The 267,874-nt window shown below is 40.5% G+C and overlaps 54 protein-coding genes, 1 non-coding gene and 1 pseudogene across 104 annotated transcripts; 30 read left to right on the top strand and 26 right to left on the bottom strand.

Annotated features, from left to right (window-relative positions):
• Positions 1–49,095: 49,095 nt before the first annotated feature.
• LOC119546333 (probable G-protein coupled receptor Mth-like 7) lies at positions 49,096–50,769 on the bottom strand. The gene is made up of 7 exons (XM_037852533.1): positions 50,407–50,769; positions 50,207–50,336; positions 49,968–50,144; positions 49,654–49,905; positions 49,421–49,589; positions 49,170–49,364; positions 49,096–49,114 (listed from the first exon to the last, which is right to left on the bottom strand). The coding sequence occupies exons 1-7, from the start codon at positions 50,767–50,769 to the stop codon at positions 49,096–49,098; spliced, it is 1,305 nt and encodes a 434-aa protein (XP_037708461.1).
• Positions 50,770–51,236: 467 nt separating this feature from the next.
• LOC119546342 (transmembrane protein KIAA1109 homolog) lies at positions 51,237–81,501 on the bottom strand. 7 transcript variants are annotated; one of them, XM_037852549.1, is made up of 24 exons: positions 80,850–81,501; positions 77,668–77,947; positions 74,455–77,608; positions 74,188–74,391; positions 73,351–73,894; positions 73,007–73,287; positions 72,821–72,941; positions 72,251–72,346; positions 70,986–71,566; positions 65,264–65,600; positions 64,001–65,197; positions 63,733–63,897; positions 63,420–63,672; positions 62,757–62,865; positions 62,540–62,655; positions 61,820–62,475; positions 61,625–61,757; positions 60,701–61,562; positions 60,022–60,637; positions 56,576–57,544; positions 52,874–56,510; positions 52,608–52,808; positions 52,407–52,537; positions 51,237–52,344 (listed from the first exon to the last, which is right to left on the bottom strand). In XM_037852549.1, the coding sequence occupies exons 1-24, from the start codon at positions 80,970–80,972 to the stop codon at positions 51,652–51,654; spliced, it is 15,459 nt and encodes a 5,152-aa protein (XP_037708477.1). In that variant the 5' UTR covers positions 80,973–81,501; the 3' UTR covers positions 51,237–51,651. The 7 variants fall into 7 exon arrangements, with proteins under 7 accessions (XP_037708477.1, XP_037708472.1, XP_037708475.1 ...); XM_037852544.1 differs by lacking the exon at positions 72,251–72,346 and having other exon boundaries at positions 63,989–65,197; XM_037852547.1 differs by lacking the exon at positions 72,251–72,346 and having other exon boundaries at positions 62,540–62,595; positions 63,989–65,197.
• LOC119546344 (xaa-Pro aminopeptidase ApepP) lies at positions 57,726–59,973 on the top strand. The gene is made up of 2 exons (XM_037852554.1): positions 57,726–57,867; positions 57,986–59,973. Exon 2 carries the CDS (start codon positions 58,017–58,019, stop codon positions 59,856–59,858), a length of 1,842 nt encoding a protein of 613 aa, XP_037708482.1. The 5' UTR covers positions 57,726–57,867; positions 57,986–58,016; the 3' UTR covers positions 59,859–59,973.
• LOC119546345 (nucleolar protein 12) lies at positions 66,238–67,938 on the top strand. Its single transcript, XM_037852555.1, has 3 exons — positions 66,238–66,734; positions 66,801–67,184; positions 67,241–67,938. Exons 1-3 carry the CDS (start codon positions 66,275–66,277, stop codon positions 67,747–67,749), a joined length of 1,353 nt encoding a protein of 450 aa, XP_037708483.1. The 5' UTR covers positions 66,238–66,274; the 3' UTR covers positions 67,750–67,938.
• Positions 68,070–70,863, top strand: LOC119546343. 2 transcript variants are annotated; one of them, XM_037852552.1, is made up of 5 exons: positions 68,070–68,178; positions 68,231–68,429; positions 68,488–70,300; positions 70,363–70,600; positions 70,654–70,863. In XM_037852552.1, the coding sequence occupies exons 1-5, from the start codon at positions 68,113–68,115 to the stop codon at positions 70,777–70,779; spliced, it is 2,442 nt and encodes an 813-aa protein (XP_037708480.1). In that variant the 5' UTR covers positions 68,070–68,112; the 3' UTR covers positions 70,780–70,863. The 2 variants fall into 2 exon arrangements, with proteins under 2 accessions (XP_037708480.1, XP_037708481.1); XM_037852553.1 differs by having other exon boundaries at positions 70,664–70,800.
• LOC119546346 lies at positions 78,389–79,889 on the bottom strand. Its single transcript, XM_037852556.1, has one exon. It carries the CDS (start codon positions 79,512–79,514, stop codon positions 78,756–78,758), a length of 759 nt encoding a protein of 252 aa, XP_037708484.1. The 5' UTR covers positions 79,515–79,889; the 3' UTR covers positions 78,389–78,755.
• Positions 81,502–82,113: 612 nt separating the features above from the next.
• Positions 82,114–83,233, top strand: LOC119546700. Its single transcript, XM_037853180.1, has one exon. It carries the CDS (start codon positions 82,196–82,198, stop codon positions 83,159–83,161), a length of 966 nt encoding a protein of 321 aa, XP_037709108.1. The 5' UTR covers positions 82,114–82,195; the 3' UTR covers positions 83,162–83,233.
• On the bottom strand, positions 83,227–84,265 carry LOC119546701 (mitochondrial import inner membrane translocase subunit Tim21). Its single transcript, XM_037853181.1, has 3 exons — positions 84,049–84,265; positions 83,579–83,988; positions 83,227–83,495 (listed from the first exon to the last, which is right to left on the bottom strand). The coding sequence occupies exons 1-3, from the start codon at positions 84,176–84,178 to the stop codon at positions 83,325–83,327; spliced, it is 711 nt and encodes a 236-aa protein (XP_037709109.1). The 5' UTR covers positions 84,179–84,265; the 3' UTR covers positions 83,227–83,324.
• Positions 84,266–84,549: 284 nt separating this feature from the next.
• On the top strand, positions 84,550–85,838 carry LOC119547969 (thioredoxin domain-containing protein 17). The gene is made up of 3 exons (XM_037855020.1): positions 84,550–84,840; positions 84,924–85,005; positions 85,575–85,838. The coding sequence occupies exons 1-3, from the start codon at positions 84,696–84,698 to the stop codon at positions 85,726–85,728; spliced, it is 381 nt and encodes a 126-aa protein (XP_037710948.1). The 5' UTR covers positions 84,550–84,695; the 3' UTR covers positions 85,729–85,838.
• Positions 85,746–88,440, bottom strand: LOC119547968 (vacuolar protein sorting-associated protein 52 homolog). Its single transcript, XM_037855018.1, has 7 exons — positions 88,211–88,440; positions 87,547–88,148; positions 87,274–87,489; positions 87,059–87,214; positions 86,878–86,996; positions 86,699–86,819; positions 85,746–86,458 (listed from the first exon to the last, which is right to left on the bottom strand). The coding sequence occupies exons 1-7, from the start codon at positions 88,353–88,355 to the stop codon at positions 85,829–85,831; spliced, it is 1,989 nt and encodes a 662-aa protein (XP_037710946.1). The 5' UTR covers positions 88,356–88,440; the 3' UTR covers positions 85,746–85,828.
• A 254-nt stretch (positions 88,441–88,694) lies between these two features.
• On the top strand, positions 88,695–90,446 carry LOC119548815 (putative elongator complex protein 4). The gene is made up of 2 exons (XM_037856408.1): positions 88,695–88,777; positions 88,838–90,446. The coding sequence occupies exon 2, from the start codon at positions 89,002–89,004 to the stop codon at positions 90,319–90,321; it is 1,320 nt and encodes a 439-aa protein (XP_037712336.1). The 5' UTR covers positions 88,695–88,777; positions 88,838–89,001; the 3' UTR covers positions 90,322–90,446.
• Positions 90,392–100,671, top strand: LOC119548812. 2 transcript variants are annotated; one of them, XM_037856405.1, is made up of 8 exons: positions 90,392–90,528; positions 90,592–91,237; positions 96,905–97,191; positions 97,247–98,065; positions 98,123–98,286; positions 98,348–99,531; positions 99,598–99,851; positions 99,914–100,306. In XM_037856405.1, exons 2-8 carry the CDS (start codon positions 90,679–90,681, stop codon positions 100,304–100,306), a joined length of 3,660 nt encoding a protein of 1,219 aa, XP_037712333.1. In that variant the 5' UTR covers positions 90,392–90,528; positions 90,592–90,678. The 2 variants fall into 2 exon arrangements, with proteins under 2 accessions (XP_037712333.1, XP_037712331.1); XM_037856403.1 differs by having other exon boundaries at positions 90,511–91,237; positions 99,914–100,671.
• On the top strand, positions 91,494–92,385 carry LOC119548816 (cytochrome c oxidase assembly protein ctaG). Its single transcript, XM_037856409.1, has one exon. It carries the CDS (start codon positions 91,600–91,602, stop codon positions 92,323–92,325), a length of 726 nt encoding a protein of 241 aa, XP_037712337.1. The 5' UTR covers positions 91,494–91,599; the 3' UTR covers positions 92,326–92,385.
• Positions 92,721–95,205, top strand: LOC119548813 (glycosyltransferase 25 family member). Its single transcript, XM_037856406.1, has 2 exons — positions 92,721–93,044; positions 93,110–95,205. Exons 1-2 carry the CDS (start codon positions 92,851–92,853, stop codon positions 94,752–94,754), a joined length of 1,839 nt encoding a protein of 612 aa, XP_037712334.1. The 5' UTR covers positions 92,721–92,850; the 3' UTR covers positions 94,755–95,205.
• LOC119548814 (ubiquinone biosynthesis monooxygenase COQ6, mitochondrial) lies at positions 95,167–96,781 on the bottom strand. Its single transcript, XM_037856407.1, has one exon. It carries the CDS (start codon positions 96,712–96,714, stop codon positions 95,278–95,280), a length of 1,437 nt encoding a protein of 478 aa, XP_037712335.1. The 5' UTR covers positions 96,715–96,781; the 3' UTR covers positions 95,167–95,277.
• Positions 100,672–100,726: 55 nt separating the features above from the next.
• On the bottom strand, positions 100,727–101,581 carry LOC119547961. Its single transcript, XM_037855010.1, has 2 exons — positions 101,369–101,581; positions 100,727–101,304 (listed from the first exon to the last, which is right to left on the bottom strand). The coding sequence occupies exons 1-2, from the start codon at positions 101,535–101,537 to the stop codon at positions 100,748–100,750; spliced, it is 726 nt and encodes a 241-aa protein (XP_037710938.1). The 5' UTR covers positions 101,538–101,581; the 3' UTR covers positions 100,727–100,747.
• A 108-nt stretch (positions 101,582–101,689) lies between these two features.
• On the bottom strand, positions 101,690–104,310 carry LOC119546666 (glycoprotein endo-alpha-1,2-mannosidase). Its single transcript, XM_037853124.1, has 4 exons — positions 103,876–104,310; positions 102,939–103,534; positions 102,650–102,878; positions 101,690–102,586 (listed from the first exon to the last, which is right to left on the bottom strand). Exons 1-4 carry the CDS (start codon positions 104,227–104,229, stop codon positions 102,314–102,316), a joined length of 1,452 nt encoding a protein of 483 aa, XP_037709052.1. The 5' UTR covers positions 104,230–104,310; the 3' UTR covers positions 101,690–102,313.
• Positions 104,311–104,683: 373 nt separating this feature from the next.
• On the bottom strand, positions 104,684–107,692 carry LOC119548157 (ATP-dependent RNA helicase WM6). The gene is made up of 8 exons (XM_037855260.1): positions 107,572–107,692; positions 107,111–107,365; positions 106,820–107,043; positions 106,354–106,537; positions 106,172–106,290; positions 105,382–105,513; positions 104,908–105,310; positions 104,684–104,850 (listed from the first exon to the last, which is right to left on the bottom strand). Exons 2-8 carry the CDS (start codon positions 107,307–107,309, stop codon positions 104,837–104,839), a joined length of 1,275 nt encoding a protein of 424 aa, XP_037711188.1. The 5' UTR covers positions 107,310–107,365; positions 107,572–107,692; the 3' UTR covers positions 104,684–104,836.
• Positions 107,693–107,968: 276 nt separating this feature from the next.
• Positions 107,969–112,256, top strand: LOC119547674 (lamin Dm0). 2 transcript variants are annotated; one of them, XM_037854633.1, is made up of 4 exons: positions 107,969–108,092; positions 108,918–109,381; positions 109,776–110,479; positions 110,542–112,256. In XM_037854633.1, exons 2-4 carry the CDS (start codon positions 108,925–108,927, stop codon positions 111,241–111,243), a joined length of 1,863 nt encoding a protein of 620 aa, XP_037710561.1. In that variant the 5' UTR covers positions 107,969–108,092; positions 108,918–108,924; the 3' UTR covers positions 111,244–112,256. The 2 variants fall into 2 exon arrangements, with proteins under 2 accessions (XP_037710561.1, XP_037710562.1); XM_037854634.1 differs by lacking the exon at positions 107,969–108,092 and adding an exon at positions 108,673–108,817.
• A 757-nt stretch (positions 112,257–113,013) lies between these two features.
• Positions 113,014–115,876, top strand: LOC119547655 (glucosamine-6-phosphate isomerase). Of its 3 annotated transcripts, XM_037854602.1 has the most exons (6): positions 113,014–113,167; positions 113,709–113,816; positions 113,875–114,002; positions 114,171–114,712; positions 115,018–115,077; positions 115,647–115,876. In XM_037854602.1, exons 2-5 carry the CDS (start codon positions 113,719–113,721, stop codon positions 115,060–115,062), a joined length of 813 nt encoding a protein of 270 aa, XP_037710530.1. In that variant the 5' UTR covers positions 113,014–113,167; positions 113,709–113,718; the 3' UTR covers positions 115,063–115,077; positions 115,647–115,876. The 3 variants fall into 3 exon arrangements, with proteins under 3 accessions (XP_037710530.1, XP_037710528.1, XP_037710529.1); XM_037854600.1 differs by lacking the exon at positions 115,018–115,077; XM_037854601.1 differs by lacking the exon at positions 115,018–115,077 and having other exon boundaries at positions 113,031–113,167; positions 113,682–113,816.
• Positions 115,877–116,115: 239 nt separating this feature from the next.
• On the bottom strand, positions 116,116–117,108 carry LOC119547658. Its single transcript, XM_037854606.1, has one exon. The coding sequence runs from the start codon at positions 117,106–117,108 to the stop codon at positions 116,116–116,118; it is 993 nt and encodes a 330-aa protein (XP_037710534.1).
• Positions 117,109–118,194: 1,086 nt separating this feature from the next.
• Positions 118,195–119,464, top strand: LOC119547656. Of its 2 annotated transcripts, none has more exons than XM_037854603.1 (3): positions 118,195–118,301; positions 118,358–118,451; positions 118,585–119,464. In XM_037854603.1, the coding sequence occupies exon 3, from the start codon at positions 118,732–118,734 to the stop codon at positions 119,392–119,394; it is 663 nt and encodes a 220-aa protein (XP_037710531.1). In that variant the 5' UTR covers positions 118,195–118,301; positions 118,358–118,451; positions 118,585–118,731; the 3' UTR covers positions 119,395–119,464. The 2 variants fall into 2 exon arrangements, with proteins under 2 accessions (XP_037710531.1, XP_037710532.1); XM_037854604.1 differs by having other exon boundaries at positions 118,281–118,301; positions 118,363–118,451.
• Positions 119,465–122,515: 3,051 nt separating this feature from the next.
• Positions 122,516–123,847, top strand: LOC119547657 (transforming growth factor beta-1-induced transcript 1 protein-like). Its single transcript, XM_037854605.1, has 2 exons — positions 122,516–122,835; positions 123,119–123,847. Exon 2 carries the CDS (start codon positions 123,139–123,141, stop codon positions 123,673–123,675), a length of 537 nt encoding a protein of 178 aa, XP_037710533.1. The 5' UTR covers positions 122,516–122,835; positions 123,119–123,138; the 3' UTR covers positions 123,676–123,847.
• Positions 123,848–124,743: 896 nt separating this feature from the next.
• LOC119547373 (proto-oncogene tyrosine-protein kinase receptor Ret) lies at positions 124,744–143,296 on the top strand. Of its 3 annotated transcripts, none has more exons than XM_037854194.1 (7): positions 124,744–124,859; positions 128,802–129,106; positions 137,300–138,072; positions 139,824–139,989; positions 140,092–141,803; positions 141,861–142,001; positions 142,056–143,296. In XM_037854194.1, the coding sequence occupies exons 2-7, from the start codon at positions 129,037–129,039 to the stop codon at positions 142,902–142,904; spliced, it is 3,711 nt and encodes a 1,236-aa protein (XP_037710122.1). In that variant the 5' UTR covers positions 124,744–124,859; positions 128,802–129,036; the 3' UTR covers positions 142,905–143,296. The 3 variants fall into 3 exon arrangements, with proteins under 3 accessions (XP_037710122.1, XP_037710123.1, XP_037710124.1); XM_037854195.1 differs by lacking the exon at positions 124,744–124,859 and adding an exon at positions 126,269–126,838; XM_037854196.1 differs by lacking the exon at positions 124,744–124,859 and adding an exon at positions 127,919–127,991.
• LOC119547375 (transcription initiation factor IIA subunit 2-like) lies at positions 134,505–135,035 on the bottom strand. The gene is made up of 2 exons (XM_037854199.1): positions 134,840–135,035; positions 134,505–134,765 (listed from the first exon to the last, which is right to left on the bottom strand). Exons 1-2 carry the CDS (start codon positions 134,909–134,911, stop codon positions 134,532–134,534), a joined length of 306 nt encoding a protein of 101 aa, XP_037710127.1. The 5' UTR covers positions 134,912–135,035; the 3' UTR covers positions 134,505–134,531.
• A 185-nt stretch (positions 143,297–143,481) lies between the features above and the next one.
• LOC119547374 (protein MCM10 homolog) lies at positions 143,482–146,277 on the bottom strand. Of its 2 annotated transcripts, XM_037854198.1 has the most exons (3): positions 145,018–146,277; positions 143,758–144,953; positions 143,482–143,679 (listed from the first exon to the last, which is right to left on the bottom strand). In XM_037854198.1, the coding sequence occupies exons 1-2, from the start codon at positions 146,177–146,179 to the stop codon at positions 143,785–143,787; spliced, it is 2,331 nt and encodes a 776-aa protein (XP_037710126.1). In that variant the 5' UTR covers positions 146,180–146,277; the 3' UTR covers positions 143,482–143,679; positions 143,758–143,784. The 2 variants fall into 2 exon arrangements, with proteins under 2 accessions (XP_037710126.1, XP_037710125.1); XM_037854197.1 differs by having other exon boundaries at positions 143,482–144,953.
• A 476-nt stretch (positions 146,278–146,753) lies between these two features.
• On the top strand, positions 146,754–152,933 carry LOC119548808 (GMP synthase [glutamine-hydrolyzing]). The gene is made up of 10 exons (XM_037856393.1): positions 146,754–147,126; positions 149,258–149,365; positions 149,438–149,742; positions 149,989–150,289; positions 150,355–150,451; positions 150,718–151,087; positions 151,193–151,385; positions 151,444–151,845; positions 151,903–152,094; positions 152,152–152,933. Exons 2-10 carry the CDS (start codon positions 149,276–149,278, stop codon positions 152,251–152,253), a joined length of 2,052 nt encoding a protein of 683 aa, XP_037712321.1. The 5' UTR covers positions 146,754–147,126; positions 149,258–149,275; the 3' UTR covers positions 152,254–152,933.
• Positions 149,771–149,906, top strand: LOC119548927. Its single transcript, XR_005219368.1, has one exon.
• Positions 152,934–152,984: 51 nt separating the features above from the next.
• LOC119548809 lies at positions 152,985–154,118 on the bottom strand. The gene is made up of 2 exons (XM_037856394.1): positions 153,437–154,118; positions 152,985–153,272 (listed from the first exon to the last, which is right to left on the bottom strand). The coding sequence occupies exons 1-2, from the start codon at positions 153,989–153,991 to the stop codon at positions 153,036–153,038; spliced, it is 792 nt and encodes a 263-aa protein (XP_037712322.1). The 5' UTR covers positions 153,992–154,118; the 3' UTR covers positions 152,985–153,035.
• A 204-nt stretch (positions 154,119–154,322) lies between these two features.
• LOC119548807 (probable aconitate hydratase, mitochondrial) lies at positions 154,323–159,152 on the bottom strand. The gene is made up of 4 exons (XM_037856392.1): positions 158,992–159,152; positions 155,505–157,142; positions 154,937–155,440; positions 154,323–154,877 (listed from the first exon to the last, which is right to left on the bottom strand). Exons 1-4 carry the CDS (start codon positions 159,022–159,024, stop codon positions 154,689–154,691), a joined length of 2,364 nt encoding a protein of 787 aa, XP_037712320.1. The 5' UTR covers positions 159,025–159,152; the 3' UTR covers positions 154,323–154,688.
• Positions 159,153–159,681: 529 nt separating this feature from the next.
• On the top strand, positions 159,682–161,370 carry LOC119548700 (5'-3' exonuclease PLD3). Its single transcript, XM_037856164.1, has 2 exons — positions 159,682–160,999; positions 161,063–161,370. Exons 1-2 carry the CDS (start codon positions 159,782–159,784, stop codon positions 161,330–161,332), a joined length of 1,488 nt encoding a protein of 495 aa, XP_037712092.1. The 5' UTR covers positions 159,682–159,781; the 3' UTR covers positions 161,333–161,370.
• A 23-nt stretch (positions 161,371–161,393) lies between these two features.
• LOC119548705 (NADH dehydrogenase [ubiquinone] 1 alpha subcomplex assembly factor 2) lies at positions 161,394–161,991 on the top strand. Its single transcript, XM_037856168.1, has one exon. It carries the CDS (start codon positions 161,480–161,482, stop codon positions 161,930–161,932), a length of 453 nt encoding a protein of 150 aa, XP_037712096.1. The 5' UTR covers positions 161,394–161,479; the 3' UTR covers positions 161,933–161,991.
• Positions 161,945–164,418, bottom strand: LOC119548698 (nucleolar complex protein 2 homolog). Its single transcript, XM_037856162.1, has 2 exons — positions 163,329–164,418; positions 161,945–163,270 (listed from the first exon to the last, which is right to left on the bottom strand). Exons 1-2 carry the CDS (start codon positions 164,361–164,363, stop codon positions 161,996–161,998), a joined length of 2,310 nt encoding a protein of 769 aa, XP_037712090.1. The 5' UTR covers positions 164,364–164,418; the 3' UTR covers positions 161,945–161,995.
• A 280-nt stretch (positions 164,419–164,698) lies between these two features.
• LOC119548699 (exonuclease mut-7 homolog) lies at positions 164,699–167,268 on the top strand. Its single transcript, XM_037856163.1, has 3 exons — positions 164,699–165,598; positions 165,655–166,637; positions 166,694–167,268. The coding sequence occupies exons 1-3, from the start codon at positions 164,823–164,825 to the stop codon at positions 166,819–166,821; spliced, it is 1,887 nt and encodes a 628-aa protein (XP_037712091.1). The 5' UTR covers positions 164,699–164,822; the 3' UTR covers positions 166,822–167,268.
• LOC119548701 (5'-3' exonuclease PLD3) lies at positions 167,194–169,240 on the bottom strand. The gene is made up of 3 exons (XM_037856165.1): positions 168,935–169,240; positions 167,834–168,868; positions 167,194–167,614 (listed from the first exon to the last, which is right to left on the bottom strand). Exons 1-3 carry the CDS (start codon positions 169,112–169,114, stop codon positions 167,354–167,356), a joined length of 1,476 nt encoding a protein of 491 aa, XP_037712093.1. The 5' UTR covers positions 169,115–169,240; the 3' UTR covers positions 167,194–167,353.
• A 160-nt stretch (positions 169,241–169,400) lies between these two features.
• Positions 169,401–170,919, top strand: LOC119548702 (ubiquinone biosynthesis O-methyltransferase, mitochondrial). The gene is made up of 4 exons (XM_037856166.1): positions 169,401–169,546; positions 169,603–169,779; positions 169,844–170,376; positions 170,702–170,919. The coding sequence occupies exons 1-4, from the start codon at positions 169,518–169,520 to the stop codon at positions 170,830–170,832; spliced, it is 870 nt and encodes a 289-aa protein (XP_037712094.1). The 5' UTR covers positions 169,401–169,517; the 3' UTR covers positions 170,833–170,919.
• On the bottom strand, positions 170,824–171,494 carry LOC119548703 (M-phase phosphoprotein 6). The gene has a single exon (XM_037856167.1). The coding sequence runs from the start codon at positions 171,382–171,384 to the stop codon at positions 170,890–170,892; it is 495 nt and encodes a 164-aa protein (XP_037712095.1). The 5' UTR covers positions 171,385–171,494; the 3' UTR covers positions 170,824–170,889.
• A 290-nt stretch (positions 171,495–171,784) lies between these two features.
• Positions 171,785–172,487, top strand: LOC119548536. Its single transcript, XM_037855829.1, has 2 exons — positions 171,785–172,143; positions 172,196–172,487. Exons 1-2 carry the CDS (start codon positions 171,886–171,888, stop codon positions 172,343–172,345), a joined length of 408 nt encoding a protein of 135 aa, XP_037711757.1. The 5' UTR covers positions 171,785–171,885; the 3' UTR covers positions 172,346–172,487.
• A 13-nt stretch (positions 172,488–172,500) lies between these two features.
• On the top strand, positions 172,501–174,835 carry LOC119548535 (transcription factor E2F2). The gene is made up of 5 exons (XM_037855828.1): positions 172,501–172,988; positions 173,053–173,162; positions 173,697–173,955; positions 174,173–174,512; positions 174,583–174,835. The coding sequence occupies exons 1-5, from the start codon at positions 172,671–172,673 to the stop codon at positions 174,684–174,686; spliced, it is 1,131 nt and encodes a 376-aa protein (XP_037711756.1). The 5' UTR covers positions 172,501–172,670; the 3' UTR covers positions 174,687–174,835.
• Positions 174,836–176,063: 1,228 nt separating this feature from the next.
• On the top strand, positions 176,064–180,200 carry LOC119547970 (protein deadlock). The gene is made up of 3 exons (XM_037855021.1): positions 176,064–176,268; positions 176,337–178,031; positions 178,101–180,200. The coding sequence occupies exons 1-3, from the start codon at positions 176,125–176,127 to the stop codon at positions 180,015–180,017; spliced, it is 3,756 nt and encodes a 1,251-aa protein (XP_037710949.1). The 5' UTR covers positions 176,064–176,124; the 3' UTR covers positions 180,018–180,200.
• A 479-nt stretch (positions 180,201–180,679) lies between these two features.
• On the bottom strand, positions 180,680–182,668 carry LOC119548354 (probable ATP-dependent RNA helicase DDX47). The gene is made up of 3 exons (XM_037855569.1): positions 182,371–182,668; positions 182,048–182,306; positions 180,680–181,845 (listed from the first exon to the last, which is right to left on the bottom strand). The coding sequence occupies exons 1-3, from the start codon at positions 182,581–182,583 to the stop codon at positions 180,761–180,763; spliced, it is 1,557 nt and encodes a 518-aa protein (XP_037711497.1). The 5' UTR covers positions 182,584–182,668; the 3' UTR covers positions 180,680–180,760.
• Positions 182,669–183,136: 468 nt separating this feature from the next.
• On the bottom strand, positions 183,137–184,719 carry LOC119546722. 2 transcript variants are annotated; one of them, XM_037853211.1, is made up of 4 exons: positions 184,010–184,707; positions 183,710–183,957; positions 183,482–183,655; positions 183,137–183,421 (listed from the first exon to the last, which is right to left on the bottom strand). In XM_037853211.1, exons 1-4 carry the CDS (start codon positions 184,211–184,213, stop codon positions 183,211–183,213), a joined length of 837 nt encoding a protein of 278 aa, XP_037709139.1. In that variant the 5' UTR covers positions 184,214–184,707; the 3' UTR covers positions 183,137–183,210. The 2 variants fall into 2 exon arrangements, with proteins under 2 accessions (XP_037709139.1, XP_037709140.1); XM_037853212.1 differs by lacking the exon at positions 183,137–183,421 and having other exon boundaries at positions 183,547–183,686; positions 183,752–183,957; positions 184,010–184,719.
• A 1,786-nt stretch (positions 184,720–186,505) lies between these two features.
• On the top strand, positions 186,506–194,914 carry LOC119546753 (intersectin-2). 3 transcript variants are annotated; one of them, XM_037853283.1, is made up of 12 exons: positions 186,506–186,624; positions 186,867–187,283; positions 187,366–187,764; positions 188,016–188,455; positions 188,566–188,839; positions 188,899–189,046; positions 189,102–189,368; positions 189,441–190,331; positions 190,927–191,175; positions 191,265–191,538; positions 191,688–191,861; positions 194,496–194,914. In XM_037853283.1, exons 2-12 carry the CDS (start codon positions 187,120–187,122, stop codon positions 194,822–194,824), a joined length of 3,609 nt encoding a protein of 1,202 aa, XP_037709211.1. In that variant the 5' UTR covers positions 186,506–186,624; positions 186,867–187,119; the 3' UTR covers positions 194,825–194,914. The 3 variants fall into 3 exon arrangements, with proteins under 3 accessions (XP_037709211.1, XP_037709213.1, XP_037709212.1); XM_037853285.1 differs by lacking the exon at positions 194,496–194,914 and adding an exon at positions 192,310–193,749; XM_037853284.1 differs by lacking the exon at positions 190,927–191,175.
• Positions 194,915–194,923: 9 nt separating this feature from the next.
• LOC119546750 (sodium/hydrogen exchanger 3) lies at positions 194,924–229,511 on the bottom strand. 29 transcript variants are annotated; one of them, XM_037853253.1, is made up of 22 exons: positions 229,328–229,511; positions 216,711–217,214; positions 215,275–215,497; positions 212,212–212,475; positions 210,043–210,242; positions 209,803–209,923; positions 209,591–209,729; positions 209,314–209,531; positions 208,954–209,246; positions 208,769–208,894; positions 208,239–208,426; positions 207,679–207,817; positions 207,147–207,161; positions 205,818–205,874; positions 205,638–205,724; positions 205,396–205,570; positions 204,540–204,632; positions 203,601–203,816; positions 201,858–202,070; positions 200,822–201,164; positions 199,392–199,679; positions 194,924–197,577 (listed from the first exon to the last, which is right to left on the bottom strand). In XM_037853253.1, exons 2-22 carry the CDS (start codon positions 217,113–217,115, stop codon positions 197,079–197,081), a joined length of 4,302 nt encoding a protein of 1,433 aa, XP_037709181.1. In that variant the 5' UTR covers positions 217,116–217,214; positions 229,328–229,511; the 3' UTR covers positions 194,924–197,078. The 29 variants fall into 29 exon arrangements, with proteins under 29 accessions (XP_037709181.1, XP_037709180.1, XP_037709187.1 ...); XM_037853252.1 differs by lacking the exon at positions 229,328–229,511 and adding an exon at positions 223,698–224,153; XM_037853259.1 differs by lacking the exon at positions 229,328–229,511 and adding an exon at positions 223,698–224,153 and having other exon boundaries at positions 200,822–201,125.
• On the bottom strand, positions 229,511–229,736 carry LOC119546755. Its single transcript, XM_037853286.1, has one exon. The coding sequence runs from the start codon at positions 229,689–229,691 to the stop codon at positions 229,563–229,565; it is 129 nt and encodes a 42-aa protein (XP_037709214.1). The 5' UTR covers positions 229,692–229,736; the 3' UTR covers positions 229,511–229,562.
• Positions 229,737–230,183: 447 nt separating this feature from the next.
• Positions 230,184–231,814, bottom strand: LOC119548235 (malectin-B). Its single transcript, XM_037855376.1, has one exon. It carries the CDS (start codon positions 231,640–231,642, stop codon positions 230,593–230,595), a length of 1,050 nt encoding a protein of 349 aa, XP_037711304.1. The 5' UTR covers positions 231,643–231,814; the 3' UTR covers positions 230,184–230,592.
• Positions 231,815–232,234: 420 nt separating this feature from the next.
• On the top strand, positions 232,235–240,254 carry LOC119546269 (WD repeat-containing protein 75). The gene is made up of 7 exons (XM_037852442.1): positions 232,235–232,482; positions 232,545–232,931; positions 233,022–233,676; positions 233,744–233,922; positions 233,982–235,171; positions 235,241–235,611; positions 239,789–240,254. The coding sequence occupies exons 1-7, from the start codon at positions 232,391–232,393 to the stop codon at positions 240,146–240,148; spliced, it is 3,234 nt and encodes a 1,077-aa protein (XP_037708370.1). The 5' UTR covers positions 232,235–232,390; the 3' UTR covers positions 240,149–240,254.
• LOC119546273 lies at positions 235,729–237,866 on the bottom strand. Its single transcript, XM_037852445.1, has 2 exons — positions 237,491–237,866; positions 235,729–236,094 (listed from the first exon to the last, which is right to left on the bottom strand). The coding sequence occupies exons 1-2, from the start codon at positions 237,578–237,580 to the stop codon at positions 235,951–235,953; spliced, it is 234 nt and encodes a 77-aa protein (XP_037708373.1). The 5' UTR covers positions 237,581–237,866; the 3' UTR covers positions 235,729–235,950.
• Positions 240,255–240,431: 177 nt separating the features above from the next.
• LOC119546272 lies at positions 240,432–244,833 on the bottom strand. The gene is made up of 3 exons (XM_037852444.1): positions 244,493–244,833; positions 240,680–240,908; positions 240,432–240,574 (listed from the first exon to the last, which is right to left on the bottom strand). Coding segments are annotated over exons 1-3 (324 nt in total). The 5' UTR covers positions 244,495–244,833; the 3' UTR covers positions 240,432–240,481.
• Positions 244,834–244,972: 139 nt separating this feature from the next.
• Positions 244,973–246,355, bottom strand: LOC119546270. Its single transcript, XM_037852443.1, has one exon. It carries the CDS (start codon positions 246,348–246,350, stop codon positions 245,082–245,084), a length of 1,269 nt encoding a protein of 422 aa, XP_037708371.1. The 5' UTR covers positions 246,351–246,355; the 3' UTR covers positions 244,973–245,081.
• An 892-nt stretch (positions 246,356–247,247) lies between these two features.
• Positions 247,248–249,063, top strand: LOC119546332 (sodium channel protein Nach). Its single transcript, XM_037852531.1, has 7 exons — positions 247,248–247,410; positions 247,463–247,589; positions 247,650–247,934; positions 247,998–248,085; positions 248,233–248,318; positions 248,376–248,857; positions 248,912–249,063. Exons 1-7 carry the CDS (start codon positions 247,248–247,250, stop codon positions 249,061–249,063), a joined length of 1,383 nt encoding a protein of 460 aa, XP_037708459.1.
• A 376-nt stretch (positions 249,064–249,439) lies between these two features.
• LOC119548185 lies at positions 249,440–251,480 on the top strand. Of its 2 annotated transcripts, XM_037855301.1 has the most exons (4): positions 249,440–249,721; positions 250,294–250,432; positions 250,499–250,927; positions 250,984–251,156. In XM_037855301.1, exons 1-4 carry the CDS (start codon positions 249,572–249,574, stop codon positions 251,016–251,018), a joined length of 753 nt encoding a protein of 250 aa, XP_037711229.1. In that variant the 5' UTR covers positions 249,440–249,571; the 3' UTR covers positions 251,019–251,156. The 2 variants fall into 2 exon arrangements, with proteins under 2 accessions (XP_037711229.1, XP_037711228.1); XM_037855300.1 differs by having other exon boundaries at positions 250,499–251,480.
• A 52-nt stretch (positions 251,481–251,532) lies between these two features.
• Positions 251,533–253,509, top strand: LOC119548184. The gene is made up of 3 exons (XM_037855299.1): positions 251,533–252,444; positions 252,500–252,774; positions 252,833–253,509. The coding sequence occupies exons 1-3, from the start codon at positions 252,093–252,095 to the stop codon at positions 253,484–253,486; spliced, it is 1,281 nt and encodes a 426-aa protein (XP_037711227.1). The 5' UTR covers positions 251,533–252,092; the 3' UTR covers positions 253,487–253,509.
• Positions 253,510–254,673: 1,164 nt separating this feature from the next.
• On the top strand, positions 254,674–255,516 carry LOC119546331 (annotated as a pseudogene).
• Positions 255,517–255,875: 359 nt separating this feature from the next.
• On the top strand, positions 255,876–257,399 carry LOC119547687. 3 transcript variants are annotated; one of them, XM_037854653.1, is made up of 4 exons: positions 255,946–256,060; positions 256,114–256,220; positions 256,278–256,546; positions 256,612–257,396. In XM_037854653.1, the coding sequence occupies exons 1-4, from the start codon at positions 256,002–256,004 to the stop codon at positions 257,272–257,274; spliced, it is 1,098 nt and encodes a 365-aa protein (XP_037710581.1). In that variant the 5' UTR covers positions 255,946–256,001; the 3' UTR covers positions 257,275–257,396. The 3 variants fall into 3 exon arrangements, with proteins under 3 accessions (XP_037710580.1, XP_037710579.1, XP_037710581.1); XM_037854652.1 differs by having other exon boundaries at positions 255,876–256,220; positions 256,329–256,546; positions 256,612–257,399; XM_037854651.1 differs by having other exon boundaries at positions 255,876–256,220.
• LOC119547686 lies at positions 257,339–266,451 on the bottom strand. The gene is made up of 9 exons (XM_037854650.1): positions 266,138–266,451; positions 262,727–262,872; positions 262,472–262,666; positions 261,703–261,794; positions 261,500–261,637; positions 260,547–260,701; positions 259,668–260,334; positions 258,270–258,368; positions 257,339–258,201 (listed from the first exon to the last, which is right to left on the bottom strand). Exons 1-9 carry the CDS (start codon positions 266,149–266,151, stop codon positions 257,650–257,652), a joined length of 2,058 nt encoding a protein of 685 aa, XP_037710578.1. The 5' UTR covers positions 266,152–266,451; the 3' UTR covers positions 257,339–257,649.
• Between the last annotated feature and the right edge of the window lie 1,423 nt (positions 266,452–267,874).

The raw sequence follows: 267,874 nt of genomic DNA, 5'->3' as shown, positions 1-267,874 counted from the left end.
CAAACTACGCGATGCCTGAGTGATGAGGCAGCCAAGCGATTGCCATAATTTATGTTGCGGTAAACCCAAGGCCCCCGCCCCCCACAACCATTTTACCTTTTCAGCACCGGGAACTGCGGATCCGGATCCGGTCTGTTTATATTGCTTATTTAATATGTGCACGGTTGCCTGGATGAGCAGCAGGAGCAGCGGCGAAAGCAACAATGCCTTTCATTGAGTTATGCCGCTCATTTGAAGCGTCAGCAGTCGGCTATAGTCGTAGTCGCAGCCATAACAATGAGCTCATTGCTACTCCTGTACCAGCATTCACCGACCCCCCTTTCGACTCTACCAGAGTATCCCCGCCCATGTGCTGAAACTTTAAATGGGGGCGCGTGCCAATTTAGCGCTTGGATATGACATGCCGGCATCCATCAGCAGCTGCTTCGGTCTCGAGCTAATACTTATTAGTTTTCGCGGTTTTGTTTGTGTTCCATCATATAACTTCGTTGAAGGAAATCGTGTTAGTATAGCTTGAGAAAACTGGTATTCCTGGAAACATTTTTAAATAAAACATATAGATCATTTTAATTTTGATCATATATTTGTAGCTAATAATTAAATAATTGTAATAAAATTTTTGTGATTTAAAACAGATGCTATGATATTCGAGTTTTTTGGAAACTCAAATTATATTTTTGTACCTTTGTTATATTAACAATCCTTATTTCTTCCTTGATAAATATACTTTAATAAAATCCTTTATTCCCATTGTTTCGATATTCCAGGTAAATATTGATCATAAAATAAAATATCCCAATATATAGCCGTGTATTTTTCTGGCACTCCCATTAAAAACAGAGTTCGGGTTCACCAATCCACCAAAATAAATATCCACATGCTCCCATAAATATCCATATCACTTCATATTTCTCCCCACATCGTTTGCAAGCGAGTAAATCTGAATGGAAGCGAGTTCATTGAAATTATTGACAAAATGCAGCGCCAAACATTGAATACTTGAACGAACACCTTGCATAGCAAAGTCCCTTCCCCGTTTTTGTGAAGTATCGCAACAACTTTTGTCCGGCTCCATCAATGGATGCTCCTTATCAAACATTCACAGCCAGTTGGCAAGTTTCTATGGCAGCCAAAGATGTTGCAAAAGAATTTCCACATTGCGTAAGTTCTTCCCCTACACCTAGATAAAAAAGTCAGTTTTTTATAAAAATTTAAATGCAAAAGTCCACGTTAGACATTTGAATGTGATACCATAACTAAAACCTATACCTATTTGGCATTCTCAACTTTTTTTAAGGCATTTTAAATGAAAACTTTTGATTTTTCTGAATTTAAAAGTGTGGCTCTAGTTAATTGAAATTTTTCAACGTGCAATGGCTATGATGATTCATTTTTCCTCAATTTTTTCCTCAACCCTTTGACTATGACGTGGCAAAACGCAGCCTAACTGGCTGGCAAGCGACACTTTCCTTCAGTTGGGTTCAGTAAGTTCGGCTGGAGTTCAGTTTCAGTTCATTTTTCATTCATACAAAGCAACAGACGCAGTCAGCGGCAATGCAGCTGCTGTTGTTGATTTTATCCCTTAGTTTGATACTCTTGCGGATAGAAATTATAAACAAAAGAGAAAATAAATATTTTTTAAGTCTTGAACATTATAAAATGATAAGTGGAAAGTGATGAATGGCAGTTAGTTTTAAAATCTATAAAACTAAATAATTATACTATTCAAATTTATTATTAAAAAATAAACATTGAAATTGTGTAAATATTTTGTGTAATAAACGCGAAAAGAAAAACGTTGTCTTATCGTGTTAAAGATTTATTGATTCTGTTTATGTAGTAGCTCAATAAATATATATTATTTTATAAATATTTAAGAATATTTTATATTAAAACTAAAATTAAAGTAGTGTATAGGGAAGGGTTTGAATTTTATGGGTATTTGAATGTCCTACCGACCAAGGGACCGCTATCACAATTAAGTTTTAAATATCCAACATATATTTACCAATGAAAAAGTTATCATTTTTTAAGGAAATTGGTAATAACCACGATAGAAGAGTTCGATAAAAACTTTGTTACTTAATATTTCTGATTTTGAACTCTTCCGCTTCATTTACGTATTTTGAGGAACTGTTTCAGGAAACGATCTCAATTTAAAGGGTGTTCCAATGTCCTGCCAGCCTAAGGACCGTCTTCCCATCTTACTCGATGCATTCTCTTCTTCTAACTCCTGGTGCTCCTTTGTGCCAGGGCTGCTTTTCATATAACAACAATATTTTATGCTCAGCTGTCTGGCTTTTTATGCATTTGCCCGGCTGCCTATGTAAAAAATTACAAAAAGCCAGCAAGTAGTGGCCAAAGAAGCGACCCAAGGGGGGTCAGAGTGCATCGGGAAGGGGGGCAAAAAGTGGCCACAGCCGCAGAGACGGCGTCTAGGGCCAAGTGTTTGCCATGCACTTGACTGTGTTATTTTTGCCTCCTGTCCGGGCCCGACGCATAAATCAACCTGCTGCAAGCACACACACACAGGCACACGCCCAAGGAGCAGATACATTATATATATAAATATATATATGAGTTTGGGGAAGGCAACCTCGAGACAGGAGATCGGGACAACTATTAAAGCGAGTGGGACCCTTAAAGATGAGCCCGCAATCGGATGCGACAAATTTTATTGGCCATCTGTTCAATGATGCAGCACTAAGTGACAATGGAGCAAAAAAATAAATGGGAATCCTCTAAAAAAAGAAAATAAAAATGCAACATTATGTTTTTAAATATGAAGAAACTAGTGAGCGATTAGAAAAATATATTATTTAGGGAAAACTATACCAACAGCACAATAGAAAGCCCCCATGTAAAAGTATTCTCACTCTTCCTTTATAATTATTGCCCATACAAGAAAGTTTTCCCCATTAAAAGAGTCAAGTTTTTCCATCCTTTTGGCTTGTGAAGCAGCGTTTATCTCTGCAAGATGAAAACATGAAATGGGTTTGGTTTAATTAGCCCACAAAAGCAAAACAAAACAAATGTTTGCCGGATAACTCAAGGCGACTTGTGCACTAAATATCAACATTACCTTTCCCTTTTTAAACCATAAAGATATGTGTTAATTTCGTGTGCTTGTGTGCATGTGTTTGTTGCCATTTTAATTGGGGACCAAGCCAAAACTTAAGCGCTGATAAAACTATAATCAAGCGCAGGTTTCCGCTTCCAGGCGAAATTCAATGGGAGCTGCCAAGGCCAGGATACAGGACCCCATCCCAACTTCCTCTCACTTTTTCGCTGCCAGCGCGTTGTTTGCTTAATGCGGTCATTATATGAAGTCTTCTATTCCAGGGATCCGCTCGGAAAGTCTATCTCACATGACTGTTGTCCCCGACAACTGAGATTGCAACTCGTGTGCATGGGGTTATAACTTACAGTTGAAAAAAAGCTCAAAAAAAGGTGATGAATTGGGAGAATTTTAAAATATGTCATGAAGAAATATTGGAAAATAAATAAATGCAAAATAAATATTTACTTTGCCAATCCTTAGACTATTTAAAATGCCAAAATCTAATAATAGAAAAAAATCCATAGTTAACTTAAATGATCATTTTATACCACTTTAAAAGATTAAATTGTTGTATTTAGGTTTATGGCACTTTTTCTTCATCTGTATCGACCGAGAATCTTCGTTGGTTAATGATTATCTGAGCATCAGCATGAACATGAACACCACCACCGTTTCTTTGCTAAATTTTGCATTATTTTTTCCAGCAGTTTTAGCTCTTTTATGGCATTTTTAATGACAGTTGAAATTTGATGTGCATGGATTTAGGGTAAAGTTTGGAGCTGTCCTTGAGCTAAATGAGCTTCCGCGGGTAAAAATGGCTTACTAAAAATGTGGAGATAAAACAAGGAATATGGTAAAAGCTTGACATATTTTTTGTTAGTATATGGGGATGTAAAAATAATTATATATTTCAAGATAATATAGTAAAAACGTATGTGCTATGCAAATAAATTAAACTTTTAATGGTACATGAAAGGGTAAAATTAAAGACGTTTTCCATTTATCATTTATATTGCCAGTGCAGTCTGCGTTTTATTCTTACTTAAATTTTTTTCTTTCTAGTTCTTTTTTTTGGCACTTTGTGGCGACTGCCGAATCCGTTGGAATGCTTTTGGCCACTTGTTAAATTTTGTACTCAGCATTACGCTTAATGCGTTTACACAATAACCATGCGTTCTCACTGGCCAACCCCACTTCCTGCTCTGGCCCCCCAAAACCCTCTTCCGACGCCCTGCTAATGGCCTTATAATTACTGTCCACGTCCGACGAAAGCCAGCAGCGGCGAAATGCGGAAAAGAATTGGCCCAGACCACAGTTAACAAGAAACAGAGGAAAAATGAAATGAGATTTTGTTACATAGAAATTCAGCGGGTTTCATTAAATGCTCAAATTATGTACTTGCCAGTAGTGGTATGTCCTTTTCTCTAGCCTTCCTTCCTTTCATTTTTCCTCACTCTTGGACCTCTTTTTTTCTGTTTTTCCCAAGGCGAGGCCAAAGTGTTGGCAAGCTTCAAAAAGTTGCCTGCCACGAACAGCCTTGACTTGAACTCCAGAGCGGAAGTGCGTTCCTTTGAGAAATGGTCTACTATAAATAGTTAAAAACTTATAATACTCTTTGTAGTACCCGCGATTCATAATAATACTTATAGTTCATCCTATTTTTGAGAGCAGAAATGTTTCTGATCGCTACTGTTTATATATGCAAGTATATTGTTCTTGAATTGAGAATATTCGATCTTAAAAACCGTGTAAGTTCATTTTCAATATTCTCAATATAAGGATTCTGAGAAGAGAAAGGTTAAATTGAGTTTATTTTATATCTTTTTGATAAGTATGGAATACTGACTGGGGTAATCGTTTATTTGCAGAGATATACAAACCGCAAATTCAACTTGATTCGAGCAAAATGAAAACATTTTCAACTTCAAAAATGTCGTTCTATTTTTAAGAACGTTCTAAACTCAGATGAGAACGTCAGAATTTTCTTTGTGTATTGAAAAACATTTCACTTCTAGGGACACATCTCATTCTAGAGGTCATAGCAACAAATGATTCTTAGATTAGCCATTAATGTTAATTAATATTTTAATGTAAAATTCATTCTTTTGCATAAAGCCGAGTCCTGAAACCACCTGGAAGGTCATGTTCTAACGGAGACATACTATTTAGTTTCCCCAAAGGAAAATATAAGGACCGCGAAAAGAAAAAAACTGTACTGGAATAAAAAGATAAAGACTTTGAAGAAGCATCACCATTGGGCAGACCCACTGGCGTCCTTGGCGAAGCTCATAAACTATGCAGGAGCGTAAGGGCTCCCCGTTTATAAGGCAGCTGGAGAAAGGGGCGTCACATCCGCCCGCCTGAGTTGGCCACAACTTTCAAATAAGAAAAATGACTCTTGCATGCATGTGGCTCGAGTGGATAGATAGACGCAGATGCAGATGCGAATACGGATACGGATACGCCGACGCCAGCGGATGAGGATGCGGATGCAGATGCGAAAACAGGGATGGATGAAAAATGCATCTGATGGAAATTTTCACGCATGCAAAATGTAAAGAAAAAAAAACAAACGCTGACAAGTGCCGAAATAAGTGGTGGGATACAGTGCTGATCGAAATAAATAAGCTTTAATATTATATTATTTTATATACTAAACATTTTTGTAAATTCGTTTGGTGAAGAACTAAAAAATACTATTAATACCCAACATAAATCTATGCATAATTTTAACTTTTTTGAGACTTGAGGCTTATATTGTTATGTACTGTGTTATTTACGAAAACGATCCGCACTGTCTCAGCAAAACGTGGTTCGTCTTTTGGATTGCAAGTTGTGGCTTAAAGCGATTGGAGCCCTTAAAGAGCCAAGTAGAGCCAAGCTAATGCAGATGACTCCACGATGTTCACTCTCCTGGCAGGGTTATCGTATTTTTTGGTGGCTTTCAGGGGGTTCGTGGGTGGTAAAAAGGGGTTCGGATGGTTAGTGGCGCCTCAAGTTGCGACCAAGTTGACTGCACGGTTAGTTGGATCCGTGTGGAGCGGAGCGTCTCCATTGTCATTTTGAATTTGTAACAACATGCGCACACGACAATTTGCATTTCCGCTTGCCAATGGGATAGTTTTTCAGCCATCCGGTCTCCCCCTACTTTCCAAAACACAAAACCCCTTATCCCAATCCCTTCTGGGCCCGAACATTTGCTCGGGTTCTTTGGGGAGAATTTCATTTCACTTTGTGTGCATATTCCTGCCCGGCACGGACTTTAAAGATGCAACGGAGTTCCCCAAAATACCAGTAGCACCAACAGCAAAATGCAAAAAAAAAAAAGAACAAAGAAACCAAGCAAATTGACAAACAAAGATTCAGTGAAGCCGAAAAGGAAAAACAACATGCAAACAAATGTATAGACGACAGCGAAACGAAGCCAGGAGCCCAAGCTCAGCTCAACTTAGATCTCACTGAGAAAAATGTAAATACAAAACAAATAATATATTCATAAAGAACAAAAAATGTTATATTAATCAAGGATCTGTTGAAAAATGTTAGATATTTTACAGGGATATGGTTCGATATATTGTTAATTTGTGCATCCTGAATAAAGTATTCAGTGATCTCGCCACCTTTCATATTGAAGAATTTTTTCCAGTGCCATTTGGGCAGTTTATAATTGAACTGTGGTCCAGTCAAGCGAATCGGATGGCCAAACGGCTGCCTGGATATACGAAAATAATGAAAATGCAACTTAATTTCTTTCCCAAAATGCAGAACACATGCCCACAAAAAGGCACATACAGACGCACATTACCAACAGCATCGACAATGAGGAGCAGGGGAAAAAGCCCGGCAGTTGTGACAATTTTTGGTGTAGATGGATATTCAGTCTGGTCTTTTCTGAAACACCCTGACCCCACACTCTATGTGGTTCGGTGTGCATCAATAAAATGTTGGCATAAAAGCTTTGTGCTGGCCCATAAACTGGGCGCACATTGCGTATGCGTAATGCGCATGCAACGGAGTTGGGCGCCAATTGTGATTCGTGATCTCTGAGCATCACAATGTTGCGACTTAATTATAGAGGATATAATGTAGAGAGTAACGGATAATGTAATACGGTTTCTTTAATTTAAGAGAAATTTTAAGTGCGATTTTATCATCATATATTTATTTTAATCCAACCATTTCAGCTTTTACAGTCCTTGTTTCTTCAAAGCAAATAATATTGTAATAGAAATAGCTTATGTCTAATAATAACATATTAAGGTATTTAGAATTCAATTAATGAAATTAACCAAAGTGTATATTTCACTCGGATCGCAATGTTTAAAATCCCATAAATATATGTATCTTTACCAAAAGTATCTATCATTATTTCCTATCCCTACCTTTCTCAATGATCAATCAGCCTTACTTTACCTTGATTATAGACACACTCACTTCGCTGCTATACATTTTCACTTACCATGGGTTTTTGAAAAGAGAGATTAGGGGGTGTACCCCAGTAACCCTGGCATTGGACACAATGGACACTAACTAACTGGTAACTGGTATGTCTGATTTGAATGTAATGGGTCTGCACCCGTTTTTTTGCCCACTCCGTTTACCTTTGAACCGGGTCCGTTTGAGCTCCTCTCCCTGGGCTCCCAAAATCAAATGCAACCTCAACCTAAGCCTGAAAAAAAAAGAACTGCTACAATTTGCGGCTTTTTGGGAGAGGAGGCAGGGCACTACGCATAGTTTTTCATTCCCAATTTGAAGACCTCAATCAGTTTTTGTGCCTTTTGAGTTTGAATTTGATTTGGCCCAGAGTGTGTGCGTGTTCGGGTGTGCGTCCTTTATGGCTGCTTATTGGTTTCATGTGCCAGGTGGGCCAAAACCGAACAAACAAAAAACATTTTATGAGCTTGTTATTGTCGTCGTCGGCCACGCCTTTTGTGTAGTCCATAAAGTTGGCTTTTATTGCTTTGTCGTTGCCGCCGTTTTTGGTCAACTCCTAATTGGAAGTTCTAAATTTCATAGTGTGGCTTTTAAGCTTCAATTGTTTGCGGTTCGAATGGCCATAAATATTGAGTGCTGTCGGGCTCAGGACTTCTCTACTCTGCTATTCATTGCGGACTTGCATGACCTGTGCGACCTGGTCAATCACTCGAGCTAAGCGATGGGTCAATAAAAGGTGTCCAAATAAGGGGTAAAAAAAAGTACCTTAGTTAATTTATTTTTTATTATTTTATTAAATAGTTAGGTAATAACCATTTTAAACTCGACTACATAACCCTTGAACATAAACTCTCCAGTTGCCCAACAGTCGAGAATTTCTTTGACTTCATTTTCAATAGCAACCAATTCCATTCTCCTCTTGGTTTCCCACTTTCAGCAGGAACATTTACCAATTTGGCCGGCTAATGTAAATCAATGACCTCTTATTAAAAACTTTGAGACCCACAAATTGTCTGGCACGCTAAACTTTTGAACTTCTCGCTGGCCAAGCTCATCCGGGGGCCAGGATGAGGAGATTCAGGGCAAAACCTCTTGGCCGCACAATGGAACGCTTTTTGCTATTAGCGCACAAAAGTCAACAAACATACAGGGATCCAGAGACGTCGAGGCCAGCGGCCACTTGAAAATAAGTAGGAAGTGCAGAAAAAGGAAATGGGTTTACAAATCGTATTCGACCTTGGGAATATCCTTAAGATATTGTTCGATGAAGTAAATTATTCAAAGTTATAGATACATTTTTGTTCTTAGCTAAACATTTTTTTTTATATTCTTGGGAATATCTTTTAAATATAGTTAAGCTTAATAAATGTTTTAAACTTATTTTTGAGCTTAAATACTGCTTGTTAATTTTTTAAGTAGCCTTGGAATAATTCTTAAATTATAGTTAAACTTAATAAATGGTTTAAAGTTATAGATATTTATTTTTGAGCTTTATTTATCGGTAGTCTATAGTCCTAAATATTTTATTAAATAATATAGGCATATGCAAAAAACGAATTAATGAAAGGCATGGCTCAAATGTACTAGATCTGAATATACCCACCGTCAACAAACGAATCCTGGATGCAGAAGGCAAATCCTGGCGAGTAATGCCAAGAAAACTTTTCAATTTGTAGGCAGCTGGGTCGGCAAGGGGATATCGAGGAAATGCAAAAAAAAAGTGGAGAAAAGCATCGAGCATTGGGAAACCATCGCGGGCGTTTGATCTGTGGGCGGTGGAAAAATGTGCCCAGGCACTTGGAGTCGGACTTCCGACTCAGGATTTGTGGGCACGCAAATTCTGTTTGCCCGAGTGTAATTTCTTAAGTAAAAGGTAAACACTCGGCGAGCTGTAACTGTAAGTGTGGTTACATCAAGGCTCGATGCGAATGACAGGCGGTGGAGTGGGTTAAAGGAGTGGGTGGCAAATGGGCCACCTACTTTTCCACCCACCACCCTGCAAAGTGGTGACGTCAACAGCACTCGCTTTCGCATTCGAATATTTGCAGTTCAATTTGAGTAAAATGTACAAAAATCTAAAAATCATTTTTTAAAAAGACTAGATGGTACACAAATAAATAGAATGCCAAGGCCAACATTTCTTAAAACATTTTTTAGCATTAATCATTATATACATATTTAAAAACCACTTAATAATTAATTACTGCCTACCAAATTAAGTCAAAGCTTATACTTCCACTTTTCTTATTTAATTTGACCAGTTAAGTTTTAAATGATTGGCAAAAATACTATTTAAGCCCAATAATAATATGTATTAAATTACTTTACATTTATTTGTGACGAAATTCCCTTGCATTCATGTTGCAATCCCTGCTAGTTATGCATTGATCACAAATTTGTTTACCTTGTAAGCTCAACTGCGAACACTTTTGTGCCACAATAACAACGACAGAGCATGATTACAGCATCGAAACCAGATGAGATAAGCACACAGACAAACGCCCAACACACAAATACAGTCACAGACAGACACACTCACTTTACATAGATTTATGTTGTATGCCTCACTTAAATATACAAGATTCAATGAATTTTCAATTAACTTTGATTGGCACTTTTCCTTATACATAGAGCACACTGCTCCGCATAAAGCGTGATGTTGGATATTTGTGGTTTTCCTGGCAGACCGATGAAGATATATCTTGGGAGCAGGAAAGCAGAAATGGAGCATGGTCAAACCCAAGGACCGAAGGACCAGACTATGCCGCAGACGAGATGAGACGAGGGAATTAAAGTGTATGCATGTCCAAATGATGGACTCACTTGGGCATTTTATGCAAAAATCATGCCCAAAAACTGTCAAATGTAGAGACGAAGGCACTGTAAGAAAATGTTTAGAGTTGGAGGAAAAAAAGAAAAACTTTTAATATAAAATATTGGTACTAAACCATATCGAGAATATAGCTGTCAATATATGCACTTCAATTTGGATGTACAAAATTAATAATAATATTTTGAATTACTTTGAACCTTTATACTACCATATTCACTACATTTCTTCAATTACCTAAACACAGTTTAGTTTTTTATTTGATGAGATTATTTTTGTTAATTTAGACTTGGATATAATTAATCAAAATTTCCGTATACAAATATGTTAATTGCCTTGCCTTTATATATTAACGTTTTCTATTTTATTAGTTTTTTTCTAGAATAATTTTTTAAATTTAGATTTTGATACTATTATTTCAAATTAAATTTGGTAATTATATATTTTTAATGACCAACCATTTTTTAATTTAAACAAAAAATATCTCGAAGTGCATCCCCGAGCAACAACCAGCTGTAACAATCATGGCATTTGGTTTGGCTATTTGCTTCGGTAAGTCCGCATCAGCAAGCCATGTCAAACTGGAAAACAAACATACACAAACAAACAACAACAGGCGGCAAACAAACAAGTTAAGGATAACAAAAACATTGTCATTACAAAAATCCAACCATGGTTATGTACTAAATAAAATAATGCAACGCCGAAAATGTTACAATAATAAAATCCAATATCAAATAATTACTTTGACTAAACACCATTTTTGTGGTAAATTGGTGAAATTTTCCATATTTAGATTTATTTCCACAGCCTGCTGGGTTAGTGTCAAATTGAAATCAAACAATTTATTTAAATATTAAGGTTGTCAAACACATTTCTGCTTTCCTTAGGCGTAAAATTGATTGCACACTTTAAGGTGAGCATTTCTTGATTTTTAACACATGTATTTACTTGTTTTCTTACAGTTCATCTAAAAATTAAGGCCTTAAGGAAAGTTCCTAAAGCAATCAATTAGTTTATATATATTTATTTTTCATGAAATGAAATATCTTTCTTTGACCACCAAATTTATATATGCTACTCCATTTCTTGAAAAGACATAAAGGTTCATATATTTAAGACACGTTGTGAAGATACTTAATAATAAAATGATAATAATTTTAGGATAATAATTATTTCTTCTACAATTCCTGAGTATCCTGAAATAATTTAGTAACTAACTGAAAATCCGAAAAACAAGGAAATTTATCCGTCATGTTGTCCCAATTTAGGAAGGATTCCCCACCCTTTCGCATGTCTCACAGGCATTGTCAAAACCGAATGTTCTAATTAATCCCACCCTGCTAACACACACGGCCATCAAGGTCCAACTAAAAAAGCCAGGATATGAGTATAAAAAAAACTATAAAAAGACCTGCGTTGCTACTCAACTATTTACGCTTCAAGTTCAGCTGGAAATAAAAAAAAAGGAAAATTCAGCTGCAGCAGAAAATATTAGGCGCACAAATGCCAGCAATCAAAATGCAAAGCTGTAAATAGAAAAAATAATTCCGGACTGAGGGAGGGTCACTAGCAAACAAACTACGACACGCTTGGCAAAAGGCTTATTAAAAACGCATAAAAGAAAACGGCACGTTTACAAAGCTGGCTCACACGCACACACACACACACTTGCGGGGCTTGCAACAAACACAGATACACACATATGCACGAGGCACTCGGGCGCATAAATCCGCGCTAAATGAGTTTAACACTTGGCTTAATAGTTTGGTTTTATGAAAAGCAAAAAAACAACAAGAAAACCCAGCGGGAAAAGGAAAAAAGCAGAAAAAAGGAACACGACCATGGGAAAAAAAGGAGGAAAATAGGCAAGCAGGCAGTGGAAAAAAAAAATAGGTTCCATAGCATACTTTTATGCGCAATAGAAAACTTGCAAATCGCTTTTTGTTTTCATTGCAGGCCGTCGTGGCTAAAACAGGAAAGGGGGCGTGGAGAGGGGCTCTTATGTGGGTGGCTCTGAGCCAGCCGCCTTTGAGCTTTTAGCCCGGCTTAGTTGTGTGCAGTTTTTGTTTTTATTTCTATTAGCAGACTGGCTTGGTCCACTGACTAAATGAAAAGTGGAAAATGGGCGGGGCCATGCACCCACGTCGTTGCGAAAATATACGACTTTTTTCAATGAACGAATGCACGAAGAGCGAAGCCGCAGCTAGTTGGCTGGCTACTCGGCTTAAATATAAACATTGGCTACATAAAAACGCAGTACAAAGGAAAGCGACCTGTTAAATACTTGATTTGACACCAAAGGATCGACAAAATGTTGGAATTTCTTTTGGGCACGAGCTTTTGTAAGAGTTTCACAAAAATCACTGGATTTTTAAAATCATTCACAAAGGTATCTTAAAGTATGCAAACATTTGTCATGAATCGACGCCTTTTTTAACAGCATAGTTTTATTTTTAGCACCTAGACTAATCTAATCTAAACTGTTGTTAAATATGTGTAATAAATATTTAAAAATTGTCAACTTTAGGCAAACTATTTTCCCAACAACCGTAAAAATGTAGAGATGCAAAATATGTATTTCAAGGCTAAATCAGCATCTAGCAGTCGCTTGAAAGTCATCAGGTAATTGCAGCTGTTTTAAATATTTAAGTTATAGTAGTGCAGCATGTAAAAGGAATGGCAAGTCAGTAGTTAATATTTCACAAGCTTTTTACTTTCAACGTAATTACAGTTGCGGTGTCTGGCGGCACGCGTTTCAAGCACTTTGAAAAACTATTTGCACACAGGTCCTGGGGAAGGATGAAGGACGAGGGGTGTCGGAGTTTGGGGTTCCTCCAGCAGCACTGAAAAAGGAAGGGGAGACAGACACACATGCTGGGCACATACATAATTTAGCACGGCACTTGGACAACATTAACGTGTGTAGCCTAGCGCTGAGTGCTGCTCCTTCGGCTGCTCCTGCTGGAAAACCTAAACGGATACGCCTCACAGACACACTGAGAAGCGGACAAGGACACCCCACACCTCCACACCACTACTGCCCCACACACACACAGGCACAGGAGTGCACCTGGTGTGCCTACATATATATAAACATTAGCTGACATGCACGGCAAATACTTTCCTGGGCTTTTGGTACATACAATTAATCTGATTACCTTGAAATTTACTTTCCTAGTTTCAAAAAATAATATATTTTATGAAATATTTTTAAAAAATGTTGGTTTGTTCAAAATTGGTGATCAAAATTTGTAACTCCTATTTGTAAAATAATAATAATAATAATAAAACTTATAGTTTTAGTATTTAAAAATTTTAAATTTAAATTGCTGTATCTTTCTTATTTATAAAAACTGTACTTGCTTATATTTAATATTCTATAGAAATCTATGTATTAAATAAAAATTTATAAAACTCCTTACTATACATTTTATAGATTTTTGTACATTTATTATGGGTTATTGTATTTTAGTTTCCAGCGTCCCCCTTTTACAAATATTAATTTTAGTATTATATATAAGCTTAGTTTGCTGAATTAATTTATTATATTTAATTTTTACAGGGCCTAAAAGAAAAGTTATCTTATTTAAGTGTTTACTATTTTGTTTTCAGTACATAATATATTTATCCCCATAATACATATATAATACCGCCTAGTTTTTTGCTGTTTCTCTTGTATTTTATTGGTAGCACATCCTCTGCCAGCACAGGCTGCACTTTAATGTCGCCGCTTTCTTTTTTCGACCGCGCTTTCTTTTTCTGGGCCCTGTTTTTTTAATATTGTGTTTACCTTTGCTACTTTATGTTTAAGTGCAGCTGCACAAAATATTCAGCGAAAAAAAGGACAGTACAAGGCTGGCGAAGAAGAAGAGCCCAACCATAACAAGCAAACAAGCGATGACAAGCTTTTCTTTGCCATCTGCGGGTGGCACTTTGTTTTGGTTAATACTTTCTATTTTTTGCGGCGACTGCAAAAATATTATTCATACGGAAAAGCTTAAAAGTGTGCACGATTGTTCTTCAGCTGATAATCGCTCTATTTACCACGTTTTCCACAGTCTTTCCATTTGATGGGTTGCTGAGATGTTTTGAAATGAATTTAGGAATTTCCTTTAAATATACTTGTAATTATACCCGTTACTCGTAGAGTAAAAGGGTATACTAGATTCGTCGGAAAGTATGTAACAGGCAGAAGGAAGCGTTTCCGACCCCATAAAGTATATATATTCTTGATCAGGATCACTAGCCGAGTCGATCTAGCCATGTCCGTCTGTCCGTCTGTCCGTCTGTCCGTCTGTCCGTCTGTCCGTATGAACGCTGAGATCTTGGAAACTATAAGAGCTACAATACTGGGATTAGGCATGCAGATTCCTGAGATTCCTGCGCAGCGCAAGTTTGTTTCAAAAGAGTGCCACGCCCACTCTAACGCCCACAAACCGCCCAAAACTGTGGCTCCTACAGTTTTGATGCTAGAACAAAAATTTTAACTGAAATGTATTGTTCTCATCAATACCTACCGACTGACCTAAAAAAAGTTTGCCACGCCCACTTTAACGCCCACAAACCGCCCACAAACTTCAAAAAATCGTAAATATGAACGCGGATATCTCGGAAAATATCAAAGATAGAGAAACGAGATTTCAGATTTAGATTCCGTAGGCTTGAGCGCAGCGCAAGTTTATTACGCGAATATGCCACGCCCACTCCAACGCCCACAAACCGCCCAAGTCTGTGGCGCCCACAATTTTCATGGTAGATAAAAAATTTAAACTGAAATGTATTGGTCTCGTCAATACCTATCGATTGATTTAAAAAAAACTTTGCCACGCCCACTCTAACGCCCACAACGCTTAAATCTGTCTACCGCCGGTAGGTGGCGCATTTCCATTTTCCATTCTCCATTTTCCTTTGGTCCCTTTAGCTGAGTAACGGGTATCTGATAGTCGAGGTACTCGACTATAGCGTTCTTCCTTGTTTTATTTTATTTTTTTTTAAATGAATTTAGGAATTTCCTTTAAATATACTTGTAATTTTATTTTATAAGGACTAACCATTTACATTGTTGAATTTTTAGGTATTTAAAAACATGATAGAATAATTATTAATAAGTAATTCCCACACTAAATTAATTTATTAATTTTATTGACTTTTTATAACATTTTTTTATATTTTGTTTTTTAGTTATTTATTAAACATATTTTATTATTAAATTAAAAACTATTTTTCTTCTATTTTGTAAGCTAATATATAATTATTAGAGACTGCGAGTGAAAACTTTTTCCGCAAAAGTTGGGCATTCAAAATTAACATAAACAAACAATGCAAGACGAGTGTTGGAAGAACCACTCCCCAAAATGTACCCTCCCCCAGCCCTGAAAAAACAAAAAACATTTGTGATGGTAAATCTTTACAGCTAACAATTAAGTCGCATAACGAACGTTTCTGGGTAGTTATGGATGGCTGGGAGAAAAGACAAAAACGAAAACTTTTTATTACCACACACTTGCGGGCTTTTGGGGAACTTTCCTGCTGCTTCCGATAAGCAGTTCCGACAAACTTTGCGCCATATAAAATCCCACACAGCTTACAGCGGCAAAACAGTGACTGCGAGTACCACTGTTCCAACAGTAAGCAAAACTAACTAGCCGGAGTGAAAGACAAGCCGTGGCCGAGAACCGAAAGCCCAGAACCCAGAACCCAACACCCAAAACCCAAAACCGAAGCCAAACTACAGCGGCAATTAATTTTGGAACCCCTCACCCCATACCAGAAAAAAGAAACAGAAAGCCAATGAAACGTGCTGGTTCTGGGGTGTTATCATTATGGATCATCTTGTACCATTTAAATAATTACGAACTAACTAAGCGAGAAACCAACAAGAAAAAGTAAACGCATTGCGTGCCAAACGACCGAAATTTCAATGGCGTTCGGTGGGTTTTTTCACTCAATGTCGAGGTGGTACTAAAAATTACCCAAAACGAATTTGTTTTTATTACCCCTCAGTATTTATTTATAAATAGTTTGCTCAATTACTTTGGTAGTTGTACTGGCCTTGCCACTGATAAGGCAGCCAACTAATTGGGCCCAGATAGCACAGGTTAAATGTGGCCTAGGGTAAGTCTGCTAATTAGCAAGGAGAGGTAAGTCAAATGGTTATTAACTTATCTTTGAAATTTTATAAATATTTTTGCGATTAACATTAATATTGACATCTTTTATACTTGTAATGTATTTGGTTTTTAAAAAAAAATATAGTTTACTCTCTTAATGACATTTAATTTTTAACATGCGACCCTCAAGCATATGGTTTATATAGTAAAGGTTTTTAAATTGCAAAAACTAGAACAATATACAAACTAGAACAAATAGGGAGAAATTCATTAAAATTATGTGCTAATTAGCTTTTTCTCATTGTTTTTAAGAACTTTTACATCGGTTAAGATAAACAAAAATGTATCTTTCCCAGGGAAGTAAAGTTCATAAAAATGTAATACGTTACAGGTCATTGGGGGATTTCCAAAGATCCCTCACTGATTTATTTGTTCATTAATTTGGTAAATTGTACTATTTATTTATTATTGAAAGATTTCCGCAGAATACCGCCGACAAGTGACGTCCCTGAGCGCTTCAAATATTCTCGCTGCCTTTTGAGCCCTCGGATCAACTGTCTGGTTTAATAAAGCTCTGTGCGATATTTTAATACCAAATTGACAGTGTCAGACTAAAGTGTTGCACTGCTGGCCTCGAAACCTCGATTCTTTGCCGTCATCTCGCTGATGCATTTTTCACTTTCTACTTTTTTAATTTTTTCCCCGTTTTATGTATTTTGTATTTTTTACCCCACTCGTTTTACGTTGTCAAACGAACGATGCTCTGTTGGCTGGGGCCAATTTATCACACAGCTTGCCCCAATAGATTTAAATTGTCACATCGTTTGTCATGAGAACAGCAGCAACAACAGCGTTGGGCTAAGGGGGTTAAGTGAGGGGGCGGGGCAGAACAATTTTTATGACATTATTAATACAATGCGTGTTTGCATATATATAAAATTATTAATTATCATAAACACAAAAAAAAAGAATGGCAGAAAAAGAGGTCGAGGGCATTAAGCCGGAAAATATATAATTAGGCAGGCGCATTGAAGTCTAACTAATTATGAGCATCATATTGTTAATAACAATGACAACAATTTGCCAATAATCCGATTAAAAGAGGGATATAAAAAACTTGAACTTAAAACACCGAAGTGGAAACTTCTCTTGGTTTTTCAAGAAAAATATTAAAGTACCTAATAATTTTAGTAACAAAAAAATTATGGCACCTACCACATTTAAAGTTTATTCCTGTGGTGCTAAAATGTTAAACTGAATATAGAGTTAAAAAATTAAAAAAAAATGAAGAGATTTTCACTTTGAATATATAATAGTTATAGGATGGATATACCTTTAGAAATAATAAAAAGCTTTTGCCAAACACAGTTAATTGATATAGTGCCATTCATTTTTCACTTCCTTTCTCTTTCCCATCACCGAAGCCATCTCTAATCAGACAAATTCAATTGGCATTAATGCGACAGCTAAATAATAAAATAATTTATGCGGCTCACCGAAGTGCAAACGTAGTTTATCGGGGGAATGGCAAGGCGGAAAAGCGGAAAAGCTGGGGTATGGGGGCCAAAGTAGAGCAGAATAAGAGCATTTGGAAAATCCCCCGACAAACAATTGAAAACTAAAACGTAGCAAGTGTCTCTAAGCTATCCAGCTGGGATTCCTATGTATATGCATATCTATCTCTGCTGGCTGTGTGTGCTGAAAATGTGCTAGAAATTAAAAGATAAAATACCAATTAGTGGCTCTCCTAGACAGCTTTCGGTTGCAATTGCATGGCATGGAATGGAAGTGTTTGCTAATTGAAAAACAAACTACATTTGCAACAAATTAAGCCATAGACACGTACTCCAACAGGAACAGATCATGAGTAGGTGGTAGCGAGAGATGTACGAATGACTACCAACATGTATCCATATTCAAAGCCAACAGAAATATTCACAAATTATGAAATATTCAAATACAGTTCCGGGCTGGGCAAACATGGAGATATGAGTGTGTTTGCAAACAAGGAAAAGCAATTGCAATCAGCCGAGCTGAGTGTTGAGCAAGCATTGTGTTTGACACTATTCGGGATGCACAGCTCCCCCCACCCACTTCCCATTTTCCATTTCGCCTTGTGAGCAAACGGAAACGGAAGTTGCATTTGTGCCTTTGATGATGCGTATGTGGAACATCCCGTTGAATGCATTTCGCCCCCTCTTGTTTGCTGTTTGTTGATTTCCAGCTGCCTCGTAACACATTTAACCCGCATCCCCAATGCATTGCATTGCTTAGCAATTTCCAATAGTTTCTCTGTTCTCTACTTTTTTTTCAATTTTTTGATATGAAGCTCCGACATATTTTCCATATTTGCTCGATTAGGAAGTAGATTTAAACGAAGTATGGGGGAAAAGAATTTTATGTTACCACATATGTGCAAGTTTTAGAAAAAACCACCAACCATGTTTGTAGAAAATAAATGCAGTTACAATAATAATAATTTGTAAGCTTTATTTAATATACAAACGAATAGCAAAAATTAGGGTAAAGTGAAAAAAGAGACAATCTGCAAAAAAAATTAAATATGTAAAAATGAAATACTACATGATCGTAGAAATACATCAATATGTGCATATTTTTGGTCTCGGAAAAAATATGTACATAGATCAATGTAGTTCCCAATTCTGAGAACAGTAATTACCATGGAAACTTCATTGCAATTCCACTTAACCAAGCTGTTGGCTCAAGTCAAATGAGTGTGTCATACATGACGTATGCGCAATTAATTTACGGCCATAAATTCATAGCGACCCTACAACAAAATGTCATCCAGCGCAGATATATGCTTCGATATGCATATACATATATAAGGTCCATCATTTTAAGAGCCCACATTGCAGCATGATTACGACTTAAGCAATTGTGGAAGCTCCGAGGGGATAAAGCAAGATGGGGGTGCGGCAGAGTTATTGAAATGAAATGCTCGAAATATGGCCAATAAAAAAATATGCGGGAAATAAACGAAACGCTTAACTCGAGCCGAGCAGCCAGCACTTGGCGAAAAATGTTTGCCAACCAATATCAATGTGTATATGGCCGGGCCATGTATGCATATGTACCAGTTAAATGCAAGCCGCACTCGCTGGCGAAGTTCATCTGGCGCTGCAGGCTCTCAAAGTATGATAAATGAGCGTAAGAGTTAAATGCCGGCAAAAGGAACGGACCAGGCTCAGACCAAACGACCGCCATTAAAGCTGGTTTATGGTCAGCTTGTGCAGCCAACTGGGCGGAATCGAACGGGAAATATCCTAGAAACAAGCATTATAGCCCAAAATATATAAAAAACTTCAATGGAAATAACATGGACAATTGTTTTGGGAATAATATAAATATTTTATAAATTTTTTATTAAGATTGTATAATTTTTTTAATTATTTTTTTTTAATACTTTAATTTATTTACTACTATTTTGCTGTATTCTAGGTACATACAAAAAAATTGAATGGGGAAAATTGACCGAAACGGATAGTTACGTAACTGTAAAAACAGTGAAGGACATTTTATTGCTGCTTTGGCTTTTATTTCATAGTAAAACTACAATAAAATGGTAAGTTGTGTGTATTTTGTTGTTGGGAGAGTAACTATAGTCGAATACAATGGCTTGAGAATATTTAACAATTTTACCTACAAGTTTTTTTGTCGATTTACCTTAATGTCTTTTTCTTAATGTTTTAAATAGACATTTTAAAATAATAACCTTTGCTGAGATTTAAAATTTTTAAATATATTAGACACGAATTTTAATATATAGTACTATTTATATTACAAATTAAAAAAATTCAAACATGGAAATTAATTCCAGATTCCTTGGCTTACAAAGTATGAAAAGATATTCGAACATATTATTACCCCTCAAAATGGTGCATGTAAGAGCTCCCTGCAAATGTAAAGGCCAACTTCTTCCTGGCCAGGTTAACTTGCCATCACTTTATCCGCGTTCCGTTGTAATTGCCATTTTAAATACTTCCTCTCTTTTTGAAGTACTTCTTTCATGCCTTGCCATATTTCCTTGGCCAGTGATTGATCGAAATGGAGGATGAAGGGGCCAGGACAGTCACGGCCATATGCCGTATTCCTTATGCCATGTGCCATGTGCCGTATGCTAAGCAGCTTACTGGAATGCCAAGACACGCATAAGGAGCTCAAATTAAATTTTTCCGCTCACTCCGCTTTTGTTTTCCTCTGGCCAAACGGAAAACTCAGCTTGCTTATGAGAAATGGCTTGAGCTGCAGCCAAACAAGAAAATGCATTTTTCAACATGTTTTCCTTAAGCTGTCTTAAACAGCCAGGCTAACACAGATCCTGGGATACAGTGGCACCCATGTGTGTATGGTATGAGGCCATGGAAGAAGCTAATAAATAATTGTCTGGTTAGCGGGAGACAAAAAGGCGGCGCCTACAAGTGGATGGGTTGAAAAAATATCCCAACACCATCGCAGTGCAAATAAGTGCAAATAAATCATGTGTCTGCTTCTGAAGATCTTTCTCCCCTTTTACTCAGCAAATAACAACAGTCTGCGGTAGAAATTAACGTCTTAGGGAGAGAAATGAAGTGCTGGAAAAAAGTAGCATTAAGGGACTGAAAGCGTTAGTTAATTAAAACCGATTTAAGGAAGAAGTACTTAAAGTAAGGGGTTTCACAACTCTTAGCGAAGTATTAATAAAATCAAAATATTTTTCCAGCCATCTCAATAAAATTTAAATGTTCACTTGCTGTGTACTACACGATTTCCAGGCAATTTACTGCAATAGTCATGAACAAAAGATTAATTAGCCAGTTAAGTTTTGATTGTCCGCAGTGCCAAATTCACTCGCTCACATTATTCGTCATCTTAAGTTTCATATGCAAACAATCGCGTTAATTTGTAACACTCCTAGGTGCCCAAATTTCATTTGTTATTTAGATCCGGCCACTTGGCTCAAGTAAATTGGATTAAATTATCTCCGAAATCATCAGCATTTTTGAATTTAATTCGATTTTAAATGCCTCTAGAAAATAAAGTTCATTTCATCGTTTGTGACTGTGCATTGAATATTTCGTTTACTTTGATTTGATAGAGATAATATTTAATCAAGATATACCTATTATTTTTTGTTTAATGGTTTTTTTACTCCGGAAACTGCTAGCTTAAGCCTTGATTTATACATCCTTATGACTTTCTTCCTTGTTGTAATTAGATCCTAATTCAGTTACCAAGTACAATGGATCTCATCAACTTTCTTTGAATAATTCAGGGGCTTCTGCCTGAATGTGCAACTACACACATTACCTAAACACTAGTTGGACCACAAGCGATTTATAACAGGCTGGGTAGTGGCAACCATACTTAATGAGATATTTTATCTAAGCATTAGTAATAACACCTATAAGAGCAGCTACAGAGCAAATGCTCCTTGGAGAGTGCGTTGAGGAAGCTAACAAGTTATTGCAGTGGGACACTCAAAAAACAGTATATCAATACTTATAGTTTTGAAAAAATATAAAAGAAGAAAGATGCTAACCTTCTTTGAATTTTTTAAAATATCTAAAGCAAACTGGAGATTGGAAAAATGTATTTTTAAGAGGAATTTTGGTAAAAGTGTATTATATCTTATGAAATCTTAGAGTTAGAGGATAGATATTTTTTCGCGTGCATCTGGAGACTTGGGACTTCTGGCCACACCCACTCAAGCAAAAGCCTGCTTATGTATGTGAGGATGTTTTTAGCAAATTAGGTTAACAAACTAATAGATACACGGGCATGCAGATGTGTGTGTATTGTGGGGGCATTGGTATTTGTGCGGGGGCAATCGGCAGTCGGCGGCAACAACAACTTCATTAGCTAATTCAATGCGGGACGGAGCGGACGTTTCCGTCAAAGGTGAGGGGCAATGCGGTCCCAGTCGTATGCCAATAAACACAATTTTACGCTAATTGGGTAACAAATATAATTGCCAAGAGCAGCGTAATAAACCACAGGCAAACACAAGCACACACAACAGTCGCTCTTGAAGCGGTACATATATGCCTAAATATCGCATTTGGAGTAGCATTTGGGTACTGCAAATGTTGATTCAGAGGATACCTGAGTGGGGATGGGGACGTGGAAGTTGAGGATGCCAGTCATCCATTCCATTGGCATCCACATCCATTGTTTCTGGCCTGCCGAGCGCCTGCGATCTCGACCTCAACAGGTTCATTAACTAAGTAGCTGCGTTGTCCCGGCAACTCGACAACTCTGCTCTTCTCTAGCCCCCCTTAGTATCCTGAATTTCGTCCTGCAGCCCTATTCCAGGTGGAAGTGGTAACTGGAGAGCTGCGGAGTCAAATGAGGAGCAATTCCACCCTTTGTAATTAGCGTCAAAACGCTTATTCAGCTGTGGGCAACTTCAGCGAAGGCAGAGCGATTAATTAAGCCCATTCAATAGTGATATGGTTGGCCAAGATTTGTCTACCTTTTTTTTCCATTTTTAGCTGACTTTATAGATTTTGTTTATACCCTAAAATGCAGAAATAATCCACAGACCAAAAATGTAAACCATATAATATTAGCAAAATTTTTAATTATTTTCTAGCTTACTCATTTTTGTTATTTCTTGATTCTAGTACCAAAATATAATACTAGAGTTCAAGAAAAAAGATATTTTGGAACAAAATCATTACACTTCTTTAAGAATCTGTCATGTATTTCATAATACCTATAATATAAGCAAATATATCATGTAATCCTCACCTAATAAAAATGGTAAAATTGATTTCATTTAACCACCAATTGATGGACCTACCCTCGCAAGTACCTTGTGCCGTTTGTTTGCCGCCACGTAATGAGTTTCTCAATTCATTATTAATTAAAGCCTAAATAAACTCCGGCTAAATTATTATCAATCCAACCCAGAGCCATTTGCAGAGTGAAAAATTCGCCTCACTTTCGCCGGCAATTGCCCAACCTCTGCGCAAAAATACACCACACCCTGAAAAAGAAAAGCCAAGGCAAGGGCAAAAAGCAAAGGCAACGAGCGTAAATGTTTGTTTGCTTAACGCGGTTCGATTTATTTGCATTTGGTTAATTGAAATAATTGTCCTTAATTTGTTTGTGCCTCAGAGCAATGACAGAGCTCCTTCCACACCCACTGCCAATCCTACTACCCCTCCGATGAGTCCTTCTTTGGGGCACTCCGCAATTGATTGTCTGCGATTCGCGTCGCTAATGGCGGGGAAATCAATTACTTCTAAGCACTCGATGGGAAAAGAGGGCGGGGATCTGCACGAAAAATTGATTAAAATTGATTTACGGCCGACAACCACCGACAAAAGTCAATTGGCAAGCCAGACACCGAGGCCTTCTTCTGTCACCTCGTAATTCCGCCTTGAATTCGCTTTGAAAAATCCGTGAAAAACCTTGGTAAGTTCTAGTTTTAAAAACACACTTTGTATTATACTTTGTCTCCTTAATATTTCTATAAATTCCATAATTTCAATCCTAATTTAACTTTACCCATATGCTTAAATTCAGCACACATTTGGAATGCATTTATTTCAAATAGGTACCCGTAACAATTAATAAAGCAAAACTCGTTGCATTATTATCTGGCAATACGCTATTGATTCCATTCATCATTAAAATTATTTGTAAAAGTATGAAAACTTTACTGGAGGCCAAAATTTAGTACCTGCCACTCATTAGGGATTGCCGATTATACATAGTCTCTACATAAGCACATCAGTATCAGTAACATTTAATTAAGCAAAAATCATTGCTGTATAATTGGATTAATATCTGGTAAAATGCTTTTGCTTCAGCGTTATTTTAACAAAATGTTATCTTTTTTCGCAATTAGAATGTGCAACCAAGCTTGGTTTGTCGACTTGTTATTACCTACTAATTTTAAACTTTTTGATAAAACTGTTATAAAATTAAGAATTATATTTATAAAAATTCTCTTTCAAAGGATAACTACCTACAAAAAAAATGAATTTTGGCTTTAAATTAGAAATGAATTTTTTAAAATGATCTTTTGAAGGATAGGCAATTTTAAACTTACAATACATTATACAAATTAACTTTACTTTGAATTTAATTTAATATTGAAATATACCCTTATTCCGCCATTTCAGGGGCTGCTTATAAAGCACTCAACCCAACCGATTACCCCCAACAACATTTCATTTAATTTTTCGCTGACTTAGCGTCGCCCAGCGATGTGTGCGAAATACTTTTCGTTGACTGGTAATTTTGCGAAATTTTCATAAGCGCGCATTATGAAAATATTTGCGGTTATTAACGAACGAACGGGCGAATGGAATTGAATTGAATGTGGTCAGAGAGCTAGGGACAACATCGAAAATTGTGCTATCTAATGCATTTGCTCCAACGACTCGAAATCAATATCAATTTCGATGATAATATTCTGCCTGCAGTAATAACAGCGTGTGTTTGTGGGTTCATTTCCCATTTGTGTCTGTGTCGTTTCGACCAGGCAATTAAAATGCGTCAGCCACAAAGTGTCGAGTTCCCTTTTAATGCCCCCCAATCGAATGCACTGCGAGGAATTTAATTGATGCATTAGCCATTGGGTTCCTGCGGGAGGTCCTGGCACTAAGCCATATCCATATCCCCCCTCGAACTGTGAACTGTCGCGTTCTCTATTCATAAATCAAATGAACGAAAATGCATTTTCAATGTTGTTTTTTTTTTTCTGTAGTGCCAAATGTTGATTATGACTATTCGACTATTGATATTTGCCCCAATTGAGTGCAGCCATGATGCTTAGGGGAGCGGAGAAGGTGCATTTACAACCGCTCGCCATGGCTAACAAAATATTCATAATGCGGCTTATATGTCGTATGCGTGATGTGTTATTCTTTTTGCGGCTTTTAGACTAAATCCCGCCGCTGGATTTCGATGAGGTGGAGCTGCGTGCTTAGCGGTTATTCGGTTAGCTGCATGTTTTCACCAGCTCTCATATCCGTCGCCCTATTAGCACCATCTGACACTTTTTCCCATCCCCATCCCCCCGGGCTCCATTCGTATCTCGTTTTCCCACTCGAGGATTTTCAAATTGATATAAATTGAAATGCGTTTCCAGTGTTTGTGTCATATTTGCGAGGGTAAGGAATTTAAGGTGAGTAAAAGCTGGATGGAAGGAAATTTATGGCGGATGCGTTGGGTGGGCTTACCCTAAGGAATAAACTAACCCGGGTGTTTCTTAAAAAACTTTCTTTTAAATTTTAAGTTTTATAAGTAGGTACTTGTTCTTAACAGAAAAGAGAAATTAAAACTTTAGTACGCAATTCATTTATTTTGATTAATTTTAAAGACTTCTGCGGGTCTCGTTTTCCTCTTGTGTATTTTATGTTTCCAACTTTTAATTTTTACATTTTGAACTTAAATTTGAGTTGGCATATTCCTGCAAGTGCTGCTTTTTATCGACTCCTATGCAAATTTGTGTATGCCGTGCCAAGTGAGCTGCATAATGGACTTGCCGTAGCCCTATCAATGCTCAGGCATTGTGCCATGGGTGGAGGCAAAAAAGTGAATGAGGGGGTGGTAGTAACGGTAGCAGCTGTCCAGCCTGCAAGGCCCCCTGTGAGGGCTAAAAAAATCGTAGCATACTTTTAAGCGCAGCAGGACTCCAGAACATTGCACATATTGAAGAAACAAAATGGTTGAAATTAACCAGGCCAATACCAAATAATAAAATTAAATATATAAGGATGAACTCCGTTTCAAATGATAGCATTGAGAATATAATTATTACAATATTCTTTCTTATTATAATAAATATATTCAGATTTTACTTAATTTTGATTTTATTTATGTTTTTCAGTTTCGACAGAATTATTATGCTTTCAGTTATCAAAAAGCTACTAAGTATTTCCAATGTGCTTTAACTAAAAAAGACCCTATGAACTTTTAGCAGTGTACCATATTTATTTGTTTTCTTTTAGTTTACATTCTGTTTTGTACTGTTTGGTTTTTATTTTCCCCATATGTAGCTTACTAGTTCAATGTTCGTTGCTTTTATTTTAACTATTTTTTGCCTGCCAACTTTGCATTCACAATGGACGAGGGGAAAGGTAACCGCGGCAATCATGAACATACAGGTGCACCGCAACGGTTGCAAAAAAACCAATGAAAAGTAATAATAACAAACTCACCCGCGAAACGAAGGAAACAATGCTGAAAAACAAAACAAAAATCGGATATGAACCGAATATTTATATATAGTGGAGAAAAACGCAAAATGGAAAACCGGAAACGGAATTGTTTATTGTCTCGCTCTTCCTGTTTTATTTTTTTACAGTTCAAGTGCGAGTTGCATAAATCGATTCATTTGGCAGATCAAGCCAAGTGAGACAGAAAATTTTAACTGGGGCTGAAGGTTCCCAAAAATAAATGTATAAAGAATTATATTGCCGCATTGCATCTACCATTTATTTTTATAAATAAGTCTCGTTTACTTTAATAATTATTTTCTTCAAAGTCTTAAAGAAATATACGTAGAAATTCAATTGAAATCAAATCATTCAGCAACTTCTTAAGCTTTATAACAAAATAAGAACTAGAATAATTACATAAGTAATGCATGATCCCTTCTCAGCCAATATGGCCTAGAAAATTAATCCCATACAATTCTAGTAAAAAGGTAACCGAATATGCAATTATTTCATTTATGCCAGTCAATTCATTTCATTTCAATTGTTCCCTCAGCTCAGGTGCACACATGGCGTATGCTTAATTTTGTGGGCCAGTTGGCTGAGAGCAAACAGAAATGCTACTTGAAAATTAATTAACAGCTAAGGGAGCGAGCTCCCTCGCTTAAGAGAAAATAGTTTTTAAGCCACAAACAGAAGGGAATCGAATTAAAAAAAAAAGAAGGAAAAACAAAAACGAACCCAAAGCAAAGTTGTACCTTCAAGTAGGAGCCAAAGCAAAGACCCAAAAATTTCATTCAAATGCTGCAGATTGGATTGGATTAACCAAACCTAAGGTAGGAGCAAAGCACTCGTACACATACACACATCTGTAGCTGGGTAGTAAATCAGTTTTAATTGATATTTACCAAAGTGCTCGTGTAAGCAAACACTTTCCGATTTGCCTCTCTCGAGCAAAATTTCCACGCTTTTCCCACCCCATAGCCGAATTTTTTGGCAAAAGACTGCACCAGAAATGGTGCTCAAAAAAATCCTAAAATAAGGTAAAAATAATTATATTTTTGGTGTATGGTTCGGCGCTGAAACTGAGATAGGTAACGTTTCGGTTTATTAGTTCTGTTTTTATATCCTGTATATTTTCTATAGCTGGCTATGCTGCTTTATACCAAAGATTGGCGGAAAAGGTATCTGAATAAATATCAAGTTACTAAGTAATTATAAACTAAATCCGGTAATTAGTTTATAAAAGTTTTTGTAAGCTGCCAGGAATCGCCGGAAAACGTATGCTTTAGTTATGATTCTATATGGTAATATACCGAGTTTTATATTAGCTATTTATTATCTGAAAGACATCATACATTTAATTGAATGTGTAATAACACCATTTTAAAGGGTGGTAGATACAAAGTTTTATGTAATTTATAAATATTGAATATTTCTTTGTATCAAGTTTCAAGATAAATATATATAAAGCAAATCAAATAAGATAACAAACATTTTTACTGGGATTCTGGGATTCTTCCTTAACTTCCTAAATTAACTAACACCAAGAGGTATCCTTTCATCGCATTCCTTCGAGGACTGCGATTTTCCAATCGTTGTCATTGTTGGCAATTGGTAAACCAAAGCTGGACGCACTTGGCCAGCTTCTGTTGACAAACTGTTGAAAAGTGGTCGGTGGGAAATTAACGTTTCACCGCAAAAATGTTCGCCAGTCGGGGGAAAGGGAGCTTGGAGTCCAGAGACCCACTATAGATGGGAGTCCGAACCCGAATCCGTATCCGTATCCGGGAATATACGGTTTTTGGGTTCCAGTTGCAATTTCAGTTGCAATTGCACTGCACTTCACGCAGACACACAAAATTGTTAACCGAAAAAGTGCAGGCAGTTTGAGTGGTTGTCACTGGTAGTGGTTGTCGTCACTACGTCAGAGTGTGTGTGCGAGTGTGTGTGTGTTCGCATTGGTGTGAGTGCGGCTTTTGCGGTATTGCCTCTGCACACACATTCAACGTTAATTGATCCAGCAGCAAGCGGCAATAAAGGATTTGATTTTCAGCATCACAAAAGACAGTAACTCGAAACTCGGACTCTATCATTTTCTAGCTCGAACTGCCAACTACGGCACCCATCAACACTGAGAAAAAAAGTGGTGTTAAAAGGTAGTAAGAGTTAGGACTGAACATAATAAAAATATAAATATTTAGGTTACTGCTACTATTTTTAATAAGGCAGGTTACAAACAAAAATTGGCCAATTCTTGTCCTTTAAGTGTATTTATTATTTCAGAAGTCTCCTTTAAAACTATAAAAATACGAGTAAAACAAGAAGTTATTTATAATATTTAAAAGATGTTTAGAAATAACGCCAAGGAACCAAATTCCCATTATTTTTATTATACCATGGGAATTCATTTTATTAAAATATGCTTTAATATATTTATAACACATATTCTGAGTTCTACATTTTTTTCAGTTCATCTTTCTTCCAACAATCAACTTGTGACCCATTGCCTTGTAATTGAATTTTAAACTTTATTTACTGTGTGCGTCCCTCTATCTAGTTCTAAAATTTCCAGAGACAGTTACGCCTACCGCAAAGGGGGCGTCGACAAAAAAGTCCCCAGAGTGTAAGGGAAGCAGCGAAGTCCTTGATGCAAATGTACTTACAGTTCAATTACCCAAACAAGAAACACCAGTAGGCGAAGTTCTCTCCTCTTGGCCACACTCCCGCCAAATTCCTCGATGGTTAGAAAACACAAAACTCGGCAATTTTCAGCGATTTCGCGCTGTTCAACCTGTCAATCAGGGGAGCGCACAAGCCAGACAACAGACGAAGGCTCAACGGAAGATTTTCGAGGGGTAAGATGACAGAGGTGGGTTAAAAGGGGGTCTACGAGTGGGGGAAGTCGGTGGAGGGGAGCTGCCAGCGGAGACAGTTGGCAGCTGGCTGGCGTGAGTGAGTTATGGCCAAGTACTGATAGGCTAAAAGGATAGGAAAAAAGTGGCGAGACTTCGGTGGGGAGTTGCTTAAAGTCAGGAAAAGCACAGTGGGTATTAAAGCTTATCCCTTTTAATTTGATTTCAATACTTTTTAGCTTACTCCTTTTTTTTGTATTCCTAAGATTGTTTAACACAATTCCCACTATTCAGAAAAATATTTTTAGACTCGGAAAAGATTATATTATATATTTATTTAATCATCATCTTAGTTTAGTGGGGAGTTGCTTAAAGTCAGGAGAAGCACAGTGGGTATTATTAAAGCTTATCCCTTTTAATTTGATTTCAATACTTTTCAGCTTACTCCTTTTTTTTGTATTCCTAAGATTATGTAACACAAATCCCACTATTCAGAAAAATAATTTAAGACTCGGAAAAGATTATATTATATATTTATTTAATCATCATCTTAGTTTAATTTAATAAATATATATTTTTTGGAGTGCTAAAGCTTATTTAATTTAATTTAAATTAGATACTTCTTACCTTACTCCTTATATTTTTGTATTCCTAAGATTATATAAAACAAGTCCCACCATTCACAAAAAATAATTTAAGACTCGGAATTTAATCATCATCTTAGTTTGTTTTATGTATATATTTTTTTAATGTTACATTTTTTTAACCCCTTTTTAAAATCAGACATATCAGCAACATTTAAAAAACATAAAAATAGCACCACAATTTTCATTGCCTTTTTTAATGCTTAATGATTTTTTGTTATCCCAAACATGCATAAAGAGAGCCCATATTGTTCTCCACTTGACAACTAAATTTGATTGTTTGGATTATTTGAAGCGCCTCGAAATCCCCCCTGTGCGAGTTAACTGCCGTATACAAATTTCAGCCACAGTAAGCTCTTTTTGACATTCTGCCAAAAAATGAGAAATGCAGCTAGAGGAGTAGGGATAGATGCTCATGAATGTTGCGCCCTCTTTTGACAACGACCGAACACAATAATTTTGTGCTGACTTCTTGTTGAAATTTGTAAATTTACGCTGAGCCAGGCCAAGCCTCGAACATGTGTCAGCCAATCCAGACGGCATCGGAATCCGGATCTGAATCCGAATCGGAATCACAATCGAAATCAGACAGCTTGTAGATAATCACGCCAGCCTATTGACAGCTTTGGGCTCAAATTTGGATGCGAACAATGCAGCCGGCAATAATAACAATAATGAAAATCATAATGGGGGAAATCGAAACGGAAACGAGCAGACATAGTCAAAAAAGGCATAATACTGGGAATATTTAACGTTTGTCTGCCCGATTACAGGTCCAAAATATAACGTCAAAGGGAGCGGGTTGTTCGCTGGTTTCGGTGGCTGAAAATGTTTAGCCAAGCGGAGTCAGCAGAAAAAAATGCATTATTAATAAGTTGTTAAATTTGCCGAGTAAACAGAACATGGCAAATAAATAATTCACAAGGGTAGGGAAATGGAGGGAACCAAATAAGAGCAGCAGGAGCATTGCACAGAGCGAAAAAGGGGTACACAATCCTTGGAAAAATTCTAAAAATTCTAAAAATTTCTGCAATTAACTACGTAAGTTCAAAAATGAGAAAAACTGTAGTGGTACATCTAAATTGTACACCATCTTGTATAAAACATTTTAAAAATCGAATTATATCACCGATTGTAAAGACTTGCCACTGGCTTGAAATTCGGTTTATTTTAAAAAGTAATGGAATCCCAAAAATAAAGCGTTTAAAGTTGAACTATTTTTATGGATTTATATATTAAGTTATGACTTTTTATAATAAATCCTGTGAGTTAGTCAAAAATCAAACAAATGACAAAAGGTCTTAAAACATCTAACGTTTGTAAAAAAAAGTATGCTTCTGTAAATTGTTGTGTTTCATTTATAACTATAACTGTTTGTTAATTTGCTGGACAGATTTTTTTCAGTACTCCAGTGCAATGCAGCGAACTGCATCGAACTGAACCAAACTGAACTGAAAATTATGCACACCGACTGTCGGAACGATGAAAAGCAACTTTTCCTTTCCCGCTTTTCCTCGCCTTGGGTTCGCATTCTGCGATTACAATATTTTGAATATTTTATGCCCGCGGAGGGGGTGAAATGTGAAAAACGAATGTTCGATGACTGTGCGGCAGCTTCCTACCATTTTTCCCGGTTTTTCGAACTGTCATATCGCCGTAGATGAATATGTGGATGTGCAGGCGGCTGACTCTAATGCAATTTTCCTCGCCGAACGATGTGTTGCTTGATGTCAACGTGTTGTCCGCCTTCGATGGCTGTCTTTTTACCAAGGAAAAAAGGAGCAGAATCTGAAGGAGGAGCTCGTGGAGTCGCATCAGGATTCGATGCGCACAGCTGGCGATGGAATAATATCAAACTGTGTTTATGCATTTGCAATGCAGCAGAAGGAGGAAGCACATAGGGTTACGAGCTGTGGCAGGTCCTTAATGTATGCAACTGCAGCCTCGAAATTCCTGATCTTTTTTGCCAATACCCAAATTCGATTATGCCTTGAAGCTATTTTAACTTATAATATCCTTACGAAGGACATGATTGCTATTGAACCAAGTTGACAATATCCAAAACTAACTAAACAAACTAATATAAGATTTATAGAAAATCTAACCAATGTTTTAAAAGGATTTATTTTGTACTTAAAAATGTAATATATTTAAAAATTTGGTGCTTTTAATTTATAAATTTGATTAAATTTAATTTAATTTTAATTTGTATTTTATTTTAACATTGAATAGTCACTAACATTAAAAATATTTCTGGTTTTAGAGAGCAACATATTTTACAAAATCTACAAATATGTAACTCTGCAGTCAAATTATCTTTACATTTTTAATATGGGTACATTTAATATTGATCTATATATAATAGGAACTAATCATTTTTAATTTATTTATTTTGGACATTAACAATTACCTTTTATAGTTTTTGTCGGGTTATTTACACATACATACCTATTTGTTTGCTGATGTTCATGCTGATCATTATTTTTAATGCCGCAATTCCTTCATTTCTTTTGTGAATTTCATAAATAATTTATGATGAGTAAGAGGATTAGTATAATTAGCGGGAATTGCAGTACCAAAGAAACTATATTCAGGGGAACTTGGTGCAATGCACTGTTCATTTTGTGAGATACTTGCAACCGCAGGAGAATGGTGGATGGACAAGCTGCGGAGCAAGTGTCAATTACGCCTTAATAGCCAAAGGATGACCAAAAAGGCCGCAGCAAAGTGGGCAAGTGGTCAAACTGCTGCTGCTGCTGCTGCTGTTTCGCTTTTGCTGCCCCATTCTGCAGCTGCCACTGCAGTCATCCGCAGCAGGACGAGAAGGAAAGTGCTAGTGAAAGTGGCGAAAGGCGGGCGACAATCAACGCTTTTGGCCAGACAAGGATATTACCGAGCTTTGAAGTGGCCGCCACACCATCGCATCGGGGATGATGAGGGCCACGATGATGACAATGGTTTGACTGGCGTCGGTTTGGTTTGGTATGGTTGGGTTTCGTTTGCTCTTCAAGGGGCAGTAGCAACAGCAGCAGCAGCAACATCAGGACATCAGCAACAGTCAGAGGACCAGCAGCAACACCAAAGCAGCGACAGCAAGTGCGAAGCGGAAGCCAACAAAAAGCCGCAAACAGGAAATGTTGCAAACACTAAATCAGTGAAGTGCATTAGGACAATCCCGAATACAATAAGGGTCAGGAAAATAGTTAATCAGCGATTAAGTTTCCAATAGACTCCAAGCTAATAAATATCTAGTTATTCAATACCCGCACTAAAGTTTGATCTTATTTATCTGGTATAATTCAATAATTGTCGTTAATATTTTTAAAGACCCTTTCAAAACCTTGACCAATTCAAATTAGAGTAGGTACCTACTATATTTAATTTTACATATTCTTAAAGCCAAAACTGCTTCTGACAAATGAATATTTATATATCCTCTATAATACCGTGATAAAATAAGAAATCGTTTTAAGACCTTAATGAAAAACTTAATACGTTTCACGAAGAATCACTCATATAAAGAAGTTAAGATCCTTATTAAATTTGAAATAAATGTGAAAGAAATATTATTCTATGTATTTAGAATACAATAAATTTCCTAAAAAGGTAAGCAAGTCAATAAACTCACTTTTTAAAGTGAGTATAATTTCAAAATTCGAGATAATGACTATTATTATAACCCCAGGTGTAAGTGCGCCAATATATTGTGTATTTCTGTATGTGTACTTGCTATTGGACAGGAAGTGCCTTTGGCTTGGCTTTGTGGTGTCTCCGATGTCACTGCTTTTGGCAAATATTGATGCCATTATAACAAATGAATTGAAAAGATCTTGAGCGCTTGTCTGGCAATTGACATTTTATGGCGACAATCGGTGGTCATAAGTCACATGGGAAGATGCCGAAGATGTCCCAACACTTGTTCGTTTCAATTAACTTTGGCATTCTCTTTGAAGTCGAAATTAGCTGTGAAGAGGAAAATAGCATTCACAGGCCCTGAGGATGTATGCAAAATATGTGACTACGTGAGACCAGCAACCCATTCGTGCATCAATGCCAAATTCTGGGATGTTATGGCTATGGCACATACATTGGCTCCTCTTCCGGCTGACATTGCCACATCCTCGCGGGGATCCCTCATCAGCTATGTTGCCCAATGTCAAATTACCCGCAGACATCGCAGTTGTCTATTGTTGACAATTTTCTGTCATTGCCTCTTGCTGGTTTTTTTATTTCCTTAAAAAGTGTATCAGTTTGCAAAATCTACTGGCAGTGGGTCATTGTTATGTCATATAGAGAAACTAAAACACTTTTAAGATCTGATTCGACTACATATTATAATGGCAAAGCTTTTAAGGCATATAGTGCAATGTCAAATCGTTTATATTTCCTAACTAGCAAAAAGCTATCGATGATGTTCAAGAGCTTATTAAATTGAAAATAATTAATTAAAGACAGCTAGCTAATTACGTACATTTACCGTTCGTTGGCCAAAAATAAAAAAGGGTTTAATTAAGACACAGACAAGGAGAATAAAGAAACTGAAACGAAAAACAAAGCGTAAAGCACGGAAAAATTCGAACAAAATTAAACTTTCAGCGAAAGGGGTAATAAAGAAATATAAAATAGTTAGACAGCAAAATATTAAGGAACACGGTAAACTAATTAAATCTCTAGGAAAAACTATTTTATTTAGTAGTAGTGCAAAATTCTTAATGGAGTTTACTGATTATACCCGTTAAAGAGATATATTGTATTCGTTGAAAAGTAGGTGGATGGAATCGTCATCTTTGATCAGAATTACTACCCGAGTCGAACTAGACTTGTACTTCTGTATGTTCGTCAGTCCGTATGAACGCTATGATCTCAAAACTGTAAAAGCTAGAAAGTTGGAAATAAGCATGCAGATTCTAGAGATTCTTGCGCAGCGCAAGGTTATTTTAGGACGATGCCAAGACCACTCTAACTCCCACGAAGCGAACAAGGATTTAATTTTATAGATTCAAATGTAAGTCATTAATATTAATTAAGAAAGTGAGAAAAATTGTTTTAATAATTTAAAAATAATAATTATTTAAAAATATCACCTCAATGTGACTAGCGCGATAATTATAAGTGTGCACTTGTAGCGCTGGGATATAAATATAATTAAATTTAATTTTATAATTATTTCCAGTGTATATTGGATGCCTTCGACTCCTTAATGGAAAGTTTGAAATACATATGTCGATGTTTCTTCGCCTGTGCTCGAAGGTATAATTATTTTAAAGTTGGCCAGCTGAGTAACTTGTATTCGATAGTCAAGACTCGACTATTCTGTTCTCTCTTGTTTTAATAATTTAATTTGACTTTACGAATACAAAATAAATTAGACTTTAGCATACTCTAAATATAGAGTCACTTGAGATATTTTAAAAATTTTTCTTTAACGTGCAACGCGATTCCCTTTTGTTGTGCTGTCTCCACTTTGAGTTCAACTACTGCATCGCGTCCCCTGGGTTTCCGTGTCTTTTGACACGTTTAATGGACTGCGCCTGCTGGGCCGGTCCTTCTCCCCTTTTCGGTCTCATGTTCCTTTCCGAAAATGCGGCTCCTTTTCCCGAAGCCCCGCTCTGGAACCCCTTCACCTGGCTGCTCCATTTTGCCCCTTGTTGCGGCCGCATTGCGGCTCCAAGCTGACAGCTCCAGCTCTCGGCTCAGTGGCAGCTCCTCGTGCATCTCCATCTCCATCTGCCGTGGATTGCCAGGTAGCCCAGCTCCATCACACTTTGATTTGGCATTCCCTTTTGCCAGCCCAGTATTCCAGCCCTTTTTGTCCACTTGGATTTTTAATGGCATTCTCCGCATTCGTCCGTAAACCGGCCAACGAAAAAATTCTTTGCTGTCTTCACTTTCGGGCTTATACTTTCCCTCGATTTTGCTGTTCCGGGCAAAAGCAAGTGATTACTTAGCGGTTTCTCACGAGGTCATCATGCGGCATTATACAGAGAATGCCAAACTAGTTGGTTTAACGGGGGACAAAGACTTAGTTAGGGTTTTAAAAGTCATTAAGTTTATTTTATTAAAATACCTTTATGAATTTAACAATAGTTAGTCATATATACAAAAAATAATCTAAAAGAATAGTTGGTAAGCGATAAAATATCATAAAAACCAGGTGCCTGATGCTATATTTTAAATAGCAAAATATTAAGGGTGATTTTATAAGAAATCAAACTGACTTCTCTTGAAGTGTAAAATAAAAAAACAAATATCTAGTAATCCTTATCTATTTAGTCCGCTAGTTAGGTCCGCCTCCTCGAGACGCATTTAAAGGATCACACATTTACCTCTTAACCAAAATGAGAAAAGGAAATCCATGGCAACCGGACTAATAATGGCAAACTAGCCTGAAAATGGCAAATGGCCGGGCACATAAAAGCTAAGTATGTGTTTCTTTTCCAGCCCGTTTGTACGATATTCCATTGTATTTCAAGAACACGGCAAATGGGTTACACATAAAATCAAAAAAATGAGGCTATTTGGTGAAGGACTCCCAATTTTATTTTGAACTCTTTGCCAAACTCTCTTGCATAATTGTGTGTTGTTATTTTTTTCGGTGATTTTTATTGTACTTTTAACATTGATTGCCACATGAAGGGGTGTTTGGGGGCGTGGCGACAGCAACATTATTGAATTACAAAGCTGAAACGATAGAGATGAAAATGGAAAGAATGGCAAAAAAAGATGAGTTCATGTGTGTCGCAGTGGAGACAAAAGGCATTACAATTGCATGTAATGATGCCGCAAGGAAATCACAATAGATACTATTGCACAACTGATTCCAAAGTTGGATCGACTTACTAATATCCATTAATTTCAATAATACTTTATTTAAAGTGTGTTAAAAAAGTATTAACGAAAATCATATGAAGCTTCCCAAATACTTCTTTACTCTTGTAAAGTAACTCAAGAGTATTTTTTTAAGCATAAACACAAATTTACTCTTAAAATATAAATAAGAAGTCTAAACAACAGAAATTAATCAAACTAAAACGTAACCAGTTCTAGCCTTAGTTTTGTGTATATTGCATCCTTCACCCAAATTTAAAACATCCTCGCCAACAACTATTTCAACAAAATAGGAGATCATTATGTGGAACAAATGCATAACTAAGATTTCCTATTTCAGTTAAAAATTTGATAGCAACAACTGGTTTTTGTGTCAGCAGAGCGACAAACGAGCGTTTCTCTAGATTTTTGCATGGTTTCTTTGTTTTCAAGCGTTCATGTAACTGAATGGGTTTTATTTACTCTGCACACAGAAAATTAAGTATACGTCACGGTGGTTTATATATGTATATACATGGAATTGGGTTCCAAAAAAGAAAATGTACATGGAAAATATGTTTTGTTTTTGATATATACAACAATATCCAATAAACAATAAAAATATTGGTATGCAATGGAGGACTGTCTTCATATGTTAATTAATATTTTTTCTCCAAAAACGATCTGTGTTCACACGCACAGTATATACACAGTAAAATTATATAAAACATTATGATACATGTTATAAAATATTATAAAATTTTTTTCTATGTGCAGTTTTCATACTCCACTATCCAATATAATGCATTCAGGCATAACAAACAATGGGCCAGCAGCAATATGCCGTAAAAAGGCATGGGACAGACTGAACTCCGCCATTGCTCGACTTCATCCAAGTTGTAATTTTTCTTTGTGTTGGCCCGTTTTATTTCCTTTTACTTCCGTTTCTGGGCTTTAGTTTTGCTCTGCTCAGTCGGCTGGCAAACGATGACAAAAATCATAGCACTCAAACGTATTCATTTGGGAAATGGATATTAACAAGCAATTAGTAAACATTTTCTTCTGTTTTAGAAACTTTTTGATTACAAACAAGGAAATGCAATATACGGTGGAAAACTGAAAAATAAGGGGAAATACGATGGAAAATGTGTAGTGATTTGAAAATAATATTTGTATTTTAAATAAAGGCTGGAAAACAAATAAATATTGAAGATGCTTAAAAAGGTTTTTCAAAGAACTTTAGTTAATTTAATTGTCTCCATCAAATTCTAAAATTATTAAACATTCTTTTCATATTTTTGTTATTTATATAAATATTTTTGTTCTACTATACCTAGTGATTGTACCCTTTCTCTAGGGCATTAAGTGGGGCAACAGGAAAAGGATGCCGATCCTGAACTCGTTAAGTTTTAAATTCGCTCCCTTACACGCTGTTTGGTGCTTCCAGGGTTTCCGTGTTTTTCCTCCTTCCACCTCCACCTTTGTTTAATTTTTCCTCACTTTTTTTTTTGGCGTACACGCAATTGTCATTTATCACTTTTTATTGATTGCCGTGAATTTATCAATATCCGCTTTTGCCGAGAACAACGACAGAAGCCGCCCGCGGTGAGTGGTTGTAAGGATTCGCCATTTCCCTCTCATTGGCGTACACCCGCGTTACAATTTTTAATGCCTTTCAATGGAGCTTTTCTGTTTGGTTTTCTTTTTTTTTGGGTGCTCTCTTATTCAAGGCATGAAATTGATGCGCTCTACATGGAAGTTTTCGTGGGTGGGGATAATATTTAATGTGATTATTTTGAACATTTTTATTGGTTAAGCGTAAGCCGGATATCGGTCATGATATGAAGAAACGCGGAGTGACGTGAACAGGTGCATTTATTATCCGTGAGTGGGGCAAGAAAACTCACCTCGTTTATTTATAGCCCTCCGTTTGTGAAAGATGAGAAGAGGAAACGCCAATGTCAGCGGAAAGTGCTAAAAAATGTTTGCTCACAATGAAACGGCCATGAATGATAGCCAAAATTGAAAGAACATTAAAAGGTCCTTGAATTATGCACGGCTACGTTCTTTGTAATTTTCAAGAAACTCCGCTTGAAATAATTCAGCTACTTATGTATAGAAAGTCTAGCAAATAAGTGCTGCACAATATTAAATATTTGATATTATTCAAACCGAATTATTCTGGAACTAAGTTTATACTTTTAAATAATAAGTTTGTCGTTAGTTTTACCACAAACATTAATTTACTTTAATTATAAAATTTAGAAATGTAAGTATTCTCTACGATAGAGGTTATTTTAGACGTAATGTCTTTAACCTGCTTTCACTAACCGATTTAACAATAAACGCTTACAATTGAATGGTCGAGCGCATTATCGTACTGCCGATTAGCATTATGAGCTCCCCTTTTTTCCAACTTTGCGTGGGTTGGTCGTAAAAAACCCCGAGCTCATATCAAGTATGCTCGTTACCCCTAAACCGAAACGGAATAACCCAAGCCAAACCCTTTGTCCACAATGGCAACTTAAGTCAGCCGAAATCCCGAGGACTTTGCGCTAAGACCCCACTCGCATGCAATTTGGCCAAATGTATTACATTCAATTTGAATACTAAGCCGCTTACCAACACTAAAAGTTTGATGTGCGCACAATAAACAGGATTTTTTGTTACAATTAGCATGTAAGCTTGGCTAAAATGGTTGGCAAAATGGCTGGGGAAAAGGTCAACTCGAGGTTGACTTGGGCACTGACTTCGCCCAAGCAGCGCAATTAACACAAAGGGAACTTTGAATGTACATCCGAATGTAAATGTATATATATTTTACATTTGCGGGTAGATCCTTCTGAGTGCAAGGGGGCGGAAAGAGCGGCGAAAAGAAACGGATACTTATTTAAAATTTATGTAGCGTAATTACAAGCGATTTAACCCGTTGCCAAAGGGCCACAGAAAGCGAAACCTTTCTCCTGCTTTCTGTGGCTCCCCTTTTTTTATCGAGTTGTTGTTGCCCCGCATCAAATTAAAAAAGTGTGTATAAAAAATATAATAGAAAAACCGCTTTTGGTTGGTCGACCTAATGGAGTTAGTTGTAGGGGACAATTGCGGTCGGTGAGGGGAACACCTTGTGCATAATCTTTATCGAAAACAATCTCATACGCTCGAGTGGTATAACCTTTTGGTCGGTGCCTTTAATTAGTCGAATGGACTCCCAGGGGTCGGGATAATGATGCGTATAAAACAGCTGAAAATTTCTTCTAAGAGATGGAGAAAAGGTTGATTATTATCTGGAGAAACAACTTACGGTTGATGTACTGTGTTTTTAATCCAGTAACAAGTATTAATTTTTTCGAAAGAAAGTTAGAAAGTTTTAAATTATATCAAAGAATTAAATGAAGGAACAGAAGTTTTGAAATCCTATAAAAAATCTCATGAAATCTTAGTCTTGAGTTTTGCAGTGTCATAACCTAAAATTTGTATGGGAATCATAGGACCTTGGGATCACAAATACAAACTAAAATTCAAATTCTTTATTTGAGAACGTTTTGTTCTTACATTTTTTTCTTTAAATAAGAAGAACGGTTCTTAAAATCAGAACAAACGTTCTTAAATTGAGTAAATGTTGTTCTTAGTTGTTAGAGGGGTTACGACTTTGGAATTTTTTTTTTAACTCTAAACAATACCAATTGTTCTTGATTTATGATATTTTGTCTTAATTTACAAACATTCGGTCTGGACTCATTAATATGACCAAACGTTCTCAAGATAAGAACATTCTTCTTCATTTTATACTTTTTTCTCTGTGTTATAATAATTCTTATATAAATGCTGTGATTTTGTACCACTGTGGGCGTTTCCTCAGCTGCAAATACACTGTGATGGGTTAGATTTATGGCACTAGCAGCTCTTTAATTACACCTGCGGTGTGCGTTAAGCCAAATCTGGCCAGTTCACCCACCCTGGGGTGCTCTGCTGCTGCCGGTGGATCTGCCTGCTATGTGTATAATTTAATTAGTGACACCCACGCAGACCAAGTTGAAGTGGAGCCGCACTTGGAGCGGTTTGTCTTTGGCCTAATGATTTCCATGTCTCGGCATACTAATTTCCCTCAGGTAGCTCTGTTCCACCTCTTTCTCGACTGCCCACTCCATCCCTATCGTCCTGATCGTCCTAGTCGTTCTGGGCTAAGTTATGGCGGCACATTACACCGAAGGCATAAAGAAATTACTCACCATTTGATGCCCGAATTTATTGCGTGAGGTTGTCAAGGGAGTGGCCCCACAAAAAGAGGCCGGCAGGGAGATAACGAGATTCAAATCGAATGCTGATTAATGCGCCATGCAAATTGAAACTGAAGTGGTATCGTCTTTCACGGCCACCGAGGCTTGTTAATGCGCCCTGTCAAAAGGTTGACAATTTGCCACATTTCGCTCGAGTGCCATTTTGTGGCAAATTATCGCAATGAATATGTTGCAAGTGAATGGGTGAATGTGAGACCTTTCCAAATGGAGGCAGCATCCAATTTCTCACTCAACTAGATGTCTAGCTTAGGCGAAATTTACTCATTTAAAGAATATTTCAAAATAAAATGTATTAATATTAGTAATTGAAATAAAATGTAGTTTAATTTTCAAATTTATTACAGATTTTAAATTAGCTTTGAATGTTTTTTTTTAATTAAATAATTTATTAAATCTCTTAGTTAAACCAACAGACGAATAACCATTTCCTTTTTCTCCCACTCTGCTCCATTTAATCAGCCCCGTAAGTACGCTATAAAGCTCTTAAATGTTGATTAGCGCCTTTAACTCGGGTCACTCAATTCGTGATAAGATGGTCGGCCAGGGCATTAATACTTTTGATTTAATAATTACGCAGCGCATAAATTAATCTGCGAGAGGTCGCGCCCGGACATAAACAACCCGGTAAGCCGAAGGATCCAAAAGGATCCGAATCTCATCCTCGGACCCATGGCATGAATAAATTCCTGGGGCCGCGCACAGTTCGCCTTCGGTTATCAGTCAAGTCGAGTCGTAAAAGCCGCACACCACAGCCTCAGACTCTCGAAACCCAGAAAGCTTGTAATCTTAATTATATATTACAAAGTGTTGGGGTTTTCCGAGGGGCAAGGCGGCTCCTTCTCACCCGTTTTGTCGTGAAAAATAAGCAGGAAATGAATGAATTTTTCAGTGGCATAATCCCAAAATGTGCCAATGTGTTGCCACACCCACTCGGCTCCTTGAAAACCGCAATCCACCAAACCATCTTAGAAGCTAAAGAGGCGCCCACCACTCCCTTCTCGGATCACTTCTTGGCACCCACAACCCATCCCCAGCACTTGTCATAAAATATTGTCTGGTTGGGAAAAGAAAAACTTTTCAATGCCCTGCCCCAAGACGACAAAGCGTAACCACACGGAAAAAATCGAAGGTTTATTTTAATGTTAAAATGTATTATTTATTACTCAGAAAAATGCAAAACGTTGTGGAAATTAAACAATAAGAAACATACAAAAATGTTTCTGAAAAATATCAACATTGTCTTTGATTTTAAAATATTAAAATAAAATTTGAAGATTTACATTTTTAGATTTTAGATTTAGATAAACGTATTTTAAAAAATTTTTAAGATTTTGTATTAAAATAAATCTTTGGGATTTTAGAATTTTAGTGCGTCATGAAGAGGAAAATGTTGTATAAAATTTTATGTAATAGAACAAAAAAATAAAAGTTACCAAGTAAAATATTTTTTTATAAACCTTGTAGATTAACTTATAATAATTTCATTGAAACAAACAACTTATAACTTTTTTTTCCAAGTTTAATTATTTTTAACCATTCTGAGATGTATTGAATTTTACTAAAAAATTTATTATACATATTTCATAAGATATTTATTTTATAAATAAATCCAAAATATCCATGATAAGTATTTAAAAATGTATTTTAAAATGACTTGCTAAGCGATTTCTGCAAATTTTGATTTATATAATTTGTAGTGACAAATTGACCTATATTTTTCTCAGTGCATCCCCCTTCTCAACCACCCGCTGAGTACCACCCCCACCCCGTAAGGCACCCCCTCTTCTAGTGCCAGACATTGAAGTGTATAAGAATAAGTGTTGGGATTAGGCGCTTGACTTGAAAATTTTATAAAACAAAATTTTTGCATAAGCTCTGCTGTGGATGCCCCCCAAAAAAAGGGAGGAAAGGGAGGTTTTGTTGGTTAGCAGAGTTAAGCGCGTTAGCTGTTCAAGGATTTAATGGAAAATCGCGTTGGCGTTTGCCCGCTGAGGAAAAAGCAGAGAGCAGCCACTTGGGATGGCTTGGAAAAGTGGGCGAAAAGCGAGCAGGAAAAGCGGATAGCAATGGGAAACGGCAACGGGGTAAATCACGCATTTAATTCCAAAACATTTAACAGTTTATTTTTTGGCTGGCTCTTATCTAATATTTTACAAACCATTTATGTGATGATTAGCGTAAAGTGTTTTTGGTGAGGGAATCAAGTCGGGAAAATTAGTAAAAGCAGTCGAGAGATGAAGGTTTTGAATAAGCCTCAAATATGCTTTACATTTTTAGAAAGTAATCATAAGTACTAAAATTGTATTTATGCTCGACCTATAGTACGTATAATTCTGAAAGTAATTATTTAATTGTCTAAAAAAAGTGTTGCTAAAACTCAGCGCATAATGAGAAAAATAAATAATCCTGTAGAATGCAAGAAATATTTTAATTTCAGCAGATTTATGGCAAATAGTAGATGCATAACTTTCTACTCCTTCGCCAGTTGAGGAGCATTAAAAATAATTGCACACTTTTTTCCGCCGGCAGAAAACGGATGTCACGCCCCGGACCATGGAAATTAAGTGAAAAATTACAAGGCAACAAATAATTATACACTTTGCCCCTGCACTTGAGGCTGCCACACACTGCGGATGGGTGTTAAATGTGGGTGGCTGGTGGGTGGCCTAGACATGGGTGGTGGAGAGGTCACACAATGGCATTTGTGCTTGCATAATTATGAAATTACTCTGCCACAGTCGAGTGGCGAAATTCTTGTGTGTGCACTTCCTCAGTTAGTTCCTCTTCTGCAGAGCTTTCTCTTTGCCCTTCGTTACTTTCTTTTGTTCTAAATTACGAACAGCGTGAAGATATTTCAAGGCATAATATAAGTACAAGAATTATTTTAATATATTTTGTTGAATTCTCGTGCTATTCATATTTATAAATTGGAAAAAGCAGAAAAATGGAGCTTACATCAATAAAACAATTTGGTTTTAGTTGTTTTATTTTAATAAATGTATTAAAAAAAAACTCAGATACAAAATTGTCTAACAGTAATCACTTTCATAGATATTTAGATATTTATACTAATATTTAGATTTAGATATTTATTATTAACGTTTTCAATAACTTTTATTTTTAATTCTTATTTTAAAAGTCTTTTGTATTTTTTTTAAAGTCTATCATTTTAGTTATCAGAAAACTTATAAATATACATTTCATTTTAACTTTCTTAGAAGCTAACCCTTTGCTGACATGAAGATTGGTTACCTTCTCCCAAGAATCCTTTGCCACTTTTCCTTTTCGCAGTTAATGCTCACTTTTAATTCCCCACTCCGCCTGGTAACGCTCATTAGTCTTACAAACTAGGCACATGCGAAGGCTCGCCATTGTCCCGCCATTCCGCACACTCCATCCTCCTGCAGAACTCGCCTCCTGGCCCAACTCCCATCGAGATCTCCATGAATGGCCGGCAAATCCTGTTGCCAGGACCCAGACGGGGACGCCTACGACGGCATTCAAGGACCGCTGCGCTATGGAAAAATCCCTTTTTATGAATGAGTCGCGGTGCCATTTGCATATTAACGGCTTGTAGCCCTAATATGTGCACACTCCCGACCCCTGGCCCCCCGACCTGCCACGCCCCCTCGCCCCTTCGTGCCACCGTATTTGCATAATAATTTTATGGTTGGCTGCAGTGGAATAGGAATAGGAAAGGCCAGGACCAGGGTAAAAGCCATTGTTGCCGGCCAAGTAGCAGGCCATTAATGGAAGTAAAAGCCTCCGAATATGCAGCGCGAAGTAACATATATCTACCATTTTGGATCCCATAATGTTTCCAAATATTTTTAGAGTCTTTAACAAAAATCTTTCGGCTTAACCAGAATGCCTAGCTTAGATAAATATAAATTATTTTCTTGGAATATTTGCTCTAACAATTTATTATAATTCGGGACTTAACAAATAATTGTAGAAAAATCATAATTTAAAAGTTCAAGTACCCGAACATTTTCGATTCCACAAAAACAAATCACGAGAACCAAAATTGTTACAATCAATTCCAGCAGCATTTTTGATCTCGACTGGTTAACCAAAGACCCAAATTCTTAAAGTCTGATCAGAACTGAAACTGAGCTTGACATGGAATAAAAATATTACAGATATGAAATTATGGGCCTATCGTTCTACACACACCCATAAGGACTTTCTTATCGTATGGTAATGAATGTATGGAATGTATGTAATGGAATTCTAAATGTATAAATAAGGAATCTAAATCTGAAATCTCAACTCTCTAGCTCTTACAGTTTTAGAGAGATACTTTATAGGGTCGGAAACGCTTCCTTCTACCTGATACATACTTTTCTCGAATACAATATACCCTTTTACTCAACGAGTATTGGCTATAATTAACTGATAAAGTTCTTGGGTATTTTAAGAGTTTACAATTTCTATTAATAGAAATATATATATTAAATGTACGCACTTTTTCAAATAAATAAAATAGAAACTCTGCACTTTGATTGATCGTTTTTAAATACACACCCAAAATAAATCCGAATTTCTAGCTCCCGAATTTGTTATTTTCAAATTTATTGCAATTTAATCTACTCTATACCCATTCCCGGGAACAATTCCCGATGGGACGAGCACAAGCCGCGGAACATCATTAAATTTGACACTGCCCCGTTCCGCCCACAGGCTTTTGCTTCCATTTTATTTTCCCATGGACTGGGCATAATTGTGCTAAGAGGAATTGCTGCGAGGACAATGGATGGGGAGTGTCCTTCGCAAAGGAAGCTGGGGACACTGGCCACAAAAGTGCCGCATCAAGTGACGGACATTTACATAATTATTAGAAACAGTTAAATGTCCACAAATTGTACACTGGCCAGCACGCGGGGGAGTCATTACTTACATTACTCACTGTTGAAGGACGCGGGTGCGGATGCGGATGCCCACGCTATCTGGCAGCCAAATATCTTGGCTGTAATTTAGAGACTCCGGACTCCCAGGACGAGGCTCAGACTGCTCCTGTTGACGTGCGTGCCCTCGACTATTTAAAATTGTTTGCAAGGAAGGGCGAGGAATCGGCCGGTGGAGGGCGAGAAATAAAATAAAATGTAATTTTTATTAGGCTTGGTGGTTTTTATTGTCTGCTTTATCGTTCTTACAAGTCCTTGTCTGATATTTGTCTGTGGCATGTCCTGGTCGGTCATGCCACAAGTCGCACACACAAACGGAAAAAGCACACACAGATAAATAGACTTGGCCACAGGACATGGCCTCACCGACCGCCTCCTTGGCCCCCTTGAGATATTTTCGGCTTGGTTCCTTGTCTTCTATTTTTTTTTATGACTTTTTTATTGACTTGATTATTATGTTGTTTGTTGTTCTCGGCCAGCCAAAAGTTTTCTTAGGCCCCACCAGAGGAAATTAAAAAATAATTTAGAGCCCGGGTTCAAGGGTTGCGCGGCATAAATTGTGGAGCACAGCCTGTGCTTGATTGCCATCGACTGGTCTAATAAATAACACTGGGGAGTTTGACCCACGGGAACAAGCCTGGAATGCTTTGATACCCTATAATTTGTGTGAATGTTATTTTAATTTCTGTGATTACTCTTTTCATTTTTAATAAATACATTTTAATAGCGAGTAACCATATTTATATTTTTTAAATATTCAGATAATCGATCTTTTTATGGCCGATTTCTTAATGTCTTGTTAACTTTTTAAATGGTTTTTAAAAAAAAAATTGGGTTTTTCAATATCAGTTTATGTTTTCCTTGTCTGAAAACTTTAAACTAGAGCCAATACTCTATTTAAATCTTATGGTAACAGCTGTGCTAACCACCAATATTGAAAAAAAGAAATTAACTCCATATTAACTTTCTCTAACAGATACCAAACTAGAAATTGAGAAATCGGAGCTAAAAGCATGACAATAAGAAAGCTGATTATACACTCCAATATCCATTGTCTGGACATTTATCCATTCCTAACGCCACATAGAAAACTTAGGCATACATGAAAGTATCTAACCATATTCGATTGCTATTAGAGCTCCTCTCATATTTCACAGCAACCAGACATGCCAGCTAAATCAGGTGCAGTACAAAATATGCGATGAGTGTAATTCAAACCTGTGCGCACTCAATAAATTGCCAAATAAAAACAAAAACAAGAAATGAAGAAAATGTGAAATTTGACGTTTCGCCAATTAATTGAAAAAAGTGTCTAAGACACCTTGACAACATCCCTTGACAATTTATGGGTCAGATGCCAAATGAAATGCTACACGAAAATTCTTTGAGTAACTTTCCGCAAGCGTTTTTGGGGAAAAAACTAATATCGAGATGGGTATAGAATGACCAAAGCAGGGTCCAGATTAGAAAAGTTCAATGAGTGCACGAAATCCACTCAATGTACTCAGGGTCTTTGAGTAACTCTTGTTTAAAAACCCATTTGAGAAAGCCATTAAGCTGCTGGCGGTTTAAATTAAGTGCCACCAAAACGTCAAGGGCGTCGTAGAGCCACAAAAAACAGAATCCAAAGAAAATCAAAACAAGATGAGCCCGAGCACAAAGACCAAAACGGGGGCTAAGAAAAGAAACCACAAAAGAAGAGCAAGCCTCATAATTAAAAATTAAGCCATTCGCCTATTAGTTTTAACCCTCATTAACTTTAGATAAACTAATCTCCAAAGTAAACCACTCGCATTCAGGGCCCAAGTTAAACTGACACGAGACCCTTGCCGAAGGGGGAATCCCCCGAAAACGCTCCCCATTAGAACCTCAGTTTTTTTTCTTGTTTTTTTTTTTTTTATTCCGAGCGCGCCTACAATGCGTGAAAAGCTCATCAACTCGTGGCAACTGCTTTACAGAAAGGCAGCGAAATGATGTAGAAACTGAAGGAAAAAAAAGAGAACCTCCGAACCTAATATGCTAAAAAAAAAAGAACGAACCCATCACATCGAGAGCAGCCAGAGAAAGGAAAGATAATTAAAAACGCAACCTTGATGGAAAATGAAATGTTTACAAAGACACAGGCCCGGTCTGCTCAGTCTACGAAAAAAAGCAACTGACAGGCGAAAGAAAACGATGAAAGGCGCCAAGAAAGTCGAGGAAAACATTTGCACTGCTCAGCCAGCGGGACAAAACGAAAACATAAACGGATACGCGCTGCGGATGCAAAGTTTACTCGGGCAAAAAAAAATTCAGAAAAAGCAACTGGAAGGCCTAGAAAAGTCAAAGGGACTCATGCCAAGGCCAAGAGGAGACGGAGGAACAACCAAAGTCAGGTCGAAATTAACCGGAACGTTTCCTTACTCAGTCACAGGATAAGTGAGGACCGCAAAAAAAATAACACCTTCAGCCAAAAACCACAGAGATTAACTGTTATAAAATATTTTAATATGAAAATTAAACTAAAATAAAAATCAAAATTGGAAAAGTAATAACCTTTATTTATTAGAAATCGACAGCTTTAAAGACCGCTTACTGCAATATGTTACTACATATATGTGTGTAACTGATCTTATATACAATATGCCGTACCTAAAAAAACCCACGAAGAATAAAAGATTATAATCTGAAATACCAATATTGTAAACTAAATTAGTATACCAAAATTATAAAAGTAATAACCTTTATTTTAAAAAAGGCCATTTTTAAGACCTTTTAATGCAATGTTTTGATCCTGGTCATCAAATAAAATATGCGTTACTTACAAAACACATAAAAGAAAAACTCAATCCATCGGAATATGTAATATTTGTTTAATAAAGTATGCGTAATATGCAAAGAATATAAACTATAACAATACAAAATATATTTTTTAAAAATAAGTAAATCAATAAAAATGTTTTATACCATTAGGACTTACGTCGGAATTATCCTCCTAACGTGTTCCCCGAATTCTGCAAGGACAGGTAAAAGTAACTCAAAAATACGGCAATACCATGGTGAGCTTACCTATCCATTAGCAACCTAAAAGTGCTACGCTTTACAACAAGTAGTATAAATATTATAATTCCAAATCCAAAGTGGATGTAATTAACTAGCGAAATCAGAGGATTTGAGAAACCTCGTAGCTTCGTGAAGAAGGAAAGGAAATTCAGCATCCAGGAAACTCCCATCAGGGCAGAGAGTCGTATAAACATTGCGTATCTGTGGTCAGTTATTTCGTTACATGATAATCAAGTTCCAAATTAAATAAGACTTACGTCTGACTATCGAAATTTAAGCAGGTTGTCATCGGCCGTTGTTTAAACTTCTTCAGTTCACTTTTCACTTTCCAAATGGGAATGGCCGTCAAGATAAACATAACCACATTGAATATGCCGAGGATCATCAATGGCCCGAAATAGTAGATCCAGGAATACCAAGTCCCAACTGTAAACGAAAAAAGGAGATTGAAATAAATGTCAGCCTAAAAATCAGTCCAATTAAAACATACTTCTCAAGTAGCATGCTGAATAACCAACTAGGGGCAACCAATTCCAATTATGGAGATCCCTTCCCCAAACGTTATCCATCAAAACGATGACTCCAGTCGCGAAGGCAGATGTTCCCCAAACAAAGACGTTGTAGGTAAGGAAGCTATAACGAGGATTTTTCGCATGGAGCGACCTGTTCTCTTTCCATAAATGATAACTAATGAAGCAGACCCACATACTATAAGCTATTCTAAACAAGTAAGTAACATAACCTGCGAAGGTACAGCAAATATTATAATCTTACCATCATCCGAACAGATTTTAATCTACTAACCTGCTGCTAGGCACATATTTATTAGCATGCTATAGTAATCCAGTGTCCTGATTAAGTTCACTATAAACATGCAGCACAAGCTGCCAATAAGACACTTGCCTATCACATTTCGTAGCTTCTTTATGTAAAGATATACGGCGATTGTAAGAACATTACATACCATTGCCACCATCATGACTGGAAGTACAGCATTGTAAATAAATGGAAATAGGTGATATTTTTAAGGTGAACATCCTTACTCTCAAAGGTCGCTGGTAAATACATATCCAAGCAGTTATGTTTAACAATCCAAATTGACTTTGGGAAGTCCAAATTAAACTGATAGGGATAGAGGCAGTACTCCTTTCTTAATAAGCTCAAGTTTAATGACTGCAGAAATAAGTTTCCGTCCTAAAAAAAATCTCTTTAAATTGATTTACAACGCAATGGAATGACGAACCTGATACAATGTGTACTCATCTTCCCTGATCAACTCGTCGCATTCCTGAAACTCTCTCCTTATTACGGTCATATCATTAAGATTGTACCGTGCCGATACCATCGATCCGTCTTTTGGGGTTAGCTTCAGATAGGGATTGACAAGAGCGATATTCTCCTTCAGACCATCGTAACACTCGCCGTTGGCCAATATATTTTTACGGGGGCAGCAGATCGTGACGCAGGGTCTTAGTTTGCACACACAGGCTCTTAAATGCCTTTTTGCAGACTCCTTACTTCCGTCGAGCATCTCGATGTAGTCGTATTCTCCAGTTAGGTTGGCAGGAATCAGGAGATCATCATATTTATACGAATTGTTTTGCATTTTAATACGTGATATATCTACAGTATCATAGTAATTGCAATTTGGTACTAGCGCCCTGGATTTTGGCAGACTCACGAGAACAAAAATTGTTATGAACAACTCTAGCAGCATTTTATAACTCGACTGATTACCAATTCTACTTTTCAAAGACTTATCAATGTTTTATTTCAGTTTTTTTAAGCCTAAACAGCAGAGAATGGGATAAAAGTACTACAAATATGAAATAAAAAACCTTAACGTTCCACTCACACACAGATGAACTTTCTTATCGTATACTTTTGCTGGATCGTGAATATATTTAAGTTGATGAAATAATATAATGCATTTCTGAATTTCTAGAATTTCGATTTGGGTCGGTGGTCACTTTTCTCATTTTTATAAATTCCCATGTTGTCAATAAATTGTATTTCATTTTTGGTACGCATTTCCGAAAGTTTATTTGCTTTACTTATCTATAGACTTACACGTTTTTTATTGTTTTTATATATAATAATGTATATTCAATTAGGGCTACTTATAGTTTAAACACATTTGCTTTGCTCATTGTTGCATAGTAAATCCTAGAATAACAAAACCATGTAATAATAGTTACAAAGCGCCAAAATTGAGCAAATTACACGAAGCACTTGACTTTACACCTATAAAAAGAGTATACAGATATGCTTAAAAAGTAGGGAAACGAGAGCAAACCATTTACATTGTATAAGAAGCTGCCTACTGGCCAAATAATACCGCGAGTTTTAATTTTAAAGCATGCTAGGTCAACCTGGGTAATAAATAATAAAAAACTTTACACGGGTGAAAAATCTATACAGCGCTACTTAAACTAAATCGAAGGACTTTGGGTAATTGTCAGTTGTCATAGATGTTTTTCTGCCATGGCTAATTCGTTGGTGGTCGATGGTTCTGCTGTTGCTGCTTGCCACTTCCACTTCCACTGGCCCCACCATCCCGCTCAACTTTGTTCTCGCGCACCATCAACAGTAGTTGCAGCATCATCAGGGCCTGCACCTTGTCCAGCGGATCCATAAATCCGCGCTGCAGCCACTTGGGTATGGTAGTTCGGGCGTGGCTGAAGCCCAGTTTGTTTAGGATATAGTCAACGCCATATGGCTCAATGGACTTTCCCGCCCACGAGAGTAGGCGCACTGTGGGCTCCAAGTGCCAAGTCTGACACTCAAAGTGCCGCCAGTCGCGCACAAACGATTCGAGATCAAAGGTGGGCGCAGCGCCCTCCTGTTGCGGCTGCTTGCCATCAGTTGCGTCGCTGGAGGCGCCTGTCGAAGGTCCAGCAGCTGCCGTTCCGGGCGACAAGGTGGTGGCTGTTGATGTGGCTGTCGACGTGTTCGTTGTCGCTGCTCCCGACGTATTGGCAGCAGTGTTCGCTAGGCTTGTGTGGCTGCCCTGCAACGGTTCCAGACTGCTCTTGCTGGCGCTCATCTGCTTGCCCTGGGCAGTCAGGTTCGTGTTGGAGGCGCCCTTCTTCTCCTTGAGTATCTCGTCGGTCAGATATGGCTTCAGGTTGGCCTTCTGCGAGAGATTGGGCGAGGCTGCCCTCGCCGACTGAGCTCCAATCTAAAGTGGAGCATAAAAATATAAGTTAAAATTCACAATCAAACAGCACTATCAATACTTACCACCTTCTCCTTTTCAGTCACATAGGAGGTGATGAGATCGTGCAGGAAGAAGAATGCGTCCGCATCGACGGTCACAAAGATGTGGTCATCGAACTCGGTGATGAAGCTGCACAAGACTTCTGGTTTGGTCTCTGCAATTAAATGAAAAAAAAATCGTTGAGTATCTTTATATTTTACGATAATAGAATGATTAGAGCTTACCACTTGGCTCTGGTGTGGTTGGTCCCTGTTTGTGCTCAGTCTTGAAATGCAGCTGCAGGCTGGGCAGGGCAAAGATGACCTCGCGGTTGTGGTTGTGCTCCTGCGCCTTGGCCGCGCTGCTGCTCCCAGAGGCCCGTGTTCGTTCTATAGAATTTGAGGCGATCTCCCGTTCGCATTCCAGCATGGGGAAGCGATCCACAGCTGTGTGTGGGGAAAAACACAAGGTTTATTTCATATTTTCTAAACAAAAGTTGCAATAAACTCACCATCAATCTCACTGTTAGCAAAGGCATAGTGGAACCACTCATTAAGCGTCTTGAACTGAGGCGGGAAAATTATGTTCCTGGTGATGCGACTGACGATGGCCATAGAATGGTTCTGCTGTTGCTGCACCTCTGTCGTCTGTCCCAAAGAAGAGGTGAGTGTCTGGGTGACCAGCACTTCGTCTTCGCTCTGCCGCGCCTCCGTGGCAAAGTTGATGGATGGGGATCTCAAGCTGAACAGAGCCCACGACTTCGACTTAAAGTTAATGCCGTGGAAGCAGGCCAAGGAGATGTTCTGCCCTCGGAGCTCGACAGTGCCACCCAGCACATTACCATGGCGTGGCAAACGGGTCACTAGGGAAGGCACCACCAGACCCACGGCCTGCGCCAGTGGCTTCTGCCAATGGCGGTGATGACGTGCGTCTGTATTTTCGCCAATCAAACCCTGAATTTGAACAGGTGCAACAAGCTCTCCGTTTGCCAGCTTCTTTTTCAGCTGCTGCCGCCTCTTGATACTGGCAGTACGATCCTGCAAGCGTGGCTCCAGACTGGAGAACACCCTCTTGGAGGACTTAAACTGCTGCGTAAAGAACTCCTCTAGTTTGAAGTACATCTTGAGCAGATCTGCGGTTGTGGACTTGCTTATCATGATCTGCAGTTGATCCCAGCTAAGATCACCATGGATAAAGATCAGTGCTCTGGGTTGATCCTTGCCATGGGACGGAGCTGCTGCCGCCTGTGAGGCAGTGCGCCATTCATCCTTCATGGCAGCAGAGAAGCTACTAATCCGGGTCATCAACACAGATGTTCCCATGTAGTCTAGTCTTAGCTCCAGGGCCATAAAACTCAGTCCCATGGTGTGGTAGGGCTCCATGCCGGCCTCCTCCTTGATGTGGAATCGTTTGTTAATCTTGTTCACCTCAAAGCTGCCACCCACTATACCACCCTTGGCATCTAGGGCTGATCCTCCTAAATAGATGCCGGCATACATGTTCTTGTAGCCAGTGCTGCCGATGGAGAGGCGTCCATCTGATTGAAAGTCTTTCGTGAGCCATACAACATTGCCACACACATTACCAATGTTCATTTGCACATTCAGTTTGGTGAAGTTAACTGCAAATATAACCAGCGTTTCCCAGGCCGTGATTTGATTCTTTTCAGAGGGGGGAGTTCCGGACGATTCGGCGCTAGACGACTTGCCCAGGTTTTTCAGTTGCCTTACAGCTCCAAAGTGTCCAAGTTGCTGCTGTTGCGACGGTTGACCATCAAAGTCTAGGCGCATTTTATCCTTGGCCCTACCGGCGTCTTCACTGGGCGTTGGTGTTGCAGGTGGGCAACCAGTGGGGGTTTCTGCTCCATTTCCTTGTTGTTGTTGTTGCTGCTGTTGCACACTAAGATCGCCCAGGAAGAGCCTTCGCACAATCCTCCTGCGATACCAAGCCTTGGGAAAGGCTAGAATCTCCGTCAATCTCCTCATATCGTATTTAAAACTGGCACTTCCAATATCCACAATGGTAGAGAATCGTATGACGGCTCGTGATTGATCAAGTGATCTCTTGGAACTGGGCAGCGGTTCAATGTACACCTTTCTGCAGCGCGTGATGTGGAACTTGACAAACTCAACATTGATACTCAACGAATCCTTCCTCTCACTGTCGCTCAGAGGTGAAAACTGTGTCTCCTTGGAAGTCTTTTTGCCACCATACGGGTGGAAGATGAACACATTAAAGTCGGCCAGGCAGCCGGTGACACTCAGTCCACCCGTGGGCAACTGCTGCTCTGGATGGGCATGATTTCCTGGCTGTGCTGGGTTCTCCTCGTCACTGCTTCGCTTCGAACTGAATACGATATCCAAACTGGGCAGCTGGAGCATACATTCCACTCTTGAAACTGGCAGACAACTAAATCTGAAGGTAGAAGGTTGCATATGGAAGTAAACTATAACATCCACCGGAAATGAAGCATAAGTCACATAGTTGGCAGGCAGTATGTCCAGATTAACGGCTGTGTTGTGGGATGGAGTTGGTGGAACACTACTGGATTGTCGAGCAGGAATCGGCTCTAAAGTCTGTTCTAGGAATTCCAGAATATGAGGTGATATGATAGTTTCCTCTGGGATACTTTGTAGGGTCATCCAGGCGCACAAAGTAGCTCGCTTGCTGCCCATTCGGCGACCCTGTGGCACCTGATCTCCAGTTAATTGCTCCGCCAAGGTTTTTGATTGGTAGTGAAGCTTTACATCTAATCCTGGGATGTGGAAGATGGTGAGATCGGCCAGCAACGCGTTGGCATTATACCGTAGCTTGCTCTTGTCCCTCTGTCTTCTCGAAGGAGTTGGACTGCCCCAATCGTTTCCTATGCTCCTTTCCCGCTTATGTGATTTTACACTCGAAGCAGGTACTCCTCCTGCTGCTGCTCCTGACCCACCCGCGTATCCTTGGGCTCGCTCCTCTCCAGTATCCTTCGTATGCAGCACGCACTTTCCAGAGTTTACCAGTACCTTAATGTCCAGCTCAAAGTCGATGTTAGGCTCCGGTTGTTTCTGACCGTGACCATGCTTGCGTCGCATCTCCACGGATGTACCGTCAACATCTATCTCACTGGGCGTAATGTCACCTCGCCAATCAAGCTCATTGTCAGCCGTCTCCGTATCCGTGTCTGCATTGGGTAGTGAAGTCTGTCGCATGGCCTCCGTAAAGGTCACTCTCCCTAGAGCATTATTTCCTCCCCCAGTATGTTTTAGGGAAGCACTGCGGGAGTGACAGGATGCCGGTGTGCTCTGCAGGCTAGATATCTCATCATTGGATGCAATAGTGTCCAGTCTTCTGCCTGCATAGCTTCCATTGTCCATGGTCTGGGGAACACCTACACCGACTACCGACGATCCCGCTCCAATGTACGAATGCGAACGACCGTAGTTCTTCAGAGACCTTCGCAGTGAAGGTCTCTTCCACTTCTGGATCATATCTCTGCGGAAATACTTGTAACAAATGGCTTGCAGCTCCTGCAGTCGCCTCTCCTCATGGGCCACTGTATTATGTGAGGCTCCCAGAGTGCGTAGATCGTTGATGATCTTTAGCTGTTCGGCCATTTCCTTCTCCATCATAAACGAACGCTTCTTAGAATCAATTGTGGGATCGAAAACAAACGATGGCAAGTTATCGAAGTCCCCTCTTCTTCGCACAAAAGTATCTCTGCAGCTCTGATCTCCTTCATCGCTGTCGGGTGATTCCATTTGAGTCTCATCCTCCTCGAAGCCCGTGAGCATGGTAAGAGTGTGACCCAATGAACTGAGCTGTTTGCCAATATTGACATCCAGATGGATGTCTACACCCTCCATTTGCCATTTCACATTCAGCAGCCACTTGGCGTTCTCGCCCTTCTTGGCAGCTGTGGTGCGGGAACAGACCTCGAAGGTTCCCTCGGACACAACGCACACGTTCATGATTGGCTCTGCACTGTTGGGTTTCCAGTCATCCAGATTGGTTTCAAAGTCATCGGCAAAGCGCAGGCACAATCCCTGAAACTTGCCCTTGGACACCAAGGCTCCCGAGTTGCAGGCCGAGATTATTGTGTTCTCTAGCGTGATCACCACAGCGCCCTTGGCATCAAAGTCTTGATAGGACCGGGAGCCGAATGTCTGCAAAAAAAAATATATTTTTTATTTAGAAAGCGAATAAAACATTAGCCAAGTTGGTTGCTTACCGTGGTGTTGACCTGTTTCAGAGGTAGGCAGATACCCATGTCCTCCACCGTGAGTTGAAGGAAGAGCGTGGACAAATTGGAGCCGGCTATCTGGCCAAAGGCCACGCGATCGAACACCTGTGGGTTCTGCAGATTCTGGTTCTGATGCTGCCCCGAGTACTGACCGAACTGGCTGTGCTGGGTGTGTTCATTGCAGAGATTCGCACGCTTTTCCGCCCAATACTCGTAGGCATTCTTGTAGTTGAGCCACACGAGGATGGCCTTGTCCACGGCAATGGGCTGGACATAAACCAGTGGTCTCTTGAGGGTTAGCAGAATCAACTCCTTATCCTCGTTGAGCAGTTCGTCTTGGAAGGCATTCCTCAAATTGATGGTGGTGTGGAAGAAGGCGTACTGCTGGAACTCGGGCTCGGCCTCGTCAAAAATCACATTACGTATGATCTGTCCCAGGGATAGATTGAAATCGATGTGAGCCTTGAAGAAGAGCTTGCGGTTGCTCATGTCCCCCAGGTTCTTGACTCGATTCGAGAGTTGCAGCTCGAGGATTCCGGTTTCAAAACGAACCGCCGAAGAGCAAGGCGTGGTGGCCGTCAATTGGATGCGCTTCATCGAAATGTTAATGGAGAAAAGGATACGCTTTAGCGAGGACTCTTGGACTGCTCCAGAGTTATCGCCACTCTCCTCAGTCCACAGGGGAACGGGCTTCTCGCCGCCGTAGACCTTTTGCAGCACCTCGTTGATTTCCCGCATAAAGACCTTCTGTACGAAGACCAAATGGTTTAGGAGATCGGTGGTCAGACAACGCTCGAACTCCCCGATCTCGGCACTGGCATTCACGTAGCCACCTTGGCGAAGGACAATGCCTTCGACGGTTTCAGTGTGATCCTGGCGGTGATCTGGAATATATTCTGCCAGAACGTGAACAGGTGGCAGGCCAATGCATGCCTCCGATGGCAGGTTCATCTCGTTCTGCAAAGGAAACACACAAGTTTTAATGTTGCTATTTAAATATTATTTTTTAGGCACTAACTAAAATAAGAACGTAACTAATGTCTCAGAAATGATTTTAAATTTAGCGCCCTAGTTAAAAATGTCTCAGCTTTTAGTGTTACCGTTTTCATAAAAAGAAAAAAAATACTAAACCCGAATAAGCTTTATGACCTAATATGCAGCATTTTTGAACTGCCATAAATTACTAAATTTAATGTGTCATTGCAAAAAAATTAAAAACAAGCAGCGGTTGTAAAATAAATCGCACCCTGTAATTTAAACAATAGTTTGACAGTCGTTGAGTGAGTGACACTTATATTTTCTCGATTATTTATGTGTTTATGGGATAAAGAACCCGATTACGTTTGATAATCTTATCGTCCTAAGTTGATTAGATTTTCTGTGTTTTTTCCCCTTTAGCTACACATTTTGCTGCCATTGAGGAACCACGATGAAGAGGAGCACCACCGAAATTCTGGCCAAGCTAAGGCAGCTGATGCTGCGGGCCCAAGGGGGCGACTCCAGCGGCATTTCGGCGTACATAGTGCCCTCGGACGACGCCCACCAGTCGGAGTACCAGTGCCAACACGACGAGCGGCGCTCCTTTGTCAGTGGATTTGATGGATCCGCTGGCACAGCGGTGATTACAACAGATACCGCCCTGCTCTGGACCGACGGGCGGTACTATCAGCAGGCGGAGAAGCAACTGGACGCCAATTGGGTGCTGATGCGAGATGGTCTAACCACCACGCCCTCGATTGGCGCCTGGCTGGCCAAGAATCTGCCCAAGGGCAGCTTTGTGGGCGTGGATCCCCGCCTGCTATCGTTCCGTGTGTGGAAACCCATCGAAACGGAGCTTATCTCGGCGGAGTGCCAACTGGTGCCCATTGAAAACAACCTCATCGATGAGGTCTGGGGTCCGGATCAGCCCCCGCAGACTTCCAACAAGATTATCCCCCTGAAACTGGAGTATTCCGGCGTGCCAATAGCCAAGAAGTGGGAAGTGGTGCGCAACCAATTGAAGGATAAGAATGTGGACGCCCTGGTGGTCAGTGCCCTCGATGAAATCGCTTGGTTCTTGAACCTTCGCGGATCAGACATTGACTTTAACCCCGTTTTCTTTTCGTACTTGATTGTCACCCACGATGAACTACTGCTCTTTGTGGACTCTGGCAAATTACCCACCGATTTTGCCCAGCATCAAACAGAGAACAATGTACAGATCAGCGTTTTGCCCTACGCCTCAATTGGTTTGGAAATCAGCAAGATTGTGTCGACCAAGGAGTCAAAGATATGGATTGCCCCGACCAGCAGCTACTACCTAACTGCTTTGATACCCAAGTCACGTAGAATTCAGGAGGTAACGCCCATCTGTGTGCTAAAGTCCATCAAAAACGAAGTCGAGGTCAAGGGCTTCGTCAACAGTCACATTCGCGATGGAGTGGCTCTTTGTCAGTATTTTGCCTGGCTAGAAGATCAAGTTAAAAAGGGTGTGGATGTCGATGAAATATCTGGCTCCGATAAGCTGGAGTCCTTCCGGGCTATGAAGGATAAGTATATGGGCCTCAGTTTCACCACAATCAGTGCTTCGGGACCCAATGGCTCTGTTATTCATTATCACCCAAGGGAGGAAACCAACAGAAAGATAAACGACAAGGAGATTTATCTGTGCGATTCGGGAGCTCAATATTTGGATGGCACCACGGATGTGACGAGGACTCTGCACTTTGGTGAACCCACCGAATTCCAGAAGGAAGCCTACACACGCGTTTTGAAGGGACAACTTAGCTTCGGCGCCACCGTATTCCCGGCTAAGGTCAAGGGCCAAGTTTTGGACACTCTAGCGAGGAAGGCCCTATGGGACGTTGGCTTGGATTACGGCCACGGCACCGGTCATGGAGTGGGTCACTTTTTGAATGTCCACGAAGGTCCCATGGGTGTGGGAATTCGTCTGATGCCCGACGATCCTGGTCTCCAGGCGAACATGTTCATCTCCAATGAGCCTGGCTTCTACCAGGATGGAGAGTTTGGAATCCGTGTCGAGGACATTGTGCAGATTGTACCCGGCCAAGTGGCACACAATTTCGCCAAACGTGGCGCCCTGACTTTTAAAACTATCACCATGTGCCCAAAGCAAACTAAAATGATCAAAAAGGAACTTCTTTCCGATGTGGAAGTAAAGCTACTCAACAGCTATCATCAGGAAGTTTGGGAAACTCTTTCCCCAATCTTGTCTCGTGAAGGTGACGAGTTCACTTTGTCATGGCTTAAGAAGGAAGTTCAGCCAATTTAATAGCATTTTAACAGCTTTTTCGTTATTCATATCTATTATTCTGTCACATACTCTTCTCAAGACTAAACTATTAAAAATGCTTTTATAGATCTTTAAAAAAAACGAATTATACAAATGCACCCCATTAAATGATTTTTTTGCAAAAAATACGTTTTAAACTCACCTGAATCTTCGTATTAAAGCTTAGCGTGTGCGTGGGCAGATCAATGACAAACTTCGCCCTTTGGCCGGTTACTCCCATCGAGCTTACATGATTCATGCGGTACTGGGCCTGTAGCGAGGGAAGTAGAGCAGCATTGATGGACAGACTCTGCAACAGCACGTTGAACTGCATGACCAGAGGCTGGAGCAATCCGTTCTGGTGCTGAGCTGTTGCCGTCCTCGACTGTGCCATGTGAGCTGCCCGACGAGCTGCCTGTTGTGGTTGCTGATGGGCTCCCGCTCCGCCAGAAACAGTCCGCTCCCGCATCTCACTGGCCACTCCTGTGCCACTGCTAGCACCTCCAGAGTTGCGGGCATGGAACGGCGACTCTGGCTCCTCGGCCGTATGCGTCCGTAGTGTGGACCGACCGGAATTACGTTTCACACGCAACTCCTGGAGCGTGGACGACAACTGCTTAGAGCTTCGGGTCATCATTCCATGCAGGGCCACTGGATGTTGCGGAATGTCTATGTTTACAGCTCCAATCGACAGCAGGCCGCTGTTCTTATCCTTTCCCCGCTTCGATAAGCTCGAATACAGAGTCTGGCTTTTGCCTACGGTCACCTTCACCACGGTTCTGAAAAGAATACGAACAAGTTATAACATATCTATTATAAACAAAGAGTAAAATAGTACTTACTGTTGACTGGGAGCCACTCCCTCAAGCAATACAATCATGGCCCGTCCCACTTGTCCAGTAAGAGAGCACTCCAAGGAGACAGGACGAGCCTTCTTTCTCCAGGTAGCCGTGCTGTTGAGAGTGGTAATCTCCGACTCTAGCTTCAGACCGGAAAGCGTGGCCAGCAGACGAGTTTTGTGGATCTTGGCCACCCCGAAGACAATCAGACGCGTTCGCTCCTGGGAGGGCGCATCTACCAGCAGCATCTCTCGGTGCTGCGGCAGAGGTGTTGGAGCACTGGCCAAGTCATCCTCATCGTGGGCGAAACCTACGGGCTTGCTCTTATGCTCGTTCAACGAGCTCCTTTGAACCACAGTCTTGGTCTCCGGCATTGTTCCGTATAACTCCAATAGGTGGTAGATGGTCTTCCAGCAGTTAGGTGTCTCCAACATAGGAGCCATCGTTGGCATTCCCGCTTTGGTCAGAGTGTTCTGGTAGTCCCCACTGACGCTGGTGGCACAGGCCCCATTAAGCGAAGCCTTTGACTCCGTAGTCATTTTGAGGATATTCTGTTCGTGAATCGACATTGTCGGGCTATCCCTTAGGGGCGATGAACTGGACTCATTCAGATTCGTGTAGCCCAGCTTGCCCTTCACGGATTTCCCGGTGGAGCGAAGCTTCTGGGCGAAACTCTGGGGCCTGTTCTTCGCATTTGGAGACGGTGTGAGTTGGATAATGGGAGCCAAGCCACCTGGACGAGGTCTTGCCAGCATGGTGGGCATCGTTTCGTTGAACTTGTCGTAGCGTTCATCCGAATAGCTCTCTCCATGGCCAAAGCGTTCTGATAGCGAGTTAAACGGCAGGATGTCGGTGGGTTCCGAAGCTGCAATACAGAAAATGTAGTTTAGTTTTTAGATTTATAATTGCAGTATATAAGATTCCTACCCAAACTACACTCATCTTTGGTGTGACTCTTTTTGCTCAGCTCAGGCTGGTCGTGGAACTCGTTCTGGGCATCCTTAACGTTTTGGTACATATTGCAGATCTGATGGAGCAGTCTCAACAGCGGCATATTAACCTGAATTGTAAAATAGTTTAAGCTTTCTTAATTGTATGTTGCCTATTAAGATTTTCACTTACCTGCTGCGATATGAATCTCACATTGAGGCTGAAATTGATCACAGTGCTGGTGTGCTTCTTCAGCTGGCGACGCGACATATAAATGACATTCTGGCGTGCCTGATCCACCATGCCATCAGACATTTTCAGAACTTCCAACTCCACACCCACTCGCTCGCATAGGAACAAAGGAGTGTCCATCATTATGGAGGCCCTGCCGCCGTTTGATTTCTTGTTCAGCTTAGATGGTTTCTGGGATGAGTTCTTTTTATCACCAGCCTCGCTGACCACAATGTCCACCCGTATGGAATCAAAAGTGCCGATCAGGGACAAATTGGTGCCAAAGTTTTCCAGGGAAGATATGTCAGCATTGGAAAACTTGTTGATCATTTGCTGCGGCATCACTCCTAAGCAAGTCAGCAGTGGTTCAAAGATTAGATGAGCATCCAGCAGCTTAATCGAATCCTGCATGATGCCACTGCGAGTTTGTCCTCCATGTCCATGCAGTTTTGGCGGAGCCGGGCGTGCGTTTTCCTTCTCGGTGAAGTGCTTTTTCTTGTTATCCTGCTGCTTGGCCATCCAGAAGTACAAATCCTCCTTGTGGTTCTCGGCACCAAGCCAGAATTTGTTCACCGAGTTTGTGGAACTCAATGAGCCTTCCTGCAAAGCGCCGTATTCTGAGGAGGAAGAACATCAAATAACCAACCGTCGCGAAGAATTTGTAAATCCAAGTATACAAACCGAATTCCGGAACCTGCTTCTCCACCAGCCCAGAAATAATGGGCAGCATCTGAATGCTGGAACGAGATGAATTGCCATGTGAATAATTCGAGGCTTTGCTGTGCACTTTATTTAGGCTGATGTACACGGATGGTTTTCGGAAAAAAGAACAGATCACAAGCAGGACATTAATGAGGTGAAATGATGTAATGTAAGCAAGCAAAAATGTAAGACTTACCCGCGACGAGGATGGTGTATGTTTGGCGAAGTGGAAGTAGATCGCTGGGAGGCGGTTCCGTGGTTTCCAGCCTCATGACCATAAGGTACTCCTCCGTACTGATTGTTTTCTATAGAGGAAAGGCAGTAGACAAACGTAAGAAAAGGAAGATTATGAATATAGGTCAAGCACTCTTCAAGAAAGCACTCTTCTTGGGAAGTTGTACACTGAACGAAGAAGCTTTAAGGATTCGGAAGCAGAAGTACGATTAGAAGCTCCCTACATACTATTCTTCGCTTAGTGTACAACATACTTATTTTAAAATTTAGTTCCATAGATATAGATATAGTAATAGCCAGAAAGGATAGAAGAGTTGTATTGGTCTGTAGTATAATGCAAACGCAAAGCATCAAACAATATGAGGTGGTGAACACTCAAAGCGGTGGATTACATTTGTGTGGTAAGAGTATTTACAGTAGAGGAAAAGAAAGGAAATATAGGGTAGATCAAAGCAACATACACACGCAGACACAATCTTTTATCTTGGTTAACAAACGATCAACAAGTGCATCAAACAGGAAGGGGAAATATAGAAAGAGTCTATAACTATACATATAACTAGGTTAAAAGGAGATAACCACCCGCCACAGGCGGCGGGCAGGAGAGCGTTAATCAAAAAAATACCAATGTGAGTTCGATGATGCTGTGTTTGCCCAAGTAATAAAGCATTCTCACTCTCTTCCGGATTCTCGCCGACGCCTGCAAAGGCGCCCATTTCAACATCACCTTCGCACTCATCGTTCTCCGCCTCCTCCTCGTTCTGCGGGAACGAAAAGGTCACGTTGATGGGTCGGGCCAGCTTGTTCTTGTACTGGTGCTCAAACAGAATGGGATTGTAAAGGGTGTTCTTCCACTGTCGACTCAGCACAATGATGCCCTGTTAGAGAGAAGTAAATATTAATATTCATAGCAAGTAAATTGAAGGGTAGTAACCAACCTGTCGCAGAGTGTTCAGATGTGGAACATCGTGTTGCTTAAAGATCGACTCAATCCTCTGAACACCCTCGTCCAGGACCAACTTCTGCATAATGTAGCACAGCTGGCAACTGGGATCCTCCTGCAGCGTCTTCGACAGCAGCGTGTAGTTATTGGCGTAGCGACTCTGCAGGGATATTAAATTATATACTTTAGTATACCATCTTTAAATGATCAGGGGTCTACAAAACGGATCATAGTATAAAAAACCTTTATACCTCTTTTGTTACCTTCTTGATTTTGGGGTTTCTCTGGATTTTCTCGTTATCCATGGCCTCAGCCATAAGACAAGCAGCCACTGCCGTCTGCCTCGTGTGGAGAGCCTTCATTAGGGAAACGATCTTGATAGCCAGTCGATTGCTGGGATTCATCCATGCCGTGATTGCCGGTGAGGCAGTGCTCAGAAGATTCCAGTCCAGTCGCGTCAGATCGATCTTACGAGTAATAGGCACGCACGGTGGAGCGGCAAAGTTAAACCAAACCGCTTTCAGTTCAATCACACAAGAAGAAGTCTTATCCGTTTCCTTGACATTGGACCTAACCTTGTCGTAGGTATCCTTGGAGTTGGTTGCCGCAGTAGGTTTTTGAGCTCCTGGCGGTGCGTTCGATGTACTGTGTCCCTTCTCCACATCTTCATCTGGTGGTTTGGGTGTGGATTTTCTTTGTTCAGCTGCAGAGGAGCTGTCTCCCGCAATATTGCTGTCTGAAGCTGGTTGAAACTTCTCCTTGGGAGTTTTGGGAGTCGGAGGCTTTTTAGTTATCAGTCTCCAGGCAGCTTCAGCCTTTGAAGTAGCTCCGCCATCTCCGGAAGCTGTTGCTCCGTCTCCTTGGCCCACCAGGTCATTTAGATTAAAGCCGCCGCCGGAAGTTCCTCCAGCTGCACCAGCTCCTGCCATTTCTGCTAGCTCCTCCTTGCTGTTCTCGGACTTTTCGAAATGCGAACGCTTTACTATCTTCACACCCACTCCCTCCAAGCCACACTCGAACATAATGTAGCCAATGCTTTCGATGCCCGTGCTTTCTGGCATTTTAAGGCATTCAAACAGCACTTTGCTCTTGTGTTCTGGAATGGCGGTGACGATGATGGGTGAGTCCTGAGTGCAGGATTGGCCCTCGGTCTTCAGGCGTCGCAGCTGAGCATGGGCTCTTCCAATATCCAGTGTGATGACCAGCTCCTCCAACTGCTTTTCGGATGTCTCGATAAGGATGGGCTCTCCTTGGACATTGTCGGGTCGCGTCTGCGATGAGAGATGTGCCAAGAGGGCGCGAGTGCCCTTCATGATGCCACCCTTTTTATTACTACTGCCCGACTGGACCGTTTGCTGGATATACACGTTATGCATGGAGGCGCGCGTCGTCTTACCCAGGTGGAACTTTGTGGAAATGCCCTCCATGTAGAAGGTCAGCAGTGAGACGCAGCTCAGGTCCTGTTTACAATTATATACATGGTTATAATTTTCCAATTTAAAAACAATTTTCCTTAATATACTTACTTGCACGTTATCCAACGCTGCCACTGAGATAATCTCCTCGACAATGGAGGACTGCAGCATGGTGATGCTGACCTTGGGCAGCACAATCAGTCCCTGAGTCTTGGTCGAGATACTCTCCTCGTAGACATCACTGAGGAAAGAGTCCCCGGGTCCCTGGAGGTGCCTCTCAGTTGTGGAACGTTTGGAGTTGGAGTGCACCTGGGACCAATAGCTCAGACTCTGGTCCCGCTTCAGGATGTTGTCGTTGTTCACCTTGGCAATGCAGGAAGTGTGGATAAAGTTCACCACCGAGAGCAAATGCATCGACTGGATAGTTGGGACGGCGGCCTCCACCATTCTGGGAGTTGAGAAAAAAAAACAATTGAATAATTACAACTTTTATTACTATTTACTTATAAATATTTTATTTTAGAATTTAATATATGTTTTAAAATATATTTGATGTATATATATATTAATTATTTACATAAATAAATAAAAAATATAAGTGTTTGTATGTTTTAATGGTTAAATCAGAATCACTGTGTCCTATTTTGAATAACCCAAAAAAGGACCAATCTCATTGAGATAGAAGATAGACAAGCTGAAATACAGACTTTCTTGGAATTCTTGAACAAAACCATCTAACTTGACTTAGGCTTTTCATAAAAAATGTTTAAAAATTTAAAACAAATCAACTTGATTATTAGTTGCTTTAAACTAAAATGACCATACTATGTTCGTTTTTTAAGTTCATACTTTAAGTTACTTTAATATAAATAAATAAATAACGTATCTTTTAACAGCTGAAGCTAAGTTGTTCTGGTGAATTTAACATTTAACTGGCGGTTAGCATTAGCCAGTACCCACTCCTAACGTAGCGAAGACACCCTCCCACCTCACATTCAAGCGTGGCCGTTTGTAATGTTTTTGGTATATTTGATTAAGTATGGTATATAAAAAATATTATTCCAACACGTGTAAGAAAAAAAAAAACATATTATCGATATCAGGCGGAGCTACTTGTGCAAAATGAAAACACCAAAGGCCAAAGAATTAAAAAAAGATGAATTAAAGCCGATTAAAAAAGAGCCCGGCGTGGCGGAGGAGGGCAAAGTGGGCAAGAAATCAAAAACCAAGCCCAATAAGAAGGCGATCAAAGTGCCCAAGGAGGAGGTAAAGGCCGCTGTCCAGGAGAGTCCCAAGAAGCTATCGTCGAAGGACCTGGCCAAGATCGAGAAAAAGAAGGCGAAGAAACAGGCCCAAAAGCTGAAGAAGCAGCAAAATAAACAGGTCGCCAAGGATATCAAAAAGGAACCGGAAGCATCGGTGAAAGTTGAAGGAAAAGTTATCAAGAAGGAACCGGAATCATCTGCCAAAGTTCAAGGAAAGGCTATCAAGAAGGAGAAAGGTGGAGCCAAGACTACGACTGCCTCACCTAAGCCCAAGGATAAGGTGACCAAGAAGGCCAAGGCCAATAACAAGAAAGAAGGTAACATTAAGCCCATTCACTAACCCAATCATTACTAGAATTAATCCCTTATTTTGTTTCCCGCAGATGGTATCAAGCGGGAACGTAAGCCTGAGGATGAAGCGGCCACCGTGTTTGTGGGCAATCTGCCCATCAACACCAAGCGTGTCCAGCTGATTAAGCTCTTCCAGCCATATGGTACGACCCAATCCATTAGGCTGCGCACCGCCGGTGGCAAGCAGCTCTTTAAGCACAAGCAGCGCAAAGCAGCCGGTTCCCTTAATGCCTATGTGGTGTTTGCGAATCCGGAGATTGCCCAGCAGGCGCTCGCTCTAAACGGCACACTCTTCAAGGAGAACCACCTGCGAGTCACTCCAGCGGCTAAGGCGGAAAGCTATGGCCAGGGAAAGGATGACCAGCCAAACGATAAGGATGCCAAGCGCACCATTTTCGTGGGCAGCCTCAAATACTGTAAGCAAAGAAACAAGGAGTTGTTTTAACTTAATATATAAAATCTATTCAACCAGCTGCCAACGAGGAGAAGCTGCGCGAGATCTTCTCCAGCTGCGGCGAGATTGACTACATTCGCTGCCTTCAGGAGGGCGACAAGGGTTGCAAGGGCGTGGCCTACGTCTGCTTCCAGAAACCAGATGCCGTGGGCCTTGCTCTGGAGCTAAATCAGACCCTTCTGGACGACAGGCCCATCAACGTGGAGCGCTATCAGGTCAAGAAACTAGGTGCCAAACAAGTGCGCGACGCTGCCGCCGCCTCCGCTGCATCCAGCACACCCTCAAAGACCAAAGCAAAAAAACAAAACTCGGCGGGTGCTAAGAAGCGACTGGACAAAAAGAAGGGCAAGGAGAACGGTACGGCGGCAAAGGAAACCAAGGGAGCAGCAACTGGGGGTCAGAAGAAGAAGTCCGAGTACCGAGGCGTGAAAGTCGACGGGATCAAGAAGGCCAAGAAACCCAAAAAGAAGACGAACGACCAACAGACGGCGCTGGCCAAAAAAATAGCACCGAAACAGAAGAGTTAATATCTAGCTTAGGTGTAAGGTTACAAGTAAGTTGCAATCCAATCGCAGAAAATCCATTCGATTTTGTGTTACGAAGTTGACCACCGGATCAGTTCCTGCAAAGGATATCCTATGATTATGTTGACAATGTAATCGTTGAAAGATTACTCAATACAAATAAATTGCGGATTTTTTAAAATTGTTTTTAAACTAATTGTATTATTCGGGCTTATATTAATTTTGGCGGGAAGGAGTTATCTTTGGTTGGAAAAAGCGTAAGACAAAACCATATGTGGTTTGTCCCCCGGCCAGTCATTGCCAAAAATCTTAGAAGGTTTTGAAATAACGCTCAAATCTACAAACATATATTTTTATGGAAATAAAATGTTTCTGCTTGGGATCTTCTTACTTTGCAGTGTTAATCCCTTATTACTTAAGGCTTTTCCTGTGGTAAGTAAATGGTGGATGGCCTTTTCCCCGAAATAAGCTATTGATTCTCCAGGAATCCAAGGTAAATTCCAAAGAGCCCAGCGACCTGACTGCTCACTTGTTCGATCCAGCCGACTATCCCGATTTAACAAATGGCCTCACTGACGCCGAGGTTCAGGAAAGCCTTCAAGATCTCTCTCTGGATGATCTCAACTCCTTGGATAAGCTGCTCGATGAGCACATCGGTCGAGATGTAGAAGCCGACTCAGACGGTGAGTAATAAATCCAGATGATCTTCCATTGTCACCGGCAGAAACCTTTCAAAGCAAGCGAGTCGAAGAACCCAGGTTAGACAAGCGAAGGCCGCCGAACGCAAGCAGGATCTCCGCTCCGTGAATTCACCCCTCGACGATGGCTGCCGGGATGAGGAGGATTCCGAAGATGCTAAGCCTAATCTGTGCTCCAAGCGACCTACCTGCCCGACCACCAAACGCTGTACAAAGAAAACCACATGCATGCCGAAAACCACTCGAACGTGCGCCACTAGACCGGTTAACGAGAACTGCAAGTCAAAATCGGGTGGCTATATGGATGATGATATGGTTAATGACACTACCAAATGCCCAAAGCCCAAGAACAAAAAGTGCAAGAAACCCAAAGATGACTTTGAATGCGAGGCGGATGATTTCCTGTGCCACGCCAGCAGGCGATCCAGAGAAAAGCAGAGCAGGAGCAATCTTCAAGAAGAGCAAGTGAATGCTCCAGCCGAATATGTTCCGGGGAAAGAGTTAACTGGGTTAGAACAGCTGAATGAGGAGATGCCAGCAATGAATGATCAAGGAGAACCATTGGATGAAACCTTCAATTTTGAGGACACTAACTTGGAGCAATCATCACATGTAGATCAATCCAGCTCCGAGTTTGAGCCCAAGGTTAACATAGGACAAGGAAAGCAGGTCAATTTGAAACAAGAACATCAGTCTGACTTGGAGAAAGATAATCAGATCAATTCAGAACAGAAACATCAATCTAATTTGAAGAAGGATTATGAAATTAACTTGGAAGACCCGAAACTAGATGGTAACACACATTTAAAGCATGAAAGTATTTATGGAGCTGACCTGGAAGAGACAAAACTAGATAGTCACACAAATTTTAAGCAAGAATCTAATTATGGGGCTAACCTGGAAGAGACGAAACTAGATAGTAACACAAATTTAAAGCAAGAAAGTAATTATGAGGTTAACTTGGAAGACACGAAACTGGATAGTAACACAAATTTAAAGCAAGAAAGCAATTATGAGATTAACTTGAAAGACACCAAACTGGATAGTAACACAAATTTAAAGCAAGAAAACAATTATGAGGTTAACTTGGAAGACACGAAACTGTATAGTAATACAAATTTAAAGCAAGAAAGTAACTACGGGGATAACCTTAAAGAGATAAATCTAGATAGTCACTCAAATTTAAAGCAGGAAAGTCAAGCCAAATTGAATCACGAATATGGGGAAAATGTAGAACTAGATAATCACAGAAACTCGGAGCAGGCAAACATAGTAAATTTAAAACAGGAAGATCAGGCCAACTTTGATCAGGATTATTTGGCTGATTTTGAGCGAGAACATCCCGCTAACTTAGAGCTAAGAAATCCGGTCAATGTAAGGCGATCGAATCAGATAAATGTAGACCAGGAACAACCACAAAATAAAATGGATTTTGAAAATCCTGATCATTTTGAGCAGGAACATCCGGCTAACTTGGATTCGGAAAATCAGTATAATTATGATCAGGAATATCAGTTAGGCTCGGGAAATAAACATCAGGCAAACTTTGATGATGGACATCAAGCTAATTTGCATCAAAAAGAACAGCAGTTAAATCAGGACCAGAAAATATCACATATAGAGGGAGTAGATCAGGCCGAAATTGAACCAGTGGCAGAACCATCTCCTCTAGATCCATATGAACGCCATAGGCTTGCCAGGATTGCCCATCGCAAGAGAGAACAAGCTGAAGCGGAGAAAGCAAATGAGGAGTCAATTCACAATGTAGAAGATAAAAATCGGAAAATTGGCAAAGATGAGCCGATGCCACTGAATGCTGATCTCAACAAGCAGGAACCTTTTTTTGATAGCGACAGGTAAATCTATATTTGGCTTTCTTAATTTCCATAAAATATTTTTTAACTATTTCCTCCAACAGTTTTATTGCTAGCAATGCCCGCGATCCCCCACGCTATTTGATTCAAATGCAAAACGACTGCATCCGAAGTGAGGACGATCGTGTCGAACGTCGATTGCGTGAGGATCGGAGCCAAAGCGAAACGTTGAACCTGGAGAAACTTGCTGAGGAGCAGCCCAGACCCGTGGAGGATTCAAATTTCGAGTACGAATATAAACGGAGCAAGCGAGAGAATAAAGAAACTGATGATGATCCCGAGGTGAGTGGGTAACTCCATATCTCCTCATCGAATATATATTTGTATGCCATTAGAACTCCAAAGAAACGTACATAAAAAAGCTGATGGACTCTTTTCCGCGGGACCAGGGTGGTCAGATAAATGCCAATGCGGCGCTGAGCTGTTCCAATCTCGCCCATTTGCGCATTAAGCGAAGTTGAGTTATATTTTGTTTTGTCACAAAGCCTGATTAATGTCTTTGTATATTTTATAAGCACCCATAAATTGATAATTCAGAAATTCGAGAAATGCGCATTAATTCTTGATTCATGACTATATAAAAAAGGCCCTGATAAAAACTGGTTTTCTAAGTATATGAGTAGCAAATGGGTTTTTCCCTTTTCTTAAAAATGCTATCATCACTCACCGTTGTAATCCCTCCAGCAGGAGCGGGGTAAGAAACACATTTAGTTGTCCTTTTAGCCGGGCCACCACCGATGTACACGCTGCTCCTCCCTCCGCCTGCAGACTCATGAACTCGCCATCATCAAAACCGTTGGTGGTCTTGTCCGATTCCTCCTCCTTCAGCAGAACACTGGGATCCCAGGGATGCGACTTGGGTCCACCCAGAAATGTGGCCGAACTGTTGCTGCCAGTGGCGTTCTCGTATCGAGGAACTACTTTAATCTCCCGCCAACACGAATAGAGATCAAAGTGGGGCAGCATCTTACTACCAATATAGGTCAGGCCACCGTCTTCGTTCTCGGAGAAAAGAGGCGTGGAGAACACATCTGGGCTGAGGGGAAAGGAGCATCCATTCCAGTTGAAGCACTTCACCTGCGACAGATGATTTAGGTAGCTGGCCATCAGCAAAGGTGAGTCGATAATTGGCCGGTTGACCTGCTGGTGCAGATTAACCAGAGCCACATCCTCCTGTGACGACATGGCCGATATGAAGGAGTTGGAAGACAATGATGGGGTGCCAGATGATGAGCCACGAGAATCAGCCTGTAGAATGGATAGGAAACTATCATGTTAGAATGAATTGCTATATGGCATGGCAATATTTAGTTTTCGGCTTCTACAACTATATAGCCAGATCAAAGGGCACAAGCAGAAAATCGTGAGAAACGTTTATGTTTAAGTGCAGCAAAGATATAGGCCTGTTTTAGTCCTCTTAATTTAAAGATCTAAAAAATATGTTAAGAAAATGAATTTTAACACTTTTTAACTGTTCCTATTAAACATTCTAAGACGTACTCGTAATTATCAAAGAAACAATATCATTTAACAGCCAATTTAAATAGAAAAACTAAATCTAAACTTTAAATTTATAATATTTAGAGACAGTTTTTATAATGCATTTATGATAAAAACGAAAACAAAATAATCGAATAAGTTTTCCGATCTTGAAACCTGTGTCTACCCTCGATGTCCAAAATTAAAACTTTAACTTAACTGGAAAACAAAAACCTCCACATGCACTTATATTCAAAATCCATGCATTTGTAGATCGCCGAACCATATATCAAAAATGTAGAGAATTTCAGTAAAGTACCAAAGTAAGAAATATCTACGGGTACATTAAGATTGTTCAGAATAGACTAGCATACAAATTTTGGTTTAGTTGCGCTACTTGTTACTTAGAAGAGGTTGGTTGGTTGTTTGTTGTTGGTACTAAGAACTACTCACATCATGAACAAAATGTCGGTACTCAGGTCGTGATGAGATATTTGTTATTTTTCTTATTGGTGTGGCAAGACCGTGAATGCGTCTCGCGTCTTCGTTCTGGATGAGTTTTGATTTAGGTTTCGGTTTTTATATCGATTTGGTTAGTTCATTGATTGATTTTTGTTTTCGATTTAAGATGAGTCGAGTTTGAGGAAAGGAATAGATTTTAGGTGTGGTTTACAGTTTACAAAATTAGAAACGGTCTCTTAAAGTATTTCTTATTTCTTTCAATTTAACCGGACATTGAGAGATCGTTGCTTACGAGTTATTTATAGTATACATATTGTAAATGGAATTATGTTAAAAGCATGCATTGACAGAGACTCGAATCGAAAAGTTTTCGAAATGGGTTCTTGTTGCCACCTAATACTTGGGTGATATTGGATTTAATGAGAAACAGAGTGAAATATAAACTTGGCTTTAAAGCAGCAAAGCTAGAACCGCTTGGTGTAAATAAATCTCTGAGTAAATCGACCTAACATGGTAGTATACAAATTCAAAGTGTTTGCGTATTGGATTTTTCAGCTTTACCAGTTCTGTAGTGCTCTGCGGGCGTTTTGGAAGTGTTTTGTTGCCATCGGGAGCATGGATCTCCAGATCGCTGCGATATGTGGGCAAAGTGTGGCTTCCGTTATCGTTTTGGGCTCCAATGCTAATTATGAAGATATAATATTTAGTAAAATAATTTGGTATACTAAATAATCGTTATATACTAACCTTAAGTCCGATGAGAATCGCTTCTTTCCAGACAGCACCACTGAACCACTGTTTGCACTATTACGCTGCTTCATGGATCCCCGCTGCGACAATACATTGGATATGTCTTCTTCGGCGGAAAAGAACATCTCCGAAGGATTCTCCGATGTCAGCGATATTGTGCGCTGCACCTCACGGGGTAGGTGATCTCCTCCCAGTCCCTGAACGTGTAGTGCAATATCCGCAATCTCGAATTCCAAGGGATGCGAATGAGGTGCCGAGTGTGACATCTCGTCCGGTATCTGGAGAGGAACAAGAAAAATTCAATATCTAATCTGATTGGTGTCAACAAAGTTTCAACTCACTTCATGCTCATCATCCAGGACATCACCTGTAAGTCTAGAGTCGGAAATGCTCGTTTTGGGCGGTGACACCCGCAGCCTGTTCGAATCCGAGCCGCGTCGATGAGCAGTTCCTGTGTCGGCTGCAGACGCTTCGTGCTGGAGCTGTAGCTTCTTGGAGGGACTATCCAGCAGGCGGGCGTAGGGTACCTCAACGGATGTCTGCCTTGTGCAGGGGTACCGCTTGCTCCTCCTTTCCAAGGTATTCGGCGATCCAATGCTCTCCCGGGATTTGTTTCGACAATTGGGCTCTGGCTTCTCCACTCCGGTTGTGCCACTCGCCCCGATCTTAAACTTAGTGCCATCGGGCAGAGAGCAAAGGTCAGTCTTCTTTAGACTTCCGTTCCGCTGATCTCCAGCTGGCCGATACAGGCGGCCCTTGCCATTAAAGTCGGCTGTATCGTACAGGGAAACGCAGTGTAGACTGTACGGCGGGGTGTGAAAGACAAGTTGACCCTGGTGGAGAATGCTCTCGCCGAAACCATAGTCCTTGTTATTGTTGATAATGCTGAAATCAGGATAACATTTTATTAGTTTAATTTTAATTATCATATTTTTTAAAGAATATATGTACATTTCATGATAAAAATAATATTAATAGTATTTTAATTCAAATTTGATTGGTCATATCGTTAATCGCAAGTGACAAGCAAAACTGATAACACTTCTATGACACATCAAGTACAAACTAATCGAATTGAAAGCGATATCATTAGTAATGGGAATGTTAGTCAATCACAACAAAGAAGTGCGTAGCTGTCCAGAGTTTCTCTTACTAAGGGGTTTTACAATTTCACTTACAAGTAACGCGCAATGTTGTAGTTGTCATGAACATCCTGTGCCGTTGGCTTGAAGAACTTCTGTCCATTTCTGTTGCTTCCAAAGAAGACACATCCACCGATACATCCACAACGCGAGATCTCACTGCCAGAGGACAGGGCACTTCCATTATGGGACCACAGGAACCAAAGACGCTTGAACTTGGCATCGTGCTCACGCAGGAAACTGCATATCGAAAAAAAGACAAATTTTAAAATCAATTGATACAGCTAATATATATGGTCTTACTTGTGCTGAACGAGATGCAGTTCGTGGTCTGGAATGGGCAGGGCGGATGCTCCCTCCAGTAAAATGGGTCCCAGCGAAGTGCAGCCCACCTCCACCCAATTCTCGGTAAGCTCTGATGTGTCCTGTGTTCGCTTGGTGTGTGGCTCCGAAAAACTATCCCTTAGCTTTCGCGTCGCCTCCTCTCGAGAGTCTCGCCGTGAAAAGGAGTTCGAGCTGCGCTTCCCTGTCCTTCCATGCGTCCCATAATGAGACACTCCAGCATCCTGAGACTTTAAAGAGTCCTGATCGGCTCGCCTTAGTTTACCTGACCGATTGCTGCCCGTGGTGTTGGTGTTGAAAGACGTATTCGTCGTGTGAAGCATAAATAAGCGTAGAAGGATGGAGGGCAGCAACCCGGAGATTCCCGACTTAACGCGTTGGCCGTGAAGATTACAATTTGCCAGACGGATAGGCGAGATCCAAGCATGCAATGCTGTGCCACTCTCTATCAGATAGACATCCACTGCGTCTACGGAAACGCGGGTCATTTTGTATTTGATATCCTCGGCGGTGGGACACTTGTACTTCTTCTCCTCCTTGGTTTGGGGGCATAGATTGCTCGGAACTCCGTGGTGGCAGTTCCTTACGGTCTTAGGTGACTTCAAGCAGTTCTCAGGGTCAATGGCCAGGAGGATAAGTGTCTCCAGACCTGTGACCACGTTCACCAGCTGTGGCAGGGTTAGTTTTCCGGTAAGTTTACCCAGCTGCACTTCCACAAGCCAGGAGTACTCCAAGGTATCCTCGTCCAGAGCACAACCCTCATTACTGAACATTGCGTGACCCCTAACCTGGACTGCTGAGAGCATCAGGTGACCCTGATTGATGTGCTGCTCCCGCTGCGAACGCTGCAGACAGTCCGAGGTTAGTAAATACGATGGACTCACTAGTACCTGCAGGGTAGTTTCATGATATTTCTTATTCATCTCGAACCCCAATCTCTCAATTAGCACCACCGGGCACGGAGGATCGTTTTCATTGCAATTCTTCATAACATGCGCCTGGATGTCATGCACAATCACAGAAACCATCACCTCCAGGGGACGATATAGACGCGGATCGAAGGGTTTGCGCTTCTCCTCGGGCGCTTGAGTTTCGGAAATGGATTTGTTGGCCAACTCTTTTTCCTTTGCCAGCAGTTGATCTTTGGGATTTAGTTGGGCAGCTCCAGGTTCCTTCATATTTACATTCGATTGCTCCATGTCAGTAAAATTCTGATCCTCACCGAAAATATTCTCCTTGAGGTTGATAAAGTTGCGCAGCACATTTCCATAAGCCATGAGCACGGAACTACCTATCTCAAGTTCCACAGTAACATGATCCGCAGACAGTGTTCCGGGATCAAAGTTACTATACTGTTCCGGTGGCTGCTGCCAGTTGCTTACAGGAGATTTTCTAACTTTAGGTATTCGCATGGGGCTCAGTAAAATCTCTTCTTTTTCTGGCGTGGTTATATCCGCTTGCGGATCCGGTCCTAAAGGCGGAACCGGATGGTAAACATACTGAATGGACAGCGCCAGGATGGGTACTGCCCAACAGTCGATCCAACCGGCAGAGCGTTGGCAAATCTTGCGCCACTTTTTCGAGTACAACTCTGGGCGCCGGATGAGCTTGCCCTCCCTGGTCAGCAGTCTTGCGTTCTCATCTATGGCTAAAACAATTGGACGCACCGAGGACACTTCCGGCACGTACAAGCTCAAATCTAAACCCTCGCCGTGGATCCAAAACTTCAGAGTAACGGTCTTGGGCAGGAAATCATCGAAAGGCAGGGCGAAACTCATCTCAAACACGTCTCCACAGAAGGCCAAATGATTATTCTCCTGGTTGGCACTACTGCAATCGATCCAATTGTACTCGTTACACAGCATTAGGATTTCGAACTCGTGCAATCTTATGCTAAAGTTGCAGGTATACGGAACAAAACTGAGTATATCGGGCCTGGCTTTGTTCGCCCAATCCTCAATGAGATCCTGAAAGAAGCACTTGTGTTTGTACACAATGAAAGCACTTGTCTTGCAGCCGGAAAGAGATATGCTCCAATCTTGTGGTGCATTCCACTTGGTTGGATAGTGGATTCGCACCTTGTACTCTAAGGATTCAAACTCTGCCAGGCTGCGATACTGCAGCGAAGTGGTTGCCTCCACGTGGAAGAGCTGTCCCTGGATCTTGGAAGTGTAACCATCGGGATGGGTGACCCAGGGAATTGTAACCTCTACATATGACGCCGGTCCCACGGTTATGTGCATTGCGTTCGTCTCTTTTTCTTTGGAGAAGAGTATGTCAATAGTGGCTTCATTCAGCACGCACAAGGTTACATCGAAGGATTGATAGCTACGTAGTTCCCCAGGCTGAGGAGTGGGTGTAACCTCCGCCTCCTTCCAATCTGGTGGGTAAAAATACCTGTACAGGTGATCCCTTTGCCGATCTGCCCAGGGACCGTAACTGAAGTCGGTGCCTTTAAGGCACCTCGCATTTATACCCCAGACTGGCGGGGAAGGCTCCACCACGTCGCCGTTGGGCAGGACAATCTGCACGGGTTGCTCCGGCACAACGCCCGGTTCATCCATGTAAAAGTACAAATCCATTTGATTGGACATCATCACCACGAAGCCTTCGCCCATATATCGAGGTGGTTCATCAATCAATCCCGTGTATTTGGGACTCGGACAAAAGAGTACTTTGGCATTCTCGACTTTGGCCTTCACAAAGTGCATAAAGTGATCCAATCTGCAGACAGCTGGCTTGGTACTGTAGGTGCAATGGGCCTCCTCCACGGAAATCGAGAGAGTAGTCGGCGTCAATCGGTTTCCGAAGACAAAGCGACCAGAGCAGACGTCAATCTTGATCACTGGAATCAGATCCCGCCAGGTGGTGGCCTGCATGGCCTCCGAGTTCTTTACATTCTGAATCCTCTGGCTCTGACGCGCATTTTCCAGGTTCATATGGTGCTCCTTCAGCTTGTTTCTCTCCTCGTTGCTTACCACATCCGTGGGTATGAGCAAAGATGGCTCCAGTCCAAAGGTCTTCTCCAACGTGTCGTACAAATCCGATCTATTGTATATGTGCAGTTCATAGCCATTGAGCTGGACCGAGAGTCGCGTGTCCGAGTGGGAAAGATCTATGAAAATAAGTTTTCTCAGTAGAGTTATAGAATTTCTAGTTGCATTCCCAACTCACCCTCTGAGACATCCTTGGGCACGTAGGAGCGCCACCAGCGGAATATGAAGTATCCGTCCTGCGCCCGCACTGTGTAGTCATAGGTGATGTACACAAAGTCTCGGAACATTATCTTGCCAGCCAGTGGATTTAGGGCCACCGAACCGATCTTGAAGTACGCGCCCTTGATGAACCATCGGTTGGCGATCTTTGTTATCAACATCCCAATCACGCGGGAATTGTAGAATGAGATGTACGTCACCCAGGTGATCGTGGTCAGCAGCGACGCCAGCAGCCATATCTGAAATTATTTGGGATCGAATTAGATACCATGAATAAATATGTATCATTTCAGAAAAAATCTGTTTAAGATTATTTAGCTTATATATTAATTAAGGTATATTAAATTAGAATAACCAATATACATTATCATTTACTTATGTAAATAATTAAAAACAGGTTTTTTTTTATAACTTTTTTTTATATTATCGAAAAAAGTATATATTCAACTGGGTTTTTTCCTTATCCAGCAGCTATCTTCAGTCTTATTAAATATAGCCATTAAGATAATGGTTTCTTAAGTGCTCCAATTATTTTTGACTTTTAAGGGATTAAAGTTCAAAATAAAGAGATGTTCTTAATAAATTCAGAGATTTCTCTTATTATTATTATAGATTCATTTTATTATGGATTCTTCTTGATTTGCTCACACAATAACCAAAAGGAAAGCGATAAAATCAAATGCATTGCCCAAACATATGTTTATTCCTTCTTAATACATTTTCCAAAATTACAAAATTTTATCATATAAATACTCCACAATTCAGCGTTCTTTTCTTTAAGGAAAGAAAAAACCATCCAGGAGTAATTTGCTCATTTGTGTATAGTAGAAGAAATAACATCTAACAGTCAAATTTTAAAATTTACTATACAGATAGGAATGGGGAATTCCTTATAAGCTTAATCGAGATGAAATTTGCCAAAATGTACTACGTAAAATTTTCGGATATAAGCCTCGTGGGATCGGCGATAAAGTTCTCAAGTGGACTTTAATGTGTACACATTCAGAGACATGGAAATGAGCAGCTGGGCGATGATCTTGTGATCCTCTAACAGATCCATGACTCGAGGACCTTGCAGGGTGTGTCGGTAAAGATGCAGCCGGTGAACTGATCGCTCTGCTCCTCCTCGATTACGGTGCAGCCATTGGCATTGGTGAAGGCCAAGCCCCGGCCAAGAAGTTGGGACTCCCGGCACTGCTTCCGGCTGGAATGAGCGGCCCGGAAGTGGGCACGGCCAGTCAACGGATTGATAAAGTCGGCCCAGTAGCCGTTGTGCATGATCTCACGCGAATTGTGGCTGGCGAAGAGTACGAAAGAGCGCAAGGCATTGTCCACATCAGAGTCCTGGAACTTCATCCCGATCATGGTGAAGTTCATTGAGCTGCCAAAACTGGCGTACGGATGCTGGAACAGATGACGCATATAGGCCACCAGCAGCTTGGGGCAAGCCACCACCCACATGTCCGATGGTGAGATCACAGACCGCAGGACACTCTCGCCCCCCTTGCTCAATGTCTGTGCATCCGCCGGATAGTAGGAGGTGGTATAGGGCTGATCCACCGATGAAATGAGACCCTGGTACGCCGGACCCACGAGATGCGGCATGTAGAAGAGATCGGTGTGGCGGCTGTGAAGGATCGGAAACTGAGGATCCAGCGCTCCCTGCTCGTCCTCCGGCTCGATGTCCTGGTCGTCGAGGAAGGCCAGCTCCGGAAAGCTGCTGCTCCCGCTGGCCCGGCGTATGTGGGTCATCACCTTGGCCTGTCGCGTCGCCAGGCACTGAATCAGCATCCGCAAGGGCTGCATATTTCGTTTGATAATCCGGTGGGAAATGTTCGACTCAAAAAAATACTAGTGCTGCTCAATATCTTAGCGTTTAATGGAAATTTTGATGAATTGTTTGATGAGACTGCGTGTTAAAAACGAGTTAAAGGCTGTGCCTGATTTGAGCTCTGGATCTAATAGGTGACAGATTTTCTAGGGGTGTGTGCGATTCCGATTCTTGGAGTTTGATGGTTTCCAAGTGTACTTGGTCTTTTAGGTAAGGGTTACTTTTACACCGTTTTGTCTAAGACCGATTGTGAAATTGCAATGAACATCGAAGATCAAATAAGTAAATTGTTTATAATGGAAGAAAGTCTGAGGGGTAGAAGTTTTCGAAAGAATCTAAACATCACAAAATAATTTTGAATTATAATGCTACGTTTACTAAATCTTTACTTGAAGGATAACCAAAAGAGACAAACTTATTAAGAATAACTTAAGAAAAGAATGGTAAACGTTCTTTTATGGGTTAAAACTTTAAGCAGCTGTTGTTAAAGAATATTTTATGTACTTTATATAAATTAATGGATAACAAATTAAACAAACTTTTGTCTACATTCATTTAATTTACATTGTTGTAATTTTATAATAATCAGTGTTTACTGTAGTATAATGCTCAAGTTCTGAATGGAACTAAGAGCTCAACGTTTATATTGAGTAAACAACTTTAAAAACATCACAATAAAATAATAATCTTGAATGTCTTATCAGTTGAGAAAAAAGTATTATAAATATAGTTAATATAAAAATATTATTGAGCAAATGTAACAAATTGTTTTTACTTAAATTAATTGAGAGTAACAATTCTAGACAGTGAACACTTATATTTGATGGGTTCACTCAAAGGGCGCGAAGTTAAACACATATGTAATAAAAACTGAATTGGGGAAATTTTTGCTAAAAATGCATTTTATGTCTTTGCAGCTGAAAATTATCTTTATTGTAGACTAAAAAGGGGATTAAAAACCCAATATTGTGTGATAAGATATCAATTTCGTTGGCTGGGGTTTTAGAAAACAAATGAAAATCCAGTATTTCGGGTTTTTTAAATAATGACGATTAGAAAGTATATAGCTATAGATCAGCCTAGAATCCAGTAGTTTTATCAGCGACCAGTATGTCATTGACCAAATCCCGCTGATTGATAAGCTTTCCGCGGCTCCCTTCGCCCATTAAACCATTAAACGTGGAGATAATGCCATTTGTCGGTTGATTCACTGGCATACCAGACGTATTAATCAAATTAAATATATGCCCTCATGAAGCGTATTTAGTTTCGCATTCAACAGTGTTCAGTAAATTAAAGCCCATTCTCACCATGCGCGCATCCAGATTCATGTCGTTCAAGGAGACATTGTGGGTGCTGTTCCAGGTGCCCACTTCTGGGAATCCCATGGGCAGGCTGTCATCGCTGGTGTCCTCCACTTCCAACGCCTCCATCGCTGCTGCTGGTGTGTGTATGTGTGTGTGGGGGGCGGTTTAAGTGTGCCTGCTGTTTTTGCAGTCGCTGCTGTTATTGTTGATGTTGTTGCTATTGCTGCTGCTACTCAGGTGTCGCACTCGCGATTATCGATTACTCATTGCCGCACTCATTATCACCGATCATCGCAGGCTATATACATGGGCATCTTTCAATTATGGATTGCCTTACATTCGGCTTTTTTTAAATTTAAATTTAATTTACTATTCTACAAGCACACACACACACTACACGCTCAATACACACGCACACAGGTTCGATTTTTCCCACTTTGTTTCGGAGGTCGCGGGTGTCTCAATTTTCGATTCGTATTTTCACGCCCCTTTTCATCGAGGCAGCGCACTGCCTTCTATCACAGCGAGAGTTGCAAGTACGCGGTCGCGTTTTAAGCTGAATTTGCTTGTAAATCGTTAGCTACTTAGCGCGAAAATAATAAAAATAATTTCGCCTCGAACAAAAACACTCCCATCGTTTCTTCTTCTTCGTATACAGCTGACCGACCAGGGCTGGACACGTACCTGTTGGGGCGGTCTGGCAACACCGAATGGGGTGCGATAGTTGCAGAGCGCAATAGAGCTGCGCTCGTGCTCGATCGTGCAATTCAGCCGTTAACATTTTTGAATATTTTAAAATTAAACATAAGACTATATAAATATTATTTCTGCTTGTAGTTATCTAGCAATTTAATGAACACAATTATGTATTGAAACTCATTGTTGTTCCTCGAAAAGCCACGACCTGACATCATTTGCAGGATTTTTTTTATATTTTGTTGAATGCAAAAAATATTTTAAAAATGACTTTACTTTTATCTATTTACCACTAAAATGGTAATGTTTTAACAAAAAGCTGTAGCCCTTATTGACATGCAAGCTTACAATATATATTTATAGATATGTAAAATGGAAAATAAACTAACAGCGTTATTTTTCAAAAACCTGAACAACCTACTTCGTTTTCAGGAATTCTGATATAGGATCCAAAAAACTTTTAAAACGATAGTTTGATGATTATCAGGATGATAACTAGTTAGACTGCTAAAGTTGAGCCGGCAGTACCTTTTTAAAGGTTGCCTGGCAACGTTCCAACGCAAACGAATTTTCACAACGTCCTTCTGACAAATGACAATTGAGCAGGTGCTCAAAAAATTCCGGCTTAATCTTATAAAACTTAGATTTAAAAGATGAAATTTATTCCGCTTCATACGATAAACACGACGATCGTGTACAAGAACTCGGTGTGCTCCTTTGCCACCCTTTTGGTCGTGGCTTTTATAGCACTTTCCGTAATGTTGCCCGTCCTTCTGGTGTCATTCCTAAGCCCCTATTCGGGTATATCAGAGTCGCGAATTTTATATGAGCAACCAAAAACGGAGTTTACTGATCAATATATATTTGTGGGTACAACAGAACCAGTAGAGTTCGAGGAAGAGGAGTCTCTTGTCGCCTGCAGCAGTTTCGGCAATTTCAATGACCAGATGGAAAGTTACACTAATAGCTGCGTTACCACTAGATATTGGACCGAGGATATGGACAACGATGGCGTAACAGATCGGGCGCATTTTCAATTGGAACTGCAGGATGTGCCCACTCGATTGGTTAGTTTTAGTTTACTGCTCTTCTTCAAAGCCGAACTGCAACACAAATGTGATCTTTCACCTCCTTCCGTGCTGGCCCATCAACTTTCTCTGGCCACTCGCCTCGCAAATGGCGAGATAAAGTTGAAAGGAGAGCTAAGTCTTAAGCAATATGTGGGGTTCACCTGCCCATTTCCGGGACGCAACATCAAGACTCAATTCCGTGATGTCCAGGTGGACATAAACGCCACCACAGAGCAGTTCAAAATGGAATCCCTGCTAGCCCAAGTTAAGGCCAATCCAGCTTTCTTCCAACTTGTCGTTCAGGAGACATACTACAATAAGACATCACCTCAATTTGAGCCCGGTCTCACCATTGACCTAGAAATTGACGTGCTCCAAGTTCCCGCTCGCTATGATCTTAGCATTTGGGAGCGTCTTGGCCAATTCTGGTTGTACTTCGCCTCATTTTTCGGAATATCGTTTTATATCATGAACAAGCTGAAGGACTATCTCTTCGGACACCATATCGTTCGATCCTGGGAGATTATACCCTGGAAGAAGCTCTACTGACACGCGTCGGGCGCCATTTTGGAGATGGACAACTTCTCCATTGGCGAGTGACTCGAGGCTGGCTGTTATTGGTTTTCCAATGCTTATTCATTGTCAGTCAAATAATAAATATAACAAATGTACAGAAAATTTAAGTGCAGAACATAGGATCGATGTGATCCACCTATTTATCCTGGTTATTTGACATCAGGGCTAGGTTGCCAAAGGAAGATGCAGCGGACGCAGGCTCGGGAGCGGGATCAAAGGCTCGATTGTCCTCCAGAATGATGGTGGTGTGGGGATAGTGATCCAATTGCACGAATAGATAGCGGTATTCCAATTTGCCAGAGTTAGCCTAGGAAAATAAAAGATAATTAGTACAAAAGGAGCTAGGGTTCTATAAATGGATCTAGCCTAATGAACAGCATTCAATCCTACCCTCCTGGACTCCAGTTGCACGGTGGCCTTGTTCCTCAGGCCCTGCACATAGAACTGCATCCGCATGTGGGGCTTTCCATTTCGTTCATAGCTGGAGTGGGCCACATGCTGTCTGCGACCCCGCCTGGATGTCTCACCGAATCCCTTGATGGGCGCTCCAATCGCATCCTGAACTCGCGTATCCTCAACAACACGTTTCAATGCGTCTGCGTATATATTGTTTGGACTCTCGCTTGAGAATAGCTCCCTGAATATGGCAAAGAACATCACGCAGGTCACCCCCAATCCGGCGATGATAATGGCCGTGTAGCTGGCCGTCTTCGTGTTCTCCTTGATCTTCTCACCAATCGGGCGCACATCCGTAGATACTTGGGTGTTATCCTGCGAACGCTGCAGTGATCCGCCACCATCTGCATGATAGATATATATTGAATATTATGTACAAAATCCTTGGAAAGTAAAGCACAAACCGCGCGGTGCTTCCTGCCGCAAATGTGGACTCCAGTGCATCGCGGCCGCACATCTTAGCCTGGTAAAGTTGGTGGGCAGCAGGTTCTGCCGCTGGCTGACCAAATTGCGCAATAAAGCTAGCCGTGACATTGTTAAAGTCAAAATCAATGGGTTAAAAACAAATAAATGCACTTTATGAAAAAAAGAATTTTAATCAGCTGTTGACTTGGGCAATGCAAATAGTGTTGCCACCTTGTCGAATATTACTATCGATAAGATCCCGCTAAATAGCTATATTTCCTTTTCCTTTTTAATAGACAGTAGCTACCTGACATAATTGAAATTTTCCCTATATCTCAGCAACCACTTACATTTATTTCAAAATCGTATTATATTTTTAAATACATATTTAAAAGTAGATAGTAGACTCTCGATAATAGCTAGTTTTGGCTTGAAATGGCGAATTTATTAGGTGCAAGAAAGCTGGCAACCCTGACATCTGTTACTGTAAGCTTTTTTTACGTCAAAAAGTCAGAAACCTGATAAAATAGGAGAAGCCATTCCCCTCCAGAAGCCAGTTACTCCAAAGTTCGCCATCACGTCGCTCCCAACGTTTTTCGGTCGAATTCTCAGACGCTACGCGGTGCATACCAATCCCAGCAAGATCATGGTCGTCACACACAACGTAAAGGGATACGAGGAGTTCTCCAAGAAGATGGAGGAACTGGAGAATGGAAACGAGGCGGTCCATGTCCTCTTCAGCGGCGGAAAGGACGAGAATGGACAGAGCTGGTGTCCCTACTGCGTCAAGGGTGAGAATCCCGTGATCCCAATGCGGTTAACCGCTTGCTATCCGATTTCCTAATCCACATATCACGTATACGTACGCTTGCAGCGGAGCCGGTGATACACGATGCTTTGAAGAAGGCCCCTGGCAATTCCCACTTTGTGCATGTGGATGTAGGCGAGCGGGCTTAGTAAGTTGACAATAATAGTATAACAAAAACAAATACAGTTGCGGTCAGAAAAATATAAGTGAATAATATCATATCTTCCTAACCTATCCTTGGAATTCGATTTATGAATTTTAAACATGGGGTTTAACTGTAGCCATTCCATTCTAAAAACCAGTTTTATTACTTTGTGTTTATCTTATTTGCGGTTATTTTTGTTTATTTTACTATTTTTTTTAACTTTTGATAAAGAACATTAGTCAAAATTGTTTGTCATTGCTGACAAATAACAACAACTTTTAAAATATAAACACTTCAGCCATGTTTTCATTTTAATAAATATGCATTACTCATAATGCTACGATTAAATAAGTTTTATACTACCCGATTTCGGTAATTTGCAGCTAGTCATCCAACCGCAACTGTATGATGATGAAATAAACAATCGAGTGCTTATTCACACGCCGAGAACATTCATGATAAAAAGAACCATTAGACAGCGATAGCTTTACAATGCTCTTGAGTTGTGTCCATGCTGCCTGTTATCACTGAACCATGGTAAAAAATAAAATAACACTTGTTTTTCGCTACAGCTGGAAGGACTTGAACTGTCCCTTCCGTAAGGACCCCAACACCCATCTGATCTTCTTGCCCACTCTGCTGCGCTGGAAGCAGCCTCAGCGTCTGGACGGCGAACGCTGCTCCAACCAGGATCTCGTCGAGATGATGTTCGAAGATGAGGATTAAGTCTTAGCGCCAGCAGGTTTAACATATACATAAATATATTTTGGAACTTTACTCAAGTTGGAATACACAGAAGACTACACACATTCAATTAAAGCGTCCCTCAGTAATTACTTTTGTACTTCTTGATCTCTACCATCACCACATGGATGTTGGTAAGCTGGGCGCGGGCATTGGGCGTGAGGAGCTTGTGGAAGCGGTGGTAGTATTGCACCAAACTGGCCAAAGCCAGCTGTAAGAGCTGAGAGCCCGTTAGCAGAGAGGGAAATGAGAGAAGAACCTCCCTGTTCAGCTCTTCCAGAGATTTTTTCCAGTTGGCCGAAAAGCTGGCCACCAAAGCTAGACTTCGTCGCTCCTGCTTTCTCAGCTCATCCATTTGATCTTTCTCAAAAAAGTGCTCGCACTCCTTGACAAACTGAATAATACCGCCGAAATGTGGGGCCAGGATTTCCTCGACATACTCGGCACTCCGGGCACTGAGCTGCTCTCTAAACGCCTCAGCTTCCTTGGAATTATCTCGCGTGTGCTCCATCAACACACCCAAAACCAAATCATAGTTATTTATAAGGTAGATGAGCTGATCCTTGCGCGTTGGAAATATGGCAGCCATGCGCAGGATAAAGCACTCCACTTCGTTTTGAAGTTCTAGAAGTAATCTGCTCACCAATTCGTTCGGAAAGTGCTCCGAGATTCCAACAATAGCTGCGCTGAATTCTGCATAGCGGCGGGTTATCTGAAAAATATACTTGTTATATGACGGGGCATTTTTTTCAATCTGTTATCTATTATAAGCTATCACTAAAGGCCCCCAAATGACATTCATTTTGCAAGTATGAATCAATTGCGGTTTGGCAATCAGTAATGGTATTTATAAGTCAAAAACAATGTAATCGAATTTAAACAGTCATTGGAAATACCATATCTTGGCGTTGAACTAACCCAAAATACTACGAACAAATAAAATGATTCTTACGTAGTGCGGTCCCAATTCCTTGTTAAACTTAGTAGGATCACAGTCGTGTATACTCTGTATATTCAATCGGAAAACCAGCTCTAAACGTGGCCAAATAACAGCTTGCAGGGAGTCCCAGTATCTGAATTGAAAATAGTTAGCAATGGTGATTCAAAAAAAACTCCCACAAATAAGCTTACTTATCCAATGCAGGTACACAGCGTTTGTGGCACATTAGTTGATAGCGGAATATGAGATGGATGCACAGGAACATGGCTATGGTGTCGAAACAGTCGTGTATAGAGGTCTCCAGGTTTTTCTAAGATCAAGATATAGTTATTGTATTTGCTTTCAATTTGAAAATTGTAAACATGAACTTACAATCATTAGTGTTAAGGTTTTGCCCATGATCTGGTTAAACAAATCTTGAGCTTGGGTGCCGCGAACCATGAAGAATTCGGTGACAAAGAGATATTCCCGACAAGCATTATCCACCAAGGCATATTGCTCCGAACGGAAGAGAGCTTCCACTGTGTACTGTTAAAAATAAGCAGTTAAAAGAGTAATCATGTAAATAAATCAGCCATATATCCTACTCGATTCTTTAGCTGCGCATGTGGCACTATAATAGGTGCCTCCAGCTGCTGGTTAAGTATATCTCCTCTCTTTCCTATTGTAAAGATCGTGCTCTTGTGCTTTAAACTTGTTGTCTTCGAAAATATTCCCTTGGAGGCATTGTCCTCTATGCCCATTAGATCATCTTTTGTGCAGGACTCCTCGAATTTGAGACTCGTCAATCTTGTGGAATAACTCTGTAAAATAGTTTTCAAGGTAGAGTAAACAAAACTCTCACAATGAAGAACACAAACCTTAAAGTAACTATAGTAAATCTTTCCCATCGTATCGATATATTCGCTGCATATCTCCTGGGCCACATGCCGCTCATTGGAAAGGATGAACTCGAAGAAGAACTTGTGCTTCAGCATGGCGTTCTGGGGAATCTGGTAGTTGGTCATGGGCTTGCGGAACTTGTAGATCTGCTCCAGCAAATAGGAGCGAATCTTGGACATGGCTTTAAGCCGGAGTTTCTGCAGCACATCGCTAACATCGCTGGTGGACTTGGACTCGTTGAAGCTGAGCTCCTTGACCAGCGAGAGTTTGTGATTGAGTACATTCAACTGAGTACTGAAATCTCGCTCCGTCACAGGGGTCTCCATTATTATATTGATCATCTCCTCGGAAACGGCCATGTCCTCAATAAACTGGGAAAGCTGAGCCTTGACAGACTGACGATTGGTCAGTTGGAGGGACATGGATACGGATTTCCTTTGCAGCTGCGTAATCTCCGTGCTGATGTTGTTCAAAACGCTCTGGAAGCTCATTAGCATGTTCTCCATACGCTCCAAGACATCGTCGCAATCGTTGATTTGATTGTGCAGGTTGGCTATATTCTGGGATTCGGCAATATAGTCTGTTGTTAAGGGGAGATCATTAAAATATATGATTACTTATGTGATGTAGTGCCTTATTTACCCTCTATGGACTTGTTCTCCACCTCCTTGAACTCCTTTTCAATCTGTCGTGAGTACTGGCGCAGATCGGTGGTGTTTTTCAGGATTTCCCGCACCTCCTCGTTGTCCAATTGTTCCGTCATCTGCGGCGACGTCACCTCGGCCATTGTGTCGTTAATTTTAAGGTAATTTTCCAATTGTTTTCCTCAATTACCACGAAGAAAAGAATGTCATCAAAACTGCACAGGTAAAAACAGCTGTTTTTGTTATCGATAGATGCAGGAAATATATTAAATACCCCTAATAATGGCTATACCATTTTTTTTTTTTAATAAAATTATTTATAATAATTTAAAAAAATAATTGGATTCATTGTACATGTAAAACTTATATATCAACTTGTTACTATTAAGCATTTAAAAATTTTTAATTCACTTTTATCCATTCGTTACATTTGTTTTGAAAGATAATTTTTTCTGAGAAGCAATCCGTGATTTTACTTACATATTTAATATAAGTGTCATTGATTTGAACAAGAGTAATACTATATTTTGTACTCTTTTATTAGAACCAATTGTGTTTAACAAAAGTAAGTTATTGCCAAACTTAAAACTAATTTGAAAGAATAATCTTTTTGGATTTTTTCAAGCTGTTTTTGGCCAACCATCGCCTTTTTGCGAATAATCAGCTGTGCAGGCTATCGATAGACCCGCCGAAAGTGACAGTGTATTGGCAGCCATCGAGAATAGTTTACGCGAAGAAGAAACATAGAGTACGCAGAAAATAAAGGTTAGCTAAATCCGTGCGAAGAAGATGACCAGTTTCCGAAAGAAAGCAGTCACGAAGCCGATCCGCGGCACCCGCACCTCGCCGCACACGGCCCAGGTGATCACCTCCAGCGGGAATCCATATCTGGACGTGGTCATCGGCGGTGGCTTGCCCATGAGCTCGATCTGCCTGATCGAGGAGGATCGCTTCATGACGCACGCCAAGGTGCTGGCCAAGTACTTCCTTGCCGAGGGAGTGCTCTCCAAGCAGGAGATATTTCTGGGCAGCCTGGACGATATTCCGGCGGAGATGCTCCGCCGTCTGCCCAAGCCGCTGACTGAGCTGGAAACGGAGGTGGAGCAGCGCGAGGATCAGGCCCAGGGCGCTGGCGGTGCCGAGAATGGCCTGAGGATTGCCTGGCGGTACAACGACCTGCCCCTGGTCAATTCCGAGCATGCCACAGCCAAGATCGGTCATCACTTCAATCTAATGGAGCAAATGGACTCGATGATGCTCTATTATGCCAATACCACCATGTGGGATGATAGCCACAAGGAAACATTGTGGGACATTGTCGTTGCCGAGGAGCTCTCCAAGAGCAGCTCGGCGACCACTTCATCGTTGGAGCAGCAGCCCGTGGAGGAAGCCCCGCCGATTCCAGGCGAGGAGACCACTCCGCCGGAGAAGACTCCGGCCCAGGAAGAAAGCTCAGCTAACAACAACAACAATAATAACAACAACAGCAGCAGCGTGACCAGCAGCACAAAAACAGGCAGCCAGGAGGCGCAACCGCAGGTCTTCCATAATCCTCGATACGGAGGACTGCTCAACGACATCCAAGACCTGTTGCGGGATGAGAGCTTCGTGGCTGGGACCAAGAAGAACCTGTGCCGAGTCTGCCTGACCTCGTTGGGATCACCGCTGTGGTACGACGAGCACTTTGGCGAGGACCTGATCAAGTTCCTCACCCTGCTGATGGCCAGTGTGCGGAACTGCAACGCTGTGTGCCTGATCACGATGCCCATGCACCTGATTGCCAAGTACGATGCCAGCCTGGTGCCCAAGATCCGCCAACTGGTGGACTATGCCATCGAGCTGGAGTCTTTTGCCGGATCGGAACGTGAAACGCATCCGGCCTTCAAGGAATACAGTGGCCTGCTCCACTTGCACAAAATGTCGGCGCTGAACACGCTAGCCGTCCACATGCCGGACACCACGGATCTGGCCTTTAAATTGCGCCGCAAGAAGTTCGTCATTGAGAAGTTCCACCTGCCGCCGGAGCTGCAGGAGTCGTCTGCCAAGCCGGACAATTGCATCTCCGGCCTACTGAGCAATTCCAATGCCACGGCCTCGCTGGATTTCTAGCTGTCAGCGGGATTAGAAACTAAGTGCGCGTATGTAACCACGAAACAACAACTAAATTGCATAATAATAAGCCAAGTAAATGCATTAATATATCAGCCCTGATTTTGTACGATTTTGAAAACTAACCGCTCTTCTGGTCTTATCGATTATCGATTGTATGCTGCAATTGGAACAGCTGTTTGGGTTATCGCTTTTCATTTATAAAATGTAAACATGGAGTTAAATCGTGTTTTTAGTGATTTAAGAGTGTATTTTGAACCGAATTTACAGTGGGTGGATGTGGAGGAGTGGCTATATGGCGAGGAAGCCGAAGATGGTGTGTTGCAGCAGCGGGCGGAGAAGTTCTGGGGCCTGCCCATGTGCCTACAGGATATTGGACACCAGGAGACGCAGTTGCAGTTGCTCCGGGATTTGTCCAGTGTCATACGCTCCATGAGGGACGATAACCAGGCCAGCTATAGCAACACCCACGACAACTGGGCCAATATCATCGGTATTTCCCCGGCAAACGCATATCTTTCGTACATCTATTCGCTAACGAGCCTGGTCGTTCCTCCGGAGCATGTGCAGCTCGCTGCCCCGCAAGACCTGAATGAAAACCTCAATCTCCAGTTGTCCCTGAATGCTGCGAGCACCTACCTGCTTACTCTGACCATTCCGGGGGCCAAGAGCTATGGCGTCTTCGATGAGGATGTGATCGAGCAGGTTCTCAAGATATTTAGGCTGCTAGAGCTGAATGGCAACAAAAGCGTTCGGGCGAACACTATCTGGATGTTCTTCCTGACCATCTGCGATGACCTGAAGGTTGTCTTTCGCTATGTGCACTTTAAGGAGCACCTGAAACCGCGTGACCGGATCATTCGTTGCCTCATGGAGGTGCTCTACATGAACTTTAAAGTGGGATATCAGAATTCATGTGAGTATCCCTTAACAAAAATATATATGCTTATTAATTTATTGTGTGGTTAGTTTTAAAAATTAGTGTATGTATTGGTTTTGAAAGTAATGCAATTTTTTGACTTTTATACGCATAAATATCTTCAAAAATAAATTTTAATCCTGAATTGTTTGGTAATATTTAAAATGTTTCAAGAAATTCGGGCGGCGATAACAAGCCCATCCAATGCCTATCGATAACTCATTATTTCAGAACAGCTGATAGAACTAGGTGTGTACACACTTTAACACACTTAACGACCTGAGATTATACAAACAAGTGGCAAAATAAATGAAATTATTAAGGAAATATCCCAAAAAAGCAGATTTAATTAGCTAAAGATGATGCGTAACCTTTTTTCCCTTCGAGGGCAGTGCCAGCAGCTGTTTAGAAGCTCCCTGCGTCATCAAAACCCAACGCAAAAGTCACAACAGTTTTGGCGCATGAAATCTACGGATTCTCCAGAGGAAGCTGCCCGTAAACTGCGGGCCAAATCCACACTATACTACATAACAGCCGGCGGAGTGCTGATCGTGGGACTAAGTTATGCGGCTGTGCCACTGTATAGCATTTTTTGCCAAGCTTACAGCTACGGAGGAACCACATCGCAAGGACACGACGCCGAAAAGGTTGAGCACATGCAGAAGGTCGAGGATCGGGTGCTAAAGATCCGCTTTAACGCCGATATCGGATCCTCCATGCGCTGGAACTTCAAGCCGCAGCAGTACGAGATCAAGGTGGCTCCCGGTGAGACCGCTCTGGCCTTCTACACGGCCAGGAATCCCACGGATAAGCCGGTTATCGGCATCAGCACGTACAATGTGATCCCCTTTGAGGCGGGCGCCTATTTCAATAAGATCCAGTGCTTTTGCTTCGAGGAACAGCAATTGAATCCGCACGAGGAGGTGGATATGCCCGTGTTCTTCTACATCGATCCCGAAATCACAGCGGATCCGGCGCTGGAGCACTGCGACACCATCACCCTATCGTACACCTTCTTCGAGGCCAAGGAGGGTCTGAAACTCAACTTCCCGAGCTATGCGAAGCCCCATGCAGCGACTGCGTAAAGAGAAAGTTGTTTGATCCTGGTTATGAAGCAATAAATGTTTGTTATATATATTTTAAAATACTCTAGTCAATGTGCTCCCTAGATTAGTTTTTTTTATTGAAAGGATGCTTAAGTTCTGCATAAACTTATTATAGTGCAAAAGTTTAGTTCATCAAATGATTTACTTTTTCTGAAATGGATTGTTGATGGAACATTGGAAAATCAATTTTTAAATAAATTGAAAGAATGTTTATATTCAGAACATTGGAATAATAAGTCCGGAAAAGGAAAGCAATATAAATTTTTAAGGAAATGAAAAATTCAAACTAAGCAAAATCGATAACCTGCGATAACACAGTTTGGGAGCCGCCACAGCTGACGCAGTTTGAGAGTCACACCATCTGGAGCTGGAGAAGGAGGCAGTTTATTAATAGATAAGGCTGATTCTCCGGCATCTTCCAAACGAACCGGACGCTTCCGCTCCGCCAGATTGTGCGTAGTGACCCCTTTGAACCTGGCGATGTGTTAAATCAATGACGTGGAGATGAAAAAACAAGTGATTTTTGGTCTGCTCCTGGCCAGCGTTTTGTTGTGCATTTCTGGACAAGATGAGGAGGATTATCAGGAGTCACCAACAATACTGGTTGCCCTGCTGGTGCGCAACAAGGCCCACACACTGCCCATGTTCCTAAGCTATCTGGAGCAACAGGATTATCCCAAAAAAAGGATTGCCTTCTGGTGGGTATATCTAAAAATCTATAAACATAAATCCCGAATTAAGCTTTAATTACGGAATTAAATAGGCTGCGCTGTGATCATAGCAGCGATGACAGCATAGATCTGCTGCGGCAGTGGCTAAATCAATCTGGAGATCTCTACCACAGCGTGAGCTACGTTTTCGATCCAGATGAGCAGAGTTATGCCAACGAGAGTTCCCCATACGAGTGGCCGGCTTCGCGTTTCAAACACCTGATAGCCCTGAAAGAGGAGGCCTTTCAGTATGGTCGCGATATTTGGGCTGACTTTGTGTTTTTCCTGGACGCCGATGTCTTGCTTACATCAAAAGACTCACTAAATGTCCTCACCCGTCTCCAATTGCCAATAGTTGCTCCCATGCTGATCTCGGAAAGCTTGTACTCCAATTTCTGGTGCGGCATGACAGATGATTATTACTACAGGCGCACGGATGAGTACAAGGAAATCTACCACGCAAGGAAGATAGGAAGTTTCCCTGTGCCCATGGTCCACACTGCGGTTTTGGTGAACATGAACCATAAAGCCGTCAGAAATCTCACTTTCGATAGGAACAAGCTGGTGGAAATGCAGAAGAGCAGGCAGCAGGAGCCGCTCTATGACGGACCAGCGGATGATATTATAGTCTTTGCCATTTCGGCCAACAGTTCGGGCATTCCCCTGCACATCTGCAATGATATTACCTTTGGCTATATACTCCAACCCCTCGAACCAGGTGATACCTTGGAGCAAGATCTTCAGCAGCTGGTGAATCTCAAAGGCATCATGGTTAACGATCTGGGTGCAGTGCCCCCTTTACTGGACTATTACAAACATTTAGAAAGGAAACCTGTGAAAAACAAACTCTCCTTGGATCATATATTTATGATAAATCTGAAAAGGCGCCCTGAAAGGCGTGCAAAAATGGAGGAACTCTTCGTGGAGCTGGGAATAGAGGCGGAATACTTTGAGGCTGTTGATGGCAAAGAACTAACTACGGAGCGGCTTCAGGAGATGGGCGTTCGTTTCCTGCCTGGCTACGAGGATCCCTATCACCATCGGGCCATGACAATGGGCGAGATTGGCTGCTTTCTAAGCCATTACAGAATCTGGGTGACGATGGTTCGCAAGGAGCTGAAGGAGGTACTCATTCTGGAGGACGATATACGCTTCGAGCCCTATTTCCGGCAAAATGCGGTCAGGGTTCTTAATCAGGCTAGAAGCGTTGTGGAATACGACCTCATTTACTTTGGTCGCAAGCGTTTAAAGGAGGAAAGTGAGCCGGGAGTAACAAACGCAGATAACCTGGTGCATGCCGGCTACTCCTACTGGACATTGGGCTATGTTCTATCCCTACAGGGAGCCTTGAAGCTGCTGGCAGCCAAGCCGCTGGAGAAACTAATACCTGTGGATGAGTTTCTGCCATTGATGTTCAATCGTCATCCCAACAAAACCTGGAGCGAAGCCTTTCCTAAAAGGAATCTCGTCGCTTTAAGCGCCTCACCGCTTCTGCTTTATCCCATTTACTATACAGGAGAATCTGGCTACGTTTCCGACACCGAGGACTCGAAGCAAATTAATGTGGACACAAATGAAGAGGGAGAAGCTCGGCTAAAAAGCGATAGGGAGCAGGTTTTCGGCCAGGGGGTGGAAAGCACTCTCGATCAGCAACTTAAGCTTGGCGAGAGTTTGTCCAAAAGCCACCAGGAACTATAAATACCGCCGATTCCAAAAAAAAAAAACATGCCAAATTTTATCTAGACTAATCTTGCCAACTGCCAAATGTGCCTTTAACCCAAATCCACCAAACTATAAACTATCAACAACGAATGTTAAAGTAGAATTAAGTTTTGTTTATCAGGCTGAATATTTTGTGCAATTTTTTTTAACTCACTAGTTATGTTTAACGTGTTTATAAATGTAATCTTCCATATTAGAAAAATTGATTTCTATACTTTGTTTTAAATGTTATAAAAATACAAAATAATGACCAACAAGCTAAAATTGGTTCAAAAAGCAATATATCAGCTTAAGGTAAAATACATCCTAAAACAGTTGCACAAATTATTGGCCAAATCTAAACTTTAGATTAACATTTCAACAGCATGCCATTGACCTAGCCATTAAGTAGGTTTTAAGAACGGATATAAACTCTCACTTTATTTCATTCACAAGTGATTTGAATAACTTGAAACACTTAAGATTTAATTTCCCCATTTAACCATTTATTGTCGTTGATTTACTGACCCATCGCTCCCCGCATAAACAAGTTCTTGATGGGCGGCATATTCTGCGTTAGCTGAAGTCCCAGACTCCTGAGCAAAACCACTGGACTGAACTGCGTGGAGTAGAGGGTGTGCAGTCCATGGACGCCCAGCATGATGGGCACATTCTTGGCCAGGCATTTACGCTCGTACTTGATGAGGTGCTGCTTGTCGCCCAGTCTAAATCCTGCATATGCACCAGCTGCCAGGGACTCCACCAGATACCTCACATCGCTGAAACCCAGATTGACGCCCTGTCCGGCGAGAGGATGCACTCGATGGGCGGCATCGCCAACAAGCGCAGCTCCATTACATACGTACGATGAGGCGTGCAGGAAGCCCAGCGGAAAGGTGGCACGAGACTTGTCCTTAACGCCACAAACTCTGGGAGGATACTGCACTTGATGCTGGCTGGCATTGTGGCCAAAGAGAGAGTTCAGAGCCTGTACAGCCTTGTCCGCTAGCTCCACGCGAGGATACTGCCTGCAAAAGGCTTCATTGAGGGCATCCACAAACTCAGCCGGCGGAAGGGCTTGCAACTTCTTGGCCTGCTCATTGGTGGTGCTCCAGACCAGGGAACTCAATCTATCCGTTAGCGGCAGCAAAGCCACTGGTCCATTGGGGAGGAAGCGCTGCCAGGCCACAGAGTTATCACAAGCATCTTCGCCCAGCTCCAACGTGGCCACCAGACCCATCCTGTCGTAGTTCAGCGAAAACACATCCACGTTCATCTCCTTTCTGACAACAGAGTTGGCGCCATCGGCTCCAATGAGTAGATCGCAGGAAAAGGAGCGACCATCCTGCAGCTGCAGCTCGGAGAGATTGGAGTTTGAGTCCCTAGGCAAGCGGACGCATTCGACTCTGGCCTTGTTCAGTATCTCCACATTAGGAGCTTCCTTGACCCGCGCATAAACGGCATTTAGGATCAGATCGTTTTCGATGATGCAGGCCACATCGCTGGCGAAGTTATCGTGCTGGAACTGGATCAGTGCATCCGTGTTGGACTCCCACACCTGCATCTGCTTGACGGGCTTGTAGCGGGCGGATTCGATGTGTGACCAAGCATCAATGGACTTGAACAGCTCAATGGAGTTCTGATTGATGGCGGATACTCGATTTTGGTAAGGGCCGGAGGGATCAAATCCTCGGAATTCCGGAGCTCCCTCCAGCAACAACACCCTCTTGTCCGCCAACGTGGTATTCTTGGCCAGAGCGGCGGCCAATGTGGTACCCACCAGTCCTCCGCCGCCAATGATTATATCAAAGTGCTCGGTGGCCGGCGAATTGGTTGATTCACACCTCGCATTTGCAGTCATGTCAGTGGAGGATTTGCTGGCCAGCAGGCGGGCGGACAGAAGGCGCGCCTGTCCCACCGAAGCCACCGCTCCTTGGATCCGCAGTACGCCCAACATCTTCTGGAATTTCTAAACTTAATTTCTGTTTTCACGATTATTTCATTATTTTGCCTGCCTTGCTAGAGGTGCAACAAAACTCGATTATATTATCGATAAGTTCATTCTATCTTTTTTCATGTTGGCAATACTGATATTTAACTTTTTTATCGACTTTGTAACGTATTTTTAAACTTTGCTAACCCTTCAGGTGCCCCCGCCTTGCATGCGAAATGTTTTGAGCTTTTTGGCGAAATTGCCAACGAGCATAATGGAGATGTCTACGAAACTCTTCACTTGATCATGCGACAGACCTTTCCCATGCACGTTTACACGGATAGTCCCCACAGTATTGGAGCAGGACGTCGAGGAGGGGCAATGCAGAGCGGGGAGCACATATCGGATTGGTTTATCCAACTTATAGACAAGTATCCTGACATTCTAATCCGTATCCTGCATTTCTACATTGAGTGTGTAGTTTCCAATCCCATTAAAGCGGTGAGTATATAGAAAATCTCCTATATTTCTAAACCTAATTTCTATTTTATTTCAGTGGAAGAGCAATGATGAAAAGGTGGCCATAAGCTATGCAGCCAAGTACGACAGGATTCTGTTCTCCAAGTGCAATAAATCCTGCGCAGACTTCGTGCTGGAGGCTGTGAAAGCAGACGATGCGGTGGGTATTCAAACTCGAGCCTTGGACCTGATCGAGAAGATCCTCATGCAGCAAAGCGAGGTGGAGTGGAGCATTTTCCGGTACGATGTGTCCAAGGTGCCAAGGGAAGTTCCTCTCCTGAGGGAGGTGATGCGGTGTCTCAAAGATCGCACATTTACTGTTCGCCGAAAGGCTTGTCAAGTGCTCATCCTGGCCCTAAAACAAGGATCCCCCATGACCACAAAAATTCTGGACGAGAGCATTCGCTTCGTTCAGTTCGAGGATGCAGATGTGGAGGCACTAGCTGAGCCTTCGGTGGAGCTAAACGAGCTGCGTTTCGAGAAGCCAGGGATTGTCCAGTACGCCTTTAGTTTTGAGGGTCATGAGGAACTAGAGGAGGAGGTCAAAAATGTTCCTCAGACCGTGTACCAGCGTTTTCTGGCTGCGGATAATGGCTTAGCTCGAACTGCTGGCATTGCATTACTCGAAAGATTGGTGCTCGTCAACCCCCTAATCATCTATAATACAAATTTCGTGAGGGAAACCTCATTGTTGGCTGTGGATCGTCTGGCTTCGGTGAGGAAATCAGCACTGGATACCATGGAAACCCTGCTCGAGGTCTACTCCAATTGCTTTGCCTTGATTTGTGTGTACTGCCGTATTTGGGCTTGCTTGATGAGCGATGAGGATGTGGCCCTGCAAAAACTGGCTATTATGGTGAGTGGTCAGTTAAAGAACTATAAATATTTAATTGATTTATCTTTGATCCTTCAGAGTTTCGATCGAATGGTTTTGAAAAACATTCAACCGCTGGAGTATTCTAATGAAGCCAAACATTTTATGCCCTGGCGAATTATTAGCACCCTGCTAATGACACAACCTAGAGCCTATCTTCAAGAAAGATTCGCTGTGTTACTGGAAAGGGAGTCCATCGTAACGTAGGTTACAATTTTCTTTAATCCTGAAACATATTTTATATTGCCTTATAATGTATTTCAGACCCAGGCTGGTAAACATTATAATATCGCATTTATCCACATCCATGGCCACCGATGCCTGGGGACTGCTGTTGTTCCTGTCCAGCCGCATCACCAACAATATGGACGCATTGATTGGTATCTTCAATGGTCTCTCCTCCTACAACATGAAGTCCAATCAATTTCTGGCCCTTCAGCTAATCATTGGCTGTTTGAGGAACTTTTCCAAGCCAGCCCTGAATCAGTTATTTCAGAGGCTTCTGAATGCCCTGCGCACGGGTAGCATTTGGCTGGGCATCATATCGAGTGCAGTCAATTTGCTCAACCAGATCCATCACCTGTCTGTTAGCCGGGCTCCTGCAATGGACTCCGAGGCTCCAGATTGGCAGCTTAGTTTGCTCGAAGATCTCACCGAGGGAATCCTGGCCAGCGCACAAAATTTCCAGGATGAATACACCCGCCTGCAGTGCCTGTTGGGTGCCTATACGGAGATAATTGTGATGCTGCCGCAGGAGGTGGACAACCGGATCGTGAGCATTGTATTTAAATACTTGCAGGAGTGCACCAAGCTCAGTGAATCGCAATTCGATTCGGACAACGAACGCATGACCAACTGGATGATTGTGATAGCGGGTCGTTTGTGCCTCAGGGAGAATCACTTGGCCAATAGCGTGTCCAAGCTTTACAGAACTATACTAAGTAAAAATGACCGACCGCAGATCATCAACACCACCCTAATAGCCCTGAACGATTTGGGCAAGAAGCACCCTTCGATTCTTGAGAGTAACTTCCAGGTGATTTTGTCGAAACTGCATTCCAAATTCGCCATGACCAGAGTGCGCACCTTTCGGTGTGTAAAGGATGTGATTCTCTCCGGGAACATCAAGCTAAAGGGTCCCATACTTATATCTATGCTGGCGGGTCTGGTGGACGAAAGTGCCGAGGTGGCCAGGGAGGCGGATGCCTTTTTCATTCGCTACAAGAGATTGTACAACAAAATGCTGTTTGATCATTGTCTCAAAGAGTGTCCCTTCGACTTGAATGGCCAGGCTTCTTTGAGAGGAGTGCGGACGGATTCCAACTACAAGTCCCCACTAAAGGGTCCGGGAATGGCAAGGAATCGTAGGTTGCTGTACAACCATATTATGGCCTCGGTGGATGAGAACACACTGTTGCTTTACTTTGGCCAACTAAAGCTGCTAGCAGGTGAGTACAGTTTTTAATACCTACAAAAAGCACTTTTTAAACAACACTCAAATATTTATATTCTAGAAAAAACCCGAGACAATGCTTTTGTCAGCAATCCTGGCGCCTTGATCGTGGTTCAGGATATGCTCTTTATCATGCGTCGCATTTGTTTTCGCACCAAGGGAAAGGGAAAAGAGATGAGCTCTCGCGGCGAAGGGGATAATAACGATGATGGCGAGGAAGAGCCCGTGGAGGCACCACCTCCGCCACCCAAACCAGCAGCTGGAGAAGCACCAGCCAGGGGTAGAGGACGAAAGGCAGAGTTCTCCGAGGAGCCAGTAAGTTTATTTTAACCTGTTGATCATTAAATTACCTACTAATTATATATTTTCATCTTAAGCTCAAGCAATTGGAACGTTGCCTTCGCTATGTGGAAGAAACACATCGCAATCTTAAGTCTGTGATGAGTTCAGAGCTCAAGCACACTTTTGAAAACTTTTGCCGAGCTCTGGCGATGAGATTCCCCAACTACATTGAGTTTGCTCAGCCCGCACAGTTCTGGCAGAAGTATCGCTTCCCAAAAACCGCCAAGGGAAGCAGAAAGAAGCGACGACGCATGGACGATGATGCAAAAGATGATTCCGAAGACGATACGCAATCGGAGAGCGACAGTGACAATGAGATGCCGCTGGAGAGGCACAAATCCACGCCAGCCGGCTCCCGTTTGGCCCAAAGGAAAACAAGCTGCGATATGCTAGTTACGGAGCTTATATTCCAGCCACCGGATTGGTAGCTCTCGCCAAAGTTTTGGTTTGTGCCGGAGGATAAAGGTTGATATTTCTCAATCTTTTAAAATGGAAAACCTGTTTATTTTGTTATTCATTTTATTTAGCTGAAAAAATTGTATATTTTGTACTTAAAATCGAATATTATATGTTTATGCACTATAAACCAAATATATGTAAGGTAAAAATTTATACATTTGTAATATAGGAGGATTCAACAAATTAAATTGTATAATATTTAAATAGCTGGTACATACATTTAAAGTTTAAGGAATTATACAAAGAATTGTGAAAATCAGAATTTATTTTATATACACGCCTACTTCCCTAGAATAATTAAGAAATAATATTTGAAGTTTTTTATAATCAAATAATAAATTCAAGACCCATCATAAAATTAAAAAATGCACATTACTTTTTTATGGAAATATGTTTATACAACTAAACATTTAATAAAAATCTTTATTGTATTCGCAGATTTTTTCCAAGATGTCCTTGTAGCCGCGTATGAATTCCGCGAGAACCAACTGACCCACTTGGAGTTCGTTCAGTCCCAACTGCTCGGCTTCAGTGGCCTGGATGAGAATACATTCCAGCAGAGAAGCGTTGACCGGCTGGACGAAGAGGTTACGCTCCCTGCGGTCATCCTTCCTCTCCGGAATGACTGGAGCCACCGGCAGTGGCTCCACTGCCGGCTTTATTATCTTGACTGGAGCAGAGCCCATAGCTATGGGACGAGGTACGGCTATGTTAATGGGAGGAGCCGCCAATGGTTGTTGGCCTGCTACAAAGCCAAGGGGTGTGGGTGTGGCCAGGGGTTTTCCGGGCAACCCTAATCCCGATCCGCCTGCCTGGAGCACCTTCATCTGGACATTAATGCCCTCCTTGGCGGCCGCAGCTGCTGCTTTGGCACTCATAGCAGCCGCTTTTTGCCTTTTCACGGCACTGGCATTCTTGGCACCAGAGTTGGGGTCCACGACCTTGCGAACCTCCGTGTTCCTGCAACCTGATTAAGTGTTTAAGTGATTAAAAGCAATATTCTCAAATTATTTGGTAGTCAAAGAGCTCACCAACGCATCGACAAAATTTTGTGCAAATCGCCATGGACTGGTAGCAATCGCAGTAGTTTTTAATGCATTGCGACCTTTTGCAGCAGCATCCTTTCACACCGACTTGTCCTTGGCCTTTGGTCCTCTTCCCTTCGGGCTTATCCATACTTTTCCGTTTCGGAGATGACATGATTATTGCGTAAATCTTTTCCAGGAAAAGGAAAAATTATTGCTTTACTTATGACAGCTTGTCAAAACACTTTCATTCAAGTGTTGTAAGTGATTACAACACTGTTTATTCCCAAAATAAAACACTTGTCTTTGGCACTAAACTATTAAAGCTTAGATAAAGTATTCATATATTGTACTGGTAATAAAGTTAAAATTTTTTAAGTACCAATCGTTTAACAAGTGTTTAGTTTATATCCGTTATAACATAGATAATTTTCTTTGGTGTCTACATAATATGGCATGGCATTAAGTTATGATATTGTTCTTCTCTATAGTCTACAATAATTGAAAGCTAGTATAGATTTAATAAAAAAGTATGTCTGGCTCTAGAATTACTTTTAATTGATATCAATTTTAATTGCTTTCTTTTGCGTTTGATTCACATATTGTCGAGAGTTTTGGCAAGAAAACTAACTAGTATTCCATAGCTGTGTTTGCAATTGTCCTTATGATTGGCTTTCAGTATAAATATTAGGTAATCATCCACAACCGATTGACAGAATGTAGTGAAATTAATTTCTTGCGCAAAATACTCGACAGTTAATTGTCATTCCCTTGATGTTTCGAATTAATCTCAGTTATTAAAAATATCACTATCAAAACGATATATATGCAGTGTATATATGTGTAGCTGAAGACTCGTTAACATTTGGAAAGTAATTGTGTGGCCTGCAATCGTTGCTATTGCTTCTAAAGTAACTAGGATTATCTCCGTTTCGGAAGTTGCTGGTGCGCCTAGCAAATAGTCCCATTCAAGAGCTCGTAGCAATTTTGGGGCGATGCCGGAGAAGCTGCAGCCGCCGCCTCCTGGCGCGTCTTCAGAAAGTTGCCCACCCAGTGGGCAGTGAGATCCAGATATTTGGTTCTTGAGCCAGGATTGTAGTCCAGGAATCCGGCACGAGGCATCACCTCCTCAATTTGACTGCCATCAGGCCAGTTGTTATAGCTGGCTATGTTGATGAAGCCCACATGGTTAAGAATGGCTGTTCGCCAGGCAACTCCATAGTACTGCAAAGGTAGATCATCATTAGATACATTTATCTTTGGGACTTTTTAAGGATTTCTACCCACCCTTCCGTTGCTGCGATGCCTTTGAATATCCCCATGACGTGGGAACTTGTTCCTCTCTGCAAAGCCCGGACCCACAGTGGGCACAAACAGCATTTTATAGGATAATGCAAATGATTTCAGATACGACCAGTTTTTCCAGGTGCTGGCAAAGACAGCTCCATTACTGGGCAGCTTACTATAGAAACCATCGAAACAAAGTCGTCGCAGAACATCCGCATGGCTTTTGAGCCTGAAAGCAAGATAAAGTTAATAATTATTTTAGATACTGCAAGTTCTAAGAACAGCTCACCTTATGTGTCCTATAAAGAGCGCATCCAGTACCCTTCTCAATCCATCCGGTTCCACCAGCGAAGGCGTTCGACAGAGCAGCCTGCCCAGGCTATCACTCAACTTGTAGGCATTGCTCACGTAGAGCACTGGCATGGAAACACCTCTCGACTGACTCCAGACCTTGTAGAATCCAGGAAGACTGGAGTATATGGCAATCTCCTGGAGCTGCTGCCGCACATACTCCACACTCTGATTCCCGGCCACACTGAGTTCGAAGGTAACGCTTAGATTGTGCTGAGGAGCCAGATCCAGGATCTGATGAAGTAGAGCCGCCTCCGCCGGCTTGCCACCGGTGAAGCTCAGGATGAGCACTCCAATGCCACAGCTCCGAATGTTCTCAAAGTGCTGGGAGAGCAACGAAGTACTGGGTTTGTACAGACCCAACGCCGGATAGAAGGCTGTGTTGAGAATCCTTACTGGTCGCGGAGTTGTTAGTGGAATGTCGTTTGGGTGCTCCGCTGGCGGCGGAGGTGGCTTCTTGGACTTGTACCATGGCACTGGGGCTGTATAGAAAATATGCACTGCTGTGATCACCACATCCAAAGTGGTTCTTGACTGAAAGTATGGGTAAAATTATTCAAAACATGAACTAGGAAAATAAAATTCGTATTTTAAAAATTATATATTTGAAATTAACTATATTCAAGACAACATATATATTTATACATGTCGTAATTAATAAACTCTATTCATTTCAAAAATTTAACTACTTCTGAAATATCTATGCCGTGATAGCAAAATCAATTGATTTAAAGTCTAAAAAAGTTACTGGGTAAAATTCGTTATATTTCAGATTTTTGATAAGGATATTTAAACTTTATTTATTTAAACTATATTTATTATTAGTTGGTATATTTAATATTTAAAAATGGCTTAAATCACTGTGTGCATATTACCGCTTGCTCCGCATCGTGGTCCCGCTGCTGCTGCTGCTTCATCAGATCTATTTTGCTCTGGATGATGCGCTCCTTGATCTTCTGCTCGTCGTACTTCTCGGGAACAATCACTCCGTTCTCCCGCTGTGGCTGGAGCAGGGCTACAGCCGCTGCCAGTGGCTTCTCCGGCAATTGAGGCTGCTCCCCGGGCTTGTAGGCTCGGGCAATGAACCTCTCGTCCAGCAGCAATTCGATGGCCGCATTGCGTCCACTGGAGCCCAGCACTATGATGGTGATGACCAGTAGACCGACGATGGCCAGCAGGAGAAGGATCTTCACCTTACGCCGCGTTTTCACGTACTTTTTCAGCAGCATTTTTGCACGCGTGCATTTTCTCACATTGTTTGGTCGTTGGCTTTGTTTTTCACCTCCTGTTTTTCCGACCTCCTTGGGCAACCCCTACGACCCCTTTCCCCTTCCTGTCGCAATGCAGCTGCCGGAAGCTCCGAGCCATTGCGCATGTCCTGAAACGGACACACTAAACTATCTATAAGTGTTCCGGAATTCAAATTCACCACAAAAACACATCAAGCTTCTTGAATTCCCCAGCTTTAGGGACTTTTGTTTATTTTAAATTTACATACTATTAATCGTAGTTATTTGCATTGCCTTTTTTTAAAAGTTCCAAAAGGAAACCAACTAAACCATTTACTCTATTAAAATTTATCATTTCGCATAAATAGAAATTTAAATGTAAGGCAATTGGGAATTTAAATTGAGAACAAATCATTATCCTTTCATTTTCAATCCCAAAATAAATGCCTTACAGTTTTTCCAGTTTTGTACGTCAACACATTGTCTGAATCATTTTTATTTAGTTATAATGTAGAGTTTTATAAAAGGTTTTAGTTTGTATCTATTCGAAGTGCATTTTAGTCTTACGCAGTAATATTCTGTTCTGATTATCATGCACTTTCGAGCTCTAGCGTCCCTCAACTGGAAAAGAAAACCAATTAGTATTGAGTTGGATAGGAGAAGTGTTTTGTAACTCACTATATGTGGACAGATCAATCTCCTCCGGCAGCTCGCTGATGTTCACATCGAAACGATCCTGTACTTCGTTAAGTATCTTGGCATCGTTCTCGTCCGAAACAAAGGTAATGGCCAATCCCTTGGTACCGAAGCGACCAGCACGGGCCACGCGATGCAAGTAGGTGTCGGAATCCTCGGGCATATCGTAGTTGAACACAATGTTCACCCGCTCAATGTCCATGCCACGACCAAAGAGGTTGGTGGCCACCAAAATGCGCTTCTGGAAATCCTTAAACTGCTGGTAGCGGTTCAAACGCTCCTCCTGGGTCATGCCACGATGGATGCCGATAGCGGGGAAGTTTTGTTCCGTCAGCAGCTGGGACAGAGCTACGCAACGTTGTACGGATTTCACAAAGATTACCACCTGAAAAATGAGTCAGTTTTAGTTAAACAGTTTTTAAGAATAAAATAATAGTTAAGCCTAAGGTAAGTTACCTGATTGAACTCGAGCACATCGAGCAGTTCGAACAGCTTCTTGTTCTTCTCGTTCTCCTTCAGGTTGACGTAGTGCTGCTGCAGTCCGTGCAGCGTCAGCTTGGCCTCATCGTCGACGTAGACCTCCATAGGCTAGATTTTGGAAAAAGAACGTGGCGCATTTTAAAGGAAACAATTAAAAGGGGTAAACGGAAATCGTACTAAGACTAGGCTCGCCTCGGAACATACAACAATATGCTTAGAATTTTCTACATACGGCCACGCTACCACCACATCTCATCAACTAGACTCTGAACTGCTCCCGAGGATCGACAATCGCTCTGAGAAGTGTGCGGATTACAGATGAGCGGCATATCGCATCGCATTCGCTTTGGATTCACCTTGTCTCATCGGCCAGTCGGCGGGATTTGCTGTTTTACGTAGTTTTATTGGGGTTTTTCATTTTCCTATCGTTGGTTTGTTAAATCAGTGAGATTTTAATTGATTGGTTCAGCGGTTACTGATTGTTTATACTTCCGTTACGGTTGCTTTTCACACGTTTAACCATTTAGAAAATGGTGTCTGGCAGTTATCAACTAATTTGTACGATTCGAGTTATGCTCACAGAGCGCTGGACGTTTGGCTTTACGCGTTTAACCATTTGCAAGATGGTGTTTGGCTTATATGGGGGATCGAGATCGAGAAATCGATATCGGGTGGCGTTAACAAAATAATAACTAATTGTCGTGATAGCGGTGGATGCGAGGTGGAGAAGTACGAGCATTTTGGTTATGAACACGTTGATATTTACATCTTGCATGAACTTTTTGCAAACGGGACGAATGTCCTTGCTCAATGTGGCAGAGAACATCATCACTTGTTTGCCGTGCGGCGTGCTACGGAAAATCTCTTGAACGTCACGACGCATATCTGAAAGACGGATTTCATTATTAGTAAGGATTCATTGGTTTTTGTGACATATGGCTAGCTTACCCAGCTGCTCCAGCATCTTGTCGCACTCGTCTAGAACAAAGTGTTTTAAATGCTTCAGGTTGAGTTTCTTGTTGCGAATCAAGGCCAGAATTCGGCCAGGGGTGCCCACCACAATGTGCGGGGTTCCGCTCTTGAGGGTCTCCTCGTCCTTCTGAATAGCCAGTCCACCAAAGAACACGGCCACCTAGAAAAAACACAATTTATTAGATCAGGTCTTAAGATACTTCTTAACAGTATCCTGTGTAATGATGAATAAACTAGAAATTTGATTTCTATAATTGACCTACATATCGGCGACCAATTACTTGCAACATCAGATGTAATTCTTAATAGTGATTTAAGTGACTAATAAGTACATCTGTTCTTTTGATAACATTTTTTCTAAGTTATTTTGATTAGATCCAAATAGTAATCTTTGGATACTTTACATCTAGCTTAAAACTTAGACTACAGATAGGAAACGCACCTTGACTGTGGGCATGTACTTCGAGAAGCGCTCATACTCCTTGCTGATCTGGAAGGCCAGCTCTCGGGTGTGGCACATGACCAGGACGTGGCAGGTGTTGTTGTCCGATGGCTCCAGCTGCTGGAGCGTGGCCAGAACGAAGACGGCAGTCTTGCCCATACCGGACTTGGCCTGGCAGAGGATGTCCATGCCAAGAACGGCCTGCGGAATGCACTCGTGCTGGACTGTAAGGCAGGTAGGGATAGTTAGAGACTGTACCTTTGATGCAGGGTGGCGGGTACTGGTACTCACCCTCCGAGGGATGCTCGAAGCCGCAGTCCACGATGGCCCTAAGGATCTCCGGTTTCAGTAGGAAATCGCGGAAACCGGAGCTGTGAATGGACACGTAGGTGCCCTTGACATCCTTTTTGGGCGCCTCCTGGTTCTCAACCGCAGTGGTCTCGGTCTGCTCCTCATCCTCGTAGTCCAAAAGATCGTCATTATCGGCCATTTTTGCGGATTGTTTTCTTTTTATCTAGACCTTGGCTATAAGGACGAATCTGAGGGCTGTGGAGAAAAACGCGTGGGATTTTGTAAGTTACATGTGTTTGTTAATGAAAATGCCGCTTTTTTTTTGCGGAACCCGGCCGGCGTACCCTCCGCCATCTTGTTTTTTCACCGCACCGCATTACATGTATTTCAAAATATAACGAAATACCCATTGCAAGCGTTCGTTCTTTCAATTGCAGTGGAATTTCCCAAGTTAAACCTACCTTTTGTGCACGTTTTTTCACTTTAAAATAAAACTATTTAAGCGAAATTTACTATTAAAAAACTTTAACGTGACGCAGAGCAGAGAAAAAACAGAGCAGTGTGACCGAAGAGTTGGGAGAATAACGACTTATTATCGATAATTGCCGGGCTAGCCATGGAAAACAGATAAAAATAGCCAGAAAATGTTGATGGTAGCTAAAAAGAACGAGAGTAGTTAAACGATCTAAAGTAAAATAATAATAATTATGGTGACTAAAATAAATAGTTGATTTCTAAATTTACAAATTTGTTTAAAAACTTAGAACTTGGTAACAAAATCTTTATTTAGTTACAAATCTTCGGTCAATCTGGTCACACCATCTAGGCATGAAAGTTATCGATTTATACTACCCAAGGGCCATCTCTAAAATCATCGCAACAATCTCGATTCGATTACAAGTTTCAGCGACGCCGCGTTTTGTAGCAGAAAAATTATTTAATTTTCATATTTGTGCTTCTTGCGTTCGTTACAAATCACCAGGTGAGTTGCGTAGCTGCCCATAAACAATAAGAGATTGTGGAAAACAAGGCGAATTGACCAACAAAACGCTGACGAAAAGTGGCGGTGGAGTTTGCACGAAATCGAATCAACCCCCCTGCCTGCAGCTGTGTGAAAATGCCGCAAATATTGAATTAAAACCGCCATATTGTGCAACTTCCGCGAGCTTATCAAATCGGTTAAAGTGAGTCGCCCGGATTAGTAAAGCGTTGCGATTGATTAAATTCGTATTAGCCCCGCCTTTTGGCCCCACGCCCATAAACAAACGCCGACAAACTCACTTTTTTTTCTCCTCGTCCGCTTTAGTACAGTCGCTTGAGTGAAAAGTGGCGTACGTGTGTGTGTTTGTGAGTGGCAGCGCGAGAGAGAGATAGAGAGAATCGCGTGAGAAACTCGTTTAGCTTCTGTTTTTGAGCGTTTTGTGCGTTTCCCCTCTTTCGTTTTCGTTTTCTGTTTGGAATTTTATCAGGGCGCAAAAATAACATAACCCACACAGAAAGAAAAAATAAATAACAAAATATCAATGTTGTGTTTTTAAATAAATAAAAGTAGGCTAAAGCAATAAAGTCATCTAAGAAGAAGTAAATATTTGTCATAACAGGCAGTTTGTTTAAACCAAAAAAGAGGAGCAAAAAAAATATTTAATTCAAAGAGCAATTATTTTACTTGAATTCCTGGTTTTGCTTATTTTAAAATATATTAAAAATGTAAGAATCTATTTAATATAATTTCTTTCTGTGCTATCTTAAGTGTGTCATAGCCACCAAAATCTCACGTGTTTGTTTTGTACATTTATCCGTTTCGTAGCGTGAACATGTCGAGCAAATCCCGACGTGCTGGCACCGCCACGCCGCAGCCCGGCAGCACCTCCACCCCGCGTGCCCCGTCGGCGGGACCCCAGCCGCCGACCAGCCACTCGCAGACGGCCTCCAGCCCCCTGAGCCCCACCCGCCACTCCCGCGTGGCCGAGAAGGTGGAGCTGCAGAACTTGAACGACCGCCTGGCCACCTACATCGACCGGGTGCGCAACTTGGAGACGGAGAACTCCCGCCTGAGCATCGAGGTGCAGACCACCAGGGACACGGTCACCCGCGAGACCACCAACATAAAGAATATTTTCGAGGCTGAGCTGCTGGAGACGCGCCGTCTTCTGGATGAAACGGCACGGGATCGCGCCAAAGGCGAGATCGACATCAAGCGTCTTTGGGAGGAGACCGAGGAGCTGAAGTGCCGGCTGGACAAGAAAACTAAGGAGTGTGGCACCGCTGAGGGTGAGTGTTCCGCCCATTGCGGGCTGAAAAACCAGTTACAGATCATATTAATATCATACCATATCATTAAAACAAAGTAAGACCTATAAATTTCATTTTAAACTAATCTTAAATATTATATCTATACTAAAAACAAAATGAAAACACATTAACATTTAATAATAACAATTTAAAATTATTCTTAAATATGATATCATTATTTTTTATTCATAACATAAAAAAATAACAAGTTTTAAAGGCTTAGTACATTTTGTTATTTCCAAACTGGTATTTCAAACCATTTCTGATGAATATCCACCCCAGTGATCTTCGGTGGCAGTGATCAAATCCACCCTTTTTTGCCTCCAATTTAAACAGTAACCCATATTGATTGATTGATTTTTCCACCCTGCAGGCAATGCCCGTATGTTCGAGTCGCGTGCCAACGAGCTGGGAAATAAATTCAACCAGGCCAATGCTGACCGCAAGAAGGTTACCGACGAGCTGAACGAAGCGGTCAAGGAATTGGATCGCCTACGAAAGCAGTTAGACGAGACACGTAAGAACCTGGAGCAGGAGACACTATCGCGCGTTGACCTGGAGAACACCATCCAGAGTCTGCGCGAGGAACTCTCGTTCAAGGATCAAATTCACTCGCAGGAGATCAACGAGTCGCGCCGCATCCGCCAAACGGAGTACAGCGAGATCGACGGACGCCTTAGCTCCGAGTACGATGCTAAGCTCAAGCAGTCGCTACAGGAGTTGCGTGCCCAGTACGAGGAGCAGATGCGCATTAATCGCGACGACATCGAGTCGCTGTACGAGGACAAGATCCGTCGCCTGCAAGAGGCCGCTGCACGCACATCCAATTCGACGCACAAGTCCATCGAAGAGTTGCGCTCTACTCGCGTCCGTATCGACGGTCTAAATGCCAAGATCAATGATCTGGAGCAGACCAATGCCATTCTTAATGTACGCATACGCGAGCTGGAGCAGCAGCTGGACAACGATCGCGAGCGCCACGGCCAGGAGGTGGCCCATCTCGAGAAGGAGCTTATCAGACTGCGCGAAGAGATGACGCAGCAACTGCAGGAGTACCAGGACCTGATGGACATCAAGGTAGATTCAAACCCTTTCTTATTCCTTGGTTCTATTTGTACTGATATCTATTTTCTTTAAAGGTCTCCCTGGATTTGGAAATCGCTGCCTACGACAAGCTGCTGGTCGGCGAGGAGGCGCGCCTGAACATCGCCCCAGCCTCCAACACTGCCACCGTGCAGTCTTTCAGCCAGTCGCTGCGTACCTCCACCCGTGCCACGCCCTCACGTCGCACGCCCTCCGGCGCCATGAAGCGCAAGCGCGCCGTTATCGAGGAGTCTGAAGATCGCAGCTTGTCCGACTACTATGTGTCGGCCAGTGCCAAGGGCAACGTGGAGATCAAGGAGATCGATCCCGAGGGCAAGTTTGTTAAGCTGTACAACAAGGGCAGCGACGAGGTATCAATCGGTGGCTGGCAGCTGCAGCGTCTGCTCATCGAGGGCGGTCTATCGACCACATACAAGTTCCACCGCTCTGTGAAAATCGAGCCGAATGGCTGGGTGACCGTTTGGTCGGCGGACACTAAGGCCTCGCACGAGCCGCCGTCAAGTCTGGTGATGAAGTCGCAGAAGTGGATCGCCTCCGACAACACCAGGACGATTCTTATAAACGCCGAGGGCGAGGCTGTGGCCAATATGGATCGCGTCAAGCGCACCGTATCCCAACACACTTCCTCCTCCCGTCTGAGTCGCCGGCGCAGCGTGAGCGCCGTTGATGGCAACGAGCAGCTGTACCATCAGCAGGGCGATCCCCAGCAGACCGGCGAAAAGTGCGCCATTATGTAATATCACACACAAAAACACAAATTTTTTTCTGAACCATACAAATTAACAACAAGCGGAAAGCATAACAAGAACCCACAAAAACGCAGAGGTACAGAAAATTAATAATCAGATAAGTTATTTTTGTTGGCCACAAGGCCAGTAATTTAATCAAAAATCATTTGTGTAGATTTACTTAAGCAGTTTTCAGATAATTTACGTTTCGTTTATCTTCAAATTCTTCTTTCACTTTGTATGAAACTATAGTTTATTGTTCCACTGACAACGTAATTTTCACGTTTTATGTTTTCACGTAAACCAACTATTGTAAACTTTATTTGGCATAAAATGGAGTCTTGAATTTCATCTATGCCACATAGAATTTACATAGCACTTTCACCTTTTGTATTTGTGACGCCAAGAACTTCGAAAATATTGCAAGGAAACAATATTTTCGATGTACTTGCGCACCCTCTCTCTATGAGCAAATAGTTCTTAAGCAATATCCAAGATTAACTAACCATAAACTACAAAAACAACGAGCAAATGAAAGGGAATATAAAAATACAGGTCAAGAGAACTAACTAAAAGATGCTCCTGACAACAGACATATTTATTTAAGTATTTTTTGTACAATCAGCATAAAATACAATATACATTATACATAGAAACATGCCTACGGAAATGACAAGTAGCCAGCAATATATCTTCCCCCAAAAAAAAAAAACCGCTTTCTCCCAAAACAAACCGGTTCTTGAGCTTCCTGCAAAAATTTCACCGGACAAGCAACAATAACAACAGCAACTACAGCGAGAAGAAAAATGTACAACAATTATAAAAAGAAGAGAACATATAGCGGCTTAGCGATCCGTTGCTTTTTTATGAGTGGGCGTGGTCGCGTTTTACGCCGGCCAAACAAATTCAACGCCCACTCAAACTATTTAAAGAAACTGATGAACACTAAATTTTAAGTACATCTACGTTTATGTATGTAATTGCAAATAAATTGATAAAAATAATAAAGAAACCATGTTTAATAAAAAGAATCGAATAAATAAAGTTTTCCATTTGTGAGAGCGAAGTAATATTAAATTAAAAAAATTAATTTGCAATATTTGTTTATTTAATATTCCTATCAAAACCAATATGCATTGTAGAACTTTGGAATTGTAGGGTATGCATTTCACTTTCGCCGCCTGGTGGCCCTTTTTCCTCGTTTGTTTCACATTTACATTCGCCGCCTTGAGTTATTTTTAGATATTTAATTTTTTCTGCGTAGGTACATACATATGCAATGCGGGCAATGCTCAAAGTTGTTAAATTTTGAGTTACTTATAAATACGAAAAATTTGAGTGAGAAAATTTAACCGGACTTTCAGCTCCTGTTTGTTTCCTACTTCGAAAGAGGTGTCAACTCTGTCCGATAAAACACTCAAGAGCGCCAAAGATACAAATGCGGAAAGGGAGTTTCAGATGCATAACAAATCCACTCAAGAGCGAAAGATGCGGCTTGTAGTGGGAGTTCATTAAACTGAGAGATACAAAAGTGCCCACAATATCGATATACCACTCAAGAGCGAAAGATGCGAGGTAGAAGTTCATTCAACTGGAAAATGCAGAGAGCAGAAGCTAACCACTAAACCCTGACCGTTCGACCGGCGATAACGATAGCAAAAAGTATCTCAAGGTTGCCAACTGCATTTGCGATTACCACATGCACATTCTCTTTATCAGCCGAAGAGCGTATCTCGACCGCAACCGCAAGTACGAACTCAAACTCGAGCTAATCGCTGCATAAATTGCCGTTCGAATTGAACAATTGAACAGTCTCAGTTCGCAGCTCAAATTGGAAATAAGCGACACTCCCAAAATCGCAAGTGCGAGCATTAAAAATAATATATAATAATAATAATAAGTAAGCAGCTGTTTGCATTCGCGTGCTTTGAAGGTGAGTGGCCAAGCATTATGAATAGATTCAAGTACGAATCGTGTTGCCAAGTGAGAACGAAAGTGTTTCCCGTGGGGACAACGCCATAAATGGGTTAATTGTCATTAATTGTCGAGTATGTATTTGCTGCTTATCAGTCGAGTAAGACAATAAACAAGCGAATATCACTGAGTACCCTGCAAATATACAGGAAAAAAACAAAACTGAATGGGACGAATTACTCTTGTATCTTATCCCACAATATCAACATCTAATCTTAATCCTTGGCAGTGCCCACATACGTTTGCATTGTATCTGTTCTAAGCGATAAGGCCTTTGTTTTCCATTCTTGAACACCCATTGCTTTTCTTCACAACTGGTATTGTTATCCAGTTGCTCGTTGAAAAGTACGAATGAAATTCGGTAGATATTATTTATTAAACTTTTTTCCTAAACTTTAACTCCACTTAATCATATATTTATTTAATAATTTTATTTCTCCTTTTATGCATATATTTCTTTTCTTTTTTTAAAGTTATTTATATTCTGAAAACGCTTTCAGCTAAACAAAAATGAGACTGGTGATATTGGAGACAAGCGATTCCGTTGGCAAGTGGGCGGCCAAATATGTGATGAAACGGATAAATGACTTCCAGCCAACTGCCGATAGGTAATACATTTATATATAAAATATATTTTACATTTAATAACATTACTCTACTTTTCAGATACTTTGTGTTGGGCCTGCCAACGGGATCGACTCCCCTAGGAATGTACAAAGAACTGATTGAGTTTCACAAACAGGGCAAGGTATCCTTCCAATATGTGAAAACCTTTAATATGGATGAGTATGTGGGTGAGTCGTAGCTTAAAAAAATGATACCCTCAAAAAGCATTTTAAAATCAAGAATCAATTGGCATGATCTGCAGATAAGCATTTCAGGAATGATAAAACATTGATGTCTTGATTTAAGAATGATTTTACTAGGATCGACTTATTATTAAATCCTTTTAAACCTTTAAGGCCTGCCCAGGGATCACCACGAAAGCTATCATTACTTCATGTGGCACAATTTCTTCAAGCACATCGATATTGAGCCTAAAAATGTGCACATTTTGGATGGTAATGCAGCCGATCTGGTGGCCGAGTGTAATAAATTTGAGGATCAGATCCGTGAGGCTGGAGGAGTAGAACTGTTCATCGGTGGCATTGGACCCGATGGGCATATTGCCTTCAATGAACCGGGCTCCTCGTTGGTCTCAAGGACCCGGGTGAAGACGCTGGCGCAGGATACTCTAGAAGCGAATGCCCGTTTCTTTGAAAACGATATGAGCAAGGTGCCCAAACAGGCTTTAACCGTGGGCGTTGGCACTGTGATGGACTCCAAGGAGGTGATGATCCTGATCACAGGAGCCCACAAGGCGTTTGCCCTGTACAAGGCCATCGAGGAGGGCGTGAACCATATGTGGACCGTTAGTGCCTTCCAGCAGCATGCCAATACCCTGATGATCTGCGACGAGGATGCCACATTGGAGTTGAGAGTAAAGACCGTGAAATACTTCAAGGTATGCCCGCCCTCGATTTCATCGATTTTATAGAAAACTGGACTTAGATGAACTGGAACATGGGTGCTTAAGTAGCGTTTGAAGGTGTTGGCCTAATAACCCCCAATCCCAGTTGTAATATTGCCAAAAAAAACCTTTGTAGTAGTTGTTGTATGGTTGTTAAAGAAATTAAGGACCTGCATGCCTAGACTTAAATGCTTGTTACATAATGGCTTCCATGGTTGAATTGTATGGTTTAGTATAATTGTTAAGAAGAACATATCTTTTTAACTACATGCTGTCTGGCCTTTCCCCTAATTTCACAGGGCATTCTCAGAGATCTAGACGAAGGCTCCCAGCAGGAGGTCTAAACAAACTGATTTTGCGTAAAGTATTTCCGATCTTGTTTTGCTTTTTCACCAAATTCCACACTTTATGTATCCGAAGCTATTTTTAAGTCGTAGTCATATGGAAAACTATTTATAGAAGGTTTATCAAAGAGAAATGTGGAACTGCCTCTGGAAAAATATCAAACAAACAACAACTTCAAAGGCTTAAAAACGGAAATTACTTTAAAAAAGTTTCATCAATTTGGAGCTTCCTGTGTGATCAGAAAAATCAAACTCAACTTCCAAGCTTTAAAAACGGAAAACATTAAAAAAAATATATAAAAAAACATAAAATAAGATTTTGTTTTTCTATGCATTTACATCAATGTTATGTAATTTTAAGAAACAAATAAAGCAATGGTTTTTAATTCTTTACTTTATATACTTAATGAAATTTAAGCGAAAAAATAAAATTGTATTTTGTATTGTATTTGTATTTTTGTATCTTACTCTGCATCTCTTAAGTTAATGTGTAAGTTAAGGTCTAATAATTATTATTTAATAATATAAATATATTTATTTATTATGTTCTATGTTCTAATTTATCATACTTTACATATTTACAGAGCCTTATGGACGTTCATTCCAAGCTGATAGAGCAACAAAAGACGACGTAACCCCAGACAGTCGACATCATCAAAACCCTGAACTATAGTTTTTTTAAATCAAAATCAAACGCATTTTTATACGATAAACGTGTTTTTAATATGTTAAGATTTCAAATTTTATAAAGTTTTGTAAAAGTTTATATATTTTTAAGAATATGAAAAAGCAAACGAATATTTTTCAATTTAAAGTGACTTTGAGTAAAATAATTAAATGTATGCATTAAATTTTCACCAAGAACACAATTTCTATAAACATTTTAAAACCTTTTTACTTTTTCTAGCTTTTCCCACGTTAATTCTTAAACTGCCAAAATTTTAAGTGCATTGGTCTTTAATTTACTAGTTATTATATTTATTTTTAAATTTACTTATAATTACAAATACATTAGGGATGAAATTAGTGGCTATGCCAGTCACGAGAGGGCCATCACATCTTGCCCAGTATCTTGTTGTCCGTGTAGACGAACTCCTCGTGGTCCTCGATCAGGCGGAAGAGCTCCTTGGCATAGTAGATGGAGCGCACCGACTCCTCGAGGATAAACTGGTGGTTCTGGACGGCCCGGCGGACCTGCTCGTGTATGAACATGGCCTCCAGCCGCTTGGCCCGGTTGGTCAGGCGACAGGCCTCGTGGTTCCGCAGACGGGCTTCTCCGGCCGTAAGACGGCACTCCACGGCGGGCTGATGACGGGCCGCATTGTTGTGGTAGCTGCAAATGTCTCCGATGACTCCGGCATTGGCATTGAAGATCCCATCGGCAGCAGTGATTACGGTATTGCAAACGGCCGGAGTGCAGACCATTTCGCGTTGCAGATGTTCACGGATCATCTCCTGCAGGGCTTCGCGGCGGGCAATGGTCAGGTAGCCCCTGCGGATGTATTTCCTTCCAATCTTCTCACGCATCGACTTGAAGCAAAAGACCTGAGTGCCCCAGACTCTGCCCTTCAGGGGCTTTGGGTTCTTGCGATCTGCCCTGGGTTCCCGGAAGAGCTGTCTCTTCACCCGCTTGAGGCTCTCCTTGTGGGGCGTTAGTCTCTCCGGCAGCAGGCAACTGTTCACCTGGTGCCAGACCTCGCCGGGTGTACTCAACGCCATCGCACTGGTGGTCCTCCAGTACATCTTGTGACCCATGCCGTTCATCAGATACAACTGACGGATGCACTCGTTGAGGAAGCTCCTCTTCGTGGGACTCTTGAAGTTGGGCGGATTGTTCAGCACATAGTGATCCCGCTTGTAGACCACACAGTAGCCGTAGTCCTTGTCTCCGTTGAGGATCCCCGGCTTTTGGTACACAATCAGCTGCTGGTCCTTGTAGTCAATCGGCGAGTTGAAGATGAAGATCTGGTTCTTGAGCGCCTCCTCCTCGTTGGGTGTGCGAAACATCATTAGCTTCTTGGAGTTCGGGGGCTGATAGTGATCCATGGCGTTTGACAGTCGGAATGTGAGTGATAATTATGTGGTTGATTTGGTGGGCTTATATAGTGCGACAGGTAGATTGTATAGGTGGGAGGGATCGTGGTTTACTTTGACCTGCTCCCTTAACCCTCCTTTTGTGCAGGTCAAAGGTAGGGTTCTAGGGAGCTTAGAAATTCCTATGGCTTAATTTATACCTGTAAAGCGACAGATGGTTTTGAAAGTACCTTAGAAGATTTCAGAATTGTCTGCCAATTTGCAAGTCCCTTCAAGGGAAAATGCTTGTTAGATAAAGGTATTTTTGAAGATGATGGCAACCTGGGTTTTGTGATCGATAGTCGTTATATTAGTTATTTTATTCGACATGTAGTGCCTTTAGATGATCGAAGCCAAAATAATTTCATAATATTTTGTTTAAATATACTTATTGAATAAGTAGGCATATAATGCGGCATACATGTAGTGGGTTTATTTTGTATGAGTTTAGCTGCAGGGGCTAATGCGGAGCCAAGTTATTTTCCTTCCTAGTTTAAATATCGTTTTGATAATGATCTATGCATTTTGTAGTTTTTTAAGATTATCGATAAACACTATTTGAAACCCTTACTCTTTGGTCCTTAAACTTTAACAAAAGTACTGAAATTTTCTGGAAAATTAAGTATCTGATCTTTGATTTTTAAAGATATAGGTGTTTATTTATTTTAAAATTAAAACTACTTTTAAAATTGTTTAACGATGTATAAAAGCGTTTAACAAATTACTCTGGGTATTCGCTTTTCTGTTGAGTTGCTGAATTGGTGAAAATGCAATATAAACTGGTGGAACGACTCTAAAAGGTTTGTGTTGAATTTTCAAACGACTGTGACCACATGAAATATTTTATTATTATTATAAATTCAAAAGGGCAAATTGAATCGACTGTTCCTAGATTTTACTGTACTGCACTGTAATTCAGATTATTTTGTAAGTTCAAGAGCTATGGTGGAAAAGGTTTGTTTTAATAAAAGAAATTACCCAATGATTTGTCAAAAACGCTATAAGTGTTGGCTAATACTGATGGCCAACTCACAAGTAATCCCAGTAGGTCATGAGTTTCCATCTGTCTAGCAGATTTGACAACTTGAGCAAATCAAGTTTAACGTTGAAGATTTTGTTCTGACGAAAATATTGTCTACCGTCAATTTCGTCTATTAAAATATTAGGTAAGATAAAGAAGTCAACTGTTAGAACCTTAAGAATATCAGTTGCAAACATAAAGCTCAGAAGACTATAAGAACAAAGGAGAAGCCAAAGGATATTAAAAACCCAGGTTGCCTCATTAGCTAGCAACTGAGAATTGAGAAATAACCCAGGTAAGTAACCAAAGTAACTCCCTTTTGTGGGGAAGTCTATAAGAACAGATCCCAAAAAGGATTTAAATCATGTTGTGACTCGCAGCAGGCTTAAATAATCGAATTTTGTCAACTTTTTGTTAATCCCCCCCAGGTGTTTGGGCCATAAAACAGCGGCACGATTGGGCCAGCAAATCGGGACGAGAAAGCAGCCCTAATTTAGTTGCAGGTAAAGCTTCTCGCCAGGTAAAAGCCTACTTATATATTGCAGTAAACCCTTTTGGGCATATAAGTCTGAGGGATGAGGGACGGCAGCTGTCAGAGAGAGTCGAGTCTTCACAACGGCAACAACATGGGCAACGTCATGGATCGCAAGGTGACCTGCACAGAGGCACGTGCCACAAATGCCACGCCCACCACTCCGATCGTTGCGCCCAAGGAGCAAGAGACCAGGAAACTGGAAAAGGTGGACTCGCAGGAGATTGTCCCCAATTTGACATTTCACTTGTACAGCTATCGCCAGCAAATTGGTTGCAAGAAGCATCAGCTGATGAAGTGGGCCACATCGAAGTTGCTGCTCACCGAGGAGCTGCTAAAGCTACAGAAACAGCATCTTGGCGAAACCACCGAATCCTGGACCGATTTCGGTGCCATGCTATCAGACGAGGAGGATGATGAGGAGAATCGTGCTCCAGGCGTCGCCTTTGATCCCCTGGCCCTGGAATTGAGCAACCTGAAGAACTATCGCCTGGAACTCAGGAGCACCATACTGGACTTCGCCCAGGAGAAGATGAAGAAGCGGGAGAAGAAGAAGCTGAAGCGTCTGAAACGTCGCACCCTGATCTCCTCCAAGAAACCCAGTAACAAGAACAAGGTCAAGTACTGGCATCCGCAATTGGAGACAGACGAGCAATTTGATCTCGATCCCCAGGATCCCCAGGCAGAGGTCATTGTCATCGATTAGCCAAATATGTAGTGTTCCTAAGTCTTAGTTAATTTAGTCGTTACACTCGTTCTAATTGTACATACTCCTATTTCCTAGTCTGTTTTTATATCCATTAAAATAGTACTTACTATAATAAACAATTAACTTGCAATCCTATTTGACCAACTGACTTTTGACGGGACTCTGGAAATGGCCCAAATCAAAGTTCAATGCGCTTTCTGGCCTGTATCCTGCATCCTGTATCCATTCCCTGGATGCATAATTAAAATGTCGCGTAATTGATTGCGACTCCCGTTCCTGTCATTGCCCCTATTTGATTCTGTTCCTGATCTGGGGTCAAAAAGGATGGATACTTTAAGTTATTTGGGTTCCACTGCATTGCTTTAAAAATGTTTAACATTTTTTGGTTATTTTATATTATATGTTTGTCATTTTTATATACTCATTAAAATTTAATAATAGAACATATAATTGCTTTCATCAAAACATCTGTGAATTTTTAGGGATATATTTAAATACTGGGGTTTTTACCTTTATTAAAAAAGTCTTACATTACTTTATAATATGTTCATACTGTTTTTATATTATATGTTTGCCATTTATACTCAGTCAAATTATAAAAAGAACAAATTGAGGTTTTTACTAAAACAACTGTTTTTAGAGATGTATTCAAATATTTAGCTTCTTACCTTTATTAAACAAGTCTAATGCATTATTTTAAAAAATGTTCATACATTTTTTTGACATTTTATATTATATGTTTGCCATTTTTATGCACTCAGTCAATTTAAAAAAATATGGCTTATAATAAAATAGCTGTTATTGCTTAGGATATATTTAGGTATTTAGGATGTTTACCTTTATTAAAAAATTGTATGGTACAAGTTTTTAAATTAATAGAGTGCGTTTCTAGAAAAATACTATCTATTTTGCTTCATATTTATTCGTTTTCTGGTTTTTAGTTAACATAATATTAGTTAACCTCAATTTGCCTCTAATTTACAAGCCGAATCCGAAATTACCCAATAAACCACAGACAGTTTATCTCCGCAAGTGTGTCACACTCTGCCAACCCCTAAATCTCCTCTGACAATTTGTCCAACTGCTGACGGTTTTGTGATAGACTGTTACCCCTTTTTTTTTGGGCCACTTTGGCCCCTTTCCCCACTTGGCCTAATCTAATCTTGCGACTAATTAAATTTACTCACACCAAAAAAAAGACCACCCGAGTGCAGTCGAGAAGCCGAAATAAATTATTGTGGGTCATGCAACTGCGTTTGCAATTACGGGAAAGTTTGAAGGATATATTTATGTGGCCCCAAGGAGCAACTCGACTCTTTGAACTTGTCCCAGAAACGTGCCAAAAAATGTTGTGCCACTTTGAGCAATTATTATAGAAAGTGCGAAAGCCAAATGCAATTATCGCATTTACACGGCGAATGCTAGGTATTTAATAAAATAATTATGTGTGGTCTAACCTATTTACGGGAATGGGAATGCGGATCTGGATTACGACAAGGATGTGGTTGAGGATGAGGATGAGGATTCGAGCTGGGCACGCACTTTGGCATACGCAGACAGACGCCTGACACAAATTCCCCTTGCGACTTACACAACTAGCTCGTCCGCAAAGAGTGCAAATGGCTCCCGAAAGGGGCTGCAATTTCGAATTCCTTGCAACGCATCAAAGCGCAAACCAAATTGTGACATGTCCTTTGAACGAGGACACCCACTCCCAGTTTTTCTGTCAGTTCCGCCCTGGACTCCGCGCCACCCACTGCGTGGCGACCACAAACAATGCTGTGCTCCACCAAGCGGCCATCGGAAAGGGAACAATAGAAGTGGCACAGGCACTGGAAAAAATATAGGGTAATTAAATAAAAATCTATCAAAGACATTATAACTAATCTGTGGTTCTTAAAATAAAAATGTTCCATCTTGATTTGCAGTAAACATATATATTTAAAGTCCTTGAGATAAAAGAAAAAGTATAAGCCTTGTCATTTCAATTGTTACTTTGGTAAAAAATATTTATTTATTTCATATTTTCATCAAAAAAGGATACAAATATAGCTAATATCCCCAAAAAAAAAAATATATTTTTATGAAAGTAAAGCAATTGCTTTTTAGGGATCTTTAAAGTTAAATATAAATTAGGTTAAATACCACTTTTACATATCCTAAATAAAAAACATTACTAAATATAATTTATGTTCCTGGAAAAACTGATCAGTTCATGCAGTCATTGTAAGTAATAATAATTGATCTGTATATTGAATCAAAATATCACCCACTTAGGATCGACGGAAAATACCATAGTGATTCTCTTTGGTTTGCCTATTATGTTTTGATAAAAACTAAGCAAAATTTTGTAAAATAATCAACAGTTGTGTATGAAATTGAAGATTTCCAAACCGAATTACTTACTAATTTTCATCTTTATAAGTAGAATTCCTTTGGTATCCTTTTTTCGCAGTGGATCTTGGCAACGATGGCCCTTTTGGGGGTTGTGTGGGTTGGTGAGCCCTTTGAAGAAGACCACCACCACCACCCACCATGCCTCTCCTGCCAGTTCCACGCATGTGTAGCCGTTGTTAATTGCCGACTAAGCGGAAGTTCCTTAGCATTTCTGCTTTAATTAAATTTTTTAATAAATACGTTTGAAACACATTTCATTAATTGCAAACATTTTTAGCAGCGCCTTCGAGGAATTGCAGACCGCTTGCTTGAGAGAAGTCACCCTTAGAAGCGGAAGATATCCCCAATTCCCATCATTCTTGAGGCAATTTGGTAATGGTTTTTGGTGTGACTAATACAAAAGCTTGAATTTCAAAGAAAAAATGACTATAAATTATGAAGAAAAAATGAACAACCACCACCAATAAATAATATGTATGTTGTATAAACTTAGAAAATTTTACAGTAAGTGGGAAAAATTATATCAAGGAAAATAATCTAAGTTCGGAGTTCTATGCTTAAAATTAAAATAAAACTTAATTATAAAGGCTTTGGTCAAAGCATTTATTTTAGGAATCAAGCATACAAGACTAATCAAGTAATCTAGGAATGGAATTCCAATTTTCTTTGAGTCTAGTAGGTGATGATTCTAAGTTCTTTAGATGTCAGACAACATATCAAGCGTTCACATCGAATATCTCATTCAGTTTTTGAGTCTTGCTAAATTCATACGTTTTCATTCGTTTCGTTTTCTATATTTAAAAAAAAAAATCATCAAAATTCTCCAAAAAAATAGTAGTAAATTTTGTCCGAATCCGTTTTGCTCTTTTTTTTGTTGTTCTATCATTCTGTGTGAACCTTCTAAAAGAATAAAAAAGAAACGTGAATAACAGAGCTCGGAACTATCATTAAATTTTGGAGATACGTAAGAGAAGCAAGACAACGGTAACCGAGGGCAAACATTGCGAGAAGGAAGAAGAGGAGTAAATAGACCAAAAACTGGTAAGATTTGGGATCCCACTATCCAATTTTTATGGAGAAAAGTGTATAATCTGTTGGCAAATAAGCATATAGAGTCTGAATTCGATATTGACTGGGTTTCTAGGAACTCTATGCTTGAAAATTATTATTAGAATTCTACGCTACATTTATGTATACTTACATATGTAAGACTTTATAATAATGTTGATGCTATCGATAGTCCTATAAATCGGAATTTAGTGTTAAAAAAGTTGTGGACCCAGCAAAATGTCTTGTTAGATTAACATATCGTCTTTCCTTACAGATAACTATCCCATAGCCAAGATGTCTGAAAACATTGTGTGCCACAAGTGCAAAGAGGCCATCACCAAGCGAATGATCACCGCCCTGGGAAAGACGTGGCATCCGGAGCACTTCCTGTGCCGCCACTGCGATGAGCAGATCGTGGACGCCACCTTCAACATCCAGAGCGGAGAGCCGGTGTGCAACAAGTGCTTCGTGGAGCGGTACACCTACACCTGTGCCGGCTGCAAGAAGCCCATCCTCGAGCGGACCATCTGCGCCATGGGCGAAAGTTGGCACGAGGATTGCTTCTGTTGCGGTGGGGCGTGCAAGAAGCCGCTGGCCAATCAATCGTTTTACGAGAAGGACGGCAAGGCCTACTGCAAACAGGACTACGAGGACCTCTTCGCCGCCAGGTGTGCCAAATGCGAGAAGCCCATCACGGACTCGGCCGTTGTGGCCATGAATGTGAAGTGGCATCGCGATTGCTTCCGCTGCAACAAGTGCGAGAATCCCATCACCACACAGACCTTCACCATCGACGGGGACAAGCCGGTGTGCCCCGCCTGCCAATGCTGATGTCCTTCAGGATGTCCACGTACATATACCCCCACCTCGGCACCAAATTGTTCAGAGTTTGCCGTTCGTTTCCACACGATACTTATGATTGTAACCGAATGAGGCATTATAAAGCACACTGCAAAAACACCATCTAAACAAAACAACCCTAAACCAAATACAAGACAACTTAAAAAATTAAATTAGAAATATAAAGAGTTTCTATGGGTATATAGGAATATTGGATACAAATGTCTAGCATCTATAAAAATGCAATTTATAATTTTCAAGGATTTTTTTCCGAGGTGTAAGACACTAATATTCGGAATTTAAATATACGTAGACCTATAAGTTTTGACACAACTTCAAAGCAATAAATGCCTTGTGTATGAAACTTGCTTGATCTATGGTTTAATGAAAAATAAAAGGGAAAAAATTACCTGCATTTTATTATATAACTTTAAAAAATCACGTTTAGGTTTCCTCTCTTTAAAATATCTTCCAGGACAATAATATAAGTATTTCTAGAATATTAAAACAATTTTGTATTTATATTATCTTTATAGTCATTCACAAAAATCTGTGGTCCAAGCAAACAATATAATCTTAATTAGAATGCAGCCTCTGAACTTTCTGGCAAACAAAAACTCAGATCTATTGGCACAAGGTCCACATTTCCCACAATAGCCAAGTGATAACGAGGAGATAAAGTCGATCCGAAACCCTTTCCCAATATAAGGCAAATATTTTGTGAAACCCATGGCAAGAAGCTGTCAAGGAAAGTGCTTGATATGAGATCATGTTTCCAAAGGTAAATAAAAACACACAGCAGTGGAACATGCACATCTGATTATCTCATATACTCCATTAGATGATGGTATGATGACGGTGTTCAGGGGTACCGATAGCCCAGTAGTGCAGCGGAAAATGGAAAATTCGACGAGGGTGTTTCCATGCCGTCGTCATCGTGGAAACATCGGCCAACCAACACGAAGCGACTTCGTTGGCACAAGTTTTCTGTACGATTTTGTGGGTTTCTGCGGCTTTGGAGTTACCGGCTGCCGGTTTCAGTTTCATTTTTCGAACGGAGCTCGTGCGAAACGGTTCGGTAGTTCGTTAGCTCAGTGGTTTTTGTCAGCTCAGCGATTTCCCACAAATCCAAGAGTGTTTCCGCGGAAAAGCTGGACAAAGTCGCGAAAAAAAAGGTGGCTAATTAATTACCTTGTTAAACTGTCCCATAAATAATTGCCAAGTCGAGCCGGACAATTAAGGAGTCTGCGAAAAGCTGAGGCAGCAGCTGCAAGACATCCATAAATCGTGTCTATGAAAATCAAGATCGTGTTTACCTATGTAGCCAACGCTGAAGTTTATTTGCGAATTATGGTCAGATTCTCCAGATTCGGATTTTCCAAATGCAGCCAATATCCTCACTTCGACTGGCACTGACAACTCAATACAGAAAATCGTGTAGATTGGCAACGGATAATTGTGATTTAGCCATGCGTGTCTGGGTTGGATTACTTTACACAATTTGTGACTACAAAATTGCAGTTCATTGAGGGAAATATTTCAATATTTCGAAATTGAAGACGGCCAATTGGAAACACAAATAAATAATTGCAGGTGTTTAAAGAACTAAATGTGCAAAGCCACATCTTTCGCATTAAAAATTTTAAAAATAATAGTTATTAGTTTATGTTAAGAAAACCTAGTATTATGTATTTTTTTAAATATTTCCAAAGGCTTTTAAAATTTAACGCCGTTTAAATACGCTATTAGTGGCTTTAAAAAAATTTTATTACAAGTTATATGAAATAAACAAAGCGTTGTAGCCATGCAATTCATTAATTTAAGAATGTCAGAGTTGATGGCTTTACGAGCTTTTCATTGGCACAGTAGGAAAGCTTATTAAAATGTTAATAATTATTTACCTCAGACAAGCTATAAAATGTGAGTTTAATTAAAAAATATTTCTTTTTAATTACCTAGGTGACAGAAGATTTATTGTGAACATATGCAAATGCCAGTCAAGATATTCATTTGCATATTACAAATGCTTTTACAAGCGATCAGGTGTTAGAACTCAAACAATGAGATCAATTAGAGTTTGTTTGATATTTGCTATTTGTGTTTGTTCTGGTTCAATGAGAACATCACGCATACGCCACCTTGACAGCGGCTGGCATTCCTGAACCCTTTTTCGTGGAAACCAAACAAGAACTCTAAGCTCCCAGGCCAAAATTATTGATGCTACACTCGCATTCTTTTCCAATTCGCCGATGTCTGTGAACGAAAAAAATAGCAGAGACAACTAACAAGGCGGGTGCACTGAACCAAAAAGTGTTAAGACAATTTTGATATCAGGTTCATTGCTCAAGAATGATCCATTCACATAACAAGATATATTTTGAAAATATCTTTAAAAATAAAGACCGACATTTCATACCCAATTTATAAAAACTTTTAAATTGGTTTTTATAATAAAATGGAATAATATCAGCTTTCTTTATAAACAGAAAACATTAAAAATATTTTTATTGTAGGGTTTATCTGAAAATTAAATAGGTAGATACCTCCATTAGCTACTATATGGTACTAAGACTTAGAAAAAAAAGATTATTGAGTTGTATTATTGTTTTAGTAAGTTAACTAAGTTTTCTGTTATTACTCTTAGAACCTTTTTTTGTCGCAGTGATATTTAAAAACAGTCGGGGGCAGTCACTGACACTGAAGAACCTCCACAGTCGTACTTTGACTCTTGCGGTCGTCGGTCGTTCGTTAGTTGCCGCTTTCGAATAAGTTTTATATGGCAATTGCCATTTTTGGCGCAACAGGACGGCTATATGGCCTTTGGGAGACGCACCTTAAAAGTGCGCCCGGATCGCCTGGGTCGCGTAACCTTTAATGGGGGAAACGCCATGGGCCCGGGCCTTTGAAGCTCTCTCAAATTGGCAACCGGTTGGCTCCCAGTGAATGTCTTTCTGAATTTCTGTGTGTCTGCTGCAAAGCCTCTTTGTGTCAGTCGTGTGTCATTAGCATCCGCCAACTGAGCTCCCAGTGTGTCAAAAGATTTGAACTTTAAAGTGCTCAGGTGCTGAAGAGGCCCACAGACGAAAAGTAGACAGCAGACACTCGGACTGCCAGTCAGTCAGTCGGTCTTTGAATGTACTGTGAAAAAATAGTGGTAAAGACATGTTCATTATAAAAAAAATAAATAAGAAATGGTAAAAAGCGAAAAATATTATATTTCCTTGTAAAAAATATGCCAAAAATCAGTATAGAAAACTTTTATAACCAGTTGAGAGTATAGAAATCATTTAGGTTTTCAGTCAGGAACTCCAGTTTAAGTTTTTCAATACCATATTGGGACCTAACATCAATATTTATACTTTAAAATGTAGTTGTAATTTCCATGTAAGTCATGTAATAATATTTTCCAGACCTTAAAATCAAGGAAATGTTTAAAAATGAACCTAGGAAACTCTTATATTAAGCCGAGAGTATAGAAATCATTTAGGTTTTCAGTTAGGAACTCCAGTTTAAGTTTTTCAATACCATTTTGGGACCTAACATCAATATGTATACTTTAAAGTGTAGTTCTAATTTCCATGTAAATCAAGTAATTATATTTTCCAGGGCTTAAAATCAAGGGAATATTCGAAAATGAACTTAGAAAACTCTTATATTAAGCCGAGAGTATAGAACTTCAGTATAGAACTTTCAGTTAGGAACTCCAGTTATAGTATTTTTAAAACTATTTTGGGACCTTTCATCAATATTTATATGCTAAAATGTAGTTGTAATTTTTCGGGCAGTGTTCGTGAATTGCTTATCACGTTGTTTGACTTTGGGGCTCGTTTGAATTATGCGTGCTATCTTCCATTGCCATTCCCCTGGCCAGCGGGTAATTCACGCCGCAATTGTATCTTTCGGGTTCTTTTTATCACACCTGCCGTGCACCGCTGGATACCACACAGTGCGGAGTGGAGTACCTACTCTATAGAGTGGGTACTGCAGAGGTAGAGTACACGTACTTCCATCTTTTTTTGCTCTTTTCATGGCACGTCCTCTTCGAGTGTTTGCCTTGGTAGGTGCTTAGAATTCGTTAGTTTGGGTTCACCACATAAATGTAGCTGTCTATGCTTTGTTTTTCGATTTTCCATTTGCTTTGAGCTTTGCCTGAAATTTTACAAATTAGCTTATAAGAACTTGTTATTAACCATTTTAAATACATAATTACATTCTTTATAAGGTGTTCAACATTGTGTAAATCATTCAAAAAGACAAAATGCTTTCGAAAACCAATAAACTCATCGAGCAGTGCAAACAAACAAAGAGTGAAGTAATCCCCTAAGACAGCAAACAAATTTTTTTCCCCAAATTTTTAATTAAATTATTCCATTTAAAAACCAATTGAGCCAACCGAAAGCGATTCGGCATAATGAATTGGCAAAAATTTCGATTAATAACAACAAGACCAAAAAAAAAAGACACCCATAGGGGTTTGGCCTTAGAACCTCCTAAGAACGTCTAATCGAAAAGTGTGCGGTAAAAAATAGAAAACAAAACAAATAAAAATCAGATACCATAAGCTTCTACCTGGCGCTGGCCAAAAATAGCAGTCAAAGACCATTTAATAACAATATCAATAATAATGTAATGCCCAAAATGAAAAACAAATTCGAAGCTCATTTTGAATTGCAATAATCAGAATTCGTGAGCCCTGCGGCACTCGAGAATTTTGAGCGGAATTAGCCAAATGATAAATTAGATTGATTAAATGACAAATGGGAGTGTGGGCGCCGCTATCGATAATAATAATTAATATTCATACTCTTAAAGGGGGTATTCACTATATTTTATTTTTTGATATTATTACTTTGTGTTTGCCAATTTACACGAAATTTTAGAAAAAAATGCATAGGATTGGCTTCTTTTAAAAGTACAAATACATACATATGGGTTTTAGAAACTAGGGTATATAAACTTCGACTTCTAGGTTTTATAAAAAAACGTACTGCAGCAAAAACAAAAATCTATTAATGTTCGTGGTCTTTGTATCTCCGAAACTCATTGTTCTTTTTTCATACTTCCTGCTCTGCTTTTCGCACATTAATTGATAAATGCTATCAATTTGTGATCAAAAGTAATTAAGTTCGTGGACGATTCGTACGTGGCTAATTGCCAACATCATTGAAAAAGAAGACCAACACAAAAAAAACATATGTATATAAAAGACAATTGGGAAAAATAAAAACAAACAAAATAAGATACAGTTTGCAGCGAAAAACCCATTAAAATGTGTAAATATGTAATGTGCGTACACGAGTGAGCGACTATTTGCCGAGTGATATCTGACTTTTTGCAACAAAAGTAACTGCGATGGAGTCTTTTATTATTATTATTGTGACGCTGCTCACAATTGTCACACAACAACTGAACAAATGTGCGGGTAAGTAAAAAACAAACAATTAAAAGATGACAAAAAAGCCAAAAATTCATCACATACAATATAGTGGGTTGGGTAATTTCTTGATCCAAGTGTTTGATCACATGGCAATTTCAATTTGAATTTATGTTGCTTAACCATTCATAGTTTTTTATATGGCATTTCAGGGGTCTGAAAAGATTTGATAGTGATGCTTTGAGTACGACAAATTTGTTTAGATACTTCTTGAATACAAGATACTAATTAACTTTTTTATATATCAAAAACAAATTTATAGTCTTAACATTTTTGAATCTCCCGCTGTGCTTAAAAATGTGAAAAATACGTGGGCTATAAAAGAATTTCTCTGCAAATATATTGTATACAGAAAACCATTTTGAAAATGATTAATTTACCTACGAAGAGTAATAGAATACAAAAGTTTTATAACAGAAGTTGTAAGCTTTGCCTGTGAAACAAATGCAATTGTATCTTTAATAGGGCTATTAAAATCAGTAAATATCCGATCGACTTATCAGTCGTTAAGAACGCCCATTAACCCCTTTCCACCTAGTTCTTTAACAAATAGAGAGCTCATAAAAAGCAATTACACTAATTTGCATCGAGTGGCAGCGAACAAATCCCACAGATAACTTAAACTCAAACATTCGCGCCGTGGGAATGCAACCGAAGATACGGAGCAATAAAGTGCGAACCCCCTTTATGACCTCTTTAAGGTGGGGTAAACTGGGGTTCGCTGCTCTTTTATGTGCTTTATGGTGCACTGCTTAGCTCTTAATTATAGGTCCGGTGCGTTCTATGCGACCCATACGGATTTTTTTATTCAACTGCCACAGGTGTGAACTGACGTTTTGACAAGTTGGTAAGCGATATGTGGGCCTGGCTTTTACCATTTGGCTTTGCAAGCGACTGACTGACGGTGATGGACTGGGCTACCGACAAAATCCCCGGGGGCGTTCCATCAATGTCTGCAACTGAAAAAAATATTTACTAACTTTAGAAATATGTTTGGCAAAAATACATTTTTTAAATTCCGCAGGACTCTCCTTTTATTAGAGGTTTAATACGTTTCAAATATATTAAATGGGTTTAATTCATATGGTTTCCAAATTAAACTAATAGGTTGTTTTTAGTATTTTATTAAATATTGTTAAAATATAGTATATAAAGTACCTTAATATAGCTGAAAAAATATTTTATATTATATATTATGTATATATTACAGTTTTTTTTTAACCATTTCCAATTTTTATAGGTCACCTCTATTTACTTACAGTAAAACTTCACAAAATAGTCATTCAAAAAACACCGCTTTAGTATTAGTATTTGCTATTTAACCGTTTTTCCTGAGTGTATGACGTGCCTGGCCAGCACACGCCCAAAAAATTATTTCATCACGCTGGGCAGTCATATGAAATTTTTCGGGGGATGACTACCCATCGCCTTATTTCAGCCCAGCTGACACTCGGAGGTTCCCTTTCAGGCCCTGTACTTTGTCCCCGTCAAGTTGAATGCACCTCATATGATATGGTGACTCCTTCATCGGTCAATCAGTCACTCGGGTTAAAGGTGTCGAAGTGGCCGCCAGCTGTCTTTGGCCCCTTCCCCGCCAGAAATTCATGAATTTATGTGCAATCAATTAAGTCAATAGGTGTGTGCCCCCGTACGTTTTGTTGTCCGTAGTGTAATTTCGCACTCTGCGAACTTTTCAGTGGCCCCTGACTGTTTCATGACTCCAATTAAAGCGCTTTGTTTAATAACAGACATAAAGTTATTTTGAAAAATACATAAACTTGCCTCAAGCTAATTATTAAACTAAGAAAATTATATAGGAGTACTTTAAGCTTTCGATCTTAGCAAGATAACTTGAGCTGCAAATAGTTTAAACGTAGTGGTCTGTTTCTATTTCTATTTAATAATGGCTTTTGGTACTGTAAGTAGAGTCAACAAATTATTAGTATATACCTAGCATTTTCAGAGACTAAAATGTATTGGATCTAAGACGTTAAAGAAAACTGAACCGTAACTTTAAACTCGTTGAAACCAATTTCCTCATTAAGTATAACCAATTTCATGACATATCTCACTTCGACTGCCACAAAACTTTTGCAAAGTATTTCATGTTTTGCACACACTTTGGCTAGATTTATGAGCGAGCTTGACACATTTATCAGACACTGAAGGTTGGTCCGCTGTCTTCTACTATAGAGTACTTTGCATAGCAAAATAATAACAAAACGAAATCCATTCTCAGTTATGGGATCTGTGTCTGCCACTGTCTGTCCATTTGTCGCACCCAGGTTCAGATCCCAGAAATGGCATGATTCAGCAGTAGATATTGGGTTTATAATGTGTTCCCATTCAGCCCATTTAAGTGGGAGTCTGAAATCTGCATTTATTTATTGGGTTTCTTTTTTATGCGTTCGATTTCCTGTTGGAAAATACAGTTACTGCACGATAAATAAAGTGTAATGCTATTAAATAAATAAAATATAATTATAATTTAATTATGTTAATGTGTTAATGTTAATATTTGCAATACTATTTTTCTATATCTTTTAAATAGTTACAAGTACTTTAGCCACTGCCATATTACGGGTTCTTAGAATATCATCTATATTATAGCTTACAACCCAAGTTGACTAATTGTTGCTCATATTAATTAGCCGTAATTAGCATAATTTTTTAAGAGGCCCGTGACTTTGACAAATGCTTTTCATTTGACGACAGGCCACAATTAGAGAGCCCGTTCATCGATCACCGTCGAGGGCCGGTTATTTCTGGATGTGGTCTTAGTTGTCTGAACGGGAGTGTCACCCCTCAGTGCCAAAGACACTGTAATTTCCTTTACTTTTCTCAATCTCCCATCTACCATGACTGTGCACTTCTTTGTGCCAGACTGGAAAAAGAAAAACTTGAATGAAAATTACATTTAAATCAATAAGAACTATTTGTTTCTAGCTGATGGAGATACCCTTGCTTATAAAAACTATATCAAGGTTAATAATATGTACATATGTACTTTAGAAAAGTATATAAAAAACATTAGCATTGCCATGAAAAGGTAAATACTTAAAAATGGATAATCTATCTAATCAATAAGACTTTGTTCTGTTTCCTTTTTTTATAAAATAACATTATACGTATATTATTCTAACTGTATTCAAGGTACTGCAAATATTAGAATAATTAATATTTAATTAAAAAAATAAAAATTTCTTAATGTATTTTATTTATTATTTTTAAATATAACATAAAAATAGTATAGAGTAATAGAGACATTTATTTATAAATATTATACCGATATTTCATATTTGCATACGGGTTATATAAAAATATACATTTGTATATGCTTTATATATTTCTAAATAAAATAATAAATGGTATAGAGTATTAGAGACATTTATTTATCTGAACATGCTTTCAATTTAATTTGCCTTGGCTCCGGCACAGAGAAAATTTCATGGACAGGAAATAGAAAAACACTGAAGACACTTTGTCTACACACTTCGATCGAGTGAAAGTAGAAAGACAGGAGTGGAATGGATTTAATAATGCGAATCCGAACAATAACCAGGGCCAGAGTTTGGCCAATGCCAACATTTGCAGCAGGAAAAAGCCACGGCAACAGACAAATGCAGTCAGTGCCAAGGAAAACAGAAAAGCACGTCTGGCATACGCGACGTATGAGTAATGAAAATAACAATGCAACAGGGAAAAGAATGGGCGTTACAGGAGGAATAACTAAAAACCCTGACAAAGACAAAGTTTTCATTACGCAGCAGTAGACAAGCATAATGTGAGTCCGGATGCTGGGAAACACACAAAATTATCCGCACACCCAAATGAGTCATCCACATCCCGGAGTGCCGACTAAAAAAAAAATAGAAAAAAAAACAAGGCCAATAAACTCCAGGATGTTGGCAGTTGCAACTAATCAAACAGGCAAACAACACGTCGACCCAATTCGATGCAAAGTCAATTAATTCGGGCAGATTAATTAGTTTATGCGAAACTAGTTGACATTTCATCCCGGTGCCGCACCTCATTTGGAGTCTCCATTTCACCTGGCCAGTGGCCACCAAGTTCAGGTACACCACCACTAGGCCCACCTAATGGCCGTGTCGGGATCCGAGTCGCCGCCCATCAATTGTTGACAGTGCTGTCATTAGCAGTTCTTATACACAGAGAGAAATTAATCATAGAACATTAGAATAATAAATGAGCAGAAAGTAGTATTTCTTAAAGTTAAAATAAAATAAATTGTATTATTTTAATTTTAAGAATTACTACTATATACTTTAATACTTCTAATACTATTTCTTAAAATTTAAATAAAATAAATAAATGAAATTAAAATAAATGATATTATTTTAATTTTTAGAAATACTACTATATACTTTAATACTATTTCTTAAAATTTAAATAAAATAAATTAATGAAATTAAAATAAATGATATTATTTTAATTTTTAGAAATACTACTATATACTTTAATACTATTTCTTAAAATTGAAATAAAATAAATTTTCTTAAAGTAAAAAAATATATATTAATGAAATTAAAATAAATGATATTATTTTAATTTTAAGAACTATTACTGTTAGCTTAAGTCCTAGTTAGGCAACTAACAATAATTATAAACACAAAGATATAATCTTGGTTTTACCAGATGTTCTATCTCCATATTTCCTTAATCTTTAATCTTAGAAATCGCCTGCTTCGATGACCCATTTCCTTGATATTTTTTCAAAGTGCACGAGTATCAACTCCCAGCGAGTCCAGTCACCCCAGAAATGTTCTCGCGAGTTTTCCAGTTCCTCCCTCAATTTTAAGGCCATGTTTTATCCAGTTTTTAATGCGCCATTCGCTGGCTTTTTAATTGTCCACCTAATAGATAACCTAATAGTCTTAGTCCTTCCCTGTTTACGCTCTTTTTTTCGTCCTGCCCTTTTGTCGCTATTTTCGTTTTAACGGTTGTTGACTTTTGGTCAGCCTTTTGTGGGTGGATGGGGTATTTTTTTTTTTCAAGCACCAAATTAAATGGTCTTAGAGCTAAGCTCTCTCGGGAATCGATGAGGTCAAGTTGAGTTTTATTTGAGAACTGATTGCAACGACAAAAAACAAATCAGTTGTAGGAGATTTTTTAAAGACTGTTGTATTAAGGTCCTGTGAATTTAGGTCTCTTAATGGTTTGTATGTTATATGAAGTTGCAGATTTCTTTGCAGTGCTATTTACAACAGGATTTAACCGGTTGTTAAAGTTTGTATTAAATATTTGTTTTCAAAAACTTTAAACTTCCTTGCTTAAACACACAAATCTCTATAGAATCTCCCATTAAAAGTGTATTTTTAATTTTCCATATGATCCCAAAGAAAGTAAGTACTTTAGTCGTCAGGGCCGCAGTTTTGAACAGCTTTTATTGGCTTTACCCCATGCAGGCCACAATTTTTACCAAATCCACCTGCAAAACCTCCGGTCCATCGCGGAACTCCACATTCTTGAGCAGTAAGGTCCAGACGTTGTCACAGTATCTAAAGTTTGACAACTTTTCGGCCTTAAATTGCATTTTGTTCTTGACTCGCTTGCTCAAAGCTGCGCTGATGCTCTTGTCGTATTTTAGTAAAACCTTATGAGCCAAGTCATTGGATAAAAGGTTGCACTGAAATATACGATTACAACACGCAGAATTAGGATAGATCTGCTTAGATATGTATGAGCTGTGGCCAAACTTACGTGCACCATTTCATCCAAAGTCGCCTGAAGCGTAGTGCCCAGCGTGGAAGCCCTGTAAAGCTGGTAGTTCATTATAAAATTGAAGTTTTCGGCAAATCCGTATTAACCAAAACAGCAGTTCGGGGGAAAAAAGTACGCATGCGCAGCCAATGTTCCGCAAAGAATCGAATTTTTGAAAGTCATTGACATCTAATAAAAAAAGGCACCTACAAACTGTACGATATATTAAAAGGTGCTGTTAGGCGCAAAATGTCGATTATTGGGGACTGTTAACCCCCAACAGTGGATATCGATAGCCAGCTGGGAAGATAAAATGTAGTCTTCTTCGTCATATTTGTTTATCTAGGATTACTCATCTGTAAAATATTATCTCTATCATGTTGATAAACATAAGTATATGACTACAAGCTTAAGCTAAGTTTATAAATGTGAACCAGGATCGTTAAGTTCTTTCAGCGCATATTTTCATTTTTGGATTTCTTCTAAAGTCAAGCACTTGGCACTAAAATATGGGAAACCCCTCCATCCATAAACACCACTGGCGCCATCATTTGGCAGGAATCAGCGGAGTTGGGGATGGTATAATCCCGTTAGTAACCCCTCATATTTCATTAGGAACGCTGACAGCATTAATATATTTTTTTGTGGGTGGCTCCTTGCTTCGAAAGCATTACGTTGGGCGCCAAGGACACGCATTTAAAATGTCATTATAAATGCGTGCATGTTCGGAGTGAGCACACATATTCAACTCAAACTCCCCTCATCTGCATATTTTATCAGCATTTTTCGCATGCCTGGGCGTCAGCAATTGTAATGAACACATTTTATTATTTATAATGTGTGTACTATACGATAGAGGCCGTATAAAGGAGCTATTTTCCCACCATCGCTTTGGATTGCGATTGCGGGAGAAACCAGGAAAAAAGTTCCCCCCACGTTTTGGTGGGTCTATGTTTGGTTACCTCTCGAAAGCTAGGGCATAATTATGACAGGCATTTAGTGGAGGTAACACCGCCTGTTTTGTGGGCATCCAATTAGCGGCCTTTTATTCATTTATTCCAGCTATTTGCATTTCCCTCACTTTAGTTTAGTGTAGGGACTTCTCTTCATTTTTGGAAAACTTCCTGATTCGAGTGTAAGGTGATCGATTTTTAAAATAAAAAAAAATAGGGGAATATATTAATTTTGGTGGTGTGTTTAAAGATATTTTGGGGGTTTTGGGCTTTCCAAGAATATGTATTTAAAAAGTTAGATGTATTAAAAAAGTGTATCCAAAATTTCTAAGCTTATCGCATTAAACCAATCCAATTTAATTCAATATGCGGTTACTTAGATCACTCAAATCTTGATAAGCTTAAATTCCACTTATTTCCAAGTTATAATCAAAGCTAAAACCCATTTGTTCTACCCCACAAATAAATCACTTAAAGTTCAATGCATTTAATTTTTGTTTGTTCAACACGATACGCCAACCTATTTACACCCATAGCATTACATGAGTCTTTTGGATTCGCCCCTTATTTGCTCCAAATATTGTGGGATAAATTTGGGGGCAGGAAATCATAGACGAAGGGCGAGGAAAATTTGTAACCAATTATGCCTGGGGTTGTATTTTTTTCCGTCTAACAAAAACTATATTGTTATCATAAAATCAATACGCAACTCGATGACGCCGACACTTCAACTTCAATGGGGATGATAACAAAGGGGGGAGTTATAAAAGGGAAAGGACGCGGGTGAAGGCGTCATTTTGATAACCCATATGCTAATAACTAATATCGGTATTATATTTATTTATGGCTTGTACTGGACTTTGACTCGTATGCAAACACACGACCACAACAATCGGGTGTCATTAGGTTGGAACTCTTATCAAATTACGCATACGCCCCGTTCTATTTGGCAGTTGGGTTGAGTTGGGAGTTATAGTTATGGCCAGCTCTATTAAGGTCAACGTGAGCTTATTAAATGAATTCATTTGATTGGATTTGATGACGACTGTCAGCGTGTGTCCCTTTGGTGATGCGGATGATGGGTAAATAAAGCCAAAGAGTGATAGCGACCCTCGGAAATATATTTTATTTGGGGTGGCACAGTGGTTAGGGGTTTAAGCCTAAACATAAAATTAAACAGAATACTTAAGAAATATTAAATAAAATACATCAAAAGGTTAGGCTAACCTTTACTAACGGAAAATGATTGAACTAATGTATTATATTTTTCAACATTACCAAGTACTTTACTTCCTTGAGTCAATATTTCCAATACTTACCACAGTAAATAGTCAAGGAAATGAATATTAATCCGCAAATGGAATCGAAAACCCACTTCCCCTGAGTGGGTCAATTGTGGTCAACCACTTGTGGCAGCATCCCAAGAAAAGAACCCCACCCTAACTTCTAGATCCCACATGACGCCATCCACATTAACTAGATTTTTCCACCCTCCTTTCCTTTGCAGCCGTCGATGTTTATTTTCCCAGCACATCGGTGAAATTTAATCTGCCCATCAACGAGAAGTCGGAGAGCATCTTCTCAAAGATTCCGCTGGCCCAGTTCCAAGTGCTGCGAATGGAAAGCAACCTGTTGGCCAGTGATTACTTGTATAGCCTAGAGGACAATCCCCTGCTGCGGATCAATAGTTCCACCGGCGAGATATATATGCGCACGGATTATATCACCCCGAATTCGAGTGTCAAGTATGTGGTGACCGCCTTTCCCAGGGATCAACGGGATCATGAACTGCTGCCCGTCTCGCATCTTACGTTGGAGGTCACACCCCAATCGCTGGAGGATTACTGCTCGGAACTGGAGCACATTTGCTTCTGGAGCAGTGCTGATTACAGTATAGCCGAGTCGCAGGGTCAATATCGTCGTAGGGATTTCTTTGAACCCGTACTTATAGGAGCCCTTAATTCCCGGGGCGCCAAGTATCTGTGTCCTAATGTATCCCTGGATTACTCCCTCAATGCCGGCAGCTCTCACTTCGTTCTCAAGCAAAACCGCCTGTACACCCGTCAACCCCTAGATCACGATGAGCTCAATGGCCTGAACGCCAAGGCGGGACAGCTGCAGGCCAGGATTACCTGTACGATTAAATTATCTAGCCGTGATCAGAGGAAATTCTCCCGCAGCTTCGATATTAAGTTACTCGATCGCAATGACAACGGACCCAAATTGCAGGAGAGCGATTCGAGATTTGAGTTCTACCTGGAGCAGCCCTACTTTCAAGCGGTGAGTTCTGGAATTCCAGGGGGGTTGAGGGATTTACAAAGGAGAGGATTTCAGGGGTAGAGGCATCTCAACCAGACCCTGCCCAGACTATTCGTCTGCCGGCTGTCTGGCCGCTCACTGGGTGCGGGCTTATTGAATTCACCCATGATGAACGCCCCCTAAACACGCAACCAAGTCAACCACACTTGAAAAAAACTAAATCACATTTATTTTTTAAAGAGCTTCCCAAGTTACAGGAACCCTAAAATGTTTACTATTTTATTTAAACCATTTGTAGTTGGGTCTTAAAGTATGCAACAACATTTTTCAATGAACAATTGCGGAAAAATGACGCCTCATTATTCATTGCATACTTTTTGACACCCTTATAAATTATTTTTAAACCTCTAGGGATTTCTCAGATTATTAAGTATTTTCAAGTGTATCGAAGGACTCAAGCCCGGTCACCCTGCCATTATTTGGCCATTACCACGTCTGGTTGCAAAGGTCCTTTTGGGGTAGATAGTAAAGTTGGCCACTTCCGCGACTTCTTTCTCAAACTCCCCCCATTCCCTTTTATATGTTGCCATTAAAAACGCGTAACGTTTATGGGCTTTTATGATTGGAGCATGACAGACAGTAAGGGAAAGCCAGAAGGAACCGGAATGGGAACGTCAAGTGACTTCAGCGCGAATTGAAGCCCGGAGTCGGAGTCGGAGTCCCTTAAAGTTGCCACAAAAGTAAATTATGTTGTCGTGTTCGAAACAAGCCAAGCCTATCCCCAAGGATCTGCAATGTGTGTCAGTTCAGGTGCAGATAGTGCGATCTCCTCCCTCCGACTGGAGTAATTGGTTCTGCACTAAAGTCCTGCCATTACAAATTGCTGTAGGTGGCTCTGCATTTAAATAATGTACATTTTATTTTATTTCGAGGAAATTGCTTACGACATGTCCCATAATAAAAAGTAACAAAAGTTTTGGTGTGACGAGGTGTGGCTGAGCTCCAAATCGGTTGGGTCAACTAAAAGGAAAACATGTTTAGTTCCTGATCATTGTAAGGATTTATTTCGATAAGTAAGACAGGGGCACAAGGAATAAAGATTTTTATACCGCTATTTATATTTCTTATCATGAGGTTACGGATAAGTTTTAGCTTGATAGTATGTATCGTATCTTATGAAAGTACCTCTAAAGTTCTTCTACGTCCATTAAACTCCACAAAAAAATAAATAATAAAAATACTGCGGGTAGTAAAAATGGTATACTTTTTTTTACTAATTAAAAGATACAAAAGCAATCGTTCTCCCAGAAGATTTTCACACCCAAAACAAACTATTCTTTCCACAACCTTCGGTTGTTTCTAACACAATGTTATAGTCGCGAAATGGAAACTCCAACCCACTTATTATTCAAATGTAGTGTCCATCCTACCTTAACAAAGGACACCACTCCAACTTGAGCCTAAGTCCAGGGGAAGACACCTTGCTAATGTCGCTGCCCCTGGGATCCATTAAAAGGGGTTTTGGGTTGAGGGTTAGGGTGAAGCCACCACCCACCTTGTAGGGAAATGTCAGGTCTCCGAGGATCTGAAACCCCAGCCTGACCTTGTGCACGAATTGAAATGCTAATCACCAAGAGCGCATCCTTGGAGGGCAGTGCTGCAATTTACCAAGGGGGTGCCAAGTGGAATTTAATTAGCGCTGGTCAGTAAATGCTAATGAAGCTACCTGTTAATTCATACCCCTCGCATTTTCTGTATATGTATACCCACAGGACGAGGAGGCGGGGAAGAAAATCATCTACGTGGACAAGGATACGCTGGCGGCAAATGCTCACATGGTCTATGCCGTGCACAATGACACCAATGGGTTGTTCCGGACGGATTGCCACGCCTACGAAGCGGATCACACGGGCAGGCCTCATACCATCATCAGTTGTCGTGAGTACTACGATCGTGATACTTTATAAGATATATTTCAGATAGCCCTTTCGAGAATAGAGGTATAAATTCCATAAACTTAATTCATTATCTCCCAAACAGAACTTCGATTCTCCCGGAGCGGCGTTTTTCGGGAAACCCCCTACTGCGTTTCACTGGAAGCTCGGGATCTGACCGTTGAAAACCATAACGATGCCATGTCAGCCACGGCGTACATTTGTTTCCATATAGACCTGAGTAACCTTCACGAAACCGACCAAGAATTGCCCCAAGCTCTGCCCCTCCGATCACGTCAGCATCGTATCTTTGAGGGTGAAGATTTCAATGGTGATTCTTCGGGCAGGGGCCTGGTTCCCTTGAGCGTGGATTACGAAAAGGACGTTTCCGTATTTCGGACCGCTGCCTCCTATTATCGGGTAGTCCAACCGGAAAGTTTTCTAGAATTAATGAGGTCTCGTTCTATACGATTCGAAATAGTGGAAGATAAAATTGGAGCTTTTGGTATTACCTCGACATCGGGTATTGTCTTTGTGAAGAACCCCCAGGCTTTGGAGGAGGCGCCTGAAACCATATACTTCTTGAATGTCACCTGGATAGATCAGCAACGTCTCTCGCATGTTCGAGTGATCAATGTCCATCTGATTCATGGTAGACCCGAGAACACCAGCTGCGAACTGAAGATCAAATCTCGATCACAATCTTGTGCCCAGGTCAAATTCCAAACGCAGTGCAATCGATTTTGTGGCTTGGCAACTGGTGGCGGATCTTGTCAGTGGAGGGGAACCAATTCGGCGATGTTCAGTACTAGATATGGATCCTGCGTGCCCGAGTCCCAATATTGTCCCGATCATGTGTGCGATCCCTTGGAGGAACTGCATCCCATGGCCTGTCCGCAGGATTGCACGCCAGCTGGCAAAATAATGGGTCCGCATTCGAGTAATGAGAATAAGAAGGGGATCTACAGTGCCTCGGGTACGTGCATATGCGAGGATAATGGCAAGTGTTCGTGTGCTCCGTTGGATGAGGAGCCCAGGATTAAGAAGCCCCGCAAACGGAAGAATGAAACGGAGGCGGAACCGCTGCTGGGCGGACGGAAAGGTACTGCGACCGATCAATCCCTTCAGGATCCTTTGCTCATGGGTGTCCTAAATGTGGCTGGCTTCGAGTGCGATCGCTCTTGCATGTTCTTCGTAATTAGTTGCCCTCTGGTCTTCGTTCTCCTGCTTCTCTGCCTACTAATTGTCCAGCGGAAGATGCTCCAACGTCGCCTGGGCAAGCAATCGATGACCCCATCCGACAAACAGGCTCTTCCGGAATCGGGAGACGGAGATCTCGCCCTGATGCCGCTGCAAAGTGGTTTCAAGTTCGAAAGTGGCGATGCCAAGTGGGAATTTCCCAGGGACAAGCTGCAATTGGATACGGTCTTGGGAGAGGGTGAATTCGGCCAGGTTCTGAAAGGCTATGCCACAGAGATCGCTGGCCTGCCGGGAATAACCACCGTGGCTGTGAAGATGCTGAAGAAGGGCGCCAATTCCGTGGAGTACATGGCACTGCTCTCGGAATTCCAGCTCCTGCAGGAGGTGTCCCATCCCAATGTGATCAAGTTGCTGGGCGCTTGCACCTCCTCGGAGGCTCCTCTCCTGATCATCGAGTATGCCCGATATGGTTCGTTGAGGAGCTATCTTCGCCTCAGCCGGAAGATCGAGTGCGCCGGGGTGGATTTCGCTGATGGAGTGGAGCCTGTGAATGTGAAGATGGTTCTTACCTTCGCCTGGCAGATCTGCAAGGGTATGGCCTATCTTACGGAACTTAAGGTGGGTTTTTTGGGAATATCTTTAACCAGTAAACCATTGAAATCCCCCTTTTTTCAGTTGGTTCATCGCGATTTGGCCGCTAGAAATGTTCTCCTGGCAGATGGCAAAATATGCAAGATCTCCGATTTTGGACTAACCAGAGATGTTTACGAGGATGACGCTTATTTAAAACGGTCTCGAGATCGTGTTCCCGTCAAGGTAAGCTGATACCATACCCTATAAAGGGCCTCAACTGATTTCCCCAACTTCCAGTGGATGGCTCCTGAATCTCTGGCGGATCATGTATATACCAGCAAGTCGGATGTGTGGTCCTTTGGCGTTCTCTGCTGGGAACTGATCACCCTGGGAGCCTCTCCATATCCTGGCATTGCTCCACAGAACCTGTGGTCTCTGCTGAAGACGGGTTACCGCATGGACAGACCGGAAAATTGTTCGGAGGCTGTTTACTCCATAGTTCGTACCTGCTGGTCAGATGAGCCGAATGGCAGGCCCTCTTTTAAATTCCTGGCCTCGGAATTCGAGAAGCTATTGGGCAACAATGCCAAGTACATAGATCTGGAGACGAATGCCGTTTCCAATCCGCTTTATTGTGGTGATGAGTCGGCCCTGATGACGACTGAATTCGGTGAACCGGATTCGTTGCAGCACCTTTGGTCACCACCCAAGATAGCCTATGACATCCATGACCAGGGCACCAGTTACGATCAGTCGGAGGAAGAGGTGCCAGTGACTTCGACAGCCCCACCTGGTTACGATCTCCCACGACCTCTGATCGATGCCACCGCCAAAGAGCAGGTTCTGCGTTACGAAAACGATTTGAGATTCCCCTTGAATATTCGAAAATCCAGTTGCACGCCAAGTTACAGCAACATGACCAACGGATCTCCAGCGGCCACCTCATTGCCACACTATTCCGTTCCTGTGAAGAGGGGTCGCTCCTATCTGGATATGACCAACAAAAGTCTCATCCCAGACAATCTGGACAGCAGGGAGTTTGAGAAGCATCTCTCCAAGACCATCTCGTTTCGCTTCTCTAGTTTGCTGAATCTCAAGGAAACGGCGGAGGCGATTCCAGGACAGCAAGCCGAGGATGCTGTCTAGATTCCATGTTACAATTACCTTTCCCATCTGTGTATAGTTTCCCCCCCAACCACTGAGTTCCGAGTTCTTGTCCCTCATCTGCGCCTGTTTTTCAGTTCAAACTGTTTGTTGATTAGTTTTAGTTTAACATTTAGTCTCTTAGCTTTATGCTGATGCCAAATATGGATTGTAAAAGGACCGAATTAGCATTCGAATACTCCCATGCATTTATAAAAGAATTTACTTAGCCAAAGACAAACTTAGTGCTATCGGCGATACATTCCAGCCATCATTCCAAAAAAACAAGCCGTTTCGGATAACAATTTTATAAGCACTCCGCACTTAAGCCATGTGTTTTGTACAAACTTTATCCAAATTTGTTTCACATTTTATAAATTGTATACTTGTGCTTTTAAGATTGTGCTTCTCTGTATTCAGAAATATATAAAAAAAAGAGAAAACCAAATCTTTTGGATTTATAGAGATAAAAGCTTATATAATTACTTATTTTAATATTGTACAATTTTGCTAGAATGAGCTAAGTGTGATTCATAATTTCTAAACATTGTTACACATTCCATAGTAATGTTCAGTCATAATCTTAGAATCCATTTATTTAAGTCATAAGTCATACAATCATAATATTAACATACATGCAAAATCAGCGAGTACACCTGGTACATTTCTATATAAAAGCGGCACTAACAATCTCACAGGCACTTAAATCTTAAGGTATCGAAACCTTTGTACTTATTTATCTTCCTTTTTATAAGCCAAATAGCGATCAACCAGAGGACTGTAAATATTTGTATGTACTGCATATGCTACTTAAATTTTAAATATACCTAAATTAAAAATATATAATTAAACAAACCAAATAACGAGCGAAGTGTTCCTGTTTTTACTCTTCGTCGGGTACCAGCAAGTTGAGATTAGCACTGCCGGCCAGGCTGCCAATAAAGGTTTCCTCGTCTCCTCTAACGGACAGAGATTCCCTGCCAGTCAGAACCTTCTTCTCCCTGATCATGGCCGCCCTTTCCCAACGTGAACCCTTACAATTCTTACAGCTCTGCTTGGGCAGCTTAAAAACTGTGGTTGTGCGATTTCCGCAGTCCTTGCATTGGAAGAACCGCTTTTCCGCATCGACCACCTTCAAAGGGTGCTTCTCCTCCTTGCAGCGATCGGAGGCGGAGAAGGCTGTGTACTTGCACACCTGGCAGATGACAGCCTTGCAGGGCATCTTGTAGGTGCCCAGCATCTTTTCTTCCATAGCCTCCTTGCGTTCCAGCTTGTTGAAGTACTCCTCCTGCGCCTCACGCTCTCGCATCTCTACGAGATTCGTATGGGATGAGGTGGCCGCCATAATTTTCTCTATTCTGGATTTGCGCATCAGTTCGCGGTCATCTTCTTCGATTTTCTGGCGCTTAGCACTGCTGGCGAACTTGTCGTGAAGCTCATCAATGGCTCTTCTCTTGCCACTTTCAGTGCCTCTTGTGGAATTGGGATTGATCTTCTCCAGTGGTTTCTTCTTTAGCAGGGCGGCTGCTCTCAGCTTGGCACTTTGAGCTTGACGTGCTCCTACATTAATATCAAACGAAATGTTTTCCCCACCAGAAAGTTTGGGCGTCAGGGTAGCATCAAAGGAGAAGCCGCGATTCTTGAATTTGTCTGGCACAGGTGTAGTGGGCATACTGCCAGTGGGCGTAGTTGTTTCGGGTTCTTTTTTTTTATCACTTCCTAAAACATGACCCTGGGCCTGCTTTTCTTTCTCAAAACGCTCATTTTCCGCTTTAAGCTTTCGTAATCGCTCCAGATCTTGGACCCTCTGCTTCCTAGACGCCTCCACACCACCGGCCAAACGGGAAACAGGACCACCTCGCTCAGCATATGGAATTTTAGGGGCCTCGGCTGTTTTGGGCTTAGAGGCGTGGTCAACGGTATGGGCGAAGGGAGAAACGTCATAGCCAGCCAGCGAGCTCAGACGATCGCGTTCCTTGGAGATCAGCTTGGCACTTTTTTTCGCGGGAACTGCAGTAAAGGTTTGTCCGCCATAGAAGACCTCGTTTTTGCCTACAAATAAAGTGTTATAGTGACTAGAATTATGATCCTATGTTAGGATTTTAATGCCTCTCACCCAAAACCTTGTTCCTTAGCTCATTGATACCACGACCTGCTGTCGCCGATTGGAGTTCCGAACGCCGGGACATCTTTCCATATTCCTGCTTCACATGAAAGATGCAATAATCGCAGTCGGTTAGATTAACCACCGAAGTGCACTTGTCTCCATTCTTCTTGGTGGCCCGACAAGTGCCCAGATCCTTAGACTGGCCCAGGATCATGACTTTCTGGGAACTATCAATGGATAGACAGGCCACATCAGAGGTACCCGCTCTTCTCTCAAAAATAGTTGGATTCAAGACAGCCAGACACAAGCCCTCCGCTGTTTTCCACAGGGACTTGTGGGCTTCATTGAAGAGGAAAAGTGAGATTGTTTTGACCTCGCCTCGGAGATCGGATAGCTTCCACGTTGAGTATGGATCTCCCTTTTTGGTAGTCTTAACAGGATTCTTGGAGACCAGAGCGCCGGCAATTACCCAATCTTTCGCCAGATCACCCCGCTCGATGTGGAAGGCAACACCGGAGAAGGGCACCGCTTTTCTACCCGCCATGCGCTCCTGGAGCAGTGAGCTGGAGATCAGTGGGTTAATCATGCGCAGTCCAAAGACGGGATCCGTGAAAACAGCGGAGACGGGAGCACTTGGCTGGGATGTGGATGCCACGGCGGCGGCAGCTGGTGGAGGCCTTTGGAACGAGCTGCTCACCGTCGACTGGCGCTTGATAGGATTGTGCGGATTCTTGAGGGGCTGCGGCGTGGATGTGACCATCTGAGTGGTCTTTTTCAGCTCCTTATCCACTTCCCTGGCCACCCTGGACTCGTGGGCATTCTGCCGTTGCTGCTTCAGGTTCTGGTTTATATCACTGCCGTACTCATTGTACTTGCGTTCCAGGAAGTTCTTCACTTCCTCGTCGTCGGATGAGTCCAGCTCCGGTTCCTTACTGATCGCGCTCTTCTCCTGCTTGGCGGGTTTCACGGTCTTCTCGAAGGTGAACGCATTGGCGAAGCTACTGTCTTCCCGCAGCTTTGGCACTGCTTTGGCCAAAGTGGGTTTTGGTTTCTCCGCTTTTGTAGAATCGCCATTAACGTTTTCCGCTTCGCCCAGCAGTTTTTCCAGCGCAAGTACTTCATCTTCATCGTCGATACTGATGTCTGTCTGGGATTTATTTGCGGGACTCATTTTATACAGATTTTCTTCAGATTTTTCACGTGTTTCCTTGGTTTTCCCGTCGAGTTTTCCAAATGAGCGGAAAAACAAATCACTTTTGGCGGGCTTAGTGTGACCGTAAGTGTGTAGTTAAAAAATGTGTTTACTATGGCTATTAACCAACACTGACCATTTTGAGGTGGCATATTACAGTACTTTATTTTGAGTTTTAAGCGATAGTATTTGACCGCATTAATTTATTGTACAAATGTTTTCTATAATGTATAAGAATTTATACCAGGCTATTTTTAAATGTATATTTTCAACAGTCTTACCCTATGATTAAGATAGTTATAATGAATATGGTTGTATGTAATTATCCACTTATTCCAATACTTACATTTGGAAAAATAACATACAAGTATACGAATATTCGTGCACTTAATTATTAAAATAGTTATTATAAAAATCTGAATAAAATGGCGCCGTCTCCGAACTATCATAGTCGAACGATACATCGCATTTGTAGTCATCACCAAAAAATACCAACTTCTCACGCATTTAGTATTTTTCCCTTGCCGCAAACGGGCGCATTTTCTCGCCCCCAAGTTACGGTCATACGCTCGTCAATAAGTCATCTTTCGGCTTTAATTCACGAAAAAATTGCAAAGAAAAGCCAAAGGAAAGTGCCTAGAAGCTGCCAGTCGAACGCAGCCGAGTTGCAGCCGTGAAAATCGTAGTGAACACTTTGCCAGCGGTGTCGAGCAGCCGTGGAAACGCGGAAAAGCAGCTGCAGCAGCCGAAGAAATTTGGCAAAGAGTGCGACGTCGAGAGGCGAACGGGGTACCGCTAACAACGGATCGCGAACCTAGTACTTCAGCATTAAGTTTTTCCGCTGCTTGCCACGGTTTTCCACGGCCTTGCCCACGGACATTCCGCCCCCCTGGATAAACCGCCTGCCAGGCCAACACGACGAGCAGGTGAGAGGCTACATATATGGCTGAAGATCTGCCATTCCCAACCAAATCGCCATGCGGCACAGCTCCACCCACAAGTCAGCGCACCACCCACACCACCCCCTTCGCCGCCCGTTGCATTTGCAATCTGCTTCAAACGCATTTGGCATTTTTTTCTTCTTTTTCTTTTTTTTGTTCCGTCCATTTGCGATTTTGTATATATTTTGCAAAACATTTCTCGTGGCCATTTTGTGGTTATAAGCGCCGCTTGTAGGCGGCTCCACGTGTGTTGGTGTGTGCTCGCGTGTGTGGTTGCTGAATGGGTATTAAGTTACAAGCACGCGGCCTCCCACTTTTGTTGTTGTTTTTCATAACGTTTCTGTTTCTGATAACCTTTTGCTGCTGGTGTTATCAAAAAAAAAAAAAGAAAAAAGAGTGAGCCCAAAGAAGAACAGGGCTTACATCACAGGCTTCGCATCGCAACGCATCAGTGACCTAATGCACTTTTAACCCCTGGAGTTGGCTTTCTTTTTGCTCTTGCTGCTGCAGAAAACGAAAAAAATGCATATGAAAAACAAAAGAAAACTAGCAGAGTTGCCACTGCTTATTTGTCTCCTGACATTTCTTTTTATTGTTTATTTTTGTGCCATTTTCCTTGCGCATTTTCCTTTACGGCTATGTTTCTCTGTTTTCGTTTACCTGCCATTTCTCTTCTCTCATCTTTTGCTCTCCGTCTCGCTTCCGCTCTCACTCTCTTTTTTGGATTTTGGCCCGTCATCTGGCGGTCAGTAGCCGGCGCCCCCTCCCCGCAACCCATTACGTTCCGCTTCCTCCTCACATCCTCATCATCTTGCACCCAAATTTGTATTCTATAATATACGAAAATCGTCGATAATTTCGGCAACCCGAACGATATATTCCCTTTCAGTTGGTAATAGAGTATTATTTTAGTGGGTTGTCGCTAAAATGTTTCTCAATAGAAGATCCCTTCCACATCTAAACACTATCTGAAACATGATCAGTTGTTATCTTAGACTTTAAAACTAAGGAGGTTAAAAAAATTTTATTTTTATTTTAACAAATTAAAGCTAGCATTTATTAAAAAAAAACAAAAATAAATTATGTCATAGTAACTCTGGTCTGTAGATGTATCATTACAATTCTAGTTTCAATCTTCATATCTAAATCTTGCAAACAAAATTAGTTTATATATATAAGTATGATCTTTTGGCTAACAAAACTATTTTTAAAAGTTTACAAAAATGTTTTTTTTAAGCATATTTGTGGTTGTAACTAACCATCCATTTACGATCCCTTCTATAAGTACAATGTAATTACGTCCGAAAACTATCTGAGACAATAACAATTGGTATTTTAAAGAGTTGACAATTATAGCGTTGAGAAAAATATTGAAATATAAATATTATAATAAGACTATAACAAAACAATAAAATTATGCCAATGGTTTCTCCAGTCTGTAGTAAACTCATAAAAATGCAATCTTCAGATGGTAAATCTAAATTCCATATATCAATATCATATAAAACAAGATTCTTTTTAAGAGCTAACAACTAAATTACCGTTTTAAGCATATTTTCGACGTTACCTAACCATTGCATTTACGAATTTTAAATAGTCGTCTGCCTTGGATCAAAAACTAAAACGTGCTACTAAAATCCCCAAAATTACCCCTAGAAAGGGTATATAAATCAGAATCGCCACCCCGCACCCAAATCATTTTTCGTAGGCGTCGCCTCTTTGGCCTTGTTTTTTCTTCGCTTTGAGTTTTCGCATTGGAGTTTTCCTTCCACACTGCACATTTCACCTCTCTGTGACGAAAAATCTTTGCCAATGTTTGTTGTCTATCGTAGAGCGTCCTGGCCAGCTGCATGTTGAATGTTTCTGCGAGTGCTCCACAAGATATTGCCGGTATGTGAGCCCTCTGTACCTCCCTGAATCTCAATCCACGCGATTGCCCAATACTAAACCCCGTTTCCCCCACCTCCTAGCCAGCTTTTAGCCTTGTTTCTTTAGAGTCAATTGCAGCCACAACTGGAGCATAAATAAGCCGCAGAAACGACACCACAAGCCAGTCGAGATTCGGTGTTTGTTTCGGCGATTACTTGACTGACATTCAAATTTTTGCTCTTTGCAGTGCTGCAACGATAAAGAAATGAACTCGAACATATTTCTGGGCACAGCGGAGAACGGCCTCCGGCACGATAAGATTGTTATACTCGATGCGGGAGCACAGTACGGCAAGGTGAGCTCATCCTCAAGAATTCTAGAAAATCTCTGCTTAAATATCTAAACATATATAACATTTTCCTTTCAGGTTATCGACCGCAAGGTTCGCGAACTGCTTGTGGAGTCGGACATCATGCCACTGGACACGCCGGCGGCCACAATACGCAACAATGGCTATCGGGGCATCATCATCTCCGGGGGACCCAACTCCGTCTACGCAGAGGATGCGCCCAGCTATGATCCCGATCTGTTCAAGCTAAAGATACCCATGCTGGGCATCTGCTATGGCATGCAGCTGATCAACAAAGAGTTCGGGGGCACAGTGCTCAAGAAGGATGTCCGGGAAGATGGCCAACAGAATATCGAGATCGAGACCTCGTGCCCGCTTTTCAGGTGAGCCGGGAATACAGGATACTTGGGAGAAGCAGCAACAAGAAAGTGCCTGAATTGATAGCGATTATTTAAGCGCTGATACAATGCTGCCAGAGCAAATTTAATGCCAAGAACATTTCAGTTTAGGGCAGTCTATGAACTGATCTACACGTGGCCAGACATATTTACTACTTCCGAATTTTATTATTGATTTAGCATACCTGAATGACTTGTTTTTACTAACATAACCCTTTTCTGCTTCCACAGTCGCCTTAGTCGCACACAGTCCGTGCTTTTAACCCACGGCGATAGCGTGGAGCGAGTGGGCGAGAATCTGAAAATCGGTGGCTGGTCCACAAACCGCATTGTGACGGCCATTTACAATGAGGTACTCCGCATCTACGGCGTCCAGTTCCACCCAGAGGTGGACCTCACCATCAATGGCAAACAAATGCTATCGAACTTCCTGTACGAGATCTGCGAACTGACCCCCAACTTCACCATGGGAAGCCGAAAGGAGGAGTGCATACGCTACATTCGCGAGAAAGTGGGCAACAATAAGGTGTTGGTGAGTTTGGAAATATTTTTGGCTAGCAAAGTCTAGCATATTTTAATGATATCTACATTTTGCAGCTGCTGGTCAGTGGCGGCGTGGATTCGAGTGTCTGTGCAGCTTTGCTTCGCCGTGCCCTGTATCCTAATCAGATAATTGCCGTGCATGTAGATAATGGTATGAAATACAAGAGATAAGAGATCAAATTATAGCCATCCTAAGAATAGAACGTAATATTAAATTAGGTTTTCTTTTAAGCAGAATATGTTTCCCCTAAAATACTTTTATTTTTAACTAACAAAACTTTTATTACAAAAGTACAACTTTTCATTTCAATTTTAAGATCACTCGGCATTTGAAATTACTTAAAAAAGTAACCTTTGTTGTTGAGACCGCTTTAAAAATATTAGTTATTTTGATATTAAAACAAATTTGTATTCTAGGTTTCATGCGCGAGAAAGAAAGTGAAAAGGTGGAACGTTCGCTGCGCGATATTGGCATCGATTTGATCGTGCGCAAGGAAGGCTTCACGTTCCTTAAAGGTACCACGCAGGTTAAAAGGCCCGGCCAGTACTCCGTTGTGGAGACGCCCATGCTCTGTCAGACTTACAATCCAGAGGAGAAGCGCAAGATAATCGGTGATATATTCGTGAAGGTGACCAACGACGTGGTGGCCGAGTTGAAGCTGAAGCCCGAAGAGGTTATGCTGGCTCAGGGAACCCTCCGACCAGATCTGATCGAGTCTGCCTCGAACATGGTCAGCACGAATGCAGAAACAATCAAAACGCACCACAATGACACGGATTTGATCAGGTAATGTGATCATAATAATTCAGTCATATTTTCTTACAGATTTGATAAAATCACTACCAAATATATATTCGATTTACTAATTTTCTTCATATCTCAATGTTTCAGAGAGCTTCGCAATGCGGGACGTGTAGTTGAGCCGCTGTGTGACTTCCACAAGGATGAGGTGCGCGATCTGGGCAATGACCTGGGCCTGCCGCCGGAGCTTGTGGAGAGGCAGCCTTTCCCCGGCCCGGGCCTGGCGATCCGCGTTCTCTGCGCGGAGGAGCCGTACATGGAGAAGGACTACTCTGAGACTCAGGCATGTTTACTGCAATTACTTCTTAGTTGCGTTTAATAAATTGTTTAATACAAAACAGGTTATTGCCCGCGTGATCGTGGACTATAAAAATAAGCTGCAGAAGAATCATGCTCTGATCAACCGGGTAACGGGCGCCACCAGCGAGGCGGAGCAGAAGGACTTGCTACGAATCTCCGCCAACTCGCAGATCCAGGCCACCCTGCTGCCCATCCGATCCGTAGGCGTGCAGGGCGACAAGCGGTCATACAGCTACGTTGTAGGCCTGTCCACGAGTCAGGAGCCCAACTGGCAGGACCTTCTCTTCCTCGCCAAAATCATACCGCGCATCCTGCACAACGTGAACAGGGTGTGCTACATCTTCGGCGATCCCGTGCAGTATCTGGTAACGGATATCACGCTCACCACACTCGGCTCGGCTGTACTAATGCAGTTAAGGCAGGCGGATGCCATCGCCAACGATGTAGGTTTATCTAGGGTACGCTAAAAGACGAATCATTGAATGTTGTACCCATTTCAGATAATAATGCAAGCTGGACTGTATCGGAAAATCTCACAGATGCCTGTCGTTCTCATACCCGTGCACTTTGATCGCGATCCCATTAACCGCACACCTTCCTGCAGAAGATCGGTGGTGCTGCGCCCGTTCATAACGAACGACTTTATGACTGGTGTGCCAGCTGAACCCGGTTCCGTGCAACTGCCAGTGCAAGTAAGTACATTACCCAACTGTTTGAAATGTGTATACTGATCTGTCATCCGTTCATAGGTCCTAAATCAAATTGTGCAAGACATATCCAAGCTGGATGGAATCTCGAGGGTGCTTTACGACTTGACAGCCAAGCCGCCGGGCACCACCGAGTGGGAATGATGCGTTCAAACCAAAACTTTCAGCAGCCATTTCATAGAAGTAGATGAGACAAACAATAATCAACCAACCAATAAGCGGCGGGCGCTCGATAGGACAATGGCCGATCGGTCGGTCGGTCAGTTGGTATAACGATCGAACGGCGGATGGATCGATCCTAGCCCTTTGAGGCCATCGCAGCTGCTCCTGCCTTTTAGAGAGACACGTAAAACGAGCAATTTAGGAGGCGCAAATACAGAACTGGGACTGCCGCTTCAAAAATTGAAAACAATTCAGGTTCATAATATCGATGATACATGTGTGTGTGTGTGTGTGTAATTAATGCGGAATTAAGCGAATCGAAATCTAACACAGATGGCAAACTATTTGCCAATAATACTTATGTACATTTTCATGTTTTGTTCCTTTTGTGAAAAGGAATGTGCCCACAAACCACGTAACAAACAAAAACAATTAATTAATAACGCATTTTTAGTTATATACATAAAATATATATATTATATACATACAGATATTAAATAATTGCAAACTCAAGTTCTGAAAGTTGTATATTTGCAAGAGAGCATATGTTTTCGTGGCAAAAGGCATAAAAAAAAGATTGTAAGAATACGAAACAAAAATATTGTAAGCTAAAATTATGAATTGTTATATAAAACGTCTATATTTAAAAAATGGCAAAACCAGAAAAAACAAACCGATTATGATACAAAAAATGTAATAAAACGAAAAATTGATTTAAGTCTTTGTAATGCATGCTCTTCAGTTCGGGCTTTCGAAAGCTGAGCCTAGGATTTATTCTTTGTCTTGGTTAAAAAGTAAGGTCCACCACTGGTGACCTTCTGCATTTTTTGAAAGGCTTCCCGAGACAGAACCAACTTGCTGCTTTGGTTGTTTCTCAACTTCTCGAGGGAGGCCAACTTTTCGCTGATGGGCGTGCGAGATTTTGGCTTTTCTCGGACTGTTCGCAGGTTTTTTGAAGAGTGGTTTTCGATAGTAACTCCCAAAGGCTTGACCGGCATAGGCTAATTGAAGAGATGAAAATAATTTACTTTAGGGGGACAAAATTAAGAAATACAAGACTTATACATTAACAGGGTTTATGATACCAAATTTAATGTAACAAAAAAACAACTATATAGTGATGTTGGTCATTATCGCTTTCTTGTGTTTTTAACTATTAACTTACCACCTCTCTAGGCGAAATTCTTTTATCTCTGTTAAACATGTGATTTAAGAATACGAGTTTGTCCGTGTAGTAAAGTTTGGGTTGCACAGTCCCGCCCGAAAACCTCGCCTCCTGCTCTTGGATACGCTCCAGCTCCACATTGTAGCGCAGCCTGTGGATCAAATGTTTCCAAAACTCGGGAGGCGAATCCAATTTCATTTCATTGGCGATCGCCTCCCAAATTTCATCCTTGCGCTCGAAGTTAAAGAAATCCGGGTGACACTGATTCCACAAGCACTCGTGGTCCTCATATAGGGCGATTAACTTTAATTTTACCTTGGCGTTTTGCATAAACTCCGGACTGGGTGAGAAGGTGATTGGGGCCCTTCTCAAGGAGGTCGCATCAGTGTAGGAGTAGTATCCCGTAGTGGAGTCAAAGGACGTTTTACTCCGTTCCTCGCGCTTCAGTTTTGCTAGCAGTAAGGCTCTACTTCTTCCCAAAAAAGGCTTTTCGGAGTGGGAATAGAACTCCGTGCTGGAAGCAACTGAGATTTTTCTTCTACCCTTTCTTTTCATTATGGCTACTTGAGATTTAAATTACTAAAAATTTTACAAACTGATTCGATTTTTTAAATTGAGTTTCTGGTTTTGACATTTCAATTCAAGCTATTTAATTTTTCTCTACTAGTATTTCCATTTTTCCCCATTTTGACCAAAACAACTTCGGCTATTGATATTATGCTTTATTTTCCACTACATAATAATAATATCAACTCACTGTTGTGTCTTACATCTTATAATTGATACAATTAAGTTATTAATGGGGAAAATAAAGGGGACACGGGATATATTGAGGGAACTTATTGTCCGCTTTTCTGGTTTGTTGTTTATTGAATAAAAGATTTGGTTTAATACGTATTACTTTGAGTTTTATTCGCACTTAATCATCTTCATCGTTGAGGCAATCTGCAGAGCATTTAGACAAATTCGAAAAGAACAAAATCGAAGGAAACATTCATAGCAAGAATTAAAATAATATTGTGTATAATTATATATATAAAACTCTTACAAATTCTCGCCATCATTCGGTTACATAATTCACTTTTAAAATAGCACACTCAAATACTCAAAATAAAATATAAACAATTTGAAAAAAATTGAATAACAATACCATAACTTGATTGCTTGCGTTGTGAGTCTGAGTGTGTTCGCCTATTGGGAGGAAGCTAGGACAGGGTTCTGGACAGGGGGTCTTAAGTAGGTCCAGGACCATTTACTGGGCCAGCTCCTTCATGCGGTTGAGGGCGCTGCCAGCCTTGAACCAGCCGATTTGCAGGTCGTTCAGGGTGTGGTTGAGCGTGATCTTTTCGACCTTGTCGCCGTTCTTGACCTCGCATTCCACGGGCTTTCCAGGCGCCAGGGAGTTCAGGTTGAGCAGGGAGATCTTGCTCGTGGGCTGGATCTGTTGGTATACAAATTACGGATAAAATCTTTTGCTCATTTAAGCTACACCTCACAAACCTTATCGTAATCAGCGGGGTTGGCAAAGGTGAGGGGCAGCAGACCCTGCTTCTTCAGGTTGGTCTCGTGGATACGGGCAAAGGACTTGACGATGATGGCGCGGCCACCGAGGTGACGTGGTTCCAGGGCGGCATGCTCGCGGGAAGAGCCCTCGCCGTAGTTGTCATCGCCGACGGCGACCCACTTGATGCCGTTGGCCTTGTAGTCACGGGCCACATCGGGAACACCGCCCCAGGAGCCGTTGCGCTGGTTTTTAATGTTGTTCATCTCGTTGTTCTCGTAGTTGGTGGCGCCAATGAACATGTTGTTGGAGATGTTGTCCAAATGTCCACGGTACTTCAGCCAGGGTCCGGCGGCGGAGATGTGATCGGTGGTGCACTTGCCCTTAACCTTGATCAGCACGGTCAGGTCAGTCAAATCCTTGCCGTTCCACTTGTCGAATGGCTCCAGCAGCTGCAGGCGGGTCGACTTGGGATCGACAGCCACCTGAACGCTCTCGCCGCTCTGTAAGTTTACATTAAATTATTTAATAAACTTTCAAACTCTTTAGGGATTTATTTGAACTCACAGGTGGTGGAGCAGTGTAGGTGTCCTGGCCGGGGTCGAAGCCCTGGGCGGGCAGCTCATCGCCGAAGGGAGCCTTCAGCTTGAACTTCTTGCCATCGGATCCAGTGAGTTCGTCGGTCAGGGGGTTGAAGTCCAAACGGCCGGCGATGGACAGGGCGGTGACCAGCTCGGGACTGGTGACGAAGCAGTGAGTGGCCGGGTTGGCGTCGTTCCTGCCGGTGAAGTTACGGTTGTAAGAGGTGACAATCGTGTTCTTGTCGCCCTTCTTCACGTCCTGGCGGTCCCACTGTCCGATGCAGGGTCCGCAGGCATTGGCCAGCACGGTGCCGCCGAACTTGTCGAACACCTCGGAGATGCCGTCACGTTCGATGGTGGCACGGATCTGCTCCGATCCGGGGGTCACGTTGAAGGGGATCTTTGACTTCAGGCCATGGCTCATGGCATCCTTGGCAATGCTGGCGCAGCGACCCATATCCTCGTACGAGGAGTTGGTGCAGGAGCCAATGAGACCCACACGGATATCCAGAGGGTAGCCGTTCTTCTTCGAGTTGGCGCCCAACTTGCTGATGGGGTGGCCCAGATCGGGAGTGAATGGTCCATTAACATGGGGTTCCAGGGTGTCCAAGTTGATTTCAATCAGTTCGTCGTACTCGCAGTTCTTGTCAGCTGAGAGGATCTTGCCCTGGTATTTCTGGGCCTCGGAGGCGATGCCGGCGCGGCCAGTAGACTTCAGGTAATCAGCCATGCGCTGGTTGAAGGGGAACAGCGAGGTAGTGGCTCCGATTTCAGCACCCATGTTGCAGATGGTGGCCATGCCCGTGCACGAGATGGAGTCAACGCCCTTGCCGTGGTACTCAATGATGGCACCAGTGCCTCCCTTGACGGTCAGAATATCGGCCACCTTCAGGATAACGTCCTTGGGCGAGGTCCAGCCGCTGATCTTGCCATTCAGCTTGACGCCAATCACCTTAGGGCACTTCAGCTCCCAGGGGATATCGGCCATCACGTCGACGGCATCAGCGCCACCAACGCCGATGCACAGGCCACCCAAACCGCCACCGTTGGGGGTGTGCGAATCGGTACCGATCATCAGCAGGCCGGGGAAGGCGTAGTTCTCCAAGATGATCTGATGGATGATGCCACTGCCTGGCTTCCAGAAGCCCAGGCCGTACTTGGCGCAGGTACTGGCCAAGAAGTCGTACACCTCCTTATTCAGGTCCTTGGCGCGAGCCAAATCCTTGGCTCCACCGACCTGGGCCTCGATTAAATGGTCACAGTGCACCGTGGACGGCACAGCCACCTTCTTCAGTCCGGAGGAGATGAACTGCAGCAGGGCCATCTGGGCAGTGGCATCCTGCATGGCCACGCGATCGGGACGCAGGCGCAGATAGGATGTGCCGCGAACGATGTCCTGGTCGGCGGGACTATCCAGATGGGAGTACAGCACCTTCTCGGAGAGAGTCAGGGGCCGGTTCAGGCGACCGCGCACCACTTCCAGGCGCTTGTTCAGCTTCTCGTACGGCAGGAAGACGTCCGAGTCGAACTTGGACAGGGCCACCTTGGAGGCGGTGTAGCAGGAGGCGTGGAACTGGCGCACCACTGGGGCTTCAGCCACCACATGCTTGCCCACTCGGCACACCTGGAAATTAGGGGATGTTTGAGGTAAATTTTGAAATATTGAAATTTAAAAAAAAAAAAATTTTAAATAAGTTCCTTTTTAACAATACATTTGCCTTATTTTTATGTATGTGTTGTGAAAATAATCAGATCAAGATCGCTTAATTAGCACAGTGTCAAAACATAATTTAGCAGTCATGACGAGTACAGTATAGACATTATTATTTGCCATTCTCTTGATTTTTTATCAGCAGAGATTTTTTTTCGGTGCCCACTGTACTCTTGGTTATTTGATTGATTCGATGGGGTCTATAATAAACACTTGATTATCATGTCAGGAGGCCTCTCAACTTTAATTAGATTGGCACAGCTTTATCAGGAAATGTACAAATCTCAATAGGTCGTGATGTTTTGTTAACGACAAAGACAGGTGGCAAGTTTCGATCATCACCAAAAGCATTCTGATGATAAATTGCTAACTTTAATTATCCTTTATCTATATAAATGTTTACTTTTATATTTTACATAACTACGCATTAAGAGTAATCCCAAAATACGTTTGCTGTCTTTACGTTTTATTATGGTCTATATCGTTTGTTGTTGTGGATATATTTGAGAAATATATTCATATATGTATGAATTGGCTTCCATATTAAAACCAATTGCTATTTTAAGATCGCTTATCTATGACAATATATTTTGAAGACGCTTTCTGAAGGGTATCTGTTTATCAAGTTGATTATTTTTGAATGACTAAAAAAATTCCACAAGCATTTAAAGAAATTATCAGATTGCCGCTTGGAAGCCTATATTAAAATGTAATTATTTTTAAAAATTTAGTTGAAAAAAAAACCATAAAAATATGAGAAAAATATGAAAACAGTACGAAAATTGAACGCAAATTAAATAATAAATATACAACAAATTTGGAAGTTTACCTATACGTAAAGTTAATTCTAGAACTGTTTTTTTTTAGGTGGATTAAAGTGATTAGATACATAGTTTAGCCTTCTAAAAACGGTAATTCAGCATTTTAAAGAGCAATACTTAAATAAAAATATCTTTGAAATAGAAAACAGCTGTTATTGCAGTTTGTTTTGTTTATGCAGAGATAGAGAAACTTGTAAAATTGTTACAAATTGCAAGAATGCCTGGCAATTAACTGAGCCACGTGATGCACACAAACAAACCGCAATGAATGCAATGGCAATTACGTCAAATAGGTCATTAACATGCTGGCAAGTACAGTGAAGCCCTTCTCGAAGTTGCCGTGCGTGGAGAAACCCCACTCGAAAGGCAAGGCTCCTCCAATGCGCGTGATACTCGATTTGAAGAGCGGAATTTACTTAAGCTATATTTAGTCCGGTCACTATCAGAGTGTAAGTACACCTGTCACAGATAAGACGGACCTCCCCCCTGAAGATATATGCTATAGAGGGTCTCCTGGTTAAATAACTGCGGCCCAGGCGATTATGTAAATCTGAAAGGCGTAGAACCCTCGCGAATTGCCGTTAATTACTGGATGCCACCGATTTTCCATGGAACACTCTGCTCTACATTAAACCCATTTTGGATGCAGGGGGGCTATAGAATCACAAACACTACGTACTCGGTTACCTAACAACTTTGGGATTTTGTTTTTAGGTTAGAAAACGCTGCGCGAAAAGTTCGCGATTTTTCGATGCCCACATCCTGCTGGATGTGGCAAAAAGAGCCAACGATTTTTCGCCAACTTTCGCGCAGTGTTTCCAGTCGTCTTTATCGCAGCTTTGATTTTGGGTTTTTTGCCGTTCGGAGATTATATATATATGCATATATTTGCGTGGTTTACTCGGATCGGCTGGAGGCACAGGCTCCGGGATAGAACCTACCTGTGCCTGGGCGCTCATCAATCTCGCTGCCATTGTTCGCGTCCTGATTATACGATACTCGAATACACTCGATGGAAATGGAACTGATATTGCAGCGGAAACTTTTAGCCGTCAAAATTTTCAGCCCTCTCAGCCGGAAGATTTCAACACAGACTAACTTCTTTGGCACGGCGGCCAGTGTTCGTAGGCGGCGCGAATGAGCGCCAGTGCTGCCTGCTCGGCTTCTATCCCGCCAAATCTAGATGCACTGCGAGAAAAAGGTCGATGGATAATCAGGGGCTAAAAATTTAGAAGTTGTTTCACAGAAAGAAAATTCAGTTCTTAAGGTCGCGCCCTTTCACCTAATTATTCGAAATCAGGACCCTAAGGTAAATGACGGAATCAAAGGTTAATTTCTCCGGCGTCGGTACAAACATTTATGTTGCCAATAGATTGCTTGATCCACCTTTATATACATATATAGCAAGTTATCATAAAATAAAGGCTATTATTATAAATGGCAGCCACTCAACCCAATATCGCAGATCTCTTTTAAAGTTCATAAAGTTCACCCAAAATTGCATATGCAGATTCAAATGAAAAATGCACGTAATTTTTTACAGTCTAATTTGGCTAGATTATAGCCTTCAGCACTGACGTCATTCGCATAGCTTTCCAACACTGCTCCGTTCCGTTTGTTTGCGTGGGCGGGCGATACTTTCCCACAACTGTGCGAATAATAAATTGGTTCGGCTGAGAAAATGTTTGACAATGGTCAGTCAGCATTAGTCCTGACCCCATTGCCATCGCCATGTCCGAGCGCCGAGGAGTGCACGAGATACCCGGGGAGTACCAGCCAGTGCCCAGAGAACAGGACGAACCGTCACCAGTGGCCACATCCTGCTGCCGGCGTCCCAATTGCCACTTTGTACTCCAGGATGAGCGGAAGGATTGCTGCTGCAACCACGGCTACATCATACCCGTGTTTATACTCTTCGTCCTGGTGATGATAGTCCTTTTGTTGCCTTGGGAGACCATCCACCGAAATGAGAACGCAAACAGCCCCGTTCCCGTGGAGAATCCGTTGCCATGTCAACTCGAACTAGTCGAGAGCCTGCCTCTGGGGTTGAACTTCAGCCAAGGGGAAGCGGAGAGCCACCGCCAACTGAAGAGCACCTTTGAGTCCTGGCAGTTGCTGCTGGGCAGGGCCAGGACTTCGCTGGACATAGTCTCCCCACACTGGACGCTGCGCGGTTTGGACATCAACGATAGCAGCACCGTGCCCGGAGAACACCTTTTTCAGCGGCTGCTCTCGAATGGGGATGCCGGAAGACCCAAGCTCCGAGTGCGGATTGTGCTTAATCGCAGCCAGGATAGCCTGTGGCATGCGGATGCTCGCATCCTCGCCAACTACGGCGCAGCCGATGTCGTGGGCATCAATTTCCTGCACTCTAAGCTATGGCTGGTGGACGGAGAGCATTTCTATCTGGGCAGCGCCAGCATGGACTGGCGATCGCTTACGCAACGCAAGGAACTGGGTGTTTTGGCCAGGAATTGCCCTCATCTGGCTCAAGATATGGCCAAGATTTTCAAGGCCTATTGGTACCTGGGCAGCAATGAGGTGCCGGAGTACTGGCCTTGGATGTACCACACCCACATCAATCAGAGAAGACCCCTCTTGCTGAACATAAACAAAAACCATACAATGCAGGCTTATTTAGCTAGTTCACCACCTGGATTGGCAGCCACTGGAAGGAGTCATGAACTGGATGTTATTATAGAAGGTATCGACAAGGCCACTGAGTTTATAAACCTCGCCCTGATGGACTATTCTCCTCAATTGAGGCGCGGTAACAAGCTGGAATACTGGCCCACAATAGACAATGCCCTGCGTAGAGCTGCCTTGGAGCGGGGTGTGGTCGTCAAGCTGCTCATTTCCTGGTGGAAGTACTCGGATCCCAGCGAGGATCATTTCTTGAGATCCTTGCAGGCTCTAAACAAAGCGAAGGAGGAAGTGGACATACAAGTGGTAAGGGGAACTGCTATTAGCGAAAGCAATTGAAATATGGTTGACAATACGTTTCTCTTTCAGCGTCGCTTTGTTGTCCCCACAACGGATGAGCTGGATAGGATTTCCGGTGGAAGAGTTAGCTGCAATTCCTATTTGGTCACCGATAGCGTTGCCTTCATTGGTACCTACACCTGGTCGGGGGAACATTTTAATTACTCGGCCGGCATCGGATTAGTCCTTCAGGACATGGACTACAACAACAACAGTCTGCGCACCGACTTGCTGGCAATTTTTCAGCGGGATTGGTTCAGTCCTTATGCTTTGCATTTGCAGCCAAATTTAAGAATTTGAATTTGGCATTCAAACCCGCCGGCATTTTGCAACACTGCCATCAGCTGTTCATGTCATAACAAACTTCAGACCTAACCTCAATTCTCTGGAATCTAAAATAAGTTTAAATTTCACGCCACTCGAATAAAAATAAATCAAACAAAAAGCATGGCCAACAAGCCGACCCGTGATGTACTCGGCATAATCTTCCAGAACTTCTGGAAATCCTTGCGGCCGCGTCAGTTTCGTGGGGATTTCATTGGGGAGGACTATTTCGGCAATAAGTACTACGAGATTCCGGCAAATCCATCGATTGGAAAGAGGAAGCCATCACGGTGGTTTGAACCGGCGGATAAGGAAGCCTTCGACCAGGAACTTACCGCCGAGTGGGAGGCGTGGCTGCGCGGGCGCCGGGATGAGCCGCCCACACGCGAGGAGCTGGTGAAGAACCTGCAGATCATGGACATGAAGAAGCGCAATGCCGCCGAACTGGAGGCCACCTACGCCAAGGGCAAGGACGACAAGGCGCTGCCCAAGCAGGTGGACGGTCCGACCATCGGAACCTTCCCTAAGTACAAGGAGTATGAGTTTATTCCTGGCAAGGAGCCACCGGAGAAGTAACTCCAGTATTGGTATTTTTAAAGAATTTAATGTGTAAATATAGTTAAATTGATCTTAAATGTTCTACCAATCGTTCAAATCCAAGTCCTTAACTATATCAACGGCTCCACCAGCCTCATCATAATCATCTTCTACTGGTGCTGGCTGGGATTTCAACTTTTCGGGTTTTTCCTTTTTGGCCTTCTTGGCTTTCGGTGGCTCCACCTCAACCTCCACTTCCTCCTCCGCTACTTCGTCGTCCTCATCGTCTGATCCCACGTTCAGGCCATCATCGCCCTCATCTTCCGAGTCCGATGGGAAGAGCTCAACCTCACCGTTCTCATTCCTCACAGGCACTCCCGATTTAGGCGGCAGCTTCTTCAGCTTGGGCACATCATAGTCTGCGTTAATTTCATCCGTCTGCGCCGCCTGTCGTCGCTTCTTGATCTCGTGCGTCTTCAGCCAGCTGGCATAGTAAATGTCCAGAGGCGTACGTTTCAGGCGGAGCTGCTGCTCCCAGGCTGCCACAGCTTGGGCATCCTTTATGTCAAAGTTAACGCTGCTCTTGCCGCGCTGCTGCTCTATGAAACGGCCGCTCTCCTGGATCTTCTCCAGCAACTGCTTCAGCTTGCGAGTGTAGTTGGCATTCCGGCAATCCTTTAGGTACGCTTTGATAGCCATCACAGTGGGCACCACCAGATCGCTAAAGGCCAGCGAGGCAGACTCATGAGCGAGATATTCCAACAGCAGACCGCACACTTGCTCGATCACCTCATCCCGGAAGCCATTCTCCGCCAGCTGTCCTTTGTTAAGCCTCAGGATGCAAGTAAACTGCAGTGGCTTCATGGACACCGCCGAATGCTTACGATTAAAGGTGTTGCTCTTCAAGACCTCCACAATAAGCGGCAGCACTGGCACATATGTGTTGGTCTCCTTCGACAGTGAAATAAGCGTTTGCAGACAGTGGAATCGCAGTGGGAAGTACTGAGCGGTGGGTATCAATCGGATCACGCCAGTGGCAATGGTAACAAGGGGATAAACCAGGGGCTGCAACTGCGGCTTGTTTGCACTTGCTCCCAGGAGATCCGCCCACAGGCGCAGCGAGTTAATGAATTGCCAGTTGTACACTGCTTGGAAGCTGTCCTTCTTCTTCAGGATCACTGCGTTTCGCAGGTGAATGGCCAACTGACGGATGTAGAGGAAGGCATGTTGATAGGTGACATTCAGATCTAGGGCGAACATCTCAACCAGCGAGCGACGCATGAAGTTGATTCCGGGCAGAGTGTTTGGCGACACGAACTTGGAATTGCGCACATAGGCTAGGTACATGGCTTTCAGAACGTGGTTAAGCATGGTGGCCTGAAAAGATTTATTAACGTAAGCCAATTGGATATACAAATGAGGTAACTGAATCTACCTGTTGTTTCCTGGTTATCTTCAGGATGCAGAGGAAGGCCAGCACTCGAACGGTTTCATCTCCAGTGGCCCAGAGTACAACTAATCGCTTCAAAATGGTCTTTCCTAAGGCTGAAAAGGGCACCACCATGCCGGCCATTTGATGCAGGTGCTTAAGCAGCACTCCCAGAATGTTGGGACTCGAAACTTGCTCCACCAGACGAATAAGATCTGTGAGGTAGTAGCGCAGGCAGCCGCGCACCTTGACCCACTTCTTGTGCTTGTGCAGCGGTAAGCTGCTGTTGGGCTTAACGCCCAGCAGTTTGATAATGGCGGGCTGCAGGTGGATCACGCAGAGCTGGATGACTCCGTTAAAGGCTGCTGCTCCGACGACCTTAAAGGCGGCTGCATTGGGCTGGTTCTCGCCGCCGTCAGCTCCGTCGGCCGAAATGCTGGCCAAGGCTGAATTGAAGGCCTGGATCACCTTGCGCACAATGTCGATGGAGACGTTGGCCTGGCCCAATTGCTGTTCCCACTGGTGCAACAGGTTAAGGGTGATCTTCTGAGTGGCTCCAGATGCGGCCTCATCCTCATCCTCTTCCTCGAAGTCACTCTCATCACTGGCCACAGCCAAATCCTCGCTGGGCTTATGGTACTTCTCTTCGTCATCCTCGTCGTCTTCACTTTCTTCAGCCGCCTTTTTGGTCTTGACCTCCTCCTGCTCCTCCTCGTGATCATCGTCGTCGCTGTCCAGAAGATTAAAGTCCAGCAGCTTCTTATCGTTCTTCTTGAGAAAATCGTAGAACTCCGGATCTATATCCTTTAGACCTTCCAGCTCCTCCCTGTGTGATTTCTTGGCTCCCTTCTTTGCTGGCTTCCCATTTTTCACCGCCGCAGTGGCTTTCGGCTTTGATTTCTTGGTGATAACCTTGGACTCCGAGGCGGCTTCCGCCTTCTTGGCTTTGTTCTTCTTTAGGGCATCCTTAACGGGTTTCTTTTTGCCTAATCCGGGCTTGGATTTGCCCAGGCTCTTCACTTTTTTTGAAGCCAACTTCATTTTTACACGAGCAAACTAAAACAAAATCGCACGTGTGCCGCTCAACAGGGTTGCCAAGTCGCCGAATAGCTGTGCAGAGTAGCCACCGCGTTGAAAATGGGAAATGAAAATTAAGCTTCAAAAAAGGCTAAAAATATAGCTAGAAATATATATTTTATCAATATGGATTGAAATTGAAAAAAACATATCTATCAGTGTGTCAGTCGGTATAATTGGCTGTTACTATTTATTTATTTTTCTGTTGGCGGGCATTAAATGCTAACAATAACATATTATACCGTATGTACAAAGCGACAGATATAAAACCACCAAATTGCCGGCACTGTTGGCGGTTTCTGCAAGCGTTTTTTGTTGTTGGCGACTCGGTAAGTCGCAGGCGAAATTTTGTCTTGTCAATTGCAGTTGCAATTGGCAATTGCACTTGCTTCGCTCATCCGGAAAAAGCGGCGCCGGCGGAAAATGGCACGCAAGAGCCACAGTCACATGTACAACGCAATACCCGCCGGCCTGGAGTCGGACGAGGAGGAGATGGACAATCTGATGGCCAACCTGAAGATCAAGCGCCTGGAGGACATCACAACAGGTGCCGGGATCAATGGGCGTAACTTCGACGCCACTTTGGACGCAGAGGCGGAGGGGTTCTTCAAGTTGTTTCGCGAAAAGTGGAACATGTACAGCAAGAACAAGTCGCCGCATCTGCGACAGGAATTTGGAAAGGCCTTAATGGGTCACCAGGAACCCCTCCTGTTGGCCCTCAAGATATTCGCCAACTGCCCGGACAGCAGCAACATTAAGCCGAAGAGCTTGTCACATTTTGTGCTGGACACGGTGTGCAAGCTTCACGAGGAGTACCCGCAACTCGGCGAGGGCTGTGATCCAAACACCAGCATGATTGCCTTTAATTTTGTGAAGACCTCTGGCCTGCTGAGCCTGAACAATGCTGTGATCTATGCCTATGGACTGCGCGAGATCCGCGACCTGTTGGTGCCCAAGTTGCGAGAGCTTCTGGACAATGGGCTCTACAAGGAGGTCACTCAGTGGTCTATTAGCCTGAAGCTGACGGACGAGTTCGACATGATGGAGCTGGCCTTCCCGCTGATTGCCATCGAGAAGCTGCCGTTGGCCGAGGAGTATCTGGACCATGCCACACAGCAGCGCCTGCCTTTTGTCAAGTTCTTGGATTCGTTGCTCCACAAGGACAAGCCGGTAATAGAGCTTTGCGAGCATCTGCTGGGGTAAGATATAGATGAGTAAAGATCCCAAACCTTATTTAACTTTGTCTTTCCTATAGTCGCTACAAGAATCTGAAAATCTCGCACCACGTGCTTAGCTATCGGCCCATTGCCAAGATCGTGGCTCGGCTGGCCAAGAAATACGGCTTCGACGATGCGGTCACGCCCAACTACAAGTTCACCAAGACGTGCAGCTACCTGCATTATCTATACCGCGAGTACGAGAAGGCGCGTATCAATCTGGCCAGTTTCCGGGAGCTGGTGAGCGTGCACGCCTATGACTACGCCCTGCGCAAGGATTTCGTAAGCTATATTGCATCGGCTGGAGCTAATTCAGAGGCCATCTACTGGTACAAGGAATTCAATATAACTCCAAACGATTGTCCGCTAGAGATCAAAACGCAGGTCTCGCAAAATGGTGCTGTTAAAGCTGCAGGCTGGGAATCCCCCAGCGAGGAAGACAGCTCCGCGGCGAGTGGCTGTGATATGTACCTGACCATGGACCTACCCGACGAGTGCCTTATCATTGTGGACAAGGCGGCACAGTTCGATCGCATGTTGTACCACCTGCAGCAGGAGCACATAATCTACCTGGACTCGGAGTGGATGCAAAACGTGTGCGGGGACAGCCAGCTGTGCGTTCTGCAGATCGCCACAGCCCACAATGTCTACCTGATTGATTGCTTGGCGAAGGAGAGTCTGCGCTCGGAGCACTGGCGGCTGTTGGGCGCAAACATCTTTAACAACGTGAACATCCTCAAGGTGGGCTTTTCCATGGTCAGCGATCTCAGTGTGTTGCAGCGCTCACTGCCTCTGCAACTACGCCTTCAAATGCCTCACCACTATTTGGACCTACGCAATCTTTGGCTGGAGCTGAAGAAGCAGCGTTTCGGAATAGAGCTTCCCTTTGGTAACATTAATCGGGCCGGGGACGCTCTCACGGATCTCTCCTTGGTGTGCCTCGGCAAAAAGCTGAACAAATCAAATCAGTGCTCCAACTGGGCCAATCGACCATTGCGGCGCGAACAGATTCTTTATGCCGGTGAGTTGGGGATTGACTCTCTCAAATCTAGCAGGACTAATGTCTTTCCTTTCTAGCCATCGATGCGCGCTGCCTTCTGTTGATCTACAACACGCTCCTTGCCCGCGTTTCCTCCATTCATGTGGCAATCGAGAAGAGTATCGCCAGCAATAACTTCCTCAGGCGCGGCGCCAACGTCAAGTGATGGAGGAGCTGGCCCCAAATAGATCCATGCAACCCTAGATGGATAGCGATTCTCATGTAGATGACGACAAAGGCGTTCGCCCAACCTAAATTTAGTTCAAACGTTAATGTTGAAAAGTGTATTTAACGTATATTTAGCGACTAGCAAGGCAGCTTGGTTAAATGCAGTTAGGACACATGTTACAAATCAAAAGCAAACCATGTGACTGCAAAACAGAGATGAATTAATGAATTTAAGTTCTTTCGGATGAGTTACAGAAATCACTTTTAGGTTTCCGAGTCTCCTCGTTATATAATTTGTTTAATCACTGTACATACCTTAAACACTTACATTATTCCAATTCACAGAGTACATGTATTATTTTGTATTTTCCGTTATGGCCGTATAACGAGCCTCTTTATTTACCCCTCACGCATAATCAAAACTGAATAAAAGCAATGAATAGGATTGAACAAATTGTAGTTCTTAAATACTTTGAATAATTTTTGGGATCGGATTAAAACAAGTGGAATTAAATAAATGCATGGAGCGATTATTGAAGTGGGGTGGCGTACTTGCTATTCCAATCTCGCTCGAAAACGTTGCGCAGGTCGCTTCTAAGGTTTTTGGTGCTCTCGGTTTCGTGGGTTTCGCTAAGTACCAAGCCGATGCCGGCAGTGTCCGTGAAGTAGTCGCCACTCCAGTTGGAGGTGCCGATGTAAGCCACTCGATCGGTGACCATATACTTGTTGTGGTTCACCCGACCAAAGGGAATCTTCTCCTGGCTTGAGTCCGTGGGCACAATGAACCGACGCTGGAGAGGAATAATTAAAAAATTCCTGGTTAATATCAAGTGATTAAATGTCTTAAGTCTGATAAGCCACAAACTTGTAGTAAACCGTCCTTTAGTAAGTTTTTTAATATTTTAATATTTTTCAAATACTTTAAAAAAAAAGTTAAAGGAAGTGTTTCCGTTTTTGCTCTTTTAAGATCAAAATAAAATATCTACCCACTTTATCCTCTTTATACTCACAATTTGAATATCAATGTTATCTTGTTTGGATGCCAGGTCCTGCAGGGACTTGAGGTACTTGTCCTCGCTGGGATTGGAGTGCTTCCACCAGGAGATAAGGAGCTTCACTGCCACTCCCCGCTCCACAGCTGCTCGGCGCAGTGCATCATCGATAAATGGCCAATAATGGTGGTTTTTCTCGTAGATAATCAGCGGATAGTAGTCCATAACCGCAATGTTTACGTAAGTTATAGCTGAGTTTATAGTGTTGAGGATGGCGTCCAGGTCGTTTGTTCGTCCCCAAGCCGAAAGAGGGGGCGGGGAACTGGATAAAAAGCCTTCCATACTGGTGTTCTTGTTTACTCTTATCTGCATGGGACTCTTTAAATTGTAGATTGTTTGGTACTCATATCCCCATTTGGGAATTTGAGAGCTTTCACTTTTGCCTAAAGCCCAATACTCCTCAAAGATCTTCGTTACGTCCTCTGTAAGTCGCTCACAGTTCTGGACGAGCACACCCATCTCCTTGACTTGGGTGAGGGCCCGCCAGTCCATATTGGCGCTGCCCAGGTAAAAGTGCTGACCGTCAACCACCCACAGTTTGGTGTGGAGTACTCCGCTGCCAAAGTACTTGGGGAAGGATAGGCTCACCACCTCGGCAGCTCCAGCGCTGGCCAACGATTTCGTGTTCGAATTGGGCGACACACTGGAGGGTTCACTCTGGGCAATGCGAATCTTGATCCTAGGTGACCGGCTGCCGCCATTTCCGTTGGCCAGGAGTCTGGCGAAGATGTCCTCTCCCGGCTGAGTGCTGTTATCGTCCACACCGGGTGTGTCCTCACCCTTGAGTGTCCAATAGAATGAAGCTATGTCCAGTGAGGTCTTCGCGCTGTCCAACAGCTGCTGCCATGCTTCGTAGGTGCTCAGAAATTTTGGGCTGCCATCGGGATATGTCAGGCCAATGGGTATGGACTCCACCAGCTGAATGTTGCAGTCGACCTTTCCCCTCAGTCCATGGCCTCCGGCCCCACGATACTGATGGAGGCGTGGCCGGGGCTAAAATAAGGATTATTAGTGGATTAAATAAAGGATGTTTGTGTAAATCTATGGTTATTTAAATACCTGGAAATAGGAGCTGCCGAGGAAAAGGAGCATGAGCAAGGACACTGTCACCATTTGGGCCGCCTGTTGACTCTCCGCCGGCCTTTGCCTCTCCTCGGTGTCCTGGCCAGTGGTCTGGCCAGTGGCCTGACCATTCTCCGCGTCCGCTTCTTGGTTTTCGAGCTTCTTGTAATCCGGCATCGTGAAAAATTAAAAGATTGTGATTAGCCCACAAAGGCTTTGTTATCTTTATCGGTGTGACAGTTGGTATAGATGGTTCTCTCTTGAATTAAAGAATGATAAAGAACCAATGATCGGAACTTTCAGTAGTGTTCCATTCCGTTTGTTCTCTCTCTCATTTCATTTTTGACTTTTCATGGGTGGAGGAAAAGGGATTACAATTTAGGCTTTTAAACATATTTATAATCTACAATATGAATCCACACTAAGTTTAGAAATTACAATGCGAAATGTTGAATATATAAACTTTTACTTTCATTACGCTTCTCAAAAACCCCCAAAGCTCTCACTACGCCCCTGTCTACGCCACTTGCAGCAAAACAAAGTCAGCTGTTTTTATCAAAGTTTGTTATTGCTCTCAAAAATGCTGCGAAAATCATTATTTGCCAGCGAGTAAGTGAAAAATAAAACTGCAACAATATATCAAATAACAAGATTTGGCATTCCAGCAAGCTGAGACAATCGCTGGTGGGGGTTTTGGTGCGAAATTCTACCAGGAGCAGCAGCACTGCGACTTTATTGGATGCCGGTACCCAAAAGGAAGTGCGCCACCATGAGAACCATGCCTCCGAGTGGTGGAATCAAAATGGAACCATGGGTGCTCTGCATGCCCTGAATGAGATTAGGTAAGTGATACGAGGTCCAAGTGGCTTAATTGTTCATATTGCTGAAGAGTTGTCCCCCTCTCAGGGTTCCCTTCATCCGCGATGGCATCGTTTCGCGGGGCACAGTGAAGCCTGGTTACGTAAATACCACCAAGGTGCTATTGGGACAACATATTCTGGAGGTTGGATGCGGCGGTGGACTGCTAACGGAGCAACTGGCTCGCCTGGGTGCCCAGGTCACGGGCATAGATCTGGGCGAGAAGTTAATTGAAGCTGCTCGCGATCACCTCAAGTGCTCCAGTCCGGAACTGGCCAACAAGGTGGTGTACAAAATGGAGCCCGTGGATCAGCACGCCAAGGCGAATTGTGAATCCTACGATGCTGTAATAGTATCCGAAGTACTGGAGCATGTCGACGATAAAGTGGCGCTGCTGGAGGCCAGTGTGCGAACCCTTAAGCCTGGAGGATCCATTTTCATCACCACCTTAAACAAAACAATCCCCAGTTGGTTCGGTAGCGTTATCCTGAGCGAATATGTACTGAATCTGGTGCCCAAGGGAACGCATCATTGGGACAAGATGATATCCCCATTGGATGTTCAGCGTATCTTGGATACAAGTAGGTTTCTCTCTGAGTAGTATTTTTGGATGAGAACTATCCTTAAAGCGTAGGGTAAATTTTACAATTGTTAAACTAAGCAAGAGATTCTTGAAAGTCCTTGATATAATCAGTTCAGCCTGATATTCGGAAATACTTTTCAGCAGAAATGGACTTGGTAAGTTTAACTGGTTCGATTCCTTAGCCTCATTATATGATCAATATAGACGGGATAGTTTTCTCGACACAGGTAGGGTTTCCTGCCATAAACCTTGATGCTTAGGTAGAAAGGCAAAACTACCATTTAGCCATCCTGTTCTTACACCCTTTTTCTCTCAATTTGCAGTGAACTGCCAGACGGTGTTGGTGAATGGAAGCACCTACGACTTTTGGAACAACACCTGGCGCTGGATCAACAACACCCAGATGTGTTACGCCCTGCAGGCGGTGAAACAACCACTGAGCGAATCCAATTGAATTCGATTAATTTATTTAACTAGTAGCTAGGTCAGTGTGTAACAACTAAGGAGTAAACTAATCGTCATCCGAACGTGGTTTCTTGAATTGCTGTTTCTTCTTGGGATGCGGGCTCCCGTTCTCGTTCTCGTTGCCGTTGTTTTTCCTTTTAAAGTCCTTTTTGGTGCTGAACTTCTTGCCCATGCTGCCGGCCACCGTGGGCGCCTTGTTGGCATAGTAGGCCTTGGCCATGTCCTGGTCGGAGACGTCCTTGGGCTGCTCCGGCTTCGTTCGGCCCTGCTTCTCCGCCAGCTCTTGTTCCATGAGCAGCTCCAGTTCGGGATTCATGCCGCGGAAACTGAGGCGTCCGTCGATCAGGCCGGCGCATATTGAATAGCTGGATTCCACGAGGAAGTTCGAGGTGGAGTTCAACATCTTCTGGTTGATCTCGTTGGAGTACAGTGCCCTACTCTGCTCATCGTCCGCCTCCTTCTCCACTTTGACCTTGGTGCGCTGCATGAACTTCATGTCCAGGACACCGCGCGAAAGTCGAGGCTTTGACTTAGCTGGCATTTTGCCGGTGTATATTGTTTAATCACAATAATGTGGAAATACTTTTGACCTTAAAAGTAAGGCACGTTTATTTTTTTCCCAAAAGCAGAATGAGCGAACAAAACAAACAGGGGAAAACCTAGTGTTGCGAAGCGCCGTTTAGCTGACCAAGAAAACGTGGCGCGCCCTCGTGTTTATGCGATGTTTAAAATAAATATTCAAATTACTTTCGAAAAAAGGATAATCTTGACATGCACTATAATATTCAACAATCAATGACTTTTGGACAACGTGGTAGCATTATCCTTTTACAATGGAACCAATTCTAAGCAAGATTTAAATTTGATTCGTTGTAAATTAAAGAATGGATTGGCATCTCGCAAAATAAATAAATTTTCTTTAAAATGCTTTCACCCCAGGACTTACATACTTCTTTATCAATGTCACTGAGTTTTTCAAAACTAACTATGATTCTGTAAATTTATCGTTTCCATTAAAAAGGCAACGCCCAATTCCATCTTCATGGGCACCATTAGGAAAAATTACCACAACCTGATCAGCATATTCGCCAACAACGATTCCGAATCACAGATTCCTCAAAGGACGAATGCTTTTAACATGAAACGCAATCGGAGAGCCAATTTACTGACCCAAAAGAAGTTAATTGTCCTTAATGGAGAAAGCAGTAAGGAACCGGAAAAGAAACCTAAAGTTGCAATACCACAAAGAAGTTCGATTCCTAAGGAGTACAAGGCGCAACACATAGCCAACCTTTGTGATGTAAGAACTTGTGCACTTTATATTTACTTTTAGCTACAATTTTATTTTTTAGGTAATTCGAATAGACTTGGAGCAAATCAGCGATGAGTTCTTTTTCGAGACCAAGTGGAAAATATTGGATGTGCTGAGGGATGCACAGCTGAAGCAGCTGCAGGATACGGTTCGAAGCAGAGCTGAAGAATCAAATTGCACGTGCCTATAAAGATAAATTCAAGAAAAATAAAATAAATGTGAAATAAATTTAAATAAAAAGCAGTGCTGCAAAGTGCGCGCAGATCGATTCATCGATTAACTATCGCATAAAGGCGCGTCGCTTTGCCACACTGCGCAGTGCGCACACAGAATAGAGGGAGAATGAAAAAAGTGACATAAATGGCGGAAAGCAAACCTAGCGCCAACATTCGTATTTTCGTTTAATTTTCGCTCCAAACTACAATTACTTCGCGATTATTGCTCAGTGCATATCGAGTGCAGGCACACAAAGAGTTACCAGAACGGGAAAAGAGCCATCGAAACGATTGCGTACCATGTACAAGCGCAAAACAGCGAGTATTGTTAAAAGAGAAGGCAGCTCCGCAGCGGGCACCTCCTCAGCGATGAAGATGATGATGATGGGCGCTGGCAACGTGGATTCGGATGAATCTCAGGCCCATTCGCAGACCTATGAGCCCGTATCCATCAGCATGGACACATCCCCGGATCCGCCCACGCCAAGCAAGTCCCCTTCGCAATCACAATCGCAGTCACAGCCGGGACAACAGCGCTCCGTGGGCTCCCTGGTCCTGCTCACCCAGAAGTTCGTGGAACTCATGAAGGCCAACGGCGGCTCCATCGATCTGAAAGCGGTACGATCCGGGCTTACTTCGAAGAGTTCCCTCTTTAATCGGCCCTTTTTCTACCCCTCTGCAGGCCACCAAAATCTTGGACGTACAGAAGCGCCGAATATACGACATTACCAATGTTCTGGAGGGCATTGGACTAATAGATAAGGGCAGACACTGCTCCCTAGTGCGCTGGCGGTAGGTGCTCATTTGCATTTTAGGGCGAACTCAGTCAACTCGAACTTTGTAGAAACTACCTGTAAAGGGAACAAATGGGGTGGCAATCGCTGTGCAAAACACAGCAAGACTGTACAAACAGGTGGAATTTTGCTCAAACTTAGTGTTATTAATGGAAAAACAGGGCTCTAAATTAATTTGTATGCCATATATTAAGGATTGCATATTAGGCTAAAGCGTCTTTAACACTTAAAATACCTTAATAAGTAGCACTCGCCTCCAAGACATTAAAAACTACTTGCAATATTGGTTTAAACTATTTTTTTTAAGGCTTTATTGCGTTAACCATGAGCCAGACCTAGAATATACATATATCTTGGGTTATCTTACAAGTAAAAGAATTAAAAACAACAAACTCTAAAGAAACAGGTGGTGCAGCATTCGTTATATAGAACACCAAGCTTGGTTTGTAAGTCTATCAGACACAAACTTTGCATATCTTGTGTATAAGTAAGTTACTCATATATTAATTTAAATATGTATAATTTTTATTAGCGGTGGGGGCTTTAACAATGCCAAGGACCAGGAGGACTACGACATGGCGCGTAGCCGGACCAATCACCTGAAAATGCTGGAGGATGACCTAGACAAGCAACTGGAGTATGCACAGCGCAATCTGCGCTACGTAATGCAGGATCCCTCGAATAGATCATACGCCTATGTGACACGTGACGATCTACTGGATATCTTTGGAGATGACTCCGTATTCACCATACCCAACTATGACGAGGAAGTGGATATCAAGCGAAATCATGTACGTTACATTGCCTATTTTATACTTGTTTACGTGATCCAGTCATTTTAAGTAAATCTTAAGCTTGTTTTAACACCTTTTTATCTTCGCACACTCTTTTCTTTTAATATATATTTCTTACTAATTGAAGCTTGTCGACCTCACTCTTCTTTTGTTATGTTGTATGATATCAGTATAAGAACTGAATGATCTTAAACGCATGTCTCCTTACTTGCAGTACGAACTGGCCGTCTCGCTCGATAATGGCAGCACAATCGACATACGCCTGGTAACAAACCAGGGCAAGAGTACCACAAATCCCCACGACGCGGACGGGTTCTTCGACTATCGCCGCCTGGACACGCCCTCGCCCTCAACATCGTCGCACTCCAGCGAGGATGGTAACAACCTAGCGGGCACGGGGAACGTAATTACCGATGAGCATGGGTACTCATGCAATCCCGAGATGAAGGATGAGATGAAGATCCTCGAAAACGAGCTGACGGCAAAGATCATCTTCCAAAATTACCTGTCAGGGCACTCGCTGCGACGATTTTATCCTGATGATCCGAATCAAGGTTGGCATTTCTTGGCCTCCTTCTCAAAATACCCTTTCCTAAATTGCTGTCTTACCGTCTTATGTTTCAGAAAACCCCCCGCTGGTGCAGCTGAATCCACCCCAGGAAGACTTTAACTTTGCCTTGAAAAGCGACGAAGGAATCTGCGAGTTGTTCGACGTACAATGCTCCTAACTGCGGGTCGGCATTTACTTCTTAGGACTCTAGCTCGACTGCAACTGGCCGCGTGCGTTGTGCAAATATTTATGATTAGTACAATTCTGACTTTTGATTTCTCTATATCGTCTAGAAATTTTAATTAGTTTAATTCCTTGTAATTTCGCCAGACTAACAGCAAAACCAATAAATTCATAAATGCACACATTTGAGCGTGTGTGTTTGTTTATACATTTTAAACATACATAAATGGAAGGCAGTGAATCTCTAAGGGATGGTGTTATATTTTGAATCAACGCATTGTGGTAATACAGATATGTAACTTAATGGACAAAAAAACTAGGGACCGAAAATAACACTTATTTTATAATTTTGATCGAAAAATCACAGACTTAGGAGGACAGTAAAACTCTGACACACCCCATTTAATGCGACCTATTAGTTTCAGCAAATACCTAAAAATGTCCACCTTTTTTAAATTGATAAAAAAATCGGACTTTTTTAAAAATAGTCAGAAAATAACAGTAGTTTCTTATCGAACAAAAGTCTAGCGATAACAGTTATGTTAATGTAAAAAAAACTGTTATTCTTGACTAAAAAAGTCATGAAACCGTGAATTCTTCAGGAGGAGGAGAGAAATCACTGTTGACCACATGGTCAACGACATCGTTGTAAAGGCTTTTGATGAAATGGTTCAGTTTTCAACACGACTTAACAAAATTAAATGTTGATACAAGTATGTTAAAATCTATTAATAATTTTTAAAAAAAATGTTTCCCACGCTTTTTCTGAAAATTCAAATTTGCAATTCAAAGTACGTTCTTTAAGAAAATTACATAACAAAAAATTATAAGTAATCCTGCCCCTTTATAGAGCGTAATAATTTATTGAAAGTTTGTCAAAATAGTAACATGGGATCAATTTCAAAAACAGAAAAAATGTTATTAAAAAAGGTGAATAAAAATGTAATACACGTGTTTTTAAAAGTAGTTAATTCATTTATTTTAGAGACACTGCGTACTTTAGAACGCTCACTGTGAACGAAGTAATATTTATTTTAAACTAAGCTGAAGAAAGCTATGGACATTTTTATTATAATGACGTAACAATTTTCCTTAAATATAATTGAAGAAACATTGTGTGTATATTCCTCAAAGTGTTTAGAACAAATTATTAAAATTCATTTTAAATATTTTCAGTTAATTTACGACGTCGGCTCAATAACTATTTTAATTTGCTCTTTTTCAAACAAATCTGCATTTAAATTTTGTTTAGTAAAAATAAATAGCAGCCCATGTCCCATATTCCATCGTTCCACAATCGCCGCTAATTTTGACCCACATGCAACTCGTCCTGCCGCGTGCTTATAAAGGTCTTTTATGGTCACACCGGAAAGAACCGCAAAACTTGCGAAATTGAAAATTCTTGTGCGTTGGCGTGAAAAAACTAAATCAAGATGAAAATGCGCTATAAAATGTCCTGCTGGCAGCAGATCTTAACAATTTTGGGGACTTCCTCGATCCCGGATTCAGAATGGGCCGAAATTTTCGCTGCTTTTCTGGATACTTGGGACAATCCGTATCACATTCAGACCAGCACTGTAAGTTTCAAGTGGCCTTTTATTTTATTCTTGAGAAAACGATTTATTTGTTATTAATCTGCCACCAGGATCCAAACATACCGATAAGGACCGAATACCTGGTTCGACCTAGCAAAGCTTTTCTGGAATCCCTTTCTAAAGGGTGCGCAAAAGGCCCGAAGACTGCAGAGTTCCTTGAACCGACTAGTTCTAGCGTCCATTCTTCTCGCCCTAGAACTTCCACTCCTAGCAAGCGTCGCGATACCATATCGCATTCACTTCCTCGTAAAGCCCCTAGTTCAGGCAAGCGTCGTGATACCATTGCGTATTCAGTTTCTGATGCTTCTGCCAATGAGCGAAGGTCTTTAAGTCTGTCCACTGCTAATTCTCAGCTAAAAAGTCCTCATGAGTCCGAATATGCTAAGATCTGGAATCAGCGCAAAAGCGGAGAATCGACCAAAGTTTATTCCAAAAAGACGAAAGATTCATCTGCATCGACAGATGATATAGTCCTTAATCCCATAAAACGCCGAGAATCACGTGCTAGTGTTTCCACAGCTATTTCCATTAAGCGCGATGAGTCGTGTTCCTCGTCAGATGATCTTAACTTGAGTTCCTTAAAGCGCCAAGATACCTCTACCTCGCAAGTTGCTCCTACTTCGAGTACGCACAAAAGTCGCAAATCACGTTCTAGTGCTTTCACTGCAATGTCCACCAAGCGTAGTGATTCATGCTCCTCGTCCGATGATCCCATCTTTGGTTCCCTTAAGCGCCAACCCACATTTGCCTTGCCAAAGACTTCTGGTTTCAATCCCATCAAGAAGCGGGACTCATGCGATCTTCCAGATGATGTCGTTATGAATCCCATTAAGCCTAGAGATACTAGTGTTTCCAAGTCATCTCAGCGCGGAAAATCACGTCTTACCACTGAAGAACCCAAAGCTTCTTCGGTCCGTTCCATAAAACGTCGAAATACGTGTGTTTCCACACATACTCCACAAAACACAACTTTTAATTTGACAAGAAGACGTGATACAGTGGCCAATCCTATCAAGATCACTCAGGAGCCCACGAATTCCTTCCAAAATGGATGTGACCAATCAAGCGACGAATGCGACGACCAGCTGCCGCTCTCCAAATGGTTGATTAACAAGAAAATCAAACAACAAAAATCTGCAACCGTTGCCGCCTCTATTCAAAAGCAGCAGACTGCTCAAGATTGCAGTGCTCCACCACCGCAAGTAAAGCGCAAAAGAGGACGCCCCTCTTTGCAAGAGAAGGCTCTCCAGCAGGCCAGGTTGGAGGCGGAGCTGAAGAATTCACAGCAGCCTTCGGAGCCATCATCCAAGTTTTCTTTGATCGAGCAAAAAAAGCTTTCGACGGAGCAAAAGACCAAGAAGCAGCAGACCAGGCCGGAGGCGGAGCTCAGGGAAGCACAGGAGCCAGCACTGAAATCCACTTTGATCGAGCAGAATAAGCATTCGGCAGAGCGGCCAAAAATAACACCAAACAAGCAGAAGCACCAGACTAAGCCACTGCAGAAAGCTGCACAAAAGCAGCTGAAGGAGATACAGAAGAGGGTTAAAGCGTCACCGCCGAAAAAAACTAGCCCACATAAATTGTTTAATACTCCGCAGTCACTGGTCAAGCCAACAACTCATAGCGAGATATTTCAACAGCCACAGAATTTGTCCAAATCATCGAGAAAGAAGGAGCCATCAAAATCTCGCCTCCAAGTGATCGGGCCAATCTCACCGCACCACAAGAAAAGGACCATGTCGAACGTAGGCGTAAAAGCAGTAAGCAGTTTATTGGACATTACATTACCTAACAACTTCCTTTTGTTGCCACAGATAAACGCCAAAACACCGTTGATGCCAGGCCACATGCCACCGACAGGGATCAACTTGAAACGCACAGAGGTCGGTGGATCCGCGGAGAAGGATGCGGACCAAAAGAATACTCTTTCCAGGGGTCAGCCGATTAGGAGGGCCACCCATCTCTACGAGCATAACTACAACATGGCTGTCGAAGACGGTAGCCATCGGGGACAACCGGTGTATGCGTCCAACAAGATGGACGAGGATCAGCTAGAGGACGACGACATGGTTCTAACCAGTCCCGTGGGCGGCGGCGAGGCCGACGGGGGTGGTAACCAGTCAATAGGCGATGGTGAGTCTGACTTGTTTGACACACCGATTGAGATGTTCCGTGAGGTGGAGGAGATCGATCGCTGTCTGGAGAATTTCATCAATAAAACGCCCAGCGAAATTGATAGTCAGCTGGCCCACACCACAGAGTTCTTCGAGAAGCTGCCAAGTCCGCCAACGGTAGAGGAAAATAAAGCCGAATTGACGGGCATCTATATGGGCGAGAAAGAAGAATTGGACTACGAAGATGACGACGACGATGTGCTCTCGGTGGCTACTTCCTGGGATGGGCTCGACGATGAGTCTCCACCTGAGCCAAAACCAGTTGAGAAATTGCAAACTGTTGAACAGAAACCCGAACCCTCATCGAAGTCCCCAAAAGAGCCACCAAAGAGAATTGTCGCCGCAGAAACTCCAATAGTGCAAAGTGTAAAAACATTTCGTATTCCAAAATTAAGCCCAGAGGAATTGAAGACACAGCCCTCTGTGATGCGGTCCCTCTACGAGCGGCAGGAGATTGATAATAAAGAAAAGCCATCGACCAAGCGTGTTCCACCGCTACAGGTGGATCCTCCTCAGGCGGCATCCGCTCGCCAGCAACGCGCAGAGGCAACCGCTGCTCGACGGGTCAAAGAACCATTGCCTGTTTTTGCTCCACCCTATCGAGTACCTCCGGAGTCGACGGTTCCGGTGGTCAATGCCAACAGCAAGATGTTCATCCCCCAGCTACCCGTTGCCCAGTCCCCGCCGAAGGGCAATATTAGGATGGTAGAGGTGTTTGGGGTCAAGTGCATGCAGTCTCTGGACAACAGGTGCAGCTCGTTCAACTGCGATCATACGTTGAACAGTTTGGGTGAGGTACAGAGGCGTCTGGTCAAAATGGATGAGGAAACTTTGGTGAGCACCTATCGCCTGATGCTGCGCAGCTTCTTCATTTTCCAGACCTACTTTACCTCGTTTGTGGAAATTTTCGAACATCGCCAACTCCGTCAGCAGCTGCTTTATATGGTGAGCGACTGCCGCTTCTACAAAGACATCTCTGCTCCTTTGCTGGCCCACGTCTATAGCGTCCTGCAAAAATGCGGGATGCAGGAAGAGGCCGTAGCTTGCATAATGGAGCACTTGTGGGTGCCATGCAAGGCACATAAGTTTCAAGATATGACGTTCATGGTGTTACGTATTTTGTCCAACGGCAACTGGGAGAATTATTACGATAAGCTAGCGGAACTCAAGAAGGTTTATAAATTTGAGATACCGATAGAAAACTTGAAAGTCATACTCAAATCGTCTGAGGACCATGCAGAAAAATTTATGAAAGCCCTCAGTTTGATAACCATGCATGAAAAAACCACTTGCCACGATGCAACAATTATTTCGATCCTAAGAAACAAAAGTGTGGGCGCAATGCAGCGACAGCCAGTGGCAGATTCCTGTCCTCCCTCGTTTGTTCCACCACATGCTGCTGGTCAGCAGTGTCCACCATTTAGGGGCCATCCCGTATTGCCAAATTTTAGAGAACAACATCCGCCAATAACCGCCCATAACTTTAATGAAAACAATGGATTTCATTACCCAAATCACTTTTCTAACAATTTAATTAAACAATGCAAACGAATGTAATTATCAATGAATTGATCTGCGAATCGATTAATACTTTTTGTTTTGACATTTAGCAGTAAATGCATATTCACTCACTTAGCCTAAGAATGAAAGTACCATGTTTATTTCTAATTCTTTTTTTACAAAAATGGTTGTATTATTGAAATGATTAATAAATGAAGTGTCATACTTCTTTCAACGCTATTACGTGACTTATAGTCCTTTATATTTGCTACCAATAAATGGTATATTTTTTGGTGTTTCTGAAATCTCTTTGATTGGAATTGAAACACACCCTTGATCACACCAAAAAGTTTAAAATACCTGTTACCGGCTGCTGCTGCTGCCGTCCATTTGTAAGCTATTACACTCCGGGTGATACAGAAACCACTTTAAGCCAAAGACGGTTGGAACTTATATTGACGTACGGTTCATATCCAACCGAAATTGGCTGGCATATTAATTAATTTTGCATTTTCAAGGGTAGCTTTTAAGTATATACAAAAAATGTAGTAAAGATGGCACAGTGGATCTGAAAGCAAAAATTTCGAAAACCATATTTATCAAGTGACAGAAATCGCTTTGCGTTCAGGCGCAATTCTTATACACATCAATTAAAATGCTTCATGAATTCGAACCAAACTTCGATTGATTGCATTCGTTTTTTAAACACACTATAACAATTTTTTTGTACAATTATTTTTTATTAAAAAATAGAGTAGCACTAAGTAAAATCGAGACTTAACTATAAGGTAGACCTAAGTCTATCTCTTCTGTTTGCCCTTGCTCCAGTTCTTTTTGCCGAAGCCCTTTTTTCCACCACTTCCACCCCCTTTGCCACTGCCGCCCATGGGCTTCATGCGTTTGCGGGCACCAGTAAAGTGCTCCGAATCGTCGTGGTTGTCATCGCCCCGCTTATGGCCCCTGCCACCCTTCGTATCCTCCAGATCTTTCAGCTCCAGCTTGGCGGTGCGTTGAGCCTCTGCCACTCGCTCTTGGAGGGCCATGACCTCGTCCTCTTCGCACTTGTACAGTGGCAGTTGCTTGCCCAGCAGGTGCTCGATGCGCTGGTACAGCTCAATGTCATACTGGCTGACCAAGGTGATGGCTTTGCCAGAGCGACCCGCTCTCGCTGTTCTGCCCACGCGATGGATGTAGTCCTTGCTGTGCGTGGGTATGTCAAAGTTGACCACCACATCCACATGTGGGATGTCCAGACCACGGGATGCCACGTCCGTGGATATGAGAATCGAACGATTTTTCGCTTTAAATTTGTTCAAAGCAGCTAGTCGCTTGTTCTGAGACATTTGGCCGTGCAGGGGAATGGCTGCCAGTCCCAATGCCCGAAGCATCAGGGCCGTCTTAACAGTGTTATTACAGGTGCTGCAGAAGATCATAAAGCTGTTGCCCGCCAGTTCGTTGAGGATGTGCACCAGATAAACGTCCTTGTATTTTACGGGTATAAACAGATATGACTGTTGTAACTGCTCAACCGTCTGGTACTTGTTGGAGACCTCAACCTTCACCGGATCCTTCAGCGAGGCACGCTGAAGTTTCTTCACCTTCTTGGTCATGGTCGCACTGAACAGAAAGGTCCGCCGTTCGCGCGGCAGCACCTTTAGGATCTTGTCCAGCTCCACCTCAAAGTCCATGTTGAGAATACGATCTGCCTCGTCCATGACCAGGTATTTAATGGCCTTCAGATTGAAGCCCTTCATGTTCTCCAGGTGATCAACCAGGCGACCCGGTGTGGCAATGATGATGTGCGGCTTCTTGGCCAGCTGCAGACCCTGGGCCACCATGTCCATGCCGCCGACGACCACACAGCACTTGATGCCAATACTGCTGCCTGGAAAAAGAGAGTATCTAGCATGAGCTTGGGTGACTCAATATTGAGATTACAACTATGTGGGACAGTTTTAACTCAGAGGTAGTGACGAATAAAGAAATAATAATTTCACATTTTCGTTGGAAAACAAAATCAAAACAGGTTTAACATCATTGTGTGGTTTTGGTGATAATCAAATGGACTAAGTTAGAAGTAGTCTTACCAAGCGCTTCGAACTGCTCGCCAATTTGGAAGGCCAGTTCCCTCGTGGGCGTTAGCACCAAGGCGAAATATCGCTGCGGATTCTCGAGCAGGGCATGCAAAATGGGCAGGGCGAAGGCTCCCGTCTTGCCGGAACCAGTCTCCGCCAGGCCAATCACATCCTTGCCCTGCAGCGCCACCGGAATGGCCTCACGCTGGATTTTCGAGGGTGCCTTCCACTTTAGTTCTTCGCAGGCCTGGCACAAAGTCTCATTGAGTCCCTGGGGGGGAAAAGAGAAGCCTTAGAGGCAATCCGGAAGATGATTTTTGAGTGGCACAACGTACCAGATCCTTCCAGGTCAGCTTCTTGTCATCCGCTGCGTCGTCCTCCACCTCGGAGCCACTGGCTGCTCCACCGGCGCCATTTTCCACCGCCTCATCCTCATCTTCATCGCCTTCCGCCTCCGATTCATCTTCCTGCTCCTCCTCGCCACTTAGCTCCTCCTCTTCGTCGCTGGTTTGACGCTGCGCCTGTTCGTCCTCAGAAGTTTCCGACATTTTGTTACATGAGTTTCGGCAAAAATTTGTATTACCAATCTCCGCACGTGGTGGTTGGAACCATATCGATAGTATCGATGGTTGGCCGCCGGTGACCGACTTCGATACTTCGATAGCCTCAGCGTCAGTGTTGCCAGATTTTGGGAGACACCATAAGAATAAATAATTAGCAAATTCAATAAAGTGCGAGGGAGATGATGATATATTCATACAGCAAATCGGTTGCTTACGAGATTATGCTAACACGCCACCTAGCTTTCATTCCTATAGTGGAGTGTAAGTAAAATCTCAAAACAGCCGATGGGAATGAACGGTGGCGCTTTCGTGTGGTCTGCAATATACCTTTAGCTGAGTAACGGCTATCTGATAGTCAAGGGCTTCAACTATAGCGATTTCTCTTGTATTAAAGTTATAACCTCAATTATAACCACTTTTTGACAAGGTAAAAAAAAATTGTGACGATCGAACCTTCAACAACTTTTGTGACAAACAATGATTACAAGGAATATCTCGAAATGCTGCGACACTTTTTTACAAATTTTAAAATGTTCAATAAATTTATTTGTAATTTAATAAGTAAACTTCCTTCTTTAGACGTACAGGTATACGCAGTTTGGTTTAATATTGTCAACAAGCCCAATGGGTTGTGTCTATGGCTTGGAAACCAATTTTCTCAAACATGCTCCTCGAGGCCGTGTTTTGGGTGACAACTGGGGCCACAACTTGATCTCCTAGTGCGGATATCTTCTTGGCCATAGATTTCACCATCAAGCTGCCCAGACCGAGACCTTTATGTGATTCCAAAACCTGCAACAGACCCAAGGACCCAATCGGCAATCTAAATGGGTAATGGAAAATATCAAAACAGATGTATTATAAATATATTTCGTTAACTTACCTCAAACACCAGGCAACCAATTTTCCGTTGTCATCATAAGCCCCTAAATTTACGTTATACTTTATTAAACTTCTAACAAAGTTTATTGAGCCGGGTGAACGATGGGGCCAGATTTCATTAATGGTTTCTGCATCTTCCAGAGTCAAGTTCAAGAGAGTAATGCCAGAAGGGGCCCTGGATTAAATTTGTGTATGAAACTGAAAAGCTAAAATACAAAAATAAACTTACTCAGTACAAAAAGTATCTATAACTTCTTTGCTTGCACTATACCAAATGGTTTCATCAACAAGTAATTCTTTGTTGCTGTAATACTTCCTGCCAATATGATCTACCGCCGGCTTCATTCGAGAGCTAAATCCAAAAAAGATATATTTCTTCTCAAAGGAATCAAGACATTCTAGGGCTCTTATCACACGATCCAAGCTATCGCCAAGAGTGTTAAAGTATAGATGCTTAAGAGGTGTTCCGAAATCAACCTAGATTTGGACAAAATGAATAAATTATCTAAATCTGTGTCGCATTACTTACAGTTAAGACAAAAGTTCCATCGTTTTGCCAGTCGCCATTTAATGATAAGAACGTAACTTTCAGATCTGGATCTTTTTTCACCCACTTGATAAAATTATTTATGCACAAGTGGCCATGGGGATCGGTATCTTTATTGACATACAAATCCCGCAGCCTAGTCCAGTCGCTGCGGGGAATTTCAATCAATGAATTTTCCTCCGACATGATGACTACCTCTCATTCCATTCCGATCGAGGACTGATTTGCGAAATTAAACGATCCAAGAGAAATGCATTGCTGCGTGCTGCGAAAAAACTGACTGAGCCTCGGTGGCGGATGATTTATTTTAGAGACAAAACGTAAGTGTCGCCAAAACGTAAGGCAACGTAAGTGTCAGTAAAAAAGGGAGACAGCCTCAGCGTAAGTGTCAGTAAAAAAGGGAGATGCAAGATGGGAGATGGGCTCTCTCTGCTCTCTCAAAGTTCCAAAAGCCGATCGAAGACTGATTTGCGAAATTAAACGAACCAAGAGAAATGCATTGCTGTTTTCTGAAGTGATGGCATTGAAGAGAATGTTCGTTGATGAAAGAGAAAATGTACATATATTTACGAATTACGATTACGAGGTAAATAAAAGCAAATAAACATAGTTTTCCATTCCGATCGAGGACTGATTTGTGAAATTAAACGATCCAAGAGAAATGCGTTGCGACGAAAAAACTGACTGAGCCTCGGTGGCGGATGATTTATTTTAGAGACAAAACGTAAGTGTCGCCAAAACGTAAGGCAACGTAAGTGTCAGTAAAAAAGGGAGACAGCCTCAGTCAGTAAAAAAGGGAGATGCAAGATGGGAGATGGGCTCTCTCTGCTCTCTCAAAGTTCCAAAAGCCGATCGAGGACTAGAACCAAGAGAAATACATTGCTGTCTTTCGATAGCACTTACTCATTTTTGCGTTCTTATCGACGATTCCAAAAAGCTGTTAAAGCCAGTGTTGCCAGATTTTGGGAGACACTATAAGCTAGATTGAAAGAAAAAAAAAGCTAGAGTAAGCTAAAAATAAAAATAAGGCAATCATAAAAACATAAAAATAAATGCCTTTAGAATTTTATTTGTATTTATATATTATAGTAAAGAAATGATTTCATCAACTTCGCCATTGGATTCCGTGTATTTGGCGGATGATTTAACTAAAGCAAGGTATTTGTTTGGAAGTTTATAATCATGGCAACATTTGTCCATGTCCATATCTATAAAATTCAAAAGAATATCTTTAGTATATATTAAATTATTAAACATTTTAAAATCCAACGTAATGCTTAATATTGCGTTCAAACTTTTTAAGCCCATTTTATTGCGTAAATTGGTTTTTACAATATTCATTTGGCTGAATACTCTCTCAACCACAGCGTTTGAAATTGGCAATGATAATATATGCAGAGCAAATAACGCTAGTTGCTCAAAAACTTTGTTTTGGCCAGCATCCCTGTAATTTAAAGCTTCAGACCAAAACTCAATAGTCTATTTGTTTTTTTTCCCAATTTATAAGGTGTATTTTACCAAATTGGGATACAATGTCATCAATGTTTGTGTAATTAAAATGTTCCAACAAAGAAATAATTTTTTCTGGACTTTTGTTGGCGTGTAGCATATTGCTAACGGCAAACATCAATTTTTTTCAAAACTTCAATATTATCAGGAATTCTGAAATTACGCATCAGATAAATATATATTATTTTATTAAAATTCAATTGAAGCTTACCTCTCCCTCAGCTGAATTATTAACGCCTTGATGAAGTTTTTACAGTCTTCTCTAATTTTATTTTGTTCATCAAAATATTAAGCTTCTTTAATTTCTTTTTCAAAGGCATAGCCCATAAATAAATCGCTTAGTACACATTCTTCTAAGTCTTCCTTCAAAATATCTATATTCACTTCCGGAGGAATTGTTATATTTTTCAGCGCATTGATTGCCGTTATTATTTCATTTAGAAGCTTTGACGAGTCCACCTTCTCTATGACTTTTGTACGATTAATCGATAAAATTAAAAAAACTGACAATACAATCATAAAACAAAACTTGTTTTGCTCAAATTTTTTTTAAACGGAAATAAGCGAAATGAAATTTAAAATAAGCCAGATTACAAGCCATAAGCATTTAAACTATTTTGTAAGCTATTTGATTTTAAAATAAGCTAATTATAGCTTAAAATAAGCTAAGAGAGATGATGGAGAAATATCGATGTTATTAAAATTTGTTGAAATATCGATGTTTTTGCCGACTATCTATGTACATAGGCGCCATCTGGACTTGGAAACAAAAGAATACGCCCTCTGGCCTTGGAATTTAAGACTCCAACCAGAATGTAAGTGGGATCCAACTAGATCTTTCTGAAAATCGATTTCATCAAATTATCGGGAAAGTCAGGAGCCTGTCTCCGCTATTCCAGGATGGTGTCCTCGCTAGCTTATCGATGCCTCGCTCAGTATCGATGCCCGTATCGATGTATTTATACATCACATTGATATCGACGAATGTCGACAAAAAATCGATGCCCGATACCGATGTATTTTTTACATCACATCACTACTATTGATTGAATTTACGCAAATACAAGATTTTCCTGTTCCAATGCAAAGTAAGCCCCAAAACGGCCGTTAAAAGTGGCAGATAAGAGAAAATCAGAGCGCGTAGGCGGTGATTGTGCCAGAGAATCGCTTATCTGCAAATTGCGGGCTTTGCTTTCCGGTTGGCCAGGGAAAACGCCTACTTAAGCAAAAAACTAAAAGCGTTCAAAATCGAGTGGCAGACATTTGATACTGACAATCTGCACACAGATGTGATGTGATTCGGTTATTAATTTTCGCAATTGCATTGCAGGTAAACCATAAAAATCCATTGTGAAAATTTGTGGGGTGGTGGGTGCCAAAACGGATACTCAATAGGCGATAGCCGTAGTAAAGAGAGCGGCGAAGAGAGTGCGCAGCGAAAGGGAAAGAGAGCGTATTTGATGTGTACTCGAAAGCGGTCGAAGAGAGCGCACTAATACACACGCACGCACACGGGGACGGAAAAAGGACGAGCAAGAGGAAGAGCTTTCCGGAGAAACTAGGATAAAGTGTGTTTGGCCAAAATGAATCCGGCGGTGGATGCGTGGGCGGTGACTCCGAGGGAGCGCCTGAAGTACCAGGAGCAGTTTAAGGCCCTCCAGCCGCAGGCAGGATTCGTCACCGGCGCCCAGGCCAAGGGATTCTTCCTGCAGTCCCAGCTGCCGCCCCTGATCCTGGGCCAGATTTGGTAAGTATTTGGCTATATGGGACGCCCCCATGAGTCATCTCCAGATAAGAACTTCAATACTTACTCATTCGCTTATCTCTAGGGCTCTGGCGGACACCGATTCGGATGGCAAGATGAACATCAACGAGTTCAGCATAGCCTGCAAGCTGATCAACCTCAAGCTGCGCGGCATGGATGTGCCCAAGGTCCTGCCGCCCAGCCTGCTGGCCTCCCTCACCGGCGATGGCCAGAAGACGCCCTCGATGACGCCACGTGGTTCCACCAGCTCCATGAGCCCCATGGATCCGCTCAAGGGAATGGTTCCCCCCGTTGCCGCAGTGGTTCCCCCTCCCGTGGTGGCTCCTCCGCCGGTGGCTGCTGTCATCTCGCCGCCCGGCGTCGTGGATTTGGCCAAGGTGCCCGCCGGTCCCACGCCGCCCTCCAGCAACCCACCTAGTCGCCACATGTCCATCTCGGAGCGAGCGCCCTCCATCGAGTCTGTGTGAGTATTTTTATGATTGTAATCTAAGGGAATTCCAAATAGAAAATGCCTCAATGCCTTTTTTATAAAAAAACCAATAGACCTTTTCTAAAAAAAACTCAATAATACAACGACCATAAAGATAAAGATAAATTGGGTGATAATTATTAAGAAGTCTTCTTTATAATATTGGCAGTAGACAATCTCAAGCTACATAATAAATATAAATCATTTATTATATGATTGTATTAATTATTTATCTATCCTTCTAGCAACCAAGGAGAGTGGGCCGTTCAAGCTGCCCAGAAGCGCAAATACACGCAGGTGTTCAATGCCAATGATCGCACTCGATCTGGTTACTTGACCGGAGCCCAGGCACGCGGCGTTCTGGTGCAGAGCAAGCTGCCCCAGGTGACGCTGGCCCAGATCTGGACGCTGTCCGACATCGATGGCGATGGTCGGCTCAACTGCGACGAGTTCATTCTGGCCATGTTCCTGTGCGAGAAGGCCATGGGTGGCGAGAAGATACCGGTCACCTTGCCCCAGGACTGGGTGCCGCCCAATTTGCGCAAGATTAAGTCTCGTCCTGGCTCGGTTTCTGGAGTGGTATCGCGTCCTGGCTCGCAGCCCGCCTCCCGGCACGCCTCCGTATCTTCGCAGGGCGGAGTGGGAGCCGTGGATGCTGATCCAACAGCAGGACTGCCTGGACAAAGTAAGTGCTTGGAGTTCAATAACTTATTAAACTATAAGTATACAAAAAGTATTAAATAGTCATTACTATCTGTTACAATGTATAACCAATTGTGTTCTCTCGTTTTGAAGCTTCCTTCGAGGACAAGCGCAAGGAGAATTATGTGAAGGGTCAGGCAGAACTCGATCGTAGGCGCAAGATCATGGAGGACCAGCAGCGCAAGGAGCGGGAAGAGCGGGAGCGCAAGGAGCGCGACGAGGCGGATAAGCGCGAGAAGGCTCGTTTGGAGGCCGAACGTAAGCAGCAGGAGGAACTGGAGCGACAGCTCCAGCGTCAGCGGGAGATCGAGATGGAGAAGGAGGAGCAGCGCAAGCGGGAACTGGAAGCCAAAGAAGCAGCCAGAAAGTAAGTAACTATATTATGCTTCAAAATATTATGTACTGATTTACTTCCCATCTCATCAGGGAACTGGAAAAGCAGCGCCAGCAGGAATGGGAGCAGGCTAGAATTGCTGAAATGAACGCACAGAAGGAGAGGGAACAGGAGCGTGTCCTCAAGCAGAAGGCACACAACACCCAGCTCAATGTGGAGCTGAGCACACTGAATGAGAAGGTGAACTACAGATTAATTTTAACTAAGCAATCTCACTAATATGCATCAATTACAGATCAAGGACCTTTCGCAGAGGATTTGCGATACTCGCGCTGGCGTGACCAATGTGAAGACCGTAATCGATGGCATGCGCACTCAGCGCGACACTTCCATGTCCGAAATGTCGCAGCTGAAGGCGCGTATCAAGGAGCAGAATGCCAAGCTGATGCAGCTCACCCAGGAGCGGGCCAAGTGGGATGCCAAGAGCAAGGCCAGCGGCGCTGCCATGGGAGGCGAGAATGCCCAGCAGGAGCAACTCAATGCGGCCTTTGCCCATAAGCAGGTGAGAAAATCTTTGTTATGACCTCACTTCATTTGAATCTTTGTCCTAATAATATTTTTATTTCCGTAACAGCTGCTAATTAACCAAATCAAAGACAAAGTAGAGAACATTGGCAAGGAGATTGAGTCGAAGAAGGAGGACATCAACTCCAACGATATACAGATGTCCGAGCTCAAGGCGGAACTCTCAGCTCTGCTCACCAAGTGCGAGGAGCTGTACAAGGAATACGATGTCCAGCGCACTTCGGTGTTGGAATTGAAGTACAATCGCAAGAACGAGACCAGCGTGACCTCGGCCTGGGACACAGGCGCTTCCAGTGCTTGGGGAGAGGCGGATACGACTGCCGCCGATCCCTATGCAGGTATGAGCAACGACATAACCGCTGTGGCAGCTCCAGCTGTGGATTTGAGTGGACCGGCTCCCGAAGGGTTCGTGAAATATCAGGCAGTGTACGAGTTCAACGCGCGCAATGCCGAGGAGATTACTTTCGTGCCGGGTGACATCATCCTGGTGCCATTGGAACAGAACGCCGAGCCGGGATGGTTGGCTGGCGAGATAAATGGCCACACCGGCTGGTTCCCCGAATCCTATGTGGAGAAGCTGGACGATGGTGTTGTTGCCCCCGTCGCCGTCGTCGAACCAGAAATTGTGGCCGAAGTGGCCGCAGTGGCGGACACCTACAATGACAATATAACTACCAGCGAAGCTCCGGCAGCTGCTGCCGATCTAACTGCTGCCGGCGATGTCGAGTACTACATAGCCGCATATCCTTATGAGTCCGCCGAGGACGGCGATCTGAGCTTCGGCGCCGGCGAGATGGTCATGGTCATCAAGAAGGAGGGAGAATGGTGGACGGGCACCATTGGCAGTCGCACCGGCATGTTCCCCTCGAACTACGTTCAAAAGGCGGACGTGGGTACGGCTAGCACGGCCACTGCGGATCCGGTAGAATCTCTGGATCAGGTAAGTGGATAGATTGTTAAAGTATTGTAGTTTTGTGTGGGTCCATTTGTTTAACAAGTCGATTGGTATATACAAACAAGCATAGAACTGCAGGAATTATTTAAAATCTCAATCTGCTATACAGATTTTTTAATACTAATGTAACTATAATTAAGTGTTCTAGATATTCTAGGTACTGATATCCAAAAACTGTAGGAGGTATTTACAAACTCATTCTGAGATACAAAATACAAATGTAATTATAAATAAATTTTCTAGATATAATTTTAATGATATAAATATGTTTATTGTAAAAACTTCCATAAGTACCTTTTATTCTCATGCAAACTTCAAAATAATGTGTTAGGTATCTTAAAATGTAAAGTGTTCGATTTTTGGCATTTTACTGTTCAGGAGAGAGTTTCAATTATTATGTAAATACAATTTCAAGGCAAAATTGGTAGTTTGACTCACACTTTTGTTCACGTATACAGAGTTCACAACCCCAGAGTTTTTAGTCGTGTCTAACCGTTGCCCTCATGTCCATCTACTAATCCAATGCTTTTCATGTGCTGTGCTTTTTGCCACCGTTGTCGTTACACTTGCACTGAACCAGGAGACGACGCTGAACGGCAACGCTGCCTACGCCGCTGCTCCCGTGGAGGCAGAGGAGCAGCTCTTCCAGCCGCTGCCTGTCCAAGAGCTGAGCGAGCAGCCAATCGCCAGCCCGGGCGTTGGCGCCGAGGAGGCGCACGAAGACCTCGACACTGAAGTTTCCCAGATCAATACACAGTCCAAGACACAAAGCAGCGAGCCGGCCGAGAGCTACAGCCGACCCATGTCACGCACCTCTTCCATGACACCCGTAAATAGTTGACACCGCCTGTTACTGCGCCCCTTTAATAGTAGCATTTTTATTAACCAATATCTTTATTTTGTATAATCATCTTTCAGGGCATGCGGGCCAAGCGTTCGGAGATTGCTCAAGTAATCGCACCCTATGAGGCAACCAGCACCGAGCAGCTTTCGCTGACGCGAGGACAATTGATCATGATACGCAAGAAGACGGACTCCGGCTGGTGGGAAGGTGAGCTGCAGGCGAAGGGAAGGCGACGCCAGATCGGTTGGTTCCCGGCCACGTATGTGAAGGTTCTCCAAGGCGGGCGCAACAGTGGACGCAACACTCCAGTATCCGGCAGTCGCATCGAAATGACCGAACAGATCTTGGGTGGGTTTTTGGATATATGCCTATGAAGCTCCACTAAAAAAACTAGAAATACCAAAGGTCTATTCTAGCCTTTGGATATTTTTTGTTATTTCATAACCAAATAGATATTCTGTTTTTAAACTCATTTTTAATGTTTTCTATCCCTACAGACAAGGTCATCGCTCTCTATCCGTACAAAGCACAAAATGACGACGAGCTGTCGTTTGAGAAGGACGACATCATCAGCGTGCTGGGTCGGGATGAGCCGGAGTGGTGGCGCGGCGAGCTGAACGGCCTTTCCGGACTGTTCCCCAGCAACTATGTGGGACCCTTCGTGACGTCCGGTAAGCCGGTGAAAGCTAATGGCACCGCCAAGCAGTGAATCTCACAACTGCAGCTGCTCCAGCCCTTTGCCAGGCGTAGCTCTCTTACTTCCACATTCCATATACATAAATTATTAATTTTACCTACTATATTTTTGATATCGAATAAGCCATGCCAATTTGTTCTCGCCTCGTCGCTGTCGAAGATCATACCCCTCTTATGTTTAATGTTAAATTTGTTGCAATATTTCCAAGATGTATCTATTTGTTAATTATGTGATTATTTAGTTTTTAGATTTACTCTTAAGTTGATCGATGGCGCACTCTCTCTTTTTCGTTTAGCCAATCTATAGTGTTAATTTATTTGTGTATTTATTTAGCCAGCATATTTATATTTTGTATTGCATTATGTGTATTTTGTATATAAAGTAAACCAATTAAATGCGATTTCGATTTTAATTGCCAACAGGAAACGTATAACGAGCCTTCGGCTTTGGCCTCTAAGCGGCAACAGGCACTCGCTTACACAAAAAACCGACAAACAAATCTACACGATCCCTTGGGAATTGGGTTATCTTAAGATCAGCAGCAGCATCAATATCCTCCGTAACTACCTAGCCGGAATTCGTACGATATTCTGAAAAAGCCCAAAAGTCGGCTACTTACATTGTTCAACCTGAGAATGGTTGTCATACGTCGTTTTTTCCACAATGTTTATCCTCTTCGGTGTGAAATTCCCTTAACTTGTTGATAGAATTAGTAAGCAGATCTCATCTGAAACCATTTATAGAATCAAACATTGCTCTCATGTTCGTAACCGATCAATCGAAAGATACAACCGAAATCTAGTAAGTCACATTTTAAAGGATTTATATAGTAATCTGCATATGGAAACTACAAAATACATAATGATATCAAATGACAATTACAATTTCGTTGTATTAGATGTGTTTATCGATCAAAGCCAGAATATTCAACAGTTTTTTCCCAAATGCTACTATACACACACGCATATAGTATCTATAACGATGGTTTTCTGTGTTTTCCAATAATATCCGAATATAATTGTATATACTTAAAGTATTCCAACCAACAAGTGGGAGTATGAATTATTGTTAACTAAATATTAAGCATGATGACCATTTTCTTATATCTTAATGAAAACTATGAGGACATCAAGAATAATGGATATACGGGAGATATATTAGCTTACACGTACGGGCAACAGTATTGATAATATTAAAGATATTTGTAATTGGTTTAATTCTTTTTTTGAGTAACATACTTGATTTAATAACTAATTTAAGCGCTTGTCTCAACTGCCATAATTGTATTTATTTAATGTCTATTGTCTTATTGATGAATGTTGAATTGTTTGCCGCTAGCTTAAAGTATCTGTGTCCGAAGCATAGGAATGGATGAGATGTAAAAATTGAGTATGTACAAAATCCACATAGAGAAGTTCATTCAAGCCGATGGGAATGATAGTCGGATATTATAGAGGGCCACGTTATGCTGTTCGAATCTGTTTATGCTAGTTACAGGTAGTCTATTTATCAAAATCACACATATTTGTATGTATCTACGCTATTTCGTACATATGAAGAAACACTGTCGAATGCCTTTCAAAAAATGATAACCAAAAAAAGTCACCTTACATGGATTTACTTAATCGTAACTTGTTATTGCATACCACGACTATTTATGCGTCTATAGCTCTATTAAACGAAACCAAAGTAAAAAATCGTTATAAGCCCCGCAAAGCGGCGATCAGTTGGCGTAACAAATTCAACTGATCTTCGCTGGGCGGGGAATTTCTGAAATGCATAAACACATATTTATGTAGCTAATGTTGGGTTGATTATTGATTCCACACATATGTACTAATAAATTTAAACGAACCAAAAAACTATGATATACATACTATATAGAGAAAGTACTAAAAAATTTCTTTAGAAAAAGCAAAGCAAAAATGTTAATTGAGATATTCGTACATTTCGAGCCCCACATATACACACCCCCGCATACATATAATGCTCATATAAGCGTACTTGTTTAATCGTTAAAAAAGTTAATTATTGTAAACAATGCTTAAGAATACTTACCGACGACGAGGAGGAAACCCCAATTCTGTACGCATTAGCACACTCACCTACACTGAGACTCACTTTAAACGCGAAATGGTGACCATCGATATATTTACCTATATACAAGCCGAACTGAGGAGAACTTATAGACATCCTCTGCAGACACACAATGCATACGAGTAAATATAAAGTGAATTCTTCGAGAAAAACAAAACTAAAAAATACCATTAAACATATTGAAATATATCAGTTTCAAACATAATTAGAAGAAAAGTAAAAAAGGAGAAAACAAAAAAAATTAAATTAAATTATGAAAATAAAAAAAATAACACATATTTGGTGCAATAAATGTATAAAAGGAATTTCAAACAAAATGTTTTTGAATATTTATAACTGGTGAAGTAAAAGGGTTTTATTCCTTTGATAGGATGGGATATAGGAAGGATCCTATAGAATTTATAACAAATTTATACCCCAGATGTTCCCGCAGGACCAACTTAAATGGTCGGAACAGTCGACTATAGTATTCAAAATTATCCATTACTATATGGTGACTATTCACCCACAGAGATCGAGCCTCATCAAGGTGCCAGTGTCAGAAGATCAAACGGAATACAGAGATTATGGCAACAATGGTGCAGATCTGAAGCCGATTCGGGTGATCAGGTGGATGTGGCATCCAAGAACAAGCTGCGGGGAACCATCCAAGCAGTTCACATATCCAAGCGGCGGGATGGACAACTCATGGGATGCGCCTACGTCCGATTCGAGTGCAATGAGGTGATGGCAAGGTCCATGTTCCAGGAAAATGGCAATCGGTTGGTTGGCAAAACCGTAGAGGTCGACTGGCAGCCCCAATCGCCCAAGAAACGATTCGGTTCCTGGCGATGCTGGTGAAACCATCGCCACCCATCCATCTGTTACCAAATTACAAAGGTTCCGTTCTAAATTATTGTTTTTTTTTCATTAAATTTATTTTTAGTAAAATTTTTTTTCTTATATAATATTTAAAATCAGTTTAACAATTTACAATTCTTACTTTCGGGTTTGCATCGTGTTTTTTTTTTTGTTGAAATTTTTGTTATTTTGCGCTATCAATATTTTTATTAATTTTGAAGTATGCACAACTTAAGGCCTACGGTATGAAAACTGCAAACATTTTCTCCATTAAGTCATCAATTGAATTCAAGGTTAGTTTTCTTAAGCAAGTAATTTATGAGTCAGCGTCCAATATATAAATTGTTTATCCCACAATCCATGTGTAATTACAGACATTTTGGTGGAATAATTCAAGTTTATATAGAAAACCTGCTCACAATATAACACAGCTCTGATTTTTTATGTTTTTTTCCATTAAAGTTTTATTGAAATGACAATTTCCAAGATCTCGCGTCTCTTGTAGCCGTTTATTGTCTTTCTGATCGAAATAAAAATGTGAAACAAACTATGATAACCAATTCTATCTGATCTGGTGTGCATATTCAGAAGGCAATTTCTTGGATAGAACATAATGCGAATACAAACTACTTAGGTCTTAGATGGTTAAACTAAAGTTTGGTACTAGGGGTCGCGTTGCACATCAGTTAGAAAATATATATATTTATTTTGTATTACTCGTAGTTGGTAGGTATGTGTTCCATTTCCACGATTTACCGTTAGCAGTCCCCGCAAATATTTTTAGGTAGGTAGGTTCCAGAATATTATCCCATCATTCTGGATATTGGCTACTGTATCCTCAGTTGGCTCCGTGCTTCTCCTTGGGTCTGGTCTGGTAATTAGAGTTTATTCTTCTAATGCATTTTTTTCAAATCTACGTCAGCATAGTGAATTTATTTTTATTCAACTATCTCTAGTTTATTTTACTTGATTTTGAGCATGTTAAACTATTTTTTTATGCTTGGTTAGCTCAATCCTAGTCATGCACTCATTCCACACATAATCGTTCGCAAATCTCTCGCTCGTTCGAACATTTCCACCATTAGGTTTTCATCTTTATCGTTCGTAAATGTTTACAAAAATAATTTATAAATTACATAACTCTGTCCATTTACCTGTCCACTATTAGTTACTTCATTTGTGTATATTTTATAGTTAGGGTCAGCCACAGTTTTACTCAGCTGCCTCTGTAGCTTGGTTTTCTGTTAAATAAAAGGTCAGCATATAGAGGTACTACAGAGAATCTAAAAATTTATGATCTCTTGTAATACGAATCTGATGTTATCAAAACTAAAATTGACTATTCAACAGACTTGGAATTTCTTAAAATTTCTATAGTTGTATAGTTTTAAAATGCATTAAAAGGTTACTTCCAATAGGCTAATGAATTTTGGAATTATCTAACTTACAGTTTCAGCTGAGTAAAACTTTGCTGTTTTATTCTTAGTTCTGACTCTGCGGCTATACAGAAATTAATTACTTTAAACTCATTAATTTATTAACTAAGGCTAAAATTGAACTAAACTCTGCGATTTCACTATGTTATCGAACTAAGTACGCGCTTAAGTACGGTTAGCAACACATTATCGCAATGTGATCTCAATTTGGTACATTTTGTCTAAATTATAAACAAAGAAATCAACGTTTGTTATAGGCTTAATAAGAACTTTGGCTACGCTTTGTTAGTTATTAAACAATTAATTTGCTTGCTTGCTATTTTGGAACACATCTGCTGAAATCACTAAATCGGTTTTTCGATATATACGTTTGTGGTACATAATAACAATTGATCGGGATTAAACACTAAACACAAACTGGAAGTTACAAATCTTAAGAAGCGACTTAAAAGACGAAGAAGAAATCATTTTTTTTTGGTTCAAATCTGGTGTTATATACAATTTTTTTTTCGCTATTTCCTTTCCTTAGCTTTTTTCCGATTCTTGTGGTTTGGTAATATAATTATAAAGCTTTTTGTTTTAAACCATTTCTTTTGGGGAAACTATTTAGCAACTCTTTGTCAACTTTAGGCTTACAAACTAGGTCATATAAATGTGTGTGGGGTGTGTTCCGGAGTTAGTTAGTAGAACATCTCGTATGGGAATAGGCGTCGCCGTGAACTTTTTGGAATACGGGATGGTGGTACTGAGATGGATGGCACATCCTCCTTATCGTCATCATCCAGTTCCTCCTCCACATCGCCATCCGTGCTCGATACTCAAATGATGCTCTCGTCGTTGTTGCGGGTCAGCCGAATGCTTGTCGTGGTGGTTGTGGTGGTGGCGGTATTGGCATCCGATCCCGATCCTGGACTGGAACCCGATCTCCTGCCCGTGGCTGGGGTCGTAAAGGTGGTGACCACGATGTTCTCGTCATCGTACGAATCAAAGTCCTCATCCTCATCGTCATCGTTCTCCTCGGAATCCGAATCGGAATCTTCGTAGTCCAACAGAGCCTTGGTCACCTGATTTCTCCGGCCCGCTTGGGTGACCGCTGCCCCGCCCACCGCCCCCGCGTTCATGCGACGGATTTGGGCACGAGGCGTGTTGGAGGGGCGTGGCAGAAGCGGTTCCCTGCCGCTTAATCGCATCATTCGCTCGCTGTTGGCTCCGCCGACGGCGGACAGGGCTGCTCCCTCCCAGTCATCCGAATCCGCCGGCTCGCACAAGGACTTGGAGTGTCCATGCTGGTACGACGACTCCTCGGGTATTGTGTCTCTGTTGGTGGTGTTGGTGTGGTGTGTGCGGTGGTTGTAGGTGGTGGTTTGGTTTGGTGGTCGGTAATCGATGGTGTGGGATGATGTGAAGAGAAGGCGTAGAAAGTTAATGTCATAGTTGTGATCAATTTTGGCTAATGATTTGGTTTGGGTATTCGTTTTGGGTTAATGTTAGCATGTGAAACTACGGCTAATTAAGGAAGAGTTTTTTAAATTACTTTGTAGAAAAACTTACAATTAATAAGGAGTAAATTTAAAAAAATATATATTTATTCATTTTAGGCACTACATTTAAGCAAATTAAAATGGAACAGGAAGATGGAAGATAAGCTTATAAGGAAGACTTGTTTAAGGCACAGTATAACAGTTCTACTTTACATTTACACTACGTGTTTCGTAAATACAATACAATTTCTTCGAGTCCGCTGTTTGGATTTTGTTTGTAAACTAAGGATTTATTAAAAAAATGATTTTGGGATTAGCACAGAGAAGAATGTTCGTGTTAAGTGGGTTCGAGGGTTAGTTGTGCCGAGCCCAGGCACTGTGTTATACGTATAACACTTTGGAAAGATACTTTGTCTAATACTTACACATAGTTTGTGTGATTAAAGCCGTTCAAAGATACACTTTAATTAGGTATAGAAATTGTGTCTAGAAAGTTATCACAGGTGCTCCCAACTGTATAACAGTTTGGTGTTAGTGTGTATTTGTGTGCGTGTAGAAATATGTAGTGTGTTTTTGTGCATTTAGTGGACAATTTAGCTAGTTAATTGCTCTGGCTCTGTGCTCGTCTCGGGTTTGACTAATCAGATTCAATTGATACGCCGCTAAAAAATATAATTTTCCATCAAATCGTTTACCAATGTGCTTCGTTCGTTAACCAGTTATTAGTTTGTTAAGTATTTCGAAAGAGAAATTTCTCAAAACAAATAAAATACAGCACAGCAGACATCATGGAGTAATTTAGTTAATTTTTGAAAATTGTATTGCATTGGCTGGAGAGAGGGTTAAATAGTTTAATAGGAAGGGCTGGATGCTGGATCATAACATTGGATAAAAAACTGTTATACATAAAACAAACACACATTAAGACAAAAGCGGAATGCAAACAAAAAATCAATGTTAAAAAAAAATAAATGGGATACAACTACATTCGTAATAATGTTTTATAACTGTCCCATAACTGTTATAAACGATCACTGGTTTTAATTTTCAGTTATAGGACTGTTATACAACTGATACACAACCAATGGGTGCAAGTCAATAACACTGCAAACAAAATTGAACAACTTCAGCAGCCCAGCATAGTTTTTTGTATGCAGAATATGAATGCCTGGCACTGAAACAATCGATCACCAATTAACAACATCCTAATTTCAAAGTTATATACAGTGGAGAATAAGGCGAAATTTTGTAGGACCAGTTTAGAGATCTGTGTTGAGTGAGTGCGAGGAATGAAGTTTGAATCCAATTGCAAGACTATTATTCACCGGAATCAATTTTCAGAGAAAAAATTCCAGCTGAGATGAACAGAGATTGCTGACAAAAGTTTAACCTACAAGGGCTGACTGTTACTCTACAATGATATGCTCTGATCTGTGGGCTCTATATACAATAAACATATTTCGTATATAAAGTTCGTGTGGTTAGTATTTAAAGAGTTATCATATGTACGCTAGTATATGTGGTAGTTTTAGCATTGTCTCTTGGTTCACAGAGTTTCGAAATTCGATAATGGCCGGTTTGGATTGCTCAAGACATTTTGATTTCGGTTAGGATCGGTTCGGTTTGGTTCGGTACGGCTTAGCTCATTACTTTGGATAGTATGTATATGTGGCGCTATCCTCTGATCTTGGGGTGGTTGGCGTCGAATAACTCGCGCTTGCTGATGTTGTTTCTGTTGAATTGTTGGTGGTGGTGGTGTTGTTGTTGTTCTTGGTGGTTGATGTGGTTGTTGTTGGTTTTACTGTAGTTGTTGTTGTTATTGTTGAAGTAGTAGGAGGTGGAGGAGAAGGAGTTGTGATCTTGGCTGACTCTAGTAAATTAGTTGCTCCCGGACTAAATTGTAAAATTCTACTGGGCCTTCGTCCAGTTGTAATGAGTCTGTAAAATAATCATCACAATAAAAGACACAGACGAGGGCTCAACCACAAAATATCCACAAACACAGAATAACGCCTCTTTTTGAGTACATATTGTATAATAAGCAAGGATTTTTTACTTTGCGGAAAAGGGTGCAACTAAAGAGAGTGAATAAATGGCAATATTAGAGCGGAAAGAATATCGTAGGAAAACGGGATATACTCATAGGAAATTTTTGGATAAAAAGAAATGGTTGCCTCTGCGGAGTCGACTGATGAAAGCCGAATCTTTTTTTTAATGAAATCCCGAAATGGGGATATTATTATAGCAGAATCAATTGAAAATCTAGATCACAGCCAATTCAATAAAATTAGTATAAATTTTGTGTCATGCTAATTTTAAAAGCTTATTAGGAACATTTGAAAGATGATTTCTCTACTTTTAAATAATAAGAAATAAGCTAAAAATATTAAAACAACGGAAATATCAGCTACTGAGTAATATTAAAATATTAGCTTTAACCAATAAAAAATTAATAATATATGCGTATTAGTAAGCTATTATATATACAAGCGAAAAACGAGGAAACTATTTACTGAAATGGGCTTTCAGCTAGGATTTTAGTGTAATTTAAGAGCTTGGTACTTAGTACTTAATGGGTTGCCTAGCAGGCTTTAGGGTAAAATGGCTTTAAATAAATATTATCATTATCATACCAAAAAATATTTTATCATGTAAATGAACATTCCTTAGAGTTCGGCTACAGATATATTTAGCATAAGTGGGATTGTTATGAGAAAAGATTATAATTTTAGGGAATTTAATCAAATATTAATATCATATTAAGGTAAGACTTGAATTTCAAGATAAACTTCTTAAAAGACTGGTTAACAAAAAAAATGAATTCGTTATATCAATAATTATTCTATAAAGTTTTGGTATGGATATATTTAACTTCAGTGTTACCACTATGCGAAACTTTATGACACTATCACCCAGTTACATTTAAAGATATTCAATTTTATGAAACCACACTTAAAATACCCATTTCAGTCTGATAGAGAACACAAAAACACTAGATGAGTATATCAGCACAAACCAATGAGCATAGACAATTAGGTGTGTAGTCATTCGGTGTCTGGCCAAGTAGACACGCAACTTACCCGCTCAGCTCCAGCATGGAGCCCCTGCGCACATTCCGCCGGTGACTGGCCGTGACCGGAAATGGTCCGGAGTGACCATCCGGTCCCAGCTGATGTGGACCGGCACCCAGCGAACCGGAGGATATCGACTGGGAGCGCTTGTCCAGCCGCGGATTGTGCATGGACGTTGATGGAACATTGGCCGGTTGATTGGACATGGGCACGACCATCGCATCCGACCCACTGGCGGCTGTGTCCACGGCTCCCGAGCTGCCGATGCCAACGCTTCCGCCCTTCGAACTGGAACTCTCACGCCGGAAAAGACCTATGACGGACTTGGGCTGTTTAGGCTTGTTTATACCACCTTTTTTTGCGGGTTCGTAGGTCGCATTTATGGAGGGGTTTTATTTTACAGCGTGTTCGTGTGGTGTTTTAGTGGTGTGGAGCGTGGGTGGGTGTGGGCAACAGTTACCGAGGGAAAACAATGCGGGGAAAAGAGAGAAAGAAAAAAAGGAACATTTTAGGAAAATCACAACGAAATGAACAACAAATCAGTAAACACACAAAAACTGGGGTGCAATTTTGCCATCGTATATCGGTTATCATATTTTTGTCACTTGTGCTCATAATACAATCAAGTAAACTATACACATTTAGACAAATATACAGCCAGATTGAAACATATGTACAAATCTGTTAGGGCTTACACAGAGAAAAACAATAAATCCTTAAAACATTTTTAACATTGTAGATACTTTATCAACTTTATAGTATTTTAAAATACCTATTTCTTATTTTATAACTTTTTTGTCATCAAAGAACTCATATTTGAGGCCATTAAATTATTTCTCCGATTTTTCTCTGTGCAGCCCCACTTGGTTTAACCAATTTACAAACATTAAACAACTGAGGACATTAATATATCGAAAGAACAATCATAGGAGAGCCCCGAAATAACCTTTCGGAAATTGTTGTGTGATTGTCGGAAAACACGTTTCCCATCCCATTGTTAAATATCCTAAAACGCTTAAGTGACTTGTGTGCTTGCATACATTACCTAGGAATGTTGCACTGGGGGAATTGTAGGCCAAGTACTCCTTGTTTGAAGCCCAGGCGGGGAACTCGTTCTGCTGCACTGCATCCGTGCATTCGTCACCTTGTCTTTTCCACGGCAGCTGGGATTCCGTGGCGGTGGGCGTGGCCACACGCCTCTCCCCATCGGATTCGCGGGACAGATTGCGATCCTCCTCGGGAATGGGATTCTCGGCCACTAAATATCAAAAACAACATTTTTTAAAATACAAATATACATTGAAACGTTCATATTTTATGGGATAATTATTCTATTGGCTTCGCTTTGGCATGCAGCATACAGTTTTCAACTGCAGTTTTGGCATTTAGCTGTCGATTGTCGAGATGGGTGCCCATTTTGGGATATATTGTCAACATATTTTCAACATAAGCGCAGTTAATGGTAGAGGAACACAGTCAAAGGGCAAAAGACAAACAAGGTGCGCTTAACTCAAGTAAAATTATATGTCACATAAGGAAACTAAGGATATTAAGATCTATAGATTTCCTAAACAACATTAAATTCGAAAATATAATGGGTCATCCCTTGTTTTTTTCGTAAATGATCTTTCCAATCTAGTAGAATTTTACTAAATATTGCAGAAAAGTTGGTACTTTAATACCAGTGATGTTATAACTGAAATTATATATTTTTATATAGGCATTAGGAAGAATTTTCAAGATCCCTTTCTTAGACACCAATTTTTTGTTCGGCTTTAAAACAGCTAATAGCTGATATTTTTAGATTTCCAATTATTAAACACATTTTAAGGGCTCATAAAACAAATCAATAAAAAACCATTTAGTAGAAAATAAGAAAAAATTTGGTCATGCACAAAAATGCCATGCTTTGTTTCGACGTTTCTTTTTTTTTCAAACATACAAATCTTTAATTTGTTGTGGCTTTTCAAATTGGTTTTAGGTAAGTTAATGAAGCTAAATGCAGGTAATTTAGAGCTTTGTCAATAGTAACTTTCAACTGCATTCGAGGACTAAAATTATCTACCAATCAATGGCAATTGCCGTAACAGAATGTAATGATAACTAATTAGATGGGTATCTACGTCTAGGCAACACTTAGCATGGCTAATAGTTTTGGGTGTGGAAATCAAGGTATCCGACTTCATCGAGTTAAGGAATTAATAATATTAGGAACTAAATTAAAAAAACTGATAGTTATTAACAGAGAATTGACTAAATCGCGCAAAGTGCTGAGCACAAAATACGATTTGTTGAACTAAGCTTAAGGCGCTCTATGAGAATATTTAATGACTGGCTTTATATGAGGTCTAAGTACAGGTAATGCTGCGCAATGTAGAGGTGTAGATGTGAGAAAACTAATTGGATGGTGTATTGATAAAAAATCCTATAAACTATATAATATCCTTAGGATCTGGATCTTTGAAATTTGAAATTTTAATATTGATTTTATTAGAATTATACAATTTTTAATTTAATGCGAAATTGTTTTTTATAATTTTTTACATCTTTCAAGTCGCGAAAGTAATTTATAGATTTGGCAGAAGTTTGAATCTTTTAGAAATAATATTTAATTTTTTTTCCAACGCAGTATAAATATTTTCAACGTATGATCTGGGTATAACCAAGAATTTAGGCATGTAGATGATCGAGAAGTGAGCTATTTATAGCATTCAAAACGATAGTTATAAATGTCGTTGCTGTTTTGATTTGTTTATGGATGGAATGTTCTGGAGATGATATCTTTTACCAATGCTCTGGTATGAACGATCCCGCCGCCACGGCAATATTAATTCGGCGGCCGTGGGCCCAATGGCCTGATCCGGCGACTCTAGATCTGTTTCCGCACCATCGTCGACCTTCGGTGCATAATGCTGGACGACGATACGCGCCTTGGATGCATCGAAACCCGGCAGGTTTTGGATGTGGGCTATCAGGGAATTGTTATTGGCGCGATCCGAGTCAGCTAATCGTAATTTTTTGCATTCATTTAGTTTTTGCGCCCAGCAACATTTTATCGTTTTTTTTTGGTTTTTTTTTTTGTTGAAGTGATTGGTTTTTTTAAATAATTGGGAAGGCATAAAACAAGAAAAAAAATATGTAGAAAGTTCGTTGTTATAGCTTTTATTAGGTTCTCCTTAGGAGGTAGAGTAAGAACAAATGCAAGAATACAATAAGAAATTAAAAAGATAAACAGAAAGTGAATAGGACTAGCAAAGCTTTCTCAGGAAAAATAAAATCTTTGGTTTAAGACAAGTGTGTTATTTATTTTTTATATATTTAATTATAGTTACCTACTACAGAAACCTTGTTCAGCTACTCAACTAATCGATTTATATACAAATACTCATAAAACCTTTTGAAGATTCCTTTCATTTCAGGCAAAAAAAATATACGATTAATAAAATGATGGCATTTTTGTGTGAACAAAACAAGGAAGGTGGGCCACAACCAGAATATGGTAAATATCAGATATTGCCATATGACTTCTGATTGGGTATAGAAAACTGGCTCGCAGAGCAGGAGAAACCATGATATATATTTATAGAGAGAGCCCATATAACCATAACCATCTAGGGGCTGCCTATGCTCTATGTAGACAACCTCATAACTTAAATGATTTTTTTACGCAAAATAAAAATTAGTTAACAAATAGGGATGACTTTCAGGGAGTAATGAGAACACTTACGTGATGATTTGGCTGTAAAGGTCAGGCCATCATCCCAATCGTCGCTGGGGCCAACAACATTGATCTCGTTGGGATTCTGTTGGCACTCCTCGGCTGTTTCATTAAGCACATTGTTAATATAGTCTTTGAATGGTTTGAGTTCGAGTTTACAAATAAATGGGCACAGGCAGAACAATTATGTATGTGTGTTGCAGTTTGGGTTATTGTTTTCGATTAGTGCACAAATTTCGTTTTCAGGATTTTTTTGGCCAATTGTGTGTTTGGTTTTTTTTGGCATCAGTTGGAAGGAAGAGCGATGCAGGGGAGAAAGAGAAGGATTCGGTGGAAATCAAATTAGTTACCAATTAATTACCAAATTTTTAAGGTTTTCTCCTTATTAAATCAATTTAGACAACAGTTTGGCAAGGGGTTTATAAGGTAGTATTTTGTACAATTAATTATATTTGGCAAACCATTGACAATTCTTGATTATAACGTTGATTTGCCATTTCTACCTTACAAACGCCTTTAGTACACTTTATAGTTTGGAAAATAAAATTAAAAATTCGTTTTAGTAGGGTGCTTTACATGACAACAAAAAGTAAAGGTATTGTGAGTTAGGTTAGTATGACGCATGAAATAGTGTTCGAAACTTAAAATTCACTACACTTTTCTCTACAAACTGAAAGAATAGACAGCTCATAATTTTTTAAAACATTAATACGCCGTCTAATCATTATACAAAGGAAAACTCAATTGAAATAAAAATAACATAATTCTACAAATTGATTTGAGAGTAACTCTACGGGCATTTTTTTTTACTGGAACGAAATACTTCGATTTTTTTTAGATTATTGCTGATTTTAGCGTCATTTACCTATTTCTAATCTACGATATTTGTTAAGTGAATTGTGAGTATGTCTTTTTCTGTAAGATTTTTTTCGTGAATGGTTTGAACTCGATTCCGTACCATTGGTGAGCTGCTTGGTGGTGCCATTCTGTTGGAAATCATGGAACGAGACATGATTCTGCTTAACGTTCTCCTTGGCCTCCTGCGGATAGTGGGGGATATCCATTAAAATAGGATTCTTGGATTACAATGCCTCAGAGATCTCTCACCTTATTGCTGGCCCCGCGTTTGCTGCGTTTGTGATGTTTGCGATCATTGAACATTCGCCTAAAATTCATTTGCATTTTGTAATTGACCTGCAAGAGAGAAAAGTTTTATTTAATTAAGAATTCAATTCCTTAAAATTGGCAAAAACCAGTGGCTGGTGCTTTGGGTGGTCAGGTACTCACCTGGGTGGACAAATCTCTGTCATCTACTGCGTGTCGGCTATAACTAAGACGACGGTGCTGTAAAAACATTGATGGAGCAAATTAAATTTCGAAATCATAAAATGCCAGCACAATGATATAAGTAGAGAGATGTAGCCTTGCAATTATATTGCAAGATAGGACAGTTACATTTAAATAGGTAGTATATAAAATACGATTAATTGCTTTTAACTAACATAAACACGAACGGATTAAGTGTAAACGGCTTTCCATAAACATTTGTACATCCTATGAGTAGAGATTAAAATTGATTGAGTGCTGAGCCTAAAATACATTTTCCCAAGTATTTTAGATTTACGATATATAATTGTGAACACAACAAAAGTTGGCAGACAAAATGTATGGGTGTTTTGTGTGGTTTCGACAATGAGCTTAAGGAGTTCAATACAAAATTTAAATGGAAAATAAGTGGTTTGTATGAATAAATATAACAGTTATGGTGTGATATGTTATTATAAGGATATTTTATAAACTTGTGTGCTCCATAAAGATATTTATTTAATAATTGAATGACGCAAAAACACATATTTATTTAAAGTGAACTAAATTGATAAAAAAAAATTATTAGTGTTATTTTTCAGTGTTTACTCAAACTATTAAAAGAAACTTTTACAAAAGGCATTGTCAAAAATTAATTGAAATGTTTAGAATTATATATAAAAGATTATTGAAAATATGATTAAATTACGCTATATACAATTATGCAGACTTTGTTTTATTAGGTCAAGTTATATCTTTTTAATACTATTAAAAAAGAAACTAGTATGTTCCATTTCTTTCATATCTCAGTAAATTTTATTTATAATATTTATTGTTTTTGTATGTTTATCGTTGAAAATAAATAATTGAATCTATAGATTTTAATTGATATTTTTTATTGAATATGAAGCATTTATTTACCACAAAATGTCATAAATAAATATAGATTTTCTTGTTATCCGATCAGTGAAATGGGTATATTGATTTAAAATATTTAAAGCCTAATAATTTTTTTGTTTTTCTATAAATATTTAAAATGTTGTATTTAATCATTCTTGTTACTGAAATCTGTGGGACATTGGAAGTCATTTAGGTAAATTAGTTAAGCATAATTTTAAGGATTGTTTTATGTATTATAACACCAATTAGAAGACACATTTAGAATATTTGCAGTCAAAGAGTACAGACACACAACGTGTAACATTTAACAAAGTAGTTATCATTAGTTAATTCGAAAGGAGTTTATCAAAATTAACCAAGAAACAGATCAAATTAATTAGAACAAAAACCAATGAACCAATTTATTCGTACCATTTGTATTGAGGCCTTTATCGCGATATTTTGAAAATTTTTATTTTTGATATGTTAGGCACACGAAAGTTTGAAGCGGTTTTGATTTATTAAAACACGTTGTTGAGAAGTTGATGACGAGTATCGAAACAACGGGAAAGAAATTAAATTAAATGATTAATCACAAATATATTTATATAGAAATATCAGATTCATATATGTATATAGTAAGCCATAAATATTTATATTCAGAGCCAGAAGCGTAGAGTGTGAGAAAACTATATGCCCAAAGTACAGAACAAAACGGAAAAGTAGAATGTGAAGTTACAGTAGAACTTGGCATAAAGACTCTTTAGTGACTACTATAGAGCGAAAAGGTGGTGACATAGATTGATAGATATTAAATATCAAATTAGAGTAGGAACTTTTGGGCTGTGATAATCTTTGGGGGTAATTAAAGTTAAAACTGTTTGCTATAGAATATCCAACCAAGATTTTATTATTACAAAACGTGAATTGGAAATGAAGATACAAATATACGTCCAATACATACCCTTCTATAAGGCTTCAGTTCTTCGGCCAACAGATGATGGATCCTGGCATCAGTCAGATCCTTCTTGGATGGATTATAATCCAGCTCAGCCATGTCCAGATTACGCGAACAGGTATTGTCTAGATTTGTTAGACTGGGACTGAAGAATGTTTCAAAGAGGCATCAGTATAAGTTTACCATAGTAAGATAACAGATTAAGTACATATTTACTTAGGGTCAAAACCAAAGAAGTGGTGAAACGAATTTTAGATATAAGAAGAAATAGAAAGTTTGAACTGGTGTCACATAAATCTTTTTTTTAATAACGTGACCTATAAGAAAGTAACTACTTATTTGTTAGTTAAATATTTTGTTTAAGATCATTAAAACTAGAGATTTTTGTGACACCTCTGCTCGTTTTGTGTTTGTTAGTGGCCAAATTGTTTAAACTTATGTTTTGTGCAAGTCCATGCTAGTATTCGGTTAAATTCACTACATCAATTTTGAATTTATTCGTACTCATGCATTATACGATCAGTGTGAGTACAGGCAAGATATCGTTCAATCCAAAATTCGTTTACCAGGTGGTGTATATGGTTGGCGGTGCCCACCTGCCCCCAATATAGTTATTGGTATAGTTCCGGAACAGGGCGCTCATTGACTCGGTGCCCGTCATCTGGCCGATGGTGGATGGATTCCGCCTCATCACCTCCATGGCATCGCGCATTGTCAGTTTGGAGTACGTCTCGATGATCTTTGGCTCAGCGCCCTAAATTAGGATGGCAAAAGGTAATAAATCGGTAAAGCTGTATTTACTTTTTATTAATATGCTTATTACTAAATATTGTCTTCGTATTTATTAAGGTTCTTTGATGAATTATTTTTGGTAGGTTTTCTTGAACCTCGTCGCTGCTGCCTCCAGCCCTTGTCATCTGCATTCGATGTACTACCCCTTCTATTCTTGTTCAATTCTCGCTCATAGCTTTGCATGGGTATATGGTCCAATAAATGCAATTCATTAACTTCCTGAGTGGCAGTTAAGGTTTAGATATCAAGCGGTCAACTTCTAAATATGCCCAACCCAATTTCCCCACTTAATTATTTAAAATACCTTGAGATCTCTGATCAGTAGCGGGCGAATGAAGCGATTGTCGAAGCGCTTGAATTTATCACGCACATTGTAGTTGCCTGTCTTGCCCACAATATCCTCAATGCCAGCCATCAAGTGATCCATAAACTATTAGGAAATACACTTGAGTATGAGGAATATATCTTGTAATCATATAGACAACTGACCCTTTCATGAATACGCTCATTCATGGTTGGCTTGCGCTTGTTGGCCCGTTTCACATTGAGGATCTTGACCAGCGGTTTGATGGTGATGCCTTGCAGGAAGACGGTAAAGTAAATCACAGCTATCGTGGTGGTGACAAACATGTTCTTCTGTTTGACCACATTCTCATCGACCAGCAGTACCAGGGCAAAGGCCACAGCACCACGCAATCCGCCGTAGGACATCACAAACTGATCCACCCTGGATAATTTGTGCAGACGGAAGCGATTGGCAAGGGCGGAAAGCAAAATAACACCTAAAATTAAATGAAAGAGCAGTTAGCACTTGGTTCAAATAATATAATATCATATAGAAATACTCACCAATAACACGAAACACCGAACAGAAGGTAATGGTCAGCAGGACAAAGCACGTATTCCATACATGCATATTGTTCACAGTGGCCACGCCTAGGAACATAAAGATAATGGTCTCCGCCGAACTGGACAGCATCTTCAAGGCATATTTAACAGTCGTATGCGACTTTTGTGAAATATTCGATTCCACATAGTTTTTCATCGTTATACCACAGAACGTAATGCTGTTAAATAAGTTTTATTAGTAAGCTTTGAAAAACTAGGTATATTATACAAAACTCACGCTAAAATGCCGCTCATGTGGAAGATTTCCGCATTCAAATAGGCCAGGTAAGCCATCACAAATATGAAAATAGGTTCTATGACTCGCACATGATCCGTGAACCGGGTTACCAAACCTGTGAGAAAGCCCCAGATGATGCCTGAGGAATTAAAACAAATTGCAAGTTAAAATCCAATTAAATTTGCAAAATCGTGTTAAAAACATGCACTCACCTATGGCAGTGCCACCCAGTGCAACCACGAAGAAGGAACCCACACCGCTGGCAATGTCCTGGGCGATGATTTTGTCCAAGCCAATCTCATTGTAGGACTCCATCATGTGGTACATCACAACCTGGAATGGGGAAGGGCGGATTGCAGAAAGGTGATTTAGTTAACCATGTCGGGCACTTGTTGACTTAATTGCTCCCCATATCCTGTGGCCCACACTCGCCATCGATAAACCCATCTTACCGTAACGGCATCGTTCAGCAAGGACTCGCCAAAGACAACAATGTACAGGATCTCGTTGACGTGTATCTCCTCGAATACGGCCAAAACAGCCACCGGATCCACGGCGGATATTAGGGAGGCAAACAGAAATACGTCCATCAGACCCGGAGTCTCGGTTTCCCCGTAAATTCCCATCTTTCCGCAGGCGTATAGCGAACCACCTTGAAGGGAGAAAATCAAATAAAATAAAAAGGGTAAAATTAAATCAGGCGATGCAACGATGGGTATGGGTATGTAAACTATTTCCAACCCATCAATTTCCCAGTGTCCATCATGGTCTTAATTAGATACTGGCCAATCGAAGGCCGGTTGTGTGGCATTGACATTGCTGCAGCTGTTTGTTGTTCTCGAAATGCATCTCCAAGTCACTTAAGTCAATTGATAAGCGTGTTTTCCCAAGAATAATTGAGTTAGCAACGACGCAAATTGAATGTTTGCCATAAAATTGCTTGTGAGGCTCTTCAATAAGCACAAATTGTGCCACCAGTAAATACTGTAAGCTGCGAATCCATTTGATTATTTATGTCGAAATTATTCACAAGTCTTAGTCATAGCAGAATGTGTTTATTATATCATTTCTTGCAATTTTAAATAGGTTTATTAACCGTTTGAAACCATAAAAAGCAAGATATGGATGTTATTTAAGCTAAGGAAAACCATAAATATAAGTCTTGTAATGTTATAGATATTAGATTTTGGTATAATGTTCGGGAAAACTGGTTTAGATACTTGAAATTCGCCAGAAAAGCATGAGGAAAACAGTATATTATATCCCTCAAATGAATTATTGAAGCGGAATTTTCATTTTCCAAATGAATCACGAGAGATAACTTAGCAGTGTTGTCCGCCCATTGTGATATGTAATCCAATTTGTTAAGCATAAGTAATTGGCAAGTCTGGATGTTTTAGAGGGGTAAATGTGGCAACTCGAGCGTATATCCCGCCGTCCGTTGGCGGTTTCGGTCATTCATCTAACTGGCGTCTGCCACCCCTTTTCTACCCACCCATGGTCCCCCCATTTTCCATTGTTATTGGAGCGCTTCAACATCTGCGGTGGCAGCTTCAGCATCCACATCAATCGCATGTTTTGTTCCACTCTGTGTAAATCACGTCTAAGCGGTCATCTAGTTAGGGCAGTGCCACGCCCCTCGCGTGTCGCCTAATTTATTGGATGTGAAAAAATATACGCCCCCCAAAACCGCCCTTTTCTAATAGGGGGGTTACAAAAGGAAGGCATTTTTTTATGGATGATTCAGACGATTCAGCTTCTGTTTACTCATCTGTATCAGGTGTCTAATTGCTGGCGTTGCTGACACCTTTTGTAATTGTCAACCATTTGACAAGTACTGTTCACATATTTGCTTTGTTCGGGCTGGAAGTACTTCAAATGAGATGATGTACTGCGAATTGTATTTGTCAATATCTAACAACCAAAAAGCGAAAACGTGTAAAAAAAGTTGTAGCCACTCGAAGTAATATAATTTTACAAATTAATGCATTTTTATAGTTTCATTTTACAATCCATCTGAAAAATATGGATTTTTGAGAACATAGGTAACATTATTTATTTTAAAAATGAAAATAAAGTTTTTCCTTTTGTGAAATATAATAACAACCAATAGTTGAAAGCGAAAACGAGTAGAAAAAATTGTAGCCATTCGAAGTAATATAATGTTACCAATTAAAGCGGTTTTTATAGTTTAATTTATACAATCCATCTGAAAAATATGGATTTTTAAGAACATAGGTAACATTATTTATTTTAAAAAATGAATATAACGTTCTTCCTTTTGTGAAATAAATCATTGATACATTAAACCAAAGTCCTTTTCCGACAATAAATATGGGTTATAACCCAATAGAGACCGTATTAAACCATTGTTTGTCATTAATAAATTTAGCTGAGTTTGCTCATGTGCCAGCCCCCACCAAAACAAACAAATATAATGGACCTCACACAATCGACGCATCTAAACGACCACTTCCATTGACCGGTTTTTCAGTTGATAGACATAGATGGATGGGATTAACAGTCGACTACCTTTGTTGACTTGGCCATCAGACCAAACGACAGGAAAATTCCCCCGAGAACCAGGAATCGAATCCCACTCGGGTTACCGCACTACTCACCAATGGTGGCTATGTTGAAGATGGTTCCGACCACCGCCATCAGGAGGATGGTGCCCAGGTTGTCGAAGAACAATCGATTGGGCATAAAGTAGCCTGCGTCCAGGATAATCGGGGGCAGCATGTAAAAGAAGAAGGTGTTCGGGGTCAGCGGGGAGACGGCCACATCGGTGCAAAAATAGAGCACCACCCCAATGACCACGCCCACGACAATCAGCAGGCACGACTCCGGAAATATTAGATGCAGTTTGGGCGTCATATGGAAACCTGAAATAAATTGTAAAATATATAAACCTTCTTGCTAGATAAACACGAAAAATTTAGCAACGCAAAAGCTTATAAAATTGTGGGTGTTGGAACCAAAATATTTCCATTAATTACCAACAGCCTGCCATAAAAACAAAATTATTCCCATTTGATGGAAACGATGGCAAATTTGCATGCAATTTCGAAGGGGCTCTTGCTTTAGCTATAGTGAGCCCTTTCTAGTTTATACCCTTTTGCCCTTTATACCCCAATACCTCTTCATTCTGCACCATTGCCCCAGTCCCCAACAAAATATTTTGGGTTCAAGGGCACAAAAGCGAAGGATAATTATGCTTCGTAAACAAAGCAAAAATGGTGGGAAAGTTTCGTTAAAAATGTAAGGACTCAATTTGCATTTTTGGTGTTCGGAATTTAATTAAAAATCGGATAGGGTGCTCATTCAATTTAAGTACTAAGTTTATCTTTAAAAAAGGAAAAATATAGTATAAATACCGCGAATATCAATTTCATTAAATATCCCGTTCCAAAGAAATCCAAATTCACCTACATAATAATACTACAAACACAAATAAAAAATCTTTAAACGTTATCAGGTTTAAGGAAAGTTTCAAAGAAAGTTTTTTATCTGGCTGTAAAAACTCGAGTTTATTTCCTCGTTAAGTGCCAAGCCCCTCATTTTTCAATCGACCTTTTCACTAGTTTGTTTTTGGCCAAATGGCATTCGCAATCAAGTTTCGCCTACATATTTTTGGGCCCCACTTAAAAATAGAAATTGAAATGGAAACTGGAGCCCACAGAAAAAACAACCTGCCCTCGTCCTTGATGTTGAAAATCGGATTTTCTCTTGCCCTGCAATCAAGGTTACGGGCAGGGTTACGGATAAACCTGTCTGGCGATGGTATATGGCCGACATTTAAGGCCAGAAATAAATAAACCAAGTCTTAAAACCTTGGTAATGAAGCCTCCAGAGGCTTGAAAGTGGTCGAGTATCAAAGTAAATGATAAATGCATTGCCATTTGGGCCCAATTGTTGCTCGGGGCGCAGGGTCAAGGCCCCAAAACATACAGCTTGTTGCACACATCCATCCTGGGCTTATGCAATGTCCTTCGGTGAGGACTCGGACCCAGGCACCCACACGGTTACGTCGCCGGCTTGACGCAAATCTGCATGATGGCGTCGTCGTAGTTACAGGAATTACATAAACCGTATTGATTTTGCCTGGCAACAGCAGAAGGAAAATACAACAGACACCCACGCCCAGGAATACAAACTGTGGGTTTTCTTCCACAGCTAAAGGATTTGTTGCTGCTATGGAAAAACCACATTTTCCGCTGATTGTGCACAGGATTAATATACATTATTTTCGTTAATTGGCCAGTTTTGGTGGGTCAAAATATGACAATTTTAGTGCCACTCAGAAGGTAAGTTGGCTATCGAAAATTAATCTGGACCATATTCAGAATGAGAATCAACAGTTATTTGGAACCTTTAATATTAAATTGTTTATTAATAGTTATAAAAGCTTTTTTTAATTTGACAAATAAAAACTATTTTGATGAAATGATTAAGTTAAGTGTAACCAAATTTATTTTTATACTTTGATATATCTTGTTACGTTTCCTTCATACTTTTTATACCCGTTACTCGTAGAGTAAAAGGGTATACTAGATTCGTCGGAAAGTATGTAACAGGCAGAAGGAAGCGTTTCCGACCTTATAAAGTATATATATTCTTGATCGGGATCACTAGCCGAGTCGATCTAGCCATGTCCGTCTGTCCGTCTGTCCGTCTGTCCGTCTGTCTGTCCGGATGAACGCTGAGATCTTGGAAACTATGAGAGCTAGGCTATTGAGATTTGGCGTGCAGATTCCTGAGCTTCTTACGCAGCGCAAGTTTGTTTCAGTAGAGTGCCACGCCCACTTTTACGCCCACAAACCGCCCAAAACTGTGGCTTCTACAGTTTTGATGCTAGAATAAAAATTTTAACTGAAATGTATTGTTCTCATCAATACCTATCGATTGACTTAAAAAAAAGTTTGCCACGCCCACTTTATCGCCCACAAACCGCCCCCAAACTTCAAAAAATCGTAAATATGAACGTGGATATCTCGGAAACTATCAAAGATATAGAATCAGGATTTCAGATTTAGATTCCGTAGCTTTGTACGCAGCGCAATTTTGACACGCGAATATGCCCCGCCCACTCTAACGCCCACAAACCGCCCAAGCCTGTGGCGCCCACAATTTTCATGCTAGATACAAAATTTAAACTGAACTGTATCGGTCTCGTCAATACCTATCGATTGACCAAAAAAAAAAATTTGCCACGCCCACCCTAACGCCCATAACGCTTAAATCTGTCTACCGCCGGTAGGTGGCGCATTTCAGTCTTGCTTTGCTGCTTGCTTATTTCCATTTCCCTTTGGTCCCTTTAGCTGAGTAACGGGTATCTGATAGTCGAGGCACTCGACTATAGCGTTCTTTCTTGTTTTTCATCAAGACGTTTTAAATATAACTTTTATTTTCGGTCTCTGGTTATATGAAATAACCATATGATACGAAAACTTTTTCAAAAATCTTACTAATATAGAATTTTTGGATAACCAAATGTATTTGTATACTTTGAAATTTCTTGTTACTTTTCCCTCATACTTTTTTCATCAAGACTTTTAAAAATATAACTTTTATTTTCGGTCTCCGGTTATATGATATAACTTATATATATGATACGAAAACTCTTAGCTAAAATATTATTTATCAAGAATTTTTGGATTAATTAATATGTTTACTTCACTCACCAATTTTCGCTATACTGGCGGACAGAATCCAGATTCCGATGATGAACGGCGTTTTCACCCGAGCAAAGTCCACACTGGAGAGGGGATACCTCTCCATCTTGTGCCCTTCGCCGCCCTCCGCATCCTGGTCGCTGGATCTGAGTGGCTCGGCACGTGGCAACCTCACGGGTGGCGTTGGATCCAGACCCACATCCACCGCATCCATGGGCGGGCTTTGGGGCAGCTGTTTTGGTCAGGAAGGAAGAGTAAATTAAATCACGCATTAGCGGTTTATAATTGGTAAACGGTATGGGGAAAATTGATAAATGCCAATACCCACCAAGGCAAACATTAAACATTTACATGGGCGTATAAACTGCGGAAAATAAAATCCAGACCTGGTGGGTTGGCAATATCAGGGGTTGAGTTGAGCGTTTGGAAACACGCCATTGAAAATTACAATCATTTTTATTAATGACGCACTCGAACACGATAGTGTCTGGTTTTTGTTTTTTTTGGATACTAAATCGTCAGCGGTTCCAATTTCTACACATAAATTGTGGTTGAAATGTTGATCTAGGTTAGTGAGGTAAACTGCTACAATGTCGGATATACTTCCCCCTTTAATGAATAATGAATTGTGTTTTGGATTTAATAGGTTTGAAATAGACTATACTTTTGTGCCCACAGATATTAAAAATTGACGTCAAATCATTGCCAATTAATTGGGGCTTCCCAACATTTTTAATTGGTTTCCAATACAAGTTCAATGACGTCTATATTTATCCCTTATGCTTTGGCAATATACGTAATTAGTAAATAAATCTTTTATCATGATAAGAAATCACATATATTTGCTAATTAGATCATGTTGGTCATGGTCTGAATAAAACATTAAAAAAATCAATGTATTAGATAGTATTTGTTGTTGAGGAAGTAAGCGTTTATCATAGCCCAGTCACACATTGTAGGTTCCCATATAAACATGTCAATATTTTATCACTAATTACTCCAATTGAGAGTATAGTTTATGACCCTAGACTTTTTTGATTGAGCTACAGTCAAACTTCTCTTAGAGAAATTATTAAAAAGGTATAACTGGTTATTTAAAAAGATTAAAGGACTAGCATACATGTTTTTTTTAGTTTTTTTCCCAAGGAATATTTCAAACTGAATGTTTATTTAATACCAACTAGTTATATCCTTCAATGTTCTTTAAAAAAAAACTAAAACTAGTATAAGTTTATAAAAATGTGATTCAAAATCAAATATATTTATTGAAGACATTTTTTCAAAAAGGTCCTTGCTAGTGCATATCTACTGTATCTCCAACGAAACCCGGAGCTTCAGTAATTGCAATCAACTAAAGAGCTTTAGTTGCACACCGGATGTGCTGGTAATGCCTGGCTTAATGGCCATTGAATTGGATTGTGGATTTCGGATTGTGGCATACTCACATTTAGCTGGGTGACCGCATCCGCAATATCCTTGCCATCCTTTGCCGAAGCCACGCCCACCGCACTCGTGTTCGGTCGCCCGTGGGCGATACCAAGGATTAGGATGAATCCGCAGATGAGCAGCATCCTTTTCCCGAGAATCCCCCGCCAGTCGGCGAATGTGCAGGTTGTTTTGCGTGCTGCGAATGCTGTTTGCGGTTCTGTTCTTGTTTTGGTTTCATCTCTCGGTGGCGATGCTTCAGCATCGATTTGATTCGCATTCTTGGGATTAACTAACTCTATACTTTTGGGGGGCAAGTCCGAGCGGGAGGATTTGGTCCTCCAGCAGGCTCTGCGGGCCAGATTCATCTGCTGCTGCAGCGCCGGAGTGGCACTGTCGTAATCCTGCTCCGTGCGGTTGCTCATTGTGATCTGGATTTTACTCTCCTGATCCTGGCATGCTATAATGTCCTTCTACTTAGCCAGTTTCCTTCTCAGTTGCTGTTCTGTTTTTAGATTTTTTAACTGCAAGGAGAGAGTAAATAAATATTAGATAACTTCTTGGGTATTTATTTTGTATTATCACTCTAAAAGTCGACCGACCTGCATCAATAACCAATCGAAACTGGTTAAAACCCACAGATTTTACCAACCATGAAGAATTCTGGCCAAAATCCAGATATACTCCATAAATTCGCACATTTATATTTATTCTTTTTCTGATTAGTTCTCTTTGATTTGGTGGCGCATTCTTTTTGGACCATTGCAAATAAAAATGTGCTAAAATCAAATTGGATTTTCATCTGCCTGCGGCACGTGATTTTCTATAAACTTTGAGTTTAGTGTGAGTGGATTTATTTAATCATCTCTTATTATATGCCGCAGCCCAAAAAGCTCTTGTTTATTTCCAATGTTAATTTGCAATCTTTTTGCAATAAATTCAGTTAACTTCAAGTGCTCTTGTGTGTCCACTTGAAACATCGCCATTCTTTTTTAAGATCTAACACAAAATTATCGGGCAGACAATGTTTGTTTTTCGAACTGGATCGATCCAGTGCACTTAGCGCCATGCGAAATTAGCGAGTTAATACCAATAGTAAATATGGCCATAAGGCAGAATAAACAAATATAAGTGGCACCGCCTGCCAGTTGTGGAGTGCGATAAGATTTGATTTGTATTATTGGTGAAATTTTATTAGCAACAGTAGCGAAAGCTTATCTATCGAGTGCGGGAGATAAAGCCAAACAATTAAATGATTGGGTCGATTCCGAGTGTCACATTCGAGATGCTGATAAATTGGAGGGCAATGTACGAGTCGATTTCTGTAATTGTCTCGACTTGAGCAATTGAATCTGTTTGTACTGCCACAATTCGTTGATCTGTTTGTGCAAGTGTCGACCATCTCATTATATAAAATTGATGGCCAATTTAGGTTTATCCCTCAAGGCGTCCTCTATCATCATATTCAATTGATCCTGGCCATGGTCGTGAATTTTCTAGGCTTTCCCACACCAACAACTACTTGTTGCAAAGTGGTGATTAGATTACCGCCCACAGAATTTCAAGTTCACTGACTTTGATTACAAACCGTTAACAGTTGAGCAACTAACCGGCTTTAATCGAGAGTTTAACCTAAATTCCCGCAAAATCTGTCTGAATCAAACTCAAGTGGCATTAGTGCAAAGCCGTTTGTTTTAATTAATTGCTGAAAAGAAGAACAGTGGAATGTATAAGCGAAACACGACACAAATTTGTGGAAATGATTTTAATTACCAGTTAGTTAATATAATATATTTCTATTCAAACATGAAAGAACGCGAGAGTGCGAGGGAGATGGAGATATGCATGCAGCAAATCGGTTGTTTCCGATATTGTATTAAAGTTTCCGAGATCTCAGCGATCATACGGACAGACAGACGGACATGGCTAGTTCGACTCGGCTAGTGATCCTGATCAAGAATATATAAACCATATAGAGCTAAAAGCGAACAAGTCTAGTATACTCTTTTATTCTACGAGTATCGGGTATAAATGCCTTCTTATATATTTCAATAAACATTTCATTTTATCTTGTCTTACATTATCTAGGTAACTAGAAACTTTTGACACTGAAGGGGAACTTCAGTTTCCTGTTGCAGAAAATATAAAACCAAGAGCAACACAACTTTTGCGATTTCACTAGAAAAGTTTCATTGCTCCTGGCCCACTGTAAGAAATCATTTTGCAAGTATATTCTCACAACGTTGACCCAACGTCAATAGCCATAAGTCCTTGAGCTTGAACGAATTGCGCCACGATTTAATTGATTTCTTCGCACATCGCCATCCGCCGAACACCCCCGAAATGTGTTAATATTTAATTTGAGTTTACTTTTGGGTCCGCAAAGCCCCTACACCTTGGGGTATAGACGTGAATGGGATTGATGCCCCCGTAAAACCCCTTCCTGCCAACTACCCGCTCCATAAACTAATGTTTATTTTGGCCAGTGAGGGCGACTAATTCCCGCTACAAATGTAAGTACTTGAGACGGGAATATTCGGTCTTTCATGGCCAGAGTTCAAGTTTAGCCAGCGGAAATAATGTATTTTTAAAGGTCAAAAGATTTTGAAAAAAAACTATACTATGTGAAAAATAACCAATACATATTGTATGTAAGATGTATCTTTTGGCCAGCCACCAAGAAAATGTTTTTCTGTGCCCACCGACTGAAAGACTTTTTAGCAAAATATGGCAGGAAAATAAATGTATAAAAAAAGCCAACCAAGTAAGTTTATTTTTCCGTAATGCAACGGAATAATCCTGGAATGGAAGGAACTGCATCGAAAACATGTTATGGACTGTGCTGGAAAAAAAGATGGTCATTTGAATTGACTGTACCAAAATTGAAAAGCAGAGTTGCATTTTCGGTGATTTAAAGTACTTTTCTGTAATGCAATGCAATGAACGTGGAACAGAATGAGGGGCATCGAAAATATATTTGGAAATGTACTGGAAGAGCAGATTGTCATTTGAGGTGACTGTACCGAAATTTAGAAGCAGAGTTGCATTTTTGGTGACTACGAAAAAAAGCAGTAACTTAAAATGATTTCGCTTCGGTAATTTACTTTTCAGTTAAAGATCGTTAAGTAAATATATTTTTCCAGCTGTCACTGGCACCCATTAATGTCAACTTTGTTTGTCTGTTCAGGTTTCCGAACTTTGGCCCAACCGTTTTGAGGTTACGCTTTCGGCGATAGCTAATCGATAACATGCGCCACAAGGAAATATGGAAAATACCATCGCAGTTGCAGGGCGAAATTATTTATAAACAAATCAAAGTCAATTGATGTATGAAAAATGCAACAGCGAGTGCAACGACAGACTTTAAACTGGCCGAAAGCCCCTCGAACCGGTTCAAGGCGATTATCCAGAATACAAACTTGGGGACCGAGGCAGCTAACTTGGCCGAAAATTGAATCAATGCATCTGGCAGCCGAAACTATTTGCGACTGAAAATATCGTTAAATGCTTATTATACCACATGCCCGAGTTTATGGAAATTCCGACGGTGCTAACTTAAATAATGCCCGTTTACTAGCACAAAAAATATCTATTGTCTGCTCTGTGTGAATTCGATTGGCTTCCTGGACTCGTAAAATGTTTTTACGGACATGTTCCGGCATAAATAGTTTTCAATTTATGTTACAACTTGGATTGATTTTATTAGGTATTTATAGTTTGAATACAAAAGCGGATGCCAGCAGGTGAACAACAAACTGTTGATGACATATTTTATCATTGCTATCAGCTTAACAGCTTGAAATGATAGGGAAAAACATTTGCATTGCTTATAATCCACGATTGGTTTTAATATTTATTGGCATTATGCAGTCAAGTGACAGGTGAACTTTGCTTATTATTTGCTGGCACGACACTGTTTTCTGCGCCTGTGGCTCAGAAAATAAATATTTATACAAAGTAACAATTATAGATTCACCTCAGTAAGAATTTCAATGGATAATCTATATAATTGCATTGCAATTTTAAAATTGTAACTTCACGCTCATTAAAGCCCTACAATGAGAGGTAATTAAGACATTTTTTAAAAGTAAAATATAATAATGACTAACTTCAATCGAAATTGATTGCCTTTACTTTTGTGTTGCAATTCTTGCCAACCTTTATATCTACTACCTACGACTTTTCAGCAAGCATTCTTTATCCTTAAACAAATTTAACTCGACGTGTTCAAATCCAAAAGTCAATTTAACTCAGCCAAGCAACATTAAGCAGAGAATTAGGAACTACCCCTTTTTCATCTCATCATATTTGTGACAAATTTTGTTCCCTCATGTGTAGACCTTTTTGGCCACACAGCCAAAATAAAAGGATCATTTACATAAGGGAGTTGCAAAAGTAAATTTACATATATGCAAATGTACGGAAAAAATAAAATATAATAAAACGAAAGTCAAGAATAAAACAAATTCGAACCATTTCTTACTGACTCTCGAACGTTGTTCTTTTAACAGAAGCAGTGGGTTTTATGGTTGGAACCCCACATAAACGTACATCATTGTTGACATGAAAAATTATCATTTGAGGGTTTCCTTATATTCTTGAAATACAGCTATGTTTACTTATATCAAGAGGGGAGCCACAAAGCGCCATCAATATGGGAGATAACGTTTTGAATTCTCCCAATTTTCGCTAAAACGGTAGATATTATTAATATTACATGATTTTCGTCTATAAATATATCTAAGGTAGTTATTATTTTTGTGCATCAAGGCTTTAACTTATAAGTAAGATAAATCCTTAGAAGAAGTTATAAATAAATACCGCAGGGCGACTTTGATGTTTATCTAAAAGATACTAAAATAACTATGAAATAAGTTCGTTGATTAATACTGGTACTTTGAGCGTGCCTTTAGGAACTTACTAGTTTCCCTTAAAATAAACAAACAAATCAAAATTAAAAACCTCTGCTTAATGTAAGTAAATCTTACGACTTAAAATAGCTGACCAATAAATTAAAGCCCACTGCTTAAGTGACCTTATTTTTATCAGCAGTGGAAATGTTGTTCCCCAGAATGAGATCACCTTACTGATAAAATATTTCAGGCAATCGGTCAGCTTGAAACTAAATGTAATTAAAAGCTTAAAAATCGATTTTCTATATTTTTCGTTTAATTCTCAAATGGATTTTTTGGCAATAGCCTTTGTACGGTCTACTTGAGATATTGTTCAACTGATTACAAGCCAAAATAGATTTGTGTATGGTTTATAACAAAAGGCATTATTACATCGATTTTGGTCAAGGTCTAATGATGTAGACTCATCATAAATCGAAATGTTCTTTGTCATACAAGATATCAGATACAAAATATAAATGAGCACTGGAATTTATAGTATTTATTGGTAATGATATGCACTGGTCAGCAGGTAACATGTTTCTGGGAAATTTGATTTATGAAGCTCAGAAAAAAGAACAGAACTGTAATTGAAATTGATTGTTCTTTAACAAAAATGTTTTCCTAGGAAGCAATTTTTATGGGAATTCGCGACACCTTCCGATGTGTCATAACTTAACCTATTGCTCAGAGTTACTATTCATTGATATCATTTTTACAACAACGCTACTGACCAGCTAATTAACAAAACACGTTAGATAACAATTGAATAAGGTTTACACATATTTTTATAGATAAATCGGTGCGATATCTATGCCTGGTCATATCTTAATTTATTGGCTGATAATTGATAATGAAATCAACTTGATTGACGATTTAATTCCACTAACACTTTTTTTTGACAGGCCTGTGTGGCGAAACCCGGTGTCCATACATATGTGTTCTATGTAGATTTATTTATATAGGTGTTATATATATGCGACTATAAATATTTGTTTATGCATCGTTGAGTATAAAAAAAACGTGTTTTTTGACCTGATCAATAGAAGGCGTCCACCGTTTAAAAATACATGTAGAAGTATTCTAAAGCCCAATTTTTCAAATAACATATTATAAATACCATATTTTTAACGGAATATTTTTTCATTTTAAGCGATAAGCTGTTCAGCTGTTTAAAAATGCTCGATCCGTTTTGATTTACTCCAAAAATAGTCTTTCAAGTTGCGACATCCTCTGAGAGGAATGAAATATGATTAAATTTAAAAACCGCCAACAAAAACATAACCGAATTTAAAAATTCATGGTAAATTTCTGGAACGAAATATCTTTATTAAGTGTGCAATTTTGGGATGTACATGGTAACGCAAGAATTTCAAAATAAGATGAGTCAGTAAAAATATCTGTTTTGAGCAAACAAGAAGCATGACAAAATGTATGAATGTCTGTACATATGTATGTTGCCATGCTGTTCCATGTTATCAGGTTGGCAACAACAAAATATTAAGAACAAACAGCAACAATTACACATGTTTTCTATGTACCACATAAATGCATCTGTACATGTGGGCATTTTGGAATGCGAAACGGGATCAAATAAGTAGAGCAAAGCGAATGGAGATGTGAAAACAAGGGAAATGACTGAGCCGGCAAAAGACCAAAATAAACTCAAGTGCACTTTTGGTAGACGTCAAAAAATAAATAATAGAGAAAAAACTCAGACGTTAGAAACGTGAAAATATAAAGAAGACAAGTTATAAATAGATGAAGAATATGTAGGTACATTTAAACAAGCAGAACATATTTATTTTACATTTTCTGAACAAGTATCTACACACACTGGGAAAAGTATCTTAAAGATATTTTTTTCAAAAAAAGGTTTTTCTGACATTAAATTAAAAAAATATGTTGCTTCCGTAATTCTTAATAATCTTGAAGGGAGGAACTCATATTTTTTAAAATTTACATATTTCGAATTTTTTTTTATACTCCTCAAAATAAAAAAAAATAGAATAGTTTTGTGACCATGTCTTCAGAATTGAATGAGCATACATTTTAAATCATCTGCACATTTTGTCTATGAATTTCTTTCTGTGTAGATACAACAACTTTACGCACGTTTTTCTTGCTCTTTCTTCGTTTTCCTTTTCCGTAACAAATCAGCCGGCAGCTGTTATTTCATTTTCCACTATTTTTCGCACTCTCTCCTTTTGCTCTTCTGTTTTTCTATCACTCTCTCTCTCTCCTCTTTCGATTTTGTTTTGATTCGCACTGCAGACGTGTGCAATAAATAATGATTTCTAATTTATGCCCGCCAAATGGCACAATTGAGCGTTAATATTTATTGACGAAAACAGGCGCACTTTTTTTCGTCACACACAATAAAAACACACGACATCACAAACTAAGGAAGAATCACGGCTTGCTCTCGTTTCGATTTACATATTTGAATAGTTTCCCGCAACGTTTTCGAATAATTCTCGAATAAAAACTACAGTTTTGCTGGGCATTGGAAATGGGAAAATCGAATTTCAGCGACCGAGCCGGAAAAATAGAAACTGCTGCGCGCCGAGAACTGCCGAGAACTGAATGCGAGAATCGTAGGAAAATATATTTGAAAGAGCGGAGAACCCGAAATCGCTCCGATAACAGTGGTGTTCCAGCGTTAAAAGAGCGTGGGTCTGTTAGCCGGCACCCACACTAGCATAACAGCTGTTAAGGCGAAGGATGGGAAGGGGGAGAGAGGGGAAGAAAATATGCACCTAAAAACAAAAGGCGAAAAAAAATTGAACACAAAAATATTACTAAATCTTGGTTAATTATGAAAATAGCCATGCCTTTGCAGTAGGATCTTTAAGAGCACTATGTTGGTAAAACTTAGTTTTGATATAATAGATTTCGGTTATTTAAATGGAATTGAAATTAGTTTAGGTAAGTGAATATTTCTGGTTTAATAACATCAACAATCTTTGATTTAATAATAATTAAATAATTATTTAAAGAGGCATGTGTTTACAGCAGGATCTTAAAGAACACTATGTTGCTAAAACTTAGTTTTGATAAAATAGATGTTTGTCATTGAAATTCAATTGAAATTTTTTGAAATAAGTGAATATTTCTGGTTTATTAAATAATTTAATCTTTAATTTCCATTTTACTTTACAGAAAAATCTTTATAATTATTGAATAGTTTTGAAAAGAGACAATTGTTTGTGAATTTTTGTTGCTAAAACTTAGTTTTGATAAAATAGATTTCGGTTATTGAAATTGAATTGAAATGTATTGAAATGAGTGAATATTTATAGTTTGCTAAAAAATTTAATCATTGATTGCCTTTTACACTTCACACAAAAATCGTTATAATTATTAAATAGTTTTGAAGAGAAGCATGTGTTTATAGAAGGATCTTAAAGAACACTATATTGCTAAAACTTAGTTTCGATTAAATTGATTTCGTTCATGGAAACTGAAATGAAATTGATTGAAATATGTGTATATTTTTAAATTAATTTTTAAACAATTTTATCTTTGATTTCCATTTACACTTCACAAAAATTTCTTCTAATTATTGGATAATTTTGAAAAGAGTCATGTGTTTGCAGCAGGATCTTAAAGAGCACTCTATTGCTAAATCTTAGTTTTGATGAAATATATTTCGATAATTGAAATTTATTTAAATAAGTGAATATTTCTGGATTATTTATCAATTAAATATATGATTTGCACTTAATCTTAAACTTAAACTTCACACAAAAATCATTCCAATTCGATTGTTACAAAAAATAAGTACAATATGGAGATTTAGGAATGGCAAAGTTCACTGAAAGGTAATCAATAATTTAATTTTATCTGGCTGAAGAAAATGTTACCTTTAGATTTGTATTATTCAAATTCATGTATTTTTAAAATAGCTATTTAATTTACCCAAGCCGAAACCAACCCATCTATAACCTTTGAAAAACCATTGCATATCCTCAGGAATTGATTAGTCCTGATAAATATAAAATCGTCATTTAATGGACATGCTTAAACTCAAACGGACATCGTTGGCAATTTCCCTGCATTCCTGCCCACTTTTGTCTAGTTAATGGAAATGAATAATTAAAGAAGCAGGGCTGTGAAGGCAACCACAAATGGTCAGGAAAAGCAAGTTTCCCGCAATTGAAATTGATTTTTTTTTGTTTTTGTTTTTTGGTGGCATAACACGACAGCGGGTTGAGGTCCTGTGTGCAAGGATAACACGATTGTAATTCCTTGATAATTGCAAAGGGCACGGAGCAAGTGAATGTGTGCAGCACTTTCAGAGCAAACATTTCAATATCGTGGCATTTCCATAATATCGATCCAAAGCTGGCAGCTGATGGCGTGGGTGCAGCTCTTTTATCTTTGGCCTGAAACCACGAGACACAGACTGTGGAGTACACATTATCCTTGTACTTGAACGACTGCAGCTAAGTGCACGTAATTGAATCCTTAGGATGGGGGTTCATTTTGCGAAACTGCGTCGTCTGTTGCCTTGATTGGATGTTCCTAACGACGATTTTATGAATCGAGATTGTAAATATATTTTTACACACTAAAGCCACAGACAGGGACACTTTTGCACTGCGAAAAAGCATTGAAAAATATTGTATGACCACAAAATGAAAAACGAACTCCTTTTAACACCAAAAACAGCATATGTGTCTATCCAATTTACGTTGATATATTTACGCCTTAACTTTGTTTTATGTTATACAACTGAAGAATCGAAATTAATAAAATCATTGTCAACGTTTCCCGCAGTGTAGGTAGTAATATTGCTAATGATTTCCAGAGCTGACAATGGCTAAAAAATTCAGATTACATTGGCTGTGCGGTATATAATTGGATGGGAAGCTGGTTCTTAATAAGGTAAATTTCCTTCACGTTAGAAATACAATTTGTTTGCTTATACAATATTAAAATCACTTTTGGGGCATTTGCTGTTTTTCTTAACAAGTTATTAGTGAATATAGAATATTTTAAGCCATTTATGTACTCATCCACCCTTAATACATTAATAATAAATTTTAGAATACAAGTATTACAGAACGAACCCCTTTAAATTTATACTTTAAAGGCTTTGATAACGCATAAAGACAATCCCACCAAGTAATTTAGTAAGCAAACAAAAGACCATCAATTTGGCTCGCTGGAGAGCTGAAGCTATAGAAATATAGTCCGTAGTCCCACTTTAGGTTCATTAGTCTTGAAGTTGAGTGCGTGTGTGCGGCTTAAACTTTCAGCTGGAAAACATAGCAATAATAATAATAACGCCCATCAACCTTCCGAAGCTTTCTCTCCACCGCCGCCGGCTATTATGTAAGCCCCAGGCTTTTCCCAAGGACACGCGGCAGGACGAACCGAAATAGCAAATGAGACAGCTCCTCCACCTCCATCTACTCGACCACCACTCATCAGACAGATAGAAGACCATGGGAAATGGATTACAACAATTTTATTACATATAACACATTTGCAATGACCATGGACGAAGGACAAAGGACACGGCTTACACAGCACAGTACAGTAAATCAGGAGAAAAAAACCCAAGTGAGTTCTTACTTATTTGGGGCGTGACAAGTGGACAATAGTTATGGCTTTGCCGCAGCGAATTTGGAGCCAAAAACCTAATAATGCAAACTACAGTAAAACCCATTTGTCAGGGGACAAATCACTTACATGCATTTCGTACTTTTATTACTCGCCTGATAGATACAATTTTGTATCGCAAGTACATATGTAACCAAATAAAAGGATATTGATTTATGAAAGCTGAAGCCATAAAAGATTTAGATTCTAATAATTTAAATTACTTACGAAATTTGTTGAAAACTTTGGAAGAATATTTCTTAATGACTATATTTTTTTATATTCCATTTCCATTATTTGTTGAAAACTGTTGAAGAATATGTCTTAATGACTACATTTTTTTATATTCCAGATATTAAAAAACATATTTTTGGGACCTTTTTAGAAATATGAAAAATAGGAATTAAGTTATTTGAATACTTTTAAAGACAAAAACTTTAAAAAGTTATGTATTTATATATTCCATAGATTAAAGTGATTGAATTTGTATGAAATTTGCATAAGTATTAAGCATACCCATTAAGTTCCACTTTATAAAGTACCTGAAAAGGCAAAAAAGCGAAGGTCAGCTTTAAATAACTATATTTTTTTACATTCCAGAAATTAAAGTGAATGAATTTTAGGGAACTTTTTAGAAATATTACATATAGACATTGAGTTCCACTTTATATAGTACCTGAAAAGGCAGAAAAGCGAAGGTCAACTTTGAATGACTATAATTTTTATATTCTATAAATTAAAGTGAATGATTTTTGGGAACTTTTCAGAAATATTATTCCTTCCTGCATACAAGTACCTCGGTGTCACTTTGGACAAAAAACTCACTTTTGGCAGGCACATTACTTGAATACAACACTCCTTCAGGACCAAAGTTGCTCGGATGGCTTGGTTTCTCACACCACGCAACAAGCTCGCACTTGGCTGTAAAGTCCAAATTTATAAGTCCATACTAGCGCCAAGTCTATTCTATGGACTCCAGGTCTACGGCATCGCTGCAAAAACCAACCTCAACAAAATCCGAGTTTTGCAAGCGAAAACACTTCGAAGGATCTCTGGAGCTCCGTGGTTTATGCGAACCAGAGACATCGAACGGGATCTCAATGTGCCCAAACTTGGTACCGCTGCTATAAACAGCGCTGAACCAAGCAACCGAGTCAAAAGAAGACTAAAAAGACACCACCCTCAAGACCTACCGGACCGGATTTTGACCTAGCAACGTCACCAACCTCAACATTAATATCAAAAAATAAAAATAACGAAATTATTTCTTGCCTTAAGCAACGCTTAGACTAAGTATTGTACTATTTTTGTAAAAACTGATTAGATTAAGTTGCCAGTTGGGTAGCAGTGTGCTAATCTTAAGAATAAAAATTTCCACATTAATTAATATAAAAAAAAAAAAAAAGAAATATTATATGTAGACATTGAGTTCCACTTTATATAGTACCTTAAAAGTCAGAAAAGCGAAGGTCAACTTTACAGTGCAAATTAAGCTCAAAAATATTGTTTGTCTACTGATGCCATTGTCCACATGACGGAACAAAATCATTATACATATGTATGTACGTCAGCAATAACAATAGGGACAATAACAAAGTATGCGCTTGCGGTACTTTTTGCATTATATAAAACTCCCACACATACGCACGCACACATCCTTACACAGACACCCAGCGACAATGCAAAAAATGTAGCCTGCTTTTGAGAGCTGGATGCAGTTCTTATTGTTTTTGTTATTGTTACGAGCTGCAGCAGCGGCAGTGACGTAAAAATGGCGTCGGCATAGACAATTTGTTTTTGTTTAGCGTAGGCACCGTTACATGCGCATAGGAGAGTCCAAAAAACATCTGTTTGCCGATTTTTGTGAAAGCGCGTGGGAGAGAGTTACGGTAACTTTGCGAGAGGGAGAGTCGCGAAAGAGAGAGCGATACGTTTTTTTTTTCCTACACCTGATGACAGAATGTTTTTTTTCCAAAGGATTTATGTCTTTTGGCAAAGTCAAATTCTGAAGAAAGGACAGCAGAAAAGTCGGCAAACATACCGAATTTGTGGCTCCTATATTATGCAATTGGTAAAACAATCAAAAACCCCGAAATCATATGATTTAGTATTATGTAAGAGGAAAAGGAACTTACCGTTATTTAGCTAGACACGCCTAAATTGAATTGTAATTGTTATATTTCTTATCAAGGATTTTCACCAACTTTTCGGTTTTTCTTTCAGACATTTCTAAATATTTTGCGTTAACGGATTTTCAGCACTATTTTAAATACACTAGCACACACAGCCCGGAATTAACTTTATTTTAATTTTCTTTTTTTCTGCGGGAGGAGGAGGAAGCGGCGGTTGCGACGTCGACCGCAGCAGCGTTTACAGCGAACGCTTCAGCACATTGAAGTTTTGCATCAGATTCGCCGTTTTCATGTAAACGGCAAACAACTTGATGTGGTTCTTGTGGAAACTGGTGTACTTGCTGCTGAAGAACCGCCGCTGGCACATTTTCACTGCCGATTCGATGGACACGCGCTGATGACTGAATTTTCCTCGCGACGCCAGTTTTCCAGCCCCCAACAGGACATCCGCCAGGGATGGCACCGATTCCGATAGTCCTGCGATTAGCCGGCTATCGGTTCGCAAAATGAACTGGTTCTACACAGGAGACAAAAATACTATCAATCCTTATTTTAGTAAGATTTAATCTGTTAAAATTAAAAAAACAATTTTTAATATCTGTCTAATTGCATTAAAGTTTTATTGTCCAAAAATGGTTACAATATTATCAAACAAAAATGAAAATTGACTTTCAAAAATCATATATCGTGCAACTAAGACACAATTTGTTTATGAATTATTCAAAAATTGGCTGAATCTATGCAGGGGTAGCTTATCAGCAGGTCAGCAAACGACTAACCTAATCTTAGAATAGACCTGGAATTTTCCAAAATTTCGAGCGCTTAAGTAAAAAGGTATCATCAAAATAATCAGAAACGGTTTTGTTCGATAACAAACAAGGTTTATTTTATTTAATTTCATTCAAAATTAACAGTCTCCAAGCAAAACTGTCCCAAAAACCGCTTAAAATTTGTGCGCACACCCCCGAGTCAAGCGATCAACCAATCCGGTAATATATTGTAAATCAAGTGACTCAACGATTAAGTACCCGAGCCTGTGACGGCAGTGGTCAACGAAAGGAACACAAAAAGTTGCTTATCAAATATGGAAAGTACAGGGCCGTGTTAGAGAGCTGTGCGTCTTGGGATCGAGGGAGCCGATCTCTAGGGTATGCCTAACGTACGAACTAAACGATAAGTATTACAATTAAGTCTTTTATCAAAATCACAAAATCACAAAGCAGGAAATCAACGCAGGCCGAGATCGTTGAGTGGGCAACGGATGGGGATCACAGCTTGCAGAGGCAGAACAGCAGCGGTATAAAGGCCCCGATGGCAATGAATACCGGCAGTAGGATCGAAGAGTCGTCCATCGAGTAAGGATTCGGTTGACGGGGGCCGCTATAAGATCGCTTGGAATCCGCCGATTGTTGGGATGGCTGATCAGTGCTCAGCTGGTCGTTTTGCTGCTCGGGAAGCTCCTCTTCGAACTCCTCGTCGTCCAGATCCTCATCATCCTCATCTACATCCTCACGCTGGTTGCGCACTACCTTCTCCACCTGATTTCCTGTCTTCTGTTCCGCAATCGGCTTGCCCTCCGGCTTGATCCTTTCACTCGCCTCAGTTCCATGCAGTCGCGGCAACTGGGAGACATCTCCTTTGAGCAAGGCAAAGGCATTGATTTTGGGATTATCCAGAGCCCCCTTAATGAAGTCCAATCGCAGACGGCCATTCCGCACATCGGACACCTCGCCCTCGTAGTTTAATCGACCATTGTTGATCTTGAAGTACACGATCTCGTCGTGGGCCGAGCCCCTGCCCACCTGGTTGTAGATGTCCAGCTGACGGACAACCGTGTGCTTTCGGTTGAGCAGCACATCGAAGACCTTTTTCTGTGGCGCATCGAAGTAGACTTCGCAGAATTTCATTATCAGGGCGTAATCTCCATCACCATCGCTGGGTAAGTCGTAGCCAAAGGTGGTGGTGTGATAGCGTTCGGTTCTGTAGAGCACCTCGTCATGTTCCTGAACCCGGCCGATCATCAGCAGGTGTTTGCCGTAGTCCGAGGCGATACCAACGCCTTTAAGCGGATCCGCATCGTATTGGACGCCATTAAGGTCGGTATGCTCATCTCCGCCAGCGTTCACAGCGTATATAACTTTAAGGGGTTCTGCCGCAGTCGAGCTCCCGATGAGGATAAGGACCAGGAGCAGGGGCATCCAAGTCCTTTGACCACTTGCCCGCAAGTAGTCCCGGAAAATCCCCTTTTTACATGCTACGTTGCACATGTCAGCAGTTGTTGTTGTTGTGGCCTGTCGTTCACTTTGCAAATTTGCCATTCGGAGGGCCTCTTCTTTGGCGGTTGTTTTCCCCGGCTGTAAAACCTCGTCGGGTCCGTCTCCTAGTCCGCTGAAATGGTACTGCCGTGCTGACGGGGCCGGAACAAATCCATTAACAAATTTATTTCTATCCAGTGCAGCCTTTTCGCGATAGGTTCTCAACTGAAGGAACCAGTGAACCAGGGAACTGTTCTTTGGAACTGGTATTTTTCGAGCTGCGGTATTTTTAATAAATATTTTTTATGTAATTTAATTTTACTTTGGATTTTAATAAATAATTACAAAACGAACAAATTATGTTAAAAATATACAATTGTTAATGTTTTTATTTTAATTAATTATTGTAATGGATGGTTAAAATATTATAAAATTTGAAAGTGAATATATAAATATATCAACCAAACAAAAGTATATACAACAAATAATAGCCAGCAGGAAACTATTATTCATTACGTTATTGTTATTATAAGTTTTACGTTACATATTTATTTGAATTTTTAATATTCGAATTCCTCAAGAATGACCCAAACCATCAGCTGGTATATTTTCGCTTACTTAATTTAGTATATTTTCTTGGCGCCCAGTGAGCGGGCACACTTAGCTACACGTGCATTGATGTGATTGAATTTTACTAGGAAATAACCCACGAAAAGTGGTTTAAATCGCGTTTATTGAGCGAAATTCCCTTCCGCAGACAGTGCTGGAGCACTGAGGACTACCAGTTCATCGATTCTACGACAGGACAACCATGAATTTCGACGACGAGGACCGTTTGGAACTGCAGTTCCTGGCGGGCGGCAGCATCGTGGAACATGCGCCTGTCTTCTCGCCCGATGGAAGGTTAGTACACAACGCATACTATATAGTACCATATATGTAACACTATGATTCCTGTTTACCAGATTCATGTTCGTGCGATGTGTGTCAAAAGTGCAGGTGTATGCCACCAGTACGGGAGAAATTACCCGGGTTTTGGATGATGCCACGGCACCGTTGATCAGCTTGGAATTGGATCTGAAGCAACCGGATCTCTTGATCGGGTGTACTACCACCGGGCAGATAATCCGGTGGAACTGGCGTGCGGGTGTGGTAAAGAAAACCGTACCCTTGAAGCTGCCTGATGAACAGACGATCATTTTGACCTGCAACCTGATAAATATGTATAAAGGTGGCGACACAGCCTGCGCCTTTGTCACCACGAGGAAGAAGAGTGGCGAACAGGTCGATTATTTTGTGGTCAACACGAGCACTGGCGATCAGATCGAAATCACCTGTGGCCTCAAGCTGAAGTGAGTTACCTTCTCCTTGGCAAATACTATCACATCTTAAGATTCCTAAAATTTTCTAAAAATTAAAATCCCAAAATCTCTTCCCTACAGAATTCGCACTCCCATCGTGGACGTGGGAAAGGGCCAGTTCAAGTACATAATCCTGGCTCAGGGCTTCTACATTTACTTCGTCAACTACGAGACCTGGACTTTTTGCCGCTTTAGGGGCCACAAAAAAAGTCCCATTACCTGTGTTCGGATGAGTCAATGTGAAATGGTGGCGGCCACCGCCGATACCTTAGGAAGGATCTTTGTGTGGCGAGATTTCGAAAATCAAAAATCAATAAGCAACACGCTTCTCCACTGGCATCACACGGAGGTTACCAGTTTGGGTTTTTCGCCCTCGGGCGTGTCCCTCTACAGCGGTGGACATGAATGCGTACTGGTGAAGTGGAACTTGGCTAGACCGGAAATTCGCAAGTTTCTGCCCAGGATGTCCAGTGTGATTCGTCATATTGTGGTTAGCAATGATAACGAAAATGTCCTGGTTTGCACTGAAGACAATGCCATTCAGCTGCTGGGTGGCAGTGACAACAATATCAAATCAACGGTGCTGCATTTTACTTATGAGACAGAGGATAAGACGGGTAGGCCTAAGTTCCCTATGGGTTTACGCTTGAATCCGAGGACGAATACATTGGTGCTTAATGGCAGATCAGGACATTTGCAGTTTTATTCGGCTTACACCAAGAGCATGTTGTATAATGTGGGTGAATATAAAATTCAAAATTTATAATTTTAATATTAATTACGATTTTTTATTCCGTCTTTAGCTACGCGTAGTAGGCACTAATGTATATAGTGAGGAAGCACATCACATTGTCTATAATACGCAAATTACACAAGCAGCATTCAATATTAATTGGATGGCCACTGGAGAGGTGTATAACGATCTGGAGAACTTTGCCGAAGTGCGTCTCAAATTCTGGCAGTATAGTGAAGAATTGCAAAGGTAATTGGTGATAAACCACAGACCAATAATATTTAATAATGCAATTTATTCTCTTGCAGTTACACCCTGAACACAGAGATTGAATTACCTCACGAGGGTGGCTTCAAGGCCATAACCTTCTCCAATCAGTTCCAGGTTAATAATCTGCGATGTGCTACCGCTGGCGAGGACAACGTAATTAAGGTTTGGGGCCTGACAGACTCTGAAAGCATCTATAAGCGTGGTACGATGTGGTGTTGCCTGGCACAGACAAGCTACAGAAATCTGTGTATTGGTTCTATATGCTTCTCGCAGGATGGGTCTCTGTTGGCCGTGGGTTATGGAAACATTTTGGCGCTCTATGATGCGAGGAATCCGCGACTGCCCCTTCAAACACTGAGCTGTCCCCCCGGCATAGATGGTGTAATATCCAAGGCTCAACTAAGATTGGCCCAGTCGCCATTAAATGGAACCAGGAAAGAGCTTACCCAGCAAAGGCAACAGTTGTGGGATCTGCTCAAGACCCTTATAAATAGCAATGATGAGAAGCTGATTAAACAGGCCAAGGATTTGATAGTGGGTCCTCCAGCCAAAGCACAAGTAGTGGACCAAACAGAAGATGCCAGCAAGGAGGCAATATTTAGGTACATTATGAAAATGCCCGAGCTTGGCTTGCATCAAAAATTACAACTGCTTCGTCGTTTTGGAGTCGAATGCTCCATCCCACATGTCCTTCGGAATCGCTTATTGCAGCATCTCACGCAAAGAGCAGTGATTCCACTAGCAACGAAGCATAGGCTTCGCAAACTGGACGCCCGACTGCATCGTTTGCACACGCGACATCGTTACAAAGCCAAACATCGTCTAAGCCGTTTGACCCAACGGCGGCAAAACTTTGAGGATCTGGTGCCGCAGGATATATTGTCTCTTTTCAGTGTCCTCAAGCTGGACGAGAACAGTCAGCCGAAAAAGAATGGAAAAGGCAAACTGACGATGAATGAAACTAAACTAAATCACAGCAACAAAGTTAACATAAAACTAAAGAAATTTCCCACAAAAGCGACTCCTCTGCAGGGATTGGCGCAGATTTCACATGTGCAATTCGGAGCTGGAGAACAGGCTCATTTGGTGGCAGTCTGCACCGAGTCAAGGGTTCTCATCTGGAATTTGCTGACGCTTCGATTGCAGGCGGGCTTGAAATTATCCGTCCGTCAACTCGCGTTTGATCCGCTCACCAACCTAATGGCTGTAATTACGAAAAATGATGAATGTGAGTATATTTAAATTTTCAATTAACCATAAGTCATCCTATTATTTTGCATAACTTTTCATCCCTTAGTGCACGTGTTCCAACCAAATGTTCCGCTGCCCCTGTATCAACGCAGTAATCTGCCGAAAACCCATGGTTTGGCCTGGTTACCTAGGAGACAGCCCAAACAGAGCTCCATCAATGTGGATTGGCAGGCGCAGTCTACGCTGATAATGCTCACCCACTCCCAGAAGATTGCGTACCTGGCGCTACCGGGTCAGAGTCCATCGGACGATGCGCCCGCACCGATCGGCTTTGCCCAGCCTGCCGCCCCGGAAAGTCAGTTTAGATACGCGACATTCGGAATTCATGCGACTAAGCAACAGCAGGTTTCCTCTGACTTCCTGGAGAAGAGTGGTCCGCTAATCGTGGGACGAGGAGAACACAGTTCTGTGAATGCGGTGAGTTATTTTGTTTTTAATTTTTTTTAATACAGAATCCGAATTAAAGATTTTGTTGAATCTTTATCAACAATATTTTTTGAGTCGCCATTTTTTCCACCCAACGAATTTACAAACTTTTTCTCTTAGTTTTCTTAGTCCTTTTATTGAAATCTTAAATATCTATGAAGTACAATTGGTTAGACTTATTATTACTTCCAGAAGTTCTATAATATTTGGTAGTATATATATTTGATTTAGCTTTGGTCTGGTTTAGAAATCCTTTAAAAAATGTAAATTTAATTGATCTTGTTGCTCAGTCGTTTTGAGTATTGACGATGATTGTCTGTGGGCCGGATACTATTTCTTCTTACGCTTAAGGACATCTCCTAGTCGAGGCGCCGTTGGGACTCGCAAATGGCGACAGCGGCGCATCATCAGGACGTCATGCTTAAAGTAGCGCAGACAGTGCCATTGGGGTACCTTGGGCATCAGTTGTTGGTGCTAAGAATAATATTATAGTAAGGATATTTGTATCACTCAGGTCTAAGAATACAAAGCCCTACTAAAGAAGTTCAAAGTTCAGGATATTCAAAAAAAGCGCATGATTGTTCCACACTCTGACGTCGTTTCGTAATTCCGTCAGAATCTTTTGTTTTTTTAGTTGCGCTGTTCTTTTGTGCTTTTTGTCTGCGCCCAACTGTCGTTCAACTAAATTTGAATAATTTCCATTGAGATTTATAACGCTATTTTCTCAACGTGGATTTTATTTTTGGACCCGCCATTCAATTGTGTCTTCGCTTAGGATTTGTGCAAATCATGTGAGTTACAATAACCTAGCAACTACACCATCTACGATTCAGGCTCTTGTGCTTAGGGATTTTGGGATAGGTCTACTCAGTTCGAAATTGATCGAGCTGGAGAGGTATTTTCATCACATGATAGCTTAAACATGTGAGATAATGATGGGCCAACCATATTGTATAATATTTAAGTAATCAGCTGAACTTGACTCCAGCAATTTGGGGGTATTCCTTTCAAAAAGATAATCCAGTAATCAGTTGCTATATTTATTATTAATTAATTACTTTGTTTATTCTATCAAGGGTCAAGTCTTCACGCAAATTGATAAGGGATAGGATCAATATGGAATATTATATAAACGGCGGTCGTCTATAGAAAGTCTCGCTGATCTTCGGAACGAATCGTTCGCATCCTATCTAAATTTAGTTTTACAGATTAGCAACACACGCCGCAAACGTGTGGGACAAACAAAGTTTGTTGATTTCCTGGGGCTATTATTGTTTTTAAATAATGTAGAAATAATCATTATCTTCAAATTGATTTTATACATCATATACCTTTGATGGAACTTCATTGCAATACTCAATACTGCAAAATCCTGTAGACATTGGATGATTACTATTTGTAATATAATTTATTTAGAAGCCAACTTTAATTTTCCAACTAATAGGGTATATTAAATCAGGTCCATATTTAAACAACTTCGGTAGACTAAAGCGTGAGTCCTATCTGTTTTGTTTTAAATTCTGTTGGTTCTTAACTTATGGATTCGAAAATACATACATAGGTGGTAGTTGTTATGTAAAATCTGCATGTGTAATCCCACGCTTGACTTCCTATATCATGTTTTCTTTTTATGGTTTTGTTCCCCCGCTGTTTTTAATTCAAAAGCAATCTTTTAATTAAGAGTGCACTTTGTTTTTCTCGCGATTCTCAACGCCCACTTTTAATTAGCGAGTTTGCACTTCCTTCATGTTGCAGTTGGCAGCCATTTTATTTTGGAATGCGAGTGAAGTCATTGCCCCAAATTCGTGCCCCCTGCTGTACTCCTTTTTCGCATGCCCCACTGCCCCAAGCCCCCCTGTCAACCACTCACCTCATTCACTATTGGCACAGGTCCAGCTTTTGCCCAAGCAAAGAATGCAAGGCACAGCAGGGAAATGACTGCCACGAAGTTGGGCCACATTTTCCGATTTCCCGATTTTCCGTTACCCGGTTGCGGGTGAAGAGAAGGAGGAGGTGTTGTTGCTGTTGGGAGTTCTAATGCGCCACTGCACCGTCAGGAATTTTGTTTATTTTTGTGATTGGATCGTAAATCGTTTAATCTGGATTTTGGCACTTTGTCAGTTGCAGGCGAGGATGAACTTTTGTCCGCCTTTATTTCCGTAAACTTTAGCGGCACGCGCTTCCGGCTCTCTTCTTTCCGGCTAACGGTTGTTTCAGCGGAACACAACGGTAAAGTGTTGAGCTGTCGCCGCGGCTCTCGGCAATTTATACTCGCAGCTCCCGACTTCGGCTCCGGATTTCCACTTCGGCTTCGGCACTATGTTCGGCTTCGTCCGCTCTCCGTAATTCTTGGTTTTGTTATTATTGTGGGTTGTGCTCGCTCTTTTGTGCTCTTTGCTCGGATGACTTGTGCACTTGGCAGTGCCCATTGTGAACGGGCAATGGGGAGCTGGTGCAAGCGCACCGCCGCCCACCTCTGCACAGTGGGATCGGAAGCTAAAAACCATGGCAAAAATAAAATTCGTATACATACACAAATGTACTTGTAATCTATCTGTTAGATATTTCCATTGTAAACCAATTACGTAAAAAAGTATCATACATAACAAAAAAGCCCACGAATCACATTTTTTGTTTACTATTTTTGATCGAGAAATCGTACACTTAGGAGGACACTAAAATTGGGAGACAAATTTTTTAAAAATTTTTACGTTAGTGAAAAATTGTGTTTTTTTAACTTTTAAGTCAGATAGTAACTTAGTCTCTGATCGAAAAATAAAAGTCTACCAATCACTGCTATTCCTTGACTTTTATATAAAAGTCTAAAAAAAGTGATTTTTTTGACTACAAAAATACGTCTGAAATATCTCTTACCGATGGAAATGACACAGAAAGGTAGTCTGTTGAAATTCGGTTGGTTCCTTGATCTAAAGAATTCACGGTTTCATATTTTTAATTCAGTGGCTTGGATTCTAAAGCAAATTTTGAAAGTGAGTTAAGAAAAGGGAAGTAAATGAATTAGTACATAAACTCGAACTACAAATGTAGTTATCGTATGAAATATTATAATTGATTACCAATCGAGTATTGACATATTTTTATAACTATACGAACATTCTATTGGTCAATGTAACGTTCTCTATTAGGTTCTGTACCACTGTTCCATTTATTGAACCCATTCCCCCTTCTCTGCCAAGCCATTGTTCCCTCAATTTATTGTTTATGCGTGCTTCGAGCACTTTCCATTGCGTGCTTGTGACACTTTAGTTTTCCCCAATAATACTCGATTATGTTCGGCCAATAATTAAGATCGCTTTGTTCGACGTTGTAAATTTTCCCGACACTGTTGCTATTTGCAATATTGTACTTGTCTTAATTACTTTCGCCAATTGCCGTATTTTTCGAGGGTTTATACTAGTTTTAGTCGGTTGCTGATAATTAACTCAATTCTGGATTCAGACTTATCGCTACTGAATCACTTTGAGTCATCTGTGAGTGTCTTTCCTGGGAAAAAACAATAATATTTTTCAACATGCCACTCAACGAATTGACAGACATGTTTGCACTTGGATTGTTTTTGCCAATTTCATTTAGTTTGCATAAAATTGGATCAACAATATCCACAGGCGCATGCGCGAAGGTTGATAGACACACGCCACTCGGCGCATTTAAAAGACGCTCCGCAATGTCAACACAGAAACCGAAAAGTAATCATGTGATTATCATTGTCCAACGCTGAACTTGAACCACAATCTCGACACCCAAAAAAATCCAAAATAGTCTCAAGTACAGACGCCTCTAAAAAGTGTTGTATTTTAAGCTTTTTTAAAGCTATGAACAGGTGATTGAAGGGATTCTGTTCTTGTTCAATCAAGAAAGTAGTATAGAACAAGGTAGTATGCTATTATTAATATAAAATGTTTATTTGAAAAGGTTTTCATTTATATTTATTATTATTATTATGTCTTGGGGAACAAGGATTTTAAAGGATTCTTTATTTTCTAATTTTACGTTTTATGCTTTTGTGTATGTTTTTAATTAAAACAATTTTTTTTTTATAAATCTAGCTATTTCTGCACCCAAAATTCGGTCAGCACAGCCACTACTAACACACTTTTTGAACTTCAGCAAGGTCAATGCCAATTAATTTCTCATTTCTGTATTACAGTTTGTCAATCTTTCCGCCCACACGATGCCTGCCATGAGCCTGATTTGTGGTGAATTTGTAAAATCGCTGCTAATTCCGGCGGACACAACCTTAAGGCACTCGTCGGCAGCTGGAGAAGAAGTCGCAGTGACCAATGGAGGAATCGTCAATGGAAATGGAGTGTTGTACGGCCACAGTGATGAGGAGCCGGAGGATGAAGAGTTGGATGAGGTGACAAAGAGCACACTGGACACCCGAAAAACGCTGCTGGAGCAGAATGAAAAGCTTGAGGATCTGCCACCTGGAGAAGAACTTGACCAGCAGGCATTGGATAATCGATTAAAGACCATTACGGCGCTGAGAACCAAACTGAGGTTATGAATGTAAAGAAACTATTAGTTGTTCTAACAAATTTAAATTCTTCTATTTTTGTATAAGACATTGAGGTAATACAAGTCATAATGCAATAAAGACGATTTTTTATGTATGTTTGGCTATAGATTCTTCGTGAAAAGGGTGTTAAGATAAATAATAAATTATAGTTAAATTTCATTTTCAATCATATTAGAAATACAATATAAAATTCATAATATTCTCAATTTCCCCCACAATTATATCATAGACTCATAGACCTTTTTTATTCCTAAACTAATGACTTTGACTTTTATTTTCATAATATTACAGTAGATAAACGATGTTAAAATATTTGTTAATTTAAAGAAAACGCCGACGTGGTATTAAACCAGCATGGGACAGCACATTGTAGATTTCCATGCGTGGAATTTTCTCAGCCTGACGGTCATAAACCTGGAGGAAAATTATACAAATACTTTAGATATATTTGACGAGCTCATAACACAAATACATGTACTGAATTTATACAAATCTTTCGATTAGTATTATGGTACTTACCACCTCTTCGCCGGGTCCAAACCAACTGGATCTGGCCAGGGCGTCCCTCACCCTTGGTGTGTTGTAGAAGGGATTTTGAAACTGTTGTGGTAGGGTCTTTTCCCAGGCGGCGTTCTCCACCACGGCAATGTGCTGCAGATTCCTCTGGGGTCTGGCCTCGACCATTATGGATAGACCCACCATCGTTACAAAAAACGCTGACCAAATGAAACGACCGGGCAGGAGGCACCTTGAATGACAGAGGAGAGGAAGATCACGCCTCGTTGAATTCGGCTGACTGACAGATACCACTTGCTCGGCTTAAGGTATTATCGTGAAGATCATTACATAATTGTGGCGTGCATATGATATTACAAGTTTCCGCCTGTCACGCACACACACGCATACCCCATCCCCCATCTCCCATCTCTGCATCCAGTCCACGCCTAAATGACCGCTTTTCACTCTCGGGAGCCCGGGACAACTTGTTGGCCAAGTCAGCTGACTGGGCTTCCACAAGGGGGCAGTGCTGGCCATTCGGCTTTATATGTATCACAGTAAAACTCATATAAATGGATATACAAAATATTTTTTAGGCCAAAAAATACGTACCCTAAAAGAGTTCAGATTACCAAAAATTATGCTCTAGTTCCCAAATTTTTTCAAAACATTTTGATTTTTATCTTGTAAAAAATAATCCGTAAGTTAAAAAAGGATTATTTCGGTGAAGTGTTATTTAGATCCTTAATTTTATAGATTTTTTAAGACATTTTTCAGGCAACACTGACTGTGGTCACTGGCAGTTTCTATTTGTCTGCCGTGGCAAAACTCGGTTGTCATGTGACTGCCATTTCCTAGATGTCGCGTGCTGCGAGGAGAAAAACTCTGCTGCAGATATATGCATTTTCCAGCGTCATGCGTCTGTTAGTTGGCTTATGCGGCCCACTTTGGCTGCAAAAAAGATCCCTGATCTTTGCTTTTAATTGGATAACCGGCAGTGACGACCGCTTGCCGCTTGTTTCTGGCCGATGATGTAAGTTTTGGACTTGATATTGCCACTTGCGGCACTTGCGCTTTCGCAGTGTCTGGTTGGTTGGCCAAAAGACTGCCTTGCCGCCGCCCTTCGGTCAACCTGCCAACTCATGGTTAGCCGAGGGTTCATGGCATTTTATAAGGCGAAAAGATCGCCAAAGCCGGGCTTGATAATGCGATTTTTATTCAGTCGAAGGGGGGAGGAAGGTTTAATGATGCAACTTTAATTTCTCTGGATACTAACTAAAATATGACCATTTATAAATCTACTACCCTTAATAGAGCTGTTTAAGAGTTTAAAGAATTGGTTGTCTACTATTTTTTTCCTGTCGGAGATCAATCCTAAGTAGATTCGGAATCGGTACTATTATGAATTCAACTGACCCCTTACTTAAGTATTAGTGTTGGTATCAATATAAACCAATATCATTATTCCTGAAATTTAAATGCCGAATTAACTAAATATTTAAACCGTATTTCATATATAACATATATGATATTAGTAGTTTATGAAATAGTTTTTAAGATATTTCCATTGGGATTTGATAAGATTCGATAGGAAATATAGAATAAGTCACCCTGAATTCGACCATTCCGTTCAGTTCATTGACCCACCCTTGTGGGTATACCCCAGTTTAGACCCCCTCGATCACACCCAAGTGATGTCCCATCGCTTGTTGGCTGCATTTCGCCTCCGGTTGCCATCCAAGCCGTTTTACTGGCCATCTTATGCAATTCTGGCGTTTTGTGCATGCGAAAAGACCGCAGCCTTCCCAGTCAAAAATGTGTTGGCATTTTCAGGTTTTCGTGCTTATTTTGTATACCAAGCCACCGGGCAATTGTTGCTGGGACTGACTAACTGACTACTTACTTACGATCTGCAACTACGAGACTTGTTGTTGTTGTTGGGTGTGATTAGGTCAATGGAATCCAATTGGCGTCAACGCCGCGTCGCTGCAGTTTTCGCTTTTCACAGCCCATATATATACAAAGATATAGCATGTACGACGCTTCATTCCATTCCATTCCAGCATTCCCAATTTGGGTCATGTGGTTAATTGACAAAGATTGACGTATTGTGTATTATTGTTATGCTACGACGACCACAAATTTGTTTATACTATTTTGCATACAATGAGGAAATATGCTCAACGCATATGTTACAATTTTACTTCGCATTTCCCTTGATTGAGTGGGATCAAGAAACTGGGTCTGAGAATTGGGTTGGATACCTATCGTTATTGTGTGAAAGGTCACAGGAACCTTGGTACGCAACTGGAGCCCGAAATATTAATAACAGAGATGATATAAAAACCCTGTTCCCAATTAACGCTCATTACAAGTTGAGGCGGCAAGTGAAGCAAGTGATCATTAATTTTCGAAAGTGTGAACTCTTTAGGCCGTTTCAAGGTTGCCGTTGACGAGGATGGTATTTCCCTTGTTTTATGCACATTTCATTTCCCCATGAAGTTTTTAATTAAAACTCTTGTATTACATGTTGTTCCTTGTATTATTTTTGAGAGTGTTTTGCAAAAAGTCATTAAAATAGTAGGTAGCTACTATTTTGGAGTTGCTTACTAAAATTACTTAGCCTACGCACAGTTGTATTTTTTGGACAGGAACATATATTATCGTCTTTATTATTATTATTTAGCTATAAAGATGTTGTGAGTATAAAAATTAAATTATATAAGTAATTTTGAGAAATTTTTACAAAATTAAGTGCATTGGAAATTTTTACGAATTTTTTTCACAGACTAACAATAAACAATATCTAATAGCAAGACATTTTGACATTCCCAAAATCTTTTCCTTTTAAGATTTGATAATATTATTTGACATAATTCCTAAATGTTATACAACTAAAAGTTTTAGGTAAATTCAAAATTTATTGGGATCTACATTAGTATTCAATAAAGCCCAATTATAAGTTTCATAATAATCGCTACCGAAAAAGTGTGTCAGCTTTATAGATCACGTATTTACAAAAGGTAAATTCCCCTGTCCGCCCCCCGACACACCTACCGCCCCAACTGCCACGCCTTCTTTCAACATATGTGGTCAATATTGATATGCGGTCACTGTGAATAATAATTATTAGCCAAATGGCGTAAGTGGGCTAAGCATTTGGCATTTGTTTTGGGTCTTCACGCGGGTTAATTGAAAATACTGCACAACATGACAATCGTAACAATTTTAGTTGGTTACTGCATTATTGTTATTATTATTTAAGGTTTATTGTGGCTGGTTTTAGCAACGCTTTTTTCTTGGACATTTTTGTGCATTTGTTAAAAAAACGTGACCATTAAACTGAATTATGTGTTGAGTACACCCGTCATCGGTCTTTTTTTAAGGTTTTATGCTTGTCAGTCAGTGTTGCCGACTTTACTCTATTGTTGTAGTTGCTCTTGTGATAGGTCAAGTTATTTATGGTTTTTTTAAATTTTGTTGTGGTACGAATAGTTTTTGTCACAGTTTTTCTTGGCTCTTTGGGTGGCATCCGTATCGAATTTTTAATTTATGTCGTGGGATCATCGCCTTGTTCATGCTTAAAGATTATGCAATTTTTTGTGTAGAGATCTTACTAAAAATGAAGAGCACTACTTTATCAGTTTTTTTTTAGCCTTAGCTCTAATTTTATTTGGCTTAAGCAAATAATAAAAAATAGTAATTTGGCACTGGATATAAAGTTTTTTTTATTAAATTAGTCACCACAATATCCCAATTTTTATACGCGATATTTAGTTTTGTGATCGATTTGTACAAATGCCAGCACTTAATCTCACAATGAATTAAACTCACATTTTGTATAAATGTTACAACTCGATTAAAATAAATGCAGAAACAGTTATTCAGTTTTGTTTTTAAGGATCGTAAAGACCGCTTATATTTTCGAAGCGCCGCAAAGCTGTTGATTTGAACGCGGTCGATTGGCAACTGAATTTAAGTTTACGTTAACCAACTGTCAGAGACTGGCTAAGGCCGGTGGGCAGGTTTTGGACACAACTTAAAAGTTTTCAAATCCGAAAACAGAGAGGCTAAACGAAAATGAAAACCAAAACTCAACGAAGCATGCGGCAAAAGCTAAGCAAAGCTGGGGTTGAGGGATTCGCTTCTATATTTTAAGGCCTATAATTAAAATTTGGATAATACGCACATGGTTATGATTCACTATCTCTTGCTAATATACAATTTTTTTAAAGTTTCCACTTTAAAATCATCGTCAATTTAGTTATTCTTTTTTGAAAACCTTTTATAAGTGATTTTTCATTAAGCTCCAAATTTTAAAACACATGCCTGCATACGTTTATTTTCTTTAAAAATTATTATGTTGAATAAAAAAGTATAACAATATCTTTTTATGATTTTAAGGTTAATATAAAGATTCCTTTTACTCCTTTAATACGAAATTATCCACAAAGTCTTGGATCATGTCCTCCAATCGATTCCTGTACATCTCATCTGTGTTAAAGGCCTCCAGACAAATCTCAATACGCTTGGTACTGAAGAAGTCGCTGAAGCCATCCGAAGAACTTGTCAATTTCTGGGTAGAAGTAGCTGGAAGCACAACCAAGTGGCAGAACAAACAGCTTTCAATTAGGCCAATGCTTCGGAACTCCTCCACAGATTTATAAAAACTTTGTTCCGGTATAAAACGAGCTATATCCAAGTCGGCTCGTTTCAAGAACTCGGTCATAAAGCGGTAATATTCCGCTAGAAGCTCGCTTAAATGGGCATCCCTGAATGCCTTCGAGGTGGGTATAGTCAGCACGGTTATCACATCCAGGGCAGGTGGGGCATATCTGGCCAATTGAAAGTCGACTAGGCGACATTGCAGGGGAATCTCTCCATATTTGCCGTACTGGAACATAATATTATTGGACCACAAATCGCCATGAAGTAAGGTATTTGTATACACTTCTGACGTCTTGACAGCCTCGAAAATGTAGGACATCTTTTTGGTAAAGTTCTCCAAAATATAGTCCAACCTTGTCTGATATTTGGGTATCAGTTTGATAAACTCCTTCAGCACCTCGCAAGCATTTAGGAAATTCACCATCCGCATATGTTCTGGTGGCACATCACTGGGATAGGCATTCTCTACCACCGATTTTGGTTGGGATTCGGTTAGTTTTTTGCCCGTTTTTTGTTCCTGTATGATGGAACCAGCATGCAGGGCGGCCAAAGTCTTTAGGCAACAATGGAGCTGTTCGTAAGATAGCAAACCATCGCGGCCGGCACCCATTCGATAACCCTGATCTGCCAGATTCTCGAAGACCAGCAAATTCTTATCTGCATAATAGCACTTTGGTGCCACTTCGGCACAGGCTTTGTGAAGATCGGGAAGTACATGCTGGTAGACAGCGATTTCTTTCTGGAACACTCCGAAATTCTCCAGATATTCCATGCGCGAGGCATTATTTTCAGGTGCAGACTTCGAAAAGAATGTCAGTTGCTTGGTTTCCTTGGGATTGTGCAGCTGCAAAGTGACCTGAAGATAAAAGTGGCTACCCAAATATCCAGCTGGAGCATCCGAGGTCGGTCTTAGTTGATAACTGATGATATCGAATCCCGTTTCCGAATTAGGAATATCCTGATGCAAGTAACGCTGACACAGGCCGCGAATCTCACTGGGACTAAGTTCTATAGCTGTTGCCATTTCGAAATCTACTGTTTGGAGTTCCTAGAGTGGTGTTAACCTTTAATATACCGAATGTGCGACCCTATCTCTAGACTCCAGTAAATTATCTCGAGATAAAGTCAGCAGATATAGAAATGTGCGCAACCCAGGGGGGAAAAGCCACGTAAAAAGCGTGAGCTGAAATCCAGATTAAGTTATTTGCTTTTGGCCTAGACTGTGGATCAAGAAATTAGGGGTCAGCTCTTGGAGGTGTGGCAAATCAGGTATTCGCCTGATAAAAGCGAAAAGAAATTTCTGAAGGTTAAGTTAACATATTCATATGATAGGGCTTACCAAAAATTTGTTTCTAAACATATTTATTTTTACTGACCAAATGATATACCTATAGCCGTTTAAGTCTTAAAAATTAAAAAAGTGTATAAGTATAATAAAAAACGAGGTTTATCTTGATGGTTCTTACACACGTATGTTGAGCATAATAACAATGAATATGTCTCACGTGTTTCCAAAAATACTCCCTCGTTCAGCTTTCAGCTTATGTGTTTTACGTGCTAGTATATCTAGTGCAATTAAGGTGTTTTAACTAAACAAATAACTCCTTATAAGGCTCTCGCACTTCCCAGTTGACAACTTTTTGCTGGGTTTTATGGGAGATATAACTTATACAGCTGATGCTGGTAAGGTAATCAAACAATGTGATTTGTGCTTATATTTGTGTAAGGAAAACAACGTTTAATGCATGCAATCTTGATTTAATTCCCGGAGACTTGCGTGTTAGAAATCTGGGAAAATCAACAGCTGAAAGAATCAAACGAGATGGATAACCAAATTTGGTTGCTAATGAGGCTTATAGTTTTTGTCACAGTAGCCAAATAAATTAGTCACGGACTGGACCTCAAAGTGACCACAATCGTCATGAGATTCAGCCGAATTATAGAGGAGTATCTGAAGAACTCCACTTTGCATGGAGCCCGGTTTATAGTGGACAAGGATGCCAATTGGATAGAGCGTATCTTTTGGGTTATTTGTCTGTTTGCCTCATGGTACGCCTCCTGGTTGCTGATTAAGGCCTCGTTGAGTGAGTGACCAATGACAATGATATAATATTTGATCTTAAAGATACTATTTAGGTGCCTTCGAGAACAATGCCATCAGTTTTGTGGTAGAGAGTTCGTTTCGCGATTGGAATACCAACTTTCCGGCCATTATAGTCTGCGAATCCAAAAATATGGATCGAATACAGGAGGTGGCTGAACAGTAAGATCAAATTTGATAATGATCCAATCCATATTAAGACGGGCTTGGAAACTATTTCAGATTATGGGGCGCTGATCATGACTTCACTTTGGAGGAGGTTCTTAGCGAGATTGCCTTCTTTCGTGGCGAGTCTTATCATACAGTCCATGAATGCAGTGGCGAAGAGGTGACTGCCTCATGTTTTTATTCGAATTTCTCGTATTACGCTGAATTAGTTAGAACCAGTTGTGTGGACTCAATAAGTAATTGCGAGTGGAATGGTAAGCCATTTGAGTGCTGCAAGTACTTTCATCGCATGGAAACTGAGCTGGGAATTTGTTATGCCATTAATTCTCTTCAATCTGGGTGGGTCTGGAAAAAACTAATTTCTATTTGTGAAAAGCCTTATATTCATGTTAATTAAATTAGGAAACTCAAAGAGCCCAAGTTAAATATGTATTCGAATCGTGATAGAGGACCGGGCTCCCTGTTAATGGAATTGCACATAGAAGCTACGGTGAGATAAATATCAATTGATATAATAATATAAAAATTAAATTTATGTAAAGTTAGTAATATTGCAACCTAAAAGTGTGCTGTATTTACTTAAAAGCTCTATTAAGCTTATTGTTTCGATAAACAGAAGCACTTTCACTTTTAATAGGTGTTTATACTTGGCACTGAGGAGGTTCCCACATTAGTCACACCTAAAACGGATTTTCTTGTCGTAGGACCTTACATATCCTTTGTGTGAGTAAGTTATTAGTTTATATAGAATTTGTATTAATATTTACTTTAATATTTCAGGCGATACATCTCAAAGCGTGACATTGAGAACGATGAAGAGATCCGACAGACTAGTGTCCATCAGAGAAACTGTCGTTTCGCGGATGAGAACATCCTGGATGTGCACAAGTTCTATAGCTATAGTGCATGCACTGTCCAGTGTCGTAAGGATCGCCAGATGGAGTTATGCAACTGCTCCAGTCACTTGTCCCCGAATTCCCCCGAATGGCAGTTGTGCAACATGGATGGCCTTGAGTGCCTGAATCGCAATTACGAGGACCTCTCGGTGATTATCGCTAAATGGTCCAAACGTCGTGGTCGAAAGGGTCTGGTCTGCGATTGTCTGCCCTCCTGCACTGAGGTGGATATCACCACGGTCTTTGATAGCAAAGAAAATATGGCGGGCAGTCAGAATCCAGTCTCTAAAATCGAAGTCGGCCTCATTGAATTACCCACGGAGCGGTATAAAAGAAATTTGGTCCGTGGCAAATTGGATTTGGTTGGTAAGTTAAACAGATAATAATATTGTCATAAGACTTAAGTGCTCCTCATTTTAGTGTCCATTGGTGGCACCACTGGCTTATTTGTTGGCGCCAGTCTTCTCAGTTTTGTGGAGATCTTTTACTACATAACCATTCGTCCTTATACCACATATATGAATGAAAAACGTCGCCTGAAGCGGTTGATTTTGCCCAAGAGATTTCATTGAGTCAGTTATTAACATTGCTTTATTGTAATCTTTTTTAGCACTAACCTAATACATTTTATATCAGTCATTTATCACTTTGAAAATATTTTGTTCAGGAAAATTACATTTTTTATTCGCAAATATATATAAAAAAATGTTAAAATTATTTTTCTGTAACTATTTCCTCAATGCTTATCTCCACAATGCCAGAGTCTGTATCAAGAACAAAGCCGAAAGCTAAATCTTATCACTCTATATATCTGAACTGATAATGTAAGCTATACTACTACAGTTATATGCTTGCAGCTGTTTATTCAAAAGATGTAATAGTGTGAAATAGTTTCAGAGAAAATAAAAACTGAACTGAGTTCTATTTTTGCTCAGTTGTGCACGGCCAACTGTAGGTGTAGTTGGCTGAGTGGAAAGTGTCGGAAAAGTTGCTCAGACCAATCTAGAATTCTAGAAAATAGAGAGTGAGAGTAAAATCGATCGTATACGTAATACGCTCAACTAACGTATACCCAACATAATGCTTTGCCGTAGTGAGTGCGAGAAAATACTGCAAAATGCGCAAAATAGTGCAGAAAAGGCAAAACTATTGGACTATCACTTGGTTAGAGATCTCAGTGCCATCGGTTACCTGGGGGATTACTATTCACTGACTCTAAGGTATAGCCATGTAAGTATGATGATATGGACTTTACTAAAATGGTATTATCTTAATGGTTTATCTCTCGAAGTAAGATATAATGTTATAAAATATAAGCGTGTGTCCATAATAAATGATAGTGCAAGATTAGGGTTCCTAAGGGTATATTTTAGGGGCATTTTAGTGTCTGTTTTTGTTGCCCTTTTATTCAAAGAACAAAAACATTTTTTTATTTCTAAAAAAAGTTATTTAAGTTATATTTTTATCAACTAATATGAGTCTTTTAATTTCATTAAATGTTATCGTTTTAAGTTTAAAAAATAGTTTTTTATTTCAACAATATTTATTTTTGTTGATCAATAGGTACGCAAAGAAAATCGTAAGTAATGAACACTTTTAGATTTCTTATCAATTTATTATTGATTGCTTCAATGTTACTGTATAAAGTGCATAGTATTTATTTGTCAGCTTTTAATCAATTAGTTTGAAAGTGATTAATTGGAAAAATCAAAAGATAGTCGCTGTCAGTTTCAACTAAAATATAATGTACATTTTTCACAGAACAGCAACTCGACACATTTTATTTTTTGGCCTACTTTTAGGAGGATGATGAAGTCGAAAGGGAAATTCAACTTTTTGTAAAAGCTATGCCCCAGCAAAGTGCGGAACTAGCTAAAGAGATAATTTTTCAAAAGGAGGCCTGGCTTTACGAGAAACTTATAAAACAAATGCAAAAATGTAGTAAGTAACACACTTTTGTGTAAATACAGCAGATAAGTCTGAGTAACAAATTAATTTCATCTATAGGCAACATAAAATGGAGCGCTGATTGTGTTTACACTCGAAACGATTTGATAGTTCTGGAGGACATTAAACTGAAGGGTTTCAAGTCAGCTGGTTCCGCAGAATTTAACGAGGTTTTCATGGAACAATTGATCAAATCAATGGCAGCATTTCATGCAGCTGGTTTGGTCTATGAACATCAAAATAATACCAATATAGGTCAGGCCTATGGAGATAATTTGCTAGAGATCACTGTAGCCCCTGAAATTGCCTGGTTCACCACAGGACTCTCGGCTGTCCTGGCTGCTGTTCGAAGTCTACCCCAATATCAGGAAAATAGGGAACTTTCTTTTATAGACAACAAACTTATGACCATAATGGAGGAAATATATGAGCAGGCTGCTCCTTCGAAAAAGTACAGGAATGTCCTTTGCCATCGCGACCTTTGGGCAGGTAATATTTTCTTTCCTCCGGAAAAGACTGGTCCTGCTTTGCTAATTGATTTTCAGACCTGTCGCTACACTCCCCCAGCATCAGATCTTAATTTTTGTCTGCACATGAATTTGAGTTTAAGGAAACGAAAGCAAATTGAAAGAAAGTACATTGATTTGTACCACAAATATTTAGTGCAGAATCTTTCAGATTTTGATCTGAAGGAACTAGCAATTTCCAAATCAGAACTGATTGAGTCATACAAAGAATTCCGTTTGTTTGGAGTGATCTACAGAGCTGTGGCAGCAACGGTCGTGAAGGTTCCCACTGAATTTGTTACAAATGATTTCAAGTATGTGGATCGCAGCAATGTGATCCTTTCTTATATGAAAACGAATGAAGAGTTTAGGACCTACATGGAGGAGTGTTGTGTGGATGTCATGGAAATGGCCTTGGCCAGGGCAAACATGTGAGGAAATCTTGGTTGGTCAGACTGTCGATAAGGAAGACTTCTATAAGGCGATAAGATGTGAGTGTAAAGAACACAAACAAAAAATAAATTCCTTCAAACGAACCTTTAATGCTCTTTTATTTTTCATATGTACCAATAAAAAAGAATTGTAGAATAGGCCCAAGCTGTTCATCTCACTCACTCTTAAAAGATGGTAATGGCCATCAACATTTTTTTTTTAATTTAAATTGTTTTTATTTTTATTAAAAAATTAGTGTCTTTAAAAATGTATTTTTAAAGTAGAGGTTTCAGAGGACTAAATACAACAAAAGTTAAGTCAATCGGATAACTACAGCTGGAGAAATCGATTTTTAATCGTGTAACTTTTTAAAATTTGTCGTTCTTTCAACAAACTTAAAAAAATTCTAACTAAAAAAGATATTTTTTTTTGGCAAATCCTAATACACGCGTTTACTTATTTACCGAATAGTATACGTAAATAAAATTTCAGGAATATAAAAATGTAATAAAATGTTTTTTGAAAAATCCGTTTGCAAAAGCACGGCAATAAAAGAAATCTTAAAATAGAAGAAGCTCTTTGACAAAAGAGGTATGCTCCCGCGCTCTCTCTGAAAATTCATAATCTTTGGTATAATATTCAATACCAACTGAAAATGTAAACAGTTTAAAATCAACAGCCGTACAGTCGTGATAGTGACAGTGGATTTATATGAAATGAGTAACGATCAGTATAACCCAGTTCTTACGCGAAAAAATCGGACGGAATTGTTTACTACAGCAGAGTGTGAGGAGATACTAAAAAATTTATTAACCGATAAGAACGAGCATGGGCAGTTACTTAATTTTGATGTAGTTCCAGCCACAGAACATGTGGGATTTCTTGGTGAATACTTTCACTTGTACCTCCGATATCAGTTGGAGAATCAGAAAGACGTACAAACTTCTCGACTGTTTGTCAAGTCCGTGATCTTCCAAAATGCTAATATGGAATTCTATATGGAGAAATTGGGTCTTATTAAGAAGGAGAGTAAGCTGTACGAATTGCTAAATGATCTAAAAAAATTTTGTAAGTGTGAATTTTTAGTGTGCTGTTTAATATCACTATATTTGAGTTATAACAGCTCCCCATGTTTGGTGTGCCAAGTCCTATTTCACCCGCAAAGATCTGTTTGTAATGCAAAATGTGGAGGACATGGGCTATGTGGCCCTACCTGCAGGAACTCGCTTTCTAAATGAAAATCAGTTAGGACCCATTTTAAAATCATTGGCCACTTTGCACGCCAGTAGTATAGCCTACGAAAATCAGGAGGGGAAATCGATTGGAGTGGAGTTTAGAGAGGTGCTTAAAGAAGTCTCTGTTAATCCTGATGTTGATTGGTATACTACGGGCTTACGAGTAAGTGAAAGCTTTTTAGATAATAATTTTTCATATCTTATGCTTTGCATTTATTCAGGCTGTCCTGGCAGTGGCTGCCACCCATCCGGATGTCCTAGATAATGCCGAAGCCCAAGAGTTTATAGCATCCCAGTTGCCAAGATATCTGGACAGGGTTTACTATATGGTTAATCCGTCACCAGTTCATAGGAACGTCTTTGTCCACCGAGACGCCTGGGGTGCCAATGTCTTTTACCACCGTGAGGAGCCCCAGGTGAAAAGATCTGTTCTGGTGGACTTTCAACTTTGTCGCTATTCCCCACCAGCCATGGACTTTCACCTGGTCAGTTATTTAAATTTAGAACCTTCAAGTCGAAAAAAGATAATTGAGCGTCTGACTCAAACATATTACAACGCATTGGCTGAGGAGCTTCGAGAAATGGGTATTGATCCCAATCAGGAACAACTTAGTAAACAAGAATTCGAGCAATCTCTGAAAGACTTTGCTTTGTTTGGAGCGATATACAATTGCATGGCAGCAACTATTCTCCGTTTACCTGATAATTATCTGAAAAACCTAAAGGATGAACGCCCGGAGGATTTTCATCGATTTTGCAATGTGGATCGCACGAAAGATGTTCTCCGTTTGATGAAAGATCATCCCGAGTTTGCTGATTATATGTACGAATGTGTGGGGGATTTGCTGGCCCTGACATATCATAAACAAAACTGATTAAACGACATTGTAGCACCTCACTATCTTTTTCTGTCTTCCTGGTAACACTCGGGATCCTATCAGTTTGGGGTGTGTTGGCTGTTTACCAATCTGTATTGTTCTCTTAGGGGACTATCTTATCGCTTAAGCTTGATGGGGTTCGTTAGTTACGTTTTTGTGGTATCATCACTTTTACATGCATTTTTAAATAGATAACATTTTTATTAATTGGTCTATTATAAAAAGAATTTGTAGATTAATAAAGGCACTATGATAACTTGGATGATATAGATAGGGAGTTTTTCATAAGGAATCTGCCGTCTACACTCATCTATTACCCAAAATTCAAAGATATGGTAAGAAAACTTTAAATTTTTGTTTTTGTATAAAATTAAATTTATAAATTGTTCAGCCACAAAGAAGCTCTTTCCAAAATGCTTCTACAGTCGGAACGATATTTTAGTTCTAGAAGATCTCACCCAGAACTACAGACAACCTCAATGCCAAAGAAAGCTATACTTTAGATCATTATAAACTGGTGCTGGAACACTTATCTGAATTACATGCTGCAAATATTGCATGGGAACAAAAAGGAAAATTTAAATATTTACAAAAATTACAAAGATGTGCTTATTGAATTGCATTTGGATGCGAATAATTCTTGGTATCTCGTTCACTCTTAAAATATGCTTATGGCCATCCAAATTTTTTTTTAAATTTAATTTGTTTCTATTTTTATTAAAAAACTGGTGTTTAAAAATGTATTTTTAAAGTAGAGGTTTCAGAGGACTAAATACAACAAATGTTAAATCATTCGGATAACTACAGCTGGAGAAATCGATATTCAACCGTGGAACTTTTTAAAATTTGTCGTTCTTTCAAGAAACTTTAAACAAATCTAACTAAAAATGTTATTTTTTTGTCAAATCCTAATACACGCGTTTACTTATTTACCGAATGGTAGGTATACGTAAATCAAGTTTCAGGAATATAAAAAATGTAATTAAATGTTTTTGGCGAAATCCGTTTGCAAAAGAACTGCAATAATCGAAATCTTGAAATAGAACAAGTTCTTTGACAAAACAGGTATGCCGCCGCGCTTTCTATGAAGATTTATACTCTTTGGTATAATATTCAATACCAACTGAAAGTGAAAACAGTTTAAAATCATCAGCCGTAGAGTGGTGATAGCAGATTAATAAAAAATGAGTAATAATCAATATAACCCAGTTCTAGCGCGAAAAATTCGGACGGATTTGTTAAGTACAGAAGAGTGTAAAGAGATACTAGAAAATTTATTAATCGATAAGAACGAGCATGGGCAGTTACTAAATTTTAATGTAGTTCCAGCCACAGAGCATGTGGGATTTCTTGTCCTGGCATTGGCTGCCACCCATCCGGATGTCTTAGATAATGCCGAAGCCCAAGAGTTTATAGCATCCCAGTTGCCAAGATATCTGGACAGGGTTTACTATATGGTTAATTCGTCACCAATTCATAGGAACGTCTTTGTCCACCGAGACGCCTGGGGTGCCAATGTCTTTTACCACCGTGAGCAGCCCCAGGTGAAAAGATCTGTTCTGGTGGACTTTCAACTTTGTCGCTATTCCCCACCAGCCATGGACTTTCACCTGGTCAGTTATTTAAATTTGGAACCTTCAAGTCGAAAAAAAGATAATTGAGAGTCTGACTCAAACATATTACAACGCATTGGCTGAGGAGCTTCGAGAAATGGGTATTGATCCCAATCAGGAACAACTTAGTAAACAAGAATTCGAGCAATCTCTGAAAGACTTTGCTTTGTTTGGAGCGATATACAATTGCATGGCGGCAACTATTCTCCGTTTACCTGATAATTATCTGAAAAACTTAAAGGATGAAAGTCCGGAGGATTTTCATCGATTTTGCAATGTGGATCGCACGAAAGATGTTCTCCGTTTGATGAAAGATCATCCCGAGTTTGCTGATTATATGTACGAATGTGTGGGGGATTTGCTGGCCCTGACATATCATAAACAAAACTGATTAAACGACATTGTAGCACCTCACTATCTTGTTCTGTTCCCCTGGTAACACTCGGGATCCTATCAGTTTGGCGTGTGCTCTCTGTTTACCAATTCTCCTCTCAGGGGACTATCTTATCGCTTAAGCTTGATGGGGTTTGTTAGTTACGTTTTTGGGGTATCTTTACTTTTATATGAATTTGTTATATAGATAATATTTGTATTATTGGTCTATTATAAAAGAATTTGTAGCGTAATAAAGGCATTTTGATATCTTAGATGATATAGATAAAAGTAGATACCTATCTAATTTTTTCTCTTAAGATTATTTTGATGTCTTAACTGACAAAATCTTATAAAAGATATGTTCTGGGGTAGCTTCTCGAGTTGTTTTATTTGGATTCTAAAAGCGGAGCGGATAACATCTTCAACAATGGATCTGCTAAGTCCAGAGGAGTGTGTTCTTATAGCCCAGAGAACTCTTCCAGAGATCGAAAAGTCCCATCTCGTAGTACTAAATTCTCAGCTGGATGCAGGTTCCAATGATCTTATGGGATACATGGGCGAGTACTACAAATTACACTTGGAGGTAGAAGACATTGGGGAAAAGAAAAAACATTTCCTAAAATATTTTATCAAAAGTTTGCCCCGCAAAAATGAGCCACAAAGAGAAGAGTGCGAACGCAAGGGAGTTTTTCATAAGGAATCAGCCGTCTACACTCACATATTACCCAATATTCAAAAATATGGTAAGAAAACTTACATTTTTATTTTGTTGCATTAAGTTAAATATACAAATTGTTTAGCCATAAAGAAGCTCTTTCCAAAATGCTATTACAGTCGGAACGACATTCTAGTTCTAGAAGATCTCACCCAGAACTATAGACACCTCAATGCCAAAGAAAGCTATACTTTAGATCATTATAAACTGGTGCTGGAACACTTATCTGAATTACATGCTGCAAGTATTGCATGGGAAGAAAAGGAAATTTTAAATATTTACAAAAATTACAAAGACGTGCTTATTGAATTGCATTTGGATGCGAATAATTCTTGGTACATAACTGGACTTAAGGTTGGTAAAGAGCACGGCTAAGAAGTGAAGTTCATTTTGATAATATATTTTTTTTAATTTTATAGGCCATTGTTTTTTTAGCAGCCCGTCATCCGCAATATCAAACAAGAAAAGCTCAACAATTTATCCAAGATAAGCTTTACAACTTACTAACCAAAGCTGAAGAATTGGTTGAGCCCTCACAGACTATTAGGAATGTGCTATGTCATCGTGATGCCTGGGATCGTAATATCCTTTATCATTTTGAGAAGAATTCTTCAGTTTTACCCGATGCTTGTTGCATTGTTGATTTTCAGATAGCCAAGTACTGTTCTCCTACCTTAGATGTTTTGTTCTTACTTTATATAGTTGCCTCCGTTGAAGTCAGAAGGAAGATATATGATGAGTGCCTTGAGCACTATTATAAATGCCTGGAATCTAATCTTGATCGCATGGGTTTGGAAAAAAGTTTGATAACCCGAGAGATATTTCTGAAAGAATGCCAACGAACTCGATTAGCAGCTCTACTTATTTGGGCTCTAACCGAACCGCAGACCAAAATGTCGCCTAGTATTTCAAATAGATTGCGATCCGAAGAGCCAGAGAAGTTTGACTATTATCTCAATGTCGATCGCAGTGGACTGTTACTAAGGGTAATGGACATTCAACCGGGTTATGAAGAGATTATCATGTCGCCCATCAGGGAACTAGTGGATTATCTCATGGAGAATGAGAATTTATATGCCTAGAAAGCCTTTCTGTTATCTGATGATAAATGTGAATTTCGTTCGCTTAAAAAAAAATTCCGATAACTTTTATTTTGAAATTTTTTGTTTTAATTTTATTTGGAACCTAGTTGTAGAGAGAGTCGCCTAGCTATAGTTACATAAATACATGGGTAAATTTCGACAAACAATTTAGCTAGCTAGAAAATTTCAGGCATATGTGGCTCAAAGCTAGATCATCCTGGAGATCTGCATAGCAAGTAAACGGTTTCCTAAATAGATTTCAAAGGCGGCAAGCTAATCAGTCCAGCAATCCTCGTCGTCCTCCTCGTCGAAGTCGCGCACATTGAAGTCCTCGTGGAACAGGTCCTCGCCCTCCTCCTCCGAGGACTCCGACTGTCATCTGTGGCCATTGACGCGCTGTGGCAGCCCGACCACGCCCACTCCCTTGGGCGGTCTGGGTATCCGGATGCTGGTGGATGGACCAGCCAAGTTCGCTACCGATCCCGATGCTGATCCCGCACTGCTTTTCCCAGAGACACTTGGTATCAACTGGGCATTCAATATGGTCGTGTGCTCGAAGCAATTGCAACAGTATTTATCGCATCTGACCACCATAATCAGTCCGGCCATCAACCAAATGAGCAATCCTGGCCAGGAATGTATGGCACATCCGCTGAACAGGATTACGCCCATCAGCAGCGACATTCCACAGATCACGGGACTCACGTTGATCACACTGCCCGTATATTTGGGTATAAATCCCATCATTATAGTCACAATTAGGACTCCAATTCCACCTGTCAAAGCTGCCGGTGCCCAGTGCATCATTAGACCGGCAATGCAGAGGGCAATACCCAATCCAATCACCACAAGGGCGAACATGGTCACGCGCCAAGAGCTCACTGTAGGCACTCGCACACTGCGCTCCAAAGGACCTGCTGTGGTTACCTGGATTTTTTGAAAAATAAATTATATTAGAAATCAAAATAATGAAGGTATTTGTGACTGATTTGTACCTTGATCTTCTCACGATACTCGTCCACAATGGCATCAATGTCCGTTGAGGTGTCCGAATCGCTCTTGTCGAACTTATCTGGATACTCAAAGTCAGATGGCTAAGGAAAAGAATCATTAAAAAAAATGTTGTAATTATTGCATATTTAGTAACACATTTTTTCATTAATGATAAATAATTACACATATTTGTAACAGCCTGTAAGTAATGCATAAGGTATACAAATACTTCCTAAAACATCGATTCAAATAAGTGGGGAAACACAAAATAAAACTAAACCTATTAACTTTTTGAGGGTGTTTAAATGAACTAAAAACCAAAATTTTGCCAGCTTCCAAGCTATGCAAAAATAAATATAAAAAGATTTTAGTTTTCTTTATTTTAATTAAGAAACTGGATTTACTTTACTTAATATTTAATAAGCAATAACATATTAATATTTGCTACACCCAGAAAAAAATCCGTTCGAAACGTTCAAAAATCAAGACCAAACGTTGTCAAAAAGTGCGTGAGCCCGTTTGTTGACAGTTCATGAACGGTCGTTCGTAAAATGTGACCGAAACTTTAGGTCGGGTTCCGAACGAATGGTGTCAATTTAAGAACATTTCGGGCTTAACCTGAGAACATAAAAATCTAAAAAAATGAGGTTTGTGTACATTGCTAGACTTTCTGGACGCCTGGTAGAGATTTATTTAATTTCCCATCTAATGTTTTGTTATTGGTAGAATTTAATGTATTTTGCTGATGACAAAGTAATTATTTATTGATAGAAGTACATATAAACATTAGAAATAATATTTTAATAAAACTTACAGTCCACAACCGTCTTCTCGCGGACTCGAACCTGTGCTACCATGTGTCGGAGGCGGACGCTCTAGCAGCTGGACCACCGAGCGAATTTTTAGAGTACGGACAATTGGGACACTAGACCTACATACATGTTTTTATGAACGATGTTGATAGTTTATCGATTTCGATAGACTTTTCGCGTCTATCGCAGCTTTTTCATGAACGGCGTTCGATATCTGAGAACATTTTTCGCAATTTGGAACCAAGTTGTTCGTCGGTAGAAATTGCTACCAACACCGTTCGATTTTCGTGAACAAACGTTCGAAATGTGAGAACTAAAAATGGAGAACGGATTGTTCGCATTTCATGAAAAATGTTCTTGATTTTTTTCGTTCTTTTTTTTCTGGGTGTATTAAATAGATTAATGGCTTGTAAATGGATTAGTTAATTTTTACAAACCAACTATAGTTATAACCACTTCGAAGTGTTATAACATTTTAATATTAAAACACTTACTAATTATAGTTATAATTATATTATAATTATTGAAATTTTGCAAAATACTTTTCTTTACTTAATACCCCTTATCATAATGAGTTTTTACACTTACCGGAGGCTCTCCATCAGACAGAATGGTGGATTCCACATCTCTGCCCTCCCGTTGAGGACATGGCGATGTAGGTTCGCCCAGGAGTAGCCACTCCTTTTCCAGCTCCTGCTTATTTCTGGGCTTCGACTTTGGCTTCTTCAGGCCACTGTGCTTGGGCAGACCGATCTTCCAGAGACTTCTCTTCAAGCGACTCGAACTGGAAGTTGTTGCACTGCTGTAACTGCTACTCTTGGCAATCGGTGCTGTGGACAGACGACTGTACGACAGTGAAGACTCGCTGCTGGGCGCCATGAACTTGGGTCTGTAGGGGATGTACAAAAGATAGAAGGCCCGCAGGAATACCCCACCCATGTGCCCAGCGGCAAGTGTATAACTAAGATGTTGCAATGGACAGGCGAAAGCCAACATGGCGCACATGCTGCCGGCAATAAAAACGGCCAGTACGGGATTTCCACTCTCCGAACTCTCGTAACTGATCTGCTTAGACAGTATCCTCCACTCCGAGGTGGCCAAACGCACCACAATGCCATAAAGTTCCGGAAAAAGTTCCAAAAATGCCGCCGAACTTGTTAGGAGCAACATGCAAGCCGAGGCGGGCACCAACTTATGGAATCCACTTTCGTCTAGGATGTTGAATAGAGGCACAGCTACATAGTCTTCATGGGTTCTGGAATGGAATACATTGATAAATTATATTAATAAGAGAATAAAGTATAATAACAATGTTTATTAATCTCATTAAGATTGCAACCCTAAGGGTTCCTGAAAACTTAACATGAAAACTTTTACAAGAATCTCAATATAAATTGTATTTCACAGAACTGTATACAAGTAAATAAATTTGTTTCATGCCAGTGATTATCTCATTATCAAACTTACTTGTAGTGCACCACTGTGGAGAGACAAATGGCTGTCAGCAGCAGCGAAGTGCTGACCAATCCGGTGATTAAGGTCGCCGTGAATCGACCACTTCGATGTTGTTGGGGCCAATCGCTGGGGAAGGAGTAAGTGAGCAGGGCTGTGGCCAGGAAGACCTGCAGGTGGTGGTTAGAACCAGTTATTAGCTGGATAATTCCTCAAATGGCAGCTTAGCTAATAACAGACGTTCCCTTAGTCTACAATGTTGTTCACCCCATACAAAACTGTTCTATTCCCTAAGACAGGGTGTTATAATTATGGTTTAAAGATGATTATTTATCTGACTATTATATCTTCAATTGATCCTTTAAGCCCTTTTTACCTTTCGTTACTTAACTAAAAAAACGTTCTAGTTACAAAAAAGAATATATATAAAAAGAAAAATATATTAAAGTATAATTTTAAGGGAACATCTTTAAAGGCTAACGTTATTTTTTTAAGGTTTTTTAAAGTTTCTTAAAAAAATACAGTATGAACTTCATCGATTTTATCTTAAAATGTAACCAATTTAAAGATCTATAGATAAACTGTTATAAAAATGGATTTTCAGGAAAGTTTTTATAGGGGGTTTAAGAGTATTGCCAGATTCGGTTTCATGAGCACCCAAGTTTCTTCGGAGTTTTTGCTGTCTGACTGGTGGCTTTCCACCAAAGAATGCCGGAGAAAAGGGGTCTAAAAAACAAAAACGAAACGCGGCAGAACGTGTCATAATCAAAAGCCCGTATCCTGTGCCTTCAGCCGCAGTCACGCAATTGTTCCCAGTCACGACAGCGAAAATCGATGGGAGTCGGCAAACAAAAAAAAAAGGGAAACCCGCTAAACAAAATAACAAAAACTCAGACTGGCACAGTGCACTGACCCAATAACGAAGTTCCAGATGGTAGATGGGGTATTGGGATTCTACGGCCACTTACACTGCTAATGCCATCGGGCTGGAAGTAGTTCTCCGCAGACCAGGCCAACATGTCGCCCCGCCACCAGCCGACGGCGCTTAGGATGGCATTCAAGCCGAACATTCCGAGTGTCAGGATGAGGCTGAAGGCCCTCGAGTGCTGTGAATACGTTAATGCAATGAGAGTGGGTGTCTAGAATTGGGACTTGGACGAGGAGTACCCACCTCCAGGCCCAGCATGAACATGCCAGTGACGAGGAAGACAACGGAGACGCCCAGAACATCCGGCCAAGGCTCATTCGCGGGTGCATTGCGGCCTAAAAGTAGGCAACGTTTTATTTTCTTTTAAGCCAAAACAGTTCGCGACGAAATATTGAGTATACGTATAGGTTTTATAAATCAAAGGAAATAATGTTAATTTAAACTTGACATGAATTCATATTTTAAATAACATAATTAAGTTAGGCTTTAAAAGCATGGAAGTATTTTATTTAGATTTTAGTTTTAGCCACTATAAAACTATTTTTAGCTTTTGTAAAGGAAGTTTTTTTTATGTTTATTTTGTAAGTTGTAATTTTAGCAACTACAAAGGCCTGGGACATTACTGAAATAGTAGAATTTCTCTTTATTATATTTAGATATTTACAAAAACTATATTTAGATAATACCTAACTAACAAATTCTTTTACCACAACAGAAGACATATTAAATACACTTAAGAATTTAATGTATATGCCTACGTAATTCTCTTTTTAAATCAATAGATTTTTTGTAAACTTAACATACAAATTGGTTGTATTATTTATTTAGTATTTTGTTATTATGCTTTTTTTTAAATGTTTATCTATATATTCTATGTTTTATAGTTCGCATAGCGTTATATTTAAATTGTATTATTTTCAAAAATTTACTTAAATTAGTTTTAATTTAATTTTACTTTTTTTTAGAGCATTTTAGCTCACTTTTGTTTGCTTAGGACCCAGTTCCTACTCACCCAAAATGAGGATCCTGGCCAGACCCCCGGTCATGGCATCCAAGCAGGCACTGAGGGTCCTGGCCAGGGCAGCACAGGCACACATGGCGGCCAGGGCATCCAGCCAGGTGGCCAAAAACAAACAGCCAAAGTCAAACTTATTCGTGGCCCTCACATACGGCATTTGCAGACTGCGTAGACTTGTTTTGCAACGTGCTGGAATAATGAATCATAGTTTGGAATATTAATGTTATATATATTTCAACCGATTCTCACCCGCCAGTGTGCCATAGATGGTGGCCAAAAGGACGGCGAACAGCAGGCTCGGAGCGGATGCCTCATTGTAGACAATCAGATACGAGATTACCGAGGTTCCCAGGGCCAAACGGGCGCCACTCCCACTGCAGAGCACGTCCAGCAGGCTGCAAGGATAATATAAAGGACGAAATGGGGCAAATTGAATTGAAATGGCTTGGAGAAACTGCCCTAATGAATATAAAATTGTGGAAATTAGGCTGCGTGATTCTCTTGCCCTTATTGTAGCTTATGCTTCGGAGTTTAAATAAATGTAAGTGGTTTTGGTAATTCAACATGGGCATCTCTAAATGAGCTTTTTATTCGGAAGTTTTTTTAATCACTTATAAATGTCTTAATTGCCCGCTTACTTTGAAATTTACTCTTTAATCTTTTCCGGGAGCAAAGAATTATTACTAAATCAAAGTTTACAGTACTCGTGCATCTTTTATTAGTGCTATAACAACAAAATGTAGACAACTCTTAAGGAAAAAATAAAAAATTTCCATTAAATTTTATATAGTGATTTTAAGGCCAAAGTGCATTTGCCTGCATAACCAAATCGACGTGATGACTCTGTCACCTTCATCAGGAAATGACTTTTGTGGTTAGACACCCACACGACCTCAACTGTAACCACAACCACGTGTACAAACACACGGACAGGAAGAACATGCAAATTTTTTGCCTGTTAATTTTTTGGCGCCAAGATGACGTTGCGATGATCTACATAACAAAAAATATTCATGTCATAAAATTCTCCAGAGCTTTACAAATTATTTATTTATCTTTTAAAATTTTGTCAAGGCATAATTTATTTTTTTTTCTATTAAAAATGTTTACGTCCAGAAATTTTTTAATCGCATGTTATGTTAAACACACTAGTATTTTTCCATAAAGTATTTATATTATTTATATTATTTATATATATATATTTATATATTAAATATTTTTGATGCAATTGTAATGAGCATTACAATTTAGTCATTTCGCTAAATTCCTCCGAGATTGTAAAACTATTTAATAATCATTCAAAAATATGTTGTGACACATATCAAACATTTTTATACCCTTGCAGAGGGTATATTGATTTCAGTCAGAAGTTTGCAACGCAGTGAAGGAGACGTTTCCGACCCCATAAAGTATATATATTCTTGATCAGCATGACTAGACGAGTCGATCTAGCCATGTCCGTCTGTCCGTCTGTCCGTCTGTCCGTCTGTCCGTCCGTTTCTACGCAAACTAGTCTCTCAGTTTTAAAGCTATCGGGCTGAAACTTTCCCAAAAGTCTTATATCTTTTGCAGGTAGTATATAAGTCGGAACCAGCCGGATCGGACAACTATATCTTATAGCTCCCATAGGAATAATCGGACAAAAAAATGAAAAAAAATTATATCTTTGGTGTTTTTTAGCATATAAACTCCTAATCTTGGAAATAACAATTTTTAAATAATTTTGAATTTTGAATTAAATTTTATCGAAATCGGACGACTATATCATATAGCTGCCATAGGAACGATCGGAAAATTTGTGGAAAAATAATATGAAAAAAATTATAGCTTCGGTGTTTTTCAACATATAACCTCCAACGCTTGGAAATAACATTTTTTAATTAGTTCTGAGTTTCGAATTAAATTTTATCAAAATCGGACGACTATGTCATATAGCTGCCATAGGAACGATCGCAAAATTGGTAGGAAAATAATATGAAACAAATTATAGCTTCGGTGTTTTTTAACATATAACCTCCTACGCTTGGAAATAACATTTTTTAATTAGTTCTGAGTTTCGAATTTAATTTTATCAAAATCGGACGACTATGTCATATAGCTGCCATAGGAACGATCGGAAAATTGGTAGGAAAATAATATGAAACAAATTATAGCTTCGGTGTTTTTTGACATATTATCTTATACTATTGGGAATATCATTTTTTGTGTTTTTAAATTTAATAATTATAGCTGCAAGGGTATATAAGCTTCGGCTTGCCGAAGCTAACTTCCTTTCTTGTTTTTTTAATTTTTAGATCTAAATATTGTTTATTAAATTCAAACAACATTTTTTTACTTAGAACTTTTACAAAAATACTTTTATTAAATAGTATCTATCTGTAAAATATTTAAATTTAATTAAAATATACTCAAATATTTTTTTTCGTGTAAAAAGAAAGAGGGAAAGTGGTAAAAGGAGACTGCGTCTGTTTGTTCTGTGTGGCTTTGCCCAGCTTTCGGATGCCATGAGTCATCCGGGGATATCCTCTTACGCCATTGAAATGGAAGCTCCCACAGCAAGCCATCCATTTTCTCACTTTCCCTGGCCAATTTTCTTTTGATTGTAATTATGTGTACTTTTCGTGCATATTTTAAGCAACTCGATTATCCTAATTACATGGCTAGTTGTTGGTGGGATCCCAGACTTTAGACATGGCTTTTGCTGCGATTGGTAGGTAATAATAGGGGGTGTCAACTTTGGAAGCACTACGACCTCCCTAATCTTTCTTCCATCTAAGTCTATTTTTAGTCCCGACTAGTGCAAACGCTTGCGAAAGTTAATAAATAAATAAATAACACAGTACGTCGCCTCAATTTGCCTGTCTTTTTTTGTTGTCTCTGCATGTGTGGGATTTGAGTTAGCAAAACGCATGGCTAACAAGCTAAAATAAGAGAAAAAGTGGAACAAGTTTGTTATGTTGAAATGGGGAAACCCCTATGCATACAACTTTTATTAAAGCCATGATATGATGAAATAATTATAATAAAAGAATAATTGTGAAATTCCAGGAAGCATCTACAATTAATTAACAATAGTTAAATATGAAGTTTAGATACAGACAATATTAACTTCTTTGTAAAAATCAGTTGAGAAATAAATATAATTTTTTTTATAAATTAAAAATCTTAAGATATTCGTAGCCAGCCTAGAGATTTCCTCGACAGCAAACACAAATCTAAAACTAAAACTATTACAATAAATTTTCTAATGTCTTAATGCAAGTAAACTGTGACTTAACATTTAATGAAATTAGTTATGGAGGCACTCCATTGCTTCCTAAAATTAAGAAACCACAGCCCAAGCATATCAAGTATACGCACTTTGGGCGGCCAACTGTATTGGCTAAGGCAAAATAAGTGTTGTAAAGCCAGTCAGTGTGACGCCGCCAGAAGAGAAACAAAAAAAGAAAGCATTTCCCATTTCCCAGACAGAAGACAACAGCAAAACAAGAAGGAGGAGAACCAGAACTAGGAAGAAAACCCACACACGTTGCAATCAAAAATCAATTTATTGATTACACGACAAATATCAGTCATAACAACTAACTGATACGGTCGAAACGGCTGTCTAGTATATGCCAAATGTATCTATGATATGAATGAATATGGCTAGAATCCTACCTGCCACTCGACATGGTCGTTGTTGCTGTTGTTATTGTTGTAGATATCGCTTTTGTGGGTTTCCCTCGGCTGGCAAATGGCCAGGTTCAAAAAGTGATTTGTTGCTCGTTTTGTGGCACAACTTGGCCAACAGTGGCTGGCATTTTTGGCTCTCTCTCTATAATTTTATAATTCTATTCAGATACTTTGACACTCGAGCTTTGGCCTTTAATTAGCCAAGTCGTTCGAAAGGTAACTTCTGCTCCTTGACACGTAACCTGGGAAAATATATGTGAAAATTCGAAGGTAACGCGTAACCGTTCGCTTAAATTGGCCGCAATCCACTGACTGCTCACTTGAAGCTTTTCCTTTGCCATCCGGAGGAGCTTTCACCCGATTCCGACGCACAGCTGTCCACCGGATTCGGAATAAGATTATGATTCGGATTCTGATTCGGAATGAAAACTGTCCTGCGCACTGGGCATTGTTTACGTTTACAGTTGGTTGGCCTGCCTTCTGCTCTTTGGTGGGAAAATGTGTGGAAAAGTGGGTTGGCTGGGGGGGAAAAATCCAGAGGGTCATTGCTTTTGATGCTCCTCAAGTGCTCCCCAAGTGCAATCTCTTTGCATAGTTAATGCATTATATTACTGCATTGGCTGCACTTTCGTTTCCCCACAAGGGGACTTTAATTACGTTTATTTTAAGTCATGATTTTAATATCCAATAAAAAGGAACAAAGAAATTGTCAAAATTAAGCTTGATAAATATGGCGCCTGTTCCATTTTAAGAATAACCTTTTGCAATACTATGTATGTTTCTTCAACTGATCAAAGCTAGAAAATCTGGTTATTAATTTTCTATATTAACTGTCTAGAAAACTTGTTTATAATTTTATTTTGAACTTATCTTCTCATATGCTTAAATAATTCAAACAAGACTGCATTTTAAGTCACGTAGAAAAATATCTAAAAATTAAAATGTACAGTTTTCATAAAACAAGACAAAGTTAATGTTCAAACAACACTGAAAATAAGAACTGGTTAGCAATCCTCAACTATATAGTAAATATTAGACATTCCTATAAGGTAACGTATGCTTATTTGGTTGTCTTCCCCGTTAAATAATATTTATAATTTAACACTTCGCTGTCACAAATTAAAAAGCCACACATTTGTACATATTTTAAGGTCGAGTAAAATAAAAATCATTAAGATGTCTAGTCTTGATACCAAAAAAAAATGGTATAACTGAAGGCTTGTAAATTCCTAGAAGTTGCGTTTAAAGTAAACTAACTTGTTGATATACCAGTTGAATAACAAATTCAACAAGTACAAATATGACAAAGAATATTGTTTAACAAACTAAAACAAATTTTGAATCATCAATTAACAATAAATGGCATTATTTTTTAAATGTTCACGCCGTCTAACAATTATTTTCACACCTACACTGTGTTTGCGTTTTTAACTCATCTGTAATTAATGTAAACAAAGCCGCGTTTAACTTCAAGTTCAAAAATAAAACAAATATATTCATTTGGAATCATTAAACACCTAATTGTTATACAGTTTCAACTGAACCTGAGAAATGTTTAACTATAAAGTAAAAGTCTTCCTTATTAAATATTAACTTCAAACTTATAAGCTAAGCTCGATTATACCCCAAAGAATATTATTTTCAAAGTTGCTAAATCTGGCATTTATCCGAGAAGACGACCTTGACTTGTGCAAATAACTCCCGCATTTGTGCTAAAATTTG

The sequence above is a fragment of the Drosophila subpulchrella genome, chromosome 2L (genome assembly GCF_014743375.2).
Source record: "Drosophila subpulchrella strain 33 F10 #4 breed RU33 chromosome 2L, RU_Dsub_v1.1 Primary Assembly, whole genome shotgun sequence".
NCBI lineage: Eukaryota > Metazoa > Arthropoda > Insecta > Diptera > Drosophilidae > Drosophila > Drosophila subpulchrella.
Note: the sequence above shows the minus strand (reverse complement) of the source record. Positions and strands in the feature narration are given on the sequence as shown.

What these genes read in the sequence shown, in the direction of transcription:
- LOC119547969 (XM_037855020.1), top strand. Translation starts at nt 84,696, where the DNA reads ATGGTCGTCACACACAACGTAAAGGGATACGAGGAGTTCTCCAAGAAG. An exon ending in GTGTCCCTACTGCGTCAAGG is followed by an intron (nt 84,841 to 84,923) that starts GTGAGAATCCCG and finishes GTACGCTTGCAG; the next exon opens with CGGAGCCGGTGATACACGAT. An exon ending in GATGTAGGCGAGCGGGCTTA is followed by an intron (nt 85,006 to 85,574) that starts GTAAGTTGACAA and finishes TTTTCGCTACAG; the next exon opens with CTGGAAGGACTTGAACTGTC.
- LOC119548157 (XM_037855260.1), bottom strand. Translation starts at nt 107,309, where the DNA reads ATGGCCGATAATGACGATCTTTTGGACTACGAGGATGAGGAGCAGACC. An exon ending in CTTCGAGCATCCCTCGGAGG is followed by an intron (nt 107,044 to 107,110) that starts GTGAGTACCAGT and finishes CCTGCCTTACAG; the next exon opens with TCCAGCACGAGTGCATTCCG. An exon ending in AGTACATGCCCACAGTCAAG is followed by an intron (nt 106,538 to 106,819) that starts GTGCGTTTCCTA and finishes TGTTTTTTCTAG; the next exon opens with GTGGCCGTGTTCTTTGGTGG.
- LOC119548809 (XM_037856394.1), bottom strand. Translation starts at nt 153,991, where the DNA reads ATGAAAAGAAAGGGTAGAAGAAAAATCTCAGTTGCTTCCAGCACGGAG. An exon ending in GAATTTCGCCTAGAGAGGTG is followed by an intron (nt 153,273 to 153,436) that starts GTAAGTTAATAG and finishes CTCTTCAATTAG; the next exon opens with CCTATGCCGGTCAAGCCTTT.
- LOC119548536 (XM_037855829.1), top strand. Translation starts at nt 171,886, where the DNA reads ATGGGCACCATTAGGAAAAATTACCACAACCTGATCAGCATATTCGCC. An exon ending in ACATAGCCAACCTTTGTGAT is followed by an intron (nt 172,144 to 172,195) that starts GTAAGAACTTGT and finishes TTTATTTTTTAG; the next exon opens with GTAATTCGAATAGACTTGGA.
- LOC119546343 (XM_037852552.1), top strand. Translation starts at nt 68,113, where the DNA reads ATGTTTCTGCTTGGGATCTTCTTACTTTGCAGTGTTAATCCCTTATTA. An exon ending in TGTAGAAGCCGACTCAGACG is followed by an intron (nt 68,430 to 68,487) that starts GTGAGTAATAAA and finishes TTTCAAAGCAAG; the next exon opens with CGAGTCGAAGAACCCAGGTT. An exon ending in AAACTGATGATGATCCCGAG is followed by an intron (nt 70,601 to 70,653) that starts GTGAGTGGGTAA and finishes GTATGCCATTAG; the next exon opens with AACTCCAAAGAAACGTACAT.
- LOC119546269 (XM_037852442.1), top strand. Translation starts at nt 232,391, where the DNA reads ATGAATTTCGACGACGAGGACCGTTTGGAACTGCAGTTCCTGGCGGGC. An exon ending in TATAGTGAAGAATTGCAAAG is followed by an intron (nt 233,923 to 233,981) that starts GTAATTGGTGAT and finishes ATTCTCTTGCAG; the next exon opens with TTACACCCTGAACACAGAGA. An exon ending in AACACAGTTCTGTGAATGCG is followed by an intron (nt 235,612 to 239,788) that starts GTGAGTTATTTT and finishes TCTGTATTACAG; the next exon opens with TTTGTCAATCTTTCCGCCCA.
- LOC119546344 (XM_037852554.1), top strand. Translation starts at nt 58,017, where the DNA reads ATGAAGAGGAGCACCACCGAAATTCTGGCCAAGCTAAGGCAGCTGATG.
- LOC119546701 (XM_037853181.1), bottom strand. Translation starts at nt 84,178, where the DNA reads ATGTCACGGCTAGCTTTATTGCGCAATTTGGTCAGCCAGCGGCAGAAC. An exon ending in GCGGCAGGAAGCACCGCGCG is followed by an intron (nt 83,989 to 84,048) that starts GTTTGTGCTTTA and finishes TCTATCATGCAG; the next exon opens with ATGGTGGCGGATCACTGCAG. An exon ending in TGCAACTGGAGTCCAGGAGG is followed by an intron (nt 83,496 to 83,578) that starts GTAGGATTGAAT and finishes TTATTTTCCTAG; the next exon opens with GCTAACTCTGGCAAATTGGA.
- LOC119548813 (XM_037856406.1), top strand. Translation starts at nt 92,851, where the DNA reads ATGAAAAAACAAGTGATTTTTGGTCTGCTCCTGGCCAGCGTTTTGTTG. An exon ending in AAAAAAAGGATTGCCTTCTG is followed by an intron (nt 93,045 to 93,109) that starts GTGGGTATATCT and finishes GGAATTAAATAG; the next exon opens with GCTGCGCTGTGATCATAGCA.
- LOC119547375 (XM_037854199.1), bottom strand. Translation starts at nt 134,911, where the DNA reads ATGAACTACCAGCTTTACAGGGCTTCCACGCTGGGCACTACGCTTCAG. An exon ending in CTTTGGATGAAATGGTGCAC is followed by an intron (nt 134,766 to 134,839) that starts GTAAGTTTGGCC and finishes CGTATATTTCAG; the next exon opens with TGCAACCTTTTATCCAATGA.
- LOC119547674 (XM_037854633.1), top strand. Translation starts at nt 108,925, where the DNA reads ATGTCGAGCAAATCCCGACGTGCTGGCACCGCCACGCCGCAGCCCGGC. An exon ending in GGAGTGTGGCACCGCTGAGG is followed by an intron (nt 109,382 to 109,775) that starts GTGAGTGTTCCG and finishes TCCACCCTGCAG; the next exon opens with GCAATGCCCGTATGTTCGAG. An exon ending in AGGACCTGATGGACATCAAG is followed by an intron (nt 110,480 to 110,541) that starts GTAGATTCAAAC and finishes TTTTCTTTAAAG; the next exon opens with GTCTCCCTGGATTTGGAAAT.
- LOC119547658 (XM_037854606.1), bottom strand. Translation starts at nt 117,108, where the DNA reads ATGGATCACTATCAGCCCCCGAACTCCAAGAAGCTAATGATGTTTCGC.
- LOC119546722 (XM_037853211.1), bottom strand. Translation starts at nt 184,213, where the DNA reads ATGTCGGAGGAAAATTCATTGATTGAAATTCCCCGCAGCGACTGGACT. An exon ending in ATAGATACTTTTTGTACTGA is followed by an intron (nt 183,656 to 183,709) that starts GTAAGTTTATTT and finishes AATTTAATCCAG; the next exon opens with GGCCCCTTCTGGCATTACTC. An exon ending in TTGGTTGCCTGGTGTTTGAG is followed by an intron (nt 183,422 to 183,481) that starts GTAAGTTAACGA and finishes TTACCCATTTAG; the next exon opens with ATTGCCGATTGGGTCCTTGG.
- LOC119548808 (XM_037856393.1), top strand. Translation starts at nt 149,276, where the DNA reads ATGAACTCGAACATATTTCTGGGCACAGCGGAGAACGGCCTCCGGCAC. An exon ending in TGCCGTGCATGTAGATAATG is followed by an intron (nt 150,452 to 150,717) that starts GTATGAAATACA and finishes TTTGTATTCTAG; the next exon opens with GTTTCATGCGCGAGAAAGAA. An exon ending in CGGATGCCATCGCCAACGAT is followed by an intron (nt 151,846 to 151,902) that starts GTAGGTTTATCT and finishes TACCCATTTCAG; the next exon opens with ATAATAATGCAAGCTGGACT.
- LOC119546700 (XM_037853180.1), top strand. Translation starts at nt 82,196, where the DNA reads ATGAAATTTATTCCGCTTCATACGATAAACACGACGATCGTGTACAAG.
- LOC119548703 (XM_037856167.1), bottom strand. Translation starts at nt 171,384, where the DNA reads ATGCCAGCTAAGTCAAAGCCTCGACTTTCGCGCGGTGTCCTGGACATG.
- LOC119546345 (XM_037852555.1), top strand. Translation starts at nt 66,275, where the DNA reads ATGAAAACACCAAAGGCCAAAGAATTAAAAAAAGATGAATTAAAGCCG. An exon ending in GGCCAATAACAAGAAAGAAG is followed by an intron (nt 66,735 to 66,800) that starts GTAACATTAAGC and finishes TGTTTCCCGCAG; the next exon opens with ATGGTATCAAGCGGGAACGT. An exon ending in CGTGGGCAGCCTCAAATACT is followed by an intron (nt 67,185 to 67,240) that starts GTAAGCAAAGAA and finishes CTATTCAACCAG; the next exon opens with CTGCCAACGAGGAGAAGCTG.
- LOC119548814 (XM_037856407.1), bottom strand. Translation starts at nt 96,714, where the DNA reads ATGTTGGGCGTACTGCGGATCCAAGGAGCGGTGGCTTCGGTGGGACAG.
- LOC119546333 (XM_037852533.1), bottom strand. Translation starts at nt 50,769, where the DNA reads ATGCAAAACAATTCGTATAAATATGATGATCTCCTGATTCCTGCCAAC. An exon ending in TTTACCAGCGACCTTTGAGA is followed by an intron (nt 50,145 to 50,206) that starts GTAAGGATGTTC and finishes CTGTACTTCCAG; the next exon opens with TCATGATGGTGGCAATGGTA. An exon ending in TTCAGCATGCTACTTGAGAA is followed by an intron (nt 49,590 to 49,653) that starts GTATGTTTTAAT and finishes TTTCGTTTACAG; the next exon opens with TTGGGACTTGGTATTCCTGG.
- LOC119548702 (XM_037856166.1), top strand. Translation starts at nt 169,518, where the DNA reads ATGCTGCGAAAATCATTATTTGCCAGCGA. An exon ending in CATGCCCTGAATGAGATTAG is followed by an intron (nt 169,780 to 169,843) that starts GTAAGTGATACG and finishes TCCCCCTCTCAG; the next exon opens with GGTTCCCTTCATCCGCGATG. An exon ending in TCAGCGTATCTTGGATACAA is followed by an intron (nt 170,377 to 170,701) that starts GTAGGTTTCTCT and finishes CTCAATTTGCAG; the next exon opens with TGAACTGCCAGACGGTGTTG.
- LOC119548698 (XM_037856162.1), bottom strand. Translation starts at nt 164,363, where the DNA reads ATGAAGTTGGCTTCAAAAAAAGTGAAGAGCCTGGGCAAATCCAAGCCC. An exon ending in AGATAACCAGGAAACAACAG is followed by an intron (nt 163,271 to 163,328) that starts GTAGATTCAGTT and finishes AAATCTTTTCAG; the next exon opens with GCCACCATGCTTAACCACGT.
- LOC119547655 (XM_037854600.1), top strand. Translation starts at nt 113,719, where the DNA reads ATGAGACTGGTGATATTGGAGACAAGCGATTCCGTTGGCAAGTGGGCG. An exon ending in TAATATGGATGAGTATGTGG is followed by an intron (nt 114,003 to 114,170) that starts GTGAGTCGTAGC and finishes TAAACCTTTAAG; the next exon opens with GCCTGCCCAGGGATCACCAC. An exon ending in AGACCGTGAAATACTTCAAG is followed by an intron (nt 114,713 to 115,646) that starts GTATGCCCGCCC and finishes ACATATTTACAG; the next exon opens with AGCCTTATGGACGTTCATTC.
- LOC119546270 (XM_037852443.1), bottom strand. Translation starts at nt 246,350, where the DNA reads ATGGCAACAGCTATAGAACTTAGTCCCAGTGAGATTCGCGGCCTGTGT.
- LOC119547961 (XM_037855010.1), bottom strand. Translation starts at nt 101,537, where the DNA reads ATGTCATCTCCGAAACGGAAAAGTATGGATAAGCCCGAAGGGAAGAGG. An exon ending in AAAATTTTGTCGATGCGTTG is followed by an intron (nt 101,305 to 101,368) that starts GTGAGCTCTTTG and finishes ACACTTAATCAG; the next exon opens with GTTGCAGGAACACGGAGGTT.
- LOC119546666 (XM_037853124.1), bottom strand. Translation starts at nt 104,229, where the DNA reads ATGCTGCTGAAAAAGTACGTGAAAACGCGGCGTAAGGTGAAGATCCTT. An exon ending in ACCACGATGCGGAGCAAGCG is followed by an intron (nt 103,535 to 103,875) that starts GTAATATGCACA and finishes CCATACTTTCAG; the next exon opens with TCAAGAACCACTTTGGATGT. An exon ending in CTCTTTATAGGACACATAAG is followed by an intron (nt 102,879 to 102,938) that starts GTGAGCTGTTCT and finishes TCTTGCTTTCAG; the next exon opens with GCTCAAAAGCCATGCGGATG.
- LOC119548816 (XM_037856409.1), top strand. Translation starts at nt 91,600, where the DNA reads ATGATGCGTAACCTTTTTTCCCTTCGAGGGCAGTGCCAGCAGCTGTTT.
- LOC119548699 (XM_037856163.1), top strand. Translation starts at nt 164,823, where the DNA reads ATGGCACGCAAGAGCCACAGTCACATGTACAACGCAATACCCGCCGGC. An exon ending in CTTTGCGAGCATCTGCTGGG is followed by an intron (nt 165,599 to 165,654) that starts GTAAGATATAGA and finishes TCTTTCCTATAG; the next exon opens with TCGCTACAAGAATCTGAAAA. An exon ending in CGAACAGATTCTTTATGCCG is followed by an intron (nt 166,638 to 166,693) that starts GTGAGTTGGGGA and finishes TTTCCTTTCTAG; the next exon opens with CCATCGATGCGCGCTGCCTT.
- LOC119548184 (XM_037855299.1), top strand. Translation starts at nt 252,093, where the DNA reads ATGAGTAACGATCAGTATAACCCAGTTCTTACGCGAAAAAATCGGACG. An exon ending in AAATGATCTAAAAAAATTTT is followed by an intron (nt 252,445 to 252,499) that starts GTAAGTGTGAAT and finishes GAGTTATAACAG; the next exon opens with CTCCCCATGTTTGGTGTGCC. An exon ending in GGTATACTACGGGCTTACGA is followed by an intron (nt 252,775 to 252,832) that starts GTAAGTGAAAGC and finishes GCATTTATTCAG; the next exon opens with GCTGTCCTGGCAGTGGCTGC.
- LOC119547373 (XM_037854194.1), top strand. Translation starts at nt 129,037, where the DNA reads ATGGAGTCTTTTATTATTATTATTGTGACGCTGCTCACAATTGTCACA. An exon ending in TCATACCATCATCAGTTGTC is followed by an intron (nt 139,990 to 140,091) that starts GTGAGTACTACG and finishes TCTCCCAAACAG; the next exon opens with AACTTCGATTCTCCCGGAGC. An exon ending in CCTATCTTACGGAACTTAAG is followed by an intron (nt 141,804 to 141,860) that starts GTGGGTTTTTTG and finishes CCCTTTTTTCAG; the next exon opens with TTGGTTCATCGCGATTTGGC.
- LOC119546272 (XM_037852444.1), bottom strand. An exon ending in TTGGACCCGGCGAAGAGGTG is followed by an intron (nt 240,575 to 240,679) that starts GTAAGTACCATA and finishes ATTTTCCTCCAG; the next exon opens with GTTTATGACCGTCAGGCTGA.
- LOC119547374 (XM_037854197.1), bottom strand. Translation starts at nt 146,179, where the DNA reads ATGAGTCCCGCAAATAAATCCCAGACAGACATCAGTATCGACGATGAA. An exon ending in GCTAAGGAACAAGGTTTTGG is followed by an intron (nt 144,954 to 145,017) that starts GTGAGAGGCATT and finishes CTTTATTTGTAG; the next exon opens with GCAAAAACGAGGTCTTCTAT.
- LOC119548812 (XM_037856403.1), top strand. Translation starts at nt 90,535, where the DNA reads ATGGAGTTAAATCGTGTTTTTAGTGATTTAAGAGTGTATTTTGAACCG. An exon ending in TTTCCAATCCCATTAAAGCG is followed by an intron (nt 97,192 to 97,246) that starts GTGAGTATATAG and finishes ATTTTATTTCAG; the next exon opens with TGGAAGAGCAATGATGAAAA. An exon ending in TGCAAAAACTGGCTATTATG is followed by an intron (nt 98,066 to 98,122) that starts GTGAGTGGTCAG and finishes TTGATCCTTCAG; the next exon opens with AGTTTCGATCGAATGGTTTT.
- LOC119547970 (XM_037855021.1), top strand. Translation starts at nt 176,125, where the DNA reads ATGAAAATGCGCTATAAAATGTCCTGCTGGCAGCAGATCTTAACAATT. An exon ending in ATCACATTCAGACCAGCACT is followed by an intron (nt 176,269 to 176,336) that starts GTAAGTTTCAAG and finishes ATCTGCCACCAG; the next exon opens with GATCCAAACATACCGATAAG. An exon ending in AGAAAAGGACCATGTCGAAC is followed by an intron (nt 178,032 to 178,100) that starts GTAGGCGTAAAA and finishes TTGTTGCCACAG; the next exon opens with ATAAACGCCAAAACACCGTT.
- LOC119548815 (XM_037856408.1), top strand. Translation starts at nt 89,002, where the DNA reads ATGACCAGTTTCCGAAAGAAAGCAGTCACGAAGCCGATCCGCGGCACC.
- LOC119548705 (XM_037856168.1), top strand. Translation starts at nt 161,480, where the DNA reads ATGGCCAACAAGCCGACCCGTGATGTACTCGGCATAATCTTCCAGAAC.
- LOC119548807 (XM_037856392.1), bottom strand. Translation starts at nt 159,024, where the DNA reads ATGGCAGCGAGATTGATGAGCGCCCAGGCACAG. An exon ending in CCTACACTGCTCCACCACCT is followed by an intron (nt 155,441 to 155,504) that starts GTGAGTTCAAAT and finishes GTAAACTTACAG; the next exon opens with AGCGGCGAGAGCGTTCAGGT. An exon ending in ACCCCGCTGATTACGATAAG is followed by an intron (nt 154,878 to 154,936) that starts GTTTGTGAGGTG and finishes GTATACCAACAG; the next exon opens with ATCCAGCCCACGAGCAAGAT.
- LOC119548535 (XM_037855828.1), top strand. Translation starts at nt 172,671, where the DNA reads ATGTACAAGCGCAAAACAGCGAGTATTGTTAAAAGAGAAGGCAGCTCC. An exon ending in TGCTCCCTAGTGCGCTGGCG is followed by an intron (nt 173,163 to 173,696) that starts GTAGGTGCTCAT and finishes AATTTTTATTAG; the next exon opens with CGGTGGGGGCTTTAACAATG. An exon ending in TCCTGATGATCCGAATCAAG is followed by an intron (nt 174,513 to 174,582) that starts GTTGGCATTTCT and finishes CTTATGTTTCAG; the next exon opens with AAAACCCCCCGCTGGTGCAG.
- LOC119547657 (XM_037854605.1), top strand. Translation starts at nt 123,139, where the DNA reads ATGTCTGAAAACATTGTGTGCCACAAGTGCAAAGAGGCCATCACCAAG.
- LOC119546342 (XM_037852549.1), bottom strand. Translation starts at nt 80,972, where the DNA reads ATGGAGGCGTTGGAAGTGGAGGACACCAGCGATGACAGCCTGCCCATG. An exon ending in GAAACCCCAAAATCAAGAAG is followed by an intron (nt 63,898 to 64,000) that starts GTAACAAAAGAG and finishes ATATCCCTGCAG; the next exon opens with AGTCGCTACGCCAATAACTA. An exon ending in GGAGTGGCTCCCAGTCAACA is followed by an intron (nt 60,638 to 60,700) that starts GTAAGTACTATT and finishes TATTCTTTTCAG; the next exon opens with AACCGTGGTGAAGGTGACCG.
- LOC119548185 (XM_037855300.1), top strand. Translation starts at nt 249,572, where the DNA reads ATGCTTTGCCGTAGTGAGTGCGAGAAAATACTGCAAAATGCGCAAAAT. An exon ending in TGACTCTAAGGTATAGCCAT is followed by an intron (nt 249,722 to 250,293) that starts GTAAGTATGATG and finishes GCCTACTTTTAG; the next exon opens with GAGGATGATGAAGTCGAAAG. An exon ending in AAAACAAATGCAAAAATGTA is followed by an intron (nt 250,433 to 250,498) that starts GTAAGTAACACA and finishes TTTCATCTATAG; the next exon opens with GCAACATAAAATGGAGCGCT.
- LOC119546755 (XM_037853286.1), bottom strand. Translation starts at nt 229,691, where the DNA reads ATGTGCCAGCGGCGGTTCTTCAGCAGCAAGTACACCAGTTTCCACAAG.
- LOC119547686 (XM_037854650.1), bottom strand. An exon ending in CATCTATGGCACACTGGCGG is followed by an intron (nt 262,667 to 262,726) that starts GTGAGAATCGGT and finishes TCATTATTCCAG; the next exon opens with CACGTTGCAAAACAAGTCTA. An exon ending in TGTTCATGCTGGGCCTGGAG is followed by an intron (nt 261,638 to 261,702) that starts GTGGGTACTCCT and finishes ACGTATTCACAG; the next exon opens with CACTCGAGGGCCTTCAGCCT.
- LOC119548235 (XM_037855376.1), bottom strand. Translation starts at nt 231,642, where the DNA reads ATGGCAAATTTGCAAAGTGAACGACAGGCCACAACAACAACAACTGCT.
- LOC119546332 (XM_037852531.1), top strand. Translation starts at nt 247,248, where the DNA reads ATGAGATTCAGCCGAATTATAGAGGAGTATCTGAAGAACTCCACTTTG. An exon ending in ATACAGGAGGTGGCTGAACA is followed by an intron (nt 247,590 to 247,649) that starts GTAAGATCAAAT and finishes AAACTATTTCAG; the next exon opens with ATTATGGGGCGCTGATCATG. An exon ending in ATTAATTCTCTTCAATCTGG is followed by an intron (nt 247,935 to 247,997) that starts GTGGGTCTGGAA and finishes TAATTAAATTAG; the next exon opens with GAAACTCAAAGAGCCCAAGT.
- LOC119548354 (XM_037855569.1), bottom strand. Translation starts at nt 182,583, where the DNA reads ATGTCGGAAACTTCTGAGGACGAACAGGCGCAGCGTCAAACCAGCGAC. An exon ending in AGCTGACCTGGAAGGATCTG is followed by an intron (nt 182,307 to 182,370) that starts GTACGTTGTGCC and finishes TTTCCCCCCCAG; the next exon opens with GGACTCAATGAGACTTTGTG. An exon ending in CGAGCAGTTCGAAGCGCTTG is followed by an intron (nt 181,846 to 182,047) that starts GTAAGACTACTT and finishes CTCTTTTTCCAG; the next exon opens with GCAGCAGTATTGGCATCAAG.
- LOC119546750 (XM_037853253.1), bottom strand. Translation starts at nt 217,115, where the DNA reads ATGAGCAACCGCACGGAGCAGGATTACGACAGTGCCACTCCGGCGCTG. An exon ending in CACATGAGCGGCATTTTAGC is followed by an intron (nt 209,532 to 209,590) that starts GTGAGTTTTGTA and finishes CTTATTTAACAG; the next exon opens with CATTACGTTCTGTGGTATAA. An exon ending in TCGTTCATACCAGAGCATTG is followed by an intron (nt 202,071 to 203,600) that starts GTAAAAGATATC and finishes TTTGATATTTAG; the next exon opens with TGGCCGAGAATCCCATTCCC.
- LOC119546273 (XM_037852445.1), bottom strand. Translation starts at nt 237,580, where the DNA reads ATGTGGCCCAACTTCGTGGCAGTCATTTCCCTGCTGTGCCTTGCATTC. An exon ending in CTGTGCCAATAGTGAATGAG is followed by an intron (nt 236,095 to 237,490) that starts GTGAGTGGTTGA and finishes TATTATTCTTAG; the next exon opens with CACCAACAACTGATGCCCAA.
- LOC119548701 (XM_037856165.1), bottom strand. Translation starts at nt 169,114, where the DNA reads ATGCCGGATTACAAGAAGCTCGAAAACCAAGAAGCGGACGCGGAGAAT. An exon ending in TCGGCAGCTCCTATTTCCAG is followed by an intron (nt 168,869 to 168,934) that starts GTATTTAAATAA and finishes TCCTTATTTTAG; the next exon opens with CCCCGGCCACGCCTCCATCA. An exon ending in ATAACATTGATATTCAAATT is followed by an intron (nt 167,615 to 167,833) that starts GTGAGTATAAAG and finishes ATTCCTCTCCAG; the next exon opens with CGTCGGTTCATTGTGCCCAC.
- LOC119548700 (XM_037856164.1), top strand. Translation starts at nt 159,782, where the DNA reads ATGTCCGAGCGCCGAGGAGTGCACGAGATACCCGGGGAGTACCAGCCA. An exon ending in AGGAAGTGGACATACAAGTG is followed by an intron (nt 161,000 to 161,062) that starts GTAAGGGGAACT and finishes TTTCTCTTTCAG; the next exon opens with CGTCGCTTTGTTGTCCCCAC.
- LOC119547968 (XM_037855018.1), bottom strand. Translation starts at nt 88,355, where the DNA reads ATGGCCGAGGTGACGTCGCCGCAGATGACGGAACAATTGGACAACGAG. An exon ending in TTTACTATAGTTACTTTAAG is followed by an intron (nt 87,490 to 87,546) that starts GTTTGTGTTCTT and finishes ACTATTTTACAG; the next exon opens with AGTTATTCCACAAGATTGAC. An exon ending in ATGCGCAGCTAAAGAATCGA is followed by an intron (nt 87,215 to 87,273) that starts GTAGGATATATG and finishes TATTTTTAACAG; the next exon opens with TACACAGTGGAAGCTCTCTT.
- LOC119547687 (XM_037854651.1), top strand. Translation starts at nt 255,905, where the DNA reads ATGGATCTGCTAAGTCCAGAGGAGTGTGTTCTTATAGCCCAGAGAACT. An exon ending in ACCCAATATTCAAAAATATG is followed by an intron (nt 256,221 to 256,277) that starts GTAAGAAAACTT and finishes CAAATTGTTTAG; the next exon opens with CCATAAAGAAGCTCTTTCCA. An exon ending in GGTACATAACTGGACTTAAG is followed by an intron (nt 256,547 to 256,611) that starts GTTGGTAAAGAG and finishes TTAATTTTATAG; the next exon opens with GCCATTGTTTTTTTAGCAGC.
- LOC119546346 (XM_037852556.1), bottom strand. Translation starts at nt 79,514, where the DNA reads ATGCAGCCCTTGCGGATGCTGATTCAGTGCCTGGCGACGCGACAGGCC.
- LOC119547656 (XM_037854603.1), top strand. Translation starts at nt 118,732, where the DNA reads ATGAGGGACGGCAGCTGTCAGAGAGAGTCGAGTCTTCACAACGGCAAC.
- LOC119546753 (XM_037853283.1), top strand. Translation starts at nt 187,120, where the DNA reads ATGAATCCGGCGGTGGATGCGTGGGCGGTGACTCCGAGGGAGCGCCTG. An exon ending in GCGCCCTCCATCGAGTCTGT is followed by an intron (nt 187,765 to 188,015) that starts GTGAGTATTTTT and finishes CTATCCTTCTAG; the next exon opens with CAACCAAGGAGAGTGGGCCG. An exon ending in CGGCCTTTGCCCATAAGCAG is followed by an intron (nt 189,369 to 189,440) that starts GTGAGAAAATCT and finishes TTTCCGTAACAG; the next exon opens with CTGCTAATTAACCAAATCAA.